The sequence below is a fragment of the Podarcis bocagei genome, assembly GCF_964188305.1.
Source record: "Podarcis bocagei genome assembly, chromosome: 15".
NCBI lineage: Eukaryota > Metazoa > Chordata > Lepidosauria > Squamata > Lacertidae > Podarcis > Podarcis bocagei.
The window spans coordinates 25,988,035-26,195,322 of record NC_138141.1 but is presented as its reverse complement, the minus strand read 5'-3'; the positions used below and the strand labels follow the sequence as shown (position 1 = coordinate 26,195,322).

The following is a 207,288-nucleotide window of genomic DNA, read 5'->3' as shown; positions in this document are numbered from 1 at the left end:
TCTGACGTGCTTTCAAGCTGCTAGGTTGGCAGGAGCAGGGACCGAGCAATGGGAGCTCATCCCGTCACGGGGATTCGAACCGCCGACCTTCTGATCGGCAAGTCCTAGGCTCTGTGGTTTAACCCACAGCGCCATCCGTGTCCCTGTAGAACTCTTAGAAACATAGAATTATAGACTTGTAGAGATGGAAGTGACACCAAGGGCACTGGCAGAGGAAGAGGAGTGTGGGAGGAGTGCACTGCTCCCGGCAGCGCGATCCCGGTGGGGTGCCATCGGGGCTGCATCCCTGTCCACGCTGGGTGCCATGCCTCCAGGACACATGTCAGCCCCGCCCCCGCCTGCTCTCCGCCCCCCGGTGCTGGAGTGTGAAGCTCTGCCACTGACCAAGGGTCATCTTAGTCCAACCCTCTGCAATTCAGGAATCACAGCTAAAGCATCAATGAAAGATGGCCATCCAACCTCTGCTTAAAAACCTCCAACAAACCTCACGAGGGAGACAGTTCCACTGTCTAGCAGCTCTTACTGTCAGAAAGTTTCTTCCTGATGTTTAGTCAGAATCTCCTTAGAAATGCATGGGATAATAATTATCATATTTAAATATACTGTGACAAATGACATAATAAACTACATATTTTAATATGAATTTTCCTGCTTAAAAAGGTTGATGTGGAATAGGATGAAATGGACTTTTAAGCACATGCAAAATTGACTGATTTAGTCTGAGGTCCATCCATGAGGTTAAAGCACTCGTGTCCTATAGATATGCATGCATTTTAGGCAGCGTAGATGGACAGGAGTCTGTGTTCTCACATTAAACCTCCCCGGTGGAAGTGCATCTGCTGCCTGAAATAAGAGAATCGCTTTTCTGCACATTATAATCACCAAAGCCTTCCAAAGCCCAGACTAGCCACCTGGGCCAAAGACACAGGGATTTGGGGACTCAACTGCACAGCTGTGGAGCTGTACAAGGCATTATCTACAGTGAAGTCACAGATGCAGGAAAGCCTCATCTACCCTTGTACTGTCTGTCATTTCGCCCCATGGGGTTGTAGTCACATGTTTGCAAATGTAAACAAATAATTTGTACCCTTGAGGGCAGGGGAATCAGGGCTTTTTTTGGGGGGGGGGTGGACAAGTGTGAGGGAATAAATGATGGGCAGGGAAGGAGTTAAGCATCAACCTCGATTTTCCACTGCTGGAAATGCTTCTTCGCTGCAGCAGTACCTCTTACCTTTTTAAAAGAGAAAAGGCATCAGGGGTCTCTCGCATGTGGTTGTGTGCAATGAGTAGTAGTGAGCTGTTGAGTAGGATTTTAAACACCATCTCCTTGGTTTAAATTCAACATTCTCACTAGTTCACACTGCTGTCCATAAGCTGGCACTGATGTACAAAGCTTCATACAGCTTGGGACCAGGATGCCTAAAATATAGTCTCATCCCTGAATATTGCATTCCGTAGGAGACCTTGTCCTCCAGACACCAACCACTCAGGAGGTGCATTCCATACGATATTGAAATTGGGGCATTAGTGTGGTGACACCAACCCCTTGCAACTCTTTCCCATTATATTTCAGGCAGATGCATCTTGGCTATCTTTTCACCATCATTAGGAGGATAGTGTCCTGATAAAAATAAGTGATGGTACCACTCTATTCTGTGTCCAGTCCTGGGTACCACCAATTAAGGAGGATGTTCACAAGCTGGAAGGAAGGCAATCAAGGAGTTGAGTATGTTCAGCCAGGATAAGGGAAGGCTGAGTGGTGATTTCAGAGTCGCATTCAAATATCTAAAGGACTGTCACATGGAAGATGGAGTAATGTTTTATGCAGGGAAGACCCAAGGCAATGAATTCAAATGACAAGTAAGGAAATTCTGACTCAACATTAGGAAGAGCTTTCTGAGGGCAATTGCTGTTTGAGAGTGGAATATACTACCTCAGAAGGTGCTGGACTGTCCTTCATTGGAGGTTTTCAAACAGAGTTTGAGTGGCCATTTGTGAGGAATTATTTAGCTGCGATTCATGCATTGCAGAGGGTTGGAGTAGATGACCTTTGGGATCCCTTCCAACTCTTAGGGTCCCTTCCTAGACTATAATTCTATGATTCCTACTGAAGAGTTTTCTCTTTCAGCACACCTTCTAAGTGACTATTTTTATCCCAATCAGCATCTGCAGTGGATTTAAAATTCTTCTTACGCATGCCATTTTTAAAATTACTTTTATGTATATATTTTTTTATATAGGCAATGCTTTTAACTGCTTGTATATGTGCAATCGTTTTATATATGTCTTTATGGCATTGTGAAATCACTTTGAAATGCTTTCTAGGAATTGATTCGTAAATGAAATAAGCACACAGGCACACTTAAAGAAAAGCAAAACTATCACGCAGCAGGACATTTTTTGCAAATGTTTATTTATATCAAAATACAAAACATTTCTGAAGCAGAGTAATGTTACATGTGGAGCAATTAAATGTTTTTTTTTTGTTTTTTAATCAATTCCAGAATCCATCATTCTCCTACAGAATGGCTAGTTTTACGTAACATTGTAACACTGCCATAATTTCCTTTACTGGGTACATTCTTAAATAAAATAAAAAAAATACAGGAGAGAGGGGAGAAGTAAAGTCAATGAACATGCAAGGCTTATAAAATACCAGCAGGTCAAAGGGTTAAGGGCATATTATCATTCACATTTAAGGCAGGGGCTACAGTTTTCATTAACTGACAGCATTCCAGAATGCCTGGGGGGTTGGGTGAACATCAATGGCAGAGAGGAGCGGGTTTATTGCTTAAGAGCCCCCAAACCAGATGTGGCCAGGAGTTGTCTCCAATTAAAAGCCATGTGGGGAAGCTCTTTATAGGAGGAAGGACAGAAACGTCAGAAGGGACTGAGAGAATCTCAGCAGAAGGGATGGTCAATGTTTCCTTTTCCCACATGACATACACTGCCATTGTTATCTACGCTGGAAGGTTTTAAACCAAAAAAAGTGACTGGCACCCCAGAAATCTTCACTGGTTTCTGCCACCTGCAGAATAATGATAAAAATCTCTGTATGTTAGAACTATTAATTCACAGGCTCCTGAAGAAGGAGCTTAGGAGCTTCGGAACTCGGTATGTCCACACTACACATTTAAACCAGTGTGAATCCAAGTCAGCTCTCAAGGCTTCCAGTAATGGTCCCCACAACTCTCTTTTTTCCCCTGAGGGTCCTGAATTATTTGTGGGAGATTTGGAGCTTTTGGATGGAATGACACCTTTCTGGAGTCCCTCTGCTGGGAGCCATGGTAGTTAAAAACTGGCAATAAACTGGTTTGTATCTGTAGTGCAGACATGCCATGTGTTCTGATTATCCTCTGCTCAGTCATCAGCTTGGAAAGGGAATGCTAGAAAGGAAGAGAACCAAGTGGCGCTTTCGCCCGAAACTTGAGAGGTCATCTTTGCCTACTCCAGCCAAACATTAATTAGCACCCAGAGATATGTGTGTGTGTGTTGAGGGGGTAAGACTCCCTTTCCATCCTTCGTCATAAACTCAGGGCCTGGGAAAGGGTGAGATGAGAAAGTCCTTTGCCTCCATATTCAGGCTGCTTGGATTCCTCAGAAGGAACATCAGCAGTCAGGAAGCTGAGCCTGCATCCTGCTTCATCTACTTCAGATGGTCAAGAGGAGAGGCAAGGGAGGAAGTGGGAGGGCATGTTCTTCCTGCCCCTTACATTTCTGGCTCTCGTCTGATATGGGGAGGTGATATGGATCCTCCAGACTTAGGATCAGGAGCTGCATCTCCCAACTTCTGGTGAGTCTCAGAAATTTGGGGGGAAGGAAGCGTGAGTTCCTTGGGCTTCCAGTCTCAAAGCTTCCTTGGGAGGTCTGAAATGGCTCCTTGTTCCCCAGAGGCAAGGCAGCAATGCTGGCAAAAGTCCCCAAGGCCAGCTCACAGTCCAAATTCCTTTCTGCTGGTATTTTAGAGGCCTTTACCAAAAGGAAAAAAAAATGGAGGCAAAGAGCAACAATGAAGATACAGAGAGATTATATATCGCACGGAATAAGTCTCGTATAAGGCTTTGGTACAGCACCATCGTATCTTGGATTTTATTTTGAAACTGTTTACAGGAAGGGGAAAAAACAGACATACTGAAAAATAGTTTTTTCTTCTACTTTTTTAATTTTTTTAATCCTTCTGAGTTATCTGAAGTTCAAAATTAACCCTCTACATGCCACCTTGGCTTGTACTGAATGATATATATATAGATATATATTAAACCAACCTACCATTACACTGTTTACACACTACTCCCATAGCTAACAGCTAAACAGGTTGAAGTGTGCCGATCAGGAATCAACATCACATATTTTTATTTTTTATTTTTTAGTAGCAGTGACTACTAGTCAGTATTTTAAAAACCCAAGAACAAAAACACAATGATAAGGAGCAAGTGAGGAGGGAGGAGAGTACCCTCTTACTGGTTTTATTTGTAAGTCAATCTCTTCACTCTCTACCCCACCCACCGCAATTGCTACCTTTGAAACAGCACCAAAAAGCACCTTAACGTGAGTTATACATCGTAATACTCAACATTAAAGAAATGGAATCGAGGTTGAATGGTCTTCAAAGGTTAAAGTCAGTTTAATTCAGTAGGCAAGACTATAAAGAGGAATAAAAGCACAATTTTAATGATTTAAATAAATTCTCAAAAATTTTAAGAAAGGAAAATTAAAAAAAAAAGCAATAGCACCTTATGGAAAAGTCCCATGGATCTCACATGGAGGAAACCAAGGGCAGTTTTGTAGAACAGTATTAGAGATTTGCAGAGACCAAGTCTCCACAGAGTGATATAAGATAGTGATAAAGGATTTTGATTGTAGCTTTCTTCTTTTTTGAAACTATGACAGGGATATAGCTTCTCTCTTACGTTTCTGTTAAGTGGATGCAAGCTACTTACAGAAAAAAAAGGTCTCATCTACTAAGCCACTTCTATAGGATCTTCCAGCTGGGGAAGGCCAAGTCCATGCACTTGGGAAGGAAGGTCCAAGTTTTCGGAGCTGGAATGGAGAGTATTAATGGACCATCTTCCTGCAAAACAAGCTCTGTCCTAAACGGAAGTCTTACTGATCTTACAAACGGGGCTCAGGAATCATCAGCAGTCTCATTGAGACCAAGTGAAAGGAAAGTGTGCCCATAGGACCACCAACCTTCAGTGGGAGATTCTTCAGACTTATGCTGGCCTTATCGGAGCACGAGAACAGCAGTCAGGAGCAACAAAGGTAACATTTGAGATGGCTGGCAGTTCACCCGACTCCTCTCTCCAGCTCCGTGTATGTTGCCAATACCCTCTAAACGAGTAACTGGACATTTTCCTCGTGGCCCACTCAGGGCTATTTTTTCTACCACCCCAGTTCTCATTCTCTTGCTAAAGTTTCTTTAAAATGTATTGATTAATCTCACACAAACCAACACCTCCCAAATTATTTGTCCCAATGAATTCACACCAGAAATGTGTCAGGAGGTAACAGTCCGTACCACAGGTGAAAACCAGGAGTCCTGGTGTCAGAAAGTCAGGCATCTCCAGCTACCTCAAATACTATACAGGATCAGGTGAGCAGCAAGACTCTGGCTTGCATTTGGCATTACAGAGGGCTAACAGTATTACTGCTAAAACTGTGCTTTGTTGATGTTTACAACTACGTAGATATATATTTGCCCTATAAGTGATTGTGGAACAAGATGGAGAGATAACATACACATGTCCTACTCTAATTCTGCTATACCAGTTAAGTGGAACCTCCCCCACCCACAATATATATATATATATGGTTGGGGTAAAGGTCTTTTCTTTTTGGATGTTCTCATTGCTTGTTGCTAACCGATGAAGCTAAAAGACCTTTAAAAATAGACAAACACCCATCTCCTCCCAAAGAAAAACATATTCAAATTTATTCCACTTTCATCTTTGCAACCCCTGCTGAACAAAGGCTGAAACTGGAAAACACCTGCCCTTTTATATTCATATGTGTGATGGAGAAATAAAACAGAAAATGAAAGAAAATCATCATTGCACCATTATGGGATGGACAAATCTCTCTGAGTTCAGCTCCTCACAATTCTACAACGGTTTGTGATTTTAAAAAGTTTTCATTAAAATTCATCACATTTTAGTGTGAAAATATCTGGATAAACATGTTTTTGCAGGGGGGGAATTCCATATTCACTAACATATGCATTTTTAGGCACACTGGGCCCCTAACATACCCAGTTTTATAAACATTATTCAGTTGGAGAACTGCATCACAAAATTTGGAAAAGTGCAAATTCTGAAGGATCACTGCATTTTACTTTGCAAATTGCTTCAGAAAGTACAAATTAAGGAGGGTCGCATTAAAATGCAAACCAAACCAAATTTTCCCACCCCCCCCACCCCTACTCATGAACATTACATTCTTGTTTTAGCTTATAAAAGGTTGCCTAAAGGTGCTCACATAAAAAGCCACATCCTGTGGGTGACCTGCCAGGTCTTTGGTGGTGGTGGTAATCCTTTTGTGTGGACACAAAAATAGCTAATGTAATTACGGTAAATATAAACACCAACTTTCCTCCGAAGTTTTTATAGCAAGAAGATAGCACTTGAAGAACCTGGTTGAATCCACAAGATTTGCCTTAAAAAACCCCTTCTGCCTGGAGGTATTGCCCATGTGGAAGGAATCACCAACCTTCCTGAACTGGTCCAAGAACCACCACTGAGCATCAGAGGAAGCTGTGCAACCTTGTCTACACTTCAACTCTAAAGTTCAGTCTGACTATTGAGAGGGTGAGATAGGCCATTCCACAGAATGTGTGCTCCTCTGCCTCCCACAGTAAAAGGAGCACTGAGAATGAGGACTCCTAGGCTTCTGCCAAAGGCTAAAGAGTCACAGCCTCAAGAAAGTTTTGTGGCTGCACCTCTGGTGCAGCCCATTCCAGTCGCTCAATTGCTATTTTGATTGCCACTTTGACTTCTTTGTTCTTTAATGGCATTCACCCTCCCTGGAAGAACTAAAGGCAGGAATCCCAGCTCTGGCCAGCCCAGTTACAGAACAGGAGATGTTGTCTGGAAGCACCAGCAGAGGCATCACATTTTGAGATCCACTTAATCTACAGGTAATATAGTGCCTAGACAGATGGTTTCCTCTCCCCACTACCACCATTCCCTCTCTCCTATTGAGAGTTGCTACTTAGGCATCCCACATAAAGGTCTCTTAGGAAATTTGAAGGAAGACTCTTCTTGCACTGAGCATAAGGGTTAACTTTGCTTCTGCCTGCAGCATTGAGAGGAGTCAAGTGCCTTGAAGATGCTTAGTAAATAGTGGACAGAAACCCACTGAAAACAGCCACCCATCATATTTTGCTTTTCAGATTCTAAGCCTACTTTTGTTCCCCATACCCACCTCACCTATGCATAGAGGCCAACCTATATACAACTTCCTTAAGGACAGATGTACAGCAAAGATTAGGAAATCCTAAGTTTAGTGAAGGAACTGCTTCCCTAAGAGATCCTACCGAGCCAAGTGACAGCAATGCTGAAGCTTTCTGGGTTCCTGAGTAAGCACTCCTGACACCCATAAATGGCTACAATTTTGTGCTAGATCTTTCCACCCCCACCCCAGATTGATGGACCAGATACTAACTAGCAGGATTAGCCTGAGGGGCACAGTAGGATGAAAACCTTCTGTTGATTAGTCCTTTGCCCCTCTGTTTCTCATGAAACTTTCCTCATCCCACCTAACAGATTAGTATTGCAGCTTTAAACCAGCAGCTGGGTGGTCCTCCCACCTGGAAAAACCTTTAGATGGCTCTTCAGTGCATCCCGGTGCCTTCTACAATTTCCCTGTGGCCATTCCTTTCACACTCCAACAGTGCTGTTGTGAGTGTTGAGGAAACCACTCCTGCTGAGAGGACAATTTAGAAACAGCCACTACCTAATTATATTTTTCCCCACCTGAACCCGCATTGATTACATTCACCTATATTCACCTGTGTTTGGTTTGGGATTTCCATTTTTGAACTGAAGATGCTTCTCAGTTGAGCGGCACCAGATTCTACCCTTTTACAGAGCAGGAGTCGCTGGTAAGATGCAAATTTCATGCCAGCACACAAGGTTAGAATCACACAGTAGATCTAAAGTATAATACTGACAGGGAAGTTACACACTTCAAGCTAGAGAAGCCTGGCAAAAATCTTTGCATCATATATCCCAGTTCTTTGCACCCTTAGAAATATGTCCCATTCCCTCCCCATTACCCACCCCAATCATTTTTTTTCTACACTAGTGTGACTGCATAAAAAAAAAGACAAAACAAGAAGCAACAACTTAAAATGCATTTCACAGTAAAGATAAGCTGCAATATGCAGGCAGGGCTGCGTGTCCTTTTAAAAGCCCTTCAAACTTTTGCACTGACTGTGATTTTGCAAAAGGAAAGCATAATTCTGGAATCCGTCTACGTTATGCAAACCCAAGCCCATTTGCAATATTTTGCATTTTGCATAATTATTCTGCTGGTCATTGGGAATTGAGAAGAATCTGGACAAGATACAACAGACCTACCCTCTGACCACTGGAAATCTTAGGTTCAAAAAGGATTCCCTCCAGTTTCTGAGATTTCACCAGATATTGCTCACAGACTTGAAAACATATCTTTGCAATTGCATGGGTTAGAACCCTGTATGTGTGTTTTAAAACACACGCCTACAGTCCTCCGGAAGCTCAAATGCTACACTGTAGCTTCTTGGCACATCTGCAGAATCACAGTGCACACAGCTCTGGGGATAAGAAGGGACTGCAAAATCACAGAGCACTGCTTGGAAAGGCTGACAGCCCACTATCAGCTCATTTTCCCTGTCATGTCCAACAAGAGGGAAATAATCTTCACAAGTCTGCAGGGGATGCACCTTGTGGTATTGATCTACCCTGATCTTGATGCCTTTTGATCAAAGCTCAAACAACTCATCCTAAGGCAACATATTTCCCAGGATGAATCTAAAGCACAGGGGCAAAAAAAAAAAAGCAAACCACATAATTTATGATATGCAGACAAGTGATGAAGTGCAGAATTCCTAAGCACCAAACACATTTTTTTTGTTTTAAAAAAATACTTGCTCTGCTCCTGCTCTTTAAGCTTCACTCCACCTCTAACAGCTTTGCTAAACTTTCAAACACGTTATTATTTACTTGCTATTTTTAAATAGTTTTCTTCTATTTATTCCCATTGCCCCCCCTTAAAATAGAAATCAAATTTGTATTTATATAATTTTTATATACAATGCAGTTCTGGAATACACATAGAGCACATATTCAAAAGGTTTGTAAAGGAGCTGGATCTTATCTTTGCCGCTTCCTCTGGGGTGTTAATTCTGATGCACAAGTGGGATTTCTGGTTTTTGTATGAGGCAAGGCATGATCCTCCATTCTGGACCTCTGGAAGCTTCCAGAAGTTGCTGTAGCAACCCAGAGCTCCCCCACCCAATGCATCATGGCAAGAATTTCAACCTAGACTGGCCCAGCCAAACCTGTGCTCTTCATTGTAGCCACAGAAGACTTCTGCACAAAAGTCTCACATATGCGGCGCTCTTAAAAGTCTGCCCAAAAAATATACAGCTGGCAATTTTTGACTGCCAGTTAACAAGCTTTCGACCCAGGGAAGGTTCAGGCAGTTCCCATAACCAACCCCCTCCATTTCCCCCATTTTTAAATTCATTTTTTTAAAAAGATATCCTTCCATGGTATTTCCATAAGTCATGCTTGCAACACCTGATTCCCCTGCCCTACCCCTTAGAATGTGGACCAACCCACTTACCCCCATCTTTTTTCCTCCCCACCCTACCCCACCCCTCTCACTGCTTACTGCCCTCCTATATCATGCACATTATCAAAACTACAAGAGTCCTCAAGATTTGGGGCATGGGAACTGCCTCACCTGCATACATCCTATAATAATCTATATAGCACACCTCTGTGTTGGATGCATGTGGTGGGAAGGGGGAGGAAAATGGATAAATGCCAGGCCCATTGAAAGCCTGTAGAGGATGACTATTAATAATCGTAACAATTGACTGCAGTTGGGTACTGATGCTGGATACAGCTGTGAATGTTCAGAATTATCTCTATGGAGGGTGCTTTTTTCTGACCTCCATTTCGATCCCTTGATGACATGATAAGCCCAATAAATGTCATCAGTTTAGAAAAGAAGTAACAACTACATTCGATTTCACACCAAACTGTAGTTACAAGCATCAAGTTCATCCAGTCTCAATAATCAGTCCTGTCCAATGAAAACTGCCAAATGCATTTCATCTCCTGTCTTCCATTCACCACCAGCAACACACATTCATGAAGGGTTTTCTATATCTTCCTCAGCCACCTGAAGAAGACTGAGACAATTTCTAAGACCAAATGAATATGGGACCCGCTTGGTCTGAAAATTATGGCTTTAAACTAACTGGTTATACTTGGGGGTTTTCTCTGATGACAGCTTTTAACCTGGCCATAAGTGAATGTTTAGTTTATGGATTGACATTCTATTAATGCTTTTTGTGACTACGATGTTGAGTTTTCAGTTTCTGCAGGGTGTTAGAATTATCGTCCCAAAATACGATATTATAGATACAAATGGGCTTTCTGATTTTCCTGGTCCCTATTTACCATGTAAACACAGGATACATTTTTTAAAAATAAACATTTGTGTAACATAAAAGCTAAGGAGAATGATTCCTGTTTGGCTTTCTTATCTGTACACAGGTTGCCATAAAAACACAGGTGATGTACCTGATATCAGGCATCATTTCCAGAAGACATGCCAAGGTCTAAGCCTGCTGAAACTGAATTACTTGGGTGTGCAATTCTTTAAAGTCATCAGGGTGCATTATAATTCACCTTTGAATTAAGGTTCACACAGGGCAAGCATAAACAAATGCTATCCCTTGCCTAGGACACAATGTTAATGTTAAAGGGATTGGGCAGCCTTATGGGCCTGTGGGGCAGCTGCACTCCTCTTCCTGTTAAATAGTGGGGGGACAAAAGTGTGTTCCAGCACTTTCAAGGGTGTGGTGAATTCATCTAAAGAACTAAATTCTAAAAATCAAGACACATGAACTGGAAGGGTTAGGGTCAAATGTCTACCTGGCTGGTGTTTGCTACTGTTTTCTTTTCTTTTCAAAAAGGGCTACAATAGACTAATTCCTGCATTTTGTGAACACAACATGGAAATGTTCATAGTCTCTTTATATATATAAATTGTTCAGAATATGTCACAAAATGCTATGGTCAGGAGGAGGAAAAGTTGTTCTTCTCATCACTAGTAACTTTCTTGGCGCTACCCAAAGGATCACATGACAACTGTGCCACCGCATTCCACACAGCACACAATCACATTGGACATAACAGGTGTGTGTATAGAGGGGAGGAAACAGGTTTCTACAGCAGCAAACACATAACCAGTTACTCTTGCATTACCAAGGAAGAAAATGTTTGTTAACAGTCTACTGATCAAATGTCCTGTGGAAAAGCATTTCTGTATGTGTGTACAGGCCTTGATGATATGCTAAGCAAGTTGTGTAGTCTAAAACAATGCTGCAGTCATTCATCACAGGATCCAAGTCAGTTTTCCCCACCTCCCATCTCAGATAAGTCACGAAAGAGGAGTTAACTGGGACTCTGTTTTGCTACGATCATTTAATGAACACCATTTTACTGGCTTACTCTGATGAAACATGCATTTGTAGTCATTTGTTACAACCTCCTTTGAACTAAAAAAAAAAATATCAAAAGGCACTAAGTGACTGAGTATACCTTGGGTCAATAAACTCCAACCAGAAGATTGAGCATCCTGAAGTTCAGTCAACATACTGATAAAAACAAACAAATGCTACTAGCTTCAGAGAGTATATTTGTCTTTGCCTAGAGACAAACTAAGGTTGGTGGTTGCTGTTTTTAAAAGAAAGATGAAAGTAAAGTTGCAGCCTGAGGCAAAATATTAAGCACAAGATTGGAGGGATTTTGAGGGTCTCAAAAAAAAAAAAAGATTTAGTGAGACCAGCAAAATTACTCAGTACTTCGCAGAACAGTGGTGTGATAAGATGCATCCTTTCTAAATCGTGATTCATTTGACCTGCCATTATCTCCAGTTACACAGGTTTTGCAGAAGCCTTCCAGAAACTGTTTCTCCATCCTGATTCAGTAAACTAATCCAATGGGCTCAAAACCTTTCTGAAAGGGGCACTTCCCTACAAAATACAGCCACAGCTGAACCATGAGGAACTTCATGTACATACCAGACATTTGAAATATTTTCAGTATCCCCTTTTTCACTCCATAATTTAGTAGTGTCAATGAAGTGCAATGATTAAGTACGATCATTATTCTTATTATCATCAGACTCTGTGCAGATGAAGAACTGCATCCTTGTCGTGCACAGAGGCCAGAGGAGAAACTGCCACACACCTCTACCCCACAATCCAGTCTGGAGTCTATTTCCACCTGCCCACCTGCCCCACATCCCACCCCCATACTGCCTTATCCCCACCCCACCCTCTACCAAGCCTTTAACACCAAATGTTAGTTCTACATGCAAATATACTAGTTTCCTGCAAATACATCTAACTGCTTCTCCTATAGTTCCTCTGTATATATCGCTAAGTTCTGATATACATTCCTCCTTCTTTAATTAAAACAAAGAAATCAAGGTAAGATCAACACTGCCAAGTTCTGTGTTGGAGCCTGGTGCCGGAGGGTCTCTACGGAGGGTAAACTGCAATGTTCTGGCACCATGCCCAGGATTTAAACACACTATTCAGGGTGCTTGGAGGGTGTCCCAAGTACAGTGACTAAAACAAAAGGGAACAGTGCAAGCCTGTCTGCTCCACAGGGTTTAGCAATGACTTTATTAAAAGGGGTTAGACAATGTCCATGAGAGACCATTGACCACAACAGCTGAGTGGAACCTTTCAATTCATTCAATACGGATGCTGGGGATAAACTGTGGGGAACGGTCCTTTTTTAAAGCCCTGCCTTTCTGGAGTCTGTTTGACTTCTGTGGGAAACAGGAATAGATGGATGTTTCATCTGAACCAGCAGAGCACCTCTTAATTATGTTTTTATGGCAGGGTGATGGTGGAAGCAGGAAGCCAACACCACTTTATTCTGCCAAAAAGTCCTGGACAACTTTTGATCTGCACCTCTACTTTGGATGACTTTCAAGGGAAGGTGGTGTGAATAAATTATCATCCTATTTTCATTATTAATATTCACAGCACAAGGGAAGCTTCTATGCCATTTTCTTTTTCCTTTCCTTTCCTTTTTAGTTCTAGTGATGATAGAACTGCTATTAGAAAGCATGTGTTACTGACTGAACTATTTTTTTTTAACTAATAATTAGATTTTTAAAAATAATAATATCAACTTTCCCTTCCTCAGTTGTTTTCCTCTCTGGAAACACAACTTGCATACTATCTGCAGCAAAGTACAGTGCTATACCATTCCATCCTGCAAAGTCCACAATCACTTTGACCATCCTGTCACTCGGAATGAGTAGCTTGTCAAAATCTAGCAGAGTTCAGAACATACAAAACAGCCTTCCCATAATCACTTCAATAAATACTGACATGAAAAGTCTTGCTCTAAGCCTGTGCAGTCCACCAAAGCAATTGCATCCCATTTTGACAAGTCTACACACCCACAATGCATTTCTGGGAAGGAAGGAAGGAAGGAAGGAAGGAAGGAAGGAAGGAAGGGAGGAAGGGAGGGAGGGAGGGAGGGAGGGAGGGTTTTATAGAACCGCTTGTGGGTTATCACTATACATGTTTTTGGACTGATGTGTCACAAGATGTATAGGCCATATTAATGGTACAAATAATGAAAGGGAAGTGATAATATCATGTGTTTCATTTACATTCTCAAAGGGGGGGGGGAGATAGAAGCCTTTTTATACCACAGTAAAAGACATTCTTGCTGCCGGTGTCTCGTATTTTTTCACAATGTATTTTTGCTATATCCCCTGGGACTCACAGGAAATTTAGGAAACAAATAGCATAAAGAGTAATTACTATGGAAATAACAGCACAATATATCTCAGAGTTCCTCACAATAATTAAAAGAACAAAACAAGCACAGATCTACAAAATTAAAACAACGAACACAAATCCTGACCTAGACAACAAAAACTGTTTTTGGGGGAAAGAATGTGGTAAAGGAGAAACACCTAGCATAACATAGGAATAAAAAATCCTGGGTTCTCAGAGATTCCAAGGAGACTTCTCTGAAGAAGTTTATGAAAGGTTGTTCTAAAAGGACCGCAAAATGGGGAAGAATTATTAACAATTAAGTGCACACAATTTTTCACTAGAAATAAACACACCTCCCAGAATCATGATCTGGACAGCTCTGAAACTACCAGTCTTGCCCTTCTGCAATCCAGCTGCAGTCCCTACACATACTTCCTCAAAAGTAAGCTCTTTGAGACTTCCGGTCGGTGCCAGCGCTTAATGGCGGTCCTACCTCCGAGCTCCGGAGAAGGACTGCTTCGCAAGTTCGGGTCTTACCCGCTACGGCAAGCGGGGGACCCCTAAAATCCCAGGCGCTGAAGCCTGAGAACAAGGAGACTCGGTGGGCACCTTTGCGCCCCCCGGTACCGTGAAAGAGCCTTTTTAAAGGCTACGGATCGACATCGGGAGTGAGCGCGGTGCTGAGAGTCGCTACCCAGCCTGCGAAGTGAAGCCGCGTCGCCATAAGCGGAGAGCGCCGATTCCTTCCTGAAAAGAAATTCGGACTGATTCCCCGTGAGTAAGAACTGAAAAATAACTGGGACTTTTCTTAATTTTAAAAATTGGGCTAAAAACGGGGGAGATTTAAACAAAGGAAGTCTGCCTCCCCCCGACCGCATGAAAGTGAAAGCAACGGAGCTCTAAACCTGCATCCGTTTAAATTCATCCTTTGATCAGCTAAACCGGACATTTAAACCTTTGATCTCCCCTCTAGCAAGCAGGGCAGAGGGGAGGCGAATTTGACCATTAACTGCATGACTTATTTGAAGGAAAAAACCTCTGCTATCTCATCTACTTGAAAGTCTGAAACGGTCTGCCTTCTTAGTACATTGAGCTGACTTTTCCCTGTGAAGTGACACCTTGATACAAAGTTTCCACAGTGCCTGACTTTTGTACATTTTAAGAAGAAACAGTATAAACAGTATATTGGGCAACTGTGGCAATTGGAAGCTATAAGACTTTAGTAACATTGATTTTGACTGGGTTAATCTCCTTTCTTTCTACATCTTGGATGGTCTCCTTTGTTCATGTACTTTGAAATTTCCTTCTATGGCCATTTTGATTTGCTCCCTCTAGAGGATAAAGTGAAGTCCAGCACGGCCTAAGACAGTGGAATTTTCCAAGGGAGAATAAATCCCGTGGGAATTGACCTTGACATGAGTGGGCCACAAGAAGAGATAACTACAAGAGCCAAGACCAAGCAACAACAACAGCAACAGCTGCAGCTGCAACAAGCAAAGAGAAGAGGTTCGATCTTAGGCGTAACAGCCGGACTAGCTGGAACAACAGGACAGGACAAAGGAGCAGCCGTTTCTATGGAAGCTGTGACAGAAGCTTTGCTTAAGATAAACCAGACTCTGGAGTCTTTGACAAAACAGACTTCAGAGAACACACAAAAATTAACAGAAATATCAACAAGATTAAACCAGAATACAGAATCTATAAATAAATTGGTCGAGGAAAATGCCACCACGCGTCAAATTGCCGAAGAGGCCAAAGCCACAGCTGGAGAGACGCAGGAGAAATTAGAGCCACTTGCCAAGAAGGTCTATGAGCACGATGCAACCTTGGCCTTGTGGGAGTTACAGAGGAAAGAGAGAAACTTAAAATTAAGACTGATTCCGGAGAATGAAAGTGACAACCTTGTGGAATATTTGACACGGGAGTTTGCGGATTGCTGGGACCTGGAGGAAGACGATTTTAAAATCACAACTGCCTTTAGACTCGGCAAAAAGCAAGATAGAAAGACACCAAGAGATTGTTTGATCACACTCAGATCTAAGGAGGAAAGAGATAAAATTTTAGGACTACACTTTGGAAAAGCCCTCCAAATTGGAAATTCAGCAGTACAGATCTTTAAAGACATACCAAAATATATCTTGGACTTAAGAAACTTCTACAAGGATTTGGTGCTTTTGTTAAAGAAAAATCAGATCCGCTTCAGGTGGGAATTCCCACAAGGACTGTCATTCGACTACAAGGCAAAGAAAGTGAAAATAAAGACAATTCAAGATAAAGACAAATTTCTGGCAAGATATCAGGAGGACCTACAGAAGGGGACTGTGGACGTACTTGCAGAACAGAGGAGAGCACTGGATATCCTGAATCTCTCGTTTGGACAAAAACCACCACCGTCAGAAGAAGAGCAACAACTTGGAGCTGTTGGAGGAGCCTTAAGAAAATAACAAGATGGCTCTGCAATTCCTTAGTTGGAATTGTAATGGACTGAATGGGCCTTTGAAGAGAAGACAAGTATTTCATATTTTGAACAGAGAACAATTGGATTTGATATGTTTACAAGAAACTCACATAACTAGAGCCCACAGGAGATTACTCACAAATAAAAGGTTAGGACAAGAATTTGTCTCATCAGACAAAGTTAAGAAGAGGGGAGTGGTAATATATGTGAAGGAGAAATGGGCTCCAAAAATGATATTTAAAGATGAACAAGGGAGATATCTGGCTGTGGAGATACAAGTACAAGGAGAAAAACTTTTAGTTGTTGGAATTTATGCACCAAATGAAGGCAAATCTGACTTCTTTAAGGGACTTCATGAAACTTTGATGGACTATCTGGATTATAATATGATAATCATGGGAGACATGAATGGCGTGGTCTCCACCAATATGGACAAGGCACAAAGACTAACAGTTACTAAAGAAGGGAGACTCCCCAAGACTTTTTTCGAAATGACAGAAAACATGGACTTGATAGACATTTGGAGAACAAGGAACCCTCTGGAGAGAGAGGGAACCTTCTTCTCCCAAGCAATGATGACCTGGACCAGAATTGACCAAATCTGGGTTACTAGTGGATTGGCTCCAAAGATTAAGAAAGTGGAAATTTGCCCAAAAACTTGCTCCGACCATAACGCCGTGAAGATGGAGATGAAACTCACAATAACCGGTCAATTTAGATGGAGAATGAATGACACCCTCTTTCGAGATAAGGAGATTCTCACGAAGGCCCAAAAGACCTTAAAAGACTATTTTGAAATAAATTTGAGGACTGACGTGGAGAAAAGAGTGATCTGGGACGCAAGTAAAGCTGTTATGAGAGGATTTTTGATTCAACAAAATTCAATAAAGAGGAAAAAACAAAATGAGAAAAAAGAGAAGATCTTGGAAATGATAAAGGAAGGAGAGAGGAAATTAAGAACAAAACCAAAGTCTCAGGACATTTTAAGAGAGATTAAGTTATATCAAACTCAATATATGGAATTGATGAACCAAGAGATTGAATGGAAGATAAAGCAAATGAAACAAAAGACTTTTGAATCAGCAAATAAATGCGGTAAACTTTTGGCATGGCAATTGAAGAAAAGGCAGAAACTAAATACAGTTACAAGCCTAGAGGTTGATGGAAAGAGTATATCTAAACCTAATGAAATTAGAAATTGCTTTCTAAGTTACTTCAAAAAACTTTATACCCAAGGCCCGCAAAATGAAGAAGATATAGACAAATTCCTTGGAAAATATGGATTACAAAATATCTCTCAGCAAAGTAAGATGGACTTGAACCAGAGAATCTCAGAACAAGAGGTAGAGGCTGCCATTCAGAATATGCAATTGGGCAAATCTCCGGGACCAGATGGACTGACTTCTAGATACTACAAATCGTTGAAGGAATGGTTGATTCAACCATTAAGAGAAGTTTGTAATGAGATCCTTGAAGGAAAAAGGGCACCTGAATCGTGGAAAGAGGCATATATCTCACTCATACCAAAGTCAGAGACTGAAAAGACCCAACTCAAGAACTACCGCCCGATATCACTCCTTAATGTGGATTACAAAATTTTTGCAGACATTTTGGCAAAAAGATTTAAAAGAGTTTTGATGGAGAAGATTCATAAAGACCAAGCAGGCTTTCTCCCTAAAAGACACCTAGCGGACAATGTAAGGAATGTAATAGACATTTTGGAAAAGCTGGAGGTGAATATAAACACTAAAGCAGTATTGATCTTTGTGGACGCGGAGAAAGCCTTTGATAATATCTCTTGGAGTTTTATGAGGAAGAATCTTCATGGGATGGGGGTAGGCCAGGGTTTTGAGAATGGTATGGCTGCAATATATTCCGAACAAAAAGCTAAGCTGATTGTAAATAATGTTGTGACTGAGGAACTTAAGATAGAAAAAGGAACTCGGCAGGGGTGCCCAATTTCCCCATTACTTTTCATTTCGGTTCTGGAGGTGTTGCTGAATATGATAAGAAATGACCAGCAGGTCAAAGGTGTGCAGGTCGGAGCTAAACATTACAAGTTAAGAGCGTATGCAGATGACCTAGTATTGACTTTGCAAGAGCCAAACACTAGTACGAAAAGGGTTTTAGAAATAATTCAACAATTTGGCCAGGTGGCTGGATTTAAGTTGAATAAGCAAAAAACTAAAGTCTTAGGGAAAAACCTAACAGATATGGAAAAGGAGAAGTTTCAGGAGGAAACAGGTTTGACAGTGGTTAAGAAAGTCAAATACCTAGGGGTTTATTTAACACCTAAGAATGTTAATTTGTATAAGGACAATTATGAAAAATGTTGGTCAGAGATTAAAAAAGATCTAGAAATATGGTCAAATCTGAAACTGTCAATGTTAGGCCGAATTGCAGTAATTAAAATGAATGTATTGCCTAGAATGTTATTTTTGTTTCAGACCTTGCAGATTCTTGATAAGATGGAATGTTTTAAGAGGTGGCACAAAGACATTTCGAAATTTGTCTGGCAGGGCAAAAAGCCCCGAATTAAATTCAAAATATTGACTGACGCTAAAGAAAGAGGGGGTTTTGCCCTGCCGGACCTAAAATTGTACTATGAGGCAGCAGCGTTTTGCTGGCTGAAAGAATGGATGCTCCTCGAGAATACAGACATCTTGGATCTGGAAGGCTTCAATAATGCTTTTGGTTGGCATGCATATCTTTGGTATGACAAGGTTAACAGTACCTTTAAAAATCACATTGTTAGAAAAGCATTATTTAATGTCTGGATAAGATACAAAGACTTATTGGAAAATAAAACCCCTAGATGGGTGTCACCAGTGGAGGCTAAAGCAGTGAAGAAACTCAATATGGAGGTCGGATGGCCGAAGTATTGGGAAATTTTGGAACAGGATGGAGACAAGGTTAAACTACAAAGTCAGGAGAAATTGAAGCACAAAGTAGAAAATTGGTTTCAATATCGCCAAATAATGGAAATTTTTAAACAGGATAGGAAAATCGGTTTCCAAGTGGAGAAATCAAAACTAGAGACCGAATTGCTAGAACCCAATACTAAGAATTTATCTAGAATGTATAACTTGCTGTTGAAATGGAACACACAGGATGAAACAGTTAAATCTGCTATGATTAAGTGGGCGCAGGATGTTGGACACAACATTATGTCAGATGACTGGGAATGGTTATGGAACACCGGTATCAAATTTACGGCATGTAATGCCTTAAAGGAAAACATTATGAAAATGGTATACAGGTGGTACATGACCCCAGTCAAGCTGGCAAAAATCTATCATTTGCCCGATAATAAATGTTGGAAATGTAAAGAGACTGAAGGTACTTTTTACCACCTTTGGTGGACATGCCCGAAGATAAAGGCCTTCTGGGAAATGATCTACAATGAAATGAAAAAGGTACTTAAATGTACATTTCCCAAAAAACCAGAGGCCTTTCTCTTGGGCATTGTCGGCCAATTGGTGACAAAGAAAGATAGAAATTTCTTTATGTATGCCACAACAGCAGCAAGAATACTCATCGCAAAGTATTGGAAGACACAAGATTTACCTACTCTGGAAGAATGGCAGATGAAAGTGATGGACTATATGACACTGGCTGAGATGACAGGCAGAATCCGTGACCAACGTAAAGAGATGGTGGAAGAAGAATGGAAAAAATTTAAGAGCTATCTTAAGGACTACTACAAACTCAATGAATGTTAAAATGTTGTGGTTGCTAGAAGTAACAGGATGCAGGGATACAAGGTTAGATAATAAAGGAGGACTAAGATGACAGAGATCAGAAAGTAACAACTGGGAGTTGCTAGTTTAAATATGGACACTGGGATGCAGAGAGGGGGGGTATGGGGAAGTCCAAGAAAAGAGGTTTATGAAAATATCTTTGAAAGTATTTTGTATGTTTGTTTTGTTTTGTGTTTGTTTGTTCTTTTTAAAAAATGCTGTAAAACCAATAAAAATTTATTAAAAAAAAAAAAAACAAAAGTAAGCTCTTTGGGGTTCAATGGAGGCTTACTCAGGCTGTTTTTGTCTAGCTTGAATAGTGCCAGGCAAATGAGTATTATTTTTTTTAAAGTCCATACAATTAAGCACACACATATTCACATAAATATATTTTATCATGGAAGGAAACATTTACGGAACTAAATGTTTTCAATGCCCCTAAGAACATGAAGGAAAGTCTCTTGAAAATCAGCTGCTCACCCCTCACTGTTGAGACTGGGGATAGAAGCAAGTAAAGAAACACTCCTTAAAAATAAAAATAAAATCCCACAAAAATTAGCACCAACACCAGTTAGCTGGAGTAACAGTCTCAGTCTTTTCTCCCATGTCCTTTAATGGTAAAACTAGTCCAGGCCTTGGTTGGCCAAAACACACTAAAATATCAGTTGTGCCTATAGCAGCTGATTTATTGGAATTATTAGAGAACCCCCTATAGCACCATCAGGAAGGATTAAATAAGACTCTTGGAATGAAAGAGACAATATGGGACCTCTGGAACTCAGAGGTAAGAATTCAAAGAGTTCTGTGCATGCCTAGTGAGATCTTACCCATCCCATAACAACTAGCCTTCCATGAAATATGAGTTTTTAAAACATGGCACAGGAGATTGCTGAGTGAGAAACTGAATTGCTAATCCTCCTGTGAGCACAGTTGCACATTTCTCTGGATTCTGACCAGAACTACCTATTTACTTTATTGGAAGTAAGGTGGTTTTTGCCCACCTTCCTTCAAAAGAACACAAGGCAATGTCCATGGGCATCAGAGGTCTCACAGGCAGGCGTGGAAAAGACCCAAACCTGCTTAGATTTGCTGAGCTGGCTGTCTAGTGTGCCTGAAGACAAGTCAAAAAGCAGTCTAGCAGAATGTTCCTTTCCCAGGCCCCTCTTATAATGAGCAACAACCACAAGGGTTTCTCTCACATTCCTCTTACAGGGAGCAACAGCCGCTACACGTTTTCCTTAGCATCATGGGCTTGTCAAGGGAAAGCCTAGTTTCAGACATGATCTGCCATTGAATTTGCATGGAAGTTACTATGGAGGAAGCTTGCAAAAGGAGTGGCTCACAGCAGTGCTTATACCTAAGAAAAGAAGAGTGAGTGGGTTCCATATTTATCATATTTTTAAAGCTGGTGGTGTGTTTATGAATACAGGGTGGGCATGGGAAAACAGCTCATTTCCCCAGCCCCCAATAAATATTCTCAGTATATTTCGAACTGGGAGAAACATGGGGAATTCATCTTAAGATCTTAAGCCATTTTTGACAGAAATAATTCTAGGGAAAGAAAAATGATGAGCATTTTCACATTTGGGACTGAAAGCATTTCCTAGCCCTGCCCCCTCTTGCCTATGCGAATAAACCACAATTGACCAGCATTTTTGTCAGCACTGAAAGTGCCTCTCTCCCCATGTTAACAAGGAGTGCATGTTCACATATATGGCACAAGGAATGTTGTGGGGGGGGGACCCATTCATTTTCTTCCTACACATACATCTTAAGATCTCACACTGCTCCCCATCCCAAATGAAAATATCTTGCATGGCAGCACAGGGAAAGACCTCCACCCAAGACCAGGGTGAGCTGCTGTCATAATACTGGACTAGGTAAGATCGACAGTCTCACTTGTTATAAGGATGCGGCATATATTCAAAATATCTGTAAACTTAGCAACACCAGTAAAAACGACCAGGCGCCCATATTTCAAATGAACCAAATGAACCCTGGGAAGCACATCTAGGGGAGCTCCTTTGTAAACAAGTGCACAAAGTACTTCTAGAGCAGCATTCACCAGCCCTGGTGCTGCTTCCAGATGTTTTGGACTACAATTCCCATCAAGCCCAGCCAGCACAGCACCAAGGGTGACAAAGGCCATTCTGGGACTTTGTTTTCATTTCCTGAATTTCTCAAAGGACAAAGTACCACCTTAATAAAAGTAAACCTGACAAACTAAGGCCTTGGGCTGCAAATCCTAAGCAGGCTTTCTTGGAAGAAAGTTCCACTGGAGGAAGTGAGACTTCTGAGTGAAGCACACACAGGATTTGGCAGTGAGCACTCCATCAGTCAGGGAAGAACCTGGAAGTAAGTTATTTGCTCTTGCTGCTTAGGAAGAAGTTGTTACTTTTTAATATGAAGGAACTGTACTACTAACAATACTTGGCATTAGCAGATTTAATCAGAAGGGTTTTACAAAGTGCTTTGAAGTACGGCGAGCCCCTACTTTATAAGTGGGGGACACTGAGGCATAGGTGGCTGAGCTGCATGCATGCCTGACTGGGTAACCTCAGGCTTGGAACAGAACCAGGAAAGGGAAACTGTGACCCAGAGTTGCTCAGCCCACCTTGCACTCACCTGCTCCATTAGTCCATAGCTTCCTCTCTCACGGGGTTTGTGCAGTCAAGAAAAGGCATCTTGAACCTGACTATACAAAGGTAGGAATGAGAAGATGCTATTTTCAAACATAGTACAATGCAGGGCTTCTGAGAATTACAGCAGTCGGTTAAAATCTACAGCATCTATCATATCTAGCCCAAGGGAGAGTTCACATTGACACATGATGATGTCACAGTCTATAGCTCAGTCGGTAGAGCATGAGACTCTTAATCTCAGAGTCATGAGTTAAACCCCATGTTGGGGAAAAGATTCCTGCATTGTAGGAGTTGGACTAGATAACCCTCATGATACCTTCAAACTCTACAATTCTGCGATTCTATGATTGTTGCACCACTGGCAACCAACCTTAATCAAACAGGCATCCACTAGTTCTTTTCCCCAAGCAGCCAGAGGATACCAAGTGGGAGAAGGCTGTTCTGCATCACAACCACTCACAACATCCATCCATGCTTTGGCTGTGCTTCTTGTCTGCTCTGCCCACCCCCTTCAATATGCCATACCTTTGCCAGAGAGAGCCAAGCTTTTCTGTAAATGGCATTAGCAAAAGCTATGTTACAAATTTGTATAGATTTTGTACTACCGGGTTCTCGTAATTTCCCCCAGCAGTCTGGTGAGGGTATTCCCTGGGAAGGGAGAATTACTCTTAAACAAGTCTATAGCACAGATGTACCCTAAGACTGGCACTCCTTCCAGGCCACTGGCATACTCTATTATCACATGCCAGGATTCAAAGAACTACTATTACTTCTGCGCATCCAGTGAGCCTTGATTTTTGTTGCTCCCAGGTTGCCTAGCAAGCAAGTCTGAAAACCAAGTGGGGAAAAGGAAGAGGCGTTTCAAAATCAAATTGACTGAAAAAGCAGAAATTTCTACCAGGTGTTCACAAGTCTGTAGGTAGAACAGCTCTTTGCATCCTGGCCACACACACACACACACATACATATTGACATGCAGCCCCACAACCATTTACCCAGTCCTGTAGTCCCCTTGTTCAGGTTGTCTACTAATTTTGTTTAACTGAAGCCTGCATGCTGACTTGTGACCTACCAAGCCAAACCAGCCTGCTGGCCACTCACTGTGGGCCTGCCATGTGCTCAACTGGCCTTCTGGTTCTGCAGTCCCAGCCAGGCAGTGAGAAAAGGAGGTTAACTGAACACCTGGGTTGGTTTATTACAATTCACCTCCTGCTTTCTTCATATATATCCCAGCACCATCTGTTTTTATCCTCATAACAACCCTGTGAGGCAGGCTAGGCTGGGAGCATATGACTGGGGCCCAAGGCCACCAGTGACTGAGTAGGGATATACCTTGAGCATCACTGAAGAGTTCAACATTTCATCCACACCTCTTAGGTTGATGTGATCAGAACTTTGCAATCCACCCAATTTCACACTCCTCTGACTTGTTAATACAGAAACAGAACAGAAAAAATGGGTAAAGACACACAGAAGTGAAAGACAGATTCATCTGTCCCCCCATTTTAATTTGGGTCGTAGTACGCCACGCTAACCATACCACCATACTGGTACTCAGCAGGCTACTGTAAATAGCTGAGGGTCTGAGTTTCAGTTGGCAGGCCATAAGTTGTTCAGGCTTGGTATATAGCACCATCAAAACTTGGCTATTGCACATTCCTAGAGCCCCACTATTTCACAACACCACCCCAGTGTCCCGTCCCATTCCCCACTCCCCACCCCATAAACAACACACCTTTCTCTTCCCAGGGAGACTGATTCACCTGGGTATGGCCGGCGTATGGGTGCATTTGTACTGTTAGAAGTAAAATAAATAACCCAGTCCCACTATACTAGGAGGAGAAAGTGCATATAGACCTGCATGAGTGGGTGGGATTATTTATTCTAGAGTGTTAACAAGCAAAATTAAAATATGGCATGATGGGACACACCCTTAAGAATCAAACAAAGAAGGAAATCGTATAAGTGAAGCCAGATGCCAAGGTGCATATGAACAAACAATGCTGGAGAGGCCTGTGGAATTTGGTTTCACTAGTTGCTACTTGAAACACGTTCTACACTCAGCAAAACAAGATAAGAAGTCACATTCCAAAACTCCTTCCTATGATTAATGCTGTTGGCACTTGCATGGCCTATTCCTGCAGAAGAGTGAGAGAGAACTGTCCTGAGATGGCGGAATGGACTTATCACTTCACAGGAATAGAGGAAGCTGCCTTATACTGAGTCAGACCCCTGGTCCATCTTGCTTTGTATTGTCTATGCTAACTGGCAGTGGCCTCCATGGAGATGCCATGGACAATTCAACCTGGGAGCTGCTCATTGCAAAGTAGATGCTCTGCCACTGAGCTACGGACATAAAGGGATACCTATTCTGAATGCCCCTGTGTTCATTCAGTTTTTACAAGTGGCTGTAAAAATAAAAGTAGCACTGAGCTCATTTTGTATTTGCAGCTAATTTTGTAGGTTGTGAACAGGGCATCTTTTTCATAACTGCAACTAAGTTTTCATTCCACGGTAGTTCGACTTCCACCAAAGCTACACTATTCACCCTGCTGTCCGCGGTGCTGAAATCATGTAACTTAATTATGCAAGTTGTGTTGCCATTAGGTTATTCCACCCCAATCATTTCAATGAATGGAAACACAAAGCCAATGGAAAGGGAGGGGATTCAATCAATTACATGTTGTATGTGAACAGAAAGCAGCAGCAGCAGCAAATACCAATCATTTTCAGTGGACTGATTCTGGTTCTAGACATTGAATGAATAAGCGAACATCAGCTACTGCCTATCCCATTTCCATTTTTATCTGAATTCTCTGACACCCCTAGCTGTGAACTCACAACCTATTGTCATGAGTGGTGTTGTGGATTCCACCACCTCAGGACTATGCCACCACATTCTGCTGCATTGGAACACCACACCTGATTTACTGTCTGGGAAAGGACTGGAAGCATAAGAAATCAGAGAACCTCGCCTAGTAATGCTCTCACACAGAGTTAAAACAGCTTTTCCTCACTTCAGCAGACATTATGTGAATGGAGGCACTGATATAGTAAGGTTTTGCTGTACGAAGACTCTTTTTCTTCATAGTATACTACTGAACAGATACTAGCATTATCAGGATTTGCACTTTTAAATTAGCCATTCTAAACCTACCATTTGCAACAATCTATGATCAGGGAGATGAATGCAAATACCAGAATTTTTCAACAAGCTGCCACCTTCTTTTCGAGTCTGGGGGAAAAATAGGTACCTTCCAGCCTTTTTAGTGAAAATTAAGAAGGTTCTCGTGTACATTGATTCAACTGTGCAAAACACAATACATACTCTAATTCTAGGTCTTCATTTGACAGATAAGAAAGTAAACTGTAATTTGTACTTTCACTCAGAATATTCAGACATCAAAAAGGTGTGACAGTTGAAACAAGCAGATTTTGCGTGTTTGTGTGTGTGTGTTTGTGTGCTGGTAATTTTTCCATTACAATTTTTGCACCACATTAATAAAATCCATCGGGTCATAAACCTTAGCTTGAAATCTTGGTTTCTTAACTGCATCCCATGATACTCCTGTGGTAATTCTTATATCACTCCCAACCCTCTCCCTAAATTAGGAAAGCTTGTTCTCCCCCCCCCCCAGTGTTTTCTACCTAAATTGAAACACACACTGTATAAATATACATTGTATCCTGTATCTATCCTTTTTTTTTTCTTTTAGAAAAACAACCCCCACTGTATATATATAATTTTGGAAACCAAGTTGTAAAATCTCATCCTCCTTCCAGGACACATAAGACGGAAGCCACAGCACAGAGAAGAAGGTTTGAGGCTCACCAGATTATTATGATGAATATTTTTACAAAGGGTGGTTACTTCGAAGCTCCATTTCCCTCTCCTACAGAACTCCATGCACTGAGCTCTTCCTTTGCCTGATCCTCTGCAGGAGATCCAAACAAAGCTGATTTGCTTAAGCAGGGATGTTTCTCCCATGCCCGCCCACCTCCCTTCCTCTCTCATTTTGGATATTGCCTATCCTAACAGATTGCATTGCAACTGAAAATGCTACAGGGAGATGCAAACGGTCCCCCCACCCTGCAATGGTCAAAGACTTCATGTTGGGTTTACTCCTATCAAATACCACACAAGGGTATTGCGCACCATATGTAAGTTATTAATTGCTTTGTTAGGCACTTCCTGCCCCCCATGTTGGTACCCAAAAACAAGACTGAAGCCCACACCCTCCAGTATAGATGAGCCACAAACACACACACGTGCACACACACCTGTACTTCAGCTTCTTCTCTCCCCGCTGTTTCTCTGTGGATTCTGCCTGATCACAAGATATTTGCACCCTTATCCTGCCCCACCCCTCCACACATACACACCCAGCTGGTGCTACTCTAAAGTAAGGTTGCATGTCCACTGGAATCATCATGGTCCACACTGTTGAGAATGGCTGTCTGGTCCTCAGGAACCTGCCGGTGGCAGAGGTCATCCTTCAGTGCTGAGAGGCGGGCAAAGGGGTCCTGGCGAGGATGTCTCTTCTTCTTCCGGAGACAGACAGCTTCGTCAGGCCACAATACCTGAGAGTTAGGATGTTGCTGAACCTGGGAGGCAGAACCATCTGAGGAGGAAGGTGACAAGGGCAGAGGAAGAGGGTGGTTAGGCATTTTGCACAGGCATCATGGCGGGATGCACAGGCAATCAGCAGTTTTGTTTTGTTCTTTGTTCTTTTTAAGCCAACAACAAAAAGAAGGAGGAAAAAGAAGTTCAGTACACAACTTAAAATATAACCAAGGCAGAGAGGTATTATTTTAGCACATGAAAAGTTGCGTGATTGTAGGATAACAGGGGAAAGAAAAGCAATGCTTTGGGGTGGGAAGGTTTGCTTTATGCAGAGAGGGTGTGAGATGTTCATGGGATTGCCAAGAGGATGGATGATCCTTGGGAACGAGGCAGGGTTTTGTTTAAATAAAGATGTAACCAAGAGGAGGGCAGAATAGGAGGAGGAGGAGGAGTTAGGAGAGTTTATTGAGGAACTGGGGTAGGAGGAAAAAGGAAATGAGAGACACAGGAGCTGAGTTTAACGAGAAATCCACCGGAAAACTGTAGGGAACACCAGCTCAGGGTCTATACAAACTGGAGGTGAAAAGGGCTACAAACTACCTTTTGGCTTAAGGGATGGAGGCAAATATCAGTGGGGTGGGTGGTGGAACCTTTCACTTCTGAAGATCCCGTGAACGGGTGAAAAAACAGGACAGAGTAGCACACTTTCTCTAGGCCCAGAGACAGAATCAATTCTCATTACAAGTCATTGACTTCAATGAGTATTGTGCCAGGCCCAAAGTGGCAAGGGGCAGGCAGGGCGGGGGGTGGGACGATTAGCCGGGAGTCTCGTGTTCCTCGCACTCACTGATTTGTTTTTTGGATTTCGAGGAGCCCTTGGATGACTTTTTGGGCTTCTTTATCCGCTGGTATTTCAGAGCTTCGAGCCTCTCAGGTGCAGCAGCGTTCCGGGTTGGAGATGGACGTTTTCTAGAAAGACAAAACAGACAAGCGCCATCAGTGGCCCCCTGCCGTATTCTGTCTCAAGGGAGGTCTCTCTGCTGGGAAGAGAGCATTCAACCTCTGTCAGGTCTGCCGTGGAAAAGGAGGGGGGAATATGAGGAGGGTCCTAGGAAGGTGAAATAAGGGTCCACACCACCACACTGGTGCTGGAGGGGAAACCTTTTTTCCCTCATCTCTTCATGAATATATATATATATTAGTGTCATCACCCCACACTGCCAGACACCCCTGGCATTCCCCAACCAACCCTACCAGCTCTTTCTTTGGGAATTGTTTTTTTTTTTTGTTTTTGTTTTTTGCTACTCCCACAACAAATGCTGCTCAGGTCGAACCAGGCAAAGGTTATAGAAAAAAGACATTAAGACTCCGACCCCTTGGCCATTCCTGCGAATGGAAGCAAACTCCTACAAATGGCTGGATCTCTAGAAATGAACCATGCTGGAAAAAATTGAAATAAAACTAGCACCAAGGCTCTTGAATTAAAATGATCTGCAATCTTTAAAAAAAAAATTAAAGTGTCAATTCTAATGTCCAATAAGGCACTTTTTGGAATTAAGAGGGGATGAAAAGTGAAAGAAAAGAAAAAAAAAGTCATATAACAGGTGTCCACAGTGGTGAGGCAAATTACCAAAATTTAGTAGCAAAAGGATGCATCCCAACTCCACAGCACAAAAAGGTGAAGGACATGAAAGTATCATGGGGTGTCGGGTGGCAGAGGCAATGAGGGAAGGTCATAAAATTCTGAACTTTATTTCCAATATACATTTGCATTCATCCCAGTTTTGTCCTAGTGAGATATCATTTCTGCATATTCACCACACAAACATACAGCACACAAGTCCAAGGGAAAGGAACATTGCAAACTGTCTTGAAAGGTACAAGAGAAAGTGGGAGAACTCCTAGACTACCAACGACTTTCTCAAAGGACGTATCTAGACCATTACACTGTCGCACTTCAAACTGATTTTGGACAACCACAGCTCCAGCTGATGGGTTTTGCCATAGGCAATGGCATGTTGTTGGGTTGGCTGGAGCTACAGCTACAACTCAAAACATACTTGCTCCATCAAAATCTGTAGAACGTAATATGGGGCTTCTTCCACATGCCCTGTGTTGGACCCCAAGTCCCAACAACCCCAGCCAGCATGGCCATCAGGAATGATGGAAGTTGGAGACCAACAGCATCTAAGTCTATTGTTTCTTAGATAAGGGCCTTCTCTTTAATAGTACACCATCTCTGGAATGTTCTTCAGGAGGCTGACTACACCTTGTTCTAGAGGGACCTAGTTTCCCACTCCTGAATTTCTCCCTGGACAGACTGGGTTTGAAGCGAGCTGAAAGGCCTTCTCTCTTTATTTCAAGATAGATGGCCAGGCATCTGACACAAGTTCCAGATTGCCACAGGTCAGGTTTGCTCTAGCTCAAACGCTTGTCCCATCACCCCACTCTTCCCCTAAAGGATCAGGTGTAGGACTGAAAGATTACATCTCTCCCCCCCCCCAGCTGAACTACTGTACCCATAACATTGCCAATGTGCCCTGAATGTCCTGTCATCTGCAATGTCTTGCTAATTGGTCCATTAGACCAAATAGGTGGAGCTAAACAGGTTGTGACTGTTTGGGGGATCAGAAATGAAAAGGAATACACTGTGGAGGCAGCAACTGTGACAAAATCTTCCAAAGTTCTCTTTGGTTTGGGGACACCCATCAAATTCCAGGGCCAGAACAACCTTCACAAAGAGTTGCTTCTCTTGTCACGGTCCCCTTCCTTGTGTATAGAACTGCAGAAATCTTCTCTGGCACCCACAGAGGGGGCGAGTCTCTTTGCTGGGGGCAGGCCACATCACAGGGCTTCTCATAGGCATCTGATTCGCCACTGTGGGAGCAGAATGCTGGACTAGACAGCCATGTGGTTGTAGTGGTTAGAGTGTTGGATGAAGACCTTCAGGGTTCAAAACATCATGAAGCACACTAGGTGATCTTGGAAACCAGTCACTGCCTCTCAGTCTCACAGTGTTGTTGAGGGGATTGAATTATGAAGGGGAGAACCGTGTTCATCACCTTAAGCTCCTTGGAAAAAAGGTAGGATATAAATGCAATAAATAATAAATGAGTGACTAGACTAGACATAGATAGATTTGGTTGCAAATATAATGAGCTACACTTAGTTCACAGTAGTGTAACATGGTATCATATTGTCATTTCTTCGTTGATTTTTCTACTTCTGTTTCTTATTACTCTCCCCCCTGCCCGCGCACATGCTTGCTGTATCATCCTGCTTCTTCTCCTTCAGAATCATGTGGTTTAGGGGAGGATGTTCCAAAGCAGATGTATTATATAAACACACAAACACAAACTCTGTGGGCCAGACATTATGCCAGCCTTCACCAACCCGGTGCCCTTTTAGATGCTTTGAAGTACAACTACCATCAGCCTCAGTCAGCATAACTGTATTCTAAAACCCATGTAGTGCACCAGCCTAGCAAATGTTGCCTTGCGCAGTTCTCAAAACCCATTGCCTAGTTTCATGTTGCTCTAGTAAAGTCCTGGGCTCTGTGCTTCTGCCCTCAGTAGCAAATATTGTGCAAGATCAGTGCTTGAATGATGAGGAGACTGGTGGGCCCAGCCCTGTTTTAGCCATATAATCCCCCCCCACCCCAATTTCTCAAAACAGCAGCTAAGGGGGTCAGGATCCTATCTACTGTTATCTAATCTGAGCACTGGGAATGAAGAGTTTTGTGAGAGAAACAAAATGCCCAAGGCTAACTGTTTGGAATGCAGCAACCCCTCAAAACCCAGGTAAATCTAGTGATGGGAAAATGTTATCTGGCTTTCTTTCTTCTTCCCTTTTGGTTAAAAAAAGTGACGAAATACAGAATTACAGAGTATGAGCAGATATTTATTGAACCTAATACTTCTGGTATGGAGATAAGAAGGAAGTCTGAATAAATGTTGATGTAGAACAGATAGAAGCAACATGTTATCTTCACTGTTTCTCTTCGGTTCTTGAAATGTTATTCAGATTCTCATCTCCTTCCATATTCTGTTCTGCTGCACTGCAAACAAGCGTCTCTTGTGTTTTCGCTGGTTTTAAAAGGATCCAGGGAACAGAGATGGTTGCAAACAGGAGTTCTTTCAGGAAGGCCAGCTTTAAATAGGTAGATAACAGCAACAACTAAAGGAACGTAGAACATCTTTCCAGCTCCTTGACTTCAGCTTTTTCAAAGATGCATTTTTTTTCAATGGCATCCCAGGTTCTTCACTGCCTCCCATAACAGCCTAACTCCCATGTTCAAACTTGAGATGCAACAAAAGAAGAAGATGGAGAGGAAGCAAAATAACACCGTCTGTTAATAAAAACCCTGAGAGGGCTTCCTTTAACATGTGTCTTGAATATCCAATCTGAGTGTCCTACCATTTGGGACAATTACGCCAACACACAATTTTCAGCAAAATTTAAAATGGTATTAACAAGCTGGGACACAAACAGCAGAAGTATGAAAAGTATGGCAGAAAGAGAGAAATTAGTCACTCCCATTTGAAGTTTTTTAAGAGACGATGGAAGGTGGCGGTGGGCCATTTGTCAAGATCCGGTCAATGGCGCAGAAGACGGCAGCAGAAAGGAGCTCCAGCCCAAGTTTGCATTTCCCTGTTTCTGCAGAACATTTGGAATCAAGCTTAAAGTGATGAAGTTTCTTTTTCTTCTTCCTTGTAAACTACTAATCCAGAAAACTGCATTAGCCCAGCTCAGGAAACAGATTATGTTTTTTCCCTTGTTAATGTTAGATTATGAGGCATACTGGGCTGCTAACTAAAGCACGTTCATAATAAGATTTCAAAGATTAAAATTCTCTCTCTCTCTCTCTCTCTGTGTGTGTGTGTGTGTGTGTGTGTGTGTGTGTGTGTAACATATATTCAACACCAAGCAGTAGTTGATATCAGACATCTCCTGTCTACAAGGACTAGATAAGATAAGATGGGGAGCAAAACAAGTCACCTTGAACATTTTTGTGCCATCTTTGTGATTTGAAGTACATCTTTTCTACTGATCTACATTTCCCCTGCCTACACTGAGGAAATGTGTGCATGGACTATTCTGTTTTTTTTTGGGGGGGGCAAAATAAACCTAAAATATATAAGAATATGGATATATATATATATATATATATATATATATATATATATATATATAGAAGTAAGCTATACTAATTGCATAAAAATAAGCATTCTAAGCATGAAAGACTACGAAACCTCTCCAATTATTTTGGTGAAAAGACAGGCTGCATGTTCAGGACAAATGTGCAAAAATGGATAGACTTTTTTTTGGAAAGGCAGGATTTTCCAACTTGTAATGGCACACACTAGTTTGGACACTACCTAATGCAGAATTGGCTGGCTGGTGTGCTACTGCACATCATGCCAGTCTATGGCTCACCACTCTTGCCCATTCCAATAGCTGCCATGCTTACATCTGCATTGAGTGCTGGGCTATTGTTGAGCACAATTCCCTATTAAAGCACTGGAGAGCCAGTGTAGTGTAGTGGTTAAAGTGCTGGACTAGGTCCTGGGAAACCAGGTTCAAATTCCCACCCAGTCATGAAGCTCCTTGGGTGACCTTAGGACAGCCACTGCCTCTCAGCCTAACCTACCTCACTGGGTTTTTGTGGGCATTAAATGAGAAGGGCGAGAACCACATACGCCACCTTTATTTCCATGGAGGAAAAAAGTGGGATACAAATGCAACAAATAAATTATGTTGAGCTATTTATTTTTTTAATAAAAGTATTTATATACTGCTATGTCATTAAAAAAATACCATATTGGACACTATTCAGTGTAACTGGCCTACTTGTGAACTGTTATCAATCCCCTTGCCCACCCTACCTTTTTATTACACAAATGTGGGATACCTGTTCAGAAATCTGTTGCTGTATTTGGGGTATTTATCTGCAACTATGAATGCAGGATATTTACTTTAAATAAGATAGCAGATGCTTAGCTCAGTTTTCCCACAAGTTAATGTTAGATGGCAAAGGAAGGAAAGCCACTAATCAATAGCATATAAGGCTTCAAAGGTTGGTATTCCAGCTATTTTTTTAACGTATCATGGATATTTGTTGCATCCTTACTTAAAATTCTAAATTCTAAATCATACACAAGCCTGTGTGTGGCTTATTTTCATTCATTTTACTTTTGAGTCCTAAGCCTGTTCTAGAAGGAAAAGCAATTGTGATGGGTTTGTAACATTTTTAAAAAAATCCCTGTCAGTTAAAGATGGAGATAGACTACATTTGTCTGTTGTCTAAACTAGGTAGGATTTCCAAGAAAAGAATAACAGTATCACTGTGATGCAATCAAGATTAAGATTTAGAGTATAAGGTGTGCCTTTCTGGCTGAAGCAAAGGCCTTTCTTTTTTGACCAGCATCAAGTTTTCTATAATAAGCCATTAGAACAGGCATCCCCAAACTTGGTCCTCCAGATGTTTTGGGGCTACAACTCCCATCATCCCTAGCTAACAGGACCAGTGGTCAGGGATGATGGGAATTGTAGTCCCAACACATCTGGAGGGCCAAGTTTGGGGATGCCTACATTAGAAGTTCACAGGCATAACTTGAAGGTGGTGGTGGTTAGTGTTGTTCATACACAGCAGGGGCGGACTTTGGTATATGGCACCCTGAGCGAGGACAAAATTTGGCACCCCTTGCCCCATCTTTCTAATTTCCACAGTAATTCTTTTTGGCACAGTTGCTTTTTTATGGATCTTCTCAGTAGGTATCCACAGAAATACAGGTTGATGTTGTTGTTACTATTTTGTGCCACCTTGGCTCGGTGTCCTGTGCAGGGGAACTGCTGGCACTGCCCTAAATCCAGTGCCATACCCAGCTTTTGGTATTCAGACCACCCTGCAGTGGCGGTTCCATTTTTAGGGTTTGAGGCTAATGGTCAGGGGTCCCTTTACCTAATTTAACATGGATGAAATGTCACCCATTCTTCAACATTACCTGCAATGTAAGTCATTTTTACTTCTCAGGGGAAGGGTGCAGCTCAGCTGCAGAGCATCTATCTTGTACCCCCAGAAGGTCGCAGGTTCAACCCCCAACATCTCAAAGTAGGAAAAAAGACTCCTGACTGAAACCCTGGAGACCTGCTGCCAGACAATGTAGATCATACTGAATTTGATGGGCCAAGGGTTTGACACAATATAAGGCAGCTTCCTATGTTCCTATGGACTACATCAATTGTAAAAATTTCTAGAGGGGTAGCCATATGTGTCTATGAAAGTAAATGCAAGAAATAGTGTTGTAGCACCTTAACACATTTATAATGGTACATACTTGGAAGTGTCTAGGAAATATGTCATTCTCCCTGCTTCCTAATTTGGGCATTTTAGACTTTTTCTAATGGAATAGCCTAGATTAGATAGTGTACAAGCTTTGCTTTGGAAACACTGAATGTCAAGTACAGTTTTTTAAAGGAGTAAAACTTTCTAATGAAGGCCAACACAAGACCATACTAAATTAAACCAATGGTTAAGCTAATGGTCCATCTCACCCTGTTTTCTATCTTCAACTGTGAACAGATTAAAATGGTTTAGAGGAAACTCTTCAAGTATTTAAGGAAGTTACCAATTCAAAGTCATTTATTCCCAGCTTTTAAAGAGATGAATGGTTTGGGGATCCTCTGAATGTAAAATATGAACTGACTCAGACCCTGCAGTCATCATTCTTTGTGTGCCTCCTTCACAAGAGGTCAGAGGGTGGCAACACAAGAACAGGGTTTTTCTGCGGTGGCTCTCCATTTGTGGAATGCTCTCCCCAGGAAGTTTCACCTGGCACTTCATTACAGTGGCGTAGCGTGGGTTGTCAGCACCCAGGGCAAGGCAAGTAATTTGCGCCCCCTAACCCGTGGATTTGCGCCCCCTAACCCGTGGATTTGTGCCCCCTAACCCTAACCCCCAGATGTTGCGCCCGGTGCGGCCGGGGCCCCCTGCACCCCCCACGCTACGCCACTGCTTCATTACATTTCTTTAGATGCAAAGTGAAAACATTTCTCTTCAACAAGGCCTTTGACTGATTAAACAATCTATGACCTTTTAAATGTGTTTGTGGGCCAAGCGATTATTATTATTTTGTTATTATGTGTTTTTATGTCGCAAACCACCCAGTGATCTTTGGATGAAGGGCAATATATAAACATCATTATTTAATAATAATTATAACAATAACAACATAGTACTTAAGTACGTTTTACTCAGAGCACACCCATTGAAATGAATGAATATTACTAAACTAGGTTCATTCGCTTCGGTGAGTTTTCCCTGAGTAAACCTAGTTGAGTATCACCCCACTCTTTCCTATTAAACGCTAATGTTATGGCCCATTGATTTGTCTTTTTACAAAAACTAAACTAAACATGGTACCAGGTGATGGCATGCTGTGTTAGCCACATTTCAAATTCTTACCCAGACTCTATAATTAGGGCTCAAATGGCTAAGTTTTTTCCTGAAATGTCCAGTTCTTGTTAACTGAGCACAGGTGAAAACTAGGCTAAAACAAGAAAAGACTAATATGGCTTCCTTCCAGAGTGTCCAAAGACAAGAGGAGAAAAAGCACCTGGAAGAGATACATGGTTTGCCTATTTGGCACAGTATTCTTCTTGAATGCCAACAGCAAAGGACAACTAAAATGAGCAGTTCTACTAGTCAGCAATGGCAGAAATCGGGAGCTATTATTTCTCTGGATCTTCCTTCCCAGCTGAAGGTTGGAAGAGTAGAGGAAGAAATGTAAGGGTGAAGTGGCAACCCTTGGCACTGGAATGAGACACCGAGCTGGAAAGGTACAATGAGCACAGCATTACCTCAATAAATAGAGTCTCTCCCCAAAACGCTGGATTACAGCCTCTAGGATTTTGAAGCTTTTAAGCACAGAGACCCCTCCTTCTCCATTTTAAGGGATTGCCAGCCACCTCAAAACTCCAAGAAGGACCTACGCTTGAGTGATACTGCTGCATAGCCATTTGCAAGCTGAGTCAATGAAAGATGCTCCCGTCCTGCCCCCCAAGCATTTTCCTACTGCGGTGCCAGGCTCCACCACCACCACCAGCAGCAGTAGCAGCAGTGCAATGAAGTAAGGAGGAAGCTGATAAAAGAGCAGGGCACACACCAGATAAAGGCATCCCTTCACCAGGTTTGCGGGGGACAGCACAGCTTGTCTACACAACGGATTTTCACCATGCTGACAGGAGAGGGATGGAGAAGGGAAAGGAACAAGGGAGAGGAGGCACAGGTTGGGAGGTGAGGAGAGAGAGGTGGGAGGAGGGGAGAAGGCAGGAGAAGGAGGGGAAGGAAAGAAGAGGAAAAAGTAGTAACAATGGAGTGAGAAAAGAGAGAGAAAGCAAAACGTAAGGTAGAAATCATAATGAAATAAGAGAGGAAAAGCAATCAGACAAAGAGGACTTACAACTTCTCCAAGCCAGAGCGAGTGTGAAATGCATGCAGAGAACTGGCACATGGACAGCCTTTAAAGGGGAAAACTCTTCTTTTCCAAAAAAGACAGACAGACAAGAGTCCTCAAACTCCAAAAGATGTACACCAGAGTGACAACTGTCAGGGCATATGCAAGTCCTGGCCAACCCCCACCTAGGCTCACATCTAGGGCTATGAGCAGAAGGCCCTGCCCCACTTAAGGGAAGAGCACGCAGGACACCAGCTTGGCCTTGTGGTTTTTGGGTTTCCCATTGCAGAGATGAGATTAACTGTGAGGGAACAAGGAGGCCTGTCCTTGGTTAACAGACATTCACAGTGAACTGAGTGCACACACATAGCTTTTTATATCCGAAAGGACTGCAGGGTGCAGTACTGCACACCCACAATTCAGCTTCCTGAGAACCAGTGCTTCGCCCCCACCTGAGAACCAATGCTTTCAACCATGAAAAGTCAAGTTTCTAGCCCATACGGACACAAATATATTTTTGAAAATGTGTGGGCAATGCTTGCTGAGATCCCAGAAGCCAGACAGGGTTTGTGCAACAGTTAAGAGGCAGGATTTTAGCAGCCTGCTCTCCACAACTAGCAAGAACAAAATAAATTATATGAAATAAGAGCATCACACAAACTTTGCAAATATTTGGTGAGGGTACCTTATCCAGCTTTCATTGATGCAAAATTTGAATTGTCGAATGTGCAGAAAGTTGAGTGTGTGTGTTGTACATACAGCCCAGATTAAAAACTGAAAAGAGGGTGATGACAACGCAAATCAAACCAGGCCATGGCTCAGTGGCACAGTCCTTGCTTTGAATGCAGAAGGTCCCTGGCTCAGTTAAACAGTTCAGGTAGCAGGTGATGATAAAGACTCTCTTCCCAAGATCCCGGAAAGCTACTGCTAGTCAGAAAGGATAATCTGGGCTAGAGGGAGAAATGGTCCAACCTGATTCAAAGTGGCTTCCCATCTTTTGGTCATGTGATCAACCAAGGCAGGAAATGGGGAGCCTGTGGCCCTCCAGATATTGCTGTTGAGGCTACACCTACCATCATCCCTCACCATTGGCTGGGGTTGATGGGAGTCCCAAAACATTTGGAGGGTGCCAAGCTGCAAAAGACTGCAGTAGGGGGTGGACTAAGGAGTCTGGTACAGCAGTCCCATCCAAGCTGCCACTGGGTATTAATGGGCCTTCCATTAGGGAGGCCTAGAATAAATCACCCAGGATCTTAAGTGTAACTTGGCCTGCAGTTCCCCTGGCATGACCTTGTATTGAAATCCATTCCCCAGTCCTCAGAAGACGGCACTGGGTTTTTTATGTTGCAAAAGAGAGAGTCATCCAGAGACACTGACGGCAATGCTCCAGATGCCTGTCCAAATTTGTCTGCATCCCCGCCGTGGAAGTGAGCTGATCTAAGGCGTCTGCACAAATCTCATAAACCATGTCCCTCTTCAGTTTTTATGGCTCCATAAAACAGTGGGGTTGTGTGCGTGTGTGCTTGTGGGTGGGGATGGCTGTATACTGACCTGGTCATAAAGTGCCCAGTAACGCTTCACCCACTGACAACTTTACAACCCCAAATCATAAAGCTATCACTTGCCTCTCTTCTTTATAGAGTCTCTTTTTAAATAACAACAGAGTATGCTTATCATCTGCCGGTTTTCACACAGGGCAGAAATGCCCAGCCTCTCTCGTTTAAGGAGAGACTCCTAGTAGATCAATGTTGCAGGACATAAATCAGTGCCTGCACAATTTGTGGTCATTTTTTGGGCAAGCAAAGCCAACCAGGCCTTTACAGCAGACTACTAGGGGTTTTGTCAAAGCCTCTCCTTTTGCTATTTTGCTAAGAAGAATGGTGAGAACAAAGAGTTTTCATTCAGTATTTGGCATGTTGCCACCCATGGCTGGCGGTTTGAGATTCTATCAGTGGGTCTCGCAGACCCTCCAAGTGCCTCTATTTTCTAGGAAAAGTCCCAGATTTACAGAAGCCATCCTGGTTTCTGATTTGGTCCTGGAATGTCCCACTTTTTCTTAGGACATCCCTATTTTCATTGGAGAAATGTTGGAGGGAATGGAATAGGATGTGGCTATTTTCATCGGAAAAATGTTGCAGGGGATGTCTTTATTTTCATCAGAAAAAAATTGGAGGATATGGGTCTTGCAAAAGGCTCCTCCCGCTCCTGACAGTCAAGGTGCACAGCTCTCAAGGCCATGACAATTATTTTGGCACCTGAGACAGAACATCCCAAAGCCCTGCTCCCTGTCCCCATCACTAAAAATAATTATAAATGAAATAGAGGCATCTCCCAGTTTATGCAGCGGTTTTGTTCCAGGCTTCCCTGTGTGTAAATGGAGCACCCTGGAGAGTCCTACTGGCTCACAAGGAGACCCTCCCCAGAGCCCAAAGAAGGTCTGCTGGTGAGCCAGGAAGACTCTCCAGAGTGCTCCACGTTTCCAGGTTCCACTTCTGGGTTTGTGGCATGTTGCATGTGCACCGTCACATCAAATATAGTATGCATAAATGGGGAGTTAGCAGTTTGCTGCCCTTTCATGACACCCAGAATCAGCTGCCTGGGGTGGCTGCCTCACTCTGCCTAATGGTAAGGCCAGCCTGCTCATTAAGTATGGGGAAGAGATGGGTAATATAATCTCATACACAGCAAGCTATATGGGAGGGTCTCTGAAGAACAGGGTTTGGAACTTCTGACTGGTATGGTGGTTAAAAGTGTTAGGCTAGAACCTGAGCTCACTGCTTCAGTCGCATTGCTCCACTTGATATCCATTTATTGTGGTCCTTCTTGGTGACGGGGCGCACTCTTGAGGAGCAAGGGGGCAGCAGGGGGGAGGTGTGAGAGGTGTAAATAACTTTTTAACTTAGAAAAGCTGGTATCACTGGATCAAGTTAATTAGTTTTGTTGAATTAATTAAACTAAATTGGATTTTGGATACATGTTCAATTTATTGTTACTAAGGCAAACTGCTATTCTGAGCAATGCTTTTTATAGAGTAGGGGGCACTGGGGACGAGTTTATGGAATCAAGGGGTCAGTGGGCCAAAAAAGTTTGGCTGATATAGAGTCTGTGCTTATAGAGAGAGGGAGATGTACAAGAGAATGGGGAAACCCAAAAGCCACAAAGACTAAGTGTGCAAAGGTTTGTCCTGGATTTTGCAATACCTTATTCCCCTTTAAAGGAAATGTATAGATATATAGATATATGTTATTGAAAAGAGCCCCCCTCCTTTGGAATCCCCTCCCATGCCCCTCTCCCCAACCACGCCCCACAGCACCATCCTTCCAGACATTGATCGCCCTTACCTATTGAGCTGAGGAGTGGCTTGTCTCGACAACACTGCCCAGATAGCTGAGATTAATCAAAAACAAAGCAGTTATCAACACCCGCAAGGAGCCAAGCTCCACAAGACATCAGCAAGTCAAACGGAGGAGGAAAAAATATATAATAAAATAAATCCAAAAGGAAAAGTGAAGGGGAAAGAAACTGAAACACAAAAGAAGCAAACAAACAATGCTGGAAAAACAAAGGGGGAAAAGAAATGGAAACAAAAGAAAGGATGGTGAAAGTGTATAGAAGGCATGGCTTCAAAGCACAGACAACAGGGCGCTAACACAGAGAAAGCTGCAGACCTGCAGAAAGCTTCAGGCTGCAGACCTGAAGCCAGCTCAACATTCATTTCCTCCTTCCAGGGAAGCCTGGGAACTGCATTTGCATGAGGAGGGTAGGGCCAGCCTCAACATCAAGTAGGACAGTGAATGGTTTGGGGGTACCATTAATGGGGAGAAATTTGACACATTAAAATTAAATTTGACACACTTGTGAGAGGGTAAAGGTGGGTTAGGGATCTCTTAACAGGAAGTGTTCAGCTGAAAAACCACTACAATTCCCATGATTCTTCGGGGGAAGTCGTGGCAGTTAGAATGGTATGAAGTTTGTAGTGTGGACGTGTCCTCTAGAGTAGTGTTCTTCAACCTTAGATCCCCAGATGCTGTTGGACTACAACTCCCATCATCCCCAGCCAACTAAGCCAATTGTCGGGGATGATGGGAGTTGTAGATCAACAATAAATGGGAGCCCAATATTCAAGAACACTGCTCGAGAGTGTCCTAATATGTTCCCATATGTGGCCTTTAAGTGGAAGTCTTGGATCCATTAGGTTTCTGATTGTCTATACAAGCATAGGTTTAAAGTAACAGAGGCTGCTTTCATTTTGCTAGTCGTTTACAGCGCCCTTCAGCAGTTTAGTGCAAAGACATGTCTCCTATCCCTTGGGTCCAATCTCCTGAAGCAGCAACCAATAACCTTGCTAAATGGGTCTCCAAAGACTTAAGTGCTTCCAGGTACCAGAGAGTATAGGTAGAATGCAAGGATGTTTGGCAAGGGGGTGAAAAGCCAGCTTCCCATGCTATACTCAAGTCTCACACCTTTGCTCTACAATGACCCTACCACAACCACTGCTTGGGATCACATACCAGGCCGACCACACAGTCTAACCAGCCCACCCTTTGTTCCTTGCTTGCTGTTGAGTCACTTCTCCCTCCTGATCCAAATTGATCTACACGTTTCCATCAAGCCATTTGGGCGGGGGGCAGGGTACCACCACTCATTTCCACAACGCTGGGGGATCAAGAGAGGGGGCAAGGGGAGTCAAACTCCACTACATGGAGAACAAAAAAATTGTTTCAACAAAGACAAAAGGATGGAAGGAGAACGCACCTACAGTTAGTGTGAAAGACAGAGGTGTGGGGAGGAGAAGGAAGAAACGGAAAGAAAGAGAAGACGCTTTGCCTGGTGCAACCCTGGTACCTGGAAAACCAGCTGCTGGAGGTAATTGGCCAGCTGCAATCCCTTGCATGGACAGGATCCGAGGGTGCTGGCGGCTTCCTGATTTGACTTCTGTGTGTTTGGGGTAGATTTTGACTTTTTTAATTTTTTGGTCCTCTCCTTACAAGCTGTTCATGTGGCTAATGTCTTTGTTTCTCTTGCCTCGCCCAAGTCTTGTGGGTGGGGCTGCAGCACCCCTTTTGGAGATGTTGTGGAAAAAGGCGGCTTGTGCGGCCATGTTTCGTTCATGGAAGATGACAAACCCTCTCGGGGGGTAAAAGAAGGATGTGAAGAAGGCAAAGAGCGGGCCTCAAGGCCTTAATGTCCCAGGAAAGTAAACAGCCAGGAACTAGAAGAGGAAAATACTGGTAATATCTGGGGCTCGCTGACCCAGTTGCAAAGCGAAAAGAAACACCACCTGAACCTACAGTTTTTAGACATTTGGACACCCTCTTCATTTCATCCCGGCACGTGACTCCCAAACAAAAATGAAAGCTTCAATATTTTTATTTCTTGTGATGGGGAAGGAAAAGGGAGAGCCCTTGAGCTAACCAACAGTACACAATTCCCAACAGTCCCAAAGGCCAGGGACCCTATGGATCTAATCGCCCATGCTGAGGGGGTAATGGATATTGGCAGGGGGTGGCCCAACACTGCAAAACTTGACTGGGAAAGGGAGGGGGGAAATAATACTAGAAATCCCAGCTGGAGGCCATCTCCAAAAAAGTTGCTGCAGCGTGCCTCGACATGGATTCAGGTGATGGTGGCAGGGGAAGAAGTTGTGGGGAAGGGATGGGAGCAGGTGAGGCGGGGAGGGAGAGAGAGGCTGGGGGGGGGAGAGGAAGCAGGCAATGTCCACACACACACACACTTACCCCGAACTGGTTGTCGGTGTCGGCTCCGGCCTAAGAATGTCCTCCCCTCCCCTCCTTGGAGAGGGGATTTGTCCGAAGACGTCTATGGGCTCCACGGGCAGGGAAGGGCACTGAGGGGGGGGATAGCCGGTGGCCAGAGAAGTGAAAGCCATGGCTGGCCGGAAGCTGGGGCTTCCTCCCCGGCTGCTCTGAGCAGGGGATCCTGTTGACGGGGTGGACTTGCGGGAGAAGCTGACGGCCGCCGGAGGCTGCAGAGTGATCTCAGACATCTCCGCCTGGTGGATGAGGCCCGGCCGTGGCCTGGCCCGCGCCGTCAGCTCTGGGGAGCTGGTGCGGGAGCTGAGGGGACTCTGGGTCAGGGGGGAAAGCCTCGAAGGTTGTAGCACCACCTGATGTAAACTGGGCTCAGCCCTCCTGGCTTGCCGGGGGCTGGGCCGAGGTCTGGGTTGGGGGTCGTACCACCTGGTGTCCAGGCCAAATGTGCTTGTGCCGCTGTGGCTGACTGACTCGGACGGCCCATGGTAAGGCAACACAGGTATGCCCATGCCTTGACTGGTGTGTCTTAGCTGCCCTTGACTCGCCATTGGTTGCATAGGTTTGTCCTGCCATTTGGCGGTGGTGGGCATGGAAGGTTGGCTTCTGCTTGGTGACTTGCCAGTCCAGCTCTTTGGTGCCTCCAGGGCCAGGATGCCAGGGTAGGATGTGGGGACCTGGAGCGAGGAAGGTGGTGGTCCCCTAGGAAGACTGGCCTTTGGCTGCAGGCTCTCGGCCATTTCGCACTGGTGGAGCTGGTGGGGGAACATGATGGGCGACGATTCCAGGCCGCTGAAAGGGAACTCGGCCCTGCCCCATGGCTCGGGGGACCGGCCCCCCGTCGGAGTCTGGGTCAGGGGAAGCGTGCTGTTGGAGGCGTTCTCTCCGTTCTCCTCAGGGATGGTGGCATGACCAAAAGGCCCCTCTGGGTGCAGAGGAGGGGAGGACATGACAGAACTGAGGGGGCTGACCTCCGGCATGTAGAAAGGCGGAGGGTCCATCTCGCCGGGGCTGCTGCTGCTGAGGTAACCGTAATACGGGCCGTGGTGGAATGGCCTGGGGGCAGGAGGCCTGGCCTGGCCAGTGGCTTGGAGGCGGCTCTCCATGGTGCCCGTCCCCTCCAGGCCCCGGTGAAACCTTGGGCTGTATGCTGGTGGCTGAAGGTAAGACTCCTGGCTGGAGGAGAGAGGCGTCAGCTGGGACTTGAGGGCTGTCACAGAGGCAGGCATCACAGGGTCGTCATTCTCTTCATCGGACTGGCGGAACTCCGGGTACATGTCCGTCTCCTCCACAAAGGGGAAGCCCTCTATTCTGCGGGTCTTGAGGGAGGGCTCCATCTCCGAAGGATCCATGACAAAACGGCCGTCTGGCCCGCGGCTGATGAGTTCGATGGGGGTGGTCGCCTCAGCTTCTGCCTCAGCCTTGGAAACACTGTACTTTTTGCTGCTGATGGCTCGCTTGGTCTTCTTGTAAAGGGAGAGCTCCTTCTCCTTGCTGGGGCTAAGCATCCGCTTGCCAGGTGGGCCCTGGTCATCGGAAGATTCGGAGGGGGGACGGAGCGTCCGGATGCTCTCGGGGCTCACTTTTCCAGAGGACAACCTGTGCCATAGAAAAGGGGGGGCATAATTTTAATAATGGATCACAGAGGAGACCAACGTCTGTAGTTTGCTTAATACTACAGTTTGAATAAAAGGATGTATGAGCACTATATAACATAAACCCCTTAACTGGATGTAAAATGAATAAGCAGAAGTTAGGGTGGGACATCATTATTAATATTACTTCTCCTTTGCAAAGGCCACATTCACGTCATACATTTAAAACACCACAATACCACTTTAAACAATCATAGCTTCCCCTAAATAATTCTGGGAGATGAAGCTTGTTAAGGGTGCTGAGAGTTGTTAGGAAACCCTTCTATTCCTACACTTCTCAGGGTGGTTTAACCATTTAATCCATCTTCCCAGGGAACTCTGGGAAGTGTAACTCTCAAGGGGAATGGCTGCTTTTAACTGATGATTTCATAGATTTTCTTCTGCTTTTTTCCCCCAACACACAGATACTTACGGAGACTCTAAACTCTTCCTGCAATGGGTTATTGAGAGAGGAGGGTCTGGAAAATATAAAGGGGGTGTGGGAGAAATAATTAAAAGAGTTGAAAGGACAACATTGAATGAAGCACCCTATTTCTTACTTTTCCAACACTGAAAAACAGAACAAGAAGCTCACCCTTGCAGCCAATGTAAGCTGGGTATCCCCACTATTACAGGATGTTCACAACATTAAATGTTTCTCCACATGACCAGATGCTGCTGCACATATCATCATCATCATCTATTAATTTATACATTGCTTACATGTCAAAATGGTTTCTAAGCACTTTACAAGTATAACATCAATTATAAAACACACACACATGCAATATAGGCAATAAAGGAATTCCATAAAAAAACATTAAAAACACCCATCATTAAAATACACAAGAAAAAAAGCTCATTAAAAATATTATTTAAACAAAACACAAAGTTCAAGTTCCGGGAAATGCTTGCCTGCACAGGTTTGTCTACAGAAGCCAGTGGAATGCCAATACGATAGGGCCTCTTGTATTTCAGCAGGGAGAGCATGCCCTAACACTGCATATCAGTGTTTTATAGTAGCACTGCATATAAAACTAGCACATCAGGGAGAAGGCGACGTCAACTTCTTTTTTCCAGACATCAAATGCTTTGTGGTATTATTATTAAACGTTTGGTCATGCGACACCCCACCCCATGATACAACCTGACACTGTGGAAACAGGTTAGCTCTTTGAGGCCTTATCATCATATCTAGTGATTATATCCAATGTCAGTCATACATTTAATAGACCCATTGAAATGAAGGGCCATGACTAACTTAAGCACATTAGTTTTAACGGGATTACTCTTATTATTATTACTACTACAACAATTTATTAACCATACTTTGCCATAAGGTCCCAGGACAGGATACAACAATTAAAACACAATGCATTAATATTAAAACACAGTATTACACAACTTAGCTGGATACCAAAGTAGGCAAGTGGGGGTGTAGAGAGACATTTTAAGACCACATTCACACCATCCATTTACCGCACTGATATACCACTTTAAACAGTCATGGCTTCCCCCAAAGAATTCTGGGAGTTAGTTTGTCCAGGGTGCTGAGAGTTGTTAGGAGGCCCTTATTCCCTGCCCAGAGCTACCAGTCCCAGAATGGCTTAACTATCAATTCCTCCTCACAGAAAACCCTGGAAATTGTAGCTCTGTGAGGGGAATGGGGGCCTCCTAACAATGTTTAGAACTTTAACCAACTGCAGCTTCCAGAATTCTTTCGGGAAAGCCATACATGTTTAAAGTAGTATCATGGTGCTTTAAGTGGATGGTGCAAATGCGGCCTAAGTTTGGTGGAGGAGAAATAGTTTGAACACATATTCTGTACCTTGGAAAGCAAGTGTCTTGGATTGCAGCATGTTTATCCCAGAACTACTTCCTCAAGATTTCTGAGTATAAGGCTGTCTTGATGCCTAGGTGATTATTGCCTTAATTTTCCAGGAAATGCAAGGTGCAGACTCACCTTTTTTGCGCTTAAGTTTCCGTTTGCGTTGCTTGTTGACGAAGCAGGCAGCTAGAGTGCTGAATAGGATGGCAGCCGCGAGGAAGCAAATGGTGGCAACTATTCCAGCCAGCACAGGCCGGGCCAAGCCTTCATCAGTCAGCTCTGGCTGTGGAAATATGTCTGGGAGAGACAGAGAATAGGGGAGCCTCTTAAGACATGGCTACAGGCACTTGTTCTTCAGGGAGACCGTCAGAGTAAGAATAAACAAATGGAATTACTTCCATCATCTCTTCACCACACACATTTGAGGAGATTTCATTGGGAAATGGTTGATGCTACCATGCTGTGGTAGGCAGTTTTGAAGAGGTTTGGACAACAGTCAACATCTCAAACACATCTCCATGGGGGGGGGGGGACAAGGCTTTTGGCTCCTTCAACATTTAACAGGTCTGTTATGGCCGTCTAGAAGTTGTTGAACTACATCTCCCATTAGCCCCAACCAGCATGGCCAATGGTCAGGGATGGTGGGAGGAATAGCCCAACAAGATCCAGAGAACCACAAATTAAGCTGGATCAGGCCAGGAGCACTTCTAGTCCAGCATCCTGTTCTCACAGTGGCCAACTAGATGCCCAAGGGAAACACATAAGCAGGATCCAAGCAAAATAACACTCTCCCCTCCTCAGAAGCATTACTGCCTCCAATAGTGGAGGCAGAGCATGGCCATTGTGGCTAGTAGCCACTGAATGCCTTACCCTCCTCTATGTATCACTCAGATTTATGTATTAAATAATTTGGCAGGAAAACAAAACTGAGTTCAAATCCTTCATCTGGCAGGGAGGGCCAGGACATTTCTTCAGTTCTGAGGCCATTCTCAAGAAGGATCCACTCCTTGTGATGATCTTGCCCATCCGCAGATTAGGTTTGGCTGGTGAAAAAGCTTAATGGAAGGTGGAGAAAGCACTTCCTTACCTGTGCTGGATACGCCGGCAATGTTGCTGGGTTCACTGATGAGGTCTTGCATGACAGCCAGAACTCTGAACTCATACCATGTGTCCTACGGTATGAAATATGTGCATTATCAAACATTGCCTGACAACCAATGCTGACATTTGTCATGAAAAATGAATGCCACCACAAACTGTGATCGACAGTAGGACTCAGTTTTTAATTGGAAACAATATATTTTCCCAGTGGTGGCAAAGGAATTGGCTTTATACATGCAGGGAGAGTAGCCACTTTTAGTATCTAGAGTCATTAGGTTGCAACACTTGTAGTTAAGTCAGAAAACAGAGTATTCTAGGGTCTCCGAAGAGATAGTGAGTGTAGCAATTAAGCCCCCAAAATGTATTTAGTGGGTTTCCTTAGGGACCATTTAACACCAAACATATATACACACATATCACTTGATTACCTAACACTTGCTTCGTAAAACTGAATTCACAATACCATTTATACCCCACCTGTCCACAGTCAAAAGGGCCGTCCAGGTGGCTTATACTGGTAAAAATATATAACATAAAATTAAACATAATAAAAGAGAACAGAGAGAATTATTATTATTTTTTAAATGGAGCACAGAGGATTACTAATGCATTGGTTCCACTTCAGAAGCAAGACCAGGTAATTTGCAAGTCCCAAATCCAGGGAGAAATTTTGATATACATAATTTTTAAAATGGAATTTGGATGGGAATTTCAGAAGCATCTCTAGTCCGGAGAGATGGATAGTACGTCAACCACTCTTCTCAAATGAAAGAGCAGTGTGTTAGAAATTTGCATCATTAGGGCATCATTTCTGGTGCTCCAAAGGCCTATTTGCCAAGGAACCCTTTGCAGTCTTCTGTAGAACCTCTTCTACAGAAGATTGGGGGCTATGCTCTAGGATAATGTTCTTCAACCTTCGATCCTCAAATGTTGTTGGACTTCAACTCCTATCATCCCTGACACTTGGCTAAGCTGGCTGAGGATGATGGGAGATGTAGTCCAACAACATCTGGAGACCCAACCTTGAACACTGTTCTGGAATGTACAGACAAGCTCATATTGAGTGCTGCTCAGGCTTCCTGGAACCTCATTTTGTTCCTCAGAGAGCAGCCTGGAACATACCCAACACTCCTCTGTGGCAGAACATTGCAAGGAAAGATAAACAGTTTGGGAGACAAATTGTCTTTCAGGGAAGCTTGTCTATTATTACTAGCCTTCTTATTAAGGAATTCCTATTAAGCTCGCACACTTAATTCACTCCAAGATTTCTCAGAAAGACCACCACACTGTAAGGTTCAATCTGTCATCCACTTACCTGAGTCAAATCCTTTGCAAAGAAGTCACTGTCACTCCCCAAGATGGCATCATCTAAAATCTCCCATCTTTCTCCAACCCGAAACTCCATAATATAACGGTCAATCGGAAAGCTATGATTGGCTGGGGGAAGCCATGACAATAGGACTCCTTGCTGCGTCCGATTGGCTGTTAGGCACCTTGGTGGAGTAACCAGCACCAGGGGTTCTGGAGTTGTGACAGGGAATGCTGAAGATAAAAAAAATATGTTGGGATAGAAGGGGAAGGGAAAAGAAATATTTTTAAAACAGACGCAAGAAACCTATGGGGGCGGTGATGGGTCTTGTGTTTTACACTGGAATTGTGGCACATTTGCCAAAGTGTTTGACCACTTCTGCTTTAAAAGCTCTGCTATTTCACCCTTACTGTCCCTTATGCCCAGAATGTTTTCCTCAGAATACCTGCTTTATGCCACCTATCCTGCTGCCCCTTAACTGCTTCCTCAAAGCTCTGCTCTTCCATGACACCTTTGGCTCAACCTTTTACTTTTACTGAGAGTAAGCACAGCACTAAATTTCCATGTGCCTCCCCTCCCCCCTTTCTTAAGATGTCATCACCAAATTCTGCTTGGCAGTTCCTGAGATCAATGAGAAGGTTTTTGTCTATGCTTGGATGCAATTAGACACCATTTTGAACCATGTGGAGAACCCTTGAAAGCTTTCTGGTTTCTTAGAATTCCAGAATAGCACTGGGTACGACGCTGCTAGTAATTCATTCTTTCGGTTTATGGAACCTTGGGTCATCAAGGTCCTCTTCTGAGTCTCACCTAAAGTATTCACAGTGACCACCTCACTGAAGGAGCTTGTGCCTAGCTTGTTTTGGGCCAAGACACTGAACTGGTAGGCAGTCTCCGGTTCTAGATTATCCATGAGGAACCAACTGGGCCCAGTTGGCACTGGGAAAGAGAGCCAGTCATGAGGTCCAAATTGTGCCCGCTTCATCCTGGCAAGATAGAAGAAAGACAATCGAAGGGGCGGGTTCTTTAGAGGGAAGAAATCAAAGAGAAAAAAGAGAACAAGAGAGAGAAAAGAAAAGTGTAGAAAGAGGAAAAAAGAGAGAGATAATTCCTTAATGAACAATGGAGCTACTTGGGGTTGGATCTAATGACACCCAGGACTCTGCTAAATACAAAATTCTGCACCAACATGACTCACATTTCATGGCAAGGAATGCTTGATTCTGCGGCCAGAATCAATCCAGCACATTTGCATTATCACTCCAGATTTGAATTATTTATTTTGCTCCTGCTAGTTACATGGGAGGGGAAAATGAGACCTGAACCCCACACCCTCTGGCTTCCCACAGATCTTATTCAGAGACTCCCCTGATTCCTGCAAATGCAGCAGGTGTTGCCCACAAGCTTTCAAACCTGTTTTTAACCATCATATGGGCTAGCCTGATTGTTGATTTTAATGAAGGGTGACACATCAAAGAAGTTGAATTCTGCACCCAACACTTAATGTAATGAGTTTCTTCTCTCACTCTCTTCACACACACACACACACACACACACACACACACACACCCCTGCAATTTTGTACCACTAAGGTCTGTGTGCAAGTTTCTAAAGGCTTGATCTGTTTCCACAGCAGCAAAAGAGGAGGGAGATGTAATTTGGTTTTTTGCTTGCCACTCTAAACCTGGGTACAGATCTTTCCATCCAATCGGATGTAAACTAATGAAATGATGACAGCCCCCAGCAGTACAATGATAATCGGAAATGATATGTTTTCATCCAGCCATCCTGCACCCATGGGTCTCTTACCGCATCAACCCTGATTATTTGTCACGGCAAATCTAAACATTAATTACTGACGGCCCTCTCCATGGCACACGATGCTAGCTCTGCTAACGGATAAGCAGGTGGGAGGCTAGGCTGACTCATACGTCATCAGCGGGACTGCCAAATTAATGCCAGAGCCAAATGCTGCCTTCAAGCTAGGCTCACCTGAGCAGCACCTCCCATGAGGACCACGGCCAAGAAATGATTTCATTCACTCTGGTCACATTCCAGGCCCTGCTGATGCCAACGGAAAGGAAGGCAGAGCATTGAAAAAAGGCAATGGGGATTGCCCAGGGCTGTCCCTACCATAAGGAAGAGTGAGGCAGTCACTGCAGGCAGCAGATGCTGAGGAGTGAGGATTGGGTAGGGCTGTTTGCACCATATGGCCAGGTTTGCACCCCCTAAGTGAGCCTGCTGTCCTTCAGGGCAGTGGAGGTTGCTGTTTGGCATTGAGATAAGATTCCACTGCTAATCAGGTCAGCTTCTGTACATGAACCTGAGGGAGCCACAATCTTTGCCCTTTGCCTCAAGGAACAAAATGGGGTTGGCCCATTGAATTGACAATTCTCCTTTGCACCACTAATCCTATGTAATGTTTCCACCAAGAGCATCTGCTTCTGCAGAAACAAAGCTGCTGGCGGAAGTAGGTGCAAGTATGTGATTAAAGTGAAGCCAGAGCAAGATCCAGGCAGCCCAATAAAAGCCTAGACAATGGGACCATCTGGACAGCAGCCCATAGGGCAAAGGCAACAGTGCCTGTCAGGATCCCTCCAACCAGAGTTCAACCAGAGCCTTTCCAAGGAACAATTTGGGAAGACGTGGGTCCCTTTTAGGTCCGAGCAGCTTCAGTCTGTCTTGCTCTGCCCCTCTTCACAGTGACTGGTCCCTGTCTTTTCCTGTTTTCCTCTGTAACATCTCCTGTAGGCAAGCTTTGCCTTTGCAGCAAAGCACCTGCTACATGCAGGAACTCTGATCCTTACCCTGCTCTGCTGATCTGACTCTGCTACCTCCTCCATTCCTTTTTAATGTTATGCAACAGAAGATGCCAACACAACAGTGCTGCTAGTGGAAACTCTCTGTGCAATACATTGCACCACTTGTCATGCAACAAAATTACCAGCAACCTGCTCATGCATTCTCTTGAGCGACAACTTTCCGCTGGGGCAAAACATTTCAAGGGTGCAACAAGTATACCACTAAGTGACTTTAATTTAGCACGACTTTGGATTACAACCCATAGACATCAGTGGAAGTGGATAAGGCCCTATGGAGCAGGCAGGCAACCTCAAACTGCATGAGGCCCTCCCACTAACGTCAATAAAGCCCTCTGCAAGCAAGCAGTTCAGACCTCTGGCAGACTGTCGGATGGGGAGAAAGGAGGCAAGGGTAGAGAGAAAAAGGAGGTAGTCTCCTTTTTGCTTTTGCCCCACTGCAGGCTTCATGTCTGCTCACAGTTGGCAGACTCTCTCTGATAGATTACCCCTACTGGAATACAACCATAGACCGAGAAAATGTTGTCATTTCTTGCCCTAAAGGGAAGATCCAGCTGCTTCAAGCTGCACCACATAAACCAAAAAAACACCAAACCCAACTGCAATTCACTTGGGGAGAATAAATGAATAAGAGTCCAGCAGGAAAGAGAATCCCAGGATGTAAATTAAAAGGGGAGGGAGAATTTAGCATGGCACCAATAAGTAGCTCCAGTGGGTAATAAATTGCAACTCTTTGCTAAAGATGGAAGCAAACAACTCCTTAGGGCAGTGACTTTGAAACCATGTCCTGGAGCACTCTGGGCTTCCCCAAAGCTCAGTTAGTTAGGAGGGTGGGAATCAATAATGGTGAAAGACAGCTCGTCTGTCATTTGCAGTCTCCCCCTGCAACGCCAGATGTTGGAAGGGCACTGGGTTGTGCTCAGTTTTAGGTTGTGCTCAGTTCATGCAGGGCCATAAGGAGGCTCAACAGACGCAACCAGGGACCTGCATGAAAGAAGCATGCCCCAGAATCCTCTGCGAGGGCACCGGGATCCCTGTAAAAGAAATGCAGGGCTTCTTCAGCAGGTGAGTCAGCATGGAACAGGTTCCCTGTAGAGGGGAAAAAATGTTTATCATTTATTTATTACATTTAGATCCCACCTTTCCTCCAAAGAGCTCAAGATGATGGACATAGCTCTCCCCACCTCCTCATTTTATCCTCCTAACAACCCTCTGAGGTAGGCTAGGCTAAGAGACAGTGACTGCTCCCCACCCCAGGGTCACACAGTAGCAAGTTTCATGGCTGAGTAGGGGATTTGAACCCTGGACTCCCAGATCCTAGTCTAACCCTCTAGCCATTACATGCTACTCTTTGCCTTGGGAACCTTCCAAAAATGGAAGCATCTTGTATCGACAGAGCTGGCTTAATGCAGAAGCATCTGCCACAGATGCCTATGCTCCTTTCCCGCACCCCTGGGGACTCCTTGCGCAGACCCAAGCCAAAGAAAATTAACCTATTTTGTTTTAAAGGTTCTGAAAACATCCCTGTTTCTCAACAATGTGATGGGGTAAAAATTGCCAGGACAGCTGACAGCAATCTGGCTGTTCCCCTCCAAGGTGAGACACAGCTCACAAAGTGAAGATGGTTTAATCGTTCCTTTGCGATGATATTTTAATCACAGAGGCAGCTGCATAAATTTTGTACTCTAAGCCTATTCCCTTGATTGATCTGTGTTCCTCCACCCCCCACACCACCCTTTTCCTTTATCCCACCCCTATCTCCCATCTCTCCTTCCTTCCTTCCTTCCTTCCTTCCTTCCTTCCTTCCTTCCTTCCCTCATTTTGTTTCTTTACATAATCATATAACCCTCACTTTCCTGAAGAGGATAAAGTGCTACCTTTATCCTCTTCAGGAAGCTAGGTAGATTTTATGATGGGGAAGCACATAGCCAATCTCTGCTCCATCAGCAACACACCATCCTCACCCCTAAGCTGGTCAGCTTCGACCATCAAGAGGAGGGAGGAGAATAAGAGGAGAAGAAAGGGTGGGGAGAAGATCCCCAAGGATTTGAGATGAGAAACACAACTGAAATGCAGGTCGCTGTCACCTGTACTTTTCCTTCAGAGTCAACAGAGTGACAGAATGTCAATCAGCTTGGAGGTCTCTTTCTGCCAAGCCGTGTGCAAGGCAACGAATTTGCTATGCTGCAGCAACATCTGAGCACCTGCCTAATATGGCAAAGAGCTTGAAATGGGAAGGCATGTAGCTGCCTTACACCAATTTGCCCATCTAGACCAGCACAGAATGACAACAGCTTTCCAGGGCCTCAGGCAAAGAAGGGTCCTTCCCAATCACCTGCTACTACCTGATAGTTTTGATGCAAGGGAACCTGTGGCCCTTCAGATGTTGCTGGACTACAGTTCCCACCATATCTGGCTAGTGGTCATGCTGGCTGGGGTTGACAGGGGTTGGAGTCCAATGACATCTGGAAGGCCAGAGGTACCCCACCATGGTTTTAACTGGAGATTCTGGAGATTGAACTTGAGGTCTTCCACCTGCCATGAATGCAGTTTACCCTCTGAGCTATGCTCCCTTCTCTGGAATCCTGGTGCTCTCTGAGCTAGCTTGTGCTGATAGGCAATGTAGCTACTATCTGTCTACCTATCCCCCACAAGACCTGGGATATAATGATCATGAATAAAATCATGAGCTATAAGCAATTGTTGCGAGGAAAAAACAGGGAGGGGGAGAACAATCTATGCCACCTTGAGCTCCTTGGAGGAAAGGTGGGGTTTAAATGACAAAATAAAATCAACTATGGAATGGGAGAAACCACTCAATAGAAACTTTTAAACAAAACTGGGTGCCCTATCTTTTGTATAGGAATCAAAATCAAACAGGAAACACTTGATGAAACCATGAATATATGACTGGCAGGTTGCATTCAACTTCATGAGACACAAGCTATGTGGCAGCAAATGCCATAGTTTATCTGCTGCATGAAGTAGGACATTATTTTATCAGTCCTGAGTTTTCCAACATTCAGCTTCATTGGGGGTTCACAAGTTCTCATGTGATGAAAAACTGTCAAAGAGCAACTGGAGGGGGAATCAAGAGTGTGATAGCAGTGGGGACAAAGTGCCAACACCCCCTTCCCCCAATGCTGGGGTTCTGCTCCAAATGGCCCCTACTCCAATCTAAGCACACAAGGGCCAATCAAATGCTTGATATCACCTCTGGTTTGCACCTCAGGACGTCTGGGCCTCGTCAGTGCCCAGAAACCCACCTACAACACCTTGAGTTCCATTATAGAAACAAAGACAAGAGATAAATGTATTAAACAAAGCACATGAACAGCCTCACAGTAGTGGATATAGGCACTACTGAGAGGGGTGGAGAAAACCCTATTCTGTGTTAATCTTCTTCTTTGGAAAAGAAGTATTGGGTACACCTGACACCCTTGCTGGCTCGCTTAGAGTGATTGGCATTCAAGCACATCAGGCTAAAAACAAGCTGTTCGGGGGAACTCCAGCCTGAGAAGGGCAAGGCCCCTTCCTACTCCGAGTTCTGGCCGAGTGAGAAAGAAAAGAAGCAGAGAGCAAAGCATGCTGGGATGACTCACAGAGGGCCGTACCAAACTGAGAATGTCTGTTCATATCCACCATCATAGCCAGGCTCCCAGGAAACATTGGCAGAGGTCATGGAAACAGTGATGCGCACGTTGCCTGGGGCATGGGGGCTTGTACCTGAAAACAGGGAAGAGGGGGAGAGAAAAAAGAATGAAACTGTTTAAGATGCCGAGGGGAAATAATTAGAAAAAAATGGTTGCACATCAAATTATAGAGTTGTTTTTTAAAACTGACATGGGGAACCTTTTTCAGCCTGAAGGCCACATTCCTGCATGGGAAATCTCCCAAGGGCCGCATGTCAAGGGTGGGTGTGGCCAGACAAACACCGCTCTCCCTCCAAGCAAGCAAGAGGTACCATCAGAACTCAAGGACATATTAGAACCAGGTAAAAGCAATAGAGGAAGGCACAGAGCATGGTCTGGGAAGGTGTGGCAGAGTCCAAAGGGCTAGCTGAAGAGCCACGTTCAGTCCCTGGCCCTGAGAGTCCCTGGCTGCTGCTGCTGCTGCTACTACTACTACTACTACTACTGTTGTTGTTGTTGTTGTTGTTGTTGTTGTTGTTGTTGTTGTTGTTGTTATCTTTGAGATCACTACTGTTTTGAGATCATTAGTATGTTTAACAATCCTTACGATAATTTAGTCAAATTTTCTAAATTTGGGTAGCCTGCCCTATATTATACATTCCATTATCTTCATATTTCTTATTTTCTGTCCTTATCAGGACAAAGTACCAGGGCAAAATAAAGAGAGAGCACATAGCTGTTAAGAAGCAGAGGAAGAGAGAAGTGGAAATTAAAGGGCCAAGCAACCAGGTTCAAAGCTGGCAACCTTGTTTTGGAGAGGGAGTCACCATGCAACATCAGTAATTTTGACATTATTAATTTGAGGGCAGGGGAATGCAATAGCAGCACCCAGTGGGCAGCTTCCCTCTTTTTTTTTTTTTAATCATATTTATTAAAATTTCCAATAATAACAGAATAAGAAAAATAGAGAAGATAAAGAAAAGAAAGAAAAAGAAAGACAAATTTAAATTCTTACTTTCATAACCTTCTTTCTAGGACTCCCTCCTTCCCCTCCCGACTGTATTCCCCTTTCCCTAAGTTGGTTCCACAAGCTCTCATTCCCAATTAAAACCTAATATGTTTAACCCATTAGCCAATTTAAATTTATACAATCTTACCATCACTCCTCATCTTTAACAGAAATAGAAAAAAGATTTTTCCCCCAAGATCTGCCCCAATTTCCTTCCACGAATTCCCCCTTTTTTAAAAAAAAACATGATAGATCAAGATACCAAAGTTATATAAAGAAATAGAAAATAAAAGATATAAGAAGATTCAAAAAGTTGGTTACATAGCCTTTGGATTCCAAGATTCCCCCTCCCTTCCCCGGTTTGAATTCCCCATGTCCATCAGTCTGTATGTTATCGGCCTGGAGATCTCAAGTCCACAGCCAAATTTTTCTCATTCCACCTTGCCGGTTTTCTTTAAATTTATTTGTTTTATTGATATTTAACTTCAAAAATCCAGACAATAGAGGCCTTTAGTTTCCTTGGTCTTTGTTGCTCCTCCCATTGTTCTTTCCGTGTCGTAGTTGGTCCTTTGTTCTTTTTATTCCTTACTTTCTCAGGTTTCTTGTCTTGTTCAGCTGCTAAAACGTTCTTATTCCGAAGTCTAGTATCTCTACAGAGGTTTGTTATTCAGGAACAAAAACTTACGTCCAGTCCCTTCCTTTCTTCAATAGAAAATTCTATTATCTCCTTTTAATATAAACACCTCTGTAGACAAAATAGTATTTCAGTTTTGCAGCTTTCCCAGAAGATAAGACCTGTGCACATCCCAGAGTAGTTTTCCACATACGACCGCTTGTAATGTCCCGAAACCCCTCTAGGGGGATTGCAGTAACTTTGTATCCTCTAATCCAAAAGTCAAATTGTTGTTTCTTTTTTCCCCCGACAGTTTGTATCCATATTATATCAAATTATAACAGAATTAACCAGCAAAATACTTGTAACAAAGTCCTCTTTATATTCTCAAGATTTGACAGCTACTTTGACAGCTGTCAAATTCTCCGTCTCTCTTCACCAGGTTCTACGAATCGCCCCGGTTCCCAGGGGGGGGGGTTGCCTTTTCCCTCTCACCCTCCACTTTTCTCCTCCAGCACAATTCTTGTAATTTCGCATCGTGGAATTAATAATTTTTATCAGCAATAAACTTCTGGATCGATCTTGGTTACCCAGTCCTTGTTTTAGCATGTTTACAATCAGGGGGGGACTGACTTCCTTTTTAGATCGCCCCCGCTCGTGCCGAATCCGAAAAAAAAATCTTTTTTTCTCCTTTTATACCCGGTTACCCAATTACTCACGGGTTGTTGTTAAAAGTCCAAATTTCCAATGGAAGAAGCCAGCGCTCTCCGTCGAATGGCATGCGGCTGCGCTCGGCAGGGGAAGCGGAGGACTCACAGCACCACGCCGCTCCCCGGCACCCGATCGGAAGCCTTTAAAAAGGCTCCTTCACGAGTCGGGAGGGCGCTAGCGGTGCTAGCCGAGTCACCATGTCCACGGGCTCCGTGCCCGTGGTTTTTAAGGGTCCCCGCGTCGCCGGCGCGGTAGGACCCAGCCCCTGCCGAGCAGACTCCCTCCGGAGCTCGGAGGGAGGCAGCTTCCCTCTTTTCACAACCCTTGACAGAAACCTCTTCTGCAAATACTGCAATAGTCTTTGTCCATTGGAAGCAACACAAATCCATGGGTCACTTCATGAGAACGTGAGCAGAGCCCTCCCAGATCAGGAGAAAGGCCCATCTAGTATAGCACCCTGTTCTCACAGTGACCAACCAGGTGACTATGAGGAGCCCACAAGCAGATTCTGAGTGCAACAGAAGTTCTCTGCACTTGTGATTCCCAGCAATGGACATTCAGAGGCCTCCAACAGTCGAAGCAGAATGTGGACACCATGACTAGTAGCCGTGGATATCGTTATTCAGCGTGAATATGTCTAATGCTCTTCTACAGCTGTCCAAGTTGGTGGTGATCACTATGTCTAAAATGGATACACAACCAGTCCATGCAACCTGTACTTTAGGGAGGTTCAGCTGCTCACACCATTGCATCAGTGTGGTCTGTGTGCTGCATTGGGGCCTGTGGACCTTCCAGAACCACATTATCTTTAAAAAGATACATTATTTATTATAGGTCTATGTAGACATGACTGCTCACAAACTCCACATTATTTCTAGGTAAAATAGAGTGTGATCCAGGGAAAATTCAATATTCTAAAGCCAAAGGGAACCCCTTAGTCGTCAAATAAGTATGAGGTTTCACAATTCTCCCTCCTCTGCATCCCCTCCACATATATGTTTGGAGGTTATATTGTCATATGAGAAGCTGGGCTTGCTCTGAGGTTGCCCCGAAACTATGGAATATCCTTCCCTAGGAATGCCTGCTAGTCTCACCCATTTGATTTTTTTCTGAACAGGGCTTTGCAGTCCACCTTCGGCTAGGAAGTGGATTGTGCCTCTACCTTTTTGCTTATCTGTAAAAGGAAAGAGGCAATGCTTTGGATAGGTGCAGATGAACCAAAGCAGTAATCAAGGAAGCACAGAGGATGTGAGTCCATAGGAAGCTGTCTTATACAGGGTCAGACCACTGGAGCTATTTAGCTCAGCATTGTCTACACTGGCTAGTGACAGCTTTCAGACAGGGATTCTTTGCCAGCCCTACTCAGAGATGCCGGGGAATTCAACTTGAGATGCTGTGCATGCAAAGCAAATATTCTACCACTGAGCTATGGTTCTTCACCAAAATCTGAGTAATTGGGAGCCTGAATCCTGCTAGGCCCTGACAAATATTGAGGCTGAAGCCATATATGTGTCTAGACTCATCATTTGCAGGTGAGAAACCTACCAACCTACAAGAAAGGATGCTCTTTTTCTTCCCCCTCAACCCATCTAAAGAGATAGCCAAAATAAAATTTAAAAAATAAAAAAAGAATTAAAGAGCAGATTTTAGCAACAGGTTCACTGAAGCATGAAATTAAAAGGAAAAAATGATCTTCTCTTCCTGGGAACCATCTATGACTCAGACATGGCATTTGCCACAGAGATCATCCAAGAAATATGAGCCTCCCTTGACACAGAGAAGCACATCACCTCCCTCCAATTATCCATTAGCCACTCTGCTGGCTGTAGGCTCAAGCATTTTGACTCCTAGAGCAAACAGATGGGACACTTGAAAAGTCCACACAATGAAATCATTGAAAAGAGAGGCAAAGAGAAGTTGGGGAAACAGCACTCAACCCAAAACACAGGGTGATGGATTGGCATTTTTTCATTCAAAGGTGGCAGAACAGTATTTTCTTTTATCTCAGGTCAAACTTTCAAGAAAACATGCTTCCAGATGAGGTCACTGAGATAGCACTAACAGGTGATATCTGCTGTTTTCTAAAGAAACTTATCAGATTTCCCCCAGAAATAGTAAATAAGGATTAGATGGGTGGGGATACATACTGCCATTTTAATGCCAACAACACTATGCAGATGTTGCAAAACAAAAAAGAAAAAAACCCTTGAATTCATCAGGAACCCTGATTCTAAAATAAATAAAATAAAATCATTCCTCCCTGTTTATCTATCCCCAGCACTGGATCAATTATGCATTACCTAGGAGACTTTATGAACCTGATGGTACCACCAGACCTTGGCTAGTTGGCTCTTTTCAGTGAAACATCAGTATCTGGGAATTTTACTTGTCCTCCAGTATGGATCTAAAACTGGATATCTTCTTCATACACACAAAGGCCAGACTTTCTAAATATGGAGATCAGCCTCCGTTGCACTTCTGCTTTCTCTACATACCCTTCATTCCCAGCATGCCTTCTCCTAATCCATTCTTTTCCTATTCTGGAGACACTATCAGCTGTGTTCTATCTCAGAAGCCAGCCATGAGCCAACCCTCCTCCTCAGCGGACTCTATTCCATTCTCCTCCTCGCCACCAACATTCAGACATCCTGTCCTGTTTGGTTGTAACCTCTCATTAGGATTTTGTTCAACATTTCTCTTCCTACCCTTTCAATTGCAATGGTCAAGAGAGAACTGCATTCCTTATTACACATATTTCCATCTTCCTGGATACCACCACCACCTGCTCCAGGGGCGTCTTACCCATAGAGGCTAGTGGCGCAGGGCGCCAAGTTCTGAAGGGTGCCAGGGAAGAGGCGGGGGCTGGACGTGGCACCTCCCAGCATCAGCTCACCGTCCTTGCCCACCTCCGCCATGCCGCGCCGAAGCAGTGCCGCGCCCGGAGCCTCCGCCTGCCATGGCCACTACAGCAAAAAGTGGCCAGCTGAGCCAGTAGCCGCCACGTCCAGCCTCTTCCTCTTCCCCACCAGAGGAGCTGCCCTCCAGTCGCTGCCCACCTCCTACAGCCCCGCAAAGCTGGGAGCGTCGCCGGCAGTGCCATCCCCCCTAAAAAAGGTCGGCAACTCTGGAAAACGGGGGGGGGGGGCGGAGGGATCTTTGCACTACGGCGCCAGATATGCTTAAGACAGCCCTGATCTGCTCAAAAGACATGTCCACAAAAGCAGATCTGCTATTTTCAGAGCCATCGGATTTGGGGCGGTTCCCAAACTGCTATAGTTCCAAGGTTTAAAAAGCACAGGCAAGACTATTTCACAACTACTGCAATTCAGTCACCACTTCAAAACAGTGCTCCAGTGGTTGAGAAAGGGGAGGGGGATCCTTATTAAAACCCACAAGGTCCCCTTCCTGACTCCTTATCATTCTCCCCCCCCAAAAAAAACCTGTAAAAAATTGCACCTTTAAGGGACTGCCATGAAATGTATTTTGAGCACTGTAATTCGAGCACTGATTTACTTATTTTATTTTATTTTATTTTATTGCAAGCCACACTATTACACATTGTTATCTGACTAATGTGTATGTAAAGGGTTAAATTCAGAACTCTGTGATGTCATGTGCTCTGTGGCAGATATGGCAGTTGGTATCTTTATGGCAGTTAGTTGAACAGTCTTAACAGTTAGACCAGCAGGTATGCTGTGTTGTGCTGCTGTCTGCCTCAGAGTCAGAGTTTGGCTGTAACAATTTAATCTATGTAAGATGTTTTAGCAACCTATGTATCACCTACCTGCGTTGCTTTACACTAAGTAAAAACTATTTGCTCTTTAAACTTTAAAAGACCCAGGACTCTCTTCCACAAAGCTCTGCTAAATGGGAACTAGAGTCTAATTCCCACAATTCTGAACCACCATTGCACTGAAGGGGACAAGGCTACAGCACTGCTGGTTTAACAGTGCAACTGTTCATTGCTGATTGTTGTTTTTTTTTCTCCCCACAGCTCAGTGAGAACTATTTGCAAATGGTTGCTTCCTCAGGACCGTTATCCGCAATAGCAAATACAGTGGTGCCCCGCAAGACGAAATTAATTCGTTCCGCAAGTTTTGTCGTCTAGCGAATTTTTCGTCTTGCGAATCACGAAATCCCATAGGAATGCATTGAAAATCAATTAATGCGTTCCTATGGTCAAAAAAAGTCCAAACAAAGCCAAATTTGGTACAACAACAGTTTATTAACTGCTCTTTAAAGTCACACATACTGTAAAGAGCAGTTCAAAAATTGAAGGGAAAATAAATTAACTTTATAAACAAAACGTGTCTTTGTTTTTAGACAAAGGAAACAAAGTCGCGAGACGTTTTCGTCTTGCGAAACAAGCCCATAGGGAAATTCGTCTTGCAAGGCAAATCGAAAACGGAAAAACCTTTCGTCTAGCGAGTTTTTTGTCTTGCGAGGCATTCGTCTTGCGAGGTACCACTGTATAACATTTTTCACTCCAGGAGAAGAAAAACCACAAACATCCATGGCATCCCCCGTTTGATGCCTTGGCCATGCCCATGAACGCTTCCAATCCATTCCCATACCTACCGATGACGGTCAGATGAGTGCTAGCAGTTATGCTTGTGACTATGTTGGTAGCGACACATTCCCACTCTCCGTGGTCATCCTTACTGAGAGATCGGAACTGGAGGCTGCCACTTGGAAGGGTGTTGTGCTTGCTTCTACTGGGCTTCCCTACCTTGGTCAAACAACAGAGAAAGCACAGGGGAAAGGAAGGAGAAATAAAGAGAGAAAAAACACAACTCAGAGGCATGTCGCAAGGGCAGCAGAGTGAGGCAACACGATGCCAATGCTGCTAGCACAAACTGGGAGAGGGGTGCGATTCTGGGCCCTTCCTGCAGACACTTGGAGGCATCTTTGGCAAAATCATTGGCCAGAGAGGTCAGCTCCCAAAAGGCGGTATGAGCAGGTAAGGCAGGTGTGGAGAAAGGAGCACAAAGAGGTACAAGGCAGAGCTGGAGAACCAGCAGAGATGCGGGAGCAGGCAAGGACAGAGCAAGGAATGGGCATGAGGGTGCTTCTGCTGCACAGATAAAGTGGGGTTTGGGCAGGGGACCCCCTTCACAGTGGACAGTTCCTTACTTGAAGGGTTGCCTGGCTCAAGTCCAGTTTAAATGAGAAAGAATCGTAAGAAAGAAGAGCAGGAACAACCCTGAAGTTACACATTCTCAATTAGCAGCTGGTCAGCAGGCTGAGCAGAGACACAGGTAATCAACCCATAGTCTGCTTCCTCTACAGTGAGATGTACAAATTTAGAAATAATTAAAACAGAAATCCAGTACATCTATGAAGTAGCACATGTAAATCTGCATCTACCACTCTTCTTTGAGGGTGGGTTGATGCATTAATTTTTCTTAGGACCCTCGTACCTACGGGACCGCCTCGCCTGGTATGCCCCACGGAGAGCCTCAAGGTCCATAAATAACAACACCCTAGTGGTCCCAGGCCCTAAGGAAGTTAGATTGGCTTCAACCAGGGCCAGGGCCTTTTCAGCACTGGCCCCAACTTGGTGGAACGCTCTGTCTCATGAGACCAGGGCCCTGCAGGATCTGATCTCTTTCCGCAGGGCCTGTAAGACAGAGTTGTTCCGCCTGGCCTTTGGATTGGAGCCAATTTGATTCCCTCCACCCCCTTTTTCTTTTTTCTTTTCCTTCTCCTGCAATGAGGCTCCATTTTAATATTTTAATGTTCCATTATTTTAATGTTGTATTTTATTTTTGTTTTTAAGTTGTAATCACTCATCTTGTTTTTATTATTGCTTGTAAGCCGCTCTGAGCCCGGCCTTGGCTGGGGAGGGCGGGGTATAAATAAAAAATTATTATTATTATTATTATTATTATTATTATTATTATTATTATTATTGGAATTCTATGTTCATAAACTTACAATGCAAACACATGCATAAGTATATAAACTACGTGTCTGAAATAGTACAGGAGAGCAATCCTGAAACCATTTTGACTCTCCCAAATTGACCTCAAATGTTTCTCTGCAAGGAGGAAGGAAATGGGAAAGCCTCCCCCTTGTTTTTGGCTAACAAATCCTGTCTGAAGGGTGTATCTGTGTATGAATAGGGTGAGCCTGTGACCTGGATTCAGGAACTGAGTATTTATCATCACAAAAGAATGGCCAGGATGCCCAGATGAAAGCAATCAGTGACCATTAGGTATCTTGGCACAGGTTTTCTGCTGTAGACCACCCCTTCAGTAATGTATGTATGATGTTTTGGGGGGTGGTCTTGAGCTACAGGGGAGGCAATTTTCAAATGTCTATATAAGAGCTTGCACACCATTGTTCTAGGTTCCTCTCCTCCCTCCCTGCGTGGGGTGAGTGGGGGACCCTGTTGCAACAGTTTAATAAAGATCATGCTTACTAGCTGCTTTGCTTCTCAATATACTCTGGTTGGCCTCTGTTATTTTCTCCTACCATTAGAGAACCTACTTAAGGACTCTATATGGGCTCTTAGATACCCCGTAAGGGAAAGGGAGTAATATTTTTCTTCTAACAGTCACCTTAAGAGGCACCTGCTTCTGACAACTGGTAGTGATGGCCGTGATAGCTGGAAAAAAGTGCCCAAATGTTCCTGCTCTACTACCCCACTGACAAAGCACCCACTTGAGTACAGCAGGCTTCTCCCTGCAGATGTTCACCCTCCAAAGGATGCAGGTCAGTGGGGTCAGGCAACAAAAAGCTGAACTGTTCCGTGTGACCTGAATGCCTGCATAATTCTGCAGCAACTGAAGGCGGCTCACCTAACAGCTATGAACCTTACATAATTGTAATGTATGTTTTAAAAAATACAGTAATATTTGGGAGACAGAATAGATGAATTCTGGGAGCTGAAACACTGAGTGCATACATTTATCTGCACTATGACTTTAAACCACTTCTAGGCCAGTTTTAATGCCCATGGCCCCCAACCCAAGGAATCCTGGGAGCTGCAGTTCTTCAGGAGTCCCTTCAAAAAATATCCCCCATGCCACAAAACTACAGTTACCAGGATTCTTTGTGGAATGGGTCAAAAGTCATGACAGCTGATCTGGTCACTGGTAGCTAGATATTCTTTTGCATTCTGTACGTACTGTTATTTAGTTTAAAGCTTTAGGCCGCTAGAGGGAGCTACGACACCATGGATCTCACCTGCATTCACCCTATTAATATCTGGTTGCATGATGAGGCAATCACTCTGTTTCCCTTGGGTTTCAGGCAGTGCCGTTTCCCAAAGAACAGGTATGGGAACCACAGGACTACAAGCCCCACCATCCCTTGCCACCAGCTGTGCTTGGTGGGGATGATGGGAGCTGCAGTTCAGCAACACCCTAAGGGACAAAGGTTCCCTGCATCTGCACCAGAAGACGACCATAGGGTGATGTTTAGGGTGGCACTTGGCCATGGGAATCACTTTAGCTGCAGCAATGGACAAAAGAGATCTCCCCTTCCTGACCTCTGACAGTGTATGTTGCTTCTGCTTGTCAAAAAGAAAGAAGATGTGATGCTATAAGGAGGTACAGACAGTCCAAGCAGCAATCAAGGACACCCTGAGGACATGAGCAGCTGCCTTATACTGGGTCAGACCACTGGGTCCACCTAGCTCAGCAATGTCTACACCAGGCATAGGCAAACTCGCCCTCCAGATGTTTTGGGACTACAACGCCCATCATCCCTAGCTAACAGGACCAAAGTTCAGGGATGGTGGGAGTTGTAGTCCCAAAACATCTGGAGGGCAAAGTTTGCCTATGCCTGGTCTACACTGACTGGCAGCAGCTCTCCAGGTTTGTGGAGTCTTTCCCAATACTACTTGGAGATGCTGTGGGATTGAACTTGGGACCTTCTGCACGCAAAGCTGATCCTCTACCACTGAGCTACTCCCCTTCCCTGAAGTTCAGGGGCCCAAGTCCAGATGTGGAGAACAGCTAGGCAAGCAGCAGTAGGCTAGGACTCTTAAGAGAGTCAGAATGGGGAGAATGCAAAACAGAAGATCACAGAAAAATGGGAAAGCTGATATCACTTGGTGACTTTGGTTTGGACCTTACCCCCTGCTGAATCTCTCACAGCAGACACAAAATGGGAGAAACCCCTTGTCCATTTGCTAAGAGTCAAAGCTTGAGGGAGGACACCCAGTGGGGCAGCAGCTGAACGAGATGTTTTGGAGTGGGAAAGCTCAGAGCTGCTACGCTACTTGTAAGAAATATGCCTTCGCTGGAGGTATTTAAGCAGAGGCAGGATTACTATTTCTTAGGGCTGCAAGATTCCTGCATCAAGCAAAGGGGGTGGGACTGGATTACCTCCCAAAGACCCTTTCAACACTAAAATTGCAATGCTCCTCAGATGAAAGACTGCTGTAGTTAAGAGACAGTGTCCTCCTGACTGTACTCCAGCTAGGAACTGGAGAGAATTTTGAGTTTTGTTTACATTTTAAGGAGAAACTACCAAATTTGCACGTCTCAAGCTGATTCAAAAATTCACACTTCCCCAAATTCTGCAATGCGATTGCCCAACCAATCTGTCTAAAATGTAATATAAGGGAAAGTGGGAATAAACACACATATATTTCATTAAAATAATGAACAAGAATGCATTGTGTTTGGGGAAATTGCTTGCAAAAATCTGCACATTAGTAAAAACTGAGTACAAACAAAGGTGTATTAAGAGATATTTGTACTCAAATGCTGGCAAGATTTTCAGGAGGACACCCCCACCAAAAAAAATGCAAATTGCTGGGGAAATGTTGAGAACTGGATTTAAGAGTAGAAAAACAGAGAGAAGCAAAACTAATAGGTTCCTTCATCTGTAGCTCCAGCAAATTATGGTTTGATCTGGCAGTATGTTGCAAAATATTAGCACAGAAACCCATGCACTGCACTGGGGCAACTGTAGCACTGGAGGGAGGGGTCCACAAGGGGGAGGGGGACCTGCAGTAGATACCGGCACAGAGGAGTGAGTGGAGGAAGTGAGCAAGTGAGAGCCAGTGTGGTGCAGTGGTTAGAGCATCAGACCTGGGAGACCAGGGTTCAAACTCCCACTTAGCCATGAAGTTCAGTTGGTGATCTTGGGCCAGTTGCTGCCTCTCAGCCTATCCTATCTCATGAGGTTGTTTTTGGTTTTTTTCTGGAAAAGTTTTCAATTAGCAATAACCTCATTGGCTACGATACTGCCACTGTGCAAAGCTATCTCATGAGGTTGTTGTGGGGACTAACTGAGGAGAGGGGAAACCTTGAGTTCCTTGCAGGAAAGGTGGGATATGAATGCAATAAAGAAATGAGTAAAACAGAGCGGCTCATTTTGCAATTGCTGCTGTTGCTGGCTGACGGTGGCTAAGGTTTCTGCAGCTTCTAAGGCTTCCTTGCTAGAAGCTGGGTCTCTCCCCCACCCACCTGTGGGACGGGGGCGGCAGTAGTACAGCCCGAAGCAAAGCAGCTGAACCTGCAGTTTTGCTCTTACCGGGACAGAGTGTGGCTTCTCTGTCTGCAATATTCATCAAAAGCCAAAGGCACTGCAGATTTTTCTGGCAGGCCGGGTACCTTTCTCCAGGCGATGGCAGGAAAGGGGTCTCCTGCAGCAGCACAGGGTATCAACAGCTCCCTCCCTGCCTCTTGTCTGTACTCCCAGCCTGGTAGCACCGTAAAATAGGGCGGGTCCTGCAGCCAGGGATGGAAGGCAAGGGGAGAGAAAGGCGGGTGGGGGAAATTAAAAAATCGAACAACTCTCATTGAACGCACAGCCGAAACCTGCATTTAAAAAATCTGCCATCCAATTACAGAACTTTTAGCCAGTTAATGAGTCTGCCAAAAGCCAGATGGTTAAACAGATTACATTGACATACATACAATCACTGACCCATGTAAAATCACGGATGAGGCGGGTGTGCAATACCTTCTCTGTGTTCATTCTCCCTTCGCACACTCTCCCCCACCAACGCTTAGCTGCTCACAACGCTCATGCAAGCATGCAGCTTGCTCGACTTGGCTTGCACAATGCTCTCGTGCGCACACACTCACATTCACTGTCCATTTCATGGAGACAGTGTGTAAGAGCTGCCCAATCCTGGCAGATTGACAGGTCATCTTCTCTGCTGGATGCCTCCAACTGACAGCACCATCTCCTCCTCCTCGACATTTGCATGCTGACTTTTTCAGCTTCTTAGAAGGTGGATTGTTATAGTATGTCATATCACTGGGGTCCCCACAGGCATCCTGGTGCACTCAGATACCACAACCCCTTGGTAGCTGCCAGATCCTCATGCCCCTCCCCACTTTATTTTTTAAATTAAGAGTTCTTCCTCTTTTTTTTTCATTTTGCAGTTGTTCGGTTGATTTTATTAAAGGAGGCTGCCTTTCTTTTGTTTGTTTTTAAAGAATTTTGCTCATTGGGCAGGGAGGGTCTAAGCATCACCAGATAATGCATCACCCACCCCCATGAAATGGATACTTGTGGTGTCCGTGGCAGTTTCTTAGACTTCCAAGGGGGCCTCTGAGCTCAAAAGGGCTGGGCATCTGTCTTCTATCACATTAGCAACAGAATCAGACAGACACATTTCAATCGAATGAATCTACAATTCCTTTAAATCAAAGCCTGTGGTCTCTTCACTTAGGGTGAGCTGATCTGATTTGGGGCACCCAGAGAGGATCTGTACTGTGCCCCCGCACACCACACCCAGCCAGGAGAGCTTCACAACAGTCAAGTCTTGTCATCACAGCTGGCATTTTGTTGATGCGGATTGCATCCAAAGTTAGGCATGCTCAGTGCAATATGCATAGTTCACAAGCTTTTCAGAACAGCAATATATGAAGAGGTGAGATACTAGCTGCATCTGGCTCTTCCCAACTGTCCCTCAGAGTTACTGCATCAGGCTGCTGAGCTTGAGGGAGAAGCAGAGCAATTCAACTGCCTCTGTTGAGAGACCAGACACCTTTAGCCTTTCCTCAGAAGTCACCTGGCAGCAGCCATTCCATCAGGCTATGTGGGCCATTTGCATTCAAGCTGATTGGTATAAGCACTTTAAGAACTGCTGCCTGACCTGGGGGGGGGGAGTTCTGCCCTCCTCCCTCCCTGTTCCTTTTTCCTTGTGTGCCATGCCTTTTAGAATAAAAGCCTAAGGGTATGCAATGCCACACTACTTCTCTTTTTTTGTGAGTACGCTGCTTTGTGAGCCTCTTCAGTTAAAGAGAAAGATACTAATGTTTAAAAAGTAAATAAATACCTTCAGTACGAGTCGGGCAGGGGGGGACTGGCCCATTGTACCCAGGGCATTATAAGGCACGCAGGTGTATGTGCCAAGAGCTTCTTCCGTTGCCTCTTCTATTCGAATTGAGCCATCTTCCATCAGACTCCAGCCAGAAAACTGCACAGGCAAGAGAGAAGACTAGACACATTGCAGTTTTGAGTTTCATATGAGATATATGGCTGTTTTGTGTTTTTCTCTCCGCTTAAATTATCTGGTTGAATGTGTAGCCATATATTTAAGTGTAGATGCTGCATAGACTGGAACCGCAATGAACCCCTCCTCTTCAGCTGACAATTCAATATATACTTTGATGTGATGCTTTTCATTTGTCAGTAGATGTCTCTACAGTGTTTTTTGCACCACCTAGTGATTCAGGGTAGAACTACAATAAACTTAATAAAACTTGCAGGATTCTGTTTTAAAGACTTTTCCTTTAAGACAATGGAATTACTGTAGCTGCATTTTGAGGGGGAAGACCAATTCCTGGGGTGAGAGAGAGGAGCATTTTAACCCTGTCCATTTCTGCATTTTTCTTCTTCTGGAAGTTCTCCCCTGCCCTGACCCCCCTGCAGACACATGGGTTTCACCTCTGCAAGTGAAATAATATGGGTATCTAAGGAAATTTCAAGTGGAGGCCTAAGGACTGTGTCATGGCCAAGAGCTGATTATGGGAGAGGGAGTTAGGAGCAAATCTGTCCTAGGTACCTAATTTGGATTAAAGAGTTCTAGGTCTAAGCACAACATGTTAAATACAGGAATGGGGGCCTGGTCTGTCCAGGTACCTGTTCTGATTCAGGTTTTTGGTTCCCAGGCCACACAGGCCTCCATCTCTATGCCCAGAAACCTCTAATGCAGCAACAGGGTCAACGTTACAAGTGTTGGGAGCATGTAAAGTTCTCCTGGATGCAGAAGGCCTCAGAAGGCATCCTCGGTTCAAACTGAAGAATCCACTCCAAATTTCACAATCTTCTGGAATTCTGGCAGAGTGAAATCGCCCAAACTTTCCAGAATGGGAACAAGCAATTCAGCTTATCCTTAATTCAGAAACATCCTAGCAGCTGCCAGATCCTTAATGTCAGAGCTTAGAAAGTTCACTTTTTAAAAAGCAACTAATTCTAGTTCTAGGTGAACATGTCCAAAAAGAAATTAATTCTAGTTCATGTTGGTCCCCCTTTACAAAATGAACTATCTTGGCTCGTGTTCTGTTCAAGTTCATCCAAATGATCCTTGGCAAAATACTTTTCAGTATTCACAATGTTACAAGCAGCTGTGCTGAGGCATACAGTGTACTTCAAACAACTAAAACAACAACATCAAAATATGGACACAGTGGGATGTGAATAGCTTAATTATTCCTTCAAACAATTATCATATTTAAGCTTAAAGGCCCCCAAAGTCCAAAGTGTAAAAAAAGAAAACCCACATGTAAGAAGTTGAAGGTTTTAACTGGAAATTGTTCAAAGTTCCACCCTAAAACTTAATCTACATTCAATTCACTCAAAAGTTATGGGAGCAACTTTCAGGTGTCGTTCAGAGGTCTTTGAACTAATTCAGTGGACTTTTTTTTAATTCAAGCTACTTTATTCCAAGCACTGTATAGAAGAGAGAGAATGGATTACTGGAGTTAGAAACTAGTGAGCCCTGGTCCCCAGTTCTTTTTCTTTTTTCTTTTTCTAAGGGGAAGGGGGGGAGCAGGAAGGAAGATTCAAAGCTGCAGCTGTAAAACATCAAGAATCACACCTAGCAAATTCTAAGGAAGAGGAGAAAAACAGGACAGCAGTTCTTTAGATTGGGGGGGGGGGAGGATTCATAAACCAAAATCCCCTTGTCAACATTTTGGACTGCATTTGTAATCCCTTCGTTTCTGTCTGCTGGGAGATGGTCAGTTATCATAATTGGCCTACTTGGATGGCACAGATGTATCGCTTCGGGGAAACATGTTGACACAGAGCCCTGCTAATGAGATGTGGACAATTCCTCCTCCTGGCATCAGCTTGAATATAGCTCAGGTCAGTAGCGCTCAACAAAAACAAAGCACCCTAGGATCACCAATTATTCCCATCATCATGATGGCTGGGGTGCAAAATCATCCCATACCAACCCGAGTGCCGGCCTCGATTCCAGCATACAGCAACTTATTCCAGAGTAAGCTACCACTGACTGTAATTTCAAGGGAACATATGCTCACTCGCCTCCATAGGCCGGTGAAGGTCCACATTCAGCCCCAGTGCCCACCCGACTTAAGGGAAGCCATTTGTATCAGATCAAGGCAGGAGCACCGCTAGGTATCCAGAGGGCTTTGGGTGCAGGCCCACGACACCTATGTATATCCATGTATAGATCTTCCTTTGGGAAATTAAATCACCCAGTAAGCAAGACTAAAAAATGTATTTTTTTAGGTTTAGGTGTTTAAAAGCGGGGACTGGGAAGAGGCAGGGCTCTGCAGAAAAGAACTGGGCTCAGGCTTCCTAACAATCTTCCTGGATGACCAAAGGATCATCTGGTGCACTGCTGCTTCTCCAGCTGTGGCCAAGCAGCTTGCAAACAAAGCAGGACTGAGGTATCCTTTGTTGCCTGCTCAAAAACATCTGAGATCTCATGCCTCTGAATAAAGTATCGTGCCAAACATTGGGTCCCTGGGAGTGTCATTTCTGGTGGTCAGGTCCTGAGAACAGGAGAAGTTAGTATCCATCCAAGCAGCCCAGTAGCAGCTGTGTTATCCAAAACAAATCTGGGACCTGGTTCTAGAGCACCAATCAAGGGTGGCAGGAGGGGCAGGAGCTTAGGGACTATCGTTGTACCAGAGAGAAGTTCCTTGGAATACAAAGCAAACACTAAGACTACGGCTTTAAAAAGGTCCTGGTGGGCAGGGATTGGCTCATGGGAATCAGCTGACTCAATAGTTGTAACAGGCTGGGACAGCAGCCAAGATGGTGCCTGAGCTACAGTGCTGGAGCCATGTGGGGAACACAGGAAGCTGCATTATACCAAGCCAGACCATAGGTGCAGTAGCAGGAGCCACCACAATGAGTCCCACTAGTTCAATGGGACTTTCCCCCTCTTCTCCTTTCCATGTGTGCCCCTCTCCCATTGGCTCTGGAGGGGTCAGGGGAGCATGCAGTGGGAGTAAGCAGGGGCACCATTCCATCAGGCAAACAGAAATGCATACACTGATGGAACATTTGTGTTAGTGCAACACTGAATTCCTTCCCATTTAGATCAGGATTGCCTACACTGACTGGCAAAAGCTCTCCAGGATTTCAGGCACAGTTCACTCCCAGCCCTGCTTGGAGATGCCGGGGATTGAACCTGGGACCTTCTGCATGTATAAAGGTAAAGGTAAAGGGACCCCTGACCATTAGGTCCAGTCGTGGCCGACTCTGTGGTTGCGGTGCTCATCTCGCTTTATTGGCCGAGGGAGCCGGAGTACAGCTTCCAGGTCATGTGGCCAGTATGACTAAGCCGCTTCTGGCAAACCAGAGCAGCGCACGGAAACACCATTTACCTTCCTGCCGAAGCGGTACCTACTTATCTACTTGCACTTTAACATGCTTCCGAACTGCTAGGTTGGCAGGAGCAGGGACCAAGCAACAGGAGCTCACCCCGTCGCGAGGATTCGAACCACCAACCTTCTGATCGGCAAGTCCTAGGCTCTGTGGTTTAACCCACAGCGCCACTCGCGTCCCCTTCTGCATGTATAGCAGATGCTATATCACTAAGCAACAGACCTTCCCCTGAAAGACATGCAACCCTGGCACCATGTGGTAATAAGTTATCAACATGTTATGAACGTAACTTCTCATTGTATCTTGGTAGAAACAATCCATGACAAGATTCTGGTAAACATGTTTCTTTGCTCAGCTTGAAATCTAGATTGCTCATTAATACATATATATACATTTATACCTTGCTCATTACAGAAATCCATTCTGTTGATGGGAACACTCTTACTTGGGGGAATATATACGCTCATCTGGAGCTCCAGGAAGGGGGGAGGGGACATTTGCCGCACAGTGTGGCTGTGGCCAGACAGGGGAATATTGCCACCTTCCTGTATGGCTGAGGAGGGGGTGGCTGCCTGATGCTGCCCTCCACCTGGCCATGATGGACCCTCTAAAAGAGTGGATATTTCCCACAATCAGGGCATGGGGGTTGTGCCCTGCCTGTCCCTAGGGTATTTAGGAGGGTGACCTGGAGCAGGCCGCCCTCTTGGTTGACCAATACATGATTTACTACCCACCCAGACAGTTAGAGGCCTGCTCAGTGGGGGAGCAGGCAAGTTGGCGTAAGGACGTTGCTATGGTTAATTAGTCATCATATTTGGGGCCAAGGAGCAATTTTCTTCTACAAGCGAACTGGCCAGCTTGCAGACTTTTGCTCAGTGCTATTTTTCTAGAAAAGGAGGTGCAGGAACTCACCATGAACACCTCCTTCATTCTCTTAGAATGACAACGGTGTCCACCTGAGAGGTACTGGAACTGAGTTCTGGTTGAAAAAAAGCCCTGCTTTCGCCTACCTCACAGCAACTGTCACAACTTTGGTGTATAAGGCATTGGGCTGGATCCTTAGTCACACGAGTAACCCGTTAAAGGGGTCCAGAAAGGGTGACTCTGTCTGGGAATCTACAAGCAGACCGATGGGCCAAAGCACCTCTCCCAATGGTGGGCCTATGCGAGATCGTGGCACCTGACCCATATCGGGAATAATTCCCCAGCACTGGATCAACCCATTGGGTTCCTATCCTCCACATCTGCCACAGACACCATGTGTCTGTGGTGGCAAATAGTGGGCATGATATTTCTAAACATTGGGCATGATGAACACTCACTGATTTCAATGAGTGAGCTAAGGACATAACAAGTATCTTCCCCGTGGAAATCCACAGGGCTTCCAAGTGCTCAGCTTTGGCTGGATTGTACCCTTCCCTGATCATCAACACTATCATGCCTGAAGTTGAGAATCACATTAGTAGATGACTTCCCTGCACACACACTCCATTAGAAACAGTCAGAATATAATCTTTAAACTGTTAATATTTAAAGGAAACTCTAAATATTGAGTATTTTGTTTAAATATTTAAAAGAATGAAGTCCTTGATAGGATTTTTCAAACCAAGGTAATAGCAGTTCGGAGTCTCATTAAAGAGGATCTTTTAAGCATCCCATATATAGTAATATCTGCCAGATGACCCGTTATACTTCCACCAGTGTTAGATTAATGATGCTCATCTCCCACAGTGACAAGAGGAATAAACTCCCTATGAGACCCTAGATGGAGAGATTGCTGTTGATTAGATTGAAGAATCCAAATTATTGTTCTCTTCTAAATGCCAAGAGACTTTCACATGGTGTGGGGAGGGGGGGAGAAGTGCAGCATCTTCGTATGCAACAAGGGTGTCCCAGCCTAAATTGGCAGAGATCACATGGAAGGGGGTAGGTCAGTGGGTCACTAATTGGCAAAAGGCATTCCTTACAGGACAGGTATTCAACCAGTAGGTTGGGACACGCAGGTGGGGGCTCTCACAGGCTGGAGGGGAAGCTGGAAGAGCCTGAGAAAGGACCAGTCCTGACTTTTCAGCTTTTTCCAGCTGTTGCTGCCATGTTGGAATCCAGCTGAGGCCAACCAAACCAAAGAAGAACTACATGCAGTGTTTGGGCTAGAAGATGTTCTTCTGGTAAGACACCCATTTTTTATTTCCAAGAGTTCTGCGAAGTAGCAGGAGAAGGGCAAGTGTCTTTTTCAGTAAGAAATATATTTCTGACCAACTGTATGCCTCTTGCCCTAGCAGACAGATGAGGTTTAATGTTGTGCAACAAAGGAATCCAACACAATGGATGTGCTAGTGGAAATACATTGCACAACAGATTGCACCATCTGTCACGCAACAAGGTTACTACCAACCTGTTTATGCATTTGCTTGCGCAACAACGGTGAATTTCTTCATCGGAACATGTATACAGCTAAGAGGCATTAACTTAGTGCTACACTGGATGCAGACCCATTGAGTTCAACAAAGCATACTCATAGCTAAGCAAGTATAGGATAACAACAAAAACCTAGTTTCAACCAGGATAATTAAATCAGTGTGGTAGATCAAGACCAGATCTGGGGAGATTCAGCTTCAAATCTCCCACCAACATTACTGAAGGTTGGTCACTATCTCAGCCTAGCCTACCTCATAGGGCTATTGTGGAAATAAAACAGGAAGGGAACAATCTTGCATGCCACCCTGAGCTCCTTGAAGAAAAGTCCAGATATTAATGCAAGTAATAAACAGCTGAAGTCCTAAAACAAACAAAATCATACACAACTAAGAGTTCTTTCTACCTTTTCAATGTGCAGAGGGCGTCCATCTTTGTTCCACTTGACCAGGGTAACCGGAGGTTCCGCCTCAACTGGGCAGCGAATGTATCCATGTATCCCCACAGGAACGTATATGACGGGTGGCATGTTGACCACACGGGCAGGATCTGGGATGGGATAAGTCAGAAGGGATGAAGAGCTTTAAAATATGAACCCTCCAGACAAGCATCAAGCTTGTACCTTTCTACTGTGGCCTAATAGAACAGAGGTCAGCAACGTTTTTAATAATGGAGTCCAAAACCCCACATACTAAATCAGTAACATTCATAAAACTCTGGCCTCCAGAGACCTTTATCCTTGTGCTCATTATCTCTGCCATTTCCATTAGAGCAACACTTAGCATTTACATGGACCCTTACGTCACCAAAAACGTTTTATCTCAATCTATCTGTGCTAAGCTCTAGGAGCATGGAAGCATTTTTCAGTCAGGAGGGAGGGAAGGAGGGAGGGAGGGAGGGAGGGAGAGAGAGAGAGAGAGAGAGAGAGAGAGAGAGAGAGAGAGAGAAATATAGGCACACACCCCCATCTTCACACACACACACACACACACGATCAGCGTTAAAATCCTTTGCCATCTTACTCAAGAAGTAAAATAAACCTTTCCCAGTCAACATTTAGCAGGTGCAACTCACACCTTTCCCAAAGTTGTTTGCATAAAATTTGAGGAAGGATAGTTATACTATAATTAAAAATGGGGTAAGGGATAACAAGGTTACCCGCTTTGGTACATCCCACTGGGAGTTAGATGGAGTGGAATTTGAGGTGTACTTGAAGGTCCCTGTTCAAATACAATGAACCCTGTAACCATAGAATCATAGAGTTGGCTCAAACCACTAACCATCTGGTTAACAGCCAGATGCATTGACCCATTGCACCAGGTGAGAGAGAGAGAGAGAGGGAGAGAGGGAGAAAGAAGGAAGGAAGGAAGGAAGGAAGGAAGGAAGGAAGGAAGGAAGGAAGGATTGATTTTGATCAATTTCTCCATGTTATTCTTATTTTATTTTTATAGCTGGGAAGGTGGGTTGTACATCATCAAGCTGCCACCTAAAATAAAATAAAAATCAAGGCTACAGTAAGGTGGGAGCTCCCACTCAGGAGAATGAAGAAGAATTCTGGGTAAAGCAGAAGAGAGATTCAGTGAGCACATATTCAACAGCGCAATTCTAAACATGCCTAGGTTTTGCAGAATTTGAAAGGGGCTACTTCCAGGTAAGTGAGTATATGCTTGAAGTCTAGCTTTTCATAAGCGGCATTATACTTCCCCTTCCTCTCATCCTACCTGCATCTCTCCCCCCCCCCCAAATCTACTCCTGGAGGTTGGGGGACATTCTGGGACAGATTTGGGAGGCATGCAAGGGGGCTGCAAGGGGAAGAAAGGAAGTCTCATTGTACAAGGAAGCTTCCCCTCACATGACATTGGATATTGCTCCTTGTTTCATCCCTTTTCCCCCAGTTATTAAAAAGATACCATATCTATACCACAGCCTTAAACTGCTTAAAAACAGTCATTCTCTCTCCACAGGGAACTCTGGGTATTATAATCCTGGGTGGAATCTCAGCAACCAGTGGGGGTGGGGGGAAGAAAAACATATATTTATCTATATGAAAACTACCACATTCAGAGAACTCTCAATTGAGCACAATAATAAGAGAGGAATCAATTTTCAGTTTCCTTATTTTAAAAAAACACATTTCCTTTTTAGTTCTAGCTGTTGTTGTTAACCCAAGAGGTTTCACTGCTTCTTTGGATAAAGAAGTTACCTGTAATAGACAGAACATGCAGTGAACCAACAGAGAAGGGTTTTTTTAAACATTAAATACTAGATATTACTTTTTTAAAAAATAAAGGGAAGGAAGGCAACCTAAAGTAATTTGCTGGGAGTTCTCTGCTCTGGCAGGGACACTCTGATCGGCTGGAGGAGTATAATTGGAAGGGAACAGGAGACAGTATTAAAACCTTTAGTTGCATCACTAAGGAAAGGAGGCTATTTTGGAACACATGTGGGGGGGAACATAAAAGACAACAAGGACGGGGAAAATACCTGACAAACAGTTGTGAACATTGGAAGCTTACTGTGAGGGAGGCTGCTGGTATACTGTCTGCGCTGAGTGGCAAAGACTCTCTGATCTTCCCCAGTTTTGTGGGGAGATGTTGCGGATTGAAACTGGGACCATTTGCATGCAAAGCATCTGATCTACAGTTGTGCCATGGCCTTTTCCTAAGAGTTGAGGCCAAATGAGCATGATCTAGCTCACCACATGACAGTGGGTCCTTGAACCTTGGGATTAACCAAAAGGCATAGCCATCGCCAAACGGGATGCTTCTTCACAGCAAGATCTGAATCAGGGTCATAGGGTCATTGACAACAATTGGCTAATTTTGCATCATGGTGTGCCTACAAGTACACCCTTTATTTTCCTTCTCTCTCTCTCTCTCTCTCTCTCTCTCTCTCTCTCTCTCTCTCTCTCTCTCTCTCGGTGGTAGATACAGGGGTATGGGTTTATTGGAGAGAATGGCAGAGCTGAAACATGAGTTGCAGCATGATTTGGGACCAGTGGCATAGGATTCAATTTTTAAGTGCAGGAGCTTATCATGACAGCTTTCGTAACCAACAAGAGTTCAAAAATGCAGACACCACTGGCAATCCATGCACATGTACACCTTGAATAGCAGGTGTATATAGCACAATACCCATTTTGTTAGGATCAGTTGACATCCTTAGGCTAGTGAGTTGGCAAAGGGTGGTGAAGTGATTGTTAGAGTGTTGGAATTTGGCTGGGGAGACCTCGGTCCACAGAATTGGTCAACTATGCAGCATGACTGTAATCCTGGAAGCAAGATCCATTTGACTCAGTGATACTTAGTTCTGACTTCATAAGCTCAAGTTGTAAAACATACCAAGCTTTAACAACAGATCTGAAATGCAAGAGTTCTTCTAATCAGAGATGGAAACAATCTTGCAAGGAGGTGTCATGAAGCAGGAACCCCATCAAAGAAAAAGAGAGAAGTGCCCAGCCTCTGCTTCACTATTTTCCTTCATTCCTCTGATGCTAATCTGCCACAGACCATAGCAAAACTTGAACGCACGATACCACCTCATTAACTTGCGTGAGCAAGGAGGGCCTGTCAGCTACCCATGTGGTCCAGCACATGACACTATCACTCCTGCTCTGGAAAGAAAGAAAAAATCCCAGAGCAGTGTTTTCCCTCTGCCCTTGTTTGTACTCCTCAAAATCACTGGGGGGCAGAGATGGGGGGCAGAGACAAATGCATAGCACAGTCAGTTCTATGTCAGGACCTAAATCAGGAAATCTGTCTAGTGCAGGGCTGGAACAAGGGGGTAAGGCAGAATGGACAGGAAAAGCAAGTTTGCAGAGACCAGACCAGACAGGTAAAGACAAAAACTGACTGAAGGGAATACTTGAAGTAAGGCTGGAGGAGCACACAGGCAAGGCCAAGGCCTGTCTGTTGCCTAGGCAACAACTCAGGCCTCACCTGGAGGTATTTATAGCCAGACCAAGCCAGAAGGAACCAATAAGCTGACATAGGGCGGAGCCACACCAGAGCCCAGGAGGGGAACAATGTTCTTCCTTCTACAACAGTGACTGGGTTCCTCTCAAGGGGCTCCAGGACACTGCCATGAGGTTCTTGGTTCAAAAACTGGTTGATTGCAACATCGTGCCTGGATCCTGAACCATAGTCCTCCAAATCTCATCCTCCAGTCCACATCTTCCTGTGTCTGCTCCCTTGCGCTACATAACCTTGTCCAATTAGCAGTATTACAGAACAGAGACTATAACCTCCTTTTGCATTCTCCACTTTCTGGTCCACTGACTATTTGGGAATTCCAGATTTATTCGCTTTTGTTTTTCTCCTCCCCTTCCCTTGGGTGATGGGGGTGGGGAGCAAAAAAAAAAAGGCAACGGGTAATTCCTAGTGTCAAACCAAGAGTGATTGAATGACGCCACCATTGTCAGGGATTTTGGATCCCCCTGCTTCTGTGATTGATGGGAACAAGTCAAAAGGAGGAGGGAGGGCATTAATCCTTATTATTCTGGCTTTAGAGGGTTTTGTGTTCGTTTCTTTTCGCTTTCCAAATTTGATAGCCTGCCAGGGACAAAATTAAAAAAAGAAAAAACCCACACAACAGAGGTATTAAAGATTAAAAACCAAATGATTAAAATCCATAAAAGAGCCTTGCATATTCCCATGCAGCAGTGTTCCAGCGGCACTCAGCACATGAATTGTGAACGGGAGTAAGATTCTCCAGAAGGAGAGGGATTTTTCAATCAGAGGTTTTGTCTGATCACACTGCACTGCACAGCACACACACAAACACACCACTCCCCCAGCCCATCACACTTTGCAAACAGCTGACAACCACCAAGGACTGAAACGTTTATCAAGGTCATCTGATGCCGTCTGTGGCATCGTAACCCAGATTCATATCCAGGGCGTAATGAGGAACTTGATTTGTATACACACAGTTTAGTGCCATGTCTTAGGAAATGTAATCAACATAGGCTCAAGGGATTGGTAACGGGACACTGAGCTTTTTCACTTCTAGGTCACTGGACAGCATCCAACTTGGTTGATTAATGACTGGCCAAAAGCCGTTGCCATCTGACAGCTACTTGGGGAACACTGAACGAGACAGCTTTCCCTCCCAGACAAGAACTGGAGCAAAAGTGACCCGGAAAACCGGAACCTAAAAGTGATGCTCCTTTCCTCCTAGGTTCATAGCATGTCACAGATGCGTATGAAGCGCCAAAGTCCAAACAGTGAACGCAGAACCAGGAAGAGGTTTTAATTCTGGGCAAAAATGTAACCATAGTTAGGAGATGTGGAACATGCTGCAGGCGTAGTCACTTTCTCCTCCTCACTTTTCTGGCATTAATCCCTCTCCTGTCTGTGGTTTACTTTTTAAGCAATGGTGTAGTGTTGCACCAATGTTAACACAGACCATGGTTAGAAGTAACCAATGTTACACCCTGGTTTCAAGGAAACTGTGGCTAGCACTAACTTAACTGCAAATGCGACACTATTTTATTTTCTTTAACAACAATTATATACCACTTAACTGTAAAAATGATGATGGGTGTTATAGTCCAAACTATCTGGGAGGGCACTAGTTTGGGCAAGTGGTCATATGTGGTCAAAGTGCACAGCAATGACCCATGAGCCAACATCTGGGTCACTTCAAGGAGCTGCAGGCAGTGCCTGCTGAATACTGCTGGTTGTTACTATATGCCTTGGGCTTTCACCTTGGAAGCAAAAGCCTGCCCTTTCCCAAGCTGCTTGCTGGTCTATTGATCCCCAACTTCCTTCTCAGAGGCAGTGGCATGCCAAGTGTGCCAGGGCATCTGCACAACTACTGTGTCCCTTCCAGCTCAGCCTTGTGGTTAACATCCAACTCACACGGCTGGGTCTGGGAGCCGCAGGACAGCTCTCACCAGCCACCTTGAGATAAAACAAATGTAACAGAGATGAAACCATTCTGATGCACTTGAGTTTGCAAGGATCGGTGTGGTATCTCACCTATACAGTGGTACCCCGCAAGATGAATGCCTCGCAAGACGGAAAACCCGCAAGACGAAAGGGTTTTCTGTTTTGGAGGCGCTTCGCAAGACGAATTTCCCTATGGGCTTGCATCGCAAGACGAAAGCCCATAGGGAAATGCTGGCGGTCGGGAGCAAAGACTTTCGCCCACAGCCGGCCTTCAGAAGAGGACCTCTTCTGAAGGCCGGCGGGGAGCAAAAGTCTTTGCTCCCCCCCGCCTGCCTTCCCCCCGCCTGCCCCGGGCGATCTTAAAATGCTGGCGGGCGGGAGCGAAGCGTTCGCTGCCGACCCCCAGCATTTTAAAATCTCCCCGTGTCCCGGGGAGATCTTAAAATGCTGGGGGTCGGGAGCGTTCGCTGCCGACCCCCAGCATTTTAAAACGCTGTTCCGAAGCGGGGGGCGGGAACATCTGCCCCAGCCGCCCCACTTCGGAACGCTGTTCCGAAGTGGGGAGGGGGGGCGGGAGCAGCTGCCCCATCCGCCCCACTTCGGAACGCTGTTCCGAAGTGGGGAGGGGGGCGGGAGCAGCTGCCCCATCCGCCCCACTTTGGAACGCTGTTCCGAAGTGGGGAGGGGGGCGGGAACAGCTTCCCCATCCGCCCCACTTCGGAACGCTGTTCTGAAGTGGGGAGGGGGGGCGGGAACAGCTGCCCCATCGGCCCCACTTCGGAACGCTGTTCCGAAGTGGGGAGGGGGGCCGGAGCAGCTGCCCCAGCCGCCCCACTTCGGAACGCTGTTCCGAAGTGGGGAGGGGGGGCGGGAACAGCTGCCCCAGCCGCCCCACTTCGGAACGCTGTTCCGAAGTGGGGAGGGGGGGCGGGAACAGCTGCCCCAGCCGCCCCACTTCGGAACGCTGTTCCGAAGTGGGGAGGGGAGGCGGGAGCAGCTGCCCCATCGGCCCCACTTCGGAACGCTGTTCCGAAGTGGGGAGGGGGGGCGGGAACAGCTGCCCCATCTGCCCCACTTCGGAACGCTGTTCCGAAGTGGGGAGGGGGGGCGGGAACAGCTGCCCCATCCGCCCCACTTCGGAACGCTGTTCCGAAGTGGGGAGGGGGGGTGGGAACAGCTGCCCCATCCGCCCCACTTCGGAACGCTGTTCCGAAGTGGGGAGGGGGGGCGGGAGCACCTGCCCCAGCTGCCGGGCTTCGTAGCGCTGCTGCGAAGCCGGGCGGGGGGGTGGGAACACCTTCTGAAGGCGGGCAGGGGGCGAAAGTCTTTGCTCCCCCCTGCCTGCCTTCCCAGGGGCTTTTAAATTGCCCCGGACAGCGGAGAAGTCCTCCGCTGTCCGGGGCGATTTTAAAATGCCGCCCGCCAGCATTTTAAAATCGCCCGGACAGCGGAGAAGTCCTCCACTGTCCCGGGGTTTTTTAAAATGCTGGGGGTGGGAAGAAAAGCCCTTGTCCCCCCCCAGCCTTCAGAAGAGGTCCGGGGACAGACTGTCCCCGGACCTGGTCTGAAGGCGGTTTCCCTAGGAACGTATTAATTGATTTTCAATGCATTCCTATGGGAAACCGTGCATCGCAAGACGAAAAGCTCGCAAGACGAAGAGACTTGTGGAACGAATTAATTTCGTCTTGCGAGGCACCACTGTAGTTCAGCTTTTGGAAAAACCCCTGGAAACAAATGTATACACATACACAAGCACACGCTAGGGACTCCGACAATCCTACCTACCCCTTTGGCAATTGCCCTTCCCCTACATCTGACCAAAGCCCCCTCCCTTTACATCTCACCAAGCCTCTCCCCTTGCCCCAACATCCAGCCCCTTTTAAAGCAGAGGGGGAGGCACTTCACAGAGCAGCTTGCTAAACTGCACTGTGAAGCACATCTCCCCTCTTTCCACTCCAGGTGAGTTTAACGGAGAGGGGACAGGTGCTCACTGAATCACAGCCTGAAGGGCGCTCCCACCACCCCATTAAACCCCAATGCACGGCCAGTCTGCCTGGGCCAGCCTGCTGCTCCTCACACTGCAGTTGGCATGGCTGCCATAACCTGCAGAGCAGGACAACATTTTACGTGTGTGTGTGAGAGAGAGTGAGTGAGTGAGTGAGGGGTTAAACTGTGTCCTGTTTGGGGGGTGGAGGGCTGCAGGAAGCAATGCTGGCCAAGCGCCTAGCAGATTGCATGCACTGGTTTAAAAACAAAGAATTAAATAAAAGCTGATGGGTGTGCATCCTGCCTAGGCAAGGAGTGGCAGCTTAACCCTCCCCGGGGACATCTAATACTCGTATGATACTCTAACTCTGAAGCATCTGCTGCTTGGTACAATATGGCAGGGCTAGGTAGCATTGCATTAAACAAAGCAATTAACCCAGCAACCGCACTGATCAGCTTGTGCCTCGTCAGTCCCAGTAATTTAGGCACAATTTATTCTCCACTCTCTGGGCTGACGTTGTGCCAACACAGTCATCTCAGTGCCCGTAAAAAGTTACGGGGAGGCTGCACAGGGATGCCGCTGCCGACATTTCTCATGCCAGTAAGCATGTCATTGACTGTCCTCCTGTGTCTGGGAGCTCATCACCCAGGCAGCCTCCATTCGCCCCAGACAAACGCACTCACACTGCACAGTCAGGTAGGCAGAGGCTGATGGCGAGCGCCCCAGGCTGTTGCTTGGAATGCAGGTGTATTTTCCAGCGTCTTCAGGCTTGACTCGGAAGATGATCAGCGTCCCATCAATCAGGATCCGAACCCTCAGCTTTAGGTCGCTGCAATGGAAAAGGAGCAAAAGAGAGGACAAGTGAGCAACGACAGGCTCAGGGAGAAGGGGGTATCCAGTGTGTAGCAGAAGGAACATAGCTCAGTATTAGAGCATGCGCCTTGCATGCAGAAGGTCCCAGGTTCAATCCCCGGGCATCACCAGGTAAGACTGGGAAGATAACCATGTCTGAAAACCTGGAGAGCTGCTTCCAGCCAGTGTGGCGAGTACTGAGCTAGATGGGCCAAGGCTCTGACTCAGTAAATGGCAGCTTCCTAGGCTCAATTCTGAATGATTTAACACCACTGAATGTGAACTGCATGATGGGCAAGAGGCAGACATCTCCTGACTACACAGACTCCCGATATTGACAGGTTTGCAGCACAGCACAAAGGACTTAAGCACAAAACCAGAGTCATACTTGGGATCTCCCATGGCTTTCACAACAATTGAACAGCTAGTTTGGGCAGGGAGGCAAATTCAATCAGGATCACAGCATTGGGGAAGGGGGTTGATCCTGTCCATCAAACGTATGTGTCAAATGCACTTAATTAAAAATGAATAACTGTTAGTGGATGATTCCAAGGGCCTCCTGCTGGAGTGTGCAGTCCTTTGAAAAGAGAACTGAGGCTGCTTGCTCACCCTAGCTGCCCCATTCCCAACCACATCCTTCACCAAGACCAGACAAGAAAGAGAGAGAGACCCGAAAACAGAATCCAAACTCACTTCTTAAAGTAGACGTTCTCGTCTTCCCAGTGCCAAGTGTAGGTCAGGTTGCCTGGATATGCCTCAGCCTGGCAGGTGAACATTGCATCCTGGGAGATGTTAACCGTGATGTTCTCTGGAGGGGAAACGATGAAAGGGGGTCCTGTGGGAGAGCAGGAGACAAACAGTTACCTCAGCAGCCAAGAAAGGGAAGATGAGCTCATTGCTAAGAGTGGCTGACTTAACGGTGCAGGGAACAAGAGCAAGAAGAGCCACCGTGCCTAACGAACACAAACTCTTGGCATTTCGCCCAGGTCACATAATCCAGCACAGCTCCACTCTGAATTCCTCCCTCGTAGAGTAAGAACCGTGTACTTTTGAGTTGGTGCATCTGGCCCTGAGACGACTTTGCCGTAAGAACATAGGAAGCACCCCCATTGGATCAGGCCAAAGGACCCATCTGGTCCAGCACGGGAACTGATCAATCTGAACTTCTCACTCTCAAAAGGTGCTTAAGGCAAACTACTCTTTCTCAGCCTCAACCCCTCAATCCCACCTCAATGGGTACTGGGCCGTAGCTCAGGGCAGAGCCTTGCTTTGTATGCAGGAGGCCCCAGATTCAATCTCAACCATCTCCAGGTAAGGACTGGGAGAGCTCTGTCTGATACTCTGCAGAGCCATTGCCAGTCACTGTGTGGAGATTCCAGGCCACGGGCCAATGTTGGCCAACCAGGGGATCCAATTTGGCCCACAAGGCTGTTTTCCCCAAATCACGCAGGATCGTCAATCAGCTGATATCACTCAGGTGATGGAAGGAAGCGGGGGTTCAGTTTTGTTTTGGTTGCACATGCAAGTCCCCAGCAGGGAAGAGCTGCTCGCAGCCAAAACAGGATTTGACCCATTGCTCTTCAGCCAAAGCAAGCAGCCTCAGTTGCTGTTATTTGCAGACATTGGCTACTAGAGAGACTTTTCCCACCTACGGCCAATGTTTGCAAATTCCAATGTAGACTACTGGTCTTGAACTGGAGGGCTGGGACAAGATGGACTGTTTCAAGAGGTGGCAGAGAGGCATTTCGAAATTTGTCTGGCAGGGCAAAAAGCCCAGAATTAAATTCAAGATACTGACAGATGCCAAAGAAAGAGGGGGATTTGCCCTGTCGGATTTAAAATTGTACTATGAAGCAGCTGCGTTTTGCTGGCTGAAAGAGTGGATGCTCCTCGAGAACACAGACATGCTGGATTTGGAAGGGTTTAATAATGCATTTGGTTGGCATGCATATTTATGGTATGACAAAATCAAGGTGCATAGGGCCTTTAAAAACCATATTGTCAGAAAAGCATTGTTTAATGTTTGGATAAGATACAAAGATTTGTTGGAAAACAAAACCCCTAGATGGTTGTCACCCTTGGAAGCCAAGGCATTGAAGAAACTCAATATGGAGGCCGGATGGCCAAAGTATTGGGAAATTCTGGAACAGGATGGAGATAAATTGAAATTACAGAGTCATGAGAAATTGAAACCTAAATTACAAGACTGGCTTCAATATTTCCAAATAATGGAGGTTTTTAAACAGGACAGGAAAATTGGCTTTCAGGTGGAAAAATCAAAATTAGAGACTGAACTGTTAGAATCCAATACTAAGAACTTGTCAAGAATGTATAATTTGCTGCTGAAATGGAACACACAAGATGAAACAGTTAAATTGGCCATGATTAAGTGGGCACAGGATATTGGCCATAACATTATGTTTGCTGACTGGGAATGGTTGTGGAACACCGGTATTAAATTCACGGCATGTAATGCCTTAAAGGAAAATATTATGAAAATGATTTACAGGTGGTACATGACCCCGGTCAAGCTAGCAAAAATTTATCATTTGCCTGATAATAAGTGTTGGAAATGTAAAGAAACTGAAGGTACTTTCTATCACCTTTGGTGGACGTGCCCGAAGATTAAGGCTTTCTGGGAAATGATATATAATGAAATGAAAAAGGTACTTAAATGCACTTTCCCTAAAAAACCAGAGGCCTTTCTCTTGGGCATTGTCAGCCAATTGGTGTCAAAGAAGGACAGAACTTTCTTTATGTATGCTACAGCAGCAGCAAGAATACTCATCGCAAAGTATTGGAAGACACAAGATCTACCCACCCTGGAAGAGTGGCAGATGAAAGTGATGGACTATATGACATTAGCCGAGATGACTGGCAGAATCCGCGACCAGGGAAAGGAGACGGCGGAAGAAGAATGGAAGAAATTTAAAATCTACCTTAAGGACTACTATAAACTTGCTGAATGCTAGAATGTCGAGGTTTTCAGTAAGAAAGGGTTACAGTGAGTTGGTGCATCTGGCCCTGAGACGACTTTGCCGTAAGAACATAGGAAGCACCCCCATTGGATCAGGCCAAAGGACCCATCTGGTCCAGCACGGGAACTGATCAATCTGAACTTCTCACTCTCAAAAGGTGCTTAAGGCAAACTACTCTTTCTCAGCCTCAACCCCTCAATCCCACCTCAATGGGTACTGGGCCGTAGCTCAGGGCAGAGCCTTGCTTTGTATGCAGAAGGCCCCAGATTCAATCTCAACCATCTCCAGGTAAGGACTGGGAGAGCTCTGTCTGATACTCTGCAGAGCCATTGCCAGTCACTGTGTGGAGATTCCAGGCCACGGGCCAATGTTGGCCAACCAGGGGATCCAATTTGGCCCACAAGGCTGTTTTCCCCAAATCATGCAGGATCGTCAATCAGCTGATATCACTCAGGTGATGGAAGGAAGCGGGGGTTCAGTTCTGTTTTGGTTGCAAATGCAAGTCCCCAGCAGGGAAGAGCTGCTCACAGCCAAAACAGGATTTGACCCATTGCTCTTCAGCCAAAGCAAGCAGCCTCAGTTGCTGTTATTTGCAGACATTGGCTACTAGAGAGACTTTTCCCACCTACAGACAATGTTTGCAAATTCCAATGTAGACTACTGGTCTTGAACTGGAGGGCTGGGACCCATTAGTGGGTCACAGCCTGATCCAAGATGAGTAACAAGAAGAGCATTGCCACCATGCAAATGTAGGGTGAAATATTAAGAAATTGGTCCCCAAATGCATGTTTGGGTTAAAAGTGGGACTGAGAAAAGTGAAGGCCCCTGTTGTGCGCAATAATGAGCTAGCTGGACCATTAGCCTGGCTCAATATTGCAGCCATCTCCCAAATTCCCAACTCCAAATCTAGAATACTAGGATAATGTTGGCTTGCTGCAGAGGTTTGTGGTCACGATTATCAAGATGTTATGAGTTGCTTTCAATTTTCCGAAGTGCTAGAAAAATGCTTATTACTATGATTATCTATAGCCCAATCTCAACATTTGGCAAAGGGCCATTTTTAAATTGAAAAGAATTATTACGGGGGTGTTAACAATGGCCATGTTTTCCCCTCAGAGCTAGATGGAAAATGAATGTTTATGTACCTATGTGTCAGTCACCACATGGCATAGATTCAGAATATTTCTCAGCAAGGCTGCTGCATTTCTCAGCAAGGCTGCTGCAGAACCATCATGGGTGATTGAAACACCCAGATCCTACAGAAAAGTAAAGAGGCTAGTCCTCATGGCTATCATGTTTCCTGTCCTCGAGACAGATGAAGGGAGCAGTTGCAAAGGGTTCTGGGGTTTGCGTGGAAGTTGGCCCCTAAGTCAGGCATTTTCCTCTTCTATATGTAATAAGGGGCATGCTTAAAAGGCTACAAAGAGGTTATCTGTCACTGGTATCTAGAAAATCGAATTCTGTGGGGATTCAAATACGACAACTTTGTGTGTATATGCAAGTACATACAAATCATGGCCTGGGTGTGACTCTATTACACCATACATTTAAAGCACTGTGATACCACTTTAAACAGTCAGGATCCTGGGAGAGTGCTGGCCAGTGGTCAGTAATGATGGGAGTTGTAATCCAAAGTCAGGTAGGCAAAGGCTTGGCCTGTGAGGTTGCAAACACTGCTTTAAAACAGCATTATTTGCACAGAACATCATTTCTGCTCTTGCAAATTTTACACTCTCCTCTCCAGGAGCAAATGTTGGCTAGATTAAAATAGGTTTTTGCTTTGTTCATGAAGGAAAGTTGTGCATGCACCATTAAAAACAAGAAACAAAAAAATGGCTATTTTCTCTCCAAATAGATCTCTCCCTTCCCCACCCCACCCCCCATTTTTCATTTTAAGACTCTCCAGACTTTGGAGGGAGGGTGTGAATTAAAACAGTCTGCCTATAAACCAGGATGGCTGTTCAATCAGGATGGCAGGCCCATGAACAATTGTGTTCCAATTAAATGGATTTTTCTTTAATACTAATGGAATGCAGGGCCATTAGCTGCCATCATGACAGACGAATGCCACTTACACATTTGCGGTGTCTGAAAAGGCCTGGGAGTTCTTTTTTTAAAAGCTGGGGTGGCCAGCTGAGAAGGAGGTCAGGGCTCCTGCAGATTTAACAACTGCGCAGAAGAGGACAGTTTTGCAGGACATAGATCATTTCCTCTTCTTTAAAAGACAGAAACCTTTTGGTTCCAAGAAAAGAGGGTGGTGACAGCTGTCTGCCCTGCATTAATAACTTTGCAAGGGAGCCTTGGAGTGACTGTCACATAGCTGGGGGGGGGGTGTCACACACGTACCGCAAAGATGCCACAAATAGAAATAATATACTTGGGGGGGGGACCTACCTAACATATTTTGAAGAATCCCAAGGCTTGCAGAAGTTGAAGAGAATCTTAAAAAAAAATTCCAAGGTACCCCCAAAAAACAAGTGGAGGGGCATGCTCAGTAACTACTGAATGTTGTGTGTTAGTTGGAACACTCTCCACCACCCAGCCCAGTTTGAGCTCCTTAATATCCACTAGTCAAGCAAGGCTGTTGGGGAGGAACCCTGATCAAGAGCACTCCTGAAGAGCTGCAGGCCAAAACTCAGTGGTAGAGCATCTCCTTTGAATGCATAAAGTCCCAGGTTCAATCCCCAGCTAGGGCTGAGAATGCCTCCTGTCTGAAACCCTGAACAGCAACTGTAAGTAGAGAGAGTGTTGAGCAAGATGAGCCAAGCGTCTAACTACATACAAGGAAGCTTCCTGTGTTCCTGGGAGGTGAGGACACGCCGCAACATTTTGTTGCAGCATGATGCAGATTCTTGGGCACTCCAAAGCATACCCACAATGCAACCTATCACTGCTCCAAAATGTTACCCTCCAAATGGGGCAATGAGTCTTCAAAAGGGGCTGCACCTCAGTGGCTGAGCATGTTCTTTGAAATCAGAACATTTAAATGGCTTGGAATGGCCACTTACGCACTTTTGCCAGTCAAGAACAGACAGCGTGAGTCACAGGACACTGTGGCCTCATCCACTGGCCAGTGAACCCAGAATAGCCTGAGCCCTTCCAAGAAAATATGCCATCAGCAAGGGCAGGACAAGGGTTGCAGGTGGCCTCACATATTGACCCGGAGGACTGACAGCTGGGGGAACACAAAATGTCATCTCTCTTCCTCTAAGGGGACTCCCATCAGCACCCACTAGCTGTTCTCTGTATTGCTGCCAAAAGAAACCAGGGGAAGAGAAGTAGCCTGTGCTCTTCTGGATCTGTCTGCAGAATTATTTCTCCCTTCTTTATTTCTTTTGCTCTTTCTGTTCCCTCCCTGTTTTTAAAATGGTGATGCTGCAAACTCGAACCGCAAGCTGCCCCAGCTCTTAAAGAACAGGAGGGACCCAACTGCAACAATAAAAATCAATGCACAGACAAATCCAGCTTGCAGAACAGCTGTTAAGCAAGCAGGAGGAAGGGAGCGGGAAGGGAAGTTAATACTATCGATGCAGACACAGGAAATCAATACAAAACGCTCCCCCTCTCCCCTCAAGGCAAGGCCAAAGCTGCCAGTTTGGGCTCTACCTGCCTTCTGCGAAACCTTTTGTCTCCCATGCAGGACAAGGAGGCATCAGGCCTCTGCTCTTTTACACACACACACACACACACACACACACACACACACACACACACACGACCCACTGCTCCTTTTTTGCATTCCTTGGGTTGTTCAGCTGAGCTAGCAGCCTTCAGCGCTTTTTAGATGTCTGAGGTCTGGACTTAATGCTCTTGTTTATTTATTGATGGCATTGTGAAGGGGGTCTTTTTTAATGGAGGGTTGGGAAAGAGGCTCATCTCACTGGCTGAAGGTTATGTGGCCACATGCTCAGGGTCACCTTCAACAGATGCTGCTGTTAACTATTCTTTTAGCAGGAGGCACTAAGAAAAGTCTAGGAAGCACAAGTGGGGAGGCCAGTTGGACTCCATCTCCCATCATCTCCAGCCAGCATAGCTGATGGTCAGGGATGATGGGAGTCTTAGTCCAGCAATGCTTGGAAGGCTGCAGGTTCTCCCACCCGTGCCAGAGAGCACATAGGAAAACAGGGTGGACGATGCTAACTCAGAATCATAGAGTTGGAAGGGACCCCAAGGGTCATCTAGTCCAACCCCCTGCAAGAGAGGAATCTCAGCTAGTTCAACACCCTGCAAAAGCGTTTGTGGCCAAGACTTTTGGGGATGCAGCAAGCCTCTCTCTACATAAAACAGCACATTGTACAAATCTGCACATGCAATTTCCTGACTGAGAAATACAGGACCACGAAGAATCAGGGCTGAAAGGCAGATTCCACACACAGCCCAATTCCAACACTGTCCCCAAACCAGCATTTTACTTCCCTACACAGGAGTAAAGAAAAACCACCTACATAGATGATTAAAAAAAATAGATGTGGAGATGCAATTTAGGGGGGTGGTCTCAGCCTGCTCTCTCTCCTTATCTCAGCCTCTTCATTAACCCTCAATACTATCCAGCCATCATGCTAGCATGTGAAGGGACAACCAACCACTGGGTTTTGATAGACAAATGCTTGGAAGAATTACAAAATGAGTTTTTGGGGGAGGAGGAGTATCAAATTTCAATAGTATATATATATTTCTATCAATCCCTTTTTTGCATTTTTTAAAATTAGATTTATATGCCTCCCTTTATCAAAAGATCTCAGGGCAGTTCACAAGAGAAAAACACAAATAGTTAAAACCAGTGCTTTTTTCTGGGGGTACGCATACCCCTAAACATTTTGTGAATCTTTTTACTTTTGTCCATTTACTGTATTTATGTTTCCCAATTTGAACTATAAAATGGTGATTTTCTTGAGTCAAAATGAGAGTACCCCTAAACATTTTTAAGGGGGGGAAAGCACTGGTTAAAACAGAAACAGTGCACTCCTGTTGCAGGCTATTGCACACCTTGGTGTTTGTGCGACTCTGCTTCTCCCTTATTTCTCATATTATACGCAACCCACCATGCAGAGGGCATGGTAGGGCAGCAGCACTCACCTGCACTCCCAACAGCCGAGTCACTGATGAGTACCAGGAAGGTTGGCGCTGTGCAAACATGGCACACTGACCTCTTTGCCACCTCTCCTCTCCCAGTAACCAGCAATGACCCGGCTGTAAAGAGATCAGGGGAGTGGCACGACCATGCCATCCACACCTGCTGTACGTTCATGCCTAAAGAGAATCGCGGGGCAAAGGAGGAAGCCGCTGTTTGTGCCGTGAAACAGAGAAGCCAGCTCACAAAGTTTACCAAACCCAGAAGAACAGTCTTCATCCGTTAGCCACTAAGGCATTTCTCTAACGACTTCAATTGTACACTAGGCAACAACTCCTAAACAACTCAGGTTTCAGTGGCTTCCTAAAAAGAATAAACAATGCAGCCATTGCACAGGGTCATACAGGACAAAATGCGAAATATAAGACCTAAAACAAATATAATTAAGTAAAATATGCTGCTGAAGCAAGCATCAGTTGTAGCACCAAATGGATACCCCCAAGCTGCTGCTGGACTGCAACTCCCATCATCCCTGCCTAGTGGCCATGCTGGCTGGGGCTGATGGAAGCTGGGAGTCCAGCAATGTCTCTAGAGCACCAGGTTCCACACTCCTGTTCTAGGGAGCCCATAAGGACTCTCCAGCTAGTTACCTTGGACAAGCAAGCGGGTAGTGTGCACAGCCTCTCCCTGGATGCTATAAGCCCGGCAGGTGTAAGCGCCCCGGTCATCCCGACTAACGGAAACAACAGTCAGACTCCCATCACTAACCTGAAGAGGGAGAAAAAAAGAGAATGAAAGTTCGTCACCCAAAACCATTGCAGATACAAACATGTGCATGAACACACACGCACACCCCAGCTAAACCTATGTGCAGCATTAACTGCATGCTTTCATTCCTTCCCAATGCAAATAGCAGCTTCAGAGGGGCATTTTTTGACAGGCAGGGGAGGAAAGTGTTAAAACACCACCTCCCTGATCATCACCATCACTCCCACAATGGCTGCTATTTGCATTTCTAAAAAATATGCATCTGGACCATTTCTAGCTGGTGTCACACACACACACACACCAGTATCCCATGCCAGAAAGCATGAATCTTTGCCACAATCTAGTTCAATTTTGTATCCTGCATGAAAATGGAAAATTGTTCAGTGGCTCCTCCATCAACCCATGGATGACTATAGTGAGACTTACAATGGACATCATGTACTGAATAGCTAAATCAACACTGTACCTCTATGTTCTTTTTTTAAAAAATGATATTTATTAAGGTTTCAAAGAAAAGAATTACATGAATTAAAAAAAGAAGAAAAAGAAAGACAAAAGTAAAAATAAAAGTAAAAATACAAATACAAAAAAGATAAAAAACACTTTAAAAAAATACACCAGTCTTTCCATACCTTACATTCATTTCCTTGTTTCCCTGACCTCCTCACGCCTCCCTTTTTTGTATTCCAATTCAGTTAGTTAATTCAGCAATTTCTTTCCCTCTTTGTTTTTATTTTAGTCCTTTAACATAATATATTATAACTTTGGATTCTCACCTGTTAAGAATCCATTTTTACATACACCTTTATAACATTGCTGCTTAAACCACTTAACTTCATTCTGACATCATTCTAACAAGATGAATGGAACAAGAGGGAGATAGACTGAAATTGCAGAGTTTTGAGAAATTAAAAAACAATGTACCTCTATGTTCTTGTTCATCATCACCCCATCTTTCCTCCAAGGTGGCATACGTGCCCCCCACATTTTACAATCACAACAACCCTGAGAGGTAGGTGAGGCTAAGATGCGGTGACTTGCCCCCAAACACTCAATGAGCTTTATGACTGAGTGAGGATTTGAACTCTGGTCTCCCAGGTCCTAGTCCAGCACTCTAGCCAATAGAGGAAAAAGTGGGAGACACAAATGGAAAGAACTCTTACCTTTGTACTGTTGGCTACATTCCTGCCAAGTGAGCACCAGAGGTTTATACACAGAAACACACACACACACACACACACACACACACACACACACACACACCCCTCCATCCAGGCAAGCAATAGGAATGATCACATTTGAAGAACACAGGCATGCAAAAGCGATCAAGGAGTGCATGGATGAAGCAGGACCAGTGAGGGGTGGAGCATGGGGAGAGGAGGTAGAGTTTAGAGAAAGTCCCAAGGGCCAGACAGAAAAGGCTGGAGGCCTGCATTTGGCCCCCGGAGTGTGAGGCTGCACCCTCCTGCATCATTTTAGCTATTCATTTGTTTATTTAACAAACTTTATACACTGCTTGATTGGAAGGAAACCTCCAAGCAGTTGAAACAAACATGAAACATTAAAGTGTTCAATAAAAACACAGTTAAAAACATGAAGATAAAACCAACAGCAGCTAAGAAGACATAAAACACACATAACTTCTAATTTCAACCCATGTGCAACTGCATTCATTGTATGTGCCTATCTTACAGTTTAGCTTTTCGTATTTTAAACTTCATCCATCGTTATAATTATTCCCCCTGTTTTATACATTTTTTAGAATGAAATAAAGAAACCCATACATGTAACTTCTGCAGGTCTGGACAGGCTTGCTGAAACAAACAAATGTTTTATGTGGGCACCAAAATGAGTACAGCGGAGGCACCTGCTGATGTCAATAGGCAGGGAGTTCCAAAGTGTGGGTGCTGCCACACACAAAGATCGATTTCTTACACGTGTGGAACGAATATTAGGGGGCACCTAAGCCTGTTTCTGAATGGAGATATGATAATCCCACCTCATCCTGCCATAACACACTGTGAACAGCCAAGCCCACTGCAGGGTCACTTAAGCTACCATACTTTTATTCCCACGTTGCTTTGTTTAGCACAAGTGTGAAGTGAGCATACAGACAATGCATGCATTATTTCCTCCACCTTTGATCCATCCTCTTCCACCCCGCTGCCAACGCGAAGCTTCATTTCACTTCACCCTTCCATTTCAGCTCATTAACAAATGACTCCTAATTATTCTCGTTGGTGCCGGTACCAATTCCAATGCCTGATTTGCCAATTACAATTCATACAGATGGAATTCCTGGCTGAGCAAAGGACAGACGCTTTTCCGGGGGGTGGGGGAGAAGAGAGCATTTATGAGAAAGGATGAAACAGGGTGGTCCTCTCTGTGAGATTTTGATGAGGGTATGACGGAGCTTTGCATCCCGTGGGGCGATTGTCACAGCTCAAGACAGCAAACATGACATATTTAGAAATGCATAGTGGTTTTTTTTTTATTATTTTAAAAAACCGAAAACAGTAAAAGGGTGTTCAGTGCCACAGGCACTGCTAATTGATGTGTGAATCCTTCCCGATTTGGGCATTGCATTTCAGAAAGTTCTCAGGACAATAAGTCCATGAATGTCAGCTGGTAAATACTTGCAAATCCAATAGCGGTACCCTGTGGCCATCCAGGGGTTAAAAGTACTGTTTGCTTGGAATCACAAGATCAGGAGAGTTATCAAGCACCTGCCATGTATAGGTAGGTAGGTAGGTAATATGGCTGGCAAATTTATTTGCCTTACTGGTGAAGCTGACAGAGAATCTCTCTTGCAGTTTCCCCTAATACAGTGTTTCCCAACCTTTTTTGGGCAAAGGCACACTTGTTTGATGAAAAAAATCTCGAGGCACACCACCATTACAGCCCCGTGACGTCAGCATGCAGCGTCACGCCGGGAGGGACGCACGAAAGTGTAAGTTTCAATTTTTTTCCCTCCCCCTTGCCGGGGAACCTCCAAGCTTCGGGGGGGGGGGAGGAGGCAGCAAAGCGAGGGACTGAGGGACTCCTCCAACGACAAGGGTTGGGGAAGAAGAGAAAGGGCTATTCCGCTCCAGTCCTTTCTGAAGGAGCTGAGGGTGGGGGTCCTCCGGCGCCTTCGGCGAAACGGCGCCGGCCCAGAGCACTTCTAGGAGGCTGCCTTTGTGCGCGACGTAAAGCCCTCTTTCCCTCCCTCCAGCCCCGTGTCACCTGTGGAAAAGGGGGCTGGATCCAGTGACGCAACTCGGAAAACTGTTAGGGAAGCCAGAGCAGGAAAGTGAGTGGGGGGCGGCGGCGCCGCTTTAACCCACATTTCCTTTTTGAAAGAGAAACCTAAGACTAGATGACCCTTGGGACCCCTGCCAACTCTACAGTTCTATGGCCCTTTGTAGAGGGGGGGCAGCACCTGGAAAGACGGGCTAGGGGATAATTGGGGCGGCCGCCTTAGGCACACCAGAAGCGAAGCACGTCCTGAGCTACAAAAACAAACCCAATTCCTGCCTCGTTTTTTGCAGTTTCTGCAAAGCGAGGGAGTCTCCCCTGCCTCCATTCCTCGGTGCCTCCTCCTCCCCCTGCTCCCCACTACGGGTCTCCCCTGCACTTGGCCAGGCCGCCTCGCCCTCCTTCCTTTCCCAGAGCAGTGGCTCAGAGCGCCTCCTTGCACCGCAGGTACACTCCGTGGGGAGGGGAGGGAGCGGAAACCCAGACCAGCCCCCAACCCGCTTAGTCCGACCCCTCAAACCTTCCCAAAATAAGAACTCTGCGTTCTACAACGTCACCCCCCAGCGGGGGCCCCTTTATTCCCGGTGAGAGGGGGGCGGCGGAGGGAAAAAGCTGCTTCCCACACTTACCCGCCGCCATCTTGACTTCCCGCAATGAGCCGGATGCGGCGCCTAAGCTCCCTGCCGTCGCTTCTCCGCCTCCTCTACTTTGCACAAGGCTTCAGGGTCGCCGGCCGATTCATCCATCGGCCGCTCTTTCAAGCCCACTCGGAGGAGGAATGAGTCGAAAAAGCCAGAGACGCAGCCGCAGTGGAAGCCCCGTCCCTCCCTTCCAGTCTCGGGGCGGGGCAGAGGCCACCAGGCTGGCAAGCAGAGCGCCGAGAGCGAGGAAGCTGATGCAACGCGGAGGCAGACCCCGGCTGGCGTGTGTTTCCCAACCTTTTTTGGACTCGCCCGCCTCCCTCCAGGCAACATCTCACGGCACACCAGGCAACATCTCACGGCACACTAGTGTGCCACGGAACACCGGTTGGGAAACACTGCCCTAATACACCAAACTTCAGTGGTTCTGTGCCTACTGCTTTGGAAGCGAAAACAGAGCCATCCAAAAAGAGAACACAGGATGCTGGACAAAACATGACCCCTCTCATGTTCTTACATTAGCCCAGTACAGCATGCTTGGATCACCAGCAGCTCTCCAAGCCTCATCCTGGGTTCTTTCCTAGCCATCCTACCCACATTCCATTGAATGTGGTGATGCGAGAAATTGTACCTCCCTACATTAGGCATGGGGCGCGGGTGGCGCTGTGGGTTAAACCACAGAGCCTAGAACTTGTCGATCAGAAGGTTGGCGATTCGAATCCCTGTGACGGGGTGAGCTTCCGTTGCTCGGTCCCTGCTCCTGCCAACCTAGCAGTTCGAAAGCACGTCAAAATGCAAGTAGATAAATTGAACGGCTCTGGTTCGCCAGAAGCGGCTTAGTCATGCTGGCCACATGACCCGAAAGCTGTACGCCGGCTCCCTTGGCCAGTAAAGCGAGATGAGCGCCGCAACCCCAGAGTCAGCGACGACTGGACCAAATGGTCAGGGGTCCCTTTACCTTTACATTATGCATGCAGAGGATTTCCTCCATCCTTGAGCTGTGGGGCCCTTCTGAGCATGACCTTACCTGATATTTATTGTTGGCACCTAAGAGATCCCCCTCTTTCAGCCAGGTGACGGTTGGCTTAGGGTTCCCGAAAGCCATGCAGGTGAGTGTAATGCTGCCGCCTTCCTTCGCCTCTACGTATTGGGGGGGAGTTTCTGTGAAGGTGGGGGGAGCTGCCAAGGAGATTGGGGAAAAAGAAGAAGTGAGAAGGATGATGGCACACACCCTGGCCATACATTCCGAATCTGCTTGAACTTGAGCATTGCTGGCCTACAAACCCTTTGCAAATGCAACATGGTTCTCTTGACCCACACATAGGTATGGATGCATCATACCTATGTGACTTTTATAAACTTTGTTCTGTCCTGTATCCAATTCAATCTGCTATTTCTTCTTGGGGAGGGTTGGAGGAATAAATAGGTAAGAAAAACACACATTTAATTATTTTTTTCTTTGACATATTTTCTCACATTCAAAGTGCATTTTGGTAATATCATTTGACCGAAGAACTTCAAAGGCATGTGAAATCCAATGAAGGGGCTGTGTTCTGATCCGCACAACAGATGGGGGTGTGTGGATCAGGTCTGTTAGCATTGCCATTCCCCCACAAAATGGATTCCGTCAAGCATCCCTTTACCTGCACAGGCTTCAGACAACGTCCCAAGAGTAAGCAAAAGCATACAGTAAATAGCTAAAGAGTGAACAACTGGAAAGTGGATTTTATATAAGGTTCTGTCCAAATTTTAGATAAAGGTTTTGCACACCTTCCAGCTTGTCAATATCCTTCTTAAACTGTGGTGCCGAGAACTGAACACAGGACTCCAGTTGGGGTCTAACCAAGGAGGGCAGCATGAACTATTCTTCGCAAGGAACAGACACAAAGAGCCTTGTGGCACTAGACTAACAGATGGCATAAGTCTTTGTGGATTTGAGACTATTTCAGACACATGAAGTGTTATGCTCGGTTGGCAGATACCTTATTTATATATACATACACATTCATATGCAGAGAGAATATATATTATAAGCAGTGCGACCAAAAGGCTATGAAATGCACGAAGCATAGTTTGTGACATTTCTATGCAAAACTCTTAAGTATACATTCAAGCAAGTGCAGTGACCTTTTGCAGTGGCCATTTTCGCTAATGTGAAGTATGAAAGGAACACCCTCTCCATCAAATACAGGAAAATCTGCCTGCGTTACTCCGGGACCCATTCACCCCACCATTGTAGGAAAGCTATCAAAATGCACAGATGCACCACAGTGCAGATAACTAATCTGCCTTTTGATTAAACAGGCTCTGGGAGAATTATAATATAGGCCTAATCATAAATAGCTGTTAATTCCAATTTTCTACGAAGGCATTCCAGCAATTTCAATTGACTCTGAAAAGAACTGATTTTTGGGTAACCACCCCCAGAAAACGTTGCTTATTTTCTGAAAAGAAAAAAATTAACTAGGCTAATGTGCTCGGGGTGGAGGGGCGAGAGAGGGTGGGGAGAGAATCATAATGTATGAATTATAAATTCTTAAGAACACGAATTCTACTTATATTGCACTGTTGGACCTGGAGGATTAAGTCTGCATTAAGGTTATTTAAAAACCAGGGTTTTTTAAAATTAAGTGTTCAGTGTCATATGTAGAGGAATGGCGGATTCCTTGGAACCGGAGACATCTCACTGATGCAAAGATGCTGTAGATATATCTGATTTGCAGTTTCCAATGTGAATTATACACACTGCCAAATGCCACCCTGGCCGTCCTCAGGGGGCAAAACCTTAGGAGTTGGCTGGACTGAAAGAACTAAATCCCACTGAATTATGGAAGGCTGTGGACCAATCCTGGGAAGAGGCTCCAATGCAGTAAAAAGGTGGCATGTGGGATATTTTGCCACTCCTTTGATAAGCCACAGATCTCAAGTCAGAGGTCTAATGTGGCTCAGAGCCAACCCAGAGCCCTGGGTTCACCTGTTCATATGGGCTGGGGAGCTTCATGCCTTGGGATGCCTTACTTACTTCATGCCTTACTTACTTAAACTTTCAAGTAACACTACATCATGAAAATATATCAAAGTGGTTTATATTAATAAAACCATGCAGTAGAAGCATCAGAAAGTTAAAAGCAAAACAAAACAATGCTGAAAATGAACACCAGTAAACCACTGTATAAGGATGTATTCTCAATTGCCTGCCTAGGCCTGGCAGAAAGGGAAAGTTTTCAGCAGGCATTTAAAAGTTGGCATAGAAGGCCAACTTTTGAGTCTGTATTGGCAGAGTATTCCAAAGGGCTGGGCAGCTTACATTAAAGGCTTAGGATTTCTCCATGTTACCAAACGAACCTCATGTAGGGAATAGTCTATGATGTTTCTGCAGATGACCTCGGTGCACAAGCTGGGATTGAAGGGTCCAGGAAATATCTCTTCCCAAGCCACGCCTCCTCAGGCCACATATCCCTCTTCCCAGGTCACACCGTTCACTGATCTTTACCTTCTACTGGCGTTTTTGAATGACTGGAAAGTGCCCTTGAACTGCGGCTATACTTCACGTTGGCCTGAACGAAGGCTGGAGGAGTGCATGTGTGGGTGTGCGCCTGCAAAACATTTGACTTTTGCATGGTTGAATGTGGCCATTGGGTTGAAAAAGGTTCCCTCAGCCTTCATCTGGGGTCTCTGATGAGAGGAGGCAATGAAGATTATGCCCCCTTCCTCTGCCCAAAGCCTTAAGGTACGCACTAAGAGGTCTAATCACAGCAGTTCTCTCTAAGGGTGCCCACCAGGGACTGAAGAATCTATCTCCGTTCCTGACATTCATTCCAGTCTGGCAGAGCAAAATAACTCCAGAACTTTGCAGGCCAGAACCAGGTAAATCTGACCACCTCACATGCAAAGACCGCCATAGACGATTACCGCAGCATCTTAAGGCACATTATTTCGTAGACGTTGCAGCAACATGATACTGGAATCAGAGGCTGACAACTCTACCATGCAGACAGCCGCAGATGTAAGGCCTTTGAAATTTTCTTGTGTGGTTTTGAAAGCTATTCTATGCCACGAAGAAACAGGGGAAAGGGTTTGTAATACCCATAAGCATTCTGGCAATTGTAGGTTTTCTCTTACACAGCTTGGTGAGTGAAAGCAACTTGAGATGCTAGCCCCAGCTTTAAAAGGAAGGTTGTTGTTTGGGGAGGGGGCAAAACCCTCCATTTGGGCTCCCAGCAAGCATTAGGAACATCATTAGCCCTTAAATACAATGCCACAGAATTCCAACCTTGCCATCCCATCCCCATCCCTTGGGGCAACTGAACCAGACACAAGCTAGTTAGTTTTTTTGCGATTCATTAACTCCCCACAATGCAGCCAGACTGGTGGGTTTCATTCTCTCCAGCCCACAATGTCACAGTGTTGCGAGCTGCCAGCGACATGGCCCAGGAAGTGTTAAACAAAAACGAAATCCCAGCCACACTGGAAATGGTTTGAATGTTTCATTCTCAGAACACACACACACACACCAAAAGATGGTAACGTAAAAGTCTCAAGGTCACGGCTTATGCAGGAAAAGATTTGCTCTTCTTGCTGCTAACAATGGTGAACCAAAAGAAAAAAGGAAGAAAAGAAAGAAACCCTAAGGATGATATTCCAATTAAGGCTGAGCTAAAGGTTCCCTTTGGAGGCCAAAAAGAGAGGAGAACAATCTTACTTTTAACAGTGTTTTGCTGTCTTCTAATTTGCAACAGCAATATTCCTTTGGGTGCTTGTAAATCCCCCCCCCCCCATTTTTTTAAAGGTTGTTTAGAAATCCGTTCCATCATGACATATAGTCATTCCAAGGGGATATTTAAAAAAAATAAAAAATGGTGAGGCAGGAAGAATGGGAGTGCTGCTGCCATCCACAAGATTATTCATTTAATTAAGAAATTTATATATAGTGCTTCATCAAAAGGCCACGGGGAGTTTTGAAACATAGCAATCTGACAAACAACACAACATACATGCATAATGTAATATACATAAAATACACAAAAACGAAAGCTATATGGATACAAACCATAGTATGCATTTGTGGCAAATTATTCATAAATTATTTCAGCCATTCACCCAAAAGCCTGTTGGAAGAGGTGTGTCTTCACCCATTTCCTAAAAGAAGCAGCTATGTGCTCAGATGCACCTCAGTGGGCAAAGCAATAGGCAGACCACTGAAAAGGCCCTTCCAGGGACTTCATCCTGTGTAGGGACCATCACCTTCACCCTATTTTGCACCCATTTGGGGACCCATACTGGAAAACCACCCAGATACACACACACACACACACACACACACACACACACACCATTTTACCAATTGCAAACGAGGTGCAGAATTGGAGGTTCAGTCCCAGCTGCTATAGGATGGTTTTATACTATGTTGCTCCTCTCCTTTCTAGGCTATCTATAATCTATATCCATATCTCTATCAATATCCCTATCTCTTCCTTATACCGAGTCGGACCTATAGTTCACCTAGCCCTCTTCTAATTCCCCACGGTTTCAGGGAAGGCATTTCTCTGAGACCCAGCATCCTTTATTTGGAGATGATAGAAAGTGAAGTTCATCTCTGCCACTGAGATATGCATGCAGGCGCTCGCCGTCTTCCGAAGCCACGGCCCTGGTGATAGCAACTCCCAGCAGGAACTGGTGAGAGGGGGAAAGGGAGAGCTTCAAACAGCCCTGGCTCTGAATTCCACATCCTTCAAATGCAAGCCTGGGTTATAGTGAGGTCTGCTCCTACCATCAGCCAACCCTCCCCACCAGTTCTCACTACTTCCCCCTCCAAGCAAGTGAACCTTTGCGAAGGGGGAGTGTAACCACGCCTAGTTTTCTGGGAGAGCCAGGAGATGCCTTTCAGGCCTCTGCTGGATCAGGCCAAAGGTCCACCTGGTCCAGAATCCTGTTATCACTGTTACCAACCAGATTCCCCAAGTGGGAAGGCTGCAAGCCAGAATGAAGTGCAACTGCACTCTTCCCACTCAACTTGAAAACCATCTCTTCCTGTTGGGATTCAGGGGAGTTGTAGTTTCCTAGCTTCCCAATTAAACTCCATTCAAGGGCACTGACTTAACACTTTCAATAATTTAACTTTTAAAAAGATAGAGACATCTTGATATCGGGGGAAGAGATACGAACCAGGGAAAACAGTCAGGCAAAGCCAGCAAGCCCCATGATTAACGGTGGATACGCTCTAGTCCTCAGTTCATTTGTTTATGTCACATTCCAAAAAAAAAAAAAAAAAAGCATCCAAAATGCTGATGGGAAAATGCAGCACTGTCCAGAGCCTCCCCAAAGCACTTTACAACTCTGAAGCCTGCATTGATTATTCTGCAAGTCAGAGAACCTCTCTCTTCAGTCAGCCATGATGCAACAACAGTGCCCCTTTGTCCCAAGGTAGCGTTGCTTGATTTTCTAAGGGGTACAGCTGTCTATGATCAGTGAAAATGTTTCTATGTGTATGGGGGGGATCCCAATAAAATTAGGTCTAATCAAATCCTAGTAAACTTGAAGAATTATAACTATTGTGGCCTCTGAGCAGTACTGAAGTGACCTATCCAGTGAGGAAGCAGTGGCTGCATTAAACCTGGCACCACCGTAGATACAAAGTTGTCAAAATGAAAATTCAGAAGCAGCCTTTCTCCTAGCAGTGAACTGCAAGGGCAGGTGTGTGGGGATCCTGTGTCCCTCTAGATGCTGCTGAGGTACAACTCTCAGCATCCCTGGCCATTGGCAATTCTGGCCAGGGCTGATGGCAGTTGTAGTTCAGAAACATCTGGAGGGTCAAATGTTCACCATTCCTGCACTACATGATCTTTCAACAAGCCCTAGAGGTCTAAACATTTTCCCAGGGGTGGTTTCCTTTTTTAAAAAAAGTGCCAGCCAAAAAAATACGAAGACATTTCCCCATCAATGGAGAAAAAAAGACAAAGACACACAGGGGGAGGCCTGTGATTTTTACAAAGCGGTTCCTGTTCCATTCTCTGAATTGAGACATGACAATATGCCGCATTTTGCAAGACTTCAAGGCTTAGCTAATTAGAGCAATAAAATAAAATAAATGGAACTTCTGATGTCCTTGGAGCCAAGCCTTAAAGCAAAGCCCGGCCCACGGTTTCATGCAGGCATAGCTCCTGAGCTTTGCCACCGCTTGCAAATCGTGCAGCTGGAACGAGAAGCAGAGTCTGCCTCAGTGAGCATGCCTCATACTTCAAGAAACACACATTCAAAGGATGCTCAGTTGAGTGCAAAACTCTTATTAAAAGTTAACGAGGCCAAGTTGCTCATTTTCCTGGAGGTTTGTTCCTCCCATCTCCCAGGCACATCTTTTAAGTTAGGCACAGAGCAGAGCCATTTAACGAGGTCACTCACTTTCCCCTCTCTGCTTTTCAAGGAACACTTCTGCCCCCCCTTTCTGACATCGCTGATCACCCCCAAACACTGTCACAGCTTATGAAAGTCGCAGGTGACGAATCACAAGCATTAAATGGCATGTCTGAAAAGGGCGTCGCAAAACAGGTCTGATATGCAGGTGAGATGCTGCAGCAGCCAGACACACCTGCAGTTTCCTCCATGGTCAACAACTCAGCTTCTTAGAAAAGGATGCACCAGCATTTTGTATCTCACCTACAGAAATGGGTTACCAGAAAGCAGGGCAACATTCCTCAGGGAGATGGATTAGGTCCACGAGCTGCTGTTTTCCTGCTCATCCCCGCTGCATGTTAACCCTCCAATATGACATCCTTACCAGTCCCTGATCAGCACTCCTCCCTCTCACCTGATGACATCCCATAATGTTATTCTACTACAGGGGCAAGGGACCTTTTTCAGCCCAGGGCCAGCATTTGCTCATGAGTGACTTTCCGGGGCCCACATGTCCAGAGTGAGCAGGGCCAGAGGCAAAAGAACAAAGGCTCTTACCTTTGTCCAAATGGACTATATTTTCATTCATGCAAAAGCCAGATCTTTGCATAAACATCTTTCTCCATCTTCCATGCTGGTAAGCAAGAGCCATTATCACAGTGGAAGGATATATTGCAGCTGGGCAATATCACTCAAGGAAAGACCAGTGAGTGATGGGGGCATGGCCTGCGGAGATTTCTATGGGCCACAAAGGGGTATCTGGAGGGCTGCATTTGGACCATTGGATGGTGGTTTCCACCTCCTTGTTCTACTGAAAGCCAACTCAGCACAGGTAGCTGCTACTTTTGTCCCAACGCTAAGCAGCTCATGGGAGATGCATCAGCTCCCTGTATAATAATATGGGTCACCTCCTACAAGGCCGGTTTTAGGTAATTCCTCTCCCTCTCACTGGAACTTGGAGGCCTGGACTGCTCCTTGCCACCAACTTACAGCTTCTCAAACCTTGCCACTAGATCCCTTTTTTGGCTCCAGAAGAGTCACTGAGCTCCAGCACCCAGCTACCAACAGGCTGCTGCACACCTGCTCCACCTCACTTGTCACTGCTTCTCCAAGACTTCATGCTTACCTCCATCTCCCCCTAGGATGCTATGCCTTTTTTGAACAAGAGGACACTTGCACTTCCTTAATGTGCTGTTCCTCCTTGGAAGCAGGAACTGAAAGCTCTGGGAAGCAGAGGTACTTTCCATCTGTTGCTGCCATGATAACTTGAACCCCAGTCAGCTATTCACACCTAGACCTCAAGACCCTCTAACAGTAACCTTGAATCAGGAATATCCGTCTTGCAGGGCCACTAGCCCTTGACTCTACTGGCACAGAATATGAGGAGGGGACTCTTTTTCTGATAATAAGGGTTTATTGTCAGACTGTGAACCCAGGCCTGGCTCCTCTCACTTAACACATCATGTATCCAGGCAGTTTGTCTTCATCAGAGGCAAGATCAACAGTTGGATGCCAATGATGAAGTACCCTTTGTTGGCTTAGGCAACTTCTTCCTGTGCAAATTCTCCTCAAAACCAGTGTGGTGTAGCAGTTTCAGCATTAGACTAGGACTTGGGATAGCATGGATCAAATCCCCACTCAGTCATAAAGCTAATAGGGTCACCTTGGGCCAGTCATCGCCTCTCAGCCTAACCTACCTTACAGGATTCTTGTCAGGCTAAAATAGGGAGAGGGAGGACCATGTTCACCACCTTGAGTTCCTTGCAGAAAAGATAGGGAGTAGAGGCAATAATTGAATGAATTTGGCAATCAGCAGAGAGGCCTCTGGCCTTCATCAGAACAAAATTGGTGGCAGCTAAGAATGAGCTGTCCATGGTCCTGCAGATCTTGACTCCACTCCTAACTGTCTACCGCCTCAAACTTCTAAGTTTCCCACATATTTATGTTGCTGTCATAGTTTCTACCACTTGGTTGAAAGTAATCCAAAGCTGAAACTTGACATTTCTTAGCTCTGCTAAGCCAGACAAACTCTTATAGCTACATCCTGCAAAGGGGCAAGAAGGCCCATGCACACCAGCCAGCAGCCTGAGGAGACATTCTCTCCCTCCCTTGCTCCCCACATGGAAGCAGCCACGTGGGATTACCTTCTAAGATGATCCCATGGGGGGGGGGGAATGCTGTGGAATGCAAAGTCAACGGGAGAAAGTTCAGAAGACAAAACGTGTGCATGAAAAGCTTGCTGCTACATGATAGGAAAAGCTGAATAATTGCATTCAGGAATACAGCTGTGGTCACTTGTGCAACAGAAAAGGGATTTAGTAGTTGGGGCTACTGAGAAAACTACAGCCTCCTGTGATTTACTCTATAAATGTCAACTTGATTCAGTGTTTAGGTAGCCAAGCAATGTTACTGAACAGACATTTCACCACAGGAGGAGGGGGAGGCAGATGGATCTAACTACGTGTACAGCTCTATTCGTTCTATTCTCAACTATCCTCTTACCAAAGGAAGCCTCAACAGTTAGTCAGCTGTTTTAACCCCCAATACCTTCTCAATATATTTATCCAAGCAAAGTTTATACAAAATATAGTAGGTTATTATTAATCATATATGTATTTGGACAATAATATTTTATACATAATAACATATGGAAATGTAACTGATTACGGTAAATATACTATATTATCTTTTTCTTATTGTATTTTTGCACTATTCTTTCTCCGTTTTCTTTCCTCTTTCATCACTGAAATTCTTTCAATAAAATGGTAATTTGTTTATTTTTAAAAACCCAATTCCTTCTGTTACCATCTCCATATGAACATAAGAAAGGCCTGCTGGATCAGGCCAGCAGCCATTCTAGTCCAGCATCCTGTTCTCACAGTGACCAACCAGATACCCATGGGAAACCCACAAGCAGGATTTGAGCACAAAAGCACTCTCCCTTCCTGGTGTTTCCAGCAACCACCGCCAATCTTTATCATCCATGGACTTCTCTAATCCTCTTTTAAAGCCATCCAAGTTGGTGGCCATGGCTGCCTCCTGGGGGAGTGAGTTTCATAGTTTAACTATGCACCAAATGAAAAAATACTTTCTTTCCCCTATCCTGAATCTTCTAACATTCAGATTCACTGTATGTCCATGAATTCTCATATTATAAGAGAGGAAGAAAAACTTTTCTCCATCTACGTTCTCCATGACATGCATAATTTTGCAAACTTCTATCATCTCACCCCTCACTCGCCTCTTCTCTAAACTATAAAGTCCCAAACCCTGCAACCCCTCCAAATGGAGGAGTCTCTCCATCCCTTCAATCATTTCAGCTCCCCTTTTTTCCCTTCATTCTTATTTCCCACTCATTGGCCACTGTGACAAGACTGTGATTTAGACTATTCTTGGGTCCGTGTGGGTTTTGGATGCTTGATCCATGTGCTTTCTCTGAGTATGAAACACATGGGAGCCTCAGAGGACAATTTCAGGTCCTGTAACCAGGGGATGCAGAGAGAGGTCAAGGGAGCACCAAGCAATTAAACGCACCTTGCGCAAGGGAGTTATTGAGCTTGTGGAATAGCTAGGTAGATAATTAGGCTTCTTTACTGATATTTCCTCCAAGCAGACCCGTTGACATTAATGAACAGGACTAGGTTAATTTCAATAGGTCTACCCTGAGACAAATTTAGTTGCATTATTATACACACATATACACATCTCCCATGATTGGTCCTACTTCTGGAATAGGCAACAGCAGATGCTTTGATGAAAAGGGAGAATTCCGCCTGGTGGAACAGCATGAGAACAATTGTGTGATAGGCCACCACACATGGTTGGCAAGAGAAGAGAGTGATACAGAGCAGCCCCCATACTTACCATTGACGGTGAGGTGCACCCAGCTGCCGTTGTGGAACGTGTCGTACTGCTGATCCAGCATGAGCACCTTGCACTCGTACCAGCCTTGGTCCTCGGAGCGAACCTGCTCAATGCGCAGAGATGCCTTGTCATGAAGGTTGGCACGGCCTTGAAGAGAGCAACAAGGTGGAGATCAACAGAGTTCGCCAACTGAACCCAACAGAATGTGGGCAGCACAAGGACGTTCAGGACAACTGCAGAGCCGTATTTTGCCAGTAGGAGGAGAGTTGTGTGGGGCATTCATGGTGGTTGTGATCCCGGGTGCTTACCCGCAAATGAGTAGAACACTAAACATTTTCTTCCACAGGACTTTTAAATTTTGGTCCATGGAAGATGTTCAAAACAGCATGTACAAGACTCATGAATCAGCTTCAATTGTCCCTGTTTATTTATATAGGCCACACCATACATTTATAGCACTCTGATACTACCGTTTTTACTTGAATGTAATGCACCCCTTTTTCCAAATTACGTTGTGAAAATTAGGGTGCACTACATTCAAGTAAATATGGTATATTAAACAGTTATGGCTTCCCCCAAGGACTTCTGGGAGCTGTAGCTTATTAAAGGTGCTCAGAGTTATTGTTGTTGTTGTTGTTTAGTCGTTTAGTCGTGCCCTACTCTTCGTGACCCCATGCATGCCAGGCACTCCTGTCTTCCACTGCCTCCCGCAGTTTGGTCAAACACTCAGAGTTGTTAGGAGACCCCTATTCATCTCCCAGACCTACAATTCCTAGAGTGGTTTAACCATCTATCCCTCTTCCCAGGGACCCCTGGGAATTTTGTACTTTTGTAAGTAGACCAGGGATCTCCCCACACAGGCATAGGCAAACTCGGCCCTCCAGATGTTTTGGGACTACAACTCCCATCATCCCTGACCACTGGTCCTGTTAGCTAGGGATGATGGGAGTTGTAGTCCCAAAACATCTGGATGGCTGAGTTTGCCTATGCCTGTCCTAACAACTCTCAGCATCCTTAGTGAACTATAGGTCCCAGAATTCTTTGGGGGAAGCCATGACTGTTTAAAGTGACATTGCAGTATGAATAAGGCCTTAGACAACTAACACAGGCCAGGAAAGGGCATAGCTCAGTGGTGAAGCACCGGCTTTGCATGCAGAAGCTCCCGAATTCCAACCCCTGGTAGGACTGGGAATATCCCTTCCTGAAACCCTGAAGATCTGCTGCCAGTCAGTGAAAGCAGTACTAAGCTAGACCAACTAATGATCTGGTTCAGAATAAGGCAAAGCTCTCAGTAACTTACAAAGCAAGTTTACAACTTTTATAAATTCTATTAAATACCCACATGAAGAGAAAAGCCATAACCTGGCACCAGAAAGATGTCAAGGTTGGCATCAGGCAGGCGTCACTTGGAAGGGCATTCCTTGGGCAATATATGTATGTGCAGGAGCCCTAACCATCACTGCGCAGCACCCAGCCTTCCGTTTCACATGCTGCCTAGATGTGCTTTGAACAGCTAATATCTGAACCGCAAGGATGCTTTTCAAGCATACCCTTAACCACAACAGCAACCACTTTTAATTCTGTGGAGGACAGGGCTATTGCAGAGTAACATGGTTACAGCAGCTGGAGCAGTAGAGCCTCCAGCAATGTGAGCAATAGTCCTTGGGGGGCGGGGTGTCAAGCAGTATGAGAAATGGAGTAGAAAAACAACCAGAGACCTCGGAAGGCAAAGGAAAAGAAAAAGATGAAGACAGAGAGAAGGAAACTCTGGGTGTTTGGTTTCACAGAGGCTGAGCATATTTTGGAAGAGTCCTTCTTTGGCGGCGCATTTTAGGAGGTTCAGCTGCATGAACCATCCTAGTAACTCGTTTGTGTGCTACAAGCATTTGCAGCTGTGAAACACTGAAGGGCATGAACGACTCAGGGCCAGATCAGAAGTGGCAGGATCATCATTCACATGCCTTCCCCTGTTTGCATTCAAGGCAGGCAAGGGTGGGAGGGTCTTATGGTTGCAGAAAGAGGAGCATGCAAGAGAAGGGTGAAGAACCTGCCCCCACTCCATAGCTCCTTCCCCAGCTTTGATATCAGAAGTGAGCTGGTAAGGGGGGGAGTGCCCGGAGAAACAGATTAAGGGTTAGGGGGAAGGGACAGGGGAAAGTTCAGCACCCCTGACCCACATTCTCCTGCTGATGTAAGACACGCAACCCCATCACCCCTGCTTTATAAAGGAATGAGACAGGGGCAATGTAGATGGAGAGAAACTGTGTCCATCACTGTTGCATCTTGTTTAGACACCAGAGCCCCTAGTTTCCAGGAAAAAGCTCAGGGAAATTCCTGCATCTCGAGATGCATCAATGGGGGGGGGGGGAGAGATAGCAGACAAAGCGAATGCATCTGGTTTCCAGTCTTCTCTGAGGCCAGAGAAAAGCTTGTGGGGATTAAAATATCATCACTGAAAGCTGTTCCCTCTTCCCCTTCCCTTTTCAAGAAAGAGCCTGTGTATTCAGGGTAAGGCAATCCCCCACAAAGCAAGCAAACCAGGTAACAGAGAAGGGAAGAGGAGAATGAGGAGGACTAGACTGAGAGGCACAGAATGGAGCCTTCCTCAAAATGTACCCTGCTCACATAGCCCCTGTTTAATCCTTTCATCCTTGCCTACAAGGAGACCTGAGTGAAGAGCAACTCTGCTTTCTGACATGCATCTTTCCCATGCTTTGGCATTTGTGCTGGAAAGTAAGGGGAACGGCCTCCCAAGGGCCTTTGTCCTCTACTTCATGGCAGAGGCCAGTGTGTTGCTGTTTCTCCCCCCCCCCCCTTTCAGGTGCCCTCTTGGTGTGATCTAGCAGCTGAGCTCTTCTTAGAGTCCAAGGGCAGAGAAAGACAGACAGAAAGACAGACAGAGAGTGCCCAACTGACACCCAGCATTGGATTCAGCTAGATTTTGTGGGGTATGGACTGCACAAATGATGCCCGAACTACTGCAGCAGCATCAAATGCATCTTCTCTCCAAATCTGCCACTCAAGTGCCGGGAAAACTGCAGTGCTTCAAGAGGTGACCTAATAGGCTAGTTCGCATTCCTGAATGGCGTCCAGGGGCACTCCTGGCTGCTTGTGGCCACAGCAAACATTCAGCCAGACATGTGGGAGAGGCAGCTGCCTGCAGCATAGCCAGGGCCATCCAAGCCACTCTCTTCCATCCCTTACGCTGCCTTCTTCTACATTTGCTTTTCAAAGTTTTCAACTCTACACAAGCACTCAGAAATTCAAAGGATGGTCCAGTAAGCACAGGAGTCCTCCAGCATTTCCCAGGCATCCTCGTCTTTGGAGCTATCCTGAGATGGCCCTGGAGTCAAGCCCTCTGGGCCACGTGGAAGCCGGGGACAAGGACATGCCAAGGTAGGCCATGTCCCTCCACAATGTCAGCTCTCGTTCTCTTCTCCCCGGCTCCCCCCAAACGCATCCGTCCAAAGAGGTTTAGCACATGAGCATGCGAGCGAGTTGCAGCAGCAGCAGCAGCAGCAGCTCCCCCTTCCGAGGATGTCACATGAGGTTTCCAGCACAGGGCCCCCGAAAGCATCACTCAGGGCTCTCTGCTGCCACTGGAAAGCCAAGGCAACAGGCACGGGAGCAGCAGCGGATGCCCTCCTTTTCGCTGCCTCGGCTTCTCTTGGCCCCGACAGCCCAGCTGGCTTCTCTCTGCCGCTGCTTAATTAAAACCAACCAGGCGGAAATGATGGAATAAAAAAGGGGGGAAAGAGAGAGAGAACTTCCTGAAAAAGAAGAGGGAGGTGTGGTGGTGGAGGCAAAACGAGCCTGGCCTGATCTCTGTATTTAACCAGCCAGCCCAAATTGAACCAAGGGTAAAGACAGATGCAGCGGTTTACTTGTGGCAGAGGTCACTTTGAAAAGCATCTTATCTCCCCAGCCACGAACACAAGATACGCGTTTTTCTGTGCAGCTACAAGTTCTGGGGTGGGAAAGATACAAGAAATGATTCTGCAGGTTTCAAATCTATAGACCCTGCAGATTAGGAGCTTACAGAACTGCTGCCTGTAAAGGGGCGGGGGGAGTCCACAGTGGTAAACACCTATTGGCTAGCAACTGTGATGATTTTACAAGGGTCCCTCCAGCCTGGTTTTGGGTTTTTTTACAAGTGTATTATGCAACATGTCGTTAATTTGCAACAAAAGTAGTGCATTACTGGTGGACTTATATTAGATGAAGCATGCATAATCCTGCTTAATAGGTGGTTCTGCAATGCTTCCCTTTTTCATGCTTGTCTTTTAAAAATCAAAACCCTATGCAAATAATAGAACCCATTCAAGTTTTTAGTGTAAATGAGAAAAATTCTTCCATGGTTTTTATTGCGACGGGGTAAAAAGAAGACTCACCGGCATATTCTGGGTCCACATGGGGAGGGTAGAACCCAAACTTGATGAAGATGGGGATAGGCACTCCAAACTTGAACCACTCCACCACATAAGGAGGGGGCTGGCCGGTCAGTGGGTGGATTACGTCGCATCCCAGGATCACACTCTCACCAGCACGAGCTGTCACAAACTCGGGTTCCTCCCTTAAGCCGTGGGCACCTAGAGAAAGAGAAGGAGGAAAGGGAGAGGGGGAATCAGTGGTGCTGTTTCCCAATTGCTCGTCTGGCAAGGGCCAGTGATTCTTATTTTCAGTAGGAGCAACTTTTAAGCTCAGCAAGCTTCAAATGGCCAGTGACACTGGCTGCACTTACTCGCACTCTGTACTTGCCAAGCCGCAGGCCAGAGGACTCCTTAACCAGAGGCAGTTTTAGGGGAGCAAAACTAGTTCAGGTGCACTTGGCACCATGCTGCAGGGGGCACCACAACGGTGCTGCAGAATGGACCGAGAGAGGCCGGGGGCAAGTTTTAGTGTTGCACAAGGTGCCACTGGAATTTGAGAGCCCAAGGTCCACCACTGCCTTAATGCCCTCTTCCTGGGCAGAAAAAGAACAGAGGTTTTGGTGGAAGGCTCCCCACCTCAATCAAAAAACACCACAGTAGACAATGGCCATCACAATCCCCACCCGTGCTATATACCTTGAAACATCATCATACCACTTTAAGCAGTCATTACTTCCCACAGAGAATCCTGGGAACAGAAGTTGGCAGATGTTAGGTGATCCCCTTATTCCCCTCCCAGAGCTACAATTACCAGCGTGGTTTAGCAACCAATCCCTCTTCAGAGGGAACTCTTGGAACTCTAGCTCCATAGAGGGTGGGGGGGTCTCCTAACAGCTCTTGGCAGCCTTAATAAACTACATTTCCCAGGATTCTTGGGGGGACACAATGGCTGTTTAAAGTGGTAGGATATTGGGGCTTTAAAAATTCATAATCAAATGTGTTTAGTACAACTTTGGCTTTGCAACACAGTGCCTAGGAAGAGAAGAAACATGCCTGTACTTTTCCCCATGATGCAAGGAGCTTTGTTGTTTAAGGCATTCTCTTTTGGGGGGCAGCACCCCACTACCAAGAATCCACATTCTGAGGGTTTCAAGCAGGGATCTCTCCCAACTCTAGATGGAGATCCCAGGGACTGAAAATTCTGCATTGAAGGGGGTTGGACTAGATGATCCTTGGGAGCCAAATTGCAAATCTACTATTCTGTGAACCTGGGGCCTTTTACATGCAAAGCACATGTTTTATCATGAAGCAATGGGCCCTCCCCTTATATCCATCAGGAGGGGACAAGCGCACAACTGGCTGCAAATTTAATCTTGAGAAATATCATCGTATTCCTTATCACGGTCAACACCAAACTTGTGCTCAGAATGCTCTGCGCCTTTTGCATCATCTTGGTCCACTTTGCTCTTGACAGCCAAGCGAAGGGGGACAGGCTTCCAGGATGAAAGGGTGGGTCAAGCAGAGGGCATAGGAAAGGGGAGAGATCAGCAAGATTATAAAACAAACCAACACAAAAAATAGGCATCTCTGCAAAAGGCTCCAAGATGAAGCTGACTGTTGAGGATAGAAAGCAGGAAGTAGAAAGAAAAAAAACTGGGAAGAGAAAAGACCGCTGTGTGTCCAAAGGAATATACACTTGTTTGTGCAAAAGCCTGTTCTGTAAAGGTAGCAAGATAAGAAATCTACTCTGGACCCCTCTGCTCACAGCACATAGGCAGGCATCCTCTAAACGCCCCCTGCCTGGAGGGGATTTACCCTGAGCCGACAAAGGCAGAGTCAGGCAGTTCAGGCAGTTGCCGAGTCAGCCTCCCAGCATCACTCCAAGGTGACCTTCCCGTGGGGGCTTCTCACAACCACCACCAGAGAAGCCTCTCTGCCTCTCATTTCAGAGAACAGAAAGGAGGAGGGGAGAACTGGGAAGAACCACATGGGTTTTGGTGTGTTTCTTTGCGGGGGGGGGGGTATTTTAGCATCTCTGCATCGCCTAGCAATACCTGCAGGGAATTTCTCCCCTCCCTATAGCAGGAGCAGCATCCATTCATAAACCAATTTGCCTTTGCAGCCAATCACCAGCAAAGCGCTCCAAAAAATCCCTGGAACGGGCCTTTGATGGGGAAACCGCTGACGCAGCCGGGCTGCAGTACAAGCAGTGGCAGCATTGTTAAAATAGAAACACGGTGGATTACAGCGGCTGCTACACCCAGGGAGACAGGCAGAGAGAGAGGCCGGCATCCATTACACACACCTGGTGCCTTCCACCCTAACTACAACCTGAGAATCACACCTCCATCCAACCCATAAGCCAGAATCCAGAGTCAAATGCACGCACGGACACTTATAGACCCAAATTCTAAGTCTATTTCACCTGAACATGCAGAGCATGAGAAGTTCAGCTCGAATCTGCATCATCGTCTGATGCCCCAGAGAGCCAATACTACTCACTGTAGACAATCCTGAACCAATGAGCTAACTTGCTAAAAAAACAGCCGTCCCATGTCCTGGCTAAAGACTCAGCTGTAATCAAACAGCATCAGATTTGCAACTCAAATCCTGCAAAAGGGAGAGGCGTATCTGCATCACTGTCTCTGCCACCTGCACCTGCACCCAACCCTAGATCACAATGCTAATTTTTGGCCTTTTAGACCCACAACCAGTTCCCCACATGGGACCCCAAGATGTGGCCGTTTGATGGGTGGCGGGGTGCTGACCTCTGACATGCTGTAGGAAGGCACTGCCTCACACAACTGAGAGTACATCACACAATGGGAAGACCACAAGTCTACCGGGGCTGGCCCCATCATGGCTCAGGCGGCATATTGGAAAGGGTGATGGATCATAGACACCAGCCTCCTCCACCTGTATGGCTGGCCCATCCACCACCATCACTGCCCTGGATCGAACTGGCTGGCCAGTCAACCATTCCCAGCTTGCTGGACCTGTCCTCTGCAAAAACAGACCTGAATAATAACTGGGAGGGAAAATAGCTCTTTGCAAAGCAGCGGTGCAGGTGCTCTCTGGAAGGAATTTGCCCACAATGCCTCACTCTGAGGAAGAAGCAAAACAATGTGTAGAAAGGAAATGCCCATAGAAACCTGTGATCAAAATAAAAATACTGCCTTACTCATGCTTCCAATATTGGATAGCTTTGGATAGTTTTGTGTCTCATTTGTAGAAAATACATACTTTTTTGTGCATTCTGCAATCCCTTCCTCAGAATGCAACGTTCAGGTGGCCAGGACCGCCACTAGGGGACATGGCATGGCTGGCACACAGGTCTGTGCAGACTTGAAACCTACCATGCCTCCCCAATATTACTGGCCTACAGGGTCTGACTCAATCACTCTCGTTCTCTCATTCACACACGGTAAAGCTATGTGAGAAAGGCTCTCAGTTCAGTTCCCAGACTAATCCCACCTTCAGGGAAACAGTGTCCAGAGAGCTGTTAGCTCAGTGATAAAGCAGAACATTGCATGCAGAATGTCCCAGTTTCAATCCCCAGCAGAGGAAAGACTTCTGTGTCAAACCCTGGACAGCTGCTGCCAGACAGTGTGGACAATACTGGGGCTAGATGGACCAGTATTGCACTATAACTCCCCCCCCCCGCCCCCGCAAGGCACTCAAGGTGGTATGCACCCTCCTCATTTAACCTCTACAACAACCCTCTGAGGTAGGTGAGGCTGAGAAGCAGTGGCTGCCCCCAAATCTCCCAGCGAGCCTCATAGTCGAATTCAGGATTCGAACCCTGCTCTCCCAGGCCCTGTTCCAACACTCTAACCAAAACACCACGCTGGTGTGCCTTTGCTCTCAGGCTTTAAAAGAGGGGATTAGATGGATGATATGTCTGTAATCCACATTGATAAAACAGATCCTCAAGGTTCATAACCCTGTTACCTCTGCATGTCAGTACAGTAGCTGTACAAACAGCAGGAATAAGTACTGACTGCAAGCTCTGCTTGTGTGCTTCCTCGAATCGTCAGATTGGCCACTGTAGAAAGCAGCAGACTGGTCTGGTTCAGTGGGACTATTTTCTGCGTTTGAGGAGCAGAGGAAGCTGCCTTGTGCAGACAGAGGCTGCTGGCCCAACCAGACCAGTCTATTCTGCATTAATTGACAGTGTCTCTCCAGGGTTTGGGTCTTTTTCCAGGTGAGAGTCTTTTGTCAAGGATGGAAGCAGGGGACCTTCGCATGCAAAGGCTGTGCTGTGCCACTCAGCCTCAGCCGGGCTCCTTCCACCAACGCAGAGGGATGAGGGTCACTTAACAGCCCATGCCTCACTGGTCTAACCGGGCAGCCAACCCTCCTGGTCTGCTGTTGCGTAACCAGTGTCAGGATCTGCAAAGCCAGTAAATCGCAGCATTTATTTTTAGAGCCCTAAATGCCAACACTGTGAAAAATCACAGCTTCCTTATTAGAGGAGAAACATTTTTAAAAATAAAAAATAAACAGTACGGTTATGTCAAACCTGTGCCTTTATTTCCACAGCCTTCCTGGTTCACCCCCTCCCACCCCCTACATAGCCTCAGATATCCACAGAAACCTACATGGGTGTTTTTTTAATTACTTGTGCATTTCTGTGCATTACACACACACACACACCACTTTTTTCTTTCTCCACATTTGATTGCATGCACAACATTTTGCATGCAACCAGAGAGCTCAGTGTTTCATGCAACATATTTTGTTCCACCTGCTACCTGCTCAAGCTCTGCCTCAGAACCTCCAGATTATGCCAAATGTTGCTCCTCCCCTGCTTCTGCTCCCCTCCCTACCTGGTCCAGGCTGAGTTGCGGGGAGATTTTGGCATTTTTGGAATAAAAGATGTTGGTGACTCTCTAACCAACTCACACCACACGAGGTCCAGTTGTTAAGGTGCAGGCGCAGAAAAGGGAAAGGGTACAGTGGGTGTCATGGAATAAGAGTACAGTGGTACCTTGGTTTAAGAACAGCTTAGTTTATGAACAACTTGGATTAAGAACGCTGCAAACCCGGAAGTAGGTGTTTTGGTTTGTGAACTTTGCCATGGAAGCAGAACATGTTCCGTTTCCTGTTGAGTGTGTTCCATTTGTAAATTGAGTCCCCTGCTGCTATTGGAAGGCACGCCTTGGTTTAAGAACGCTTTGGTTTAAGAACGGACTTCCGGAATGGATTAAGTTCGTAAAGCAAGGTACCACTGTATTGTGATTTGAATCCATAAGGACTAGAATCTTACTTTTAAATTGGGTGGGAAGGGAACCAGCTTACATTTACAGGGAGGTAAATCATTTGCCTCTATATTCTGCAGTGCTACCAAAACTCAGCATGCGCCTGGCCCTGATTACAGATTCTAATGTCCCTTTTAATAAGCACTTAAAACAAAAGCACTGAACATCAGAACAACCCGGAACATTAGCAATAATGGCATGGCCATCTATTAACACTTCATTAACAAAAGCCTGCCTGGTCACTCTCTTGGGGCTGGCAGGTGAAAACGAAGCTGAAGCCCATCTCACCTGGATTCAAAGTAAAATGCGGACTTAGTTTATATTGCTAGAATCACTTGTATAGGGCAAGCTATGGCAGGAAGAGCGAGAAAAAAGCTTGGCGATTAGAAATAAGGGCTACTGGGAAAGTGAGGTGCTTTGAAACAAAGAAAAGGTATTTTGCTCAAATAAAAGACCTCCAAGCATTATGATGTTCTTGGCTCCTTTTGAGGAAGAGAGCAAGAGTTAACCAAACACATTGCTTTTTGCAAAGGAAAGGAGAACCCGGCAGCCTGGTGATGTCATTTCTCATCAGTACTGTCATATGAAGCTTGACTGTCTGTAGAGAGGGACGGGGTCCTCCATCTAGAGATTAATATCTACAGAGAGAGAGGCACACCAGGGCATTAAACCTGAAGCAAGACCTTTCTTCAGCTTGGGAGCCTCCTTCTCCTCCCTGCCATCCCAGCTGTGTGGAACACAGGCTGTAGTGACCCTCCCCACCAAAGGCAAGCGAATTGCATTCCATGAATATTCAGGGATGCTCTTAGCTGTCTAAAAATTGACCAGGAGGTAGATGGGCAAATTGACACAGGCGGAACAAGTTGTGTGGGTTGAGGGTCTCTTTTCCAAACCATTAACACCCACCCCACCCCACTCCAAATATTGAATGTTGAGGGAGGGAGAGAAACAAGAAGCTTCATCCCAACAGAGAGGTCCTATTCCTCACTCCCAAACCCCATTGTTTAAAAAAACCCTTACGTTTTGCACACTCTAGAAATGGGTGTCCCTATCAGAGAAGACCCATCTGTCAACTGTCAAGGGTGAGGGTTTCCCCCCTTACTACAACATCATAAACCCCTCACCTCGCACGCTGCCCCGTATGCACAGCCAACAACCATTCAATTCTATTTTTGAAATTAAAGGGGAGCAGGGAGTGGGGTGCTAAATCTGCCCCTCCCAGGGGACCCAGCCTTTGAAAGAAAACAAGCCAGATCTGAATAACCAGAATCCTTAAGTTGTGCCCCCTACCCTCCCTCCCTCCCTCCCTCTCTCTCTCTCTCTCTCTCTCTCTCTCTCTCTCACACACACACCCTTATCTATATCTATGACTGGATGAGTGGAGCTGGCTTCCATCTACACTGAAGATTCAGTCATCCCAGGGCTAAACCTCAGCACAAAAGAACCACAGGCTTGCCTCGCTCCCTTCTCTCTCTCTCTCTCTCTCTCTCTCTCTCTCTCTCTCTCTCTCTCTCTCCCCCTGCATGAAAGCAGGACAGGACCACTGCCTCCTCCAGCGAGGCATCTTAAGAAAAAGAAGTTGAGCGGGGAGAGAAAGAGAAAAGCTTCCCCTCCCCTTGCCAGCTCCTGCGCTCTGCTCTGCAGGGCTGGTGCTGATTGGCCCAGAATGACATCACTGTTTTTTCCACAGCAGGAATCTAGTACGCCGGCAAATCTATTTTTGGCACCCAGGAGATAGAGGCATTAACCAGCAAGGGGCCCCAGCGGGGCCCCAGCTGGGCTTACGACAAAAGTCTCTCAGGGACCCGGGTGGGACAGGTGGCCTCGGTGTTGCAGGTTGCAAAAACCGGATAGCTGGAGAAGCCACAGCGCTACACAAACACCAGCACAAGCCTAGGGAAGATAATAGAGATATGCATACGTGGATGTTATCAGGAGGGAACAAGAATGCGGGGAAGGAGAGAGGGAGAAAGCTGTGTGGCGTTTAAATGCAGATTGCACCGCATCAATTGCAAAGGGTGGGCAGGCGCTACTCTTGTGTGATCAACTTGGGGTTCACTTTTTTTTTACTAGAATCCCCCAATGACCCCCATCCAGAACCTGATGCAAAACAGTGGCTCAGAAGCAATGGGGGGCATGCACTCAGAATAAAGGGGGTCTGCTGAATACATCTTCGGCCAGAATTTTCCCCCAGTACCAGAACCAAGTTGAATGTCCTTCCACAAACACCCCCAAACCCTCTCCTGGTCCCCACCCAAGCTAGCTTTCTTTCAGTAGCCTAACTTAAAGGGAAGGGAAGCCTTTTTCTTTTCTTTTCCTTTTTGACAATATAATCCTATATATGTCTACTCAGAGGGAAGCCCCACTGAGTCCAATGGGGCTTCCTCCCAAGCAAGTGGGTTTAAAAATACAGCCTTGTTGTTTTTTTCTATTGTCAAAATGTCTAGAAGTTGAGAAAGACCTGCAGCTGCAAATGGGTCGGAAGTCTTATCAGGAGATTTCAGATATCCCCTGGTCTATAGGACTGCAGAGTAAATGGTGGAATCGCTCACCTATCAGCTGCCCCCTCCCCTCTCTTTTTTTAAGGCAACCTTGCACTTAAAAATAAAGGGGGTGCGTGAGTGAGAGAGGTCCCTCTCAATTTCAAAGACTGGTGGCAGCTCCCTGCTGCCTCCTCTCCATCCCCCAAAAGAAGCCTACAGAAAGCGTCTACTGCTGCAACCTCCTCTCCCACCCTCCATGCAATGGCTGACCTCCCCCAATGCGCACACACACACACCAATTGCACACGCTTTGTTCGCACCTTGATGCGCCTCATTATCACTGCATTTCAAATCTGACTGAGGCTTTCGCAACCTGTCAGCAGACAAGAAGACTTCAGCTCCTTCCCTCCCCTCTCGCCCTCCCCACCACCTCAGAAAACCTCCACGGATATGCAGAAAGAGCAGGAACCTGCCACCTCTCCCCCACACACACACACACAATATCTGAGGGAGGGTTGAGGGAGGAAGAGGAGGGGAACTTTTATTGCTGTCAAACATGCATGCATGCTATTGCAAGGAACATGCAAGGACCTCTGGAACTCAGAGCCCTGAGCAATGCCTCCTAAAAGGGACAGGTTCTGCTTTTCAGTCACTGGAGCTGCTGCAAAAGATCCTGGGCAAAAACTAGCTGAAGCCCAGAAGCCTTTCACATCTTGTTTTACAGTGCAGACTCTGGCTGCATCCGCCTTGCACCTTTTGCATGACTCTCTCCTAAGTGTTACATGCTTTCATACAACGTAAAACCTACTTCTGGGATTCTAGTGAAATACAGCGCAAGGCTCATTTCTGTGTTCTTATATTTATTTATTTATTGCAAATAATGCAGAAAGGAGTGCTAAACTTGTACTATATTTCACTATAGTTCCAGAAGGGGCTTATATATATCATGTGCGAGCTCAAATAGAATTACCTATAAATTAACTGTTAGGGAAATACCATGCAAATAGAATAAACTGCCATGTGAATGCAGCCTCCGTGTGTTTAAGAATCCGTGTAAATAAGGCAGGAGTTAAGAACCTGAGGCTCTGGGGCTAAATACGGCCTGCAGTCCTCTCTATCTGGTACCAGAAACTCTCCAGACCTCACTACCACTCTCTCCAAGCCACTAGCCTTGCGAGGGCTACTTCACACCTCAAACCTTTTTGGCTGGTTGGAATGTGTCCCTGGACAATAAAACCTCTTGCTCGTCTGAATGGGGAATAAACAAAGGTGTATGGGGCAGGAAACAAAGGTTAAGTTCACATTAGATACCCTGCCCACTTTTGCCTCTGGCCCCACTCCCAGTACATGGAATGGCTCAGTGGGTAAAGCATGAGACTCCATCTCAGGGTTATGGGTTCAAGTCACACATTTGGTAAAGATTCCTGCGTTGTGGGGGGTTGGACTAGATGACCCTCGTGGTCCCTTCCAACTCTACAGTTCTATGATTCAATATGGCCCTCCAGCTGAAAAGGGTTCCTTATGATCTTATTCCTACCCCGCTGCCATTTAACATTAACCATCCACAAGTTCTGCAGCTTGATCCATAGTTTTAGAGTCTCCATCTTAATCTCTCTACAATGTTTTTAATTTCCCTGGGGATTTGGTAGCGCAATTCCTCTAAATCAATTAATTCAAGCACCTTCTCTGCAATATCTACTTTGCAGCCGTCACCCATTTCCGGAGAGCACCTTTATGTTTCGCCCCAAACTTGACCCTCGATTTGACAGCTTGTGGCCGGAACCTTTTGCACCTTTACTGATGTGTTCAAGACCAGGCTGCAACTTCTTTTGTTGTCCCAGGTTCATTTTCGCCTTGAGAATGAAACTAGAAGAAGTACTAGCAGGGGTAAATTACAGGGAACGACCATTTTGCAAGAGATCAAGGCACATGTGACCACCGACCAAGCGTGCCCACCTTGCCCCTGCAATTGAGGGCAGTGGCACACTGCAGGGTGCATTCTACCTCCACTGTCAGAGGCAGTCTAGTTCTGAATACCAGTTGCTGGAAATGGCAGATGGGGAGAGTTCTACTGTGTTCATGCCCTGCTTGCAGGCTCCCCTTAGGGGCATCTAGTTTGGCCACTCTGAGAACAGTATGCTCGGTGAAGGGCAGAGACAAAAGGCAGAACATGGGAAAAGTGAAAATTCGATCTCATGTTGCATGTGGGATTACTGGCTAGATAAAGGTAAAGGTAAAGGGACCCCTGACCATTAGGTCCAGTTGTGGCCGACTCTGGGGTTGTGGCGCTCATCTCACTTTATTGGCTGAGGGAGCTGGCGTACAGCTTCTGGGTCATTTGGCCAGCATGACTAAGCCGCTTCTGGCAAACCAGAGCAGCGCACAAAAACGCCGTTTACCTTCCCACCAGAGCGGTACCTATTTATCTACTTGCACTTTGATGTGGTTTCGAACTGCTAGGTTGGCAGGAGCAGGGACCGAGCAACAGGAGCTCACCCTGTCGCGGGGTTTTGAACCGCCGACCTTCTGATCGGCAAGTCCTAGGCTCTGTGGTTTAACCCACAGTGCCACCCGTGTCCCACTGGCTAGATACCAGGTCTGAAAAGAACTAGTCTCTTCTCTCTCTCTCTCTCTCTCATACACACGTGTGGCACAAAAGCCATTGTGAAAAGGGCTCCCTGAACAGGCAACGTTCCATTTCATTTTGCAAAGGTTTATACCCTGCTTTTCAACTCTAAGATTTTCCAGATGGACTATTAAAACAACATTTAAAACAAGAATTCAGAACACTGAAACAATTGAAAAAGCAGAACATTAACAGCAGGTGTTGGAAATCATTTAAAAACAAATACCAGAGGGGGCAGAAATTTATCAACAGTAGCATCTAGCAGGCTTGGGGCCAAAGAGATAACAAAGGCGGCGTCAAGCAACTCTTTCTAGAGAAGACACCCCCATGGCTCATCGGCACCATCACTAAGGGCTGCAGAGCACATGTGGATTTTGGCAAGTAACTTATCCCATGGCCAAACTATTCTTCGGGAAAAGGGCAAGGCTGAAATTAAAATGTGCTCCAAGAGAAATCACCCCAGTTTGTAGCACCTGTGAAAAAGGTAGATTCCACGCTTCTGTACACAATATGCATTTTAGAGCACATTCAAATCATATTCTGTCCCGTAAAGAATTCTGAGTGCCACTACCAAGAAGGCCCTCTGCCTGGTTCCCTGTTAACTTCACTTCTCACAGTGAGGGAACCACCACATACTTTGCTATGAGCTCCTTGGAGGAAGTCCAGGTTGCATCCAAGGCAAGGTAAAAAGAATAAGCATTTGCTGGGTTATAGCCCCTTTCCAGACTCCTTGTTCAGGGTCTCACAAAGGAGCTTCTGCTGAAACTTCCATCAGTGATGGGAGGTTGGTTGGATGCTTGGAAGGAGAACAGTGCCCCAAGCTGCTTTTTCAGCACCTAACGAAGCCAGCTCCCTGCCCAGTCATTTTATGCAGCGTGGAAACTCGGAGCTGGTCCAAGTTGTCTCTGGTACAAAGCAATTGCGGCATCTCCCGAACACATAGCTGGAGACCAGCCAGGAAACAGAGGACTTGATGCGCCTTGGCACTGTCCCCGGTTCTCTTATCTCCCGGTCAGCACCAGGGCCACCTGCTCACCTGTAGAGCTTTGCAAATTCAGTTTAGTTTGCAAGGCTCGAAGCAGAGCAAAGCAGACAGAGAAGGAAACGGGAAGCAGGCAGCAGAAGAGGCATAGAATCCCAGGGCTACCCTCTCTCTCTCTCTCTCTCTCTCTCTCTCTCTCTCTCTGTGTGTGTGTGTGTGTGTGTGTGTGTACTCGGAGTCCACTTTAGACCCAGACATGACCCTGGAACTTGGCAGTCAGTATGAGCCTCTGGTTCGGGCAGGCAACATAAAAATACTAAGGACTAGCCCCTTGCCTAAACAGTCATTCAAGGATTTTGCTAGTTATGCTTCAGACTCTAGCTTTCCTAGGTGAGCTCCCAGTCCAGCCACCAAAACGTATTTTTGTATGCAATTTTGGCTAATATACATATTTTTGCAAGCAATTTACCCCAATAAAATGCATTTTTGCCATTTTCACCAATATATGCATTTTTGTGCATACTTTCAGTACATTTTTGTTGCTTCAGAGAACTGATTTGCAAAATTCAGAGGCATGTGAGTTTCGAAGGACACTTGTGCCTCAATTTACCTGTCAGTTTGAGAAATGTGAACTACTTGGTTTCTCAATAAAATGCAAAAAAGAAGAAAAAGAAGTTATCCTCCACCCATGCAGAAGACCATGCAGAACATGAATGGAGCAGCCCTGTACAAGACTTCTGCTCCCCAAGACAGCCAGATGGCTACACAAGCAAGGTTCTCCCTGCCTTAAATACACTTCCCAACAAGCTGAGTGGTTCCTTTTCACAACCCATGCACATCCAGAGGTGGCACCAAAGGCACTCATGTATTCCATTGCATCAGTAGCTTTCAAAGCAGGTAGTCCTCAGTGATGAGAGCCAGTGTGGTGTAGTGGTTAGCATGTCAGACAAGGATCTGGGAGACCAGGGTTTGAATCTCCACTTAGCCATGAAGCTCACTGGGTGACCTTGGGGCCATTCACTGCCTCTCAGACTAACCTACCTCACAGGATTATTGCGGGGATTAAATGTATCACCTTACATGGAAGTAAGAAGTAAGAGCAGATTTAAACCACCCCTCAACTGGCCATTCAGATAAGATGTTAAACAAGCACAATCTGCATCTACTAAGCAGTCACATGAATACATTTAAGAGTTTGCTTGCTTTCCTCTTTCCTCCTCCTCCCTTCCTCCTTTTGGGTCATGGCTTGTTAGATTATAAACCTGAAGGCAAGTGGCTGTTTGAATTGGTTTTGGAAACCATTCTGAGAGCTTAAATACAACCATAGTAAACTACCTTTCAATGAAGGGTCATTTCCACATACCCACTGAATGTCAAAGCAGCTCAAACTTGCAGCTGAGGCAAAAGAACAGAGGGTGGAAAGGTGCCAGAAGCCCCTTCCCCAAATTCGATTCAAGCTATGAAAAGAACCCGGAGATTAAACTGGAAACAGCATTTCTCAGGAAGTTGCCCAGGTAGACGACATCCAATTGATCTCCTGTCTCCGTTATCCTGAGCCAGCTTCCAGATCCCTCCATGCTAGTAGCATAATGTTTAGAAACAGCTCTCGACAAGACTGTGTTTCCTCGTGGGCCCTGCTGACAGGAAGGAAGCCGGTAATTCAATCTCCACACAATCCTTTAATGGTTTCTCAGCACACAATTTTTAAAAAATAAAAAATAAAAATGCATAACCACAGCAGCTCCAATAAAACTTGACAGTGAGCCAAGCCAAAGGCTTCCACCCTGAAAAGTCTCAGGTAAGAATATAGTCCACTACTGGAGTAAGCCTCAATGCCTCCTCTTCCATGTCTTGTCCATGAGGACACTGGCTGCAATTACTTTGCAGTGTACATAAAATTAGGGTTTGGGAGCTTCCAGATTACCTGTTTATTGATCATAGACCTGTGGAGTTGGAAGGAACCCCGAGTCATAGGCCCCTGCAATGTAGGAATCTTTTGCCCAATGCAGGACTCGAACTCACGATCCTAAGATAAAGAATCTCAATGTCTACCAACTGAGCTATCCCATGCAAGCTCTTTCCATGCTGGGTTTTCCTGCTGCGGAAAGGGCTTTTAAGTTCTCTGCCTTCTTCCCGAGCTTTGGGAAGCCATCGTGAGATCTTGGATGGGAGGCAAGGTCGCGTTTGTACATACTTTGCCAACAGGCATGGGGGCCAGGAATGGAACCCCCATATGAAATGGTTACCACCTGTATATGTGATTTCAGCTTTATGCACAATCCCCAGAACGTAAGCCCCACACAAGGTGCGTGTCATTTGTATTTGAAGATTGCTTTCATATCACCTCTTCTCCAGGCTAAACATACACAACTCCCTCAATGGTTCCTCATCAGATCTTTGATCATCTTGGACACCTTCTTCTGCACACCTTCCAGCTTGTCATTCTCAAACTGCAGCACCCAGAACTGGTCACAGAACTCTAGGTGGGAGTCAGACCAAGGCAGAATAGTGTGTTGCTATTACTTCCCTTGAGGACGCGGGTGGCGCTGTGGATTAAACCACAGAGCCTAGGACTTGCCAATCAGAAGGTCAGCGGTTCGAATCCCCGTGACGGGGTGAGCTCCCATGCTCAGTCCCAGCTCCTGCCAACCTAGCAGTTCGAAAGCATGTCAAAGTACAAGTGGATAAATAGGTACTGCTCCAGCGGGAAGGTAAATGGCGTTTCTGTGTGCTGCTCTGGTTCACCAGAAGCGGCTTAGTCATGCTGGCCACATGACCCGGAAGCTGTACGCCGGCTCCCTTGGCCAATAAAGCGAGATGAGCGCCGCAACCCCAGAGTCGGCTACGACTGGACCTAATGGTCAGCGGTCCCTTTCCCTTTACCTATTACTTCCCCTGATCAGCACACTACTCCCTTGATCAGATACTTTTGTTGATGCAGCCTAGAATTGCATTAAATCATTTTGTTAACTTTGGTCCAGTTCTCCAATCTGATCATCCATCCAAACTGTTTGCAGGGAGATTAGATGGCATTGGCTATTTAACAAGCATTCATTTTGATTTGTTTGTGGGGAAGTTATATGACCCTTGCATTAAAGCAAGAATTATCTGACAATTAGCCTTGATTAGAGTGCACACATTCTTGCTCTCTCACACTCTCTCTCACAGACATACACACACATAAGTCCCTAATGTTTTAGCCTTTACTGCATTCCTCTCATTTAAGCAAATGCCTGTCACCGCATGCATGACATCACTCCTACTTACTGCAATTTACAACCCCTCTGTCAACATTTGGGATGCTTCCCCTAGAGGCCATTCAAGCAAATGAGACAGGCTTCTAAGCAAGGCTGATTGCATATGCTACTCAGCATCTAGTTTAAAAAGGGGAAAGGGGTGGGGGGAGAGAATAGATGCAGCATAAGGTTTAATTTGTGCAGGGCTCATCCAAGGAAGCTATTTTTAATACCAGGGTCAAGTCCTGGAATACGGGTAATAATAAAGATGAGGCCACAGCACATCTCTCATTTACTGAGCAACCCAGGCCTGTCCTGCAGGCGTCAGATGGAAGGGGTGGGGGCAGAAATTAAAACAGCGGATCGTCACACGAGCTTAACTGCAGGCACAGAAGCAAAGTCCTGGAAAAGGGGGAATCCGAAGTGCTGGAAACGCAATGGAAGCAAACCCTCCTCTCCCTGCCTTGCCGCCTGCCTATCATGTCAGCTTCAACACGGCTCACGGCTTTTCCTTTGCAAAGATATGAAGTCACCTTTTCTCTCTCCTGCTTTATTTGCATGCCGCGTGCCTATTGGATGGGAGAGCTCTCCCTTGATCTATTTGCATCCTGCAAGCTCAACGTGGAAGCACAAGCCACAACCAGAGCACATACGTGTCACGTAATGCCAAGAGAGAAGAGATCTTGCCATTTCTTTCTGTCTCCCCACCACTGCCCGCTCTCCGCTCTCCCCGCTCCCATCCCTAGCAGATACTCTCTAGCGTCTGCAAAGTGGAAACACAATAATTGCTAAAGGGCAAGTGAATTGTGGGAAAGAAGTAATCTTCAGGATGGTTTCTTTGGTGGGGGGGAATGGCAGCATGGCCCAGCAAGCAGGCAGCTATATAAAGAAGTAGCAAAAGCCTATCCCTGGCAGAACTGGGACCAGAGTCCCTGGGCGGGTCATAGTCACAGAAGCATCATCAGTCTGAAAAAGGAGAGGTTGGGTGCAAGGCTAGAGTGTGAGCCATGAAGTCCATCAAACAAAAAAAGGCTTCTGTAAGCAATTATCTGTGTGGGTAGACACATAAATGAATCCATTTCAGTTTCTCTAGTTTGTCATTTTCCAGTCTTAAGTTTGGTTCTCTAAAATTCCACAACTGTTTGAGTGTTGTTTTGTTTTTTTAAAGTTATCATGAAGATTTGTAAGTCTCTTAGTGCAAATTTCTCCAGCTATACCGGACCCTCTAAGTGTCTCTATTTTCCAGGAACAGTCCCAAATTTACAGAAGACGTCCCAGTTTCTGATTTGATCCTGGAATGTCCCATTTTTTCCTTAAAGGTAAAGGTAAAGGGACCCCTAACCATTAGGTCCAGTCGTGACCGACTCTGGGGTTGCGGCGCTCATCTCACTTTATTGGCCGAGGGAGCCAGCGTACAGCTTCCGGGTCATGTGGCCAGCATGACTAAGCCGCTTCTGGCGAACCACAGCAGCGCACAGAAACGCCTTTACCTTCCCGCCAGAGTGGTACCTATTTATCTACTTGCACTTTGACGTGCTTTCGAACTGCTAGGTTGGCAGGAGCAGGGAACGAGCAATGGGAGCTCACCCCGTCGCGGGGATTCGAACTGTCGACCTTCCGATTGGCAAGTCCTAGGCTCTGTGGTTTAACCCACAGCACCACCCGCGTCCCTATTTTTTTCCTTAGGACATACCTATTTTCATCAATGTCGGAGGGTATGGAGTTATGCAAAACCATGTTTCCCACATTCCTATGCCTTGAGCATCATTGGCATATGACAAATTGCTTTATCCCGAAATTGCTTTACCCCAAGTCAGTCTCTCTCCCAGTAACTTGTCTGCTCTGTGAAGCAGCATCTCTCCCAGGCTCCCCACCACCCAATCCGTTTTCACTGGAGATGCCAAGAGAAGGAAATGAACCTGGAGCCTCTTGCAAGCAAAAGCACCATGGAGCTCTGGCTCCCTCTCCCCGCACAGTGCCTTGCCACAAGGGACCCCAGCAAAAAGGAGAAGCTTCTGCTTTGAAGCCCAGCTAATGCCAAGGTCCACATCCTCTTCCAGGTGGCTGCATGAACAGAGAAAGTTTCCACTGTCCTCCAACGACCCATCACTCTCTCCCAGATCGCTCTCTGTCTATTCTCATTATACTCCTTCAGCCTTTTACCTTTCTTACTTCCAACCTCTCAATGGTATATGTTGGATAGAAAACCCTGACTAGGAGCAGACAGATTAAAGCTGGTATCTCCCTCTTTCTCTCATTTTAGTTACGTTGCCCGGAGTTACGTCACCCAAGAGTTCCGACAAAGAGTAGGAGAAATGTTATACATAGGGGAGAAAGATCACCACTACAAATCTCCAGAGCTGCTTTAAAAATCTTTCAGAAAGCTTCTGCGAAATTGACCGAAGCTATCACCAGAAGTTTCCATCTTGTATGTACATGACTTGTATTATTTCCATCTTGTTAGAAATAAGTAGCAACAACTAAAAATGATGTCACTTTGAACTTATTCTACAGTGCAGCAACAGCAGACAACTTAATAGCAATAAATGCATTCTAATAAGTTAAATTTATACAGTGGTACCTTGGTTTATGAACTTAATCCGTTCCAGAAGTCCGTTCTTAAACCAAAGCATTCTTAAACCAAGACGTGCTTTCCCATAGTAGCGGGGGACTCAATTTACAAATGGAACATACTCAACAGGAAGCAAAACATGTTCTTATTCCAAGGCAAAGTTCACAAACCAAAACACCTGCTTCGGGGTTTGCAGCGTTCTTAATCCAAGTTGTTCCTAAACTAAGCTGTTCTTAAACCAAGGTACCACATAAGCCAAGCTTCCTTGGCTTATGGCAATGGTTTTCAACCAGTGCGCCTGCACCTTGGGGTGCCTTGAATGATAGTCAGGGGTGCTGTCGACAACACTGGCCTCTGTCCTTTTTCCTTCCCTCCCTTCCTCTAATGCCCTCTTGCATCTCTGCCTCCCTAAGTCTTGCACGGCTTTTTGTTGCAGCAGCCCTGGCTATAAGCTCTCCAAACAAATAGTGCCTCTGAGGCTGGCTGGGGGTGCTTCCCAGGCCCCTGTGGGGCAGTGTGAGAAGACACCTCTCTTTGGGGTGGGGGGCGCAACTCAGAGACCAGGGGTGGCAGCTGCGGCTGCCCAGAGGACTCCCAAGGAGAGGGGAAAGGGGACGAGGCTGAGGGAACATTCCACAAGGGAGGGTGTTCAAAAAGTGGTGAGGGGCTACCAGCTCTGCAAGCAAGGGGAGACATAACTGGGCTCCTGAGCCCCACAAGGGTGCCACAGAAAGAATGTAGTTGGTCAAGGGAGCCATGGACCCAAAAAGGTTGAAAACCTCTGGCTTATGTTGCTAATGCTGTCCAACTTTTGCTACAAATTTATTAATGTGACCAAGATGCCTTCTTTCTGCCTTCTTTAGGTCCAACACCCCCCAAATACCGTGAACTGTTTGGCCCATTTGGATACCCCATTCCTCCAGCATGCCATGTTTAATTGCATTTGGAGAGGGGAGATGACACAGATGTAAATGTGGGAAACAGAGCCTACACAAAAAACTACCAAAAAAACCACACCACAGAGCAAAACCCAGGTCAGTTTCCACGAAAGTACTTCTAAGAGCATGGGGTTAGAAAGGATCCGGAGGTCATCTGGTCTAACCCTCTGTTCAATGCAGAACATAGGATTGCAACTATAGCATCCCTAATGGAGGACTGGCCAGGCTCTGTTTAAGTGCATCCAGTGAAGAGGAAGAACATGAGACAAGTCATGCTGGATCTGGCCAATAGCCCATTTAACTCAGAATCCTGTTCTCACAGTGGCCAACCAGATGCCACTGGGCACATGAGCACAGCAACACTCTGCCCCACCTGCTGTTCCCAAAAACTGATATTCAGAGTGCTGATAATGGTGGTAGAACATAGGCTTGTTCTCCGTTAATTTATTTAATCCACTTTTAAAGCCATCCAAGTTGGTGGCCATCACTGCCTCCTGTGGGAGCAAGCTTCATGGTCTAGCTCTGCACTGTGTGGAGAAGTCCATTCTTTTAGCTGCCCTGAAGCTTCCAACATTTAGCTTCTTTGGGTGTTCAAGAGAGAAGGGGGGGTGACTTTTCTCTGTCCCTTTTCTCCATGCCACACATAATTTTTCTATCATGTTACCTGTTAATCACATTTTCTCTAAATGAAAAAAGGCCCAAACACTTCAACCTTTCCTCAAGAGGAGTCTCGCTCCATTTCCCTTGATCATTTGAAGCTTCAGAAGAACAAGTATGCTCCATCTTTCACATAACAGCCCTTCAAATATCTGAGATTCAAAGGCAGTTATCAAGTCTCTAGCTGTTTCAACCATTCCTCCACTGGCAATTGGTGCCCCTTGGGAATGGAAGGGCAAATGTCTGGGAAACCAACAATAGAAGGATCTTGAGACAATGACAGACAGAGTCAACTAATCTCCATTTTTTCTGCCTGCTGAATTCTACAAGGGGCAACCCTGAAACTAAGGAGAAGGAAGCTGACAGGCAGTGCCACCCCCTGGGTTGCCTATAAGAGGGCAGGCAAATGGGGGCTGGGTGAAGGAAGAATGAAGTTGGTGGGGCATTGGCCCTAATAGGCCTGCCTCCACTGCATTCCTCTTAGGACTTTAGTTTCCAGACATCTCAACAGCATGGTCACCCTTCTCTGGACATGCGGCAGATGGCCAGCATCCTTTTTAAAATGTGGTGCCCAGAATAGGACACCATAAACCAGATGTGATCTGACTACTGCCAAAAAAGCTTAAAACTGAATACTTGGAAAGACCTGGAGTTCCTACATCCCAGTCCAACTCCTCTGGCTTTAGCTACCTGCTCAACCCAAGTAATGGCATGTTCAGAGAGCTCCAGCCCATGAGATAAGCAACCCTCAAAGTTGACAGAAGATCCCACTTAATCATGGACCTCTGCATCCCTTTCCAAGAGAAACAAAGTCCGCATGCATGCACCCAAATGCCAAACCACTTTCATCATTCTAAACAGGGAAACAAGTGGTTGCTGTTGGACTCAGAGACTCAGCCCCACCCAAGATAGCCCATGGTCAGGGGTGATGGCAATTGTAGTCCAGCAACATCTGGAGAACCACAGATTCCCCATCCTTTTAATAAACATTTCAAAATCACATGTGTTTCTGTCATTTGGTTACTTGCAATTGATTGTGTAATGGGACTCGGCCAAAGAGTAATGGGTTTGAAGAGATCTGAAAGTTCTGTTCTCATTCGCATGCATGACACTCAACGCTGCAGTCATGAAGATGTGAACACAGAAGCATGGAACAGTGCACGGCCGAGAAAATCTCTCTCAACCTCTTTAGCTCTGGGGTGAATTGATTTTTTTTTTATGCAATTTAAATTGTAAGGGGGAGGACAGATGTAGCTTACCATTTTGTAATGCATTTATTTCCTGAGTGAGAGTGCATATTAACTTGTTATACTATATACAATTTAAACCTACTGATTTTTTATTTATTTTTAAATGGAAGTCTTCATATTTTACCTGCAGTTTAAGCCTGGGCATATTTACTCAGAAGTAAGCCTCACTAAGTTCACTGGAATTTTCTCTTGAATATGTTTAGGATTTGTTGTTTAGTCGTTTAGTCGTGTCCGACTCTTCGTGACCCCATGGACCAGAGCACGCCAGGCACTCCTGTCTTCCACTGCCTCCCGCAGTTTGATCAAACTCATGCTGGTAGCGTCAAGAACACCATCCAACCATCTCATTCTCTGTCGTCCCCTTCTCCTTGTGCCCTCCATCTTTCCCAACATCAGGGTCTTTTCCAGGGATGTTTAGGATTAGCATCATTCAAAACATGTGTGCATGCAAGCCCACCTGCCTTTACCCTACAAGAATTGTATCAGCTTATGGAAAAGAAAAGCTATTTCTAAAAGGTATGGATTTCTTTTCTTTAAAAAATGTGCATTTTATTGATTTTAATAAACAAGCAATAACAAACCAGGTGTGGAGCAGAGTCAGTCAAACATACATCCATAACATTGTTCAACACATGGATTATCAATAGACCCCTCCAAAGAGTAACATGCGTCATTGGTGGTTTAACTTGGGAAACATATTTATTAATCTAGTAAATGAATAAAAACTACATTGCATCAAATCTATCTTTTAAAAAATGGTCCCTTGCCACTGCAAAATGTATATATTTCTGTACAGACGCAAACATACTAAGATCACTTTCTTGCTACTGTCACTCATGGCTTGGTGAATTCCTCATTAATATTACTGTGTTCTACGTAGGTTACTCATGAAGTTGGTTCAGAAACAGCAACTGGTACCTTTCACTGGTTACAAGATAGCTCCACTCATCTGCTGACAGATGTGAGTTGGCAAGAGCATGCGTATTCTAGCACACCTCAACTGGCAGCCAATTTCTAGGTCAAATTCAAGGTGCTAGTTATGCCCTTTACAACCCTAAATGGTCTGGAAAGTGGTTGTATCAAGGGACGCCTTCTCTAGAAAAATCCCTCTGGCCCAAGAAACCAGGGCCCCAGCCTTTTACAAACTGAGGCAGTCTACTAAAAGCAGGGCCTCACTGCTGCAGCCCCACAGCTATGGGTTGGAGCTCATTTGTATATTTCTATCCCTTTTAGTAAACAGGTAGATATATTCTGTCAAACATTTGGAAACTGAAGCTGGTGCTTTTTCTGTTGTTGTTGTTTTTAATTCTTAAAACTATTTTATTTCTCCAAGGAGCTCAAGATGGTATACATTGTTATCCTCTTCCTCATTTAATCCCCCTCAAAAACTTTGTGAGGCAGCTTAAAGCTGAGAAAAAGGACTAGCCCAAGGTCACAACCAGGGAGCTTTATGGCCAAATGGGGATTTGGTTGCCCAGGTTCTAGTCTCACACTCTAACCACTATGCAAAACAGCCCACAATCCAATAAAAAGAGAGTTGGGTTGTTAAAAGCGAGTTAGGTGTGCTGAACCATGAGCAAAATGCCCCCAAACGTTCAACAAGCAATGAGCAATTAGAGGGCAAATATGTTCCATGAGACAGAAAGTTTAAGTGACCACACTGTTTGGTCAACAGGGTTCATAAATATTCATAATCCACCAGGGTAGAATACAATACATGACCTATTATATCATTTATAATGCTGGACCCAGAAGTCAAATATCTTCCCCAACGGTCTTCTATTTTGCCAAGAAAGAAAAAAAGCAACACATGCTTTAATTTGGCATGTTCAATAAGATGGTCGGGCTCATTCGTTTTCATGCTGGCTGGGGCTTACAGGTGCTGTAGTTCAAAACACTAGGTTGGCGAAAGCAGTTTTAAAAACCAGAACAACTGGGTTTTAAATGAGAACAGCAGCAGAACAGAGCAGCTGATACAAGATATCTGGGTTCTGGGTGAGGGATCAGCAGCAGGGAAGGAGTGCTGCCCATCTCATGCAGCCCTTAGACGCAATAAGAGCCGCCCCCCCCTTCCATTTGGTCTTTGGAATGCCTGCTCTTCATCCCCTCCAAGATGCTGGCTGCATCCGTTCATTCTGCCTCAACAAGCAGCAGCATCCAACCCTGCCTCCGTCGCCCTAGTGCAGTAGGAAGCTAGCTCCTCCAAAGCACCTCATTGCGCAGAAGCAGCCACGCTTGTCAGTGTAATCTGAAGGGTTCACTCAAGGCCACAGGAAAAAAGCTTAGAGGATGTTAAAAACCATCTCACTACAGGCAGCGTCTGAAGCACTGGGCTTTCTGCCATCAACAGGTAATTAAAGGGCTCAGTGGACCACTCTGCCACTTTGCACACCCATCTGGAACTCCTAGCAGGCCTGGGAGATATATGCCCTGCCCCAAACCAGGACTGAGATACTGGGAGTGTTTTGCGTCCTGGTCCTGCATCCTTGCCTGTCCTTGCCATTAGTGGCACAGCCATCCTCCTGGGTCCTCCCCAAACCACAGTGCAAATTATTGGCAACCAGAGGGAGAAGAATGCACACTCGCAATGGCCCCATGGCAATGCAAGGAGCCTATCTGTAGCACCCACACACAAATCTATCATGATGAGTCCATACCAAGCTCTTAAGATGAGCAAGAAGCAGCAGGCAGCTCTTCCCTGTTAAACCTTTCGGAAAGGGGAAGAAGAAAGAAGAACTGAGCATGTCCGGTGACCTCCAAACACACCCCAAATTAAGCCTAATCTCAGGAAGGGAAAATTTCCCGAAGTGTGACAGCAAAAGGAGTAGAGGTGTACAAGGGTGGGAAAATAGAGAATAAGAGTTGCCTTGCTGTGTCAGGTCTATCTAATGCAGCACTGAGTTTCCAACTTTGGTGGCCAGCTAGATGTTGGTAGCCTCCTGGGGACATGGAGGTTCCACTCAGCTCACACACATAAATAAGGGTGGACAAATCAGCCTATGCCTGTACTGTGTCAGCTTGGCATGTAATCAGCCATGCCCATTTTGCCCTGGTTCCTGGAAGGTGTTTGTTACTGCATGGGGGGATGCATTTATATTAGATGCACTTTCCCCTAAAACATGCTTTTTTGCATTCTCTCCCACTATATGCATTTGGATGGTTTTCTGTGCATTTCCCCTTCAACGCATTTCCCCTCAAATCAGCATTTTGCACATTTTTTTCACCAAAACTGCAGGGTGGTGGGAATCCAGAGAACAACTACTAGGCAATCTAATAGCTGCTTTTAAGACTGAAAAATGCCAGTTCGCTTTAAAATGATAAACAAACCAGGATTGGTGGCCAGGGATTTCTCTGTTCCTACAGCTAACAGTAGTTGATAGGTTATCCTTCAGGAAATGACCCTCCGTGTATTGGGCTTCACCTTCATTCTTATTTTTCTAAGGAAGCGAAACAGGCATCTAAGCAAGTGTCTATCACCACATCCAATAGGAGCAAATTCCATGGCTGAATCACAGATTTGGAACTTCCTCTCTACAACAGGGTGGCAGGAGGGGGGACTACAATCAAGGAAGAGCAGGAAGTACTGGGTGAATCATAGGCTCACACACAACACATCGCCAGTCAAACCCGACTGGAGCCAGCATCTCTGGCTGAGCTACTGGGTGGGGGGGTGTACTCAGCCAGTTAGAAACTGTGTGACAGAATGCTGCAATTAGATGCTCAGTCATCTAAGAAACTTCTGAGGAACCTGCCCTCATTCTGCATGCCCCTTCCCTCCCTGTCACTACAAAACATCCAGCAGGTTATCAAATTGCCGAAGGGGTGGGGTGTATCATTCACAGGCCCCCTCCCTGACCACCTCTGGCAACAGCCATCATCCATGATCACCATCTTTTTGCAAGTCCCTGGTCAATGACCTTTCCTTCTCCTCGGTTTGCTTCTCTGTATCGGTGAAGAAGCAGCATCTGGAGGGAGGGTTCATTTAGGTTTTGGGAGCAACATTTCCTGCTTTTAAACCAGATTTTCCAAATGGAATGACTTGGACCCGTCTAGGTCAAGCAACCTGCCTCAAGGTCATACAGACCGGCAGAGAAAGCAGGGAGAGGGCCCAAAAATGGGAAGTGGAGCAGATATACGGGAGAACTGGAACTGGTTCAGACACCACCCCATTCAGATGAACCCAACTCCCCACAAGAAAAAAAGGCTAAAAGAGAAATCCCCTCTTTCCAGCAGTAAAATATATATATATGCAGAGGCAAGTAGAAGAAATTAGGGTTTCAAAGATCCTTTGAGATTTTCCCAGTGAACAATGACCATATAACACCGGTCTTAAAGGATCTACATTGGCTCCCAGTACATTTCCGAGCACAGTTCAAAGTGTGGGTGTTGACCTTTAAAGTCCTAAACAGTTTTGGCCCTGCATACCTGAAGGAGTGTCTCCACCACCATTGTTCAGCCCTGACACTGAGATCGAGCACTGAGGGCCTTCTGGCAATTCCCTCAGTGCGAGAAATGAGGTTTCAGGGAACCAGGCAGAGGGCCTTCTTGGTAATGGCACCCGCCCTGTGGAACGCCCTCCTATCAGATGTCAAGGAAATGAACTACCTGACTTTTAGAAGACATCTGAAGGCAACCCTGTTTAGGGAAGTTTTTAATGTTTGATGTTTTATCATGTTTTTAATATTCTGTTGGGAGCCGCCCAGAGTAGTTGGGGCAACCCAGTCAGATGGGTGGCATACAAATAAAATACTAACAACAACAATGCCCCTCAGAATGCTATGGCTGCGGTGCCCTCAAGGATCCCCAACAAGAAATAAATATGGGGAAAGCAAAGCAAGCCTGCACACTAGATATTGTCAGGTTAAACCAATTAAACCTTCTGCCACTTCAGAACAGCCCGACTGTCTCACTATGAAGTACCGGTAACTGGATAGTGTTTGTTTGCCCTGCTGTGGCCTGGAGAATGGTGAACATGAAACCGGCTTCTGTTTATAACAGCTCCGGACCTTGGCTTTGAAAAATAATAATGCAGTCCTAAATCTAGTAACTAGGACGCTCACTGTTCTCTGAAAGCAGAGATAGGAAGAGGACAATGCCCCCATTCAGTCCTGAGAGTTACCAGTCAACATGAATAACATATTGGGGCCTACGAAGCAAGATGGTTCCCACCAAGCACAGACCCAACCTACATTTTAAGGGCCTGTTCATCCAACGTCAGCCTCCTTAAGTTTCAAAGCAAACATTACCATTAAGAAAAAGACCTGCCACATCCACAAACTTACCAGCCACCACCCATTTTAGCCTCACAGCAACCCTAAGAAAGAGGGAAGCACCGTGAGTTTGGCATAGTGTTTGGACTCAGACCATGGAGACCAGAGATCAAATCCCTGCTGAGCCATGGAGCTCACTGGGTGACCTGCAACCAGCCATGATCTCTGCCTAACCTACCTCACAGTGTTGTTCTGAGGATGAAATGGAGAGGGGGGAGAACACTGTAAACCGCCTTGAACTCCGTGGAGAACAAGTGGGATAGAAATGGCAGAAGACAAAGACGGAAGGCAGAGAGGGGCTCCATTCACATGGCAGTTTGTTCCATTTCCACACTGCTTCCCTAACAGCTATTTCTTACATTTTATTTGAGCTTTCACACAACTACAATGAAATGTAGCACAAGTTTAGCACTCATTTCCGTATTGCCAGTAGATTTTTCCTGGAAGCAAATAACATGGAAAGGAGCGCTCAACTTGCACTATATTCCCCTATAGTTCCAGAAGTGGCTGTTACATCATGTGAAAGCTCAAATATAATGCAGAACTTAGCAGTTAGGGGAAAGTCGTGGCAATGGAATAAACTGCCCCATGAATGAAGCCAGAGTGTGATGAACCGAAGGTCACTCAGGGTTCGTCCACACTTCCACTTGCCCCACCACTTTCCCACGGGAAAACCAGCTGTTTACCACTGAATTGGAGCAAACGTCCATTGGTTTTTCTGTGGATTGATGCTTGTTCCGATTCAGCGCTAAACTGCAGGTTTCCATGGGGAAAGTGGTGGGACAAAAGAAGGACCACTTGGAGCCATGCTGAGAAAGCAATGGGCAAGCAGAAAACCTCTCAGGCCCATGCTTTCTAAGCACAGGACAAGCAGAAGTTGGGACGAGTCCTCAGAGAGAGCATCATGGCCAAGAGAAGATTTGAACCTGGGTCTCCCTGGCCGCAGGCCAACATTCCAACCAATGCACCACCCTGGACTTCTGCTGGAAGCATCCACGTGTCCACTGCCAGCAGTGCAATTGACAAGTAGTCTTACCAAGAACCCTGGGCGATTACTCTTCTTCCCATCCCCACCCTCCACCTCCACAACCTTCTATTGGAGCCTGGAAAGTAATCACGAGGAATCAGATTAATCTTTGCCTGCCCAGCAGGACTGGAAGATTACAGCTCTCGCTCTCCTCCCAAGAGCCAGAAGTCAATAGGACCTCACAGTGGGGAGGCAGGGCAAGGAAAGTTCCCCCTAGACTCAACCAAGATTAAAAAAGGATAAGGCAGGAAAGCAATGGAGCTTTCCCCAGCCAGGCACCACCTAGTCCAATGCTTCATGCCTTTTGCTGTGCTTCTAATGTATAGCGGGGTCGGGAACTTCAAGTGTGTGGGCCAAGCACAGCCCACTACGAGGCCACTCTCTCTCTGACTCTCAGGACTGAGCATTGCTTTGTCTCCTTTCTGGGTGTTTTTGCCTGACTGGAATATGTCTTTGACCTCTTGATGGTGCTTCTTACTTGCCTGGATATAGGACAGAGAGGGATGGGCGACTTTGAAGAAACTAACCTACTGAGAAAAGCTACAATTTACTTTCAATGCTCCACCCACTTTTGACTCTGGCTCCACCCACCTCTGACATGTGGCCCCCAAAAAGGAGACCAGATGGGAATGTGGCCCTCAAGTGAAAAAGGTTCCCCGCCCCTGATGCATAGAAATGTGTTTCACATGTAACCCACCTTGGGATCAAAGATGAAAAGCAGGGAAGAACTACAATAAGAGATGTGGTAATATTAATAGTAGTAGCAGCAACAGGGAAATTATTATGGTTATTATCCGCAGCAAACGGAAGAGAAAGTTCAGTGCTGGATTAATGGTTGCTACTGTGTACTCACAATCATTCACAAGATGCAGATATCTGGAGTGCAAGTTAACACCTTCAGCAACCTACAGGAGGAATGAGGAAACTGTTGCCCGCCAACTCCCAGCAGTCCCAGCAAGCAAAGCCAGCAGCAAGGGATGATGGGAGCTGTTGTCCAACAGCTTCTGGGAGGGCAACAAGTTCCCTGCCCCTGACTGATGGATTTGTGACCACTGGTCAGATAAACATCCAACCATTTCCCCCACAATGCAAGATCAAGGTTGCTGCCCAATGCACCCAAACAAGAGAGCAATGTAGTCAGTGATACACCCCACACACATTTGGGCCAGGAGACTCAACGCCACAGGCGACTGAAGGCAGTGTTGTAGGTCCATTGCTGCCTGTGGGGAGCGCCCTCATTCCTACTGCCCTAATGTCATCTCATAGGCTTTTGATGCACCACAAAAGGACTAAGGAGATCAGTGTGCACACCACGGCCAGCACAGTCTCTATTGTAGTAATTCAACACTTGGGGAGAGGGAAGTACAACTATTCCCATCTCCAGATTCAAGTCACTGCCTCTCAGCCTAAGCTACCTCACAGGGTTGTTGTGGGGATTAAATGAGAAAAGTGAGAAGCATGCATGCCACCCTGAGCTCCTTGGAGAAAAAGGTGGGCTATAATTGCAAGGAAAAAGTGCACTTTGGTACATCCATTCCTTCCCAGCCTGCCTTCCAAGAGCACAGGTCTGTTGGGTCTACTGGTTAAAGCTTATTTAAGATGTCACACTTATTATCCTGTCTTTTGTCCATGATGGGAACACTTATGGGCCATGCCTTTGGTTCCAAGAAGTCTCCCATCCAGCCACTGACAAGATGCAGCCCTGCTTAGCTTCAGCAAGGTGGCCGCTTCCTGTGCTTTTGACTCGTACCCTAGGATACTGCTGCAAGTGTCTTTGCGGAAGGAAGGATATAAATGCAATGAACAAATTATAAGCACCAAATCGGCCTGAATATAAGCCTGAATATAAGCCACCCTTCTTCCTCCAAATTCTGACTGTGAAAAGTTAAAGTGCAGCTTATATTCGCAAACTTACAAAAATTGGCTTGGAGTGGGCTTGTCCCCGGATGTTGCCTGGTTTCGGATGGGCCGGCTCCCAAGATGGCGGCATGGCGAGGGGGTCCCTGAGAGGAGGCCAGAAGGCAGTGAGGAGGGAGGAATGAAGGGAGGTGCGTAGACGAGAGAGGCAAAGAGTGAGAAGGTCCGCTAGGAGGAGGAGCAGGAGATACAAGGTGCTGCCTAGCTTGAGCCTGCCAAGGGGCGTGTGAGTCCTGCCAGCTGCCACCTCTCTCCACCCATCCCATGGGGGGGCATGGTGATGCTCTGGAAGTGCTGTTGCCCACCACCACCACCGCCGGAGTGAAGGTGCTGCCTCCTTGGCCCACCTCGGCCCCACTCCTCCTCGGGTATTGTCTTTCCCCCTGTTTACGGGTAATTTTAAAGGTGTGGCTTATAATCAGGTGCGGCTTATATTCAGGCCAATGCGGTAGTAACTGAAGTGAGATAAACTGCACACCCAGGAAGAAGTTGCTGAGGACCACAAAAAACGTGGCTCCTAAGTGTCTGGAGAAATTCCCCCATTTGGACCCCCATCTGCTGTGCATCCATTTGAATGAAGTGTCGCCTTGAGCTGTCCAAACTAGCAAGCCAGGAATGCAAGCATTTATCGATTGGAGTGTCACCTTAAGATTCCATTCAGTATTCATGGCTTATTTGCAAAAGAGAAAAGTCAGCAGTTTCAGCAACGACATTCATGCAAGCAAGAACTACAAATTCCAGTGATCTTTCTTTTTTCTTTTTTTGAAGGAACACATTTGTATTTGTGTGTGTCTTCATTCACATAGCACATACATTTGCTTCTTTCAACACATATGAAGCAGTGCAGCTGGTCCCCAGGCCATTCCAGAAGGGGAGAGGATGCACCTGGTTCCATGCAACCAACCCATGCAGGTGGGAGAGAGGGATTTCCTCAACCAGGCTTTGACTCCTTAAGGAGGTGGTTGGCACACCCACATCGAAATCTGCTGCCCCTCTCCACCTCTGCCACTGAAGAAGCTGCGTCACCAAGGCCCATGGTAGCAGCAGCTGCCCTGCACTCACTCCTGGACTGAAGGATGCTGGAGGAGACCATCTCCCTTTTTATTTTTAAATATTTTTTATTAAATTTTACAATCTTATATTCATCACATGGAGGAGACCGTCTCTCGATTTGTGCATATACTGATGCTCGAAATGTCCTTCCACAAAGTTGACCACAGTTCATTCTTTGCTTGCAACCCATTCATTTGTCAGAGCTGCGAAAAACAACAACCACCACCAAACTCCAGAACTCCCCACACTTTACCTTCCTGACCCTCTTGCTCTACACTTAGCAAGTGTACACAGGCACACACGTCCACACCGGGGGTGCATGGTAGTTTTTGCACATGACAGTTGGCGTCCTGCATGCTGCAGATTCCACCCACAGTTACCGTATCTGCCTCCCAAGGGCACACCCTCCTGCACAACGCTTCTGGTACATGCTCGCAAGCAGCACCACGGCTCGTGCAGCACGCAGGCTTCGCTACGATCATGTAGTACTCTCAACCCACACCCACGCACCGATTGGAATACGCAGCCATCATTCTTCACCCTGTGCATACACTTGTAGAGCACTCACTTTTGCGCTACACACACCGCTCAAGGCAGACACGCTTGTCATATAATTCAGCGCCCACCTCTTCTCCTTCCTTTATGCTCAGGCAAGTTCCAATTTCCCTTTTCTAAACCTGGTCTATTTATCTCACTGCATCACAGCTGGGCTTACACTTATCAAGAGGAGGGGAGACTCTTGTTTCCCCCCCCCCAACAATCATGGAGTCCCCCCCCCCTTCCTTAAAGCACCCCTCTTGGCCCAGAAAGAAGACAGTAGGTGCCACTATCTCCACCCCCTTCACTAATCTTCAGTGGGTCTTTCAAGACCAGGAAGGGCTCTCCCACCAAGCACTCCAGCAACTGAAGAGGCTGGGGCACCTCTTTTAGGAAGTCAGTGAGGGCGTTACTGGGGGGGGGCGCATTCAGTTCAGTTCACGTTTCAATGCAAATCACAGATATCCTTTTGAAATGCACAAATTCTGCAGTGCACTTTCTTCTAACCAAATCACATGTGCAAAATGCATAAACCAGGAGGAAAGGTGTGTGGAAAGGCAAAAATGGGTGGAAATATACAAAAACTATAGCAAAAGTCTGAACAGTTGTGCAAAATTGCAGGCAAAAATGTGCATATTAGGAGGAGAAAGGCACAATAAATTGCTGGTGAATTTTCATGAGCATTTTTTAAAAATGCCAATTGGTGTAGAAATATGGAAGAGTGTAGTTAAGAGTAGGACAATGAGAAACTGAGATAAACTGAAATTGACAGATTCATCCTCCCCCATTTCATGTAATGGTCAGAGTTTCAATAATAGGACCAAGGGGATTCTAGTACAAATCCCCACCTGTCCACTCCAGTGTTGATTAATACCTGCATTTACTCCAAATGTAAGCACAAAGCAGCTGATGCCATACAAAAACAAATACAATGATGTTAAAAGACAACCAAACAATGCAAGGGGTTAATATGTCCAGCTCCATGCAATGCACAAATTGGAATGGGTTCAGAGAAGGGTAGCAAAGATGGGCAGGAGCCATGGGACTGGGATGGAGAACTTCTAGGCTGTAGCCTAATCTTGACCCATTTATGGATCCAAATTGGTCCATGGAGCCATTTTCACCAGCAGGGATCAGGAGCATGCTGCTAAAGAGAGCAGGATTTAACCAAAATAAAAAAATTCCTTCCAGTAGCACCTTAAAGACCAACTAAGTTAGTTCTTGGTATGAGCTTTCGTGTGCATGCACACTTCTTCAGATACACTGGCCCCAACAACGTTGTTGGGGCCAGTGTATCTGAAGAAGTGTGCATGCACACGAAAGCTCATACCAAGAACTAACTTAGTTGGTCTTTAAGGTGCTACTGGAAGGAATTTTTTTATTTTGACTATGGCAGACCAACACGGCTACCTATCTACTACAGGATTTAACCTGCACTCTTCAGCTAATAAGCAGGGGTTAAATCCTGCTCAGTTTGGCAGGATTCAAGCAAACCGCCTCCTGATTCAGGAAGCAGTTTGCATGGAATCCCTGCTAAAATGGGAAAGGTGATTCTGATGCAAACCCTTTTATTGGTTTCAATGGGCCTACTCTGAGTAAAACTTAGTTGACAAGCACCCCAATTTCCGAGTTCTCTCCTTCCTTGGAGGTTTTTAAGCAGAGGTTGGATGGTCATCTGCCATGGATCCTTTAGCTGAGATTCCTGCAATGCAGCGGGTTGAACTAGATGACCCTCAGGGTCCCCTTCAACTTTACCATTCTGTGATTCTATGAGGGCAATTTCAAATGCTGCAGTTTTTCTGCCACAGCACAGAACTGCAAAATGATACCCAGAGGCATGCTGAAATCATCTCCAGTACGGGCTGACTACTTTTCATGACAATCTCTGAGGTGGTGTACATGTGCACACAAACAAAAAAACACACCCACCCCAAGATCAGCTGACTTTTAAAGCCCTAAACGGCCTCAGTCCTATATACCTGAAGGAGCATCTCCACCCCCATCGTTCAGCCCAGACACTGAGATCCAGCGCCAAGGGCCTTCTGGCAGTTCCCTCGTTGCGAGAAGTGAGGTTACAGGGAGCCAGACAGAGGGCCTTCTCGGTAGTGGTGCCCACCCTGTGGAACACCCTCCCTTCTGATGTGAAGGAAATAAGCAGCTATCCTATCTTTAAAAGACATCTGAAGGCAGCCCTGTTTAGGGAAGTTTTTAATGCTTAATGCTGTATTGTTTTTAATATTTGATTGGGAGCCACTCAGAGTGGCTGGGGAGACTCAGCCAGATGGGCAGGTTATAAATAAATCATCATCATCATCATCATCATTATTATTATTATTATTAAACCAAAGACATGAACAACCATTTTTCAGGTTACCTGCGGCAAATACAAAATCACCTCAAGGTGACTAATCAGAGAACCATCTGCAAACTTGTCAAAAGGGGTGGTTTCATGCCAAGTCAAAAGTCAGGTGTGCATTTCATAGGCATTTTCACCACTTCCAAAACCATCTATGACCATTATCTCTTTCAGGTATAAAAGGGCACAAAAAAAAATGTTCACAAGAGACTGGGTGATGAGAGAAGGGGTTACCATCTCATTATGATCAGGCAACCTGACGGAGCCTCCCTCATCTCAATCAAATCATGGGCAGCTAACTAAAACATGAGTAAGAACATGCACTTCAGTGAGGAAGTAATCTATGCACACTCTCATTGTTTTCAAAAGAATGCATGAAACATGGGATTCTCCCATCCACATTTCTGCACCAGCTGCTCCTGCAAGTCCAGGCTGGACCCAGGGCAGAAATCTTGCTGCACAAGCAGGAAATCACCAGCAGAAGAATGCAGGGAATATCGATGCAGCTGCCTGAGCAATGGAGATTCCTGCCTCCTTCCCCTTCAGACAGAGAGAGAGAGAAACCGGAGGGATTCCTTTCCCCTCCATGACATCACCATCATGCCAAACCTGATTGGCTATGTAGCACCGTGGCATCATCATACTCACTAAGCAGCATCTGACTGGCAGAGAAAAAGCCACTTTAAACTGGGACGTGCAGCCGTTGGTAACAGGGGTGTAGGAAGCTGCTTTCTGCCAGGTAATTCGACTATTTGACCGCCTAGCTCAGTGGTGGCAGCAGCTGTCAAGGGGCTCGGGTAGATAAATATTTCCCATCACTGGCAAACTGTGGATCTTCTTCTGTATATGAAGCAAATGCCCTGCTCTCCAAGGAGCTGTGGCCCCTCCCCTTGTGAAGTGTGTCACCCCCAAGGGGGCTAGTTGCAAGGAGGAAGCTTCTGGTGCAAAGAAACCCAGGATGATCTCCGCACCCACATCCTCCTCCAGGTAGCTGCATTGACAGGGGGAGTTTCTGCCATTCATCCTCCACCAACTCATCACACACACACCATCAATTCTCACTGTGCTCCTTCCTCTTTTTACCTTCGATCCCACGGTGGAACAGTAGGCAGGACACAAAAATCTGGTCTGGTGGGGGGTAATGTAGAGGGTAGATAAAGGGAAAGAACCCCCAACACACACGCACCCTAAAAGCAGCAAAGTGAAAATTCAGCACAGTACTGTCTCCCTCTCCCTTTCAAGCTGCTGGTGTGGCATAAAATAATGAACACAGGTGTGCAATGACAGGTAGGTTAATGGGAGAAAGAGCTGCTCTTCTGATGATTTTCAAGATTTTGTTCTACTGCAGGGTAGCTGTTGTAATAAGAATCCCTCCCTCTTTCCGGTTTAATTCTAAATCATCACATGCCACCATCAACATACGTGGTGTTGACAGTGCAATCATTTTATTCACTGATTCATTCATTTAATTTATATCCCATCTTTTCCTCCAAGAGGCTTCAGGTGACATGCAAAATTCTCGCCCCCCTCATTTAACCCTCCACAACAACCCTGCGGGGTAGATTAGGCTGAGTGGCAGTGACCAAGATCATGCAGTGTGCTTCATGGGAGAACACAAAGGTCCTGGGCCCCAAGGAACAAACCGCTGAGAGCTGCCTTGCTCAATGTGATGACTGCCAGATGTCTTCGACCACAACTCCCATCATGCCTGACCATTGGTCACACTGGCTGGGGCTGATCAGAGTTGGGAGTCCACCATCTGGAAGGCAGCCCTAGGAACACACAGGAAGCTGCCATATCATTGGTCCACCAAGCTCAGTATTGTTTACACTGACTGGCAGAGACTCACCAGGATTCCAGACTTGAATCTTTCATATTCTACACCTGAGGATGCCAGAGGTTGAACCTTCCCATTGCAAGGCATGCACTCTGCCATTGAGCTTCCCAAAATCAGGTTATAGGAAGCTGCTTCATACTGAATCAGGCCATTGCTCCACCCAACTCAACACTGACTGGCAGCAGCTTTTCAGGGTTTCAACAAGACTTCTTCCGAGCCCTATCTGGAGATGAACTAGATTCAGTCTGGGAACTTCACACATACTCCACCAATGAGCCATGACTTTTCTCCTAGGTTGAACCTATGGCTTCCAAGATTTTGCTAGACCCCCAACTCCCGTCAACCCCAGCCAACATGGCCAATGGCCAGGGATGATGGAGACTGTAGTCCAACCATACCTGGAGACCCACAGGTTCTTCGTCCCTGCTATAGGGCGTTGTCAACTACAGGGATGGACCAGCTGTGGTCCTCCATCCCTGACTATGGGTCATGCTGGTTGGGGCTGATGAGAGTTCCAACAACAGCAACATTTGGAGAGCACCAGGTTGGCAATGGCTGCACGGTTATCACTTGCTGATGGAATTGTCTGCTTTGTACAACATGGGTTGATCTACTGGAGTTGTGGGGAGAGAAGGATATTTCTGCTTACAGGTGGTTGCGCTGCGCTGGCTGTGTAAATATGCCAATAAAATGATTTACAAGCCTATAAAGATTGATAGCAACCCATGCACACCTGTGATTCTGGCACGACGCCAGTCTGAAGAGAGGGGAAGGCAGCAACATTTACACACATTTCACTGTATAGTCCCTAGGAGACAATCCCAACTAGCCACAAGAGGACAAGCTGGTTTGACTGCTTAAAAAGCCTTTCCTACATGGTCCGATAGGTCCACCGCCGGATGGAGAGATGGTAGGATCCAGAGCATAACTTGTTAATCAGCTCATCATCAGTGGGGCTGCAGTGCAGTGGAACGAGGTCTTTGCATGCAGAAGGTCCCCAATCCAATCCTGCAAGGGGAGGACCCCGGCTGCAGGAGAATAATCAGGAGCGGTTCCTCCTTTGCAGCTGTGACTTGAACTGCAAAGGAGGGTCTGTTGCTTTGGAGCCCTGGTTTGCATTCAGGCTGCAGGGGGGCGGGAATAGGAGCTCTGAGCTCTCTTCCAGTTCTTCCTCTGCAGCAACCACAGCTGAACTTCGCAGTGCCTGACATTATATATGATGTCAGGGGCAGGAAAGAACACAAGAGGAGCTCTGCTGGATCTGGCAAGTGATCTGTCTAGTCCAGCATCCTGTTCTCCCAGGGGCTTGCCAGGTACCTGTGGGAAACCAGCAAGCAGGAGTACTCTCCCCTCCTGCAGTTTACAGAAACTGGTATTCAGAAATATTGCTGTCTCTGGCAGAGGAGACAAAGCATAGCCATTATGGCTTTCAGCTGTTGATAGCCATGTCCTCTGTGCATTTTTCCAGTCCCCTTTTAAAGCCGTCCAAATTGGTGGCCATCCCTGCCTCCTGTGGGAGTTCCACAATTTAACTATGCACTGCATAAAGTACTTCCTTTTATCTGTCCTGAATCTTCCAACATTGTGCTTGATTGGACATCCAGGAGTGGATGGATGTCCACACCAAGGTGGGGGCAGCTTCCCAAAGTATCTTGGCGGGCAGATCTCCAATTCCTAATTACACCCCCAAGACAAAGGTTTCCCACCACTGCTGCAGACTTTTCTACACTACCCTGGGATCTTGTGGGCTGAACGACAGTCTAAAACTGCAATAAATAAGCAGATAAATAAGAGAACCCTGACTGAGATCCTAAAGCTGGAGAGTTTCTGCCATGGTGACCACAGTGCCAAGCTAGGTGATCCAGCTGTCTGAGCTGGTTCTAATGCATCCGCAGCACTGAGCATCTCAGGAATGTGTAATTCCTGGTGCAAACTGGCCTTGCCCAACTCTGCATGGCTTATTCCTCTAGCACAGATTTCTCCTAATCTGGCACCCTTCCATATGCTGTTGGACTCCAGCGCCCATCAGCCCCCAGCAAGCACGGCCAAATGTCAGAGATGATGGGAGCAAGAGTCCAACAAGGGCACCAAGCTAGGAAATATTGCTCCAGGCCACTCTGGCCTATGCTAATGGGCAGCAGCTCTCTAGAAGAGGCATTTCCCATAAGTTCCAGCCTGATTCTTTTAACTGGATGTATCATGGACTGAGCCCAAGACCTTCCGCATGCCAAACAGCTGTGCCACCACTAAGCTATGGACCTCTCCTCCCTGATTTCAGCCACCTATGTAGATGCAAGCCACAAAGCCTCCACTCCTGGGCCAGCCACAGTGTCTAACCTACCTCACAGGGTTGGTGTGACGATAAAAAATGGGAAGGAGGAGAGCCATGCATGCTGCCTTGATCTCCTTGGAGGAAATAAATAAGCATATTCAGGTTTGCAGGCATTAATGCCTTACATCAGCATTATTTATTCCAAATAAAACATTATGCCAGGCAAAGCAAAGTTACAGGGTGGGAAATCGGGTCTCTGCCACAACTCAGCTTCCCATCCATTCCCCATCCCCCCAAAAATGTGCAAGTAAAAAAACCTAGGACTTCAGGGAGAGATCCCAGCCCCTTCCCTGTTGTGCTAGTGTTCTGCTTGCAGGGAGTTCCATAATGCAATTCACCAGTACTGCTACTTGCAGTCTGAAGCACCTTGTTCCCACCTCATACTGCTGCACATGCAGACCACATCTGGCAATGCAGGGGTAGCGACACTAGCCTCCGACGAAAGATTCCCACTAAACACACTAATGCAAGGTGCTTAGCAACCAGAAAATAAATGACACCGGAGAAATGCAATTAAACTAATGGATCGTGAACATGGTTGCGGGAAATTTGTTTAGAGAGCCACATATGCTAATCCTGGAAATGTACGCCTGACACCATCCCTTAAGAACAGCCAAGCTTTACTAAAAATCATTTTTAAGACCATCCTTTCCCCAAAACCAAAGGGGAGAGCTGGCCAGAGGCCCTTGACCCAAAGCAACAAGAGGTTATATCAGGCAGGTGAGCGTGCCTGGTCACCTGCGGCAAACAATGTCACTTCGAATATACCAAGGAGAACAGCTTCTGTGAGCTGGGAGGAGTTGTGTGCCCTTGTTGCAGGGTGCTGACATGCCACATAAATGATATACAGGTAAGTGTGGTGGACTAGTAACTTGCAGGCTGGTTTGCATAGCTGGACACCAGCTCTCAACTGAAAAAATTGTAAGGTGTTCATGTCATGCCAGCCTCCAGGAGAGTGGAGAGACAAACCCACTATCCTTCCGCTATTTCTTACTCTGCGCTCATGGACCTCAGGGCTGCAGCATTGCCCGCTTCCAGACAGCAGCTCTCTCTGGTTAACTTATTGAAAGAAATGTCTCAGAGTGGTCATTCCCTGCAACCCCACTCTCCCCCAGCACCACCAGCAACATTCAGATGTCTTCCATCCCATACGTTGCACACTATGGCCATCTATGAGCTAAGCTTTCATACGCTTGAGTTTGGGTTGACTGCCCTCCACAGAGGTCATTTTTAAAAAAATGATTAGCATTTTCATAAAATGCTCAAGGCTACTGCTACTCTAACCTTTCCCCCAGATGCTGTTCAGAACCATTTAAGTACTTAACAATCATACATAACCAAGGCTGATTCACTGGGCAAGAAAGAAGGTATAGGTTTATGCTGCAAACTTTAAGCTCCCTGAGCAAATTGTATATTCACCCGCACAGTCCTTGCACTGCAATGGCAAGAGGCACATATATATATTTATTAATATGGGTATTTATTTATATACTGCTTGTAGCAGTTCACAGCTATAAAATCCATTATAAAATACATACATGGTTAAAATACCCAGTAGCAATTTGCTCAGAACATTTAAGAGCATACTAAATAAAATACAGAATAGCACAAGCTGAAAGCCTTGACTATTTGAACAGGCTTTTTTAAAATAACAAATTTAAAAAATAAAAGTTGAAGTTCAGTTTTGGGGGCCAGTTTGCCTAAACAGGTGTGTCTTCAGGAGCCGGCAGAATGCCAATACTGATGAAACCTCTCCTTTTCAGCTGGGAGAGCATTCCACAGCACTGGTGGCACCAATGAAAAAGCCCTGAAACCAGAGACTGCAGCACAACGCGGTGAGAATTGCCTTTTGCCAAACATCCTACCCAACCTCTCGGAAATCCAGTTTGTCATCTCTTAAGTAAAGTTAGAATCTTCTATTGAATCACAAGCTTATTCATGCCTGCAAGGGGGAAAAAATGAGCTAACCAACTCTCTATATCTTAGTATTTACCGGTAACTACCCAGGATCGCATTTAAATACAAAGCCCAGATGGATTTCTTTCTGATGAACATGTGAAACTAGAAATCTCACTTTCAATGGTGATCTCTCTGCCCCAAGAAAAATACTGCAGGCAGCTACCTAGTGACAGGTCACACACACGTGAAAAAGGTTCACATACTTCATCACTGACCCAGGATCTCTAGCTCTCCCTAGAGTATTCAGAAAAGAGAGGTTGGAAGTAGCTTAGACTTCCAGGCAAACAGATCTTACATATGAGCAAGCATTGCAGCGTTCAGTGGGGCTTTACATCATCGGTAAGCATGTACAGGATTGCAGCCTTCATAGCACTGCTTTGTTAAGCAACTTCAGCATTAAAGAAAAGAATCGTCCTCTTGCTAGATCACGGACTCATACGTTACTTGGATCACGAACATGCACTGGTCAATTGCACACCTTTCTGCAAAGTCCATCGACATGCTCTCTGCCAAACCTTCCTCTGAAATCGTTACAGAAAAACCAGGCAAACAAAAATAAAATAAGACCAAGAACGAGCCACGGTCCAAGGTTTCAAAAACTCTGCAAAAGACTTATTCAAGTCCTGCTCTCGCTTCATCGCATCTTTGGCTGATTTTTATTTTTTAAATGGTTTTTACTGTACTGATGAAACCGTATCACTTAACCATTTCTGAAACCAACCCCTCTCCGGGGAGGAAGGCGGGGAGCAGAAAGCATGCTGCCTTTTTTATTTGTGAGTATTTCTTCTTTTCTTTTCCTTACAATCTGAAGCGATCCCCTACTCGCAAGGGAAACTCCTTTTGCGCGAAGGCGGCGGCGCGGCGGACGAAAAGCCGAGCATCCTTTCCCGAATCGAAGGGATACAGGTAACAAATGAGAGATGAAAGGTGGAGAGAGGGAGAGAGAGAGAGAGAGAGAGAGAGAGAGAGAGAGAGAGAGAGAGAAGGGAAGGTCCACACAGGAAGCGTCAGCCCGGAGAGCTTTCCCGGTGCCCAAAGAGGCCAGCCCAGAGCGCAAAGGAGAAACCGCTGCAGGGGGGTGGAGGGGGGGGACACCCGGTGCACTTCAACTCACCTTGAGCTGCTGCCAGTCCTCTGGTGCTGATCACACTTGCTATCAAAGTGGCCACATACCAAATCATAGTACTACCGCCCGCCGACCAGGAGCATCATCCTAGCTGCAAAGCGCCCTGCCCTGCCGGGGACCTTCTCATCTGCCCAGCCCAGCCCAGCCCGGGGCGAGTGCACAAGGCGCGCTGCCTCCCCCTCGTCTCCGCTTCCTTCTCATGCCCTCCGCAGCCCTCCTCCTGGCTGCCTCCCCGCCGCCCTCGCCATCCTGCCTCTCCCCGACGTGCAGCGGCACCTGCGCGGCTCGCGGAACGCACAGCCAGCAACGAGCAAGCGAGCGAGCGCCAGCCAGAGCGCACAACTCCTCTCCGGCGCGCAGCCTAGCCTGGGCCATTTGAGCCTCCTGGGCGACGCCCCCGCCGGCCGACGATTGGACGGCCGGGGAGAGAGGCGGGCCCCCATTGGCTCCGGGCGCAGACAACGCTAGGGAGGGGGGAGGGAGGGAGAGAAGCATCCCCCTCCTCCCCCCTCCTCCCCCTCCTCCCAAGGTGGGTTGGAGCGTGCAATGCACAGAGCCGCAGAATCATGCGCAATGCCAGGGAGAAGGAGTTGGGTGCCTCCCCCCTTCTCTCCCTCCCCAGTCGCCTTTTCCTCCCTCCTTCCCTCTCTCCCTCCCTGCTCAAGCTGCATGGCCGGTTCCCCAAGAGGAGGGGGCTCCCTGGAGCAGGGTGAAGGGAGCAGCAAGGAGGAGGGGGTCCGTGCAGCGCGGGGGGGCGGGGTGCTGGCTGCAGCCCCAGCTCTGCAGAGCTCCCCATTGCAGCTGGTGTGGAGGAGAAGGGAGGGAAGAGGAGGAGATGCCCCTTTCCAGAGCTCCGATGCACTTGCTCTCCACTTCGCCCGCCGCTTCCCACACTCCTGCCGATGACTCCGATCCCCGAGTGGGATGGCGGAGCTGTCAGCCTTTCACCCACTCGCCCTGCTTGCGCTCCTGCAGCTGAAACTCCTCTCTTCTCCCTCACCAGCCCTCCGTTCCTGCTGGTCTCCCTCCTTCCCCTGCCACCAACGACCAAGGTTTGCTTTGGGGGAGCCTGTGTGTATTGCATGCCGGAATTGGTAACCTTTTCCCTCTCCCCCAATATTCTGAGTGTGGTTGATTCCCCCCCCCGACTCCACAATTGAGTTTTAGGGTGCTGCATGGTTCGCCCCCTAGCAAAATGCTCGTAGTCATGATGATGGACGGAGAGGTTTGGGGAGGGGGGGTCTTGGATCTTGCAAAGTCCGGGAGGGGGGCGTGCTTCCCACTCAGAGGCACATTGCAGCAGCCCTACCCTCCCGGACCCTCTCATGGGAGTCGTGCTGTCTCAGTGGCAGAGCACATCCTTTGCATGCAGACGATCCCAGGAGCGGAGACCTTCAAGGCAGGGCTGCGGGTAGAAGTCCGGGGACCCACTCAGCAGAACGAGGAGGAGGAGGCGGGTCCGAATGCATCAGGGCTGGCTTACCGCGTTTTGGAGTGACGTAATACTAGGCTTCCCCCAAAGAAGCCACTAGGAGAACAGGGTGCAGGAATAGATGGGCCGTTGGTCTTATCCATCTAAAGAGAAGGGCTGCAGCTTAGCGCAGGAATGTCCCAGCATCTCCAGGAATGTCCCCTTCCTGAAACCCTCTGCCAGCCAGGATGGACAATGCTAAGCTGGGTGGACCTATGACCTGACTCAATACAAGGCAGCTTCCTGCATTTCTGTGTAAAGGTGGGATGTTATAAAGACCATAACGTCCATATTATAAAATCACCTCACTTCCCCGCTGGGTCCCAGATGAGAAAGCCCTCCTGTCTGAAACCCTCGAGAGATGCTGCCAATCAGTGTGGACAGTACAGAGCTAGATGGGAGACTGTTCTGACTCTGTAAAAGGCAGCTAGCTCCCTGTGTGCTTAAACGGAGGCGGGATGTTTATCCCAGCCCATTATCCCCACCATGCAGCCCTTGGCTCTTGCTCTGATATGTGAAAAGTGCAACTGAAAACACCATTAGGGTGAAGGCTAAACCCACTCGCATCACGCCAGCCATTGAAAGTCGCACCTGCTCCTCTGGTTGCCTACTTTTCTTTGTGTCTGGGTTATGCTGCAGCTGGGAGGGGGAACTGTTTTCAGCCCAAGGGCCATATCCCTTCATAGGCAACCTTCTGGGGCCACATAGCAGTAGTGAGCGGGGCCAGAGGCAAAGGTGGATGGAGCAACAGGTCATGTGTGACTCTTGCTTCATGCAGAGGGCCGCTGGAGGTTGCTGCACACACATGTACAAATATATTTACATCTTCCAATAGACACTATCACAGTGCAATGCATAGCTGTCAACGTTTTCTTTTTTTTAAGGGAAATTCCCTTATTCCAAATAGGATTCCCCACACGAAAAGGGAAAAGTTGACAGCTATGTGCAATGGTATTTTCAGCCAGGCGAAAGCATTTGAGGAAGTTAGTGGGGGGGTGGCCTGGAGGGAGGGGGGTGGCCTGGTGTTCAGGTTTCTAGCCCTTGTGGTGCAATGGGACAAATTGTGGGGAGCTGAGGTGTATCTTAGAAAAGTGGGTCCTCTGGGTGCATTTATTTTGGGAATCCACATAAAGAGGGAATGTATTATTATTATTATTATTATTATTATTATTATTATTATTATTATGTTCCCTACAAGTGATTTTAAAAACATATGCATAAACGTATTAGGCCATAGAGAAGAAAAATCCCCATAACATTAACATTCCATACAAAATATTAAAAAACAGCCCCCACCAAACAATGTGAGAAAGCTTTGGCAGCACACTAACAATACAATAGGCTTAACTCAGTCTATGAAAGGCCTTGGGGCCAGGAGGCATGTTTTCACCTGCTTCCAAAAATATGTCAACAAAGGCACCAGGTGGACCTTGCTGTGGAGGGCATTCTGCAGGCAGGGAGCCATAACCAAAAAGGCCCTCTGTCATCCAGGGCTGGTTTTCAGCTGGAAATCACCTGAACTCAGATCTGGCACCTCTCAGCTGGGTGCCATTGCCATCATAAGAGAACAAGGGAGGCGTTCATGGTGAGTTCTGGCACCTCTTTTTTCTAGAAAAAATGGCACTCGTCATCACCCTCTGAGCCTCCCTGAGAGGGCCCCCAAGAAGGGCCTCAGGTGACAATCAGAGAGGGTCCAGGTAGGTTCACATAGGGAGAGGTATTCCAAAAGGTATGGCAGGGATGCTCATCTATCAAGACTAGAGACCACCCTACCTTTTTAAGAAAGGTGGGGGGGTGTCAAAGTAACTCCTACCTACGTCTTGCCAAGCTCCAACCCTGGGTACTTAAAGTATCCTGGGCCCAAGTTGTTAAGAACCTTGTAAAGGAATACAAGACCCTTTTAATCAGCCCAATAACATAGGGAGACAGTGAAAGCTTCTAGGCACCAGAGTGCTGGTGGCAGCCTGTCCCCACGAGCAATTTATTGCATGTGTGTGTTTGTGTGTGTACACATACATCAGAATTATTATTTTTTAAGTCTGGCACAGCATTTAGGGTGACCTGATACAAAGGACAAGGCTTCTGTGCCCTTAACAGTCATACAGAAGAGAGAATTTTTGGAAGAGAAGCTTTTCTCACCCATGCATAACACTCTAATAGGTCTTCATTTGGAAAAGGAAAGGTGCTAACTTGTGCAATATTTTTTCTCTCTCTCTCTCTCTCTCTCTCTCTCCACTCAAGGAGTCTCAAGGTGAATTGAACCTGAGAAGTTAATGGCACTCTGTACATGGACCATGACATTCATGTCCAGCCAGCTTTTATAAGTAAAGAAAGACCATTGCAATTAAGATATCAGGGAAAGGTACTCACACCAGATGCTGATTCTGCACTGTTTGACCTGCACAGCTAGGGGCATTCCAGACATTCAATGTCTCGGTGGGACAAAACTACTGGGAGATCCAGGGGATTTTGCAGCTTTAAATAGTGCAACCAGAAGCCCACAGTTAATTATTTCAATTAAATGGAATGCCAGAGCTATTATAGGTCTTGTCAGTGCCACCATTAAAGCTGTGCAACATGATCCCTTGCAAATTTTCTCAGAAATAAGTGCTTTTGAATTAAATGGGGGGACTTTGTAGACCGGGTGCACAAGATTGCAGTCTTAGACATAAAAGTGCTACTGTACACATGTACACACCAGTGACAAATGCCACAGTGTGTGCAATCACCCACAACGTACATGTGGATTTCTTGCTATTTCCTACATGCAAATGTGTGCATGTAAAAACAAAAAATGCATTTGTTAGTAGCTGCGGACAGCATTCTGAATCTGTCACAGTGACTGCAGGAGGGCAAGAAGCGGGAGCACAGCTTCACAGAAGGGGACGTGTTTGCATGCAGAAGGTCCCAGGTTCAGTCCCTGGTATTAAATGGGTCACATAGCAGTTAATGGGAAAGGCTTCTGCCTGAGGGCCCAGAAAACTACTGCCTCTCAGAGTAGAGAATATATAGGCTAGACAACAGGTGGAAACCTGTGGGTCCTTGCAGCCTCCTAAACCTACTCCATTCCTTCAATTCCATCAGAGTTTATAGAATCATAGAACTGTAGGAATGGGTTCCCAAGCAGGAGTCACAGATGAAGGATCCCTGGCAGGTGGTCACCCAACCTCTGTTCAAAAACCTCCAATGAAGGAGAGCCTGCCATGTTCCGAGGGAGTTCATTTCACTGTCACACAGCTCTTACCATCAGAAAGTTCTTCCTCATTTTAGTAAGAATCTCCTTTCTTGTCATTTGAATCCATTGGTTTGGGTCTTACTCTCTGGAGCAGTAGAAAACAAGCTTGCTCCACCTTCCATGTGACAGTGCTTCAGGTATTTGAAGATGGCTCTCTTATCACTTTTCAGTCTCCTCCTTCAACTATTCCTCATAAAGCTTCATCTCCATAAACTCATTTGCAGACTTACTGGCTTGTCAATATCCTTCCTCCTTGTTTCCTTGTGGCTGATTCCCCACCCCCACCTGCTTTTAAAACTGTTTCCCCTCTTTCTACGTAGTTTCAGAACAATTAGAAGGATGGCTATTGATATAAATAAATTGATTTCCCCACCACACACACACACACACACACACATTTTTTCCTAGTTGTATGGCTTGGGGTTGTGTGCTTTTATTTAAAATGCATCTCTGAGTTATTTGTGGGGCATAGGAATTTGTTCATTTCTCCCCCCCAAAAAATATATATATAGTCTGGCCCCCCACAAGGTCTGAGGGACAGTGGACCGGTCCCCTGCTGAAAGAAGAGGAGGAGGAGGAGGAGGAGGAGGAGGAGGAGGAGGAGGAGGAGGAGTTTAGATTTGATATCCCGCTTTATCACTATCCTAAGGAGTCTCAAAGCGGCTAACAATCACCTTTCCCCTCCTCCCCCACAACAATCACTCTGTGATGTAAGTGAGGCTGAGAGACTTCAAAGAAATGCAACTAGACCAAGGTCACCCAGCAGCTGCATGTGGAGGAGCAGGGAATTGAATCCGGTTCACCAGACTACGAGTCCACTGCTCTTAACCACTACACCACACTGAAAAAGTTTGCTGACCCCTGCACTAAAGTCAGAAAGATATTGCTTCCTGTACCAAAAAATAAATGCCTGTGTTGTTTAAAAAAAAATAATGAAAGTAACCCCATCAAACTCAGTGGGACTTTTACTTCTAAGTGGACCTCAATCTGAGGTAACAATGGTGAAAATTCAATCAGGGTGGTTTTTATTTCAGATTAAATAATCTGGGGCACTTTTGTTTCTGGCTCCACCCACCACAGCTCTGTCTCCATGCACTACTGCCCTGTGACTTCCACAGATCACCCCCTAGGATTTCCACCCCAGTACTAAAAATTGGCAGAAAAGGACTATAGGTCACTTGACCGAGCATCTGCTTTTCATGCAGAAAGTCCCTGTGGCATCTTTGGGGAGGGCTGGGAGCAGGGCCATGAGGCAAGGGGAGGCAGTCACCTCAGGCAGCAGATCTGGGGGGGCCTGCCACTGCACCCTGGCTGCAGCTGTGACCCCACTGCCACACCCGTGTCCTCCCTGCCCACACTGCCACGTGCTTTAAATGTATTTGGGAATGAGGCCAATGACATGTTCCAGAATACACCCCCGCCCCCCCCCAATTCTGGTCCAGCAAGACTCTTTTTGCATTTTTTTGAGTTGTAGCAACAAGGCCCCAGGGCCAGCCAAGACCTTCTAGACAAAAGTTCCTAGAATCAGGGTCCCAGACCCTTTGCGATTTGCTTTCTTTGCAAAAACAGGAGACTTTGGGAGGAGGGGTGGGGAGAAAAAGCACCAAGTCAGCTCTTAATCCCTGGATCTGAAGTGAAAGCTTGCAAATTCCCTTCCAACAGCTTGCTCACCTTGTGACTCAGATAGCATTCTTCTCATTGGGCTAAAAACAAAAACAAAAATAGGACAGAAGTGCCTAGACTCCTTGTATTAATTTATATTCTATCATCATCAACAACATCATCATCAATATTATTCCAGCCAAATGCCCTGATAAGAAAACTGTCTTAAGAAGGGGGGTGCGGACTTTTACAACCTGAGGGCCACCTTCCCTTTTCAGAAACCTCCTGGGAGCCACATGCCAGTGGTGTGTAGGTTCAGAAGCAAAAGTGGGCTGAGCAAGGAATATACCTTTTACCTTTGTAAGTTAAGCTAATTTCTAAAAACACGCGCACCACCCTCTCTACCTTCCATCCAGGAACGCTAAAGGCAGTTTCAGTGCTGAAGGACACATTCTTGGGAGGCAAAGATACTCGGGGGATGAAGCCAGTCCAGTGAGGGGTGTGGTCTGCAGAGAATTCCAAGGGCCACGTAGAGAGGCCTGGAGGGCCGGAGGTCTTCCACCCCAAATCTAAAGTCAGGGCAAAGACAGCCTGAGGCTTTCTAGAGGCTAACCTAACACAAGACAAGCTCAAAATCTGCCACCCAAGGCAGGTGAGGCCACATTACAGGTGGCCCAGTCAACCAAAATGTGTGTGTGTCAGACCCTCCAAGTGTCCCTGTTTTCTAGAGACAACCCTGATTTAGAGAAGCCATCCCGGTTTCTGATTTGATCCCAGAATGGCCCACTTTTCCTTAGGATGTCCCTATTTTCATTGGAGAAATGGGGGGGGGTAATGGAGTTATCTGACCCCCCAAGCCCTCCTGTATATGGAAGGTTTTTTTTAAATGTTTAATGTTCAATTATGTTTTTATGTATGTTGGAAGCTGCCCAGAGTGGCTGGGGCAGCCCAGTAAGATGTATGGGGTATTAATAGTAAAATTATCATTATGGAGTGGGATCTCCCTATTTTCATCAGAGAAATGTTGGGGGGTATGGTGTGTGTGTGTGTGTGTGTGTGTGTGTGTGTGTGTACGTACACCCATGCAAGTGATTATGAGCAGATTCTACTGTGCAAATTATTGTTTTACATGACAAGGGCAAATCATGCTTGCACATTGTGCAAAACAGTGAAATAGTTGAAAAAAATGCAGGCACACACACAGACGCACATCTGGAGCTTCTTCTAGAGTAGCGTTGGCCTTGGCTGCAAAGAGTCTCCCATGCAGTACGGGGGGCATGGAATTACCCATGGTTATATTCATACCAAGCATTTAGACCAATATGATGCCATTTCAAACGGTCATGGCTTTCCTAAAGCATTCTGGAAAGTGTAGTTTATTAAGGGAGCAGAGAGTTGTTAGAAGACCCCTCTTCCCTTCTCAGAGCTACAATTTCCAGAGTTCCCTGTGAAGAGGGATAGGCTGTTAAACCACTGTGGGGATTGTAGTTCTGTGAGGAAAAATAGGGCTCCCCTACAACTCTCAGAACCATTAACAAACTACAGCTCCCAGAATCCCTTGGGGGGATGCCATGACTGTTTAAAGTGTCATCATAGTGCTTTAAATTCATGGTTTGAATGTGGCCCAACTCTATCCTGCGTCAAAGTGAATGAGGTGGCCTCAACCAACACCTCTTAGCACTTCCCAATTCAACCAACAAGGCAACATCAGGGATGTGGGTTGGGCTGCCAATGAACTTTGCCAGTTCCTCAAAACTAGGATTAGGAGAGCAAAACAAGCCCTCCAGTGAGATTTTGGAAGACATCAAGTAAGTTTTGATATTTTATTTTAGCTCATTGCGTCTTTCCTTCCTCTCCCCTTTCCCTAGATGATCAGTGGTTCATCACTGACTAACTGTCACAGCTGGCTTGAGGGAGGAAACTATTTTTGATCTTCCAGTACCAGTCAGAATGATCCACCTGTGATTATGACTTTTTTTCGGGGTGGGGGGGGGGATAAAGCGATGTGTTAACTCATGCAGAATGGGTCAATTGAATCATATTAGCAGTTCTTCCTCCCGCTAGCACATTTCCCCAACATACCGTATTAGTCATCCGTCCCACTAATAGACTCACTTGCACAACATTCGCTGTATCAGACGGCAACAATTGTCTGTCGTGTCTTATTAACCTCCTATACGGCTTCGACTTGGGTAATATAATGCCCTGGTCTTATCTTGTCAATTACCTTTCCAATGAAACCCTGTCTTGGGTCGCTCCTTCCCTCCCCTCTCTAAGAACATAGGAAGCTCTCTTATTATGAGTCAGACCACTGGTCCATCAATTGGCAGTGACTTGCAGGTGGGGATCTCTATCTACTCCATCCTTATCTGGAAAGGCTGGTGAGGACTGAACCTGGGACTTTCTGCATGTAAGCCAATGCTGCTACCACTGGGTTGCATGCTGTGGGAAACTGGAAAATCACAGGGCATTTAGAAGCCCACCCACCCACAGCCAGGGTCTCATGTGTTCTGTTGGTCTATATTTGGGGATCACTTTTAGAAAGTTGGTGTGCATCACCAGGAAGGCAATGGATAGAAGATGAAAGGGACCTGCAATGAGAGGCAGGCTAGAGAGGCTTCCTTGGCATGTGAGGTTGAGGGAAGAGAGGGATGAAAATGGGGATATCTAAATAATACCAATAATGATAATGTTATTATTTATACCCTGCCCATCTGACTCGGTTGCCACAGCTGCTCTGGGTGGCTTCCAACATATATAAAAGCATTTTGTTGTTGTTTAGTCATTTAGTCGTGTCCGACTTTTCGTGACCCCATGGACCAGAGCACGCCAGGAACTCCTATCTTCCACTGCCTCCCGCAGTTTGGTCAGACTCATGTTTGTAGCTTCGAGAACACTGTCCAACCATCTCGTCCTCTGCCGTCCCCTTCTCCTTGTGCCCTCCATCTTTCCCAACATCAGGGTCTTTTCCAGGGAGTCTTCTCTTCTCATGAAATGGCCAAAGTATTGGCGCCTCAGCTTCAGGATCTGTCCTTCCAGGGAGCACTCAGGGCTGATTTCCTTAAGAATGGATAGGTTTGATCTTCTTGCAGTCCATTGGACTCTCAAGAGTCTCCTCCAGCACCATAATTATATAAAAGCATAATATATTTTTTTATCAAATATTTATTAAGATTTTCAAAATATTACAAAATAAAAATTAAAAAAACAACAACAACAACTCAATCTTTCCATTACTTATTTTTCATTAGCTTGTTTCCCGGACCTCCTCACGCCTCCCTTTTTTGTATTCCAGTTCAGTTTGTTGGTTCAGCAAATCCTTCCCCTCTTTGTTTATCCTAATCTTTAATCTTAAAATATTATAACATTAAATCTTTACCTATTAGTAATCCATTTTTCATATTCCCTTATAGTATTGCAGCTAAAAACCCCTTAGTTTCTATCTAACATCGTTCTAACATTCATTAATTTTACAATATTTCTGTAAATAGTCTTTAAATTTCTTCCAATCTTCTTCCACCGACTCTTCTCCCTGGTCTCGGATCCTGCCAGTCATTTCCGCCAGTTCCATATAGTCAATCACCTTCATCTGCCATTCTTCCAGAGTGGGTAGATCTTGTGTCTTCCAATACTTTGCGATGAGTATTCTTGCTGCTGTTGTGGCATACATAAAAAAAGTTCTATCCTTCTGTGGCACCAATTGGCCGACTATGCCCAGGAGAAAGGCCTCTGGTTTCTTCAAGAAGGTATACTTAAATACCTTTTTCAATTCATTATAGATCATCTCCCAGAAAGCCTTAATCCTTGGGCACGTCCACCAAAGGTGAAAGAATGTACCTTCAGTTTCTTTACATTTCCAACATTTATTATCGGGCAAATGATAGATTTTTGCAAGCTTGACTGGGGTCATGTACCACCTGTATATCATTTTCATAATATTCTCTCTTAAGGCATTACATGCCGTAAACTTCATACCTGTAGTCCATAACTGTTCCCAGTCAGCCATCATTATGTCCAACATCTTGTGCCCATTTAATCATAACAGATTTCACCATTTCATCCTGAGTATTCCATTTCAACAGCAGGTTGTACATCCTTGACAAAATCTTAGTTTTTGGGTTCTAACAGTTCTGTTTCTAATTTTGATTTTTCCACCTGGAAACCAATTTTCTTGTCCGAATTATATGCCTCCATTATCTGATAATAATGAAGCCAATCTTGCACTTTGTTTTTTAGTTTCTCAAAACTCTGCAATTTCAGTCTGTCTCCCTCTTGGTTCCAGAATTTCCCAATATTTCGGCCATTTGGCCTCCATATTGAGCTTTTTCTGTGCTTTAGCTTCCATTGGTGATAGCCACCTTGGGGTTTTGTTTTCCAATAAATCCTTATATCTTATCCAGACATTAAACAATGCTTCCCTGACAATATGATTCTTAAATGCTTTATGTGCTTTAACCTTATCATACCACAGATATGCATGCCATCCATATACATTATTAAAACCTTCTAAATCCAAAATGTCTGTGTTTTCAAGAAGCAGCCATTCTTTCAACCAGCAAAAAGTTGCTGATTCGTAGTAAAGTTTAAAGTCTGGCAGGGCAAATCCACCTCTTTCCTTTGCATCTGTTAGTATTTTAAATTTTATTCTAGGCTTCTTGCCCTGCCAGACAAATCTAGAAATATCTCTCTGCCACTTCTTGAAACAGTCCATTTTGTCCACAATTTGCAATGTTTGAAACAAAAACATTCTAGGCAATACATTCATTTTTATCGCAGCAATACGACCCAGCAATGAAAGCTTCAAATTTGACCAAATTTCTAAATCTCTTTACACTTCGGCCCAGCATTTTTCATAGTTGTCTTTAAATTAATTCCCATTTTTGCTGTCATATTAATCCCCAGGTATTTCACTTTCTTAACCACTGTTAAGCCTGTCTCGTTCTGAAACCTCTCTCTCTCAATCGGTGTTAAATTTTTCTCTAAAACCTTGGTTTTTAACTTATTCAGTTTAAAAGATCTGCCAGACCTAGTAGTTTTTTCCTGAATCAACTCTAACTTTCCTCTTCCATCTGCCATAACACTCTCATAGAAGTCCAAGGTCAGTCCCATGGCTAGAATTTGTTTTGAGATGGAAAATTCCTCTAGCCCAGTTGTTATTGTAGCAATATCAGACCTCCCCTAGGGGGACACAGTAACAATCCAAGCTTGCAACTTTAAGAAAAAATAGTCCTTATGAATCCCCCAATTCACAAAAAAAAAACCAGTTTCAATTACACTAAATCAGTTACTTTAAAACCAGGAGAAGTCCAGAAACACTGTATCTCTCTCGCAGAGTTAGCTGTCAAAAGTACTCTGTTTACCGATAGTGCTTTTCACAGAGCAGCATTCCTTGTCTCAAGGCAGTCCGCTCCCAGGTTCTAAGCGATGGATTTTAGCTTCCTTTCCCTCTTTTTTTTGCAGATAAATACAGTTCAATCCTTTCCCCCCTCCTCTCCTGCAAACCGGAGGAGAGATCTCTTTTCTGATGTTAGGATTTATGTCCTTTTTCAAACGTCTTTCAAAGTTTCCGCTTACAGTCTCTTTGCTTTGATCTGTTTACAAGAAACGGAAGGCGGACTTCCTGTTTATGCCTCCCCGCTTCAGTGCCGAATTAATTGTTTTTCTCCCTTTAAATCCAATTTTATCCTACTCACGGGTAGTTACTTTTGAAGTCGAATTGTCCAAGGAAAAAGTCAGCGCTCTCCGATAATGGCTGTGTGGCTTCACTCCGCGGAAGAAGCAGTCGACTCTCAGCACCGCGCCGCTCACCCCGTTTCGCTCCGGAGCCCAAAAAAGGGTTCCTTCGCAGATTGGGGGGGCGCAAAAGGTGCCCGCCGAGTCCCACGTTCACAGGCTTCACCCGCCTGTGATTTTTAAGGGGTCCCCACTTCGCCGCAGCGGTACAGACCCGATCCCGCGGAGCTGGTCCCTCAGAAAATCAGAGGGAATCCGCCATTACTGATGGCGCCAACCCGGAAGTCCTATATAAAAGCATAATAAAGGATTAAACATTTTTTAAAAAAATAACTTCTCTATACAGGGCTGCCTTCAGATGTCCTCTAAAGGTTGAATAGTTACTGATCTCCTTGGCTTGGGGGGGTCACATAACTCCATACCCTCCAACATTTCTCTGATAAAAATAGGGATGTCCTAAGGAAAAGCAGGACAGTCTGGGATCAAATCAGAAACTGGGACAGCTTCTGTAAACCTGGGACTGTCCCTGGAAAATAGGGACACTTGGGGGGTCTGGGGGTGGGCTTCTTTTCCCTGGAAGCAGCCAGTTTGCCACCAGTTGCACCCGTGTCCTCGTAAGGAGCAACATCTGTGAATTGCAATAAGGTGAAGCATAATAAAACAATTTGTGGCTGTATATAAATTTTGTTTAATATAATTCTTTTTTTAAAAAAGTTCTCAGGGTTGCAAGGCCTTCAGTGAAGGCAAAAGAAGACCACTACAGCAGATGCCTGACTCCACTGTGTCTGGAGGGCATCAGGTGGAGGACAAATGAGTTTTTCAGTGTTGACTGGAGCCAAGGATTGGGCTTGGCATGGGGTGAATAGAAGCTGACGGCGCAGGGCTTCTCTGAATGTTATCTCCCCCCATTAATGAAGCCCTGCAGAAGTACAGCAGGTCCAAGGCAGACAGTGACAGAGAGGATCTTTGGCAGATGTCTTCCATTTCCCCCATCACTGAAATGCAAGCCTGGGCTGGGAGGCAGCCATCTTGTCAAGGTCTAATGTTTCCACTGTGCTGCCACTCACTGACTGAGGGGGAATCAAAGGGTTTTAAAGCTGCTGCTATTGAAAGAGTTTTTCTCTCTCTTTCTCTCTATACACACACACATCTAGCAAAGAATTAACTGTGAGACGGGTAGGTCAGGCCTCAGTCAAGTCCTGGGACAGGCCTATAGCTGGGGGTCCAGTTCAGGCAGAGAATGCTGGCCCCGGGTCTGAGAGGAGCCTGGGCAAATTTGATGTCCTACTTGTGCTGTCGTTGCAGCAAAGCAAAAACAAAAATCAGATAAATCTACTCCCACTAATGGGCAACCCTTGAGAAATTTACCCTAGTAATAGAGAATTCATTCAACTATATTTTCTTGTTAGTTTTCAGCCTGAGGCTGGCATGTCTTAAGTATTTGTTAAATGACTTCTTTGTATTTCATTTTCCTTTTTCCCCATATCTGTGTATTAGGAAGTATGGTCATGATCCAACCAAATTCAAGCATTTTGGATTATTTCAATGTACAAATTAAACCTTTGTTTAACCCTATCTCTTGCTGAAATAAATTGGATTAAAGGTTGTGATTCAGCAGGATTGATTTACAAGGAGACATGCATAGAGTCAGGCTGCAGAAGGATTGGATGGTGGAGAGTTTGTGCCACACATTTTTATACTTCATATTTATGGATTTTCTTATATGCTTTTGTTAACTCTCTCTCTCTCTCTCTCTCTCTCTCTCTCTCTCGCAAATGTCACTATGGTTTATGGTAACTTACAACATAACCAAGGCAGCAATCTTACCATACTTCCCTGGAGGTAAGTCCCATTGAATTCAGTAGGACTTACTTCTGAGTAGATAGGATTCCGCTATAAATTTGAAATTTGATCTTACCTGACAGCTACATGTTTTCTGACAGTGCTATGCTTTGCATCCCTCACTCTCTTTTTTAATACAGAAAATATTTGCAACCCTCTCAGTGATGTTGTACGAGGAAGGACCATCACTCGCTGAGAGCATCTGCTTTACATGCAGAAGGTCTCAAGTTCAATCCCTGGCTAGGGGTTGGGAAAGTTTCTCTGTGTGAAACCCTAGAGGGCTGCTGCCAGCCAGTGTTGACAGTACTGAATTAGATGGTATGACTTGGCATAAGTCAGTTTCCTATTTTCCTATGCACCACCAGGAACATAGGAAGCTGTCTTGTGTTGGGTCATTGGTTCATCTAGTTCAGTATTACCTATACTGATTGGCAGTGGCTCTCCATGGTCATATTTTAATTAATAATGTTTTAATGCCCCGGTGGATTTGTTATTCTGCATTTCAATTGTGTATTATAATTGTAAGCCACTTAGAAGATGTTTGGGCATGTAAGGGGTATATAAAAACATCTTTTCACTCCTCATATGAATGGGCTGAAGCATTGCAGCTTCATTGGGATTGGATATTGCTGAGCTGTGCCAGGATCATTTGTTTTCTTTCTAGTATCCAAGGTACCAGTGCAGTGCAGCATCTTCACATGTGACCTCCTTGCATATGTGGTGACTTTCCATTGGTCTTGGAATACAAAATCTGAAGTTGCTTAGCATAAAAAAGAGTTTCTTAATCATTATGGTCTTCGTTACAGCATGCATGCAGGTAGAGAGGATCAGCAAGTGTAGGTTGTGTGGGTGGAATCTTTTAATGAACGTTTACCTATGAGACAGACCAACTCGTGAAGAGCCCCATGACCTGGAGCATGGAAGGACGATTTACAGGAGATGGGTAAAAATGGTAGGAGAGAAAAACAACAGTGACTTTACTATGGGTGTCTGCTAGAGACCGCCAAGCCAGACTGAAGACTCGGATGATGCCTTCCTAGAGCAGATTACCAAGCATTCAAAAAGAAGAGATACAGTAATCATGGGAGAATTCAGCTACTCTGATATCTGTTGAAACTCAAACCCTGCCAAGAATCTAAGGTCTCTAAGGTCTAACAAATTCCTCCATTGCGTCGCTGACCATTTCATTTGCCAGAAGGTGGAAGAAACAACAAGGAGAACATCTTTCTTGGACTTGGTCCTCACCAACTTGGAATATCTGAATGATGAAAAAGAAATACTGGAAACTATGGGAGGAAGTGATCGTGTCCTCTTGGGTTTCATAATACAGAGGTAAGGGAAAGTTGAGTGTAGTCGGACATCCACTCTGGATTTTAAGAAGGCTGATTTAAAAAATGCTTAAGGAACTTCTGGGTGAGATCCCATGGTGAGAGGCCCAGCATGGGTTTCTCTAAAACAAGTCATGCCAGATGACTCTCCTTCCTTCCTTCCTTCCTTCCTTCCTTCCTTCCTTCCTTCCTTCTTTCCTTCTTTCCTTCTTTCCTTCTTTCCTTCTTTCTTTTTAATAGAGTTACAAGTTTGGTGGATATGGGGAATGCTGTGGACATAGTATATATTGATTTCAGTAAGGCTTTTGACAAGCTGGAACATGTGCAGAGGAGGGCAACCAAGATGATCAAGGGTTTGGAAACCAAGCCGTATATGAGGAAGGGTTGAGGGAGTTTGGTATGTTTAGCCTGGAAAAGAGGAGACTGAAAGGAGATATGATAGCCATCTTCAAATATCTAAAGGGACATCACATGGAAGATGGAGCAAGCTTGTTTGCTGCTGCTCCAGAGGCTAGGACCTGAACCAATGGATTCAAGTTACAAGAAATGAGGAAGTATTTTCTGATAGTAAGAACTGTTTAGCAATGGAACAGACTCCCTTGGACAGTGGTGGACTCTCCTTCATCAGAGGTTTCTAAGCAGAGGTTGGGTGGCCATCTGTCATGGATGCCTTAGGTGAGATTCCTGCTTTGCAAGGTTTGGACTAGATGACCCTCAGGGTCCCTTCCAACTCTACAATTCTATGAATACAAAAAATCCCCAAGAGCTTTCTATGGGCAGCTTAGATGAAGGTTTGATCCTTATACAATGGCTGCATAAGAGCAGAATTACAGTGGGTGGCACATTTCCCCAGTGCTTTCACCTCAGGCCATTCCTGTCCGTTTATACCATCAATAGTCTTTCACTGTGTTTGTATCAAGAGTTGCCTTGAGATCCAGCAATGGGTGTTGAATCCAGAAAGACCCAATTTGCTTGCCAGCACAGAGCACTGAAGGACAGTAGAGGGCAACATTTGAAATCACATACAACTAATAGATTTTTCTAAATAATGATGGTGGTGGTAGTAGTGGAGAAAGGTAGTTTAGTAATGAGTGGCCTTTTTCCTTTCCTGCATGTTGAGAGACCTTCCTGTGCTCCCATTTCTCAAGCAACAGAACAGCTATACACAAAATGCTCTATCAGTATCCGTCACTCAGCCAACAAGAATATCCATAGCCCAATGGATGCGGCTGGGTTCTGTAAATGGCAGGCTGGCTCCTGGAGGAGACACAGCTCAATGGCAGAGCACATGCTTTGTACAGAAGGGGTCCTTCCTTCAATCCCTGGCATATGCAGGTAGCACTGGGAAACACTCCTACCTGAAATGCTCGAGTCCCTCTTCCAGTCAGTTTAGGTTACCTGTGGGGAACCAAGGCCTGCAAAGTTGTTGCTGGACTACAGCTCCCATAATCCTTGACCATTTGCTGGGTTGCCTGCAGCTTATGGGACCTGGAATCTATCCGTGATGGCTATGTTGGACTTTCGTTGTTGGAGGCAGTATACCTTTGAATACTATCTTCTGGGAATCACAAGGGAGAGTGCTGTTGTGCCTACGTTCTGCTTGCAGGTTTCTCATGGGTATCTGGCTGGCCACCATGAGAAGAGAGTGCTGGACTAGGTGGGGCTTTGGCCTGATCCAGCAGGGCTTTCATCTGTTCACCATCCTTGGTAGACAGTGCTGAGCTAGGTGGACCAATGTTACGTCAGCATCCTATGTTCCTTGCTTCAGCTGAAATATGAGGCAGATGAACCCATCTGGCTCTCAGGGTTCCTTGAGGGCTGCATCACCACACATAACCATTATCATCCCAACCACCCTGTGACGTAGGTTAGGCTGACACACTGTGACTTGGCCTGTCAGCTTCATGGCCAAGTGGGGATTTGAACCCTGGTCTCCTAGGTTCTAGTCCAGCACTCTAACCACTACACCGCACTGGCTGTCATTGGAACGTTTCAATGTCCTTCAGATTAGCTTTTGCTTCGTGCCAGGTACCGTACTTTATGTCTACAGCCCTGTCATGTGTGGCTTCGCAAGATCTGTTTTCTGTGTCCTCTCTGCCTGGGAAGCAGGACCATGGATAGCTCACTGTGGAGTTTTCCAGAGCCTAAGAAGTGACTTCTTTAAAAAGCACAGCTGCTTCTCTAGTGACTTCAGAAGCTATATAAAGGTTTTTCACAGGGTCAGTAAATTATATCATTGTTAAGACTAACTGGTACACAAAAAGCTGCCTCACTCAGGATTTAATACACACCCACTTCCAGTGAACATACCTTTTCTTTTTCTTTTCTTAATTTGCAATGCTATATATCCACCAGGATTTAGCAGATCTATGTCATGGCACTTCAGCTCCCCCCAAGTTCTCTATTCCACACCTTTAACTTACATTGAGAAGATCAAGAAATGGGAGGAGGACAGAATCATTTTTTAAATATTTAAATACAGGGAGAGATTAATTTTTTAAAAAAATCAACAAAGAGGGGAAACAAATAGGCATTTTGAGTTGAGGCGCTTTGTTGAATTACTTCAAGGAGTTTGGTGCAGTATCACCCCTTATATTCACAACAACCCTGCAAAGTAGGTTAGGGTGGGTGAAGTACCACATAATGCAATTCAAGGCTGAGAAGGAAGTTGAACCTTGGTCTCATGGAGCACTGTAACCACCACACTACACACACTCTCGTGGTCTGAAGCCTTGCTTAGTTTTGTCTGTTGATTATTTCAGTGTTACAGTTGGATGGAGGAATCCCACACAGTTTGAGCCCAGCCAGAACTGTGTGGCATGCTTTCAGGTGACATAGAGGTATGTTGCAAATAAAATAAAAGCAACATCTATTAGTCGCATTTTAGGGAGCTCAGGAAAGTGTGCACAGTCTCCCTGCCTTCAAATTCATAGCAACCTGTGAGGCAGATAAAACGGAGGGCCCCTCCAGATGACCTATTTACCAAACATTCATCCCGATTTGCCTGCACAAAGCTTATGCGGAGGCTAGAATATATATCTGGCCTTTGCTGAGCATTCATTAAAAGTCTGATCTTTTGCAGAAGCAAGTTTGTTGCACAAGACTATAATTGCACAACCTGGATTTGCCGGTAAACAATTGAATCCCATCCAAAAGCATTTGCATTCTGTTTTTTATTGACCATTCATTCTGACTTGTTATGGAGGAGGTAGACAACAATAAGCATCCATCCTGATTTGCTTGCATGGATAATAAAGGGAAGAAATTTTGCTATACTTGCCCTGAATATTATTGTATACATTTTTCATACTTGCTCAGTGTTTGTTCTTTATTTGTATTCATTTCCCCCTTATTACATATATATTTTTAACATCGTTCAGTCAATTGTTATTATGTACTTGATTTGATGTTTTGTTGTTGTTTAGTCGTTTAGTCGTGTCCGACTCTTCGTGACCCCATGGACCAGAGCACGCCAGGCACTCCTGTCTTCCACTGCCTCCCGCAGTTTGGTCAGACTCATGCTGGTAGCTTCGAGAACACTGTCCAACCATCTCATCCTCTGTCGTCCCCTTCTTCTTATGCCCTCCATGTTTCCCAACATCAGGGTCTTTTCCAGCTTCAAGATCTGTCCTTCCAGTGAGCACTCAGGGCTGATTTCCTTAAGAATGGATATGTTTGATCTTCTTGCAGTCCATGGGACTCTCAAGAGTCTCCTCCAGCACCATAATTCAAAAGCATCAATTCTTTGGCGATCAGCCTTCTTTATGGTCCAGCTCTCACTTCCATACATCACTACTGGGAAAACCATGGCTTTTACTATACACACCTTTGTTGGCAAGGTGATGTCTCTGCTTTTTAATATGTTGTCTAGGTTTGCCATTGCCTTTCTCTCAAGGAGAAGGCATCTTTAAATTTCGTGACTGCTGTCACCATCTGCAGTGATCATGGAGCCCAAGAAAGTAAAATCTCTCACTGCCTCCATTTCTTCCCCTTCTATTTGCCAGGATGTGATGGGCCCAGTGGCCATGATCTTCGTTTTTTTGATGTTGAGCTTCAGACCATATTTTGCGCTCTCCTCTTTCACCCTCATTAAAAGGTTATTTAATTCCTCCTCACTTTCTGCCATCAAGGTGGTGTCATCTGCATATCTGAGGTTGTTGATATTTCTTCCGGCGATCTTAATTCTGGCTTGGGATTCATCCAGCCCAGCCTTTCGCATGATGAATTCTGCATATAAGTTAAATAAGCAGGGAGACAATATGCAGCCTTGCCGTACTCCTTTCCCAATTTTGAACCAATCAGTTGTTCCATATCCAGTTCTAACTGTAGCTTCTTGTCCCACATAGAGATTTCTCAGGAGACAGATGAGGTGATCAGGCACTCCCATTTCTTTAAGAACTTGCCATAGTTTGTTGTTGTCAACACAGCCAAAGGCTTTTGCATAGTCAATGAAGCAGAAGTACAGTGGTACCTCGCAAGACGAATGCCTCGCAAGACAAAAAATGCACAAGATGAAAGAGTTTTCCATTTTTTGAGTTGTTCCACAAGACGAATTTCCCTATGGGCTTGCTTCGCAAGACGAAACGTCTTGTGAGTTTTGCGAGTTTGTTTCTGTGATGGCCTGGGATTCCGAGTCTGAGAGCGATCCGGAGGAATCCCAGCCGGCACAGGAGTCCCCGCCTCCAGGGCCGGCTGAACTGGGGCAAGGCCTAGATGCTGAGGAAACTCAAGAGCAGGCACCAGGTGATACCATTCTGGCCCCAGAGGTGCTGGAAGACTCAGTGGCCACAGGTGAGCCTCCTCCAGGGCCCAGTAACCCTTCGGCCTCTCCTGATCTGCAGAGGCTTAGGGCAGAGAGGCGAAGGGAACTGGTTGCCCCCAGGAGGAGTGCTCGCCTTAAGGCCAGAGTAGGCGGGGCTCCTGGGGGTCGGGACCGCCCCTGACCTTAGAAGAGGATAAAAGCCCACTCATCCCGGCCCCAGGTTGCGGGAGCAACGTCGGTGTTGGCTTCGGACCTTCCTGTGATCCTGATCCCTGCTCGGCCTCCTGTTCCTGACTAACCGGTACTCCTGTTCCCTGCTCGGCTTCCTGTTCCTGACTATCCAGTACTCCTGTTCCCTGCTCGGCCTCCTGTTCCCGACCATCCGGTGTTCCTGTTACCTGCTCAGCCTTCTGTTCCAGCGTTCCTGTTCCCCGCCCGTCTCTCTGCATCGGACCTCGCCCCGCTTCGTGTGGACTCTGCTACACTCACGGTACCTTACCCCCGGGACCAGCATAGTTTCCTTTTTCTTAAAGCCGCTAAGCCGTTAATAGCCGCTAAGCCGTTAATAGCCGCTAAGCCGCTAATAGCCGCTAAGCTGCTAAACCGCTAATAGCCGTGCTTCGCAAGATGAAAAAACCGCAAGACGAAGAGACTCGCGGAATGGATTAATTTCGTCTTGTGAGACACCACTGTAGATGTCTTTCTGGAACTCTCTAGCTTTCTCCATAATCCAGCGCATGTTTGCAATTTGGTCTCTGGTTCCTCTGCCCCTTCAAAATCCAGCTTGCACTTCTGGGAGTTCTCGGTCCACATACTGCTTAAGCCTTCCTTGTAGAATTTTAAGCATAACCTTGCTAGCGTGTGAAATGAGTGCAATTGTGCAGTAGTTGGAGCATTCTTTGGCACTGCCCTTCTTTGGGATTGGGGTGTAGACTGATCTTCTCCAATCCTCTGGCCACTGCTGAGTTTTCCAAATTTGCTGGCATATTGAGTGTAGCACCTTAACAACATCATCTTTTAAAATTTTAAATAGTACAGCTCGAATATCATCACTTCCACTGGCCTTGTTATTAGCAGTGCTTTCTAAGGCCCATTTGACTTCACTCTCCAGGATGTCTGGCTCAAGGTCAGCAACCACACTACCTGGGGTATACGAGACATCCATTTCTTTCTGGTATAGTTCCTTTGTGTATTCTTGCCACCTCTTCTTGATGTCTTCTGCTTATGTTACGTCCTTTCCACTTTTGTCTTTTATTATGGTAATCTTCGTACAAAATGTTCCTTTCATATCTCCAATTTTCTTGAACAGATCTCTGGTTTTTCCCATTCTATTGTTTTCCTCTATTTCTGTGCATTGCTCGTTTAAGAAGGCCTTCTTGTCTCTCCTTGCTATTTTTTGGAAATCTGCATTCAATTTCCTGTATCTTTCACTATCTCCCTCGTATTTTGCTTGCCTTCTCTCCCCCGCTATTTGTAAGGCCTCGTTGGACAGCCACTTTGCTTTCTTACATTTCCTTTTCATTGGGATGGTTTTAGTTGCTGCCTCCTGTATAATGTTACGAGCCTCCATCCATAGTTCTTCAGGCACTCTGTCCACCAAATCTAAATCCTTAAACCTGTTCCTCACTTCCACTGTGTATTCATAAGGGATTTGATTTAGATTGTATCTTACTGGCCCAGTGGTTTTTCCTACTTTCTTCAGTTTAAGCTTGAATTTTGCTATAAGAAGCTGATGATCTGAGCCACAGTCAGCTCCAGGTCTTGTTTTTGCTGACTGTGATTTGATGTTTAAGATTTACCAAAACTTAATAAAAAAACCTAAACATCCATAAAATCTTCTGACTTCTATATGACCAGAATGAAGCGTAATGCATAAAGATAAGAGTCATATGCAGTGTTCCACCCACTTTTACCTCACCCCACCCACTAATAACATGTGGCCCATGATGGAAAGTAGTCCGTCTCAAACAACTTATCCACTCTGCCTCTAAAATGACTTACATTGGCATAAGTCATACTATTCCCCTGTTTTGGGGACATGGGAGAGACTATAGCTCAGAATATTTTGAGCTGAACTGGGAGAAGCTTGTGTGCCGCTACTTAACACACCCAGGCAAAGAAAACTAACAGCAGAGAGGTCTGATTAGCCTTTGTGTGACGCTTGAGACAAAGGTGACATCAGATGCACACTGAGTTCCTCCTAATATCATTTTTATTGTACATCTGTGATGCTATTGGCGCAGTTATACTTGACTCTGCTTTCAATACTGTTTGTGTTTGCAAAAGTTTCAGGGCAGAAATGTAAAAGATATAACTTTAATGTGCATGAAATATAATGTTTATATGCCTTGAAGTTTTTTTGAGGGAACAAGTGTAAAGGTTTGCATTTGCAAAGTAGATAAGTTTGCATTAGGCAGGAGGTTTCACTCTGGTAAATGCAGCAGAAAAGGTTGGATGTTTCCATTTCAGTCTTTAAGTGAACTGATGAGTCATCACCGGAAACCCGAACAATCTCTCTTCAGGGAAGAAGAAACCTGAGACCTCAGAGTCTAAGTCACTAATGGAACCATCCACAAAGATGGAACAAGCAAGTTGCTTAATATCTCTCTCTGGGACCAGACAGAGGAACATTTATTGAATTGTACTGAGGACTAAAAAGAAGATATAACCACGTTGCTTGCTTGATTAAGAGCAATGTGTTATAATTAAACTCTATACAATACAAAGTAACTATTTTAAGACTTTTCTGCAGTAAACCTTTGAAACTCATTCTTGTGGTGGAGAGCAGTTTATTTTCTACTCTACACAAGCTCCAGATCAGGAATTCTGTTGCAACAGAATCCAGCAAGACATACTGCTTTGTTTCCAATTGGTGCATGTGCTTTAGCTTTCTGCTGAAATCCTGTAACTTTTTATACCACAAATGTTCTCTCTCTCTGGGTGGGGGGGCATGCATGTCTTGCATTTGTTGTGCTATAGTTCACGAATGTCCTTCCAGTTGGCAATAATTCAATAATGCTGAGGATGCATCACAGGACAACTAATAAAGTAGAATGGTGTGTGAGCAGAGCAGTATAAATGCACCACCAATGCAAGATTATGCATCCATGACATGTTGCAGACTACACCTGCAAAGAAGCACCATTCTGGAGGGATCCACTGTCTGCCTAGGCCAGGGGTTTGAAGTGGCCATTGACTTGTTTGATTGTTTGTTCCTTGGGTTGCTTGTAAGCCTGCAGCAGTCACTGGAACAAGGGAACCAGAAACATTTTAATGAACACAGGGGACTGATGCCTTCAGGCCTTTTGGAGCTCGAGAATCCCATCCCAGAACAGAAGATGTTGCATAGGAAAACAAGCAAGTGTATCAGAAAGAAATGATTGTGCCTGATCTGCATGGCATGGGTCTACAGACCCCTGCAAAGAAGCATAGGAGGGCTGTACTTGCAAGAGAGATAGAGTGGTTGATGGGAGGCTTAAAGTGTTCCCCACTTGTGGCTTTTCTCTCCACACCCCTGGGGCATTTTTCCTTGTGTGATGTGGGAATGTTAGCTGGGGGGCAGGGGAAGGATATGGGGCAAGTCCATGGTGGGTAGAGAGTTCAGTGCAACCTCTCCCTCTCTCTTTCTCTCTCACCACTGCTTTCCCTTCTCCTCCAAATTATCCTGCCAATTTGCATTACCCAGGATTCCCAGGCCTGCATTTACCACAAGAAGCATACATCAGCTTGTACTTGGGGGAATGTCGTGGGGCAATGGAGAGGAGAAGATTTATGAGAGGGGAGAGTAAACTGGTTATGTCATTGAAGGCATCGTTTAATCAGCTAGGAGCTGCATCGGCCCTTTATTGCATTGGTTTTTCCATCTCAGCAGCATTATGCTGAGCACTGATAGATGAATCAGTATAAAGGTGTCAATCCCGTCCTCAGATGTGGAGACATATATATCTGGTCTGCAGAACATGCAAAGAAGGAGTGGCATCAACATCCAACTGCGGGAGCACTTGCCAAGGGCCCACAGGGTTGGCAGCTATGTCAAATTGAGCCCACTTGCTACCCCAAACTCATTTTTTACCTGGCAGTGGGTGTCTGGCTGCAGTTTCAAAATGTCCCAGGTTGCAGTGCTGTGAATATCCTGTGGAAGCCATGTTGTTCAATTCAACAATCGCAGTGGAAGCAGACTGGACGCCACAACAGTGCCGCTATTCGCAGCCTTGACGGAAGCTCAACGGAACATATCCACAATGCTCAGGCCCTATGGATGGCAGGTGAAGCCCAGTTGATGGTGCCACTTTAGGCTGCTGCCCGGTTGGCTTTGACCCATGACAGGGCCTTCTCAGTGGTGGTTTCCTTGCTTCTGGAATGCCCTCCCTGGGCGTTGATTTTTGAGATAAGTTTAAAGACTTTCAATGAATATAAAGTGAAAGAGGTGTCTAAAGAGAGTTCACTGGCAAGATAAGATTCATGATCCCAACCAAGCATCGTGCTGGCTTTACTCCACAGATCCTGCCCGCCTTTCCCCAAAGCTTGAGTCTCTTAATCCCAGGGTTGTGGGTTCAAGCCTCACATTGGGTGAAAGATTATTGCATTGCAGGGGGCTGGACTAGATGACCCCTGGGGACCCTTCTAACTCTTCAGTTCTATTATTCTATTATTCTCCTACTGGAGCAGCAGTGTGGGCACACTGGGAAACCTTGTGAATATTTAGTAGTCATTAATGCAGAGCTCCTGAATTCCACAGCCTGTATTATTTAAATACTGTCATCCTGGTCCTTTACAGAATAACCGAAGCGGAAACAAATGATCCCTGCCCCAAGCAGCTTACAATCTATGTGTTTGACCCACAGGGCAAGGCTATGAGCAGAAGAAAGCCGAAGTAAATTTAGCCTGTTTTAGTATTTTAACTTCTGTGTGTTTTAAAGTAGAGTTGCAGTAAATCTTTCTTGATCTTATCACTTTATCTTTTTGGTAAATTGCTTTGAGGGTTTTGTTTTGTTTTTACAATCAAGTGGTGTATAAATTTTTATCAAACAAACAAACAAACAAATGGGATGTGGCGCTTTGTATTTTACAGAACTAGCATTTCCCAGCTGCTAAAAGCATAAGAACAGAAGGATAGCCTGCTGCATCAGGCCCAGGGCCCATTTAGACCAGCAACCTGTTCTCACTGTGACCAACCAGGGGAACACAGCCATCATGACTACTAGCCATCGATAGCCGTCTCCATGAATTTGTCTAATCCTTTTTTAAACCCATTTGAGTTGGTGGCCATCACTGCCTCCTGCGCCAGTGAGTTCCGTAATTTAAGTCCTTTCTTTTATCTGTCCTGAATCTTCCATCATTCAGCTTCACTGGGTGTCCACAAGTTCTAGAGTTATGAGATGTCAAGGAGATAAAGAACTACATAACGTTTAGAAGACATCTGAAGGCAGCCCTGTATTGGGAAGTTTTTAATGTTTGACACTTTACTATGTTTTTATAAATGCTGTAAGCTGTCCAGAGTGGCTGGGGAAACCCAGCCAGATGGGCATGGTATAAATTATTACTATTATTATTATTATTATTATTATTATTATTATTATTATTATTGAAAAACTACTATAGTTTGCCCCGTCTCCCACCCCCAACCCCCAAGCTATCTATGGCTTGCTTTCTTCACTGCAGAGCCAAATTGCCTTCACTCCAGCCGAATTACTTCTTAACAAACCCTAGTTCCTGCATGCATTCGCTAGTGCACCGCTTCTTGAGGTCTGATCTCCTGTCCTCGCTTGCCACATAGAGGAAAAGACCAAGTAGAACCGAAAGTTCTATAAAGAGAAGCTCTCTACGTCTCTCCTTCCTCTGTCTTCCTCCTTTCCCCCAGGAGCACATGGCCTAGAAAATAAATGCCACAGAAATAAAGGAGCAGATCTGACAGGCTGCCTTTCCCTTACTCACCCCATTTCCTCACATGCCCTTCTCTACAAGCAACTTCTAAGTGTTGGGGATTCTGTTCTGCAAGGGAAGGGTGTTTGTTTTGCTCCAAGAGACAATGAAAGACGAAGTTCCGGGGGGGAGTGGGGGGGTTGAAATTAAAAATGCAATATCCTCATGACACAATGAAATTGATTTTAAACCAGCTTACCCCGCCATCGGTAATCCTGTGAGTTGTGGGCCTTCCCACAAGTCTAAGAGATTGCTCTCCTAGGCAGCATTTTTGATTTATTCAAAGCAGAGCAGCAAGATTGGGTAAGTTTAATTGGTAGTTTAGACAGCGGAAGCCTTCGTAGCTGATCAGTGGAGGCATTTGGAATAGGAGAGGGCAGGGGATTTTAAAAGGTGGGGGATGAGAGGTAAGGGCACATACATTTCTTTTCGGAGGCTATTTTAGTCTTGCTGAGTTTCAGACAACACACACATATACCATGGCAGATTTAATAATAATAATAATAATAATAATAATAATAATAATAATAATAATAATAATAATAATAATAATAATAATTTATTATTTATACCCCGCTCATCTGGCTGGGTTTCCCCAGCCACTCTGGGTGGCTTCCAACAAACACTAAAATACAATAACCTATTAAACATTAAAAACTTCCCTAAACAGGGCTGCCTTTAGATGTCTTCTAAAAGTTTGGTAGTTATTCTTCTCTTTGACATCAGGGGGGGGGCGTTCCACAGGGCGGGTGCCACTACCAAGAAGGCCCTCTCCCTGGTTCCCTGTAACTTGGCTTCTCACAGCGAGGGAACCGCCAGAAGGCCCTCGGCGCTGGACCTCAGTGTCTGGGCAGAATGATGGAGGTGGAGACGTTCCATCATTTTAAAGCCTTAAACAACTGAGGCCCCAAATATCTGAAATACGTCTCATTTCCTACAGACCCTCAGCACCTGAGATCAGTGCAAGGGGCTCTTCTAGGGTTGTGACCTCAGAGACTTAGAAGGGTGACCCAAGAGGGGGCATTTTCTGTGGTGGCCCCTAAGCTATGGAACTCCCTCCCCAGAAAGATCTGTCTGGACTTTGGCACCATTATGCAGCTTCCAGCAAATGCTGAAGATGAACCTCTTCACCCTGGCTTTTCACACTTGAGGAGTATATTTTTTAGGACCCACCTTGTTTTTTATGGTTGTAAGTTGTTTTAAATATTGTTTCTAATGCTGCAACCTGCCTTGGGACCTTAGGGTGAAGGATGGGCAGTACGTAAATAAAGTAAATAAATGGATGAATGTAAGGAAATTACTGGTTTCAGGGCAACTCCTGGAGACCCAACATTTGTGTATTAATATTCTCTAGTCATTTGGAGCACAATGCATTTTCTCCATTTTTAAATCTCAACACCCCCCCCAACACATACAGGGGGGGGAGGCATTGAGGGAGCAAAATATTTCCCGAAAAAGTCCTTCAATGGAAGGTTCACCTTTGTGAGGAAAGAGAGTTGTTCCCTGCCACTGGTTCCCCTCTTTGGTGCATTTGCTTCCTGGCTGTTTCCTAGAGAGGCCTCAAACACTTCTATGTTGAGAGGGCTTAGATCCATCCTTCCCAAAGGTCAAGATGCAGCTCACACTTCCCCTAGGTGCAAGCTTCTTCTCCACCCAACCAAGGAAGCTGACTCCAGTTCCTGGTCAGGTAGCCAGCTGCCCACATTGCAACCAAGCAGCATCTTTGGTGGTTGGCTGGTTCTGAGAGAAGCACATCCCAAAAGCTCAGGGCAAGTAACCTGACTGTGTGGCTTCCTAGGCCACCCCACCCCCCATCACTTCCCTCTTCCGTAGCAGGCCTAAGCTTTCAGGATGCAGAGCTGGTGAGAGACAGGTGAGTGGCAAACGTGTCCTCTTCACAAAGAAGGGAAGCGTCACCAGGCTGCAGTTCCCCCTTCACTATAATATTAACAAAGCCGTGACACCAGCAGCGGTGACAGGCACACTCCACGCCAATGGATTCATTACCATCTGATCTTTAACGCAGCACTTAGTGGGCAGCAGTGAACGAATACAGGTGTTTAATAGAAATGAGTAATCATCTTCTCCATTAGCTCATCTTTGAGGGTGACCCCCTCTCCTCCCTTCCGTCCTCTCACCCTCCTCAGCTTCCCTGGATCTTTTTCAGCCCTTCATTCTGGGCCACGCTGTTCACATTACCCCCTTCCTCCCAACTCATTTTTCTTCCTCCTCAATCTCATTTGTATTCTTCCAGCTCTTTCTGGCTCTCTCCATTCACTAGGTGGAGTGGGAAGATGCAGTTGTGGCACAAAGATATTGGCTGTGAGGTAAAGTAGCACGAGGCCTATCCAGGTCAAAATTTGCTCTAATTAATATCCGGTGTACATTTATTTAGATAGCTGTTACATTGATATCCCACCTTTTTTTCTTTAAGGAGCTCAAAGTGGCGGATACATGGCTCATTTTATCCCCACAACAACCCTGTGAGGTAGGTTAGGCTAAGAGAAGGCCGCGACTGGCCCAAGGTCACCCAGCAAGGATCCCTTCCCAGAATCAGGTTACAGGAAGCTGCCTCATACTGAATTGGTCCATTCTTCCACCGAACTCAGTAATGTCAACAGTGACTGGTAGCAACCTTCCAGGATTTTGAGATCTGAGTCTTCTTTCTAGCCCTGCCCGGAGATGAAGGTGGTTGGACCTGGGACCTTCTCCACCTTCTCCTGAGCTTCAGTGCTCTCTACTTGATCTGCTCCAAGATGGGGGGTTGTTATGTTCATGCTGCCACTTCTCAGTGAAAATCCAACTGCTCTTGGAGGCTTCAGACTTGTGCTGTGTGGGTGGTGGAATTACCAGGGAACTGGAGAGACAGCTAAAAAAGATTTGAGCTGCTCTGAAGGACTGCTTTCTTATATTTCATTGCTGCAATCAAAGTCCCCCCACCCGCCTCGCCCCCAGGCCTTCCAGCAAAGCCTCATCACGACTTCCTCCAAAATGTTGCTGTCATTGCCACGCTCCTCGTCTTCCCTTTCTCTCTCAATCTGTTTCTTTTGACCATGTCTGGGAGAAGAACCGTAGAGCAATTTCACATTCCTTTGCTGAGATCTTTTGTCTGACACTCAAAAAGAGGAGATTGGGAAATATCCTGGCAGGGGGAGGGAATAACCATGTTGGTTTTGAAAAGTAAGCCAGCCTTTGGGATCAAGGCAGATGATGAAGGAGAAGAAAGGACTTCTCCAAAGCGGAAACCTCAATATCCAATAAAACACCACCGTGCGGATTTTGATGCTGAAACTTGACTGCACACTTTCAGGCTTGAAATCTGACACTGAGATTTTGAAATCCAGCCATTCAGGCTGATCAAATGAATGAAGGGCACACAAAGCTATTTTGCAAGTCTCGTACCACCAAAAACTGTACACGATGCTGACTTCATGGTGGCTTTGAAAAAAACAGAGGCCTGGATCCAAAGACCTGTGAGCAAAAGAAGGAAGTACATCAGAGTTTTTCTACAAAATCTTGCACAACATAGGAAGAGGACATATATGTCATATATCATATCGGACCATTTGTCCATATAGCGCAATATTATGTACACTGGCTGGCAGCAGCTCTCCATGGTTATTCCCAGCCCTACATTAAGTTATCTAGGATTGAATCAGGGCAGTTTGCATGCAAAGCGCATCCTCTGTCACCAAGCTAGATGAACTTCTCTTGAGTTTTACTGTGCATGCAGTTTTCCTGAGCTATAGCCCTTTCCCAGCTAATAGAAACATAGAAAACTGCCTTATACTGAGCCAGACCATCAGTCCACCTAGTTCAATATTGTCCACACTAACTGACAGCAGCTCCCCAGGGTTTCCATGAGGGCTCTTCTCCAGCTATCTCTGCTTTATGCTTTACCACTGATTTAGTGGAAGACACGCACAGTGTGATGCCGTGCATCACGGGGTTGACTTGCAGCTCAGTATAAAAATGGCGAAAAAGAAAAATGCAGCTGGCTGTGTGCAAATTCTAGTGGGCCAGGGGGAAAGCCAACATTATCGGCTCTGTCTGGCAGGGGCCTCCAGTTCTGTGACCTGAGGTCCTTTCCACTTTACTTGAAGACAGTCTGCCTACAAATGCCACTTAACCAGGAATCACAAGTGGGTAGAGTGCTGTTGCACTCAGGTCCTGTTTTCAGGCATCCCTTTGGAGCATCTAGTTGACTGCTGTGAGAACAGGATGCTGAACCAGGATGGGCTATTGGCTTGATCCAGCAGATGGCCATCTGTCGGGGATTGTTGTTCCTGCATTGGAGGATTGGGCTTCATGACCCCTGGGGGTGCCTTCCAACCCTATAATACAGTGACTCTATGATTATTATGTTTGTGTGCTCTTATGAAACAGCAGCAGTGCCTTTTTTTTCTTGGGGAACTCAAGAGTACGCAATACCAGCACCTTTTTTTTTTCTTCTAGAAGAAAAGCACTGGATAGCAGGACTCGAACCTCACACCATCTGCACACATCCACTTGGGTTGTACTACAGAGCTATGGAGCTTGTCTCCAACTGGTGTTTCCCTGCCCCCTTCTGCAGTCTAACTGTTCGCAGGTTCAGAAACAGATAAAATAGGCAAACCTAGAGGAAGACCAGAGGTAGATACTCATTTATTCTCCGAAGCAACATCCCATCCTGGCTTCACTGACAAACAGAGATGGAGGGAGGGAGAAAGCACCTTTCCGTCAAATTAATAACAATCCAGCTGGCTGCTGACTTAATTAGTGAACCCATAACATAGGTGGAGGCTTGGCAAAGCCCCCACCCCACCCCCTGCACCCACCGTTTGCAACTTCTTTTGCCCTTCTAATTACTCACTTCTTGCTATGCCAGCAGACCCGCCAACCAAATTACCATTGATTTGTCACTCCTGCCCAGTCAATTTCATTGACCCAGGCATCAAAAAGACAAATTTGCATCCACACCCTCCTCAAGTGGCAAGCTCTAAGCTTTAGGAATTATGTGCAAAAGAGCCCCTGTTGCCTGGTGCCACTAGCGCTGGGAGAAGGGAGGAAGGAAATGGGGAGAACGGGGCTTCAGCCTTGAGCCAGGGAGTTCTCTGCCTTGCACAGCCATTTTGTTTGGTAGCCATGGGTAAATTGGGCTTTCCTAAGGATCCTTGCAGAATCCCCCTCTTCTGGATTGAGAGAGTCTACTGTACTGTTAAGGGACTCAGGTGGCACTGTGGGTTAAACCACAGAGCCTAGGACTTGCTAATCAGAAGGTTGGCGGTTCGAATCCCCGCGAGGGGGTGAGCGCCCGTTGCTCGGTCCCAGCTCCTGCCAACCTAGCAGTTCGAAAGCACATCAAACTGCAAGTAGATAAATAGGTACCGCTCCGGCGGGAAGGTAAATGGCATTTCTGTGTGCTGCTCTGGTTCGCCAGAAGCGGCTTTGTCACGCTGGCCACATGACCCGGAAGCTGTGTGCGGACAAACGCCGGCTCCCTCGGCCAATAAAGCAAGATGAGCGCCACAACCCCAGAGTTGGTCACGACTGGATCTAATGGTCAGGGGTCCCTTTACCTTTACTGTACTGTTATTGTTTTGCAAGTACATTTCTGGAATTTTACAAGCCATGAAAGGGGGGGGGGTGTTTGGTGTGTGTGTGTGCGTGTGTGTTCCTCTTCCATTTTTTGCATCTTTGTACTCACCAAAGTTAATTAAAAATTGAATCTCCCTCCTCCAAAAAGGCATGCAAATATACCAGGGTGGGTTTCAGCAATTAAAAACCTGCTATTAAAAATAGCTTAAAACAAATTACGGTCATGAGAATAGGGCGGGCCCTGAATATTAATTTCTCATTTACCTGAATGAATGGATTCGAGTTACAAGAAAGGAGATTCTAACTGAACATTAGGAAGAACCTTCTGACAGTAAGAGCTATTCAGAAGTACCTCGGAAGGTGGTGGGCTGGAGGTTGTTAAGCAGAGGTCAGAGGGCCATGTGTCAGGGATTCTTTAGCTGTGATTCCAGTATTGCAGGGGGTTGGACTAGATGACCCTAGGGGTCCCTTCCAATTCTATAGTTCTATGATTCTACAGGTGTTGGAGGGCAGAGTAAAGGCATACATCTTCAGCATACAGTGGAAACTATGCAATGAAGGTGTCAGGTGTGCCTCTGTGGGGAGGGAATTCAACAACTTAGGGGCTGCTACAGAGAATGCCCCTCCCCAGGCCACCGACACCCAAACTTCTGAGGAAAGTGAAACAACCAAGAGGCCCTTGTCTGATAATCTTAACTCCCAAGAGAGTCTGCAGGGATGAATGTGGTCTTTCTGATATTTAGGGCTTTAAAAACTTATATGAACACCTTGAACTGGGCCTCAAAATGAAATGGCCACCTGTGCAGCTGTTTTGGAGTGTTTGGTCCAGACATGGGCTTATCACCTCATCTGCTCATTGTGCAAACTTGGCCATAATTTATCACCATGGGGTAATAAGACACTTATTGCCCTGGCTCCTGCAAAAGCCAGAAGCCTGCTTGATCCACCATCCCAGCTAGAAATGTAGAACCGGACTTCATGCCTCTTTTATAGCTCAGTTAAGTGAGATGCTCTGTTCTGCAAGGGTTCTGTCAGCTCCCAGCAGCGAAAGATGTGAAGACATTTCTGCACCTATGTATGGAGACAGCTGGGAGCTGTTAGGAAGAGGCTTCTGTGAGAAAGTTAGTGGAGATGTGGCACTTGTTCCCGAGGTGGCTGCGATCAGCATCTGGAGTCGCACCAGGCAGAAATGTAGGCTGGATGCTGTTGACACAACTCCTGGTTTAAGAGCTGTGTAGGCTGGCCTCAAGAAGACTCATCACCCACCACCTGACTCATCCTCTCCCATCAAAGCCTCCTTCAGATTCCACATGCACACACATCAAAGCATTCATCAGGCTTCAGGCCCTTCTCCCCTAGCAATGAAAAAGCAATAGAAGAGCCCTGTTAGAACAGGCCAAAGGCCCATCTTATCCAGCAATCTGTTCACTCAGTGGCCAACCAGAGGCAGTGATGTTTTGTGGTTAGAGTGCTAGGCTAGAACATGGGAGAGACCAGGGTTCAAACCCCCATTCAGTCACAGAGGTCACTAGGTGACCTTGGGCTAGCCATTGCCTCTCAGCCTAACCCACCTTTCAGGGTTATTGGGGGGGGGGAATGGGGAGGAGCAGAAGAATATAGGCCACCTTGAGCCTAACCAGATACCAGTGGGAAACCCAAAGGCAAGAGATGAGCACCATTGCACTCTGGAGTTGCCTGGGGTCACCAGCAACTTGTATTAGCCCTAGAAAGGTACTTTACACAGAGACCGTTGGGACATATGGGGCAGCTGCATGTTCCTATTTTGCAGGGGGTTGGACAAGATAATCCTCAGTGTCCCTTCCAACTCGACAGTTCTATGATTCTACGGTTCTACCTCAGGGATGGTGAACCTGATGCCCTTCAGGTGTTGTTGGACTACAGTCTCCATCACTCTTGACCATTGACCATGCTGGCTGGTGCTGATGGAATCTGGGAGCCCAAGACCATCTGAATGAGTGCAGGTTCTCCATCCCTGCTGGAAGGCACAAAGTAGTATATCTACAGAGCTGTAAGAATACTGCCACTATGCACCTGCCCATTACCATCTAACCAACGTTGCAAGGTCTGGCTCCCCTGTTGTAGTGGAATTCCAACTTATGACTGGTGCTGCCCTGCAGACTTTCCCCTCCCCATAAGGAAAGGGACAGATTTCCCTTGTAATCGGGGACCCATTTAATCAACAATTCCACTTAATAATGAAAATGTTTCCCCGGGCAGTGAATTAAGCTTTAATGATCCTTAATGGTGAGGGTCACTGATTAACTGGGATGACAATACTGCTAAACTGGGGGGGGGAGTGGCAGCAGCGAGGTGATTAAGAGAGACTTTGAGAGGGTGAGCTGGCATCTGCGGATGCTTGAGGGAGTTGGGGGAGGGAGAGAGGCCTGATGGCATTTTTCAAAGCCTCTTTCAAATGATGCTTCAGAGATCAAAGAACAGAGGGAACGTAGAAAGCTGCCTTACTCAGAGTCAGACCATTGGTCCATTAGATCAGTAAGGTAAAAGGGAAAGGACCCCTGGACGGTTTGGACTCAAAGGTGACTATGGGGTTGCGGTGCTCATCTCGCTTTCAGGCCGAGGAAGCAGGTGCTTGTCCGCAGACAGCTTTCCAGGTCATGTGGCCAGCATGACTAAACTGCTTCTGGTGCAACAGAAAACCACGATGGAAACCAGAGTGCACAGAAATGCCATTTACCTTCCCACCGCAGCAGTACCTATTTATCTACTTGCACTGGCGTACTTTCGAACTGCTAGGTTGGCAGGAGCTGGGACAGAGCAATGGGAGCTCACCCTGTTGTAGGGAATCAAACCACCGACCTTCTGATCGGCAAGCCCAAGAGGCTCAGTGGTTTAGAACACAGCACCACCCGCATCCCCTATTAGATCAGTACTGCCAGTGTCGGTCAGCAGTGGCTCCCCAGGGTTACAGACAGGAGTCGTTCCTAGCCCTAGCTGGAGATGCTGGGGGTTGAACCCAGGACCTTCTGCATGCAAAACATATTCTTTCTCACTGAGCTATGACCCTTGCTGGAAGAGTTCCATAGGGACTGCAAGGGAAGATCTCCAGCGCCAAAGAGGGGTGGGCAGGGAGCTCGCAGCAACAGTTCCTGATATAATCAAGATTCTTCGAGGGTTTTGCAGTAAGAAAATCAGCACTTTGATTTGAGGTTGGAAAATGGGTTGGTCTCCAGTGCAGACACCTCAAAACAGGTGATGCGCGAGTGAGAATATTGGTCCACACCTGTCTTCAGGTAAAAAGATGGGGCCCCTACAGCCTTGCCTATCATTCACACAGAACCAGCTAGGAGGTCCTAGAAAGGTCAGGGAGAGCCTCTGCCCTTCCCCCGACCTCTCTAGCCAGACCTCACATGCTTCTGCCTCAGCAACAGCACCCTCTTCAGGCCATACCCCTCATCAACATTGCTCTGTGCCCTCTTTCAGTAACTTTGCCTTGTTGGGTTTGTTGTCTTTGAAGTCTAGCAATGCCTCTTGCTTTCCTGGATATGGAGGACAGAGAGAGATGTGTAGAAACCTCATCAATGGAAATGAAAGAGTCACATGCGTTTCCCTGCCCACCCTCTTTTGCTTCTAGTCCTGTCTCCCCCCCCTCCCCGCCCCCCGCTCTGGACACAGGTTGCCTCCAAAGGGCTGCTGACAAAGGGAATGTGGCCCTTGGAATGAAAACGCTGCCCTGCCCCCACAAGGAAGAGGAATCCTACCAGAACAATCAGCCACCTGCAGGGGAAATCTGATTACACCCATCCATTCCTTGACAGTCCATTGCTTGGGAAACTCAGCTTGGTTCAAGGTCTCAGACAAGGTCAAAGTCCCAAGTTGCCCTTCTGGTCCCAAGTGAGGCTGCAGGAGGAGCTGCCCTTCAGTCTGAAAACTCCAAGGTGGCACCCGGCTCATCTCCCCGCCTCCCCCAGAGTAATTAATTTGATCCGCAGATGCCAGAGGAGGCCTCCTGCTGGAATCAATGCTCAAGATTATTGAGCCGGGGACAGGTGCTGGTTATTACCCTGGGCAGGGGATTAGATTCTGAGCCCAGCTGTCAGGGGGAGAAGAGAGCAGTATCTGTCTGCAGGCAGAACCTCTTTGCTTTCTCATTCCCTCCCTCCCTCTGGATCCCTCTCCCTCCACTTCATCTTTCATGGGGACTGAACCCTCAGCTCATCCTTCTCTGCCAAAGAGAATGAAAAAGCGAGGAGTTACAACATAATCAGCAGCCAAACGTGAAAGGGAGACAGAGAGAGAGTTAAGAAGATGGACACTCGAGCATTCAGCTCTGTGCGAGGAGAAAGTATGAGATATGCAAAGGGGGAGGGGGGTAGAGCACAACTCTGGGTTTCTCCTTCTGAGAACTCAGCACATAAGCAGGTGCTCCTTCCACCCCACTAGACTGCACCCAAATTGCAGCAAACTGGTAATCTCAGGCTGTTGCGTTTCTTTTTCCTCCTACCCAGAAGGAATTTTCATGTAGGACAAGCTGTGTGTACATTGTCTGTGTAGTCAGAATAGCTTTGCATGTGCTCGTTTTGCTGTGTGCACACGTGTACCCTAATCTAACAAAGGGGGATCTTCACACTGAAACAGATTTCTGCACCTGTCACCAGTGTCGCTGTGCACCTGGATGCAGTGCACAGCTGCATTCCCCTCTAGATCCTTTTGCTAGAAGAAACACCTGGATGCAAGCAGGAGATGATCACTCAGTTTATGCAAAACCAGTTGCCTGCAAACGATGCTGGAAAGGATGCACAAATCCTGGGAAACCACAGCCAACCATTGTTTCCAGTGGATGTTTCGCAGAGTACCAGCGGGGAGGAAGGAGAGGAAATGGAGACCAGGCTTAGAACAGGGGAGGGGAACCTTTTTTTTCCAACCCAGGGGCCACATTACCTTCTGGGCAATCTTTTGAGGGCCACATGACATTAGTGGGTGGGACCAGAAATAAGGTAAAGGTAAAAAAGTTAAAGGACCCCTGGACGGTTAAGTCCAATCAAAGGCAACTATGGGATTGCGGCGCTCATTTCACTTTCAGGCCGAGGGAGCTGGTGTTTGTCTGCAGACAGCTTTCTGGGTCATGTGGCCAGCATGACTGAACTGCTTCTTGTGCAACAGAACGCCGTGATGGAAACCAGAGCGCACGGAAACGCCATTTACCTTCCCACAGCACCGGTACCTTTTTATCTGCTCACACTGGTATGCTTTTGAACTGCTAGGTTGGCAGGAGCTGGGACAGAGCAACAGGAACTCACCCCGTCTTGGGGATTTGAACCACCAACCTTCTGATCAGCAAACCCAAGAGGCTCAGTGGTTTAGACCACAGCACCAACAGAAGTACAATGGGCAGAGCAACAAATATGATTTTGACCTTTGCACAGCAGAGTAGTTTCTTTCCTCCTCCACTGACTCTCTACCCAGGCAACCAAGAGGAACAATACAGCCAGACAAAGACACTTGAGGTATGAAACAGGGGGGCATTGATGGGTGTGGCTTGGAGAGGGTTCTGGGGGCCAGACAGAGAGACTTACAGGGCCACACTCAGTCTCTGGGCCTGAGATTTCCCACGTCAGTAGATTCAGAGGTGTAGCCATGGAAAAGAGAGGAGCATGATCATAAAGTACAACTTGTCTGCCCCCGTTTCTCTCCGTAGATTCCCCATTTTTGGAGCATGAAAGAAAAAGAGCTCAGGAAGTGGATTTTGCTCACTTCAAGCTTACGTCTTAGTCCTGGCCTAGTTCTTAATATCTGACAGATACAGAAAGGGAGATGCAAACAGGAGCAGAGGAGACATATTTCACCCTATGTAAATCCCGTCGAAAGTTCCTCTAAAATAATAGCAGGGTGGCACTTGACTTCAAGGAGGATTAAAAAGATTTACCCAGAGGAGAAGGCTGACTGTTGGAAAGGCAAATATCAGCAGGCAGATACATTGCACACTTGGCGGAACAGTCTGGTGATGCAAATTTTTTTGGATAAGGTTATTAAGCAAGATTAAGGCAATAATAGATGCAGACATTCCATTGAACCTTATTTGGCTTTGAGTGGAATGTGGGGAGGGAATCACATCAGACTTTACTGACAGCAGCAAAAAAAATATTAGTAGCTGAGGAGAAGGGAAACAGGTATACCAAAAATAGCAGATTGGAAAAGAAAATGTTGAACTTTACTCAGATGTGTGAAACTAATCTATTCAATTAAATTGAAAATTGGAATTGAAAATAAAACCCCCAATATAATAATAATATGTACAAATCTATGGTCCAACCCACACATTTGGAACACTGTCCATAGTTCTGGTTGCCTCATCTAAAAAATGATATTGTACTGTTTGGAAGAGGAAAACCAAAATGATCAAGGGGTTCCAAAAGCTACATTGGGCAAGCCTCAAGGTTCTTGTGTTATCTCACAAAGCCCTAAACTTGACTTCAGGCCCAAAGTATCTCAACGACTGTCTCATACCCTCCAACATTTCTCTGACGAAAATAGGGACGTCCCATTCCATAATGATAATTTTACTATTTATACCCCAAACATCTTATTGGGTTGCTCCAGCCACTCTGGACAGCTTCCAACATATTAAAAAAAACATAACAGAACATTAAAAAAAAAAATCACTTCCCTATATAGGATTGCCTTCAAACCGCTTGGGGGTTGGATAACTCCATACCCTCCAACATTGCTCCAATCAAAACAGAGACATCCAAAGGAAAAGCAGGACATTCTGGGATCAAATCAGAAACCAGGCACGCCTTCTCTAAATCAGGGATGTCCCTGGAAAATAGGGACACTTGAAAGATCTGCTGTCTGCTCCCTCATGTTCCACCTTAATCACCGAGAATCTCCAGGGGGGCAGTTCTGGTTGTTCCCCACTTACCTCCGAGGACTGGCTGGTCTTTACTAGGCACTGAGTCTTTAGTGTAGCAGTAGGCTCTGCCCTGTGGAATTCCCTGCCACTAGATATTTGGCAGGAACCATTCCTGTCTTCTTTTAGACTTAGAAACTGTACTTTTTAAACAGGCCTTCACAATATGAATTGTTAACCAACCAGTATCTATTGATGTTTTTAATTGTGTTTTTCAGAGCTCTATTAATTTATTTTATTGTATTTTAGGTTGTAAGCCACCTTGATGCAGTTTATGAAAGTGCAGGTTGCAAATATTAAAACTGATTAATTTATTAATTTAAAATGCCCCCAAATAGCGAGCAACCTTTTGAGTCCTGTGGAATACTTCGGGCCCAGTGTTTAGCAATATTAGGGTGATGGGAGGTGGGAGGAAAAGCTGATGTTGGAGCCCAAACATCAGCAGTTTGCAACTATCTTAAGATAGGGGGCAGGAGGAGGGAAGACTTAATTGGCTACCAGGCAGGTTTAAAACAGATTTTAGGATGCAATGAGAGTTGCTGGGATGAAGAAATAACAGCGGCCACAAAGTCCCTGATGAGGATGTTGGGTTGATCTGCTGCACATTTTACCCTCACTTTCTTCCTCCCTGGTGACCTGGGCAAAGCCAGCTCTGGAGGTGTCAAGGTCAATCAGTACTTGGGTTCCCAAGATGAAGAAAATGCCCTCTTTCTCCAAAACATTGCCATTATCGTTGCACACAGAGTACTCAGAATGCCAGGGTCCCTGTAATAGGATTCTCAGCTTACATGTCTTCTTTCCTTTCCAAACTAAGAAGACTCACTAAATTGTATCAGCTGAGGTGATCCACTGATTCCTGGAACCAGGAATTTACACTGATGGAGCTCTCTGGAAACTCAGGTCACATCCCCACCACCTATTTAAAGCACTCTCATGCCGCTTTAGAATTCATGGCTTCCCCCCAAAGAACCCTGGGAACTGTAGCTCTTTAAGGGTGCTTAGCATTATGATGAACGCTGGATGCGGGTGGCGCTGTGGGTAAAACCGCAGCGTCTAGGACTTGCCGATCACATGGCTGGCGGTTCGAATCCCCGCGGCGGGGTGCGCTCCCGTCGTTCGGTCCCAGCGCCTGCCAACCTAGCAGTTCGAAAGCACCCCCGGGTGCAAGTAGATAAATAGGGACCGCTTACCAGCGGGAAGGTAAACGGCGTTCCGTGTGCTGCGCTGGCTCGCCAGATGCAGCTTGTCACGCTGGCCACGTGACCCGGAAGTCTCTGCGGACAGCGCTGGCTCCCGGCCTATAGAGTGAGATGAGCGCACAACCCTAGAGTCTGGCAAGACTGGCCCGTACGGGCAGGGGTACCTTTACCTTTACCTTTAGCATTGTGAGGAGACCCTTAACACGCTGCAGTTCCCAGATACCCTTATCAAACTACACTTCCCAGAATTCTTTGGGGGGGGACGACGATGATTCTTAAAGTGGCATAAGGGTGCTTTAAATGTGCAGTGTGGATGTGACCTTACACTCTGTTCTTAAAACCTGGTGTTGTTTGACTTCACAACAGATACCCCAGCTCATTCCCAGCACGTCTCACCCTCCACCACCCAGCACCACGAAAGATACACTGGAAACCTTGTTCAGCGGTTGGGATTTATTCTGATGATCCCTATAATCCTCAGCCTTGATTACCAAGCCTCCAAATCCCATTAGCATTTTTTTATGTTATATTAATCCCATTTTGATGATCTGATGTTTATTGGTTTTTATTTTTAAACTTCCATTTTTACATCCTGGGCAGCGCAACAGGAAACACACCCACACCCACAGTCCCCACCTTTCAGATTGAGATTTGGAGGACTCCAAAGGTCCGATGAGAGCAATAAACCTACCAAACACCAGACTATTTAGCTATGTCACACAGAACTTGGTTTATTCTTTGTCAGAAACCAAAGCTTTCAGAAACCAGTTTGCACAATGTTTCCTTAGTTGTTGATTAACCTGACAAACTCAATCCCCATCCACTTTCATGCATGTTCTGTCTGTGATAGCCGACCTGTACATCCCACATTGGGTATTTATTTATTTATTCATTTCATACAATTTATATACAATTACTTGATTGTATAAAAACCCTCAAAGCATTATTGCTGAAGACTGGGGTTACGATTTCAAAAGCTATGAACCAACGGGTGGAGAACTGCAGTGGCCAGGGCTGGATGGGGCCCTCCAAACATTTGCATCTAGCCCTTGGGATCCTGTGCTGGCCTTACAACCTCCTCCACACCTTTCAGAAGCCCCCAGGTGACTTTGGGCCAGTTAGCATCTCTCAGCATAGCCTACCTCACAGGGTTGTCATGAGAATAAACTAGAGGGGGGAACAGTGTTTATGCCACCTTGAGCTCTTTGGAGAAAAGGTGGGATATATAACCGTAACGATAATGATACGCCACTGACATGTGGCTGGAACATAACCTCCTGTACAACAGTTGCTCTGCCCAGTTTTGTTGCTGATGCTACGTTTATTTATTTTTTTCATCAGGGCTTTTTCCGGTTAAAAAGAAATGACAAAAAGGTACCTGCATTCATATCTTGATAGAAGTATCACGGGCGCCAGCACAAAATGCCTGCCATGAGCAGCAGAGAAAGACCTGCCCATACAAGAAAGAAAGTGGGAGGGATAAGCCGTGACTTACATTTATTTATTTCTCTCTGATACATTTACTAGGCATGAGTGTGTTTTGCAACATTTGAAACCTTTTCAGATGTACACAACATAACTATAGTCATCAGAACAGCAGTCAAAACATTTCAGGTTAACTTACCTCAGGCAGCCATGCTAGAAGATAAACTGAGGCTCCTACCTATGAAACCCCTCATTAAAAGGAACCCTGAATGAAAAATGATTTTAGAGACTGCCTAAACACTACTGCTGTGGGTATGTGAAACAACTGGCTGTGTATCACAGGGAAATGAGTTCTTTTTTATTTTTTAAATACATTACTTTACCAAGTTTTAGCATTTTCAATTTCAACTCCCTCCGCCCTCTTTCTGCAGTTCCTTACATTTCGTCCTTTCCTGCATACTCCAAATTGTCTTAAATTATTCTTTTATTTTTCTGTTCTGATATCTATCACATATATATTTTTAAAACTGCAGGTTTTTACAATAATCCTGCCAATGTCTTGATCTGTTTACAGGTGTGTGTGTTTTTGTAAATACTCAATAAACCACTTCCATTCCTTTCTAAAAAGTTTGTTGTCTTGATTTCTTATTCTTCCATTAAGTTTCACCAGTTAAGGCAATATATACAGAACAATCAGCAAAACTGATAGCAAATAATGTATTGACTGAGAGTTGTAAGAAAACTGAAGGTACTAGACAAGGTTGCCCACTGTCAAGTTTATTGTTTATACAGTGGTACCTCGGGTTACGTACTTAATTCGTTCTGGAGGTCTGTTCTTAACCTGAAACTGTTCTTAACCTGAAGCACCACTTTAGCTAATGGGGCCTCCCACTGCTGCCGCACTGCCACCACACGATTTCTGTTCACATCCTGAAGCAAATTTCTTAACCCGAGGTATTATTTCTGGGTTAGCAGAGTCTGTAACCTGAAGTGTATGTAACCTGAAGCGTATGTAACCCGAGGTACCACTGTATAGGCCTCTCTGCTTCAGCAATTGGTAGATTGCAAAAAGAGTCAATAACACGCAGTCAAAACACTTCTCTCTCTCTCTATAAAAAGGGGGGGTTGATAAAATTATCACTTTGGGTGACTTCTAAAAATTATTTTTAAAAATCCCAGGAAATCGGCAGTTTCACACATTTGCAAACTTCCTATCGTTTTGACAGTTGACATTACGGTGGCACCAAATCCCTCTGGGAAATTACCTCTGAGCTGAATGGAAACTGCAGCAGAACTGAAGTCAAGGTGAGAGAAGCAGCTTGCCTAAGGCCATGGGGGTGGGCTGCCTTGATTTCTTATGTTCTTATATGCCTGCTTGCATCTGGGACTGGGAAGGAACAATACCAGAAGATACAGGCGTGCAATGGCTCAATGAGTCTGAATGAGTCTTGAGCACTGTATATTGCTATCTACAACTGTGCATTGTGTCCCCCAGTTAGAAACACAAATCAGATACCAGACTGACATCCAGGTTCTCTGTTCTTCCCATCTCTGCATATGACCTCTAGTGAGGTGCTTCATTTAAAGTTGTGTCTGTAACACAAATCTAAACCAATCTAAGCTAAGCCCTTTCCAAGAATTTAGAGTTCCTCGTGGATCTTAAAATTTGACTTCTTTGTTTGTTCTGTGGCCTTCCCTTCCACAGGATGGTTAGGGTGATTCACACACACACACACACACACACACACACACACACACCCCACTTCAGCGAAGCAAATGGAAACATTTTTAAAAGAACATTAAAACGTCACAATAGAAAAGCAGTCAATGGAATTAGAGCACACAACAAACAGAGTAAGAGCATCATGGGAGTCTTAAGCTTGTTAGTATTCAAAGCCAACAGCACCTCAAATTGGGGGTGAGGAACCCGTGGTCCTTGGGATGTTGGACTCCCCATCAGCCACAGCTATAAGGCTCATGGTTGGGGATGATGGGAGTTGTAGTCCACCAACATCTGGAGAGCCACAGGTTTTCCACCCCTAGCTTATACGAAAGGAAAAAGAAAAGGAAAAGGAAAAAGGAAAGCAACACCAGCAAGATTCTGGAGAGACCTTGTTGGCCAGATGTTCATCTGTTGTTAGAGCTGCTCTGTGGAGCTGTTGCAACAATTGACCTTTTATATTATTGTTATTGTTTGTCGTCCGTATGGCTGTCACACCTTTCCTGATGCACCAGTGAGAGCCCTTCTCCTCCTCTCTCATGCAATGAGATCTCTCCTACTACAGAGCAAGCACTGCACCAGCCTCTCAAATTCTGTAGATTTCTTGAGTGCAGCACATTCCTGGGTTATGGTCCCAAGGTGCCCTGACTCCCTCTAGTTCTGGTACATGCTGGGACCTGCAGCGGGATCTTCCTTTGATGAAGAGGAAGTGCCTTATGCCAAACCAGATCTTTGATCCATCTAGCTCTGCATTTCACTGGCTAGCAGTGGCTCCAGGGTCATGGGCCCCATTCTTTCTCAGCTTTTCCTAGAGATGTTGAGAATATAATCTGGGACCCACTGCATACAATCCTGGTACTTTGCCACGGAGTGTGGCCCTTCCCAAATATGAGACTCATAGGAAAATGCACCTCTCCCACTTTGGATAAAATCCAGAAGCATAAGGAAAAGCAGCATTAACTATTTGTGCTTCCTCACTTGTCAAATCTTTGGAACATCCAAAGCACTGCTTAGTATTATTCTGCACATTGCATGGAACAAACTGGTAGGTTTTGCAAAGACTCCTGGGTGTGGGTGTGTGTAGGGATGGGAGATTATATTTCTAATCTTTCCTCATGTAAGCAAACAAACTTCCTGCTTACAGAGAGAAAAATCTTATTGTCAACTTCTTCCTGATGAATTTGCAGATTACATGTGGGGAACTATTTAAACAGAGAAGACTTTTAAAATATTGCGCGCGCACACACACAACTCTCACCTGCAGTCTGGAGTGGTTCAATCAGCATCTCTATGGCCTCATTCTGCATAATGTGTAGAAGACTGAATATACCTCAAACCACAAGCCTGGGCTTTGGAGGCCTGATACGTTTTGATTCCAAAATGCAAAATGTGCAGCCATATTGCCTAATCACTGTTATTTTAATATTTATTAATATTGGGTGAACAGTCAGCTCACCTAATAATCATCATATCAATGGGATCTGAATGACTTTGCTTGGCAGGGCAGTCTCTACCTTCATTTTATAGGCAGGGGTTCCTTCACCGTGTCATTTCCCTTAGCTGTACAGCTAACATTTGCCAGCACAGGCCTAATGCTAAGCAGGATTGAAGGATCTCTGACCAGGCAGGTTCCATTATATTCCCAATATGGAAGCCGCCCTTTCCATTGTTGTTGAATTGGCTGCTCTCAAAAGGCATTTGCCTCCGCTATGCCAGATGGGCCCCCTTCCCATTATTAACTCATGGCTCTTTACTTATTGCCTTTCTGGACCTTCTGCTAGGAGGCAATGTCGTGCTTGCTACTAGACCACCCCCAGGATGAGTTGTAAGCAATTGGGTTTGAAATAATGAACGTAAAATGGAAAGATACTGGTGCAAACCATCTTTTAGTGTGGCAGCAGTTATTCTCTGGAACTCCCTGCCTATTGATAGGAGCCAGATGTCTTCATTGTATTGTTTTCAATGCCTGCTGAAAACCTTTCTGTTTAGGCAAAAACCTACGCAAGCAGGTAATTTTATTATGTGCATTTGTTTTTTTTAAAAAAAATCTGTTGGTTTTATCTATAATTTGGTTGTTTTATTGCATCAGCTTGCATTTAAAGTTTCCTTTTATTGCTGAATATTTTTACACCATTTTATATAACCTGCTTAGAGATTTCTTAAAAACAATTATTAAGTGGCATATAAATCCTGCCAAATAAATAAAATAAAATCAATTCTGAGGTGCATTTCCCCCTGTGAACGTCCTGAGTTGGCACTTAGGATCGGATCCGAAGAAACATAAGGACTGCTGAACTGCCTTGATGGAACAGTGCATAGTCAAGCATTCTGCTGACCCAAAGGACCGCTTAAAGGTAAAGGTAAAGGGACCCTTGACCATTAGGTCCAGTCGTGGCTGACTCTGGGGTTGCGGCGCTCATCTCGCTTTACTGGCCGAGGGAGCCAGCGAAAAGCTTCCAGGTCATGTGGCTAGCATGACTAAGCAGCTTCTGGCAAACCAGAGCAGCGCATGGAAACACTGTTTACCTTCCCGCCGGAGCGGTACCTATTTATCTACTTGCACTTTGACGTGCTTTTGAACTGCTAGGTTGGCAGGAGCAGGGACCGAGCAACGGGAGCTCACCCCGTCGCGGGGATTTGAACTGCTGACCTTCCGATTGGCAAGTCCTAAGCTCTGTGGTTTAACCCACAGCGCCACCCGTGTCCCATAAGGACCGCTTGGGTATCCCTTAAAAAGTTCTGGGCACCTGCCGAGATGGCTGCTGCAGTAGCACTCTCTGGACACAGTCAGTGCTGCTGGTGCCCTTCTGTGGCACAGCCCAAGCCAGCAGCTCCCCCTTCTGGTGAGTTGTGCTGGTGACTTGGAAAGTTACGTTTCCAGGTCCATCAGTCCAAATTATCTGTGATTTTTAAACACAGAGAAATTTTTTATTCGTTATTTCCGTGTATAGACCACATACTATCCCAAGATCTCTAAGTGATTTACAACAGATAAACAATAAAGAAATGCATATAAACATAAGAAGAATAGATAACACTGAGCGTCATGGACCAATGGTAAGAGAAGGCAGCTTCCTCAGTTTCCAGAGGCAAAACTCAGTGGTAGGGCATCTGCTTTGCATACAGAAGGTCCCTGGTTCAATCCCCGACGAAGACAGCATTTCCAACAGGGATGGGAAAAACCTCTGCCTGAAACCTTGCAGAGCCGCAGCCTGCCAGTAGAGGCACTACTGAGCTAGGTAGGCCAATAGTCTGACCTAGTATAACACAGCTTCCTCTGTGTTCAGGAACTCTGCATAACGGGGGGTCCCAGAAAACACAGGGCTCTCTCTGCAAATAGGTCTCCACATTGCAGGGGCACGTCCACAGCAGTAGGGCTTGCCTGCCTACACAGTATCTTTAACAGGCACATTCCCCCTTGATATGCAGAACACGTTAATTTGGGACTTGGATCTCCGCTGCTGGGAGTGGGAAGCGATCAGGATAGGAGCCATGGCTTGTGTGAGAGGGTGCATACGAGCTTCACTGCTGGGCCAGATAGCAGCTTCGGGGAGTCAGGGATGGTATTGGCCAGAACCACAGTATGGAAGGAAAGGGTTAAACCCCCCTCTCTGCAGCCCATGGACTGCCAGCCCCCTAGTGGCTGCTGTTGATAGAGTCGTGCAACTGCAAGCAACGTGTTTAATTATATGCATCGTTCAACCCTAAGCTTCTGCTTGCAGATGATGATATTCCACTGGAAAGCCATTGCAGTGTAGAAGTTATAGTGTTAAAACTATGACCTGGTAGACCAGGGTTCAAATCCCCACTTGAGCAAGAAGGGCACTGGATGGCCTTGGGCCAATTACCATCTCTCATCCTAACCTACCTTGTGACGTTGTAATGAGAAGTGGAATTTCACTTATACCACCTGAAACTCCTTGGAGGAAAATGCAAACTATAAATGGAATTAATAAACAAAACAACTTATATTCATGTTATCCTAGTGTATTTATAGAGACACAGAATGCTTTAAAGTCAGGTGGGATTGCATAGTAACTTGCAGGGTTCTGTTTTCTTTTTAAAGAAAAGCAAATCCCTGCTACATATCATGCCTGAATTAGAAGACAGCCACTGTCTATCTTTAGTAGACCATAAATGTATTCAAAAAGAGGGGGAAATATTTTTGGCACAGAGGAGTACGAATATTTCAAAACAAAATGTGTTGTTTTTAAGATGTTTTTATATTCCAAGTAATTTGTCTCTCACACTTTGAGGCTAGGAATAGGAGCTGTTCTACGGCTGAGGGTAATTGAGTTTGCAATTACCACTTCCTTCCCCCCCCCAGCCCACCCCAAAAATATATCATAAAGATTTGGCAGAAAAAATGCCTATATGAGACAAATATTGGGACATTCTCCTATGTCAAAGCTCTCATTGCCCCAAATAAGCTATTTGGTGTTGCTAATGGTTGTGTGGGTTCTAGACTTCAAAAACGTGGCTCTAGAACCAAGACGCATACTCACAGATAGGCATTCTTCAGAAATTAATTAACTATGCAATAAATTCTGGTGTGATCTGACCTGATCAGCACCTCCTGGACTAATGTGTAGACTGGAGCATGATTAACTTTTCAGATTTCTTGTTTCTCTGAATTCTTCAATATACTTCTCGGCTTTTTATTTTTAAAAAGGGTGAAATGAACTGATCTGTCCATCCCCAGGATAAGGATCTGAAGACACATGATGTGGTAATTTTGCTAAAGCTAGGCAAGTCTCAGTCTGGGCAGTGTCTTGTAAGGTGACCACCTGAGAACCCATAAGAACATAAGAAGAGTCTGCTTGATGGTCAAACTTGGCCCTCCAGCTGTTTTGAGACTATAATTCCCATCATCCCTGACCACTGGTCCTGTTACCTAGGGATGATGGGAGTTGTAGTCCCAAAACAGCTGGAGGGCCAAGTTTCGCCATGCCTGTAGGCAGCTTGGGAAGTCAGTGATATTGCTGCACACTTCCTCAAGCAGTAGACGATTTTTATGGCAGGCTGCCATTTGCACAGCTGGATTCCTCGTGAGAAACACCAGAGACTCATGGTGTTGTTGTAGCTTCTTTACAAGTAGGCAAGCTGAACAAGTGGGAGCAGGCAGGCCACCACAGAGATGGGCCAGGTCTGCCGGTCTGCAATGTTAGTCTGTGGAAGAGGAAATCTTGTGCTGGGATGAGAAGCTGCCCCTTCTAATATTCTCTCTTCAGTGAAGCTACGAAAAGGACAGAATCAGTTTCCCAAGGGATGGAGGAGAAACATGATTCAGTTCACACATCAAGGCCCACTTACCTAATTCACACTTTCTGAAACAATATGCAAACCGAAAGACAGCCATTCTTTGAAATTTGAACTGCAGTTATCTAATCAAGTCATGTGTACAAAAATGTACATGCAAGGGTAAAGCGTGCCTTAAAAGGCCTATACAGTGGTACCTCGGGTTACATACGCTTCAGGTTACATACGCTTCAGGTTACAGACTCCGCTAACCCAGAAATAGTGCCTCAGGTTAAGAACTTTGCTTCAGGATGAGAACAGAAATCATGCTCCAGTGGCGCGGCAGCAGCAGGAGGCTCCATTAGCTAAAGTGGTGCTTCAGGTTAAGAACAGTTTCAGGTTAAGAACAGACCTCTGGAACTAATTAGGTACTTAACCCGAGGTACCTGAGGTACGCGCGCGCACGCACTCTCTCTCTCTCTCTCTCTATATATATATACACACACACACACACACACACACACACACACACAAAACTACATTATATTAAGAAGCTTGGCTTCACATTTAAATGAATTTATTATGAGAAATTTGCAATAAAATGCTGTTGCAAACAGATGGGGAAATGTGGAGAACTGAACTTCTGGAAAATGAGAGAACTGAACTTCTGGAAGCGGAGAAACTGAGAGGATCTGAAATTGGTCTATTGGTCCACTCAAAGTTCACTAAAAAGCAACCAGGGTGATTCCTTTCACCCCCACCCACTCAAACAGGTGGGATGTGTCTAGTAGCCACAAGCCAGCATGGCTCATCTTCAAGGCATTAATCCCCATCAGAGAAGCACCTTTGGCTGCTAAGTCAAAGAAAATCCAAGTGCAAAGCGGCTCTCTTCATTCTAAGGCAGTAAAAATATTATGCAACCTCTACCCACCCCAATTCACCTCCTCCACCATTTCCACATTCAAACCTTACTTGTATTAATGATATCTAAGCTTTTCAAGAGACTGAGTTCATTGTTCATGCGCATCCTCCATATGTTTACTTCTGACCCAAGTGGTTGTTTTTCTCTTTCGATTCTGAATTCAACTCTAGAGAGAAAATCCTGGCCCCACATTAAGATTGTGCTAAGTGACTGAATTTAGTGACTTCTTGTTTGCCAGAATGCAAAGGAAACAAGGTTAGTCTTTCAGAAGAGGGAATACTGCAAGCATGGACTGATGTACAGGGGCGAGAAGCTGCCTGTTATGTATTGAAGTTCTCACCCTGGCCACCAGGAGTATCGTGTATACAGTTTTCACTCAGGTCCACATCAGTTCCTTTAGGCGGGAAACCCTGGGTTGTTGTTGCTACAATGTTTGGCAGCCATCTGCCTATAAAAGCAGGCCGGCTGAGCTGTTTGCTGTTCAGTTCTGTTCTGGCCTGTAAATAAACAAGAGCTGTTTGAAGAATCGCTGTGTCGTCTGATATGTTCACCCACAACTTAACACTGCCCCTCCTAAAATTCTCTCTTCTGGGTAGCTATTAAAGGCACAGAAGCCCTTGTATTCCTTTCTATCTGACCAGGTTACTGGCAACTGTAAGGATCCCAAGAAAAAGACTAGGAAACACCTGAGCTTGAGATCTTCCAGAGTCAGTGCCAATCTAGAGCAGGGGCAGCTAACCTTCGCTCCTCTGGATTTGTTGCACTACGACTCCCAGCCAACATGGCCCCAGCCAACAGTCATGTTGTAGTCTAGCAACATCTGGAGAGTCACAGGCCTGCTATCCCTGGCCTATAGAGAAGAACTGGGCACGGCCTGGGTATAAGGCAGCTCCTATCATAACTGATGAAGCAGAAGATCTTATTGCAAATCCAGCACAGGCCAAAGGAGAGAAATAATCACTTCTGTATTGACAGATGGTGCAAATTTGACTGCCCACACGACAGGGAGGAGGAGTCGGCATCTTTGATGCATTCCAAAAACGTGCACAACATATCTGCAGTTGATTTGTGTGGCTTAGCCTTTGTTCTGACACACATGCACAGCAGGTGAATACAGTGAGTCTCCAGGCAAGTGACATGAGGCTGGGCTGGGAAACCTGTGGCCCTGCAGATGCTTTTTGGACTGCAGCTCCCACCATCCCTTACCACTGGCCTTGAGGGCTGGGGCTGATGGACAACATCTGGAAGTCCACTAGTCTCTCCATCCGCTGACAAATGCTCAAGATAAAACAGGTCCAGTCCTGCAAGCTGCCTTGATTGTCAGAAAACACTGCACAAACTGCTTGGCTCCAAGCTCCTCAGTGTCAGCTACACCCAAAACTATGTACATGAAGATGCTCCAACTACACCCACAAAGGCAATGACATTCTCGGGATAGTTCCCCAGGACCTAGAAACCTGAAAATTGGAGTGCAAATAGTCCAAACATCCTCCCTTGCCCGAGTTATCAGGGTTTTGTTAACAATTCTCATCCAAAATGGTGGACTCAAAGTATCCTCCCTGCACCCCGCCAGAAAAGATTAAGCTATGTAGTGCTGTGTTTGAAGACTCCTAATACATTTTGATTGGTGCAGAAGGCAATGGCCCGGTTGTTGATTGGTTCTAGCCACTGGAAACGTATCTCACAAGTCCTGGAATAGTTCTACTTACTTCAGGACCAGCCTCAGACATTTTGTTGCCCGAGGCAGACAAGATGGCTGCCTTCTCTTACTGTGTTCCATATGCAGAAGTTGACTGGACTGGCTGTGAAATCTTACTTCAATACTGTCAATGGGACAGTGTCCTTCACCACACTCAAGGGTATCCAGCTATTTTTTGGGGTGCAGAACAGGTCATGTGGCACTGTTGAATGATTATGTTGACTGGCTGGAGCTGATAGAAGTCGTTATCTATAATATCTGGAGGGCAGCAAGCTGGGAAAGGCTAACGTATGACTACCCTGCCCACCCAATCCTGAAAGCAGCAATTGCATCTCCATTCTTGGTGACTCCTTGAAAAATGAGTTGTGTTGAATTTTTGGCTCCTGGCACATTGGCTTTGGAGGACCCCCTTAGCTGCTGGGGGTAAACAAAGGCACAACTATTGAGGGGCAGAGGGGGAATGTGATGTGTGAAGAGTGAGGCTGTCCCAGAATTCCCTGCAAAGTTGCAAGGGGTTCTGGATTGCACTGCCACTTGGCACGGGGCCTGGGCTAATTGCATGCAGCCGTCATGCTGCACAGAACGAAAGCCACAATGTCGTCATGGAGTGACGATAGCAACAACAAGCACTCCATACCTTAAACTCACCATGGAAATGACCAAATCCACAGTCAGACTCTCTTGTTACTGAGAATCCATTCCTGAGCAATGCAGGGACAGATGGAAGAAAATGATGAGTAAAGCTTCTAAATACGGAATGATAGGCATCTACTGAGCATTCGAACATTGCAAAGGACCCAGGTGTGAGCATGAATAAGGCAACAGAACAGTGAAGACTTAACTGGTGATGACAGCATCACTATGCAAACTTTCCTTGGACAGTTGCTGGGGCTCCATAGTCCTGGCAGGACCTATCTGCCTTTGACCCCCTTACTCCATTTTAACTTCCCATGGTGCCCTGGAACAATGCTCCTTCAAGGGCATTGTGGGAAATAAAAATGGAGGCCCCCATTGGGAGGAGCACCACTGCCACCATCAGATAAGCTTGCCAGGGGAGTGGGGGGGGGGTGACTGGCATAAAAGTTGACACTCCAGAGGGCACTACGTTGAGGGCTCTGCTCCCCCAAGCCCACAGTCAACCCTGGTGTTGCATGGCAATATTGGGCCAAGCACGTTTTGTCATCATAAGGACTAGCTCCAGGTTTCTCAGACCCTGCAAACAAATTTAAAAAGATCCCTGTAGTGAGCTCCCTCAACTCATTTTTCTTCCACTGAGCATCATTTCCCTGTGTTCCAGCCCTAATCTCCAGTTGAGATTTCATAGTCAGTTGAGCAATGGTCTATGTGTACGATCTGAAACAGGCAAATGCTCCATCAGGACCAAACTGCACCGACCCACACACTGCCTGCTACTCAGCACACTGGGACCAAGAAGCTAACAAGCTCTTGGCTTTGTGCTGTTGAGCTCCTCAGAAGCAAAATGACGGGCAGAGGGAGGCGTTCTTAAGTGCTTTTTGAAGGCTCTCTGCCATGTTCCAGGGGCCAACCCCCACGCCTGCCCCAAAGTCTCTTCAAATCCTCTTCCTGTCACACACTCATTCTCTGACTTGCAATTTCCCTCCTTGGCATGGCAGCCGCTTGTCTGCAATTATCTCTGGAGCCCTGGAAACGAGGGACAGAAAAGCGATCTCTTCCCCCACCCCTTTCCAGCCATGCTGTGAAAACTGGGCCACTATAGGGAACTTGGAGGGCAGCTTGGACTATGTTGCTGGGACATGGAATTCATGCCAAGGGCAGCTGGTGTGGTATGGAGAGGGTGAGCTGCAGCCTAGCAACAACCTCCCTGCCATTACCATAACAGAGGAACACCGTGTCTGAGCTTTCTGCTCAGCCAAGGCTATAATCACTGTTGCTTTATTGTGCCGGAACTCAATCCGTTCAGCTTTCATCTGTCCCGGGGCTTGGTTGGAGTAATTGGATGCAGCAGGGGAAAGCAGTGCCTGCTCCACTCTGGCAGCCATTAGGTGAGCACATCCTGGAGGCCTGGGGCCATTAGCAAGACAGGCAGGCAGCATGGGGGGGAACAAAGACCCAAGTGACCCACTACATGAACTGCTGGTCAAAAAATGGAAATCCTCCATAGGGCCTGCTTCTCTGTGGGCACAGAGGCATCTCTGTGAGAGAGGTCCTCTAGGTAGCAAAGGCGGGGAACCTGAGGCACTCCAACTGTTGTACGACTCTCCAATTCCAATCAGCCCCAGCCAGATTATTGGGAAAGGGCTGTAGCTCCATGGCAGAGCATCTGCGTTGAATGCAAAAGGTCCCAGGTTCAATCCTTGGTGTCTCCAGGTAAGGCTGGAAGAAACCCCTGCCTGAAATCACTGTCAGTCAGCTGAGACAACACTAAGCTAGATAGTCTGACTCAGTATTAATGCAGCTTCCAATGTTCCATGTGTAATTTTGGGGAAGGACCACAGTTCAGGGCACCATATGGCTTGCATGCAGAAGTTCTGCTCTCTTGCAGATGCCATCTTTCTCAGGAGGTCCGTCCTGCACAATATAGAAATTGGGCCTTTAGTGTTGGGGCACCTGCTACTGCATTGAAATGGCCTCCCCTTGAATATTAGACAGCCGTAGCCTCTGTTGTCTCTCCAGCACCTACTGAAGACATTCCTCTTTCAGCAAACCTTCTCAGTAGAGATCTGCACCAACATCATATTGAAATTGTTTTTGAGATAAGATGTAGCTTGTTGTTTGCCACCCAAAGCTCCATTGAGAGGAAGGGCAAGATAAATTTGATAAATAAAGCAATAAATAAATTAGAGGCTTGGGCGGTGCAACAGGATACTCTGGAAGGTGGTGAGCTCTCCTTGGCTGAAGATATTTAAGCCGAGCCTGGGCAACCACCTGTCAGGGATGCTGCATTCACACCCTGTATTGCAGATCCTGCACTGAGCAGAGGGATGATTTGATTCAATTTGACACTTCTCTTCCACTTTTCCAACAACAAATGTTGAGCTCAAAGCAGCTCACAATAATCACAGAAGCATTACAAAACAACAAACATTACAATCACTATATTATCCAACATAATAACATATAAATAAACCAAACAACAACAAAATAATAAAAGTGATTGATACAATTCAATGAAATCATAGTAATTCAAAATATCAGAAAATATCAAAAACCATTCATTAAAATGATTGATACAATTCAGTGGACTAGATGAGCTCAAAGCTCCCTGCCATCATCAGAATTCTATTACCTACAATTAGACTTCACAATAAAGGGACCATGCAAAGGGTTCAATCTGCTAGTCCTTCCCGCTAGACCCTGAAAAACAGAAGCTACTTGACTCCCTACCAATCTATTCTTTCCCTTGGAATGCAAGGGAATCAAACCAGTGGCCCCCTTGCTGTCTCTCTTCTGCCTGGGGGGTTCCTAGTAGATCTCCTCCCTTCAATATAATGATCACACACACACACACACACACACACCGCCAGCATGTTGTTTATGTTACTGGGGTTTGTGTGCCAAGAGTCTGACATTTGACACTGATTATTTTATTAGGTCGCCTTTGGTTTTATTTCATCACCACATAATGCCATGGGCACCTTTGCAAGCTCGACTAATAAAAGGGCTATTGTTCTTAATCATTATTTATGTCTCTTTCAGGTCCAAGTACAGCCTGGGCACTTAAATAAATAATGGCTGGAAATTTCCCACTTCTCTGCACTTTGGGAAGAGACTAAGAGATAGGGGTGGGGGAGAAATTTGATGCCATTAAAGGCTAACCAACCAAATTTGCACTTTACAGGTGGATTGCACTGCAGCTGTCCTTCAAAATCCACACTTCTCCATGTTTTGCAATGCAGTTCTCTAGCCAACTAATGTGTACAAAAATGCATATACTGGGGTAAAGCCTGCATAAAAATGAACATATTGGCAAGAAAAAGCATATAAAAATAATTTTGATTTTCAAAAAGTGCTTGCAAGAATGTGTGCATTAGGCAAAATTGCATTGAAAAAAATGTCAATAGAAGACAAAATTTGCTACCGAATGTTCATGAGAACTTTTTAAAAAATGATAATAATTGCAAACTGATGTAGCAATTAGAGAAATGAACTTATGATTGGAAAAATGAAAAAGTGAGAAAGACTGAAATGGATAGAACCATCCACCCTTTACTTAGAGATGCATGCAGAAGACCTAGGGGAGTTTTTTAATATTTGGCTGCTTTTCAACATTCATACCATGAATTAGACCCAGCAAAAGGGATGGAAGGCTACTTGCCTGCCAGGCATGGGGACAACCAGGGTGCGAGACTGAATTTTAACTCAAATGGGGGAGTAAATCCCCCACAGATGATATTTTCCTGGGCAAGCCAAACAAATGTACGATTTTAAAAGAATCTAGAGTCTGCAGTAGGAGGGAAGGTGTCATCTTTTGATTAAAGTAGAATGAACTTAATTTTCTGAACAATTATCTTATTCTTCAGTTCACTTAACACAAGTAAAAAAGAACCCTAATAGGATAATAAGTAGGCAGGCTGGGCCCATCCTTTAAAATCGCTAGGTAGGTCAGGTCTGTCTAGGCTCACATTGAATTCAGCACCTGTCTTCTACTGACCACCCCAGCATTTGTGAAGGTATCACATGTGCTGCCAGGAGCTTTATCCCCAAAATATGCACCTGGCAGATTAGCTTCCATGAGAATCGTTTGCTGCAAAGTGCAAATATCTGCAGAGATGCAATGGGGATCGTAAGGACCATAGCTTAGAGGGCCAGTTTTTCCCCTCTCTAGTTGTTGTCATTAGTTTCCACACAGCTGCCCAGTGGTTATTTGTTTCCATTTATAAGCAGGGTTTCATTCTGTAGGCTGCCCCCAATTCATCTATTGAGCTCTGTCCCATTAATGTCCCAATCTATATGCTGATGATAGCTGATGCCCCTGATCTCCCTGAATGCTGGCAGAGACTTTGTTTGAAAGGCCTTTTTTTTAAGCCTAAAGCAAATGCCCAGAGGAGCCTTCTAATCCAGAGATCTAGTCAAAAGCAAGAAATCATCTCAGCAGAGAAGCTATGATATTCCCAAGTAGTGTCCACCCTGCAATTGTGCCCTGTGGATGTGGAAGCAGGAGCATGAGATGGCACCTCGAAGACTGGAGTTCATTTTGTTTTGCTGAAAGCAAGCTGCTAGCCCTTAAGACTATGGATAACATAAGCTTTTAAAAAAATTGTGAGCAACTCCTGCTGGACCAGGATGGGCAAAATATTCGTGCATTGCAGGGGGTTGGACTAGATGACAACTATGGTCCCTGCCAATGCTATGATTCTATTATTTCCATTCTGAAGACCTCTTTCACCACTTCATATACGCATGTGGAGCCCAACGGAAGGATATAGGTCAGGTGGTGCAGACAGGGAGCTGGGATTTGTGGCACTAGTAGAGAAGATGAACCTGCCTCAGGTCTGTCCTGCCTGCCTGTCCGGCTTAGTAGATTATAGACAAAAGCACCAGCAGCCATAGAGAGGAAGGTGGTTGGATACATCCTTGCAGTATGCACCAAAGCAGCACTGTCTCTTAACCCTGACTTGACTTGGGGCACCTTTCCCCAAAAGGTTGGCCACCAATGCTCCAAAGACCCCATGCTGAACCATCTTCTGGGAACTTCTGTCCACAGGGCTAATCTAGATGCCATGCTTACTGTGCAGCTGCATACCTTGTCTCGTAACATCACAAAAGC

General features: G+C 45.6%; 1 protein-coding gene across 6 annotated transcripts; it reads right to left on the bottom strand.

Moving 5' to 3' along the window:
- Window positions 1-27,258: 27,258 nt before the first annotated feature.
- On the bottom strand, window positions 27,259-151,296 carry IGSF9B (immunoglobulin superfamily member 9B). 6 transcript variants are annotated; one of them, XR_014002522.1, is made up of 21 exons: window positions 150,964-151,296; window positions 111,578-111,775; window positions 107,187-107,333; window positions 96,961-97,112; window positions 91,938-92,055; window positions 83,932-84,073; window positions 83,070-83,215; window positions 74,915-75,057; window positions 68,564-68,704; window positions 66,885-67,001; window positions 61,891-62,041; window positions 54,950-55,073; window positions 49,339-49,514; window positions 48,535-48,761; window positions 47,206-47,290; window positions 46,254-46,415; window positions 44,724-44,769; window positions 42,624-44,255; window positions 41,731-42,097; window positions 40,227-40,272; window positions 28,358-28,399 (listed from the first exon to the last, which is right to left on the bottom strand). XR_014002522.1 is itself a non-coding variant. In XM_081172452.1 (20 exons), the coding sequence occupies exons 1-20, from the start codon at window positions 151,028-151,030 to the stop codon at window positions 27,265-27,267; spliced, it is 4,320 nt and encodes a 1,439-aa protein (XP_081028578.1). In that variant the 5' UTR covers window positions 151,031-151,296; the 3' UTR covers window positions 27,259-27,264. The 6 variants fall into 6 exon arrangements, 5 of the variants coding, with proteins under 5 accessions (XP_081028578.1, XP_081028579.1, XP_081028582.1 ...); XM_081172452.1 differs by lacking the exons at window positions 40,227-40,272; window positions 41,731-42,097 and adding an exon at window positions 27,259-27,488 and having other exon boundaries at window positions 28,278-28,399; XM_081172453.1 differs by lacking the exons at window positions 40,227-40,272; window positions 41,731-42,097 and adding an exon at window positions 27,259-27,488 and having other exon boundaries at window positions 28,278-28,399; window positions 54,962-55,073.
- Between the last annotated feature and the right edge of the window lie 55,992 nt (window positions 151,297-207,288).

Excerpts from the sequence above, each read along its gene's own strand:
- IGSF9B (XM_081172452.1), bottom strand. The coding sequence starts at position 151,030 with ATGATTTGGTATGTGGCCACTTTGATAGCAAGTGTGATCAGCACCAGA. Across the intron at positions 107,334-111,577 it reads TGTGGACCCAGAATATGCCG|GCCGTGCCAACCTTCATGAC; the intron begins GTGAGTCTTCTT and ends GCTCTCTTCAAG. Across the intron at positions 44,770-46,253 it reads GAAACTTAAGCGCAAAAAAG|ACCCTCCTCTCTCAATAACC; the intron begins GTGAGTCTGCAC and ends TATATTTTCCAG.